Source organism: Carassius auratus, chromosome 20 (assembly GCF_003368295.1).
Source record: "Carassius auratus strain Wakin chromosome 20, ASM336829v1, whole genome shotgun sequence".
Lineage (NCBI taxonomy): Eukaryota > Metazoa > Chordata > Actinopteri > Cypriniformes > Cyprinidae > Carassius > Carassius auratus.
Window position 1 is genome coordinate 23083874 of NC_039262.1, and position 241348 is coordinate 23325221.

The window sequence follows — 241348 nt, forward strand, 5'->3', positions numbered from 1 at the left end:
AAACAGTTGCATAGGATCCCAGGATGCATATCCACAACACTGATGAAATGTCAAAAGTGGCACAATTTGGACAAAATGGAAAAAGTGTACATAAGTTTATGATTAACGTATAGGCAATTATTCTAAAAAGGGTATGAAACTGTAATAGAAATTAGTTGCTCTGTTTTTTATTAAATTATATAATAATTTAATAATTAGATATTTGTAAATTATTACTTTTATTACATAAAGAGAAATGAAACTGATCAAAACCGACAGTAAAGTTTGTTGAATGTTTCAAAAGATTTCAATTTCAGTTAAAAGCTGTTGTTGTTGTTTTTGGGTTTTTTTTACTTTCTGATCATCAAAAATTCCTGAAAAACAAATGTACTATTGTCTCCAGAAAAAAAGAGAGAGCGAAAGCAGCACAAAAGTAAAAAAAAAAAAATAGGTTTCATGAGCATTAAATTATCATATTATAATGATTTCTGAAGGATCGTGTGACACTGAAGACTAGGGAAATTATGCTGAAAATACAGCTTTGCATCACATCCTTAACTAAATGCTGGGTAAATTTTTTTTTTTCTTTTTTAAACAATCAAAATGGCTGGAGAACAGAACAGAAAGACTGATCATATACAGTACATATTACAAAAACACAGCATTTGGGTTTCACTTGGCTTTAATGCATATTTAAACTTTAGTTTTAGTCCCATTTCTCCAAAAAATTATCAGACAGAAGCATTGTTCAATCACAATATTAACATTATTAGAAAAACACTCAATCCATAGATAGAAAAAAAGAAAACCTTTCAAAACTGTCCAAAAGTCAAAAGGAGTGAAAACCATTTCAAGATGAGTTCATCTAATTATGTAAAAAGCTGCTTGTCCATGTAAACATAAATATGGTTTCAGCTTTTTTTTTTTTTTTTCTTAATATGATGAACTGTGCAAGAATCAACCCAAACCCAGAACGGATGAATGCTATGGCTTTACTCATGGCTTGCGTTTGTGGTTGCATCATCCATTCAGTGAGTACAGACCAACAACGTCTGATGATCAAAAATATACCTGAATTTCCATTCAAATTCACACAATGGGCACATTATAGATTTTAGTTTTTTCCTAGAAAAAGTGCAGCATATAAATGTATCTAAACCTTGTAGTTAAGTTCTAAAAGCTGTATCCAACACTTCATCACCACAACTTTAAAAGTGAAATCTGGGTCAGTATGATTTAATTCTTAACAGACTAAATCTGATAAAATGGATATAATGTTTTGAAATAACATTAGAGGGGCATTAAACAGAGATTCAGCAGTTTCGTGCGACATGCCTCTGTATCGTCTGATCAATCGTAGTAATAAACAAATATTTCATCATATTAATTTTTGAAAGATAGGGTGAAATATCCAAACAATGCAGTAATACATCAAATAAAACCTGTCGATTCATTATGCATTATTCTGAAGCAGAAAAGCTGCAGTTTACAACAGGCATGTAAACACTGTTATGGCAATAAAGCATCTCCATATCTGACTCATGACAACAGCCGTTCTGTAAACCCAAAAGTTGACCCAAAAATTCAAATGAGCTGAAATTTGACTCACCATCAAGTTATCCATGATGTAGATGAGTTTGTTTTCCAACAGATTTTTAGAAATGTATCATTACATCACTTACTTACCCATGGATTCCCTGCAGTGAATGGGTGCCGTCAGAACGCGAGTCCAAACAGCTGATAAAATCACACCGCTCCATTAATTAACGTCTTGAGAAGGTTTCAAGTTAAAAACATTCTTTATTACAAACATTCAGATTTTCAGTTTATACATTAAAAGTGGATCATTATCATGTTTTTATCAGCTGTTTGGGCTCTCATTCTGACGGCACCCATTCACCACAGAGGATCCACTGGTTATGCACTGTAATGCTATATTTCTCCAAATCTGCTCCGACGAACAAACAAACTCGTCTACATCTTTGATGACTCGAGTGAATATTCAGCAAATTGTTATTTTTGAGTGAACTATTCTTTTAACTGCAAGTTTCTTTATGAGAGAGAGCAGATACAAAAAGACAAGCGTTTCTTTAGCTCTGAAGGAGTTAACACACTTTTGAGTGACCTATTTCTGTAACACGATCCTTAAAAAGCTTGATCTTTGGCGAACGCAACAGACGGCCATATCTAGAGAGCAAAAGAAAACAGTTCAATTCCGACAAGTCATGAAGAAAAGATAACAGACCCACCACAAATCCAGTGAGAACAAACAGTAACAGCCAAGGCTCTTTAGTGCAGACATAGATAAAACACACGCAAACGGTAGATGTTCAAACACTCAAAAAAAAAAAAAATATTTCTCAAGTGTCACTCTCTTTATATACTTGGCAACATCAGAGCGGTTTAAAACTCGTCTGATAAAGACACGGTGAGGATCGAAGGCCGATCAGAGACACGGCAACCTGCTGTCAGGTTTGTAGGAGAGGGAGAGAGATAAAAAGAGTGCTTCTAGCGCAGCGTGGGCGTCCCAGATGGCAAACCCGTGACGTCCCTTTAAAGCTCGATGACAGGTAACCTCTGTAGTCAGCGAAGCCATGCCACCTTGCAAAATTTGGCATTATGTTAATGAAGGCAGTTTAGTTTGGTTTGGCTCTCCAGAGACTCCACGTGTGCGTTCGCGACTACAGTCGAGCGAGGATGGGCTTCTGGGTAGGAATTTTACCTCCTGTGTGACAGGAAAAGTAAACAAGCGTAGCTGTAAATCAGAACGAAGACGCAGGAGGTCATGGCACTACGGCACAGCGAGACAAGAACTGGGTCACAGCGGAAAATCAGCCAAACAAACCAATTCTCGGAGAGGAAACTTTGAAAACTTCACTTCTTAAAGAGTAAATTATTGCATTTAATTTCAAAATATGTGTGTGCATTGAGTAGTTTACGTTTCACCTATAATATATTTAGATGTTGAGGTTGTTGCATCACTCGATACAAGCAATACAGTAAATGCAAACATTTAATATAATTCAACTTTCAAACTCACCTAAAAAAAGCTATTTATACACAAATCTATAGAAGATTCTTTAATAGTACTTTTTGTAAAATAATGTTGTGGTTTTCTGGGGCCATCTTATAAAACAAGTCCTTCAAAGTTTACCTGAAATATATTTATTTTTACCAAAAAATGTTAAATTAATTGTACGATGTTTCTAATGATGCTGACTATTTGAAATCCTCTTATTTCTGAACACATATCAGCGGTAATAGGCTTCTGCAGTTATTAAAACATGAGTACATCCACTTCTCTGTGTAAACTGTAAAACTATTCACGTTCATAAGTATGAATTTGGATTATTTTGCATGTCATTTTAGTCACAAAAATATGTCTTATTTACACCATATATATAATGCTCTAAAATGCTCTTTTGCTCCAGCAAAATGTATTATTATTTATTATAAAAAAAATAGGGTTGATTTACTGGGAATTTACTTGAGTTTACACTCAATATTGCGTACATATTATTTAAAAAAGAACAAAAAATAGTATATTTAGTAGGATATTTGTATTTATATATTATTATATATATAGCATTTAATTTTTTTTATTCTTTTTTTTTCTACATCTGCGTACAGTAGCTTTAGCTTTAGTAATTACAATACTTAAACTTTTCCGTTTCTAATTTTTAAGCTTTTCAACCAATGTTTATATTTTATTTCATTTCAGCTTTTTTAAAATTACCAAAACACATTTTTAATAGTTGCTACATTTGTAGTCAAATTACCTCATCACATGGATGGTTTAAAAAAAAAATCATGTAATACTTTCGAGACCAATAAAATAACCCCAAAAAAGATAAGTCAGATAAACTTGGAATGCACATATTATATACTGCAGAAATGATTAGACTAGTATGTTAGAGGATTGCTATTTCAACATTGCCATACGTGAACACCTGCTATTATGACATCACTCTTACCCATCATATCCTCCAATGAGTTCACTGCAATCTTGTTGACCTTCAACGTCACCTGATCTTCTCTGTGAGAGAGAATCCACATCAGTTAGACTTCTAAAGCCCCATGACACATCTAATGAAGCGGAGACTGTATGTAGATGGACTTACACTTTGACCTTCCCCACGGCTTTGAGCCTCAGAAGGGCTGCTAGAGCGTTCTTCTGCAGGTCTGAGGATAAAGCTTCGTAACACTTCAGGCGACCTGATGCCATGATCACAAACACACATAGAACAGAACAGTGCAGGACCCACTACATGCATGAACAGATCAGTTGAGGCAGATATACTGGTGTGTTTACGGATTAAACTTCCACACACAAAACACTGTCATCCTGTGTTACCTGCTAATATGAGTTTGAGTGCAAAACTCCTCACAGCAGGAATAAACTCCTTCTCTGTCAGGTTCTCGTTGGTCTCCTCACACAGACAGCGACACACCACCTGCACAAAGACACACACTAACTTAATAAAACCTAAGAATGTGTCCTATGTGAAAGAAAAAATTATGAATTAAACAGGATTCTACAGTTAAATGTGCAGTAAGGGATTTCTGAGAAACATTATTAAAATTGAAATCAATAACTAATGTTGTAGTCAGACTACTTGAACCGAGACCTGATTCGTCTTGTTTGTCTGGAGTTATTAGTCGTTGACTGTGTTGCATTGCGTGAGTTAGGGGGTGGAGCTATGAAAGGAGGGTGGTTTTTTTTGGGAGGGGGTGTTGTTTGAACAACAGTGTTTGTCTGAAATAATTTACCGTACTTTTATCTATTCATGTAGATAATATAAAGAAGTGTATACTAAAAATCACAAGTTAAGGAGTCATTAAGTAAATTTTTTTATGTGAAACCTCAGAGATGCTCACTGAGACAGCATTTGTTTGATCAAAAATACGGTAAAAAAATATAGCAATATTTGCTGGGGGCACTATTTTTTTATATTTTTTACATTTAATTTATTCCTGTGATGAAAAGCTGAATTTCAGCATCATTACTTCAGTGTTAGGACTAGACTTGTGCCGGTATTCGGTAATGCGATATATTGCGGTGATTGATATGCACGATATTGTTATCGTGGGCACTTCTAAATATCGTGTATAAATATACATTACAAATTATTCAGAATTTAGAATGCATTTTAAGAATAGTTAATTGTATGTAAACAAGCACGCATGAGAAGCACATGGAGGAACACGTGAGAGACGCGCTGAATGAAAGCACATTCACTCTCTGACAGCAGATGGCGCTAAATGCAGCCCTTACCCTGTAAACCCCATAAATAAAGCAGCTGTTACTTTCAAAACCATATTTAAATAATCTTAAATAACCATTCAGATTTGTGTTTTCCCTATTGTGTTTATTACAGAGCCAACTACTGAAATATTTAGACTTAACAGGCTATTTATCTTCAAACATTCATATATATATATATATATATATATATATATATATATATATATATATATATATATATATATATATATATATATATATATATATATGTTTTTTTTTTTTTTTTATCTGGACTACAAATGCCCTAGATATTGTTTGAAAGTGTCTTGATCTTTTATTGTTCATTCACACTTTACATTATGGCTTCATTAGTTAACAAACTGCCAATGAAAAATTTATTCTGAACATTCATTAATCTTAGGTATTCCAATATTTAATAACACATTGTTAAAATTGAAATTTGCAACTGTGTTATTTAATGAGCTAACATGAACTAAGACTTGTATTTTTTAACAAAGATTAATAACTTCTATAGTAAATGTAGCTATTGCTCATTGTTTAGCTGTGCACTTATTGAATGTGCACTATGCGATGTCCGAACTGATTACACTATATGTTATGTATTGCACTGTATTTTATGTAAAATTTTCTATTTTTAAACTGTCTTAAATTCATTTTAAGTCAATTTTTAAATCATTTTAATTTTCAAGTTCTTAAATTGCTCGTTTAATTTTTGTGATTATTTTTCTTCATTACTTTTTTTTACTTTCTTTTGAATTACCATTCTGTACGAAATGTGCTATAAATAAACTTGCCTTGCCTTGAATGTTAATGCATTAACTAAGGTTAACTAATAAGGTCTTACTGTAAAGTTAGTTCTGGCTGCAGATAAAGTCTTAATAGTTGGTGATTTTAATATCCATGTCGATAATGAAAAAGATGTATTGGGATCAGCATTTATAGACATTCTGAACTCTATTGGTGTTAGACAACACGTTTCAGGACCTACTCATTGTCGAAATCATACTCTAGATTTAATACTGTCACATGGAATTGATGTTGATAGTGTTGAAATTATTCAGCCAAGTGATGATATCTCAGATCATTATTTAGTTCTGTGTAAACTTCATATAGCCAAAATTGTAAATTCTACTTCTTGTTACAAGTATCGAAGAACCATCACTTCTACCACAAAAGACAGCTTTTTAAGTTATCTTCCTGATGTATCCGAATTCCTTAGCATATCCAAAACCTCAGAACAACTTGATGATGTAACAGAAACTATGGACTCTCTCTTTTCTAGCACTTTAAATACAGTTGCTCCTTTACGCTTAAGAAAGGTTGAGGAAAACAGTTTGACACCATGGTATAATGAGCATACTCGCACCCTAAAGAGAGCAGCCCGAAAAATGGAGCGCAGCTGGAGGAAAACAAAACTAGAGGTATTTCGTATTGCTTGGCGGGAAAGTAGCATATCCTACCGAAAAGCATTAAAAACTGCTAGATCTGATTACTTTTCTTCTCTTTTAGAAGAAAACAAACATAACCCCAGGTATTTATTCAATACAGTGGCTAAATTAACGAAAAATAAAGCCTCAACAAGTGTTGACATTTCCCAACACCACAGCAGTAATGACTTTATGAACTACTTTACTTCTAAAATCGATACTATTAGAGATAAAATTGCAACCATTCAGCCGTCAGCTACAGTTTCGCATCAGACAGTGCACTATAGACCCCCTGAGGAACAGTTCCACTCATTCTCTACTATAGGAGAGGAAGAATTGTATAAACTTGTTAAATCATCTAAACTTACAACATGTATGTTAGACCCTATACCATCTAAGCTCTTAAAAGAGGTGCTTCCAGAAGTCATAGGTCCTCTTCTGACTATTATTAATTCCTCATTGTTATTAGGACATGTCCCCAAAACCTTCAAACTGGCTGTTATTAAGCCTCTCATAAAAAAGCCACAACTTGACCCCAGAGAACTAGTTAATTATAGACCAATCTCGAATCTCCCTTTTCTGTCCAAGATACTAGAAAAGGTGGTATCCTCACAATTATATTCCTTCTTAGAGAAAAATGGTATATGTGAGGATTTCCAGTCAGGATTTAGACCGTATCATAGTACTGAAACTGCTCTCCTTAGAGTTACAAATGATCTGCTCTTATCATCTGATCGTGGGTGTATCTCTCTATTAGTTTTATTGGATCTTAGTGCTGCGTTTGACACAATTGACCACAACATTCTTTTGCATAGACTTGAACACTTTGTTGGCATCAGTGGAAGTGCATTAGCATGGTTTAAATCGTACTTATATGACCGCCATCAGTTCGTAGCAGTGAATGAAGATGTATCATATCGATCACAAGTGCAGTATGGAGTACCTCAAGGCTCAGTTCTAGGGCCGCTACTCTTCACGCTTTATATGTTACCCTTGGGAGATATCATCAGGAAACATGGTGTTAGCTTTCACTGTTATGCTGATGATACGCAGCTCTATATTTCCTCGCAGCCCGGTGAAACACACCAATTTGAAAAACTAATGGAATGCATAGTCGATATAAAAAATTGGATGACGAGTAATTTCTTACTGCTAAATTCAGAAAAAAACAGAGGTGTTAATCATAGGGCCTAAAAACTCTACTTGTAATAACCTAGAACACTGTCTAAGACTTGATGGTTGCTCTGTCAATTCTTCGTCATCAGTTAGGAACCTAGGTGTGCTACTTGATCGCAATCTTTCCTTAGAAAGCCACGTTTCTAGCATTTGTAAAACTGCATTTTTCCATCTCAAAAATATATCTAAATTACGGCCTATGCTCTCAATGTCAAATGCAGAAATGTTAATCCATGCATTTATGACTTCAAGGTTAGACTACTGTAATGCTTTATTGGGTGGTTGTTCTGCACGCTTGGTAAACAAACTACAGCTAGTCCAAAATGCAGCAGCAAGAGTTCTTACTAGAACCAGGAAGTATGACCATATTAGCCCGGTCCTGTCCACACTGCACTGGCTCCCTATCAAACATCGTATAGATTTTAAAATATTGCTTATTACTTATAAAGCCCTGAATGGTTTAGCACCTCAGTATTTGAATGAGCTCCTTTTACATTATACTCCTCTACGTCCGCTACGTTCTCAAAACTCAGGCAATTTGATAATACCTAGAATATCAAAATCAACTGCGGGCGGCAGATCCTTTTCCTATTTGGCGCCTAAACTCTGGAATAACCTACCTAACATTGTTCGGGAGGCAGACACACTCTTGCAGTTTAAATCTAGATTAAAGACCCATCTCTTTAACCTGGCATACACATAACATACTAATTTGCTTTTAATATCCAAATCCGTTAAAGGATTTTTAGGCTGCATTAATTAGGTAAACTGGAACCGGAACACTTCACATAACACCGTACTTTCTACATCATTAGAAGAATGGCATCTACGCTAATATTTGTCTGTTTCTCTCTTGTTCCGAGGTCACCGTGGCCACCAGATCCAGTCTGTGTCCAGATCAGAGGGTCACTGCAGTCACCCGGATCCAGTACGTATCCAGACCAGATGGTGGATCAGCACCTAGAAAGGACCTCTACTGCCCTGAAAGACAGCGGAGACCAGGACAACTAGAGCCCCAGATACAGATCCCCTGTAAAGACCTTGTCTCAGAGGAGCACCAGGACAAGACCACAGGAAACAGATGATTCTTCTGCACAATCTGACTTTGCTGCAGCCTGGAATTGAACTACTGGTTTCGTCTGGTCAGAGGAGAACTGGCCCCCCAACTGAGCCTGGTTTCTCCCAAGGTTTTTTTCTCCATTCTGTCACCGATGGAGTTTCGGTTCCTTGCCGCTGTCGCCTCTGGCTTGCTTAGTTGGGGTCACTTCATCTACAGCGATATCGTTGACTTGATTGCAAATTAAAACAGACACTATTTCAACTGAACAGAGATGACATCAATGAATTCAATGATGAACTGCCTTTAACTATCATTTTGCATTATTGAGACACTGTTTTCCAAATGAATGTTGTTCAGTGCTTTGGCGCAATGTATTTTGTTTAAAGCACTATATAAATAAAGGTGATTGATTGATTGATTGATTAAAGTGATACCTATTGCTTTTTATAGTTCTTTTGCACTTTAATGTGTAAAACATTTAACTTTTATATATTTTTCTGTATTGCTTTAAATGTTTAGTTATTTTTCTTATAAGGAAAACCTGTTATACTGTATTATGACCACTTTTTTAAAACTAAATTTCAATACCGTGATAATACCGTATACTGTGATAAGAGCATTATCAATTAACCGCAACAGGAAAATTTGATACCGGCATATCGCTAGTTAGGACACATGATCCTTCAGAAATCAGTCTAAACAACAATGTTTTCAGCCAAAAACTGTAAAACTTTAATGCGTTTTGCCTGTTCGTTTACATGACAGCAGCGTTTTGGGGACTGAAAACCCATATTTTCAAAAACACCAATGTTATTGTTTCCGTGTTAACACGCAATACGGGAATCTTTCAAAATGGTGATGTCATGCGTGTGCGTAGTTTGTTCGGTGTGTAGACATGTGCAGTACGTGCTGATCTTAAAGGCAAGCACGAACAAACATACACAACAATTGCAGAGTACAGTACAGTACAGTACAGTTGTTGCTGCTCAAGAGTTTCTAACACTTTTTCAACAAAGTGTGGATTTATTTCACCAATATTACAACCAACAGCAGAGACTCATCATTTTACATCATATAATCATCACTTCCCTACAGGTACTGTTTACTAACAAGGTGATAGCGCCAACTGCTGGCCTGGCATATGTAATACAACGTTTTTGGCCGATTTCGTAGACATGTGTAAACGTGAATCATTTTGAAAACGTTGTTGTGTATTCATGAAACTTTCTAAAAATGCAAGGGGAAAACGTTTCCATTTTTGACCACATCGTTATCGTGTGAACACAGTCTAATATTCAGATTTGTTGCTCAAGAAATATTTCCTATTATCGTCAACGTTGAACAATTTTCTGTGGAAATCTTGATACATTTTTTTCAGGATTTCTCTGTTTTGATTGAGCATCCCAGCTGAAAAAAGAACTAATTAAGAAAGGAAAAAAAAAACAAAAAACATAAGGATCCCCAAACTTTTGCACAGTAGTGTACATTTGCACATTGTGTGTAAGGTGTCACCTGGTATCCCTGCAGGAAGGGGTCCAGAACCGAACAGAGGAAAGCAAGCGTGCTGTGACCGCTCGCTGACATCACAATCTCATGCTCCAATACCTGCAACACGCCACGCTTCATGAGCAAATAACACGCTTCTTCAAAGTCCTACAAAAAAAAAAAAACATACACATGTCATGAAAAGACATTTGAGTACAGACTAGAGGTGAAAATCTTTTTTAAAAACTTGTGATTCGATTAAGTTTCAACTGAGACATTTGTGAATGAGGTCTCACCTGAACAGAGTCCCCGGGGCAAAGAATAAATTCATTGGAGAACATGTTCCTCAGGAAGTTGAAACAGTTGTAGACGTCATCTAGAACACAAATTTCTTTGTGATTTGGTACAATATACTAATCCAGAGTAAAATAACATTCACAAAACATATTTCTCACACCTTTTCTATTAGAGTTTGCGCTTTGCATGGCCAACGCTAAGAGAGCAGGTCTCAGAAACACGTGTAAGATCTGGTTCCTGTAGGAGGCGCAAGAGAGCACAACGACCGCTCGGTGAAACACGGCTTCCTCTGGTGTGCTCTCGACCCCCGGCGCATCCGCGACGCTCAGCTGAACGTGGCCTGCAGACACACTCAACAGGTGTCTGTGTAGAGCTAAACTACTGCTGACCACTTCACTGCTGACCTCGTGATCTACAGAGAGAGAGAGAGAGAGAGAGAGAGAGAGAGAGACAGGGAGAGTGAGAGAGAGAGAGAGAGAGAGAGAGAGACAGAGAGAGAGAGAGAGAGAGAGAGAGAGAGAGAGAGTGAGAGATCATATTATTGGGGATTGTTCAAATTAAGGTCAAGTAAGCTTAGATCTGCAATATATTATTCATCAAGCGTCTTTCCTTCATCTAAGCAGATTCTGCATATCCTGGAGATATGCATGACCATTTTTGCCATACTGAGAAAATTTGAAGAACATGATATATGATATTAGGATACAATTTCATATGTCTATCGCTGCTAAGCTTTCAAATTTAGAGATATCCACGGATACGAACACTTTGCGTGAATGTTATTACATTTGATATGATTGTTATATACTGTAGGACTTTTGATGAACAAATGATTTTATGTTGTTGTTGTTGACTGTTAATTCACGTTCATTTATGATACAATAACTAATATTCATTTATACAACCTGTAATGTTAAAGGTTTTGTTTTTTATTATTATTATTCTTTAATCATCAAAGATTCCTAAATATATATATATAAATATATCACGGTTTTAACAATATTTAGCAGCACAATTGCAATAATGTTTCATAAAATTACTGTATTTCTTAATCAAATAAATGCAGCATGCATAAATGAGTTCTTTCAAAAACATCTTACTGGACCCGAATGACAGCTAATAGCATATAGTAGGGCTGCAAAATGATGAATAACAATTAATTGCTTACAAAATAAAAGTCTGTTTACATATTATACTATGTACTATATATACATAATAAATATACACAGTAGCATGTAAACAAACTTTAATGTAAAATGCATGTAAACATTTACGTTCGTATAATTCGCTTCTCACATGGGATGGTGCGAGACGCTGCAAAAGACACAAGTGCACTTTTAAGGGGGAAGTATTACGTTTTTTTTTTAAACAAATAATCGACATCGGAACATTATGTCGGTTAGAGGTTCTGAATGCCGGTTTTTGACTTTGTTTGCTGATAGACTGATGTAAAGCTGTGCATTCTGACTTAGAGACATTTTAATAGATTGCACTGGTGATCTGTTGCGATTAGTCTGCAGTTGAGGTAAAGTTGATCTCTCACCGGGCCAGTCCAGGAACGCTCCAAACGCCAGTGCCAGGTGTCTGAGCCAGTCTGTGTGATCTGTGAGGGAGGAGAGCTCCAGGCCGTCAGGGTTCTGTAGCAGCAGTGTGGCGATGAGAACCCAGGGCTTCAGAACCATGTTCTCCTCCTGGATGCGCACCAGACGGAACGCAGCGTCGTTCAGGAACTCATGAGTGTCCACACTAGGTCTCTGTGGAATATACCTGTTAAAAACAACACTCAAGTCAGGACGGTTTGTACAGCTTACAGTAAAGTCTGTAAAAGTTTTAAAGCTTGTTATGCCAAAAATGCATGCTTTTTGACTTTTATAGCAAAATGTTCTGAGCATGGCTGATTGCAGTTGTCATACCTGGGCAGCAGGTTGTACTGAGACCGCTTTATCTTTCCCTCTGCCAGACTGCGCACAGATACAGGATTACCAAAATACACATGCATACTGCCATAGTCCTCACTCAAGACCCGCCGGGCCTTCAGCAGACCCTGAGAGAGAGATACAGAGTTGAGAAATGGATGTCAATCAAATTAATTTTGGTCTGTCTGTCTGTGCCATACAAAATGATCCAATAAAAAAAACAGAATATCAATGCATCATTATACAAACATTAAGTGAGGTTTCATATCTGAAATGAAAATAAACTTAATTCAGGAGACAGCTAAGATACATGTTTAGTTGTTATCTGCTAAAACATAGTGATGGAATGCATATTAGAAGGCAATGCATACGGAGGTCGATTCTTTGGGCTTGGGGACGCCGAGCAGCTCTCGGGCGTACAGAGACTCTTCCAGAACTCTCTCATAGCTAATGCTGACAGGAACCAGGTTCACATCAAACAGCTCTCCTTTAAAAAACGGCTCCATCACAATATTAAACAACCCTGAGGGAGAGAGAGAGAGAGAGAAAGGAAGAAAGAGAGCAGGAGATGAAGCTGAAACAAAATGAACCATGTTCAAAGAGGCGGACCATTTTGTTTCTCTCATTCATCTAAATTTGCTTTTGTTCGCTTTGATTGATGAGCTGCCACCGTCAGGCTTTCCAGGTTTCAAGCTGTCGTTTTGAACCTCTGTGCCATAAATTAGTCAGGGGCTCTATATCATACTGGGACTGAGACTCGATTGCGAAAATCCTGTGAAATTTCATTTAGCTGGCATCTCACTTCCTGTGTGCAAGCAATGCTGACCAAAAAAATGTTTCCTGTCACCTTGAATTTATTTGTGCAGCGATAAAAAAGGCCGAAAAGTGGGGAAAAGCCTTGACGCTGCACAAAACGTGCAGAAGTCAGCAAAGAGCTTTTATCAAAATGAAACATCTTAAAGTCACAGCAGCACAGATGGTCTGTTTTTAAAATTGTATAAAAAGTGTTACAAACATATAGTCGATGTACACTGACCTGTCTTTGGTGTGAGAGATTTGCACGTCCTGCTTCTAGTTCCTTCCAAGAAGAACTCTATTGGGGCATATCCATTCTGAATAAGCAACATAATACAACAAAACATATTTACAACGGTTTAAGAATGGAAGGATGCTTGTATCTAAAAATGACTCGCAGTACCTTTATTACCTGTAAAATTGCACTGGATCGACCTGTTTGAACTTTGAACTCTGTCTTGATCAGTGTTACTAGTAAGGTAACACATTACTCTTCTATTTAAGAATTACTTTTTACAATTAAAAATTGTAATGCGTTACTTTTAAAAGTAACTTTCCCCAACACTGGCCTTGATCAAGGGCCATTACAACTATATTTTTCAACGTATTTTTCGGACTATAAGTCGCCCCTGAGTAGAAGTCACATCAGTCCAAAAATATGTCATGATGAGGAAAAAAACATATATAAGTCGCAATGGACTATAAGTCGCATTTATATAGATGCAAGCACCAAGAGAAAACATTACCGTCTACAGCCACGAGAGGGCGCTCTATGCTGCTCAATGTAGGCTACAGGAGCAATTTTGAGCATCATAGAGCGCCCTCATAGGCTGTAGACGGTAATGTTTTCTCTTGGTTCATTTCTTTCGGTTCACGTCAAATTAATTTTGATAAATATGTCGCACCTGACTATAAGTCGCAGGACCAGCCAAACTATGAAAAAAAGTGTGACTTATAATCCGGAAAATACAGTGCACACGATGAAAATTCTGTAATTAAAGACTCAACCTCATGTCGTTCCAAACCTGTAAGAACTTTGTTCATCTTCGGAACACAAGTTAAGATATTTTGGAGGAAATCCAAGAGCTCTGTAAACAGCAAGGGTCCTACCACAATTAAGGCACAGAAACGTAGTATAGACATTGTTAAAGTTGTCCATGTGACATCAGTGGTTCAACTGTAATTTTACGAAGTTACGAGAATACTTTTTGTGCAAAGAAAACAAAAATAGCAAGTTCATTCAATTATTTTTTTTCAGGGATATTCCTTCACCATTATCGATGCATGTGTCTGGTGCCGCTGATGTAGAACACACAAGCGATTCACCTTGTTTACGCAGATAGGAACACAATACGCATGTGTATATTATGGCAGAGAACTGTCCCTGAAGAGAAGAAATCGTTGAATAAAGGAAATATTTATGTTTTCTTTGCACACAAAAAGTATTCTAGTAGCTTCATAAAATTACTGATGAGCCACTGATGTCATATGGACTGTTTTAAAAGGGGTCATATGGTGCGATTAAGTTTTTCTTTATTTTTGGAGTGTTACAAGCTGTCTGTGCGCAGAAAAGATCCCTAAACTTGTAAAGACTAAAGTCTCAAACCCAAAAAGATATTCTATATAAAATTTAAGACTAGTCCACGCCCTCCTAAAACATCTCGTTTTAAACACGCCCCCACATGTCTATGTCACTGTGTGGGGAGATCTGCAAAACATTGCCCAAATGTTTATGCACAGAAAGAAGTCGTAACTTTTATTCTCGCTGTAGTATTGTTGCTGCCATCATCATATTGTGGAGAAGATGAGTATTTCGTTGCAAAAGCAAAACTACTTTGTTTGGTCTTCCAAAAGAGCACACAACTAGAAATCAGTGGTTACGTTGTATTTAAAACGCTGTTTCAGAACAGTTCACGCTTGTTGTTTGTCGTTTATCTGATCACAAATGCAGACATGGTTTTATGTGTACCCGGCGCGATACACAACGCAATGTGTAAAAAGATTGTGTAAGTCATTGTAATCAGTAATTATTTCCCTACTGGATGCAGCAAATGCCTTGTTTGTAATGGGTTTTATTGGTTTTGTCTCGTCGCGCTGTGACACGTCATCACAGTGTGTTAAGGCGCATAACATCTCCATCACACGCTTGAGGCATTCAGCCAATCACAACGAACTGGATAACTGACCAATCAGAGCACGCCTCGCTTTTCAGACCAATGAGCTTTGTAAAAACCGACACGTTTCAGAAAGACGGGGCATAGAGGAAAAACAATAATGTATAGTATGTGGAAAATAATGTGCTTTTTTTTGTTTTACCTTAAACCGCATAAACACATTTCACTACACCAAATACACAAAATAATGTTTTTTTTTCGCAACGTCATATGACCTCTTTATTGATGTTGTTACTACCTTTCTGTGCAATATGAAGCCTGTATTTTTCTTATATAAACAGGACAGTTTAATTGACTGATTTGCTCAATTGTTCAGTTGTTTGGATGAAGCATCTTACCCTCAGCATGGTCTTCACATACTCAGAGAACACAGCCCAGTAAAGTTTATCACCTCCGAACGACCGGCGGATGAAAAAAGCCCCCGACTTACGCAGCATCTCACCAATAAACTTCATGCTCATAAAATCTGCAGAAACATCTGGCCATTAGTAAACAGTACAGTATAAGTAATGAATATAATATGAAATCAACAGGTTTAAACTCACATATTGATCAAATCGGAATCAAAAGAATAAAGACATTTTCACAAATATTAGACATTTGTTTGAATTTAATATGCATCCTACGCATATAAAATCCCTTTTGTAAAGTGAATTTGATGCGACACTGTCTTTGACCCATTCAACCATGATTACAATGATTTTACTAGAGTATATACGTTTATGTATATGAATTTCATAAACTACCACAGAGTGCTTGTATCAAGATTTTGAATATAACACAGAAAGATTATCAATTGTTTAGATGCTCTAGCTGGCACGGTCAACCCTCAACACCGTGATTAAACAAGAAAACATCAGTTACAAAGTCCACCCAAGCATATTAAGGAGAATGAACTATACTTTGGGCAAGTGTGTCTACTTGTGCTTGTATAATAGCTACACTCAAAGCATTAATGCATCAGTGTAACCGGTCCCCACTCACCCATTCCAGCCGCAATCACCGGCAGGGGAAGATCGAACATGAAGAGTACGTAGGACAGCATCAGGAAGTCCATGTAACTCCGGTGGCTGGGCAGGAGAACCACGGGGTGTTCCTGTACAACCTGCTGGAGCTGAAGAGAGAAAGCATCATCAATGAAAACCAGCATGACATTAAACTCTATTTACATGCCATCTCTATTAAACCAAACGAAAGACTTAAAAGTATTTCAATTAACAAATGATTAATTATATTTAAGAATAATCTTTTTTATTATTATTAAAAACTAATAATATTAAGATATAAACTGAAATCAGATATTTTCCCCTTCAATAACTAGTGTTTGTATTGCACTGTTGGGCTGAAGAATACAAAGTTCTTGCAACATGATGACATTTCAATGATTGACTGATTTAATGTATCAAATATTTGTCTGATTAAGAGCCTGCGTGATTGAAACATCCCATACGCCATGCGATGGGTTTTAAATAATGAATGTTGGATACCTTTGGTGTTACTGCCTTTACATTTCAATATTTTTCTGCTTGTTTTTTTGGTCGAACACCCAGTTATATTGATGTGCATGCTTTTTTTTTTTTTTTTTTTGCTGATATAATGCATCAACACTATTTCTGTAAAAAAAAAAAAGAAAAACATGCAACGCTTTTATGATTACATCTTAAATACGGCTCAAAAGTTTGAAATAATTATTTTATTCTTATAATAATATAAATATATTTAAAAGCTTCTGATGTTAACAAAATCTGCTTTTATTTGATAAAGAATGTGACCCTGGACCACAAAACCAGTCTTACAGGGATAGCTCACCCAAAAATGAAAATGTAATGTTTATCTGCCTGAGATGTAGGTGACGTTGTTTCTTCAGTAGATACCAGATTATATATCAGTCATTGCAGTCTCTCAGTCGGTACAATGCATGGCGAATGGTAACAGAATCTAGGAGTAAAAAAACATGCACAGACAAATCCATACTAAACCCTGCGCCTCGTAACGATACACTGATGTGTAAAGACACAAAATGATCGGTCTGTGCAAGAAACTGAACAGTATTTATATAGTTTTAGCAACGTTTGAACTCTTGTGAACTCACTTCACAGCAGCAGGCACGTGATGAGGCTTCTTCTTCTTCTTCTTCTGACTTTAAGGTGGATTGCAGACTTGTAAGTGCATTACCACCACCTATCTCTCAAGTGGACCACTGAAACTCCTAACTGAAAATTGCAGATAGAGTGTCAATGTCCATTTGAGAGATAAGTGGCAGTAATGCACTTATAAGTCTGCAATCCGCCATAAAGCAAAAAGAAGAAGAAGACGCTTCACACGCCTGCAGCTGTTCAGTTCAGGCAGTGCATCAGAGGTAAAACATGATATAAATACTGTTTAGTTTCTTGCACGGACCAATCGTTTTGTATCTTTACACATCAATGTATCGTCACAAGCCACAGGGTTAAATTTTGTTTGTGTAAGTTTTTCGTTTTTGTTTTATTGTATGTTTTAGCCTTGATTCCCATACACTTATATTATAATACTGGTAGACTACAACAGTAAAAAAAAACTAATTTTGTGTTCTACTGAAGAAACAAAGTCACCTACATCTTGGATGCCCTGGGGGTAACCAGATAAACATCAAATTTTCATTTTTGGGTGAACTCTCCTTTTAATAAAAGGCTTAATAATTCTATATTTTTCAGCAGTAGAATATATATGATAATAAGTAAGCACTTTTAAAATAATGACATGCTAATGACAAGTGACACAAGGGACCTGAGACGCCTCAATCCTTGTAATTAGGACACATGTTTTAGTAACATAAAAAAAACCTCGTAATCGGCTCAAAGTGTAGATGCCATGTGTTTCACATGTGTATTTTGGGGACAGTGAAGAGTCACTCACTCTCTGGATGCCCTCCTCGTTGACACACACGCTGCGGAAGAGTCTCTTGAAGGCTTTGCTGAGCGTAAAGACAAAGAAGCGTACAGTGCTGAGCTCCATACGGTGAGCCATCTCATCCAGAATCAGAGACGCTTCCTCCGCAACACACTCGGTGCTGTCTCCTGATTCTGATGAAACCTAAACACACAGTTTACTAGATAAAAGCATGGTAAGTTATGGCATGAAACTGTGGTGCTCTGTGTTGTTTCTGTACCTGTTTAATGACATACTGCAGGTGATCTGACTGCAGAACAATGCTTTTTAGCATGCTGACCTTGCAGGGCACCAGTCCTTTATAGAGTGTGGGAGTGTAACATTTCAATGCATATCTCAGATCACTGGAGCGTCTTCTCTCTTCCAGAACATCTTCAAAATCATCCCGCTTCTTCAGCACTGGATGCCTAGGCTGCATGAAGACAGAAAACATGTCTTTCAGAATAATAAGACAGCTTACATGATCACATTTCTGCTTCTGCTCTTTTAAAACCGTAATACACTACAATTACAGTACATTAAAAAATAAAACAAAAATTGCAAGAACTGATACTCTCGATGTGCATATACAAATATATTAATGTATGACAGAATTATGTCAAATACATATGAATAACACTTTCTGTAAAATCATACAGTATATTCTATCTTTTTTTGTAAGATAACTTAAATAAAATAACTTATTTGTGGTCACTGCATTATTATATTAATTCATTTGTGTTTTCAAAATAGTTTTGCTTTTAAGTTATTCTAAAATGTGGGAAAAAGTACTACAAATATTGAGGGTGTGTCCATTTCTTTGTAAAAAATGCAAAGAAAATAAACCAAATAGCAAAAAATGTTTGTTGCTTAAACACAGACATACATTTGATTATTTCTTCTATATTTAATCAAATGCTGCCAGAGTTTATAGATAGGTTTACAGTATGGTTTTCTGATGGTAAATGGCTCTAAAACCATCTTAAATCACTTTTTTAAACAAATGACGTGTAAAACCAGAGGTAAAACTTTTATTCATTGTTTATTCATTGATTATATTCATTGGTTCATAAAATGTGCTTAATGTTTCCTTGAAGGAAACATCAGAGGAAGCTCTGTGAGAGACTCACACTCTGCAAGTGTTGCAAGCATGTGCTACTTGGGACAGAAAGCATGCACAAATATTGAGTTACTCACCGAGTACAGTGCTCGAGACGCCATTTCATTCCACACCTATCAGAGCATGAGTGTAATAGATCAGAAGAGTTCTGGGTGAGAAAGTTTGGATCAAGGCTGACAGTTCAGTCCAGAACTCATTCCAGTCATAGAAACACAACATGTTGGAGGAATGAAGAATCAGTATGAAACAGCGGATACCGGGTGGGCGGGGCTTGGAGGTACGGCTGGTCAAAGTAATAATAAATAATTTTATTTCTTTAATGCCGTTTATTAAATCTCACTATTACCCCACAGACTTTACTAAGGTGCCCTGAAATACCAGTCTCGGCTTCTCTGACAGCTCTTTGTAAACGACAACAAAAAACGAATCGAGGCAGGAGCGTTCCGAAGTTTAGCCAATCACAAACGCCTCCTTCTTGTCAATCATTCTGTGAGTTAGAGTTTGCCGTTAGCTGGTTGGTTGGCAATGATTTTGGGGGCGGGCTTCTTGTGATTAAAATTATAGGCACTGAAAATCTGGATAAAGTTAGCAACGGATGAAATAGGTCATAATGCTGTAGGTTCTCGCCGCTTATTTTATTATTATTACTATTATTTAAGTGTTCTTGTGTCATTATCCTTGAGTAAAAACAACCGCCTCAGCGTCACGGTGATGGCGGAACACGTGGTACATGTTAGTTTTCTCAGCACTGCACGGATGGGCCAATCACTGACGTTTGTGATTATTAGGCTGTTGTGTTCATTTAATGTCTTTATTTAAACATTCTGCTCGATTGTTTTATTTTTATGTCAGGTAGCACTCTTTAAAAGTGATATATGGAAAAGTGTATGACTTTTGCCGTACATCTAGTATAACAAAAACGCCGTGAGACTTGAATGTGGTTCAATGGAGGGTTGGAGCTCTGGGCTTCCATGCGCCGTCTAGAGGAAGAAAGCATCTCTCCAGTCGCTACAGTTTCCTCCTCCTGTCCTGTCCTATCACATGGGCGGTGTCAACTTTTCAGATTAGGCTTCTTCCGGGACGACGAGAGTATTGACGGAAAGTGAGAAAGGACATTTTGTGTATATGACGTACATACGTGATACAGTAAATGAACCCTGTGTTGTGTAGTAATGCAGGGCTCTGTTTACAATGAAATACTAGCGTACTGAATAGTGTGCACTAAATACTGCATACAGTTTCTAAAACAAATGTACTAAAGCAGTAAATAGTATGCAACGTTAAACATTAATATATATATATATATATATATATATATATATATATATATATATATATATATATATATATATATATATATATATATATATATATATATATACATTTCATGAATTATAATAAGTAATGTATTTTGTAGGCCTATATATATATATAACGTGAAATATATATATATATATATATATATATATATATATATATATATATATACACACACACACACACACACACACACACACACACACACACACACTTCACGTTATATAGGCCTACAAAATAAATTACTGATTATAATAATTCATGATATTTTTCATGTTTAGGTGATGGAAAAAAACAAAAGAATGGAAAAGTCTCGGAAAATAAAAACTCAGCTAAAGATGCATGAACGATACTGAGGAAAATACAGATACAGTCTGTCATCATGACACAGACTCAGAGCAGCTCACGACAAACTCAACCGTAGACTTTATTAAAAAACATGCTATCTGTGGCATAAAGATCCAATGTGGAGGTTGTTACATTTATCATTCCTTTAATGAAGAACAAATGATCAAAGGCTGTTGAACCAGGGCAGAAGATGCAGCCTCAGAAGTGCATGATCTACAAAAAAACATTTATCTCTACATATACAGACTTTTCCAGTCAACTAAATTTACACCTTTTTCTTACAATCGACTGCATACGGCTGCATACTATATACATATATATATATGGGTCAAAGACGAAAAAGTGTTTAACCATAAAAGAAAAGTGTAATACTGCTTTAAACTGTTGTAGTTCCCCCCCCCCCCCCAAAAAAATGTAAAAAGTTTTCAGTTTTATTTAATTGCAATTTTGTTTTTGTTTTTCTGAGCAAAACATAAATATCATACATTTTGCCCTGATTTACAGAAGACACCCAGTAAAATGTCATTCAGTGTAACAATCTTGTCAAGCATATTTAACATAAAAATCTATTTATGACATATTAAAAGACTAATTACTTTCACCCCAAATACTAATGAGTTGTAATTTTACATTTTTAAAATTTGCCACTATCCTAGGTTTTGCCCATTTGTCAGTAAGAATTTTGTACTAATTTAAAACACAATCAAATTTAGTATGCTCCATTATTCTTCTAGATATTTTAATATGTAAACGTCAGAATAAGCATGTTGTTTGAATTTTTGCATAAATATAGTGTTACACTGAATGACAATGTAACATTATTTCAACCAAATTTTGGCATTTTATTCTCCAAAAACTTATTTAAAACCTTAAAAGTAGACATTTTACTTACATTTAATGTGCTTTCTATCGACACAAAATCACTTTTGTACATTTTTCTTGATGCGGACATCTTAACGTCTTTGACCCATACACACACACACACACACACACACACACACACACACACACACACACAACAAAATGACTAAAACTAAACTAGAATGCAATTAGAAGATATAAAAATAAAATTGAACTCAAAATATTACCAAAATCGTTGTAATTTTTATTATTATTTTTATAATTCTCAAAATAATAAATGTTGTTGTTTTTCTCTGTAGCCCCCTAAAAAGCAATATGTTAACTACAAAGTGTATCAACAAATAATAAAAGAACAGAAGATGATAGCTAATGAGGAAGCAAAATCTGTTAAGTACAACTTTAAAAAACTGAAACAGTTGTTATAAGCTTACTTTTTTAAAACACTTGACTGCTTCTACAGCATGTGCAAACTTTCCACTAACCTTTCCTCTCTGGGTGTTTCATCAGGAACCACAGAAGAAAAGAAAGAATGAAGGAAAATCAAGGTTTGTGTTTACGTTTTGAACTCAGTGACATTAAAAAGCGAATCTTTCTGATGTTATGTTTGTCATTTAAATGAAATGGGTTGTATCTGTTTGTGCTTGATTGTATTAGCCCAGGCTAAAAGTGTGGTCACATTAAGAAAATTGAGGGTTTGGAAATAATGCTGCAATGCATGAAGCACAACTCACTGTCTGTTGGTTAGTGCAGTGAATCCAATTGAATTTACTGAATTTTGGCTGTGAAATTTCACAGAGCACCTTCAGAGTCAAGATATCAGGTCTGTTTTTGTAGCATTGCTAATTTTATTTGCGCTTTTGACTTCCCAGGACTGAGAAAAGTAATTTGTCGTCTAGCGGAGAGCTTGGTGGACATAGACGCTTCAACTGGGGAATGCTGATGTTGAGCTCCAAAGACATTCAGAAAATCGTTGAGAGTTTAATAAATCAGATGAGATACTCTGAATAAAGATGCATGGATCACGGTTGTATTGTTTATTAAAAGGGAAAGACACTGGTTTTCTGCTACACTAAGCAGTAAGAAAAGAATGTCATGTATAATGTATTTGATATACAAACCACAAAGACATACAAAATATCACGTTAGTTAGAGGAAATGAAAGCTCAAGATCACATACAGAAGAAAAGCACTAAAACACGCGTTCCCACACATTAGAGTTTGCTTCGAGGATGATGATGATGATGATGATGATGATAATGACATATATGTGTGTCAGCAGATCAATGGAAAGACTCTTCAGAGAAACAGCTCGTCTTTCCTTTCCGAACTCTTCACAAAGAGATCATCTGAGGGCCAAACACCTGACTAACGTACATCCACATGAGTAATATGCTGTATATAGAAAAATAAATCCTTAAATGCTGTTATTGGGACCGTTGAACTTTTTGTGATGGTCTCACTTGCAGGCAGTCATGTTAAGCATACAGCTATACAGCAAACACCTCAAGACCATTTCATTTTGTGTGCTTTCAAGAAAATCACTTGTTTAGTATCTCCTTGATTCTGGACAAAACCCAGTGTAATGAATCTGTGCTTTCTTTTGATGAAGTTTCTTGACATCCAGTCTGAGTGAAAACACACCACCTTCCAAAGCAACGTCTCTAATGTCGGCGGATTTGTGTGAATGAGGCACAGGACGAGACGTTCATTTTCTCAGCCTAATGAATATTTAAGACTGTGAGAAACGGGAAAAGTAAGGAAAATGATTAATGTCCGAGATCTGGATATTTTAGGCTATGGCAGTTGGTGTAATAGCTTAAATAAATTCACTTAGGCAGGAATTGCAAGTTGACTTGCTCAGCCACTGAGGAGGTAAAATATCTTCATATTACACATCCTTCCTCCCATTAATCTGGGTCGTATCCATATTTAGCTCATGAATTCTCTATTACTGTACAGTTGGTTTATTATAATACATATGCAATGCACTGTTTTTCTTTTTGCTTCATATTCAGTATATGACCAGTGTTTCTACTATCTACATTGACATAAACTTTTAAATATACTTTAATACAAACAAAAAAGTCCACTGTGAGATTTAAGATGACACTGTGAAATAGATGGCAATTTTGGGAGGCGTCACCGACAGAATTAACTGGATTTAAAGGAATGCTCAAAGTTCAACTTTAGCTATTCATACGTTTCAGTCACATGATTTTTCCGTCTCATCGTCCATAATTATGACCATTGGCAGCCCACTATTGACTGTGAAATGAAAACACATAAACTGAGATAAAATATATTTAACCCACATTGGCTATTTGTATATCAGTGCTCTCCATTTACTGGCATTACATACAGAGATTAAATATATCAATGTCTATCAAAGTTACATTTATTAAGGGCTAACCTGAGATCTGTACAAATGTTTTCTGGTTAATTTGTATGGATTGAAGCCATTGATGGCTGTATGTCTGTATTTATCACCATTACTTTGGCAGCTGATGGTCATAAATATGGTGTATGAGGCAAAAAAAGGTACATATAGACAGCATATGTGGCATAATGGCAGTTACCACAGACAATAAATAAACCTGGCACTTTTACAGTACAATGAAGGTCTATAGGGCAAAATGTTCTGAAGGGTCAAAAAGTGGAAGTCAAAAGTCTCTGAAGTGTCAAGAAGTGGAAATGCAGCTAAAGCACTAGTCCAAATTCTTCCCTACTAAAACTTTATCAGATAAATATTTCTAATTTTTAGCAAAAAAGTAAGCATGAACATTCACTTTTAATCCTACCCCTAAACATAACCATCACTGGGGCATAAATAGATCCTATGGACATGTACAAATGAGATTGTAGAAACTTATATGGATTAGTCACCAATATGTCAAAATGTTAAATAGTTAGAAAAAGCCATCGGTACTTGTGTTGGTGTTTTACTGGTAAAAGTCCCCTTTTTTCTTTAAATTATACTTGAAATGCCATCATAGTAGTGTAAAGATGTCAATGAGTGACCTAGAACAACACTCTCAGTTTTCCTGAAGAAACAATAGTCCTGACTGAACCCAGAACATTCCTTTAAGCACAGCTTTTCACATTTAAACACTCTTATTTAGTGCCAGTACCTGTTCAGTTTTAGTTTGGTACTCCTGACAGCAGAACACTCACTGCGAGATAAATGTATCTGCTCAAGCTATTTACAATAATTACACTCTTCATAGAAACACATTATAAATATCATCAACATCCCATGCTTTACATCACCAATGAGTTATTATCTGTTCCCATAATCCCATGAGTTAATGTCTGGGCAGGAAAATAAACAAATATAACATCTTTCATTTATCTCTCATTTCTCCCTGAAACCACTGTATTTTGAACCGAGGTATAAACTGAAACATAGGCTTGTATCTCCTGTTGCAAGGTCCATATGCGACTCCTCGTAGCATTTAATGTAGGAGTTATGTAGGTATGTAGCTTTTGGTGGTTTTACTTTTAACTCAAAGCTACGTTATCAGAAAAATAATTCCACACAATAAACACTTGGGCAGATTGCAACTCTGCGTCTATGCTGTATTCCTGTTTCATTCACGTATTCACACTACGAAACACAAATTCAACATACTGAATGTGTAACTCATGCGTGCTTCACTGCTTTGACCATATTTACAGCTGTACAACATGCAAACACAATCGTTCCTCCCGACTATAAGTTATGACTTTGTTTTTCGACATCGGAATCTAAAAAAATCGTTAAAGGGTGCGGCATTGAAATAATACTGATTTGGACCATGAAGTGATCATTTATTATAATGAAGCGTATGAAGCTCGAGTCTGTCGAAGTGTGTAATTTTCACCTCATTAAATAAATTTACAAAAAAATAGTGACTGTTTTCAAATAGGTTTCCCGACCACTCATTTGTCATTGGTCAGCAATACAGACAGCCCTGCCCTAAACTCTCTCTACTGGTTGAGTCGTTGCTAGGAGTTCAAACAAAAAAAAATGCAATGTTTTGAATCATTGTTTACACTTTTCTGTGAAATCAGCCTAAAATGGCTTACAATTATCTCTGCATATTAAGCTGAGTCAAGAGAAAATTACACACGTCAGCTTCAAGACTCGTACGGAATGTGTCGGTCACAGTGTAAAGAGACCTCAGAGTTGAGATTCTGGCTGAATATTCACAACTGTGGCTCATATAAAGCACCAAGGCTGAGTCTACTTGGCGGTGAGGGCACAGTCTGTGTCCAGTGGCAGGTATTATATCATTTCTGTAAACCTGGAGCTTTTTCCTGTGTGTTTTTGTGCTGTTTGCTAAGAGAATTGTGCATACATTAAGTATTACACTTCAGCATGTAACTCATCCGGCAATGTTTGTGCTACAATCGTTGTTGTTTTTTCCTCAAATTTTACAGCTTATTCAGCAGAAGTGTGATATGAGCCATAAGGTTTACAATTTTACTTGTGGAACTACGAACTGAAGAGACTGTAAACTTCACCAATATGTGACGCAGGGCTTTTGGCTTGACCGGGACTCTTTCAGTCCCAGCACCCCAGATTCATGGTCTGAGTGATGATATTTCTGAGGGCTTCTGAAGCACATTAAAGGTGAGTAAACCTGAGATTTGTGTCTCACAGTTGTTTGATCACTATCAGTTGCGTTTGATCTCTCCGTTCCATTGCTAACATATCAAATGGCTGATAAATTGGTTTTAATCCAAATATGTTTTTGAAACTGTGCTATCTTTCGTTGGAGGGATGAAAAAGAGGCATTACTCTACTTCAAAGCGGGAATGATTTGTAAACACTGCAATGCAAATCACCCATATGACCATGGGGGGCAGAGGGGGTATTATTAACATTAGCATTATATGTCAGTGCAGTATAAGAGCAGAGTAGAGCACTGATTTCTTTATCAAGAAAGGTCTGGCTCGTTCTTATTGGTCCACGATGTTCACTTGTTGCTCTTAGGGACTTCCAGACCTGTGATTAAAGTCACCTGTGAAAAAGACAAATTTAAATCATTAATGTTGATAAATGTGATGTGCTGATGGTCACTAGGCATGGAAATTAATATCATGATTCACCTTTAATTATTATATTTCCATCTATTAACTTTCAAGACGATTCATTTAATGTAAAGCACTGTGCAACAAAAAAATAGATGTCCACCCTATAAAAGATATTGAGTGTGACATTGCTTTTATACAACAGCTTTCATTAAATGGCGTGACTCAAACAGTATTATTAATTAAGAAAAATTAAAGTGGATTTGGGTGTCAGCCATGACACTCGCTCAGTTGGAGTTCTGTTGTCACTAGAACAAGGGTACAAGAGTGGGACAAGGTGGGTCGCAAAAAAGTCACTTGGGTGAAGCTAAATTAGCATTTCACTGACACACACCCTCGCACAATTCAGTCTAGGGCCGCTCGATATACCAACATTAATTACGAACTGCATACGGACTGATTTGGTTGTAACCAATCAAGTTTTAACAATAAGAGTTAGGTCTCAGAGCAATTTAATTTGGTTCACACTAAACCACTAAAACTGTTTCAGGTATGTTTGTTCATTTCTATCATCTGTTTTAACACAGCACTGTTCTTGTTCCTTCATATGCATATGGCTACCCAGCAATAAGGAAAAGGTCTGTAAAAAGCTCTGTTTTAGAGAGTTCTGCAGTGTGTGTGTCAGCGTGAATCGGCGCTCACCTGGACGTTACGGTTGAGGCTAACTGCAGGCATGAACACACCCTCTAGGTTCTCGAAAGCCACGGGTCCATGCTGCTGTTTGTTGATGAAGAAGGTCAGGGTGTGTTTTGTCAGGTCTAACAGTATCCCCACACTCGAACCCTTTGTGATGCCACCCTCAGCCCTGCAAGAATCACAGAGAAGAGGAAGGAGACAAATGAAGTGAATCAGCGACTCAGGATGATCCGAGATCTCTGTGGGCAGAGCTATGAGAAGGATGCAGGTAACGGAGAATTTGGAGTGGAGCTGGATTAGAGTAAATAACGAAGTGTTATGACTCCACTTTACTCACAACACATTAGTGTGTATGTTACTTCTGAATCACAGCAATGCTAATTTTCAGTTTGACAGGACGACTGCAAGTGTGATAACACCAACTTATATTTATAGAGTAGTGAAGCCCAGACATTTTTAAAGGGACAGTAAGTAGGAATTACTCTCATCTAGTGGTGAAATTGTATTTTGCATTCAAACTAATTTTGCTCTCCAGCGCCTCGCTTTTTCAAATGCGCGTTGCATCTACGGTAGGCGATATGTACCAAAAAGCTTTGACAGGATGTCTTCTAATAGCACTTCGTCGAGTTTTCCTTCAGGTGAACAGGTGTGTTATTTCAAACAAACTGCAACATGACAACTAACAAACGAATGTTACAGTATGAATTACTGACTGTGGAAAACATAAAATATTGTAATTAGTAGTTATGTCTTCTTTATTCGTTATATTTTCTGAATTATGTGCATTGTTAGATATCATCATCAAACACTGACTTAGCTGTCGAGAAGAAAACTGGCCACTTTAGCGTCTCTTTTGAAATCTTTATCCAGCATTAGCTCTTTCCACCTAGAAAAAGCTTCCCCGACATTAACTCTTGTTTTCTGTAATCTACGGTCACGTTTCCTTTTACGTTCTATTTTTGACTGTTTTGGCGACGATGTTTTCTTCTCCTGTGGCGCGGCATATGTATGGTCCATAATAACAATGCAATCCAGACTTTTAAACTTGCCGGTGCAGTTTCAAGCGCCTCTCACTGCTCTGCACCTGCGTTTCTGGCTCTGACCGAAAACGCGTTGTGGAAACGCGTTGGCTTAGTACTTTTTGTCCCTCTCTGCTATTATAGTTTTGCAAAATGGCGGAACTACATGGAAGCCTCCATCGACCTACCCGTCCCATGTATATAAAGATAATAAATTCTTCATTTACGAGGATTAGTTTAAACATGGGCATAGGTATTTGTACACCATTGAGGGCATATTTATGAATAAAATATTGATTTTAGATAATAAAATACCTAAAAAGTTACTTATTGTCCCTTTAAAGAAACATGTTGAGGAATACAAGGGAAGCCGCTACATATTATGTATTTCTAAACATTGGCCCTGTTTCCAACTGTTATTAAAGGGTTAGTTCACCAGGATTTTTGTTCTTATGTATCATGTGAGCACGTTTGAGCTTCGATAAGAGCCAGCGAGATTTGTTCTTACAGATCAAGCAACTACATTTCTTTTTACTATATTTGATAAATCTCAATTTTGGTTTCTTGGTCCAGGATCACATATCTAAATAAATCTGTTCATCATCATATAAAGTGACATCTCTCGTCAAAAGACTTGGATTGGATTTTGCTAAATCCACTTTTACATGGTGTTTGGACATAAATGTGTGTTGGCAGTGTGTGAACACAACCACCCAGCAATGATAAAAATCCACCCACTCCTTTTTTTAATCCCCATTAAACCAAATCAGTCTCACTTAGGCCTTATTCTCTAAGCAATAGAGCATCACAGTCCCGCCCACAGCCCGAGAGCACTCTGGTGCCGGAAGTAAATTTCAAATTCATTTTTCCCATTGACTTTCTGAAAAATCCGTATCTAAAGAGTTTTAGAGCATGTCTGAGAATAACCAGCTACGGCTGAACTCATAAGCATATAACATATCATTTCGAGTGAAAAAAGTGAGAGAAAATCCAAAAAAGTCAAAGGTACAAGACTGTGTACATATTTTCATTTCGAGCGCAGGAACTACTCATCCCATAAACCACCGCGCCTCATTGAATTCGACTGAAGCACCAACCGCGAACAAGCCTCAGCCTTTTGTGCGACTTCCAAATCTGATGACCGCTGCCCTCGCGAACTTTATTCTATATAGTGAATGTGCAGTAATAGCAGTTCTTTCAGTATTAATCGTGTAAATAAATAGTGTTTTATATAGGTATTGTGTATTGATTTTTATATTTATCATCGTGTATTTTATATATTGTGTGCGTGTTTGAAAGGGGTTAACAACAACGACAGCGAAATGGTGCAGTGCTTTGTACCTGACTGCAATCACCGCTCAGTCGTCAACACATGTCGTTGCAATTACACAAATGTTCAGTAAATGGACAAAAAGGTATGCCTAGGCTAAATATTGTTTTGACAGTGGCATCATAAAATGCTTGATATGACTCATACCGTATGAAGGCTACAGTAGCCTAGCTAAAGTCGACGATAATGCTAACTAACGTTACCAACCTCCCTGCAAAACTCACCAAGACTTTGTAGGTCTTGTCCCTTATGCTGGCCCTTACAAAACCCACAAGCTGACCCTCGGACACGCTACACTCAACTATCGTAACATGACCCTATCTAAAGTGGTTTTCCTCCTTGAAAAAATCAATCATGGCAGCCAAGGAGCACACGATTGCACTGATAAGTCTACCGTGCAAAAAAACGCAACACATATTTTTATTTAATTTTTTATTAATGATCTTCAGTCTTCACGGACCTTCGCGGGGTTTAACCAGACAGTTACACAAGCTCCACCAATCAGATGAATCACTGTGGGATTGTGGGATTGTTCAGTATTGTGGGTAATGAAGTACTTATCCAAGACATTGCGAATAAAAGGCATTTATCTCAAAACAAGGTTAGTGCCCCATGAACTTTTGCCGTTTATATAAGCATATACTATTGCTTAGTACAGCCGTAGCTGTTTTTAAGTCTACCATGTATGGTTACGTTTTTATGGCTTATTTCCCAAATGTCAATGCAGAAATTGCATTGAATTTTACTTCCGGCACCAGCAGTGGGCGGGACTGTGATGCTCTATATGACATCACATTGCTTAGGCCCCTCCCACGATGGCTGATTGACAGCCCTGCGTTGCCATAGTCTCTAACAGCTGTTTATTGCTGTGTATGCAAAGCAGAAAGACATATAAACAAAGCCCTCTTCTGGAGATGGGGTGGGAAAATGTTGCTCATTTGCATTTAAAATGATACACACCAAAACAGCTCTGTTTTTAGACACAACTCAACAGTGACATTATCCAGATAATATAATGAATTATATATGGGGTATTTTGAGCTGAAACTTTACAGACACGTTCTGGGCACACCAAAGACCAACATTTCCTCTTATACAAAGGGGCATAATAGGAGCCCTTTAAATCGCTTGGTTACTTTTACAATGTCTTTATAAATTTTGTATTATGAACTTTTTTGTTATAAAATATCTATTAAAAATATCTCCATTTGTGTTCTGATGGCGAACAGAAATTTTAAGGGTTTGGAACAACTTGAGGATGTGTACTTTTTTATTTGTTTGTTTGTTTGAGTTAATTATCCCATTAACATGCATTTCAAATAAACCTCATGTGACTCCATGTGTTTGGATTTTTTATGTTTTGTCACAGTTTGCATCCCTTTCTGTGTCTTTTCTCATTAAACCTATGGCGTGAACTTCTCTATACTTAAGAATCACAAAGATTATTAAAACGTTACAGTCAATGTTATAGTAATCCTTGGTGTGATGGGTCTTAACTTGAATGTGCATGCTGCATTCAGCAATGGAAATGTTGTGAACAGAACCATTGTGTTTCTAGAACATTCTCTTATCCAACGAATATCACAAAGCTAATAATACTACAACTGTTACTAGCAAACTTCTACAGAAGTGATTCTACAAACTACTTTTATCTGAATGGCTTACAGTACCTGCTTACAGCCTCTGGATGATGGAGGAGAAGATAAAAGAAACATGCTGAGAACAAGACATCTTAAAAAATCTATAACTATTTTTTTTTAAGAGAAGAGGAAAAAACTGTTCTTAAGAGTATGGTGGATCCAAGACTAAAAAAGAAGTAGAGCAAGCTTGGCTTCAGGCTACATATGAAATCAGGGATTGTTAAGTGTAACACTATCAGTACTGTTAGCGTGTCCTCGGAGTCACCTCAATATCAATAAACGGAGGCAGAATTTTAAATCATTGCATTAGTATTCAAGGGTTTTAATCAGCCTGCCTTTCATCCTCTCTAGAGGACACTGCATCAGCACAACTGTGACACACACCATGTGTACATGCACTACATATCCGGTATATCCATAATCAAACCTTTATACTGAAACTGTTTATAATGCTCCACAACTATGAAACTATTCCAACATACTGTAATATAGTGTGTATACATCAACAGCATAGTCTGAACTGTCACAGACGTGTGTTATTGTCTTGCCTATCTTGCTCTTCTGCTTATAATATGTCAGCAAGTTTACATCTATGTATTTTGCAGACGCTTTTTCTAAGAGGCTATTCATGCATAATGCATTTTGGAATAGTGGGAAAATGGAATGTTCCGAAATGCGTTTCTTAACATTGAATTTTGAACTTATTTTAACTTAAGTGCTGCATTTTTAGTATGCCGTATTATGCACAAGGAACTGCAAAAGACACAAAGCATGATTGCAATGATCGAACACATCCATCATAGAGAGACAATAGTGGAATGGAAAAACATGTTCTATGTGAACAGTTCATTAGATTGCATTTAAGATACACGTTTTATTAGTTACTGCTGCATGCAAACTGAACCCAAATCATGCCATTGCTAGCATCATGCTCTACTGTTTAAGCTACAGAAAACCTGTAAAACTGATTTAAATCCATATTATTCATAGTTTTAATCCAAATAATTTAAATTCTATCATTTTACTCATTCTCAATTCTTTCATGTTTAGGACGATGACATACTTCTCCCTATGATGTTTCTGATGTCTCTATTAAGTTCATAGACAGCAATAGCAAGTACGATTGAGCGGCCATTGACCATATTTGATGTGCTCTATATATGTGCATTGATCAAAATGTATTAATATAAAGCCTAAATTAAACTCTTCATCACGTAAAGTGATTGTTTGTTCAGAAGACTTCAATTAAACCTTTCAATTCATATGGATACTTGTCTGTATTCACCTTTTCCAGCTTGACAATTTTGGTTAAGTGGACTTTCAGTGAATAGATTAAAATTATTTGTTGAACAGATTTCAGTCCAAGACAATGTGGACCAAATCTTGCAAAATGTATCACCACTCTAGAAAAATTAGGAAGCGTACCTGTTGGTGTGGGAGTTGTTGTGCATGAACCAGGAGCGATTGTTGTCCACATACATGGCCCAGGCCTTGTCGTCCTTCCCTAGCATCATGTCCTTCATCGTATTAATCCGGGCCACACCGAATGCGGGGTCGGGGTGGTTGTCATAGCGATCCACACTAAGTTCCCAGTAATGCACGCCCTTGGAGAAGGCAGCGGTCCCGAGCACCACACGATCATCGTAACTGTTACAAGTCACAGTCTGGTTTTCATTAGATAGGACAATGTCTCTGTGTGCTGACGTAGGGTCAAAGGTGAACCATGCCACTGCAGAGGAAAGATCAAATAAACTTTTTGAAAGCCAGAATAAGTCAAAAACATATTTTCAGTCAAAGAGGTTACTAAGATTACTCAGAATAGAATCTAACAGCATTTGACTGACATTGCTGTGCACTGTATAATGACAATAGTTAATGCTGTTTCTCCAACTGTTTGTGCAACAAAACAAAAACAAAGTCAACAAGTGCACCAATTTTAAATTCCAGCATTTTCTTTGTGACTTAAAAGGCTTTTTCTGTTTAGTTTTTTGTTAAGATTTAAAAAACAGAGCCAAGGGAATTTTAGGACAGTTATTTCAGTTATATCTGACAGATAAAAGCATCGTTTTTAACTGTGATATTCCCAGAAAAAAATGTTCTCAGCTCCTTCAGCAACCATATAAAAGAGGTTAAGTTTAGTCATCATAATTTGCTGATCATACACATAGCTACAAATATTCACTCCTGCAGTGAGACATTAATTATTAAAAGAGTTGAAGGAATGAAATATTGAAGCTAGTATGCTCTCTTAGAAGATTTGTGGTAGCAGAGGGCCTGTGAGGCAAATCTAGCATCAAACCCCAGTAAGTCCTGTGTTAACTGAACATCTCCTGTGGGACCCCTGGTTTGTGTAGCAATCTAGAACCTGCCAATGTAACTATAACTAGGATCTTAATTCTAACAGCCTTCTATTGGTGCAAAACTTAAAAGCCAGTCACAGGACTTAAATATACACCTATAAATAGTGCAATAAATTCTAAATAATTATCTTTTTCTCCATAAACATTTTTCTATGTTAATCTTAATCACTAAATGCATGTGTTAATTTATCCACTGTGCTCCTCTATTAGGTATCAGTGTTTTTATGCCATTTTGCTAAATATGAAATTAATTCTAAAAACCTCAAGATTTTTTTTTTATTATTATTGTTTTGCCATCTTTTATCACATTCCAAGCTATAAGCACAAGTTAGCCATGTTCATTCAATGTGAACACTGTAAAGATGTTGTGGAAAGTTAAGAAATACAGAGTATAGTAAACATTTTACAAGTTCTATTCACAAGATAAAAGAACAAATCACCCAAACATGAAAATTTGCGGAACATTTTCTCATCCTCAGGTCATCCAAGACCTTCACTGGAACAAATTTTGAGAAATGTAGCATTACATGCTAATCAATGAATCCTCTGCAGTGAATGGGTGCCATCAGAATGCGAGTCCAAACAGTGAAAAACACTGTCCACTGTTATCCTCTCTTATCAAAATCCATTGAAATATTTGTTTAGAACAATTTTTGGCTGTTTTTGCTTGTAAACTATGCTTGAACTGTGCTGCATTTTTTACTTTTTTTCAACAGGGAAAGCAATATTATGGATAGATGACTCATATTTTAGCAAATGCTAGCAGTTAAGAAGTCTTAATGAGGCATTTTATTCATACAAACACGCAAAGGATCCACTGGTGAGCAGGTGATGTAATGCAAATTTCTCAGAATCTGTTCCCATGAAGAAACAAACACATCTTGTATGGCCTGAGGGTGAGTAGGGTGATGGTGAGTTTTTTAGTTTAATATTATTTTAATATTGAGTAATATTGAGTAATTTGTATACTATTGCTCAGCCATAGAAAACAGTTCTACCAAAAAAGCTACAGCAGAATCAGTGTTTTTGAACAAATCGGTTGTGTGAATGATTCAATGACTCACTCATATAGAAAGTCACTCTGGTGGTTCAACATTAACTTACAGAAGTGGAATGGATGGTACAAACAGTGAAAAGCCTCAGTAATATTGGTATAAATATCAGCATTTTTTTAAATACACTCAGTCAAATGAATTCCCTATAAGATAGACAGAGTTTGATCAGTAGAGTAGCTAAAAAGAAATAACAGGAGTTTTCCTATAAAGCACTCATTAAAGAGATGCATCCACAGCAGGGATCCACAGAGGAAAGGGAATATATAATGGGAAAGCTGTGTGAATGAGCGTCATAGATAGAAAAGAAGCTTAAGAACTCTCTATTAAAAGTGAATGAAAGAAACTGTATGAAAAAGATGACAAAAACACCCACCATCAGACGTTTTCAAAACAACAACTTTGCTGTACGCTCCCACGCCAGCAGAGTTGTACGCTTTGACTCGAGCGTTGTATGAACTATTGAAATGAAGGCCGTCCACTGTACAGATGGTCTCTTTCCCAACATAGACTTCCTAAAACATGGACAGGGAAAGATGGAAAAAGCCGACAAGGTGTAAGGTAAAAGGTAAGGTGTAAGCATCTGGTAAAGCTTAAGATAAGAGATAAGACGACAAGAGTTTTAAGCATTTCAAAAACAAGACAACATAAAAAGTTTCCTGCAACCTTACTTTGGAAAAGCAGTTTGGAGGATTTAACGGCACAGAGTTAACTGGTCTGAATTTTGACGCTCTAAGTGGGATTCAAACCAACTTGAACTGGCACGGGAGGTGGACGCTCTAACAAAGACATTATGACATTATACTTAATGTCATTCCAATCCCATAAGACCACCGTTTATCTGCTGAACACAAATTAAAATATTTCTGATGAAATCTAAAAGCTTTCTGACCCTGCATAGACAGCAAATGTATTACCAAACTCAAGGCCAGGAAACCGAGAGTTATGTACTTTTTGTTATGACAGTACCACAGTGCACGCATAGTGGTACTGTCATAAACGCATGTCCAAGACCGACAGGGAAGGTATTCTCGTAGCTTTATAAAATTATTGTTGAATCCCTGATGTCACATGGACTATTTTAACAATGTCCTTACAACCTTTCTGGACCTTAAACGTTGTATAACCTTTGCTGTCTACTGGAGGGTCAGAAAGCTCTTAAATTTGTGTTCATTTGTGTTCCGAAGATGAACGAAGATCTCAAGGGTTTGAAACAACATGAAGGTGAGTAATTAATGACGATTACAATTTTTGGGTGAACTATCCCTTTAAAGACCACAACCACTAGTGTCAGTTACTACTGCAAATCTTCTTGAGTCCAGAAGAGTGAGGTTTAGCTGCACAGTTCTTACTAGCTGGGCTCCTTTAAACCCCACTCTCGTCCGGGTCACGGCACCAATGTCACTGGTTCTACTGGCACCGCTCCAAATGGGATTTAATTAGCACCAATTCACATGGAAGGCTAGCAATTTTATTGCATCCCAGACTAGCTTGCATCCATTACACAAATATCAAATCAAAATGCTGATGACTGAGAAACGAAACGCTATTGGCTATTTTTAGAGGGGAACAAGCTCTTTAAAATGTTCTGCCCAAAAGTCCTGATTCAGTACAAATTATATCAGCACAAGAATGAAAACTGTGCATAGTTGAGTTGATTTCATTCAGAGTAAAAAAATATTACAAGATTTCTTTGTTTTCAATACTGCTAAATATAAAAAATGTTGTGGATGTACCCGGTAAGGCCCGCTATTCCCGTCATCCAGCTCCAGCACGTAACCCTCTACAGGCAGGGCTTGGACAGTAGTTATCCTCCAGGCCAGAGTGGCACTGTTGTTCCTCATGCAGCATTTTTCCAACTGCAACAGCGGTGCAGGAGGCACTGTGGAGGTCTCCGCTAAAAGACAAAAATATTAAAAGAGTACGTATTTAAGCTGACTGTCATACACTGAAGCATCACATGGTTAAACGGGGTAATCATGGAGTGACATCATGCATAGGAATAAGCACTTCCTTAAAGTCACTGGTGCCAAACGGAGGATAATGGGCTGTGGGTTTGGGAGGGGGTCGAGTATTTTAGGGAGCTCTGAAATACCTCCTGTGCTCTCCTCCTCTTTCTGGTCACCTGCATGCATTTGTTTCAATAAAGCAGCCTCCTGACCATCTGAAAGATGATATCGGACAAAGCAGGTGTTGCATGTGTGAGTCTAGAGGTAAAACTGTGGGGATCATTTGCCTCTGAAACTGGGAATTTATTTTTGGATTGTATAGTCCAATTATTATTTGACAAGATGTGAATTTGTGTTTTCAATATTGTTTTTTTTTCCCAAACCTGGTTAATTGTCATTTTCCAACCTGTTGTTTACTAGTCCAGATTCTAAAGGAAAAACAAGAATCTCATTGCAACAAATTCATATTATATTATTAGCTTTATTACAGTGGCCACCAGTGTTGAGGAACATGTTTTTAGTTACTCATAAACAACTGTGTTAATTACAAAAATGCTGTTACATGGTCATTTTTATATATTTCTGAAAAATAATTCTAGATTCTACCTACTGACCCCCACCCCCTTCTTTTAAAAAGAGGTCCTATTTTTTATGCTTTATAGGGCTGCATTTATATGAAAATGAAATAATATGAATTTATATGAAGATTGCAATCAACAGTAACATTGTGTACTGTTATTACAATTTTATGTGCTTTTCCATGTATATTTTGAAAATGTATTCCTGTGATGGCATAGCTAAATTTTCTGAATCACATGATGCTTTAAAAATTATTCTAAAATGCAGATTTGGTGCTCAAGAAAACATTTCTTATTATTATCAATGCTTTTTTAAGGATTCTTTGATGAACAGGAAGTTCACAAGAACAGCACTTATATTATAAAAGTATGAATTTCTTTAAAAAAAAAACATTGTTTTGGTATTAGGTAAACTTGTAAAAGTGCACCTTCTGTTCAGCTCCGCTGTGTTCCATCTATCTGTTTTAATGCAAGAACATGCATGGTATGCATGGTCTCAAATCCAAAACATTTAAAGGATAACCTGATTATGTAATATGCATTGCTTGTTAATGTTACGCCCTCAACATTATTCTTTACAAGCAGCAAACATGAAATCTCATTTGTTAGGTGTGTTACCTTTATTCTGGGAGAAGTCCAGCTGGAGAATCGACTGCATCAGAGGATCTGTGTTGACGGTCAAAGCAAATTCTGGGCAGACCTTTGGCTCCAATGCACTTCTTACCCACTGTTCCTGAGACGCCAGGACACGCTTTATCAACGCATCTGAGATCTGGAAGAGAAATTATAATTATCAAATGTTTTTATAATTATATTTCATATAAACGTGTAATTCTTTCTTTTACAGACCTTAGTCAGGTTAGACACCACATTCAATTTAACACGGATGAAAATGAAGGATAGACTTTTTTACCAACTTTTTTCATTTAACAAACTATTTCATAACCTTTTTCTTCTACATAAAGTTTTTTTTTTTTTTTTCAGAAAGCTGAACCGTTAGTATGTTGTTAAACAACAATACAATCCACTGAACACATTGCACTTCTTTTTCTCGTATTCATTCCTGTCAAAAATGAAATATGGTGCTACCCTGACTATGGTTCATTATTGATTAAAATAAGCATTAAAACTATAATTTTTTTAATCTATTTTTGAAATTGGAAAATGGTTTGGAATACAGGCACATGAAAAAAGAAAAAAGATTGTTTTGGCGAACTATTATTTTAAGGACATGATATTTAGCTTTGCTAACTGTGTTGCCACTGATTTAGTCCATAACATTCTACACAGGGTTTTCAGCGATTCACTCTTTTCCTTTATGCATCGGTTTGTCTTGATCCTCAAAACACATTATTTTCTACCAACGTCTTCTTTCTTCCTGCCTTTTCAGAAATCTCTGCTGGACAGGCCTCTCTGACTCACATTACATGCTTTGTGAAGACACTCAAAGAAACATCACAATCGATACTTCATAAAAAATCTGTAAACAGGCAGCGCTGCTCATCTGGAGCTGTCATTTCTATATGTTATACTTTATTTGCTATGAAACATCAGTTATTGAAAGAGTTTAATTGCTGAGCACCAGTGTGAACACCGGAAACCACATCTTACAAGACACCAAGTTTCATTCATACTTCAGAATTAAAGATGGAACCAGCACTTGAAATATGTTTTCTTTTTGTCATTATGTGTTTCTCTCTGGGGGTTTTGTCGTGTTTGTACCTGTAGGAATCCACTGGGATCGTTCTCTTTAATAACCTCCAGACAGAATTCCATCATTCCTGTGGTCTGTCGGAGCTTCATGGTGCAGTGAGTTATCTGATCCTTCACAGTCTGAAACAGAGCAGAGATGGTTAGGGTCTCATCACACACTCACAGTCTGAGAAACAGCCATTCAATCAAAGACATGCTCACACTGATGAAGATGAACCACTTCATAAAATAAAAATAAAATCTTATGTCCGTGCTGTGAATGCAGTCATGGCTCCTGTCATGTCATGGCTAACTTTTCACATAAAGTACTACAAAGGAACTGCGTCTCTTCAGAAAACTGGATTCTTATGGAATTAACAGCTGGATTCTTATGGAATTCATATGTCAATAAAAGAATCTTCATTCAAGTCTTACAGGTTTGAAATGATATGAGGGTGATTGTATGATGAAATCTCTTTTTGTATGGACTATCACTTTAAGTGTAGTATTAAATGTTCTTTCCTGAAATTATAAACTGTGAATAATCCTGCATATATTCTATTAATATTTGCTTTTTTTAAATACAATGATTTTAAAAGATTACTCATTTATCAAACATTCACTCATGTTTTTTTTTTTTTTTTTTTTTTTTTGCCATCCATGTGCAAATGTGAAGACAAGCTGATCAAATCAGTCACTCTTTATTTGTGATAATTATTTAATGATGCACTTGTCAAGTGCTCTCTGGAATGATGAATGACTGTATATAATTAGAACTGACAGAACCAGCATTAAGTTAGAATTAAATGAATATTTAAACAAAACAGAAGCAAGCAGATTAACACACTGTTTAATGTGTTCAATGTGCCATTAATCAAAAATTAACTCACAATATTTAAAAACATTAATATTGTGAGGCCATGAATATTTAACATCTGAAAAAAATCAGCTTCATGTGTTTCATTTTCATTTTTTTTTTTTTCTGCCAGCTTTATCATGATTAAAATAACCAGAAAGCCTTCTGTCTCTAATCTGTATCAAATGAAGCAAAGGATCTTATGTCGGTTGGTTTATTGAGCAAAGAGCCATACATTAACCATTCATGAACCAATTCTGCTGCTTTTTTTCCGATACATAAACTGTAGATAATTGTATTCTTCCAAACACACAATATCATCTTCCATCACTGTGATCTATTGAACGATGTAAGGATTAATTTCTTAACAATCTTTAGAAACGCATTGGACCGAGCGGGTTAACTTTCACATCCTGTGTTCAGTGTGGTGAAAGAGGGCATGTGTAAAGCTCTGTTGTCAGACTAATGGCGTGGAAGAAATTAATTAGAGTAGAAAATGACGTCTCCTGTCACTGCAAACAAAAACACTTCATTTGATTTTCTGAGCAGAGCACACAGACCCCGGGAGATGGAGGAACTTGCTCTATTAAGCCACAAATTATCTCAGAGAAACTCAGAGAAGTTTTGATTTTTAAATTTTTTTAATTATGAGGTCCTCAATACAACCAGAGTTGATGAAAACTGCACTTGAAATATCATCCATATTTAAAAATTACTCTTTAGCCAAGTGTTTTCTCCCTCTATCCCATCTGTGTAGTAAAACCAGGGACAATTTCATGTCAATAAACTAGGAAATAATCTCACTGCTGCAAAATGTATAGTTATAGTGTATAAACATGTATATAAAATACTTTCCCATATTACCCTTAAAGGCTGATGCAAAATATTACTACTACAGGCGCTAGCAAATGTAATTTTAGGTGTGTGGACCCCTGTCAAAAGGAGTTTAGAATAGGAATGAATGACGAGATGTGCATGTTGTGTGCCGACCCACCTTCAGCTTACTCTCTTTCTCCTTTGTGACCTTGGTGAGCAGTTTGGCCCTCTGCCGAGTGAGCGCTTCAATCAGAGCGTCACACTGAGCAACCAGACATGCCTCAAACTCAACGCCGTTCTCCTGTTACACACATACACACAGTACACACATACTGAGATTCAGCCTCAAGAATTTAAACCAAAAACACTATATACAATATATCTATATTTTGTTTTTGGTGACCTTAATATGCAACTTTTGTAGAAACACTGCTGCTGCAGATATAACATACATGAAATCCCCCCGTAGCAGATCTAAACAGGTGGAGCTGGGGAGGGTGAGGGCCTTCTGAAGTGTGCTGAATCTGCTACAGCAAGCACTAGCCATCTGCTGCATTAATAATAATATTAATGATGTGATTATATCAGATTTAGTTAGAACCTATTGGCCTGAACTGTCTAAAGTTTCATGACTTTGTATATTGTGGAAATGTGGTTACAATATAACATTACCTCTACACCCCCATCTGCCAGTGTTTTCTGAAACCTTTCCGCAAATTCACATAATTGAGTTTTATTTTTATTTATTTTATTTATTTTTGACTGGTTAATGATGCTTAAACAAATAAGGGTTATTATCTACAACCAAATCTATTCTAAAAAGTGATTTAAAATAAGATAAATGTTTATTTTTTAGTCTAAGCTGAAGAATTACTTTAAGGTCTGATTTTCGCAATTAACAAACTAGTAACTAATTTTTTTTTTTAAATTTTTTTTTGCTGTTTATTAATAGTCAATTAGGTAGTTGTTAAGTTTAGGTATGGGGTGGGATTAGGATATAAAATACAATATAAATATGTGCTTTATATGTACTAATAAACAGCCAATATGTTAAAAGTGATTTTTCATGAAAATTCTATAATTCAAGCTGGCCACCACCATATGACGTCATAATATGCAAATTAGGTGGGAAAATGTAATCCCTACATAAACATTGGGTCATCCTTAATATTTATTTTTAATTGACAGAAAGTCTCTATCTTTTATCACTTTTAAGATATAGCCTTTTGAAATTAATCGTCAAAATCGAATGTTTTAGGGAAAAAACTCTGGCGGGTTAATAATAGGCATGATAATAAATAGTAAGAACTGGTCACTATACTAAAGCGTTATTAAGAACTAAAATAACTACAGTAAAACCTAATAAACCTTTTCTTGGGCTCAGCCAGTGTTGTTGGTGCTGGACTCCCTGTTCGTGCAAGATGGGGCAATTATTATTTTTGCTATTCTGTTTGCTGTCTGTAGTGGCACAGAAATGACACACTTTTTAAAATGCATTTTGCAAAGCTGGCAGAGGTCAGTGGAGGGAGTCTGTGGTGTAGGAGTTTTGAACGGAACTAATCGTTCATTCACTTTGAGTTCGGTTGTGACTCAGATGTGAGACCTACACCCACACACTGGGGCTGATGGGACTGAGTCATTTCATCTACTACACAACGATGATGAAGAGAAGATGTCTGAAATGAGCATGTGTGACTGGTACATTTTATAATAAGAGCTCAGGCTTGAAAACAGACTATAGTGCTTCTGCAGGACTGGTCTCTGTGTGAGAAAGTGTGTCACGTTGAATTGAAAATCACTGATCACTATTGCACTTAAGTGCAAAGTCTGCTTACAGAGGCTTTCAAAGACAATCTCTTCCTGCTCGGCAGTATGAAAGGGCATTAAACTCTTCCCTCGAGTAAAAACAGCTCAGAGCTCATAATCCAGTGTTCTCCAGGCAGAATACAATTCAAAACTCATGACATCAATATGAAATGTATGGGGGGGAAATGGCATTGATTAACATTCAATACAAATGAATGTTAAGCTGCATCATTGTCATTGGACTATTGCAAGGACCCTCAGTATAACGTAAAATGCTCTCAATAACATTTTATTTCAACAATACATTCTAAAATATTTAAGTGATAATTAATGCTTCAAACCTGACATGTATGAAATATTTGTATACGTTTATTATGAATCTTATGTTTTATCTGTCTTCAGACCCCCTTGGAGATGTGCCTTGATTAAAAACCCCAGCTTTAGATTATCAAAACCTTTGAAATGCAGTGCATAAACATCCTAACAAAATTCATGTTAACATCTGACATATGGTATGTTTGTTGGATACATGCTGAACGTTATAATTACCCCACTTCATTTTTAACGAGGTATTCATTTGCATATTTAATGAGACACTTCAAAATCAAAGAGGATATGCTAATATTCAAGTGCTGCTAGCATGGCTGTTTTAAATCAGGTTATTTTACTTGCTCTGATGTGAAGAACATGTTTATTCCCTAGTGTTCAAAACGTATTTGGGGTTGTTATATGAAACTGAAAAGAACACATTCAAAACTGGCAACCTATATAAAGATTACTAATCATATTCACATTTTTAATACTGTGTTACCTGTATCTGCTGAAGCAGGTTCTTCAGCTGCACCAGGAACTCCTTGGCCTCCTTGGCTTTGTCAGACACTCCATTCAATGCCTGGGACAGCTGACACTGCACACATAAACATGGCTCAATGAAATCGTTAGCTTAACATGCTTTAAAATCTTTTCTTCTAAAACAATGTAACTTCAATTAAGTCAGTTAAAACATTAATCTATTCATGTTGCATAAAACAAATTAAATATTGTAGTCCACTAGTATTCACACTTACACTCCTTATACATCATCTCTAGACACTTTCCTCACATGCTCATATCATCCTAAACCTGCAGAAATTCATGTAGCACATTCATTGGCTACATCCCACTGAACATTCTACGGAAGTTCTAAGTGGCCATGCATTATAATTTTTTTTCCTTTTTGTTTTCTCGTTATAACGACTTAATTTTCTCGTTATCTCGACATAACGAAGTTCGTTTTCTCGTTATAACGACTTATTTTTCTCATTATCTCGACATAACGAAAGTTTGTTTTCTCATTATAACGACATGACAGTTTTGCTGTTGCCATAGTAACGAACTCAACTTTGACAGGCATCTGATGGACCATACAGGTGCTCTTACTGTAGCCTATATTTCAGCAAATTTTGCTTCGCCTAGGTAATAACGACTACAATACTGTATATAAATAAAGGCTGATCAATCACTGTTGATTTTTCCAGAGACAGTACAACGAACATTTTGTTTTTGTAATTAACATGTTTAAATGGCAACACCGCGAAATTAGAGCTGCTTGGATTAAACTGACTTTTAATTCTCCCTTTATTTGAAATAAAATTATATATAATTTGTAATGTGTAGTAGTCATTATATGATGTGGCAGATATCATGTGTGTTACAAGCTTCTGTTTGAAAAGAGCGTCCATGTGTAGGACTACGTGTGTGTGTGTGTGTGTGTGTGTGTGTGTGTGTTTTACATATACATCACATTTCTCATCAATATGGTTAACAATAAAGATTAGTAATAAGGAAAAGAAGCACATCAGCCTACATCGTTAAATCCCGTCCTACTGTAGATAAACAGAATACGGTGATGTCAACCTTGGTTTTGATAAGCAGTTATTTTATGACACAGAACGCGTTGGTGAAACTCATGCATCTAGCAGGAACTTAATACACAAAATATTCATATTGATTCAAGCATTTAACATTTATGAATTAATTAAATGTCAGTAATGAAGACTGCACAAATTATAGCGATCACGAGGAAGGTCCGCGTACAGTAAAGTGGATAGTGTACAACTCCCCATCAGTTATATTCAGGTCTATAGTGCCACCTGCTGGCGCAGTTTTGTAACTTCTTAGAGAAAATTAAGTCGTTATAACGAGAAAACGAACATCGTTATGTAGAGAAAACGAGAAAATGAAGTCGTTATAACGAGAAAACGAACTTCGTTATGTCGAGATAACGAGAAAATTAAGTCGTTATAACGAGAAAACAAGAAAAAAAAATATTATAATGCATGGCCGCTTAGAACTTCCGTAACATTCCCAGTATTCTCTACCTAACATTTCATGCATCCTAAAATATCACCTACCTAAATCAAACCGGCATTAATTAGCTGATATCCTCAAATTCCAATCAGCATTCCCACCATTCCTAACCACACCTTCCCAACAGATTCCCAACGTATTCAAAATTCAGGGGGTCAAGGATTGGCTGGTTAGCTTGAGCAGTCACCCCTGCTGGTACACGTCATAACTAAAATATTATGTGGACAAGATGTTAAAAGAAGTTGAACTCCCATTTTCTTGGATTTTTTTTTTATTTTACCACTGCCCACGTCGCATCTTTGTCAACACAAAAGTGCATTCTGTGTGAATGCCACCTAGCAATATATTCTACTTATGGTCCTTCACATGCGCGTCACATGCGTTATATACGCCAGAATAGGGTTAGATCATTCTTTTCTCTTTACTATCATTGGCATATTGTGTCTAACTCTGATGTTTGGTATCATTTCTATTCAAAATCGAGATTTCTCGAGTCGATTTATAAAAAACAGAATTGTGGCAAAACATTAAATTCAAATGGATTAATAAAATCTGAAAAATCGTCCAAACCTAGTTTCTACCTTGACAGCCTTCAACAGTTATCAATTATTCCAGATGTCACCAAACTCGGTCCTAAAGGGGCCGGTGTCCTGCAGAGTTTAGCTCTTACTTTCCTCAGCACACCTGCCTGGAAGTTTTGATTAGCTGGTTCAGGTGTGTTTGATTAGGTTTGGAGCTGAACTCTGCAGGACACCAGGGCCGAGTCTGGTGACCCCTGATTTATTCCAATGAAATAACAACAAAATAAAGATAAATACCCACTGCCCAGGGACCTAATGGGACCTTGATCCAGTCCTGCCAATCCAACATTTCCCACCATCCTCAAACACCTCCAAACGTTCTCAGGATCCTCAAACAGCCCATATCCTGTGCATCTTCAAACACCACCCAACATTCCCAGCATCTTCAAAACACCTACCAACATTTCTGCGGTGCCTCAAAACCTGTGCCCAGGGGCCCCACAAAACCATGATCCAGTCCTGCCAATCCAACATAACCCAGCGTTCTTAAACACCACCCAACATCCTGGACCACAGCACCATAATCTGGTCCTGCTAATTTAACTTTACCCTGAAACACACCCAAGATTCCCAGTATCCTCAAACATTATCACCTAAAGCACCTCAAGCTCCATAAAACATCCTGAACATTCTAGAACACCACAAAAACACCAACCCAACAACCCTGTTGAAAAAAAAAACATCATGTGTTGGTTAGGTATGTTTTGAACTGGTTTGAGATGGTCATGTGCTGGTCCTAACATGGTCCTGAGCAGGAGCTAATTGCTAAGGACCAGCTGCATTAAACTGGCTCAAACCAGCAGCCATGCTTCAAAACATACCGAGCTGTTTTTTCAACAGGGGATGCTAATCACAACTACCACTAAACATACTCATTAGTGCAATATGTCAAACAGAACTCTTTCTCATATTATTATGAGAGTCTTTTGCCAAACAAAACTAAACGGTCAGGATTTGAACGATTTATGTGTTGTATCGAATCTGTGCAGAATCGGCTTTAGATTACTGAAACACTGTCACTATCAACTTAATACCCAGCCACGAGAGGTTCAGAGCTTTACCAGACCTCCATAATCCATAGGCAGCAGCTATAAGATTATTTCAATATGATATTTTCAAAGCAAACAACAGCTTTGCATTATGGATTCTTTATAATTGATCACCTACTGTACTGCATGTGACAACTACTGTATATCATTTTAATCTGAACTCTAATAAAACTGGAGTGAACCAAGATGCATGACTCATTGATCCAGATTTAGTGGGAACACTGAAAAAACCTGAGTTCACCAGAGTGAAAGGAAAAAGGTGGCAAAAGGTAAATAAATCATATTTCCTATTCGACAAACTTTATAAATGTGTCTATTCATGTAATACTAAGCACAACGGCAATTGCATCATTTTTTGTTGTAAACACCTACTACACAAATGTTTTCCCATTTTGGATTGTGTTATTAAATATAATATTAAGGCCAATTATTAGATTGCACTGTTGTCAGCAATGTGGACGTTTCCCTGACAATTATATACTGCCTGTAAAAAAAGTATTTTTTCAAAATATTTATTCTTCAAAAATACTAAAATAACGGTTAATGGAACTGTTAAGGATGTAAGACATTTATAACTTTAGAAAATATTTCTATTTCAAATATAAAACTGATAAAATAATGATAATCAGAAATGTTTCTTGGCCAGCAAATCAGCATATTAGACTGATTTCTGAAGGATCGTGTGACACTGAAGACTGGAGGAATGATGCTGACAATTCAGCTTCGCTTCACAGGAATAAACTACATTTGAAAATATATTAAAATAGAAAATAGACACTTTAAACTGTATTAAATAGCAAAGTGACTTGCAGGTTATTACCAGGACAATGTAGTTAAAACTACATGTGTGTAAGTAGTAATTATTATTTAAATAAAATACTTAAATAAATACTTAAGTACAATACTAAAGTATTTTATTTTAGGCCGCCTAAAAGGTATTTTCTCAAAATATTTATTCTTCAGAAGTATTAAAGGAGCCATTAAGGAACCAAAATTATTAAGAATAATCAGAACCAAAGCTGTTAAATTTCATAAGATCTATTTTATTTTCTTCTTAAACACTGCTCACATAATACACACAATAAAAAAATCTCTCTGGCTTGACTAATGATCACTCGAGTCTGTGGAAAACACCCTGGCACGAGTCCACAGAGAAACACACACACACACACACACACACACATTTCCTTTCCACCTGCTCTTCTTCCTCTGGGTCTTCTCTGGCCTTCTTCGATCAGCAGGGTCTTAAATCAACGAAAGAAACACACACACATAAACAAACACAAGCACACACACAGACGTATCTCCTCGCTCTATTAACATGCCATCTGCCCGGGCAAGCTGTCCAGCCTGCTAACAAGACCCTTCTCACGGCCCACTTCTCCTAGTATGTGTGCCTGTGTGACGGAGAAGAAGAGACCAGGACACCGCTGGGGTCAATGATGCATCGGGGTCACGCTTTTGTGTCCACAGACCCTGTACAACCTGGCCCTCCTTTATGACACTCGGGCTAATTTCAACCAAAGAACCAAACAAAGAAAAAGGCTTGCTTTGTTAGAATGGTGTTAACAGACTTTAAAGTCCAAAATGTCACGTAGTTAAAGTTTATTGACCACAGTCAGTGCAAAGGTCGGTGGTCAGACTCACTTACACAGATGAGGTCAAATGTATTTCAGTCCTAAACATGCTGGGGGCTGATGAAGGATGTCTCAAATGTGCACACTTTTCTTTCGAATAATGAATGAATGAGATGTGTCCTCTCTAAAAGGTTTTAATGTTAAATCATAAAGAAACTAATAGTAATTTCACAAATGTCTCAAATTCTTAAAAGAGATGGCGACTCCTGTCAAGTCTGTGAGTTGGATAAAATAATATTACATATACAAACATTTTGGGGTCAGTTATTTAATTATAAGATGTTTATATTGTTACAAATGATAAATGCTCTTCTTTTTAACTTTCTATTTGTCAGTGAAACCTGAAAATAAAATCACTGTTTCCACAGAAATATTGAGCAGTTTTCAACACCGATAATAATAATAAATGTTTCTTAAACAGCAAATCAGCATATGTGACTACAAAATCAGTTATAAGTAGCACGCTAGCATATTATAAGTAGCATAAGTAGCATATTTTTAGCAATAGCCAAAAATACATTGTATGTGTCAAAATTATTATTATTTTTCTTTTATGCCAAAAATCATAAGGATATTAAGAAAAGATCATGGTCCATGAAGATTTTATGTACATTTCCTGCAGTAAATATATCAAAACAAAATTTTTGTTCAGTAATATGCATTGCTAAGGACTTCATTTGGACAACTTTAAAGGCAATTTTCTCAATATTTCAATTTTTTTGCTCCCTTAGATTCCAGATTTTCAAATAGTTGTATTTTGTCCCAAATATTGTCCAATCCTAACAAACCATACAACAATGGAAAACTTGTTTATTCAGCTTTCAGATGATGTATGAATCTCAATTTCACAAAAGTGAACCCTACGACTGGTTTTGTGATCCATGGTCTCACATTAGAATGATTTCTGAAGGATCATGTGATGTGACACTAAAACTGAAGTAATGATGCTGAAATCACATTAATAAATTACGTTTCATAATACATTAAAACTGAAAATAGTTATTTTAAACTGTAATAATATTATACAATCAGTGCTGTAACACATTACAAGTAACATGAGTTACGTAATCAGATTACTTTTTTCAAGTAACTAGTAAAGTAACGCATTACTTTTTAATTTACAAGAAAATATATGACACCAGTTACTTGTTTTCCCATTAATTGACTGATTATAGTCTCATGTCCCCATATCGGGAGAAATCGGAAGTACATAGGCGTTGTGTACACTGTGTGAACATGATTCTAGACTAAATGTGAATGTGCATTAATTCATCCCACGCACAAAAAAACTGATTTAGTATTCATCAAAATGAATTAAAACAGTGAATGCAAACTCAGAATATGATGCAAACCTGCAATAATTAAATATGTTAAATAACACAAATGTATCTAATCCCATTTTATTAACTAATGTCTTAGTTGGTGACCTTTGATGATCCAGTTAAACCATAATAATAAGCAAAAATTACTTTAGATAAACTAACAATTGTGCTTCATTGTTTTGTTTTTTAATGCTGAAGAGTGTTCTTCTTCTCCTGTGTTCTACTGTACAGATGCAAATCAACTTTTCCTTCAGCCTGAGGTTTATTCATTAAACTTTTACATTTGCTATAAATAGAACTTCTTATATTAAAAACAATTAAGCCCTGCTCATATTTAAAAAGTAACGTGATAGAAACTCAAAAGTAATGTAATGCATTACTGAGCATAAAAAGTAACTAAGTAACGTAATTAGTTACTTTTTTAGGGAGTAACACAATATTGTAATGCATTACTTATAAAAGTTAAAATATAACTGCTTTACTGTCTTTTTCTTAAAGATAGTACATGAACATTTCATGAACATTAATAAACTTTACCAGCCCCAAACCTTTAAAAGGTAGTGTATATATAACATGCATAACATTCGTTATTATATTCAAGTGTGCAGTAGATGTCCAAGCTTTTTCACTGTATCATTTCAATGTCTAACTGGACAATTAACTTTGGGTTAAAAGATGTCAGTTAGAAGAATACATGCAGTGCAAAACTATAACAAAACTATGCTTTATTGGCCTTTTACTGATTTACTGAACAGTAAGTCTATCTGTAATGAAATAAAATAAAAAAAGATTAAAAAAAGGCTGCGCTAATATGAAATCAAACAGAAAAGTGGAGCTTCTTTATTTAGACTCTTGCTAAAAGACGGAGTGCTATTATCCCATTATCTACTTCAGCAGGGCAATGTGATGAAGAGCTGATGAGACATGAATTGAATTTCAATGCCAGTGTGTGTGTGTGTGTGTGTGTGTTTGTGTGTCAGGGACATCACAGAAACACGCATGACATTTCAATGACTGTTGTTGGTTGATTTTTTTTGACAGAGCAATTGGGCACTTGCCTTATCAGCATGTTTGCTGGACTGAGACTGTGTGTTTGTTTACTGTGTGTGTAGTCGTGTAGTGTAGTAGTGACCTTGATTGTGAGTCCTCGGGGAGTGTGCACTAAAGAGTGGGTCAGGTTTGCCATTACATCTAAACCTAATGCCTCTTCGGACTCTCTTCCAAAATGCAGTGAAGCACCTCTTCATAGAAAGAGACCTTTCAAGGCAGCATCCTAACAGAAATGGACCTTCATAAATAGGTCACCAGTTTTAGAAGAGAGACATTCTCCACTTGTGTGCACTATTTTAGATTAAAGTAAATCTATTGACCACTCAGCTAATAAAGACGAAATGCAATGTGAAGTCACAGTTTACGCCAGCAGCTATGTGTGTATAGCTATAAAAAGGACAATCACTACTTGACTGAACTAAGTGCTAAATGCATTTGAGATGCAATCACTTTCACTTTGGCTCACTGACATACAGTACACATTCATTACTTCAGTTTTAAAAATAAATGCTAACAGTAAAGATTTGTAACTTATTGATTTAGAACAAAACGTGAAATAAAAGTGAATTTCACTCAACCAATGAAATTAATTAGTAAAAAAGCCAACAAATGTAAGTTGGCTAATGCTAGCTGTGCTCCGTTGATCCTCTTTGATGCTTCCCCTGCTGTCAGATCAGCGACTCAAAACTCACACAAAGGGTTTCAATGTTTCACATCCATCTCTGATGATTTGATATCCATTCATTTTTTACATTGATGCTTACTGTATATCCTGAAATGTATATGCAGTGAAAACTCAAATGTCTTCAACTGTTTAGATTTTATATGCTAAAATATTTTAGTGTGGATTTTATAACCATCGTAAATTATTAATTAATGATTGCTTTGGACAACCCCATCTAATAAGAAAATGTAACTATTTTAGGAGTTGCATTTTTCAAATAAAGTCGTATGATTTCATTTGTACCAACACTTATGATTTTACAATTTTTAAAGACTTCTGAAAAAAAAAAAAAAAGCAAATCTGTTCCATTGTCTTTGTTAATAATGTAGTGATATATGAAGATATATGAAGCACAGCCCACGCTGAAATCACTTTCAAGCCAAGCAGGTTTCTGTTAGCTAACGAGGTAAATTCATGTCTCCAACTGAACCGGTTGCGAAATCTGCAAAAATAGTTCGAAATTCTGTGATAACGACCTGGGGTGCATTTCCCCAAAAACCGTAGAGTTCAATGGAGCTAACGGCTGTAGTTAGCAAACAATGGTTTTGGGAAAGACACCCAGAGCAGTTACAAGGAGGATCAAAATCATGGGAGTGAAAGCGACGTCCAAAAAGGGTGTTTATTTCGAGCAGATGTGCAAAATGTGTAAATAAATATGATGCTAAGAGCAAAGATTATTAATGAAAACTGTCTGAAACTAGAATGATGAGTGCTTTCAACAGTACTAACTCTCATCTTACATGCTACTTGCCTTTTACATGCTACACAGCTCCATAATAATCTCCTTCACAAGCTCTCTGTGGTGCGTGAACAGATCATACAAAAATGCACAATAACATGGATTCAACAGCAATTCACAAAAACATAATAGTTAAGAATGAACATGAAAGTATGTTGGTTTCAGAACAATCTGAACAGACAGCATTTAACTCTGTCTGTAGCACTCCTCACATGAAGGAGATACAGAGGAGATAGCTGGGTGCTAGCATGTTGCTAAGCTAACAGTATGTAACCCTGGACCACAACACCAATCATAAGGGTCAATTTCTTGAAATTGAGATGTATACATCATCTGAAAGCTAAATAAATAAGCTTTCCAAGTTGTTCAAATTAATTCTTAGCAATGCATATTACTAATCAAAAATGTGTTTTTTATATATTTTTACTGTAAGATCAAATCGAGGGAACGCAATAGTAAATCGAAGGAAAGCAATAGTAATCGTGTGCATGTTTTAGTACATCGAGGGAATGAATTAGTAAATCGTGCACACGATTTATTAATTATTTTCTTGCATGTCATGTGCTGGGCTCTGTACAAAGTGCTTTACATAAATAAAAAATATGTAATAAATCCCAATATATTATGTCATCAATATCTTAATTTCTTAACCTGATTTTGTTTCTCTTCCTTCAAGAATCTTTAGATCTAGATTCTATTGGAAAACAGGACCAAATGACTAATGAAGAAAATGATTTTTTTTTTGCAGTGCAAGCAGCTCATTAGGTTTTGGAGCACAGCCTCTGTCTCTGTCTCTGTGGGCAGCTGTGTGATTAATACAGTACATCTGGAGGTCAGCAGAAGCAATCACCCATCTGACCCGCTCACACAAATCTCCCTATACTGATGACAACATCCCTCTCGTCTCTCCCCTCCATTCAGCTGTACATCACCGAGGCTCCATGTTCTCAGTGGAAAGAGAGAAACTCATTGGATGCATCAATTGTTAAATGACAGAACGTTGCGATGGTGCTAAGAAACGAGGAGCAGATCTGGCTCTAAACTGTGAAATGATGGTTATCTGCACATATGTCAATTCTTTAGCCATTTCCCCTGCTATTCACTGCTGTGTTCATCACTTTTGCTTTATTCATTCTGTGATGCTGCAAGACAATTTCAGATTAACTGCAGTCAGAGAGAACTGGAAATGAGTGTTATATGCCAAAAACACTAAGAGAAGCCCTGAGGTTTGTTTGTACTCATCACTCCAAAATATTTAGAGCAATGCTGTAAGTAAACTAACAGGTAATTAAATAAACTAATTAAAGATCACTGGAGGATTTTCACAAGAACATACTATTTCAGTTTTTAAAATATCACTTTCATTCAAAAATGTTACTTTCATTCAAAAATGTTGTACCAATCTGTACAAAACTAGATTTGATTTTAATTCTATGCAGCTCGTAGTGACCACATTTGTCATCATCCATAAAAAAGTTCATAGTTTTCCATTTGTGAGAAACGTTTGACAATATTCACTGTAATATGGATGTGAAACATTTCAGGAAAAGTAACCTTTCATCTAAAAAAAAAGCAAGAAAAAAAAATAAGCAGAACAGCAATTGTTATTATTGTTCGTACAGTGCTAAAATAATGTAATTGTAACTTTAAAGTATTTATACTTTAGACTGCTAGCATTTGGTCAACTGCTTTAAATCCATACTTATTTACATTAAAAAAAAAAAAACATTGAATTATTGAAAATTATACTATTAACAACCACCATTTAGAATCAAATAAATATGTGGGAACATTGCATCGGTGAGAATTTTGGGGGGAGATTTTATATAGACACAATGTACACAATTTCAGTGGTCCTAAGAATAAGCTTCAGAAAATTCTTCAAAAGGGAATGTATATATTATTAAATATGAGAGAGAGTGAGAGAGAAGTTTTGAAATGAAATTTTTGACATTTACAGATTTTGACCTGGACACTTTTTTTGTGTGGGGAGGCCCGAGGCTGTCTGTTCAGCCCGTCTGAAGAAACCACAGTCACTGATGCTTCTTCTCAGTTGTGTGGGAAAATGAAACATGGACGTAATATTCATGAGTAACCATGGAAACCTGCTGTATTACAGGACCCTGTACTTAAGCGTTGAACAGAACGGGTCACGTTTGTAGGAGGGCGTTTGGGGCTCTCTCTATATTTATTTCTCTCTCTTACTGTCTTCTCTATGAATAGCTGCATATCAAACCCTGCTGGCTGACCATCTTTGACTTCATCCGGCCGCACAGACACCAACAAAGTCAAAAAAATGTGAGCTGCTATTTCTGTATTAGAGGACAGACGTTTTCTTTATTTAATCTTTTCATTTTCTCAGAGAAACATTCCAGCTAGACTATGTCTTCCTGTCTTATTTGCTGAAGTCTGGTCTGTATAAAGATGGTTTCAGTCAGTGGCCTGAGTTTACTGAGCTGTTTCCTTGGTCACAGAATAACCGGCAGGAAAAAGCGTGAAAAGGGCTCCTTGAACACACACACACACACACACACACACCGGCGATGGCAAATGCAGGAGTGGTACTCCATATTTCAGTCTGAAACATCTAACCTACATTCAATCTGCTAGTGCGTGTGTGTGTGTGTGTGTGTGTGTGTGTGTGTGTGTGTGTGTGTGTGTGTGTGTGTGTGTGTGTGTGAATGCGAGGCAAAACCACCGTTGCGTGTGATGAAAGTGTGTGTGGAGGAGGAGGTCACAGCTAGTCCCACACACTGTATTTATGAATATGTGTGGAAGGAGACGGCATTCCTGCATTACGTGTCTAGGCTCTACAATCATATTAGTTTTACAATCAGATTTCATTCTAGTGACATCCACTGACATTTCCACAAACGAGATGTGTTTGTTTCTCCATTGACGGAAGACATGTATATTACATGTACTGATGTTAAAAACCTATTTTATTCTGTTTATATTTTAAGTATATATATAATGGATATATGTCCCTATGGTAAATTATAGCCCTGCTAGTAATAGTAAAAATAGTAAAACTGTAACATTTATTCAAAGCTCATTTTTATATTGGTCTAAACGTGGCTTCTGGTTTAAACCTGTTTTGTCTAGAAGCAATTAACTCTACACACTTGATTTCTTGCTAAGAAACAGTTTAATTTAAATGTATTTTATATATATATACACCAGTAGCACTCAGATTAGAAAACATTATTATAAGATAACTGTTGTGAATCAGGCTAAAGTAAAGCAATAACAGTAAAGCAATAAAGTAAAGTTTTGAAAACTGGCTGGTTATATTCTTGCTCAAATATGTATTTCGGATCATTTTTAACCAAAACAAGTTACAGACTGCAGTTTTAAGTAACATTTTAGCTGATGTCTAAAGAAATTTATGGTATGCGCTTTATAATAAAGACTACTGCGTTTACTTTTGATGAATGTTTTAGTCTTGGGAAAATACATTTCTTTGATTAATATTTTTTAACATATTAAAATCAAACCTTGAATATAATTTGAGAAAACTATACATTTGGCTAATACATCAACAAGTCAAAGTTTATCAGTTGGTCCAAAGTATATATTTTTTCTCACTGTGATGAAATAAATGACCTGAATCTCTTTTTGTGTGCAACAGCAGGTTTTCAGGCAAGACTTGAAGATGTCTCAGGTTTTCAGTGCTAGTCACATGAACATTTCTACATAAACTTGACTCTCATTATAATTTAGAGGACAGATGTCTGTGTAGGCAGTCAGGGTCAGGGTGATGGGTAGTGTTTAAGGAAGGGCTCAGAGTTCAAAGGTCAAGGGTCAACTAATAGTAATCCATTATGGGAGTGTGTGTATTGACTTCAGTAGAGTTCCACAGCAACACAACACCTCCTAAAATCCTCAAATACACACATGGCACTGGGAAATACGTCAATATCAAATCAATGCACTCTTAACCAATTAAAGTTGAGACATGTAAACACTAGTACAACATAGCATTTTGTCCCTTACACTGAGGCCTATTTATGCCCCACAAAATAAGTAACTGTGACTTTATATTTTGTAATTGCGGCTTTATATCTCCCAATTACAACATCAGTTCACATAATTGTTACTTTGTTTCTTGTAATTGTAAAATTATTAGGGCTGCCCTCGACTAAGGAATCTTTTGGTCGACTAGTAGTTGTTTATTTGACACATTTGTCAACTAAATCGCACGTTTTTTAATAAACCATTTCAGTCATTATATTGAGCCTTTAGTTGCCTACATAGCTTAAAGGGACAATAAGTAACTTTTTAGGTATTTTATTATCTAAAATCAATATTTTTATTCATAAATATGCCCTCAATGGTGTACAAATACCTATGCCAATGTTTAAACTAATCCTCGTAAATGAAGAATTTATTATCTTTATATACATGGGACGGGTAGGTTGACGGAGGCTTCCATGTAGTTCCGCCATCTTGCAAAACTATAATAGCAGAGAGGGACAAAAAGTACTACACTGTTAAAAATTACCAGCATTTCACAATAATTAACAGTATTATTTTACAGTAACTTGTTGTAATTAAGTTTCCCTGTAATATCCCAATGAATACCTGTAAAAAACTAAAGTATCCTTGGATTTTACAGCATTTAACTCTTATTTTACAGTAAAATCTTGCTATCTAAAACCTACTGTTATATCACAACAAGGTCTGTAATATCACAGCAACACAGTGTAAAAAATAAGTATTTCACAGCAGTAAACAGTATTATTACAGTGAAATATTGTATTGAAATTTGCCCTGGGAAGTCACATGACATAACCGATCTGTTTTGAATTGAAAGCGCTGTCGTCGTGTCCCTCTTCTATTCCGGGCTGAATGGAGAAGGTGAGCAGCATGCATGTTTGCAGCACTTACACCCATGTTATTTTAATATAATTATAATATATACTTTCAAATAAACGTTTATCGCATGACACAGTTCACATTTTGTTAGCAAGTGCCCGGAATTGTTGAAAGTTCTCTCACAGCATTTGCTAATAGTAGTAACGTAATGTAAGTTAGAGTTTCGCTATAATGTTTCATGTCACTATTTTATACTAGTTTATAAAACCATTGATGGGACAAACATTGCTATATGTGCACATTTCTGTAATTAGTCAAGGTTATCATAGATTAGCAGGGCTAACCGTTAGCTGTTTAACTTGAATGACTTAGTGATTCAAACGGTCCATGATTTTTTTCCCCAGCGGATATAACTTACAACCGTTCACATTTTGTTAGCAAGTGCCCAGCTTTTTTTTGAAAATTCTCTCACAGCATTTGCTAATAGTAGTAATGTTAGTAATGACGAGAGTTTCGTTATAATTTTGCATGTCAATATCACCGTTAAGACAAATTTGGTATTTGTAAAGTTTATAAAACCAGTAATGGGACAAACTTTACTATATATGTGTGCAAATTTCTGTAATTAGTTAAGGTTATTATAGATTACCGTTAACGTTAGCTGTTTAACTTTAATAACTTATTGATTCAAACGGTCCATTAATTTTTTTTTTCTTTTTCTTTTTTTTCCAGCAGGTATCCTAGTTACAACATGACTGAGCTAAGTTAACTGGAGTAAGTTATTCTCACGTTGTGTTGGACAACGGGAGGGTTTTAACACTAGGGTTCCCACTTGTCCTGATATGAATGAATAATAATTGTAAAAGTTGTAAATGCAATTTACATTGAGTTAGCAATCTCAAAGTGCTACAGAAAAAAAAAAACACTATATATATATATATATATATATATATATATATATATATATATATATATATATATATATATATATATATATATATATATACACATCTTTAATTTTTGACATCCGGCTAGAATTAAATTACAATAATAAATGATCATATTCTGCATTCAAACTGAAATTCTTATTGTTGGTTGCCTTTGTGTAATTTCTCATTTTTCTTTCCCTATCTTTCCTTTTATTATATCTTTCCTTTAAGTAATCCTTACATTAGCTGTACGCTTCTGTCATAAGTGCCACAATGGTGACATGTTTTCTAATCATCCCACCCACATTTTCAGGAGCCATCCAAAATCATTTGGCGACACTGGCAAGCACGGTGATACTGATGGAGACGGATGTCACTCTCTTCTGCAACATGTAAAAATGAGAGTGGAGTAAAAAAATAGGAATAAAGCTCTTGCTCAATGCTGCAGAGAAAGAAGACCGCTCACTGGAATGGCAGGAGAGGCCAGACTGGCAAGAGGTCCTGTTGACCAATACGGGTATGTGGCAATATGTATGTGGGAATATACATGTAAAGTCTGTCAATATTTGTTTGAAAGCATTGTATATGACCATGAATAACACTGAAACAGGACAAAACATACTTTTCTCTTGACTAGTTTATTGATACTTTGACATGGGCCCTTTTCACAGCAATCATGTTGCGATGTTAAAAGTGTAGTAAACACAGGTGTAATTACACCTAATCTAATACACCTGTGATTATGGACTTGTTCCATTTAGGATTTATCTGAGCCAGGGCGCTGATATTGTGCATAGTAGCTCTCTGGCATGCATGGTTGTGATACACTAAATACATTGACCTTTAAGGGATATTCCACCTCCCCTTGAGTAAAACAATTGATTTTTACCTTTCTCCCGTTCATCCAGTCATTCCCTGAGTTTGATACCACATATAACTTCAGCCTAGCATAGATCATCGGATTGGATTAGACCATTAGCATCTCGCCCTAAAAGTGACTAAGATTTCAAGAATTTTTCCTATTTAAAAGTAGTTTCTTCTCAAGTTAGAACATGCAATAAAAATAGGGGAAAATGAAATGTGGTGATTTTCTAGGCTGATCTGACATGGAACTATACTCTCATTCTGGTGTAATAATCAAGGAACATTGCTAACTTACCATGGGCGCAGTGATATCACACAGCAAGAGACAACTTTTAAATAGGACAAATTCCTGAAATCTTAGTCACTTTGCGGGCGAGATGATAATGGTCTAATCCGATCCAATGATCTATGCTATAGGCTGGAGCTATACATGGTATCGCCAGACTAAGGAAACTGCTGGATGAACGGGAGAAAGGTAAAAATCTATTGTTTTACTTGAGGGGAGGTGGAAAATGAGCTTAATTCCCCAAATGGTAGAATATCCCTTTAATTAGTTTGATAAAATACACCTGTGTTTACAACACTATTACACTGTAACATAACTTCTGTGGGATGGGTCTATTTAAACAGTCACAACAGGGAATCAAACTGCTGACCATTCAGTCATGAGATGACTTGCTCCAACTTCTGAGTTATAACCATCCCCAATAGTATTGTTACTCTGTGATGCCCACTCCTAGGTGTGTCAGGTGGGGCCCAGCAGATTTGCCAGAGGGGGAGACCGAGGCAACGTTGGAGAATATAAAGAGGGATCTGCTGAACATCTACTCAGGCATGCCATCTACTCTCTTTTTGGGTAATTTTGTTTAGAATTTAGTAATTTGTCAAGATCTGAACACTGTGTGTGTTGGGCGGCTACAAGACCAAATTGTTACTTGGGTACTAACAATACATTTGTATGTCTGTGTACACAGAGGAAGGAATGAGTGGGGCAGAGAGAGCAGAACCAATGATGGAAAAGACATGCATCATCCTGCGGAAGTACCTTAACAAAGTGCCTGCTGCAGTGATGTCTGAGATCAAACAGGAATGGCCATTTCTCTTCTCTCAGAAATGCCTATTCTCACACTTAGACCTCCTGATGGACGTTGATGTCCTTCAGAAGCTACAGGAGGCAATTAGTCGAAGAGGACAGACCATCCTGGATTACTGTGCAACACTGGACAACCCAAAGATCCGTGATGTTCTGGCCTGCTATGATCCAGACTCTGACAAGGCTGCCTGCATCCTGCTGCTCCTAATGTTGTACTTCAGAGAGTTTGATGCTTGAAGTTCATGTAAGATTTTTTTATTCAAATATTTAAAATGCAAAATGAGTGATTACATTATCAACATATACCTCGCATGATTTACTACCTCTGACCAATGAACATTTTTCCTTTATCCTAAATCCATGCTATTGTGTGTTAACTATGTTACAGCCATGTGCCACTGCTGTGGACGTCAATACTGCAGAACTCCCCGGAACCCCCTGCTTGATCATTCAAGGTAATGTTACTTTGATCTAGTACCGATATTTCTAACTCATTATTTTGTTTTCATTCTAGAAATCTAAATGACCACAATAAATAATAATAATTACATTTGTATAGCCCTTTGTATCTTAAGCAGATCCAAAGTGCTCATAACACATAATGTTGTATCTGTTCATTTCAGGTGACATGATGAAGCCCTCTGGATGGCTTATATCCATCAAGGGACATGTCGTGATGGGCCCACACCCTTTATTTTTACATGGAGTAGCACTTTCTTCAGCAGCTATTACGTATTCAACCTTGAGTATCCTACCACTGGATCTTCGACGCTGGAGTTCATTCAAAGGTATTTTATAAAGATCACGTTTAATCTTGTAATTCACATTATAGTACAGGCTTCCAACTCAATGATTGTCTTGAGGGCAAAAATGCTGACAAACGAGGTACATGAGGCTAGCCTGGTGAGACCATCCTGATCTCGCAAACTCATTCAATTTCGCTCTGCAGATCAATCTGGGTTTCTACACGTTATGCTGACAAAAACCTGCCAGTCCAATCACAGCTATTTATTTAGTTTTGCTACCTCTCATAGTAAAAAATCAACCACTTTGCCTAATGCTAACCTACCCTGAGGCACCATGGCTAAAAATGGCAAAAAAAAAAAAAAAAAAATTATGGCGAGAGTAAGATCTAACAAGTTTTTAATTATAAATCTATTAGGGTTCTATGTGTGGAAAAAGCACAGCAAAAAGCACACCTTGATAAATGCTGTCTGCATACATACTGTAAGTCTATTTAAAACTGAAACTATCTTTGTTTATTAACAGGTGCTTCCTGGGCATCAATCCTGAAAGAGGCTCAAAGACCAAGAAGCGGACAACTATGAACCCTCATGTGAGCACCCTTTTGAGGAAACTTATTGACTTTGAGTGGGCACCATAGGTTTTTTTTTTTTTTTTTTGCAGCGGTAGTTGTCAGGCTCAGTTTTGAGTAGCCTTGTTCTTTTTGTAATTTTTCCAGACAACTTTGCACTACAATGCTGTTGCGTGTGACTCTTGAAGTACTTGGCATCTGCTGTACAATTGAAAAATATTTTTTTCTTAATAAATATGCCATTGGGCTAACGTTGACTTTACCTCAGAGTTGTTTGTTGGGGGGAGGGGGTTAATTGTACAATGATTGTAAATTCACAGTAAATGGAAGCTTCATCTGCATTACTTTTACAGTAAGTTATTGGACAATTTTAGCATGACTTCCACAGTATACATTGTAAATTCACAGTAAAGTATTGTCAAATTGTACATTATTTTCACACTACACACTGTAAAAGTACAGGGCCTTGTTGTAATGATGTACAGCAAAAGATTGTAATTCCCCAGTAATGTACTGTAATATCACAGTAATGCTGTGTCACTGAAGCTGTGAAGTTACAGTATACAGTTGTGCTTTTACAACAATGCATTGTAATATCACAGATATAAAATTACAGTAAATTGCTGTGACTATATTTCACAGTATATTGCTGTAATCCTTACTGTGAAAGTCATGCAAAATTTATCCAATTATTTATTGTAAATTTACAACGAAAAATTTTGCAGTGTAAGCCAACGCGTTTCCACAGCGCGTTTTCGGTCAGAGCCAGAAACGCAGGTGCAGAGCAGTGAGAGGCGCTTGAAACTGCACCGGCAAGTTTAAAAGTCTGGATTGCATTCTTATAATGGACCATACATATGCCGCGCCACAGGAGAAGAAAACATAGTCGCCAAAACAGTCAAAAATAGAACGTAAAAGGAAACGTGACCGTAGATTACAGAAAACAAGAGTTAATGTCGGGGAAGCTTTTTCTAGGTGGAAAGAGCTAATGCTTGATAAAGATTTCAAAAGAGACGATGAAGTGGCCTGTTTTCTTCTCGACAGGTAAGTCAGTGTTACAATCTATATTACAATATTTTTTTTATATCTAACAATGCACATTATTCAGAAAATATAACGAATAAAGAAGACATAACTACTAATTAAAATATTTCATGTTTTCCACAGTCAGTAATTCATACTGTAACATTCGTTTGTTTATGGTCATGTTGCAGTTTGCTTGAAATAACACACCTGTTCACCTGAAGGAAAACTCGACGAAGTGCTATTAGAAGACATCCTGTCAAAGCTTTTTGGTACATATCGCCTACCGTAGATGCAACGCGCATTTGAAAAAGAGAGGCGCTGGAGAGCAAAATTAGTTTGAATGCAAAATACAATTTCACCACTAGATGGGAGTAATTCCTACTTAGTGTCCCTTTAATATACACTCAAGCACACGCATAAAGTTTGCCACAGTGCACCAGCAGAAGTAATGATTATGAATGTGTCAGGGAAAACAGTATGGATTATCATTTTAATAATAAGATAAACTAGTGCTTTCTTTGTTTTCAGATACAGAGATGAAGTCGGAGACACTGATTGCACAGGAGTGATGCACCTTTATGCAGGTTTCATATGAAATACATAATCTGAGAATATTTGTTTTCCTTTTAAATTGGTTCATTGGTTCACTTCACTCTCTATATGTATATTTTTAATGTCTGTAAGGCAAAGATGCACTCGAGTTCACAGAGACCAAGACGGCAGAAAGCGCATCCTGTTTGCTTTCATTATTTTACAAAAGCACGGTATTGTGAGTGCACACATACATACATTCACAGAACTGATTAAAGACTAAATATTTAACTAAATATCAGAGTGTTTGACAGAGATACAGTAGAAACATTATGTGTGGTTTTGCATTAAACAATGACCCAGATCATGAAATACATGTATTAGCCTTAGAGTAAGGGAAGCTTGGGAAATATCTTTACTTGATGCTGAACATCTCTCTTTAATCCAGCAATAAAAAATATAGTCAATGTGATTTCTTGCTTCTGAACTATCGTAATGGATGTAAATCATTAGACATCAGTACTTAAGACTGCAATCTAATGCTTTATTCACAAAATCAACATATATGTCCCACCTTCTTGATTCACAGCAAGTTTTCAGTGCATAAATGACTAGCACACTGTCACAATCACCACTTTAATGATAAAGACCCAAAAGCGTTAAAGAGATTCACACTAAATTCAGACTAAAGGTTTGTTCTAATTGAACCGATCTATCTGACAGCTTCATGCAATACGTGTAAAATGATCTGTTCTGTCAGCTCCATCTGAATCCATTAAAGTGCATGAAGAAAAACAGAGGCCCGGCGGGACGGTACAATTTAGACTGACTCATACACACTCACGCAGTTCCTCCCCGCCTACAATAAAATAGCACACACACACCGTGACTCTCTCCATCCACTATTCACAAGCTTTCCTCAATTCCTCACACACATACAGTACAGAGCATAATGCACTTACACTGACCTACTCACACACACACACACACACAGAGAGAGAGAGAGAGAGAGAGAGAGAGAGAGAGAGAGAGAGAGAGAGAGAGAGCGGAGCTATTCCAAGGAAGTTCAAATAACACCACACTGAAAAGTCACTGACGGGGAAAACAATCTGTCGTTATTCACTCGCAATCATGTCAAACTTTTATGTTGTTGCATATGGATGGAAAACAAAATGAGGTATTAAAAAAATCTGAACATTTACAAAAAAAAAAAAAAAATTCTGAAAATCATTATCTTTAATGGACCACAGCAGGGGGTCCAAATATGGCAGTGACATGATTCTTAAAAGTTCGATATAAAATAATTGTGACCCTGGCTTTGAAAACTTAAAACTAGAGTCATTTTTTGTGATTTACTGTTTTCTACATGAAACTTTCTGTGAAAATGTAACCGTGATATCTTTACTGGCTGAATAAGACCATGTCAAAGATTGAAATCAGAATGAAATTAATGACTGAAATCAAACGTTGATGCTTGTTATCTCTTAATTAGATTTTGAGACAGTAGTCTGGATTTCATAGAGAGGTCACAATTTCTTTTATAAGATGGGGTTTTTTTTAATGCTAAATACCAACTTGTTTTTATTTACTTATTTACTTAAGGAAGACGAGTAGCTACCTTGGCAGCACCGTGGTATTCTTGAAAGTACGTTTTTATTATACCACACAGTGCATCAATGTGTTAGTTACCTTGTGCTGTTTCCACATGGCGGCCAGGGGCTTCACGTCGTGCTTGCCGTGTTTGCCCTCCTCCAGACACTGGTAGCACACGGGGGTCTGGCAGCTGACGCAGTACATGCTGTAGTTCTCCGCCTCGTGGTCCACGCAGGTCACCTGTCTGCGCGCGGACGCGGTCCCCGCCTGCGCTGGAGTCGGCGGCAGCAGCCGGTGTTTGGCCAGCGGTCCGCGGGAGGGGTGGCAGCGCTGCTGGCACGGAGCGCAGTAAAACACATCGCACTGCTCGCACATCACCGTGGCGTCCACCGGGTTGCGGTCGCACAGCTGGCATTTGACGGAGGCGGCGCGGCTCTGCTGGTAGCGGGACACGATCGCCTCCAGCAGCCGGTTGCGCTGGAAACCGCGGAGCCCGCGCTCCTCCAGGGACACGCTGCGGTGGCACAGCGGGCAGGTGATGGAGCAGTGGCGGTGCACCGGCGGGAACACGCGCACTCCGTTGGGAGACTTCAGGCACGGCGTGTATGAGCCGTAGCCGCTGTCCGTCTCGCTGTACATGCTCATCTTGTCCATATCCAGATAGTCATAGTCCGAGGAGCATCGGTTCTGCGGTGGGGTCTCTCCCTCCGGGGTCTGCACGATGATATTCCGGGCACACGCCAGGCAGACATTATGAGAGCACGGTAAAATAATCGGCTCCTTAAAGAGAGAACCGCAAACCGGGCATTTCAGTTCTTCTTCCATCGCGTCCATAAACCCACTCACACACGTTCAACGAAATCAGAGCAGCACTACAGACGCGGACAGCTCCTGTTACCCGCTCCGCGCATGCGCAGTGGAAGAACGGTTGTGGGCGTTGTAGTCCCTATTCTGATACCCGCCGCTTCTGCTAACCATATAAAAACTACAATTCCCGTAGTCCGCTAATTAAATGCGGAGAGAGGAATTTGTATTATCTGTCCCGTATCCAAGGGTCATAGGTTTGGGATGGGAGGGGGGGCTAATTTGCAATTTAAAGAAGCCCGTGTGTAAACATCCCCGTCAAAGGAGGACAGGCGTTGTAATTGTGCTGGCATCCGAGAGAGTTGACCAGTAGCCTATTTCTGTGAGTGGCCGTGAATAATTAGAGCAAGGAATTGTTCACAGCTTGCATCGGGCTGCTTACAGTCCACCCTGCCCACACAGTCTAATTACAGCACAGAATTAATGAGCCCTTCATCACACATGCATCACCACACCACCTTATCTAATGATTGAGTAATGGGGAAAATATCACATTCACATAAAAAATAAAAGGAAAAATATTATACTCATAAAAATGAATAATGTACATTTATAAGCATTAATAGTACCTTTTTCTTGCATTACATGAAGCTTAAAAAATATTTTCATGTACACACAAATAGCGAATAATTAAAATTTGATAGTTTTGGGTTTATATACATACTGTATATATATATATATATATATATATATATATATATTTTGATCAATGTCCATTCCAATCTAAACTAATAGTGGAGGGGTTAAAATATTTATTTGACAATCAGGGGCACAAAGACACTTGCTTTTGTTCTCTCCCACATGCCTGTCGTTTTGTTCAGAGGCGCGAGACTGATCTGTGAGATTAGGCTGGGGTTCTGCCAAGACCAAATGAACTCCTGTCATAACCCAGAGGGTGACGCTTACCTAGAATACAGGAAAAACAGCACCCATGTTGTTAGCATCACTGCAAACCAGACTGCATCAAATAGTGAACTCAGTCATGCATGCATTAAAATTCTTGTTCCAAATTGTTTCAAGTCCCATGAACAGTGCCAACACCTTAAACCTTTCCCCGTCTTATCATTTTTAAATTCAAAGTTGTCTGTGTATCATGTGTGGGGAAGGTTAAAACAACAAAACACAAAACAATAAGACCTGGCTAATATTTGATCAAGGATATGAAGTCTGTCAGAGAACAGAAACGGCACTATCAAAGAGAAAAGGATATATTTTAATAACTCTGCCAAGACTTTGGCTTTGGGATTTTTACCAGAGCCTTATTTTTATTGAACAATTCCCTGTACATCAGGAGCATTAGATTGAAAAGCTTCGACATCTGGAGCACAGGATCAAAAGAATACAGCACATTCATGTTAAGTCAGTTTAATGCACCTTGCTTTTTTAAAACCAAGAGTTTATGTGTACAGAAATAACACTTAAAAGAAAGCAGTATAAGTGTTTTCATCTTTACGTCTGTCTTGTTTGATTGAAATTACAAATTAAATGTATTTATTTAAAGTTGAATAGGGCAATCTTAATTTCCATTTACTTTAATAACATACTGTTCTTAATAAATGATTAAAGAACCAACAGCTGATCTCTCTACAAAGCACAATTAATACACTAAATATTACTACATTTAAGTGTTATACAGTTGCCATTTGGTTTTACATAGAAGCCTGTTTTCTGCCACAGAATAAAACAAAAAAGGCAATTACAATTTTTCCTCACAATTCTCACTTCTGAGAAAAACAGTTCGCAATATAAACTCGCAAAAAGTCTGAATTTCAAAATGTTAACTCAAAATTGAGATGTTAACTTTACATTTTAATACAATAAACTCACAATTATGAAATATAAACTCACTATTCTGAGAAGAAAAGCAAGAATTGTGGGGATATAAACTCTGCAACTGTGAGAAAATTGTCAGAACTGAGATACAAATTTGCCATCAGTCACAGGACTGTTTTACATTTCACTTTACAACTCACATTAATTTATATCTCACAACTCTGTCTATATCTTGCCTTTTTTTTCTTTTTCTCAGAATAGCAAGAAAAGTCTGAATTGAATGTTTTATTCTGAATCTTATTTTATTCTTCTGCAGTTGGATTTTTTTAATTCTCCTTTTGTGCTCTGTGTACAACAACATAAAGGGTTGACATAAAGGGGAGTAAAAAAAAAAGACAGATTTTTATTTTCAGTGAACTATTCCTTTAAAGAGTGTGAGTGGTTAGGAGTGCATCGCAACACCAAAAATGAGTCACATGAGTGCAATGTAGCGAAACGTCTTGAGATTTGAAGACCTCTAGTTAGTCTCCTTCTTTCACGTCCCAACTCCTGTCTTTTAGACGAGAGACATGGTGCTCTCGGGGTTGACCCTGACGGGACGCGAGCTCTTCCTCAGATCCTGGAGCTGTTTGGCTGGTTTCCCGACTCCCTCCTCAAACCGCATCTCCACAACAGGAAGCACCGTCTCGTGCAGGAACGACGCGTTCTGCAGAATAAAGGCCTTTTTCTCGGCCTCCTGCTCGCAGCGCAGGCTGTAGTCCACATGCTGCACCGCCACCAGTATGATCTCCCGCAGGCTCTCCAGAAACACCATGTGCAGCTCGGGGAAGTACAGCTTCAGCCCTTCCTCCAGGAAGGCCATCATCTGCTTGGTGAAGGCCACAATGGTGTAGCTCAGGTTGACCCAGCAGTCTTCTCCCGTATACTGGTCGAAACTGCTGATCCCACAGCTGCGCATTTCGTCCTTGAGCTTGGCCAGAGCTTCAGGGGTCATGAGGTTCATCCTACGCCACATCTCCTCGGAGTTACGATGCCTCGTTGCTTCTATGATGATGTCCTTCTGGCTTTGGAGAGCGGCCCTGATGTCTTTCACGAGTAACGACTGCAAGATGAAGGTCAGGTCCAAGCCGATCTCGCTCAGCTGCATGCAGTGCTCGCCGGCGAACTTCACGCACTCCGCAGCGGTGGACAAGCTCTCTTTGCTGTCAAACACCTGCTTGCTGAAGGCATCTACGAACATCTTCATCACCGAGCGAGACCAGACCACGAAGGCGGAGTAGCAGCCAGTGTTGCCTGCGAAATCGGTCTCAAACTCCCTGGCGGTTTCAAGCAGGCTCGTGAAGAAGATGTTGCAGAGCTTTTGGATGTAAAGCAGCGTGGCGCCCTCGATGCGAAGCTGCCTGACAGCGGTGTGGACGGCCACTGCTCTGTTTTTCAAAAACAGCTCACAGGCTTTCGTGGACTGTCCCAGGCGGACGAGCTGAGAGACGGCGCGCCGTGTGGCTTTCGGTCCTCCACGGAGCGAGCGATCCGGCGAGAGTTCGAACACCAGGACCTCGGTCAGCTGTCGAACACGCTCATCCACCTTCCTCCTCAGCTCCTTCACTCGTGGACTCACCGGCTGCTCCTTCAGATATTCGTTTAGCTTATCCAGAAGATCAACAGCACCCTCGAAGTCTCTCTGAGCGATGCACACGTCAAGGTCTTCTGGAAGCTCCTGGATCCATTCGGGACTCAGATCCACCAGTTCCTCCGAACCCAGAGGCTCGTCCTCATCGAATGGGTTCGAGGAGACTTCCTGTCTGACCGGCGACGTTGGTACTTCCTCCTCCTTTATGTTTTTATCTTTCGCCACTTTGTTTTTCTTCGTTTCCTCCAGAATCTCCAGCCACTCTTTCTTGATCTTGCTGTTCTCGGCTTTGAAGATGCGGATCTCGGGGAACATGAGGATCTTGAACATGTCTTTCATCGGAGGGTTGTCTTTTACGTTCACGACCGCGAAGCTTTGTAGGTCATACAAGGCGTTGTATTTGTATTTGACGGCTCCGCGTCTGTTGGGAAGCCAGGTTGCGATGAGCAGGCAATCGTTCATCAGAAAGGCGTGAACCTTTTGGATCTGTGACATGTTGTCTGCGTCATACTCCAGAAGATCCCCGTTATAGACCAGATATCTGCCCGGGGTTTCCATGATGTTCTTGCATCCCTCCACTTTTTCCAAAAGAGTGGTGAGGGTTCTTTGTTTGACCTCTTCGGTGTCCTTTGGGAAGGCTGCGAGCATCTCTTTGGCCGCTTGGTCTTTATCTGTGGACAGGAGAGACTGTGTTATGCTCTCCATGATGCTCTTCTGCTCAGTGAGGATGTGGCTCAGCTGATACATCTCACTTTCCAAGTAAGAAATCTCCTTGGCTGTTTCAATAAACTGCCTGTAGTTTTTATAAACATTTTTCTTCAGGTTTTGCGCGGTTTCGTCGGCGAGTGTTTGTATTTTCTGACGGTGTTCTTGTAGATCGCGGTCCCCGTCCGACTGCTGCGAGAGCTGCTTCACGTACGACTGAGGATCAAAATTAGGCGATTCCAGCAACTTACGCAAACGGTTTCCAGTGTCTGCCATTATTTTTCGATGTTACGGCGAAAATGAAACACAAATGTGAGGATAATTGTGTGAAAATCAGGCTGTCATTGCAGTTGAGCAGCAGAGCTGGTCACTTCCTCAACAGGAAACGCTCGACACCTCCCCGTGACGTCACATCACGAGACGAGCGAACGTTTCAAAATAAAATCGGCTGAGTAACTGTCAAATGTATGTTTATACGTGTTATATTTTAATTCATACACTTTATTGCAAATGTAGATTTATATATACCACCACAAAATTATGGTTTGTTATGATCGGACAATATTTGGTCGAGAAAATCTTGAATCTGAGGGTGCAAAAAAAAAAAGAAAAGCCTTTAAAGTTGTCCAAATGAAGTCTTTAGCAATGCATAATACGAGTCAAAAATTACGTTTTGATATATTTTCGGTAGGAAATGTACAAAATATCTTCATGGGACATGATCTTGACTTAATATTCTAATAATTTTTGGCATGAAAAAAAAATTGACCCAAACTATGTATTGTTGGCTATTGCTACAAATTTAACATTGCTAATTCTGACTGGTTTTGTGCTCAAAGGCCACATTTTATAAATACAATAAAAGTTAGTTTTCTTTATTTTATTAAATATGTCATTATGCCCATCTGAGTAGAACACAGAAAGACCAAATTAAATGTTCAGAGTTGCAGAAGTATCCAATATTCATTCCAGTAATTAATAAATATTAAATATCAAATGATAAATAATTGACAAATAGCAAATAATTATACGATTTGTCGTGGTTTGTGGTTTGTGTGGCTCTAGCAACTCCGTGCAACTATTTTTATTGGTCACCATTTTACGTCTCCAAGAGAGAGAAACGCGTTCAAGTGGTTGTTATTTTTGTAGCGTTATTTTAATCTGTTTTTTATATATATATATATATTGTAACATCAACACGTCTCCAATGTTGCTCTGTTCATACATATAACGTACCATTATAACAATTAAGCTTAAAAATGTATTTCCCATCATTCCCATTTCCCAACATTGTGTGACTTCACGATTGGCCAGCAGTTTGCCTCTCATAGGTCTCTAGTTGAATTACACTGACAGTTTTCTTTCAAAAATCCGAGACGTTAAACTTCATCATCACAGTCATGAAAACCCGCGATTAGACCAGAATCCACACTAAACCCTTCGATATATTCGGCGAGAGTGTCGTTGGTAGCGATTAACGGTTTCGTGAGGAGTTTTTTTGTGTTGATTGATGGTGTTGATCTGCTCTCGCTAAAACAGACTGAAGATGGAGGACGAAGACTTTTTACTGGCTCTTCGTTTACAAGAGCAGTTTGATCAGGAGACCGCGCTTGATGAAGAATCTCCGTCCAGTAAGAAGCGGAAAATTGACTCTGGTCTTCTGGATGTGATGTCCTGCTCTCAGCCCGGTCCAGAGAGACCGCTGTCCGTCGTGGACGAGTCGTGGGAGACGCTGGACCCCAGTCCGGACGTGAGAGCCATGTTCCTGCAGTTCAACGACCAGTTCTTCTGGGGCAAACTCAGCGGTGTGGAGGTCAGGTGGAGTCCCCGGATGACCCTGTAAGAGCCACACATCTCACCAGATCCACACTGAACACGTGTCTTTTCATCTGGAATTATATATCACTTATCAATTATTACATACCAAATGAATAGTATTTATTAAAAGATTGCTGTGGTTTTGGTAAGAATTGGTAAAATGTGCTTTAAAAAAAGCCTAATATTTGTGGATGACTGTGCTGTTGGACTCCTCAGATGTGCTGGAGTCTGCTCTTATGAGGGAAGAGGAGGCTTGTGTTCAATTCGACTCAGTGAACCTCTCCTGAAGCTCAGACCCCGCAGAGATCTCGTACAGGTTTGTTCAAACAGAATCAAAACATCCCCGTTTAATCCTTTAATTCTATACATATTTTAGTGTAGTAAAAAAAAAATAATAATCCAATAGATATTAAAATATTTTTATGACATAAACATGACAATAACTTATATTGCTAGTAATATTTACTGTAAATTAGGTTTAATTTTGTCTTACTGATTTATAAAATGTTAGAATAACATTTTGGAATAACATTGAATGTTTCAAGATGATTGTTTAATGTAGCTTAGGTTTACTAATGTTCAAATATTTTTTATTTTTTTTTAAGATAAAAAATTTATTTTAAAATGAGGAACTATTTTGTTTCAGTTATCTTTGTATTGTTTGTTTTAGGTTTTGCTCCCACTTTAAAAGTGACTGAGCTTTGATTATAAAACTAAGAATTTGATTATAATCTTACTAAGACATATTATTGGGAGATATCGAGTGACATATTATATTTACAGTAGACCTATATGCGTTTCATGTAAATATTCTGCTGTACTGTAATAAAAAGTTATTGATTTAAATTACAAGCTATTGGATTTTCATATATAATTAACTTTTGCACATATTTTTGCCCAGTTTTGGCTTCTGAATAAACTTGAAGTGTTTTTTTTTCACTATATACAATTATATAGACCATAAAAGTCTGATGTATCAAATATGATACAAAACATCAAACATTTGCAACCGTTTTTGGCTGCGTGAATTTTTTAAGGTTCAATAAACTGGATTTTTCAGGATATTATTTCATATGTCAGACTACATGTTTTGGTCATACTGTGCACAATTCAACACTGTTGACACAACACTACACCCTATTGTAAATTATATAACTTGGTCCATTTCTTTAGCATCTTTTTCTTTCTGTTTTAGGTGAGGAAATTTAAAATTCTCATTTACTTTTATCGTGTTGTGGTATGTGCCTTAAATGTATTTCTTGATCAGCTGCAGCTTGATTTTAATGTTACGGTTTCTTTCCACAGACTCTTCTTCATGAGATGATCCACGCTCTTCTCTTTGTGACTCAAAACAACAGAGATCGAGATGGCCATGGTCCAGAGTTCTGCAAACACATGAACAGAATCAACCAAGCAAGTGGCACCAACATCACTGTAAGAAGCGGATCCGATATTCAGTATTAAACCATATCCAGCTTGACGTCACCATTTCCAGGGTCCAAATGCTCTATCATATCCCAAAAGCAAACACAAATGGTGCTTAAAAAAATACTAATAATTTGTTGAAGCACCACCGAAAACCCATGATCCTAACCTTTACCTCCATACCGAAAGAATGTTATGAATTGTTGAAATATTAAACCTGACCATTAGTTTTTAAAAGCTTAGCTTACAGATGTGCTATGATGGTATTCTCAAATTTTTGGATCTGGAAACGTCTTGACTTTATGAGTGGTTGGAGTCTAACCTCGAAAATATTAATGACACCAATTTCTGTGATCACAGATATATCACTCCTTTCACGATGAGGTGGACGTGTACAGACAGCACTGGTGGCGCTGTAATGGACCCTGTCAGAACCGCAGACCGTTCTTTGGATATGTAAAGCGTGCGATGAACAGACCTCCCTCGGCCAGAGACCCCTGGTGGGCTGAACACCAGAGGACCTGCGGTGGAACATACACCAAAATCAAAGAGCCAGAGAATTATGGGAAAACAGGCAAAAGTAATAAAAATAAAGACAAGAATCCTTCCGGTGAGACCTCCAAGAATACAAAGCCTCCGAGCAGTACAACAGGTGATCCAGTCGATATTCCCACATTATGTATTATCTCTTTTCACACCAGTGTTCTTAAAAACGTTATCAACCACTGCCAGCTTTCTAGATAAGTTTCACAATATTTTCATTGGCCCCAGAATATTTTATGAATGTCTGAACATGCAACATGCATCCGTACCTTAACACCATGAACACACTTTAAGGTTTAAAGAACAGAAAAGCTCTCTGCCTTTGGTCAAACCAATTGATCCCACCCCAAACTAATTCCATTGGTTGAGCCAGTGTTGCAATATGGAGTTGATCAATCAAACAAAACATTGTACGTTGTACGCTATTCTAGAAATCAAACTTTAGCTTCAAATGACTGAACTATATCGTTATGTATTGTATTGCAGGCTCTGGCTCACAAGACATCAGAAATATCATTCCATTCAGTGGGAGAGGGTTTGTTCTTGGAGGGACTTCCACGAACAAGCAGAGTCAGAGTCCTCCTAAAGCACAAGCCGAACCTCTCGCCTCTCCTCCTGACTCCCCGCTCCTTCCAAGACTGCAGCCCGGCGAGTCAAACTCGTTCAAAAGACTCAGCTCAGGTGCATCGAATGTTCCCCGCAGGAAGTCTGTTAGTAACACTAATGCCTTCGTCAACGTCAACGGCTCGCCTGTGAGAATTTCCAAAGGCAATGACTTAAAAGGCAAGCAGAGGTCGGTACGAGATCTCTTCCAGGCCATAGTCCTAAAATCACCAGAGAGAGCAGTCAGTGCTGCTGGTTCCTCCAAGTCTGCCGCAGATGCCTCGACAGCAAACCATGCTAAATGCAATGGACCGTCTTCGTCTAGTGCTTTAGACGGGCAAACTAGCTTGACCAATAACCATCACTCATACAGTGCCACAGTGCCAAAGCCAGAGTCACATCTCTCCAAATATTTCGGTAGCAGTGCTCAGACTTCGAAATTCCAAGATTCCCAGTCAAAATCTTTTGGAAGCCCCCAAAAGCATCCAACTGGAACACCAGGTTACTTTTCGAAGCTCTTCGGAAGTAACCACAAACTAGGATCAGATGCTTCAAGCTCAGAATTCCGAAACACGGGCAATCCTCAAAGTTCACATGCCTCGGTTACTTCAGGGTCCGGTTCCAAGCACTTCGGGGGCTCTGAAAAGCCTGAATCCAACTTTCCGAGCCCTAGAAGCATCGGCAGCCCCCGGACATCAGGGACTACGTCTTCAGGAGCCAAGAAGAGATCATGGGATGACCATAAATCTGAACATATCTTTGATGACTTCCAGCAGACAAATGGCAAGTCCTCCACGTCCACAGTGCAGCAGAGAGAGGAGGTGGAAGACGCGGTTCTGCTAGTCAGGGATCAGCACGCTAACAATCCTGCGATCCCGATCACCGTCCACTGCCCCGTCTGCCACGTCAAAGTCCCAGAGTCCACAATTAATGAACATCTGGATTCCTGTCTGTCATGATCTCTGAGAGGAAGTACAGGCCAAAGGGCTTTAATAAAGCGCTTAACTGTGATATTCCATTGCTCAGGTATAGCTTGAAATAGAAATATTAAATATTATGTTATGTCATTGTACTGAGATATTTTAATTCCAATGCAATAAGCGACAGTTCTTAAAATAAATTTGTAAGTCATTTAAGTCTACAAAGTGCTTCATATTTTCTCATATTGACTTATTCTACCTCATTTTTGCATCATGGGAAGAATGTTGTTCGTGATTGACAGCTTAGTTGAAATTAAGTGAGTGGTTTAAAGCGGTGTCACTCACTGTGTGGGTTGATGTCCGCGGTTCATGTCGAATCAGCAGTACTGAATTTCGCATGCGTTGGCTGTCCGCTGTGGGATTTTAGATGTGCTTAGTTTTCTGCCAGATCAGGCTTTACAAGGTCGCTTTCATCTCTGTGTCATCAATAACAGCTCTGGCAGGTTGGCCATGATTGGGGGCGGAGCTTGTGCCAGCCATCTACTTTGTGCCCTAGAGGAATGCGCACATTCAAAAATGAGCCCCACCCAGAAGTGAATATTGGGTGTGCAGGTTAAAACCTTTTGATGTAATAATATTCAGGATATATTAAGTCAGGAGTATTGTTGTTTCAAAAGCAACGACCCACTTTTGAAGGAAACGAGACGAGTTCACGCCACTCGGGTTACTTGCAGATCACGAAGATGTTACTTTTAGCGTGGTTCACTTATAGGCCTTTGCGCATAACATTGATTTATGCAAAAAGAGGCAGGTCGCATTGATTTGTTTAGTCTTTGGCATGCTGCAGGCATTGCTGATGTCATTTGTAATGTATGCATGTCGTTTTAACATGCACTACAGGTTCTCAAGCAAACCTTGCTGTTAGTTAATGCATCATTCTCTGTTGGGAGTGAAACTTTGCACAATTTATTGTTGTTTAATTTAGGTGCAGACTTTTTGTTTTAAAATGGTTTTATATTGATACTATGTAAAGAAGTTTATTAAGGTTATAAATGTTTGTATGTTGATTTTGTTAAGTGGATTGTACGGAAGCCTGTTTCCGCCAATGAATAAAAAATAAAGGTAACCGTGACTTTTTATCTTACAATTCAGACTTTTTTTTGTTCTCAGAATTGCAAGTTTATATCTCACAATTAACGCAATTGCAAGTTATAAAGTCAGAATTTAGAGATAAAAAGACAATTCACTTGTTTTATTTTTTGTTTAGAGGTGGAAACAGCTTACATAGGATCTTCTATCTTGTTTTTAAAATTCAAAATTGTGCCTGATTTATTTTTGAGTCATGTTGCCTATAGGCTTTTGTAGTTATTAACTTTGTTGAAATAAATGTTCGATTGTGTATTTCAGTATCTTTTTATCTTTTTGAAACATTATAGTTGGTGAAAACTTAAGTCTTTTTTTGAGTTTTACATATGGTAATTCTGGTAATATTTAAAAAATGAATATGCTTGTTTGTAATTTCCAAGAAAGTATTTTTACAGAATCAAGTAAAATTAGGGCCATTCACACAACATGTGTTAGAAAAAAAAAAATGGTCAAATTTATTAGAACGTTTTGAAAATAACCGTAATGCCAAAAGTGTTTGATTTAGAATGTTTGCAACTAGTCTGCCAAAAACTTTCACTTTGAATGATTTATCTCAAGAAAGGCATGATGTTAAAAGGTAGAACTTATTATAACTTGAGCACTATTTTTTATTTTTTTTAAATGCTGTGTTGTGCTTAAGACACCGCGAAAGATGCAAGAGCAAAAGTCAAAGCACAGGTTCGGAAGTTCGGAAGGAAATTTTGAACATGTCTTTTTTGAACAAATGGTTTGATTCAAATGTCCGCAAATAGTTTGTAATGCCCGAAAATTTTCACTTTGAATTGTTTCGAGGTGAAGTTAAGTTAATTTTAACTTGACTACCATAATTTTAAAATGCTGCAAACAGACAGGACAACAATAGTAAAAGCGCGTTTACATAAAACATTAAGAAAGTGAAGTGCAATAGTAATAAACTGGAAAAAGGATGTTAATTTTTCAAGTTTAAATACTTTAACCTTTACCCTTTGATCTCTTTTATGCACACAATGCTGCGAGAGACTTGAGTATAACACGTTCATGTGTTTACATAGAAAAACAATCGGAAAATACAATGGTGGAATAGAAAAAATCATACTGTGTGAACGGCTCCTTATATGTGCTGTGGTCAAGATAAATTTGATTTTATTGAGTAAATAAATGAACAAGAGTGAAACAAGAGCTCAAGTTTTTAAAGATTAAGCACTGACTGACTAATGGTGTTTATTTCTTCTTCGGAAATGTGTATTTGTGTCATTTTATCAAAGAGGGCTGAAGGTTTTAAGAGTGACACAAACCACACAAATATTGCACATATATGTCTATACTGTTATTTTCACACCAAAAGTTATTTTACTTCCTGGACAATGATTGAAAACTGTGAAAATTATTTAATATTTGATCCATTTTACAGCATGAAAACATGGTAAATGGGTTTTACTTAATTTACCCAAGCAGAATATGGTAGTCATTCATCATAATGTGTGTCTTGTGTTGACACAAAAATGACACAAGAGCCAGTAAAAAGTGAATTGTTTGGATCTATATTATCATGACAGAACGTGGTCAGATCTTTATCTTACTGCACTGTTCTCAAGAGTATCCAACACAGATAACCGCTTCAGTCAGACTGCATTTCATATGTTCATGTGTTCATTGTATGTAGTTGTTTGTTGTTAAAGGAGACCGAGAAGTTTAGCAGCTTTGTCTTTGTGTGTGTGTGCTCGCACATGCTGTCTTTGTACTGGCCTCATGCCAGTGCTTTGTGTCCAGCTGCAGCTGTGTGTGTGTGTGTGTGTGTGTGTCAGAAGGGCGGATCCGTGGCTGCTCGTGCTCACCATCTGTCCGCTGCTGACACCTTTGTTCCGTGTCAGGATTCCGGCCCTGACCTCATCCTGAGTCAATACATCGGACTATTTCCTGCCCATGTGCTCCACAAGCCAAGGTCTGAGCTGCCATTAGAAGAGCGTGGTCTGGATTTAACTCAGTAATCAAAACACCAACGCTAAATTACAATATAACAACAGATGCAACACATTTGTATTTATAAAAGTACGTTTTTAGCACCTGATTAAAGTGAATATGTTTTATTGCAAAATGTATTTTTATTTAATTTATCTTTATTCATTCATCTTTTATATATTTATTTTTCTTGTTATAATTTATTATAGTTTTTCTCATTTTTTTGCGTTTTGTGTTATTTTACTTTGTTTTATTTTTCTAAAGTAACTGTTTGTTTGTTTTTTTCAAAACCAAATATACATGTGATGTACATGATTCTGAAAATGATCTATTTATTGTTTGTTATTTTTTCCCCCAAACAGATCAGTAACAAATAATATTAATTTCATAAAAAAAAACAAATCAAATTTAGAACACATTGCGAAATCTATATATATATATATATATATATATATATATATATATATATATATATATATAATTAACTCGTTTGTACTATTTTATATTTATTACGTTGATAATTTTTGTTATAATTTATCTTTTCCTTAATACTACTGTTTTTGTTTTTCAAAAAGGTCAGTAGCAAGACCCAATAATGTCATACATTTTATGAAAATGTAGGTTACCAGACAATAGCTCCTCTGGCTGCGCTTTGATCTGAAGAAAATATTAATTCAGAACTTAATTCTCATGAATATTCAATGCCCTCGCTGTCCGTCACTGGTGGCCACGCCCAGTCTGTCCTGGGTCTCTTTAAATCGACAGGAAGTGCGAGTTGAGTTCCAGCTTCAGATTATAGTGTTGTTCGCTGCGGTGGCCGTTACATGGGTTTTTCGACGTCAGGGTGTAAAGGTCTTTAAGAAAATTATCACATGCTGTTACTGTCCACTCGTCTGTGAGCAGAGCGTGTTATCTGTGGATGTTAGTATGAATGGTAAGGTCGGGAATGGAGCAGCGGGCGGTGTGCTGGCCTGTATCGAGGGTCTTCCGCCGCTGCCCAAGAGCCTGAGCGGACTGCTCAACTCCAGCGGCGGCTCGTGGAGAGAGATGGAGAGGATGTACGTGAAGAAGACCATGATTCAGGACGACTTGAGCCGAGGAAGGAATAACACGGACAGTGTGCTGGCCAATAAACCAGCAAACCTGGATGCCGCCCTTGCTTTGCTCAGAAAAGAGATGGTAAGGGTAACGTTACAGAATAGTAAGCAACAGCTGTTCTCTGACTGCAGGCGTTCATTTAATTACTTGTCAGTGAATGGGTTTTAAAGACGAATTACCTTTCTTCCCAGTCAACATTCTTAGAAAGCGTAGTCACGAATAGATTTTTTGTTTAACGCGAATCGATTCGACAGTTCGGAAGGAACAAGAATCGAAGGCGCATGTGAAGCCCAGATTAATCGATTCGAATGTTCGCAACTCGTCTGAAACGGCCAAAAATATTCTCTTCGAATGATTCGAAGGGTGACCGTTATCCTGGAAAATGTTCGATTTGAATGTTAGAACACTCATGTGATTCCCAACAATGTTTTCGATTATTATGCTCTGGTGGGCTTGTCATGCCCAATTAATTCATTAATTAATTTGTTTGTTAGTTTCCTTTTGATTCCCAACAGTATTGTTCGATTAGAATGTTCCAGTGATGAACAAAAATGTGGGTGGTGCTCAATGTCTAAATCAGATGTTTTGAACGCACTTATGAAGACCCAAAATGTTCGATTATACTGTAGAAAACTAGTGTGTGGTGACCAGAAATTTTCACTTGGGATTTTTGGAACGTGGCCGCTATTCTAAATGTTTAATTTGAATGCTTTAACATTCTCTTAGTCCGCCAATCGGAGAATGTTCGGTTTGTCATTTTTGATCAGTCTTGACTGTAATGAACAAATTCTGCAAATTGTATGTATTTTCTATATAAATGTTTTGAAAGTGAAATCGATCTTCATTCTTTTTTTTATAATAATTATATATATAACATTTTGAGCACTTCTGTGATTCCCAACCGTGTTCGATTCAAATGTTCGATTGTGCGAGTGAAGAACAAAAATGTTCGCTTTGTATTTTCGATTCCAGTGTTCAGTTCACACAATCAAAACTTGCCTGCGATGGCCACAAATGATCCCTTCAAGTTATTTGAATGTGACCGTGATCCACAAAAATGTTCGAAATGAGTGTTTGGTTTGGTTCATATATTCAGGACTAGTGTTGCCCAAATTTGTATTTAATTTAAATGTTCTAAATGCACAAAAATGCAGGGTTCCTACGTCCCTAATTTAAAAACAACCGGTTCGGTTTGGGTCTGTTTTGCTGTAACACTTGAACCATCACTGGGAAAGGGTCAAATCATTACAATAACAGAACAAAGCTCAACCTGAAGAACATAAGGTTTGGAATGCAAACACAGAATATGCATTATGTGAGTAAAAGCCACAGATCTATTTCAAAGTAAAAGTCACTTTGCTCTAGTGTGGAATGTGTTGTCCCTCTGATGTTTCCGTAAGCACTCATTCGAGTTTGTTTGCACAGGTTGGTCTGCGGCAGCAGGACATGTCCCTGCTCTGTCAGCTCTGGTCCCTTCACGAGTCCATCCAGGAGTACAAGGGCAGCTGCCAGGACCTCTCCGCTGTGTCCAGCGCGGATGGACCCTACGGGATGGAGAACGGTTATTTCGACGAAGATGAGGAATATTATACTGAATCCGGTATGACGCCAGCCGAGACGCCCGATGGAAATGACACCTCTCCTAAAAACGGGACAACCAAAGAAGGCTGGATACATGACTCGTTCCATATCACAATCTAAAACACTTGACTTTTATTCTGTAATAAATACAAGCTGTGCCATTATTTAGTTTGCTGGCATTGTTTAGTTTTACAGCAGACTCTTTCTACAGGACATATAACTGAGAATTATTATTTATTGTATGATATTATATATAGTATTATTTTTCTTCTGATTTAATCACCATTGGAAGTTTTATAGGATCTTTTTAATAAGGGGCGAAGCATATCATTTCATAATAAGGTTTACAGTAAATCATGTTAAACTTGTATTGATGGATTTCTAGACTTTAGTTTGATGCTTCACCCCTCTGAATATCGAAAAGTCTTATTTCTTGTTGAGCAGTCGCTCGCTGGGTGCTTGCAGAAGACGGGGATTTGTTTTTTTATCGAAAATATGAATTCTGAACATGCTGGAAATGCTATGTATTCTTTGCTGAACTGTAATCCAGGGTCTAACCAGCACAAAGATCTTGTGACAGCATCACCAAAACAAAACGCAATGTCCCAGTTTGCTCTTTGCATTATGTATTGTGTAACTCCTTAGGAACATATAGTAAATTGATAACCAGCTCCAGAACATTTCAATAGTATTTCCTTCTCACCTTGTGTAAACCTATCATAGATGGTGTATTGTAGATGTTTTATTTATTTCCTCATCATTGCTGCTTGGATTCAGTCTTCCGTTGTGCTTGAACTTCCTCTCTGTGCATATCATGGGAGTGTCATCCTGTCTTTTTTTTTTTTTTTTTTTTTTTGCTCAAATGACTTGCATAAGGTCACCTGTATTCATAATGTGAGATAATAAACTTTGTTTTGGCAAATACAATGCCCATTAAATACACCACAAAGATTCAGTGTGTGCATATCATAGCATGCCAAAATGTAAGCATTTTACCTCTACAAGAACACTAATGTTAGCCGAGAGATAATGTCTTCTACCTCTAATGTGTTTGAGCTCTGAGATCTTTTTTTTTTTGTCACACCAGCAGACACAAACAAGTAGCTATTATTAATAGCCAGCATTTACACAAATCCTGATTCAATTTGAACACACTCTTACTATATATTAAACATTCTGATGTATGAAAAATGTTTATGTAACCAGCAAGGCTTTAGGTGCTTTGAGTAAAATCAGCACTGGACTTTACACATCGTGCCTTGACGCACCTTGGCTTTGAATCCAGGTGTTTCTGCCATCTCTGCTATCATACAGTTTCATATCTACATCCAGCATCTTCATGCATCCATTTCAGTCCCTCTCATTAACAGAATGTAAATGTCTGCTCACCACCGTCTCATTATCTTCTACCCTGCAGTGATTTATTGCTGTGATCCTGCTTGGAAATTCCCACTCGGTTTGTTTTGTAATTTGCATAGAAGTCAGTAAAAGTGGTTTCTGGCCTGTTTGCTCTCCGTGGTTGGTTGTGAAGTGATTTCTGCAGTTGCTGCGGTTCTGCGTACGAAGATCTGGTTAGATGGCGTTTGTGTTTTTGTTTTTGAATGCTTTTCCATTTTTTTAAAATGTATTTAAATGCAAAACATTGCATATGTGAGGTTTGAACTGATCATTGATACAGGAATGATCCTTTTGTATGTTCTATTGTGTGTGTTAGCGATATAAAATAAATGCAATAATGTATGGTCCATGTGGTTTTTATGCGTTTTAATGTCACTTTAGAATTTTAGTGTTCAGATTCTACATTCAATATAAACATCAGCATAATTATGAAATAAACACCTTTATTTATTCAAAAAATAATAATAAGTGGAGAAAAATGTGGCTTTTCAGAATAAGCGTTTGAGACTGTTGTCACATTACATTTTTACCTTAATTCCAGTTGTTTATTCTTCATTTTAAATGCAATTTTGTATAAAAAGCTCTTAGTCCCGTCAAATAATGAATGCAGTTGATAATACTTTAGCTTCATCCAATGATGCATTGTGGGATATAATTTTTATTATTTAGTATATTTGAGTATTTAGTGTGTATACTGTGCACAGTATGCAAATGTTAAGCGTAGAATATCAGCCTGACCTACATAATGCCAAAATGAACAGTATAGAGCTTACTTATTGCATCAAATAATGCAAAGCACTCCGTTTAACTCTCCATCTCCTTTTTGATGTATTATTTGACTATCCTGCATAACTTGAATCATCTGGCTAAAGTTCTTCAGTTTATAAAAAGGTGAGAAAGAGATCTTCTTTAAAGAAGCTTTGACTGAATGGTTCTTTGTGGAACCAAATATGGTTCTTCTATGGCATCACTGTGCAGAACACTTGAGTCATGCCCTGATCTGACAATGGGATACAAGTCACAAGTTGATGCTGAATAATGAGGAGATGAATAAGGCGCTCTGGACACCGCTGCGGGCCACTGATGATATTATGATCTTTCCTTCCTCACAAGTGTAACTGTGCTTTCTTTGATACCTGATATCTTAGAACACTTAATAGGATAGTACATCAATACTGATGCAGTTATACTGTGTCCTTCAGCTAAATGGAGGATGGATGCTCGTCTTCAATGTTTCCATATGAGGGGGTTTTATAGCTGTGCTCTAAATCTCTAAATCTAAATCCACACCTCTGAGTTTGGGCCTAAGCACCTGTTCAAGCAGATTGAGCTGGATTACTGTAATCGTTATTGAATGTGTCTGCGTCACGTTGACCGGGGATTTTCCTGCTCAAACTCCAACAAGTGAAAGAGACTGTAGTACAAGAGCCACTGCATGGGTTAATAACAGGGGAAAACACCTTACTGGGGAACCTTACATTCTCTACCTATTGGATCATTTCATTTCAGGACTTTTTTAGCATGCTGTTTTCCTCTTACACAATACTGATCTGTGAAACAGACACACAGAGATACTTCAGAGCTGAACCTAACCCTATACGAATACCAGAGCACAATCAAGCACCAAAGACACTTAAAAACCTGTTCTGGCTTGTGGACGCTCCACACTGACCCGTGTTTAGTCATAACAATCTTCAGATGACAAAATAGATCCAGTGTGCTTTGAATATTTCCACTCCATACACAGAAAAACATATATATATATATATATATATATATATATATATATAAATAACATATATAAAATATATATATATATATATATATATATATATATATATATATATATATATATATATATATATATATATATATATTCATCTCAATTATTTTACTTTCAAATACAGTGTGTTTATGTATATATATATATATATATATATATATATATATATATCAGTGTATACTCACACACACACAAACACAGTTAAGGTTTTAAATTGTAAATCTGAAAATAGATATTACAAGGTTCTCCTGCTTTGAGATTGATACCGAAAACAATTATGAAATTCGCACTCTTCAATGCTGTATACTAAATCTTTTCTGTTGCATGACTTCTTACGACTTGTTAAATGTGGTTTGAAAGTTATGAAATATGAATCTGAACCAATACCACAATGACTCAAACATATAGCCTTTAATAACCACAATCCCCCTCAGCTAAACTGTTACAAAACACTCAGTTTCGTAAATCAGTGCAAGATTTATTCATCAGAACAAGTTGTAAAGTTCATACTGAAGGCCCGCACTTTATGTAACAGGCATCAGTTACATCAGTAAGAAAGTCCATACATAAACAGCCGGATAAAAACAGATGGCATTCAGATGATTACAGTATGGTGTCGACACTAGTCCGCAGGCATCTGGAGTATAACTGAGTTAACGTCTTCTCTCAGCAGAGCTAATTGAGGAATTTGACAAATAACAACCTCAGGAATGTGAAGCTGTGCCTTCAAAGTCCTTTTAAACTGTGAAAATCACACATGCTCGCTCTCAAACTAGTTCTTCTGTATGAAGAGGATTCACAAGTGAAGACAAATGTCTGACATAGAAGCACGTAAAAACTCATAAACGTGGTAACCATAGAAAAGATAAACTATTTGCTCTCTGTGACCTCATTTAGTTTCATTTGGACTTGCCAATGAATTCCTTTGTACAGAACATCTTGATCAAACAACATCTCCGAAGTAATGATAGGCACGTCTCAGACGTCTTACAAGGTAAACAGTTTTGTATTTCAAACTTTCTTGGACTCTTAATTTTTCATGATGAAGGTTTTGCTTCGGTTCATAGAGCATCCATTTATCATCCGGACTCCTGGATTCTGGACTACAGCATTGACAGATGCAGAAAACCCTAAATGTGTCCATGACAAAAGAAATTTGGCATTTAAAAAATCTCCAATTAATGTCCTGTGAAGTGAAGAACAGTGTTTTTAAGAAACAAATCCATCATTAAGTCTAGGCTATTTTGCTTTAAACCATAGCCTCTGACCGAAATGCTAGTCCATAAACCATAATAACATTCCCTCCAGTGAAAAAGTACATCCTCTGTTGCAAATATTTTCCACCGTAACTGTTTTGAAGTGCTTTTGCTTATGAACAGTGCTTGATCCGTGCATATTTCTCTCCTGATTCAGACTAGACCACTTATTCACTGAATCAAACACATCCTAATGATAGCCTACAAACATTCATCTTGTGGATTCTTTGTTTTACTTGTGGATTATTATTATTATGATGTGTTTATCAGCTGTTTGGACTCTCGTTCTGACGGCACCCATTCACTGCAGAGGATCCACTGACGAGCAAGTGACGTAATGATACATTTCTCCAAATCTGTTCTCATCTACATCTTGGATCTCCTGAGGGCGAGTCATTTTTCATTTCTGATGTGGACAGTTCCTTTAAATAAACACTGTTTTGTTGATATGTCCCTATAACAGTGTTGGTGGACCATCTGCACACACTACAGGAACTGCTGGGGGTGGTTAGCACACCCGTGAAGACCTTACGCAAACAACGGCCCACTCTAAACAATACAGTCCTCTGTGGGAACGCACATGTGTGGGAAAGAGAAAGTGTTGAGTGTGATGTGGACTTTCCACTTTGGCTCTGGGTGTTCATGTGAATGAAAGAGTGTCTGTGAGTGTGTTTAACGTGTATGGCTTCTATAAAGGTTGATGTATTCACCTCTTACAGCTTGTGAATTGGAGGTCAGGACGAACAGTCGTACAAGGCTGAAGCAGAGCGGGGAGAAATCCTTCTCTCAGATGACAGCTGGAACTAACAGCACTTTACTGTAGCTGGAGAGCAGAGCGAAGGCTAGAGAAGAAGCACAGCAGCACTGCGCCGTCCAGACTCGAGAGAATGAACTACACAGCTGTGCAGAACACGGCCAACTCTAGAACAACACAAAGAACACCGGAGAGTCCCCGGGAAGTTCTGCACTGTCACATTATTTTATTGGTAATTATGTACATTATGCTAAAGTGCACAACATATTCTCAGTTTCTCATTACTGTATTGCAACCTTCTGCATTACAGTGCTAATGATAAATAGCAGTACATGTAATAATAGTAATAATAATAATTTGCTAAATGAAAACAATATTAAGGGTACAATTACTTAATTTAGGATTTTTTCCCCATTCTCATTATTCAAGACATTCTCATCTTTTACGCTCGGCAGAAGAAAGAAGCTCATACAGACTAGAAACACAACATGAGGGGGGAAACTTTAAATCCATGGACAAATTTATGCATGGTAAAAACAATCCAGACTGAATTTAATACTTGCGATGAGGATATCATGTTTTACCTTGTCATTTTCTGAGCATTATGTAGTTTTGGTACTGTATTTAATTCTGTATCCACTTGATTTGGGTTCTGCAGCAAAGCCAGTCAGAAAGCAGTTATCTAGATGTGTATTGTTTTGAAAACAACACTCATTATGTTTAGTTCAAGCCAAAGTTATTTGGTTAGCCTTTTATCTGTCCCGTCTGGTAAAGAGTCAGCTGTCCTGCGGTTGGAGGACCCGGACTGTGAAGAGGGGAGCGACCCGCCCCTTTTTCACAAGAAAATCCTTGTGAGTTTACTTTGCATTTTATTGCACTGTGTTTAATTATTATTTCAGGCCAAAATGAAAATGAACTCTCATTTTGAGAGAAGTGAACCTTTGAAGAATATTGACTAAGTGACTGGGTTCTGGGGCTTTTAAGCTTTAAAATGATGATAATAATAATAAAAAAAAGCACAATAAAATGTGCTTTAATGTTGTTGTGTTGCTTTTTTTTGCTGCATCTCGCAGTTGTGATTTCAAGTCCCTATTCATTTTAAGTTCATGAAAAAGAGACACTGGTACATTAATATTTTGAGTTTTTATTTAAGAAAGAAAATAAATAAAGCGTGTGAGGGTGTGTAAATGATGACAGAAGTTTCATTTCCAGGTGAATATTCCTCTTTATAACATAGACCATAAGAAGAGTGTCAAACCAAAATGCTTCCTATCCAGCACAGAAAAAGGTGTTTTTCTCATCCTCTGTAATTATGGCTCTCTTCACATTGTTTTTGCATCCACTGTTGGGTTGGATTGATTGTTAGAGGGTTGACAGACTTCCTGACATGTTTTTCTTTCTCTCTTTCTGTCACCACAGAATCAGGCAAAGCTGTTTGTCGAACAGCATCAGCTTCCTTCCGCTGTGGAAAACCAAAATACCAATGAGGAACTTGGTGCGTATCAGCTCATTGTTTTGACTTTGGCACGTGTGTTTTTTGTGCTTGTCTTTGGTTGACATGCTCTGCTAACACTCTTTTGTTTTTATTTCATCCATTAGCTATGTTCTCATTGAAAACGCCATAAAGCACTTCTCTTTACTGCTACAGGTAAGTTTTGTTGAGAATGAGTTTTTTTGGTGTTAAAATCAACATGAATACCACACTGTCCATCGTTTAGCATCATAATGAAAGATTCTGGTCTTTTTGCCCATTTGTTAAAAGTCAAATCGAGTCAAGTCACCTTTATTTATATAGCGCTTTAAACAAAATACATTGCGTCAAAGCAACTGAACAACATTCATTAGCAAAACTGTGTCAATAATGCAAAATGACAGTTAAAGGTAGTTCATCATTGAATTCAGTGATGTCATCATCTCTGTTCACTTTAAATAGTGTCTGTGCAATCATTTGCAATCAAGTCAACGAGATCACTGTAGATGAAGTGACCCCAACTAAGCAAGCCAGAGGTGACAGCGGCAAGGAACCGAAACTCCATCGGTGACAGAATGGAGAAAAAAACCTTGGGAGAAACCAGGCTCAGTTGGGGGCCAGTTCTCCTCTGACCAGACGAAACCAGCAGTTCAATTCCAGGCTGCAGCAAAGTCAGATTGTGCAGAAGAATCATCTGTTTCCTGTGGTCTTGTCCTGGTGGTCTTCTGAGACAAGGTCTTTACAGGGGATCTGTATCTGGGGCTCTAGTTGTCCTGGTCTCCGCTGTCTTTCAGGGATGTAGAGGTCCTTTCTAGGTGCTGATCCACCATCTGGTCTGGATACGTACTGGATCCGGGTGACTGCAGTGACCCTCTGATCTGGACACAGACTGGATCTGGTGGATACGGTGACCTCGGAATAAGACAGAAACAGACTAATATTAGCGTAGATGCCATTCTTCTAATGATGTAGCAAGTACATTGTGTGTTATGGGAAGTGTTCCCGGTTCCAGTTTACCTAATTAATGCAGCCTAAAAATCCTTTAATGGATTTGGATATTAAAAGTTATATATTATAAAATATTAGTATGTTATGTGTGAGCCAGGTTAAAGAGATGGGTCTTTAATCTAGATTTAAACTGCAAGAGTGTGTCTGCCTCCCGAACAATGTTAGGTAGGTTATTCCAGAGTTAGGTGCCAAATAGGAAAAGGATCTGCCGCCCACAGTTGATTTTGATATTCTAGGTATTATTTCTAGGTATTGTTTCTATTGATTATTTACGATTTTTAAGTTTTTGTTTACATAATATGTAATGTATGTGTGCTGTGTATATTTATTATAAATACACACACATGCATATATTTAAGAAAAATGTTACGTTTATATATTAAATATATTGATATATGATATAATTTATATGAATATAAATATATAAATAAAAATATTTTCTAAATACTGTGTGTATTTTTATATACATAATAAATATACACAGTACACGCGTATATTATGTAAACAAAAACTTTTATTTTAGATGCGATTAATCGAAATTAAATTATTCAGCAAGGACACATTAAATTGATCAAACATGACAATAAAAGATTTCTTTAAATAAATCCTCTTCATTGTACTTTCTATTCCTCAAGGCAATCCTGAAAAAAGCACCATGGTTTCCACTAAATATATTTAGCAAGATCTGATAAACTGACTAATTGAGCAGCAAATCGACATATTAGAATGATTTCTGAAGAATCATGCGGCTCTGAAGACTGGAGTAATGATGCTTTACCACCACAGGAATAAATTACATTATAATACATATTACAATATTTAAATAACACATTTCTATTTTAATATTTCACAATATTTTTTGTTTTTTTTATTTAAAAAAAATGCAGCCTTGGTGAGCATAATAGACTTTTTCAATGCATTTGAAGATTTGAACGTTAGTTTATGCACGATGCTTTATCAAACACTTCAAATATATGTGCAATTTCAGTCATAGCTGTACATATAAATGAAGGTAACTCTCTCTCTCTCTCTCTCTGAAGGACATAAAGTATGCAGACTTGGCTCTGTATGAGTTGAGCAGAGTGATCGCACTGGAGCCCAGCAGACCAGAAGTGTATGAGCAAAGGGCAGAGGTCAGGAGCAGGTGTTTAGTGTTGTTAATGAAGCGTGTGTTTCCTGATTCTGTCTCCTCTGGGCCGTATCAGTGAAGCTCTGTCTGATCTGACTAAAGCCATACAACTGCAGCCTTCAGCCCGATTCTACAGACACAGAGGAACACTGCTCTTCATATCAGAGGTCCACGCACCACACGGACGTCTTATCTTCAGGATGCACTTTGATTTCGACTTGAGTAGACACTTCAAATAATGTCCAGAGCAGAAAGATAGCGCTGGTTCAGTCCAGAAACTCCATGTTTGTCAGCTTTAGCACAAGTGAAGATATTTATCGTTATCTGGTTGAACAGTAACTTGATTTGTGCATTATGAACACCACAGCGTGTCTTTGTGGTGATACACATTGTAAGAGTAAGCTTATTTCATTCATTTGTGTTTATTGGATTTAGGATAGCAATCTACATATAACTGGGCTTGACACAGGCTTTAAAAAACATTCATTTGTCTGTTAATGAAATTTATTGTTGGCCCACTGAAGAAAAAAGTATGAATCATAAAAAAATATTTGTGTATATTTAAAAGAGAATCCATTTGATTGGGAATTGCTAATTACAGTGCATTAAGGCTAAAATATTTTACCTAACGTGTTCCCTGGGAATCAAACCCACAACCTTGCGCTGCTAACGCAATGCTCTACCACTTGAGCCACAGGAACACATGTGACTTCCCTGTCAGTTTTCCGTGTTTGTTGCTGATACAGTGCCTTCGAGACTATAGTGTTAATTAATCATGTAATTTTTTCACTCAACTTTTGTTGGACTGATGACATTTTTGACTCTGGTCTGTTCCTTTCATATTCCATCTTATGATTTGGAAAAATAGCCCATTCTTATTTTTTTTAAATCCAGCCCCATTGATAAAAGAAATAAACCAGAAAATAATCCTTTTTAGTTTTTAATGGATACAGTCAATTCTGCCTTGTTGATTATTGTTATCTTACATACTATATTATTAAAGGAATAAGCACAACTTTTCAAAGATTTGGGGTAGCAAATGTGTATATATACAGTCATTACAAATGAAACTAAATATTATATCAATTGCCTCTTTTATTACCGTCGACTGTGAGTGACGTCACTTCCCAATGCAAACACACCCAATAAAATGGCCCCACCCCTGTCACTTGATTGACAGGTTTCCATGTAGATGTTGGAAATTCAAATTCAAAAGGAACATCTCGGTTACGTATGTAACCTTGGTTCCCTGAATAGGGAACGAGATGCTGCGGTGACGTCACCACGTATGGGAACACCTCCGGTGTGACGAATGTCTGAAGCCCTATACCATCCCGCCAATCCTATTGGCCAAATGCGCAAGCACCACCCTACGCATGCGCACGCATGATATACCTGGGTGCAGCGCGCCATTTCGCTCAGATTTCATGACTGAAGATGAAGAAATTATCAAGGTACGGAACGGCCAGAACCGCAGCATCTCGTTCCCTATTCAGGGAACCAAGGTTACATACGTAACCGAGATGTTCCCTATCATAGGTCACTTCGATGCTGCGGTGACGTCACCACGTATGGGAACGATATACCAAAACGCCTGACGTACCTGATAACTGAGATCCGAGGAAGCATCTGCTCAAGCGGAGAGAACCCGGGAGCCAGGAGCCATCCTCACATCCAGACTGTAGGACTTGATAAAAGTGCTCGGTGAGGACCATCCTGCCGCAGCACAGATATCGTCCATAGAAGATCCACTGAGAAAAGCTTGAGAAGAAGCCACAGCTCAAGTGGAATGAGCCTTAATTCCTAAGGGCGAAGCGAGTCCGCGCGCCTCATAGGCCAAAGAAATTGCCTCCACCAGCCAATGGGACATGCGCTGCTTTGTAACCGCATGGCCCTTACTTTTATGTCCAAAACAGACAAACAGCTGGTCAGATTCACGCCAAGGGGCTGTACGATCCACATAAGTCTTTAAAGCTCTCACAGGGCAAAGACTTAGATCTCCTGACCCAGCCTCAGCAGGTGAAAAAGCTTCCAGGAACACTTGCTGAAAGCGAAAGAGGTTAGATGCGACCTTAGGAACATAGTTAGGCCTGGGCCGCAACAGCACCTTCACAGAGCCCGGTGCAAATTCCATGCATGAGGGTGAAACAGAAAGAGCCTGTAAATCCCCAACTCTCTTGAGGGAGGATAAAGCCATTAGAAGAAGTGTCTTCAGTGTCAAGAATTTATCCGATACGGTCTCCAAGGGCTCAAACGGATGCCCTGATAAACCTAGCAACACAATGGATAAATCCCATGAAGGAACTCGCACAGGGCGGAAAGGCCTCAGCCGTCGCGCACGCTGTATGAAACGAGAAACTAGTGGATGACGCCCCATAGAGGCACCGCCTATGTATTCGTGGTAAGCTGAAATGGCTGCCACGTAAACCTTAAAAGTGGCTGGTGTTAAACCATCCGAAAAACAATCCTAGAGGAACTACAGCACTGAAGCCACTGGGCAGTAAACTGGATCCACATTACGATTGCCACACCAGGCTGTAATCAGTCTCCACTTGAAAGCATATAAGCGTCTCGTAGAAGCTGCTCTAGAATTCAATATAGTCTCAGTGGTTTCAACAGAAAGACCGGGACATACTAATGCACTCCGCTCAGTGGCCACGCCCACAGTTTCCACAGATCTGGCCTCGGGTGCCAAATCAGCTCCTGTGCTTGTGATAATAAATCCTGTCTGAGGGGAATCTCCACGGAGAGCCCGCTAGCAGACTGATCAGATCCGCAAACCACGGCTGCGTGTGCCATCGCGGAGCCACCAGCAGCAGCTGTTCCACTCTGTCCCGCCGTATTCTGCATAATACCGCTGGGATCAAACGAATCGGAGGAAAAAGCATACAGACTGGTCCTGGGCCAGCTGTGAGCTAATGCATCCACGCCCAGGGGCGATGGGGGGCATAGGGAGAACCATAGCGGGCAATGCGTAGTCATGTTTGACGCGAATAAATCCACTTTCGCTTTGCCGAATATCCGCCAAAAAAGATTCACCGTCTGGAGGTGTAATCTCCATTCTCCCTGTCCCAGAGCCTGTCTGGATAGCATATCCGCTCCGAAGTTCAAACGTCCGGGGACATGAACAACTCGGATCGACAGAAATTTTCTCTGAGACCAGAGAAGAACATGTCTCGCCAGCCTGCACAGGGGGCGAGAGCGTAATCCTTCCTAATGATTCAGGTATGAGACAAACGCTGTGTTGTCTGATCTGAGCAGCACAAGACGGCCGATCAGCAGATTCGCGAATTACTGGAGAGCCAGAAAACTGCCAGTAATTCCAACCGGTTTATATACCAACTGCGTTGTGCAGCTGTCCACACTCCATGGGCTGGTAGCCCTTGACAAACAGCTCCTGGTTAAAGACGCAACCGTCGTGACGGTCTCTGGGAAAGCTCAAATCCCCAGCCGAACCCCGGTAGGAGAAACTCGGTTGGCATCCATAGCTTTAATCACATCACACAACTCTGTGTCACCGAAATCGTCGGATGCGGAAGACAACGGGGTGAAATATTTCGTCTTTCCGCCCACTTTTCCACTGAAAAGGGCGCATGTGAAGTAACCCCAGACAAATTACGGGGAATGCCGCTGCCAATCGTCCAAGTGGTTAACAGACGGACGCCCTGGAGCCGCAACGGGGCCAGAGCTACATCCATGCATTGAAAAGTACGGGGTCTACGACTTCTATAGCCCCTTTGCTCAGCAGAGTTGACATCTCCTGTCACAACACTGCTATTACCATCAGTCTACCACCGTGGAAAGAATTCAGCGGAAAGAGGCGGGCCTCTAAAAAACGAATTGGTGTATCCGTGACAATTGTGCGTAACACCCATTGAGAAATGCCGGGCAAGCGTTCCACGCGACCCAAAACGATACTAGCAGTCTCAAATTTCCGCTTTCTGCAACGCTGTCATACACATAATGTCCGTGCACGGAAAAGCCTGCGGCATTCGTGCACAGGGGAAGTGTATGCATAAGAGCTATTGCGTCCCGTTGTGTATAATCCTGAACGTGTCCACGGCAGGAATTAGACCAACGAATTGAACATCAGGCTCTGCCGCTAACTAAAACGGCGGCTGTGCGAGCCGTCATAAACGGGTCGTCTGGTTAAGACCCTTGAATCGCCCCTCGAAATCTGAAAGCTGGATTGCGCAGTGTCTGAGGGATTATTATTTACGCCTGGCGTCACAGCCCGATCCAATGCTGCTCGAAGCGCTGTTTGCTGCGAGACAGTCAATGTTAGAGCATAGGGACGGCAGTGAGAGTGTTGGATGCGCATTAGCGGTCCAACAGCACTCTATAGTGGAGGGCACAGTCCCTGGCAAACATAGAAGGAAAGCGCATGCGTGAAACTCGCTGCGTTTCGTTGTGTATAATCCTGAAGCGTGTTCACGGCAGGATTTAATCCAACAAGAAAACATTAGGCCACGCCGCTAGCGAGAACGCGGCAGCTGTGTGAGCCGTCATAAACTGGCCATATTTGCCAGCCTCTTGTGGCGTCCCTCAGACTCTGAAGGCTGAATAGTGCAGAGTGTCTGAGGGGGCGCTCAAATAACAGCTCAGTTCAGTGACGCTCGAAGTGCTTGTGCTGCGAGACAGTCAATGTTAGAGCGTGGGGACTGCAGTGAGAGGGTTGGATGTGCATTAGCAGTCCAACAGCACTCTTCAGTGGAGGGCACAGACCCCGGCAAATATAGAAGGAAATGCATGCGTCAAACTCGCTGTGTTTCGTTGTGTATAATCCTGAAGCGTGTCCACGGCAGGATTTAATCCAACAAGATAAACATAGGGCCACGCCGCTAGCGAGAACGCGGCAGCTGTGTGAGCCGTCATAAACTGGCCAAATTCGCCAGTCTCTTGTGCCGTCCCTCAAACTCTGAAGACTGAATTGTGCAGTGTCTGAGGGGCGCTCAAATAACAGCTCAGTTCAGTGACGCTCGAAGTGCTTGTGCTGCGAGACAGTCAATGTTAGAGCGTGGGGGAAGAACGAGAGGCTTCTCGTAAAGAACCGTAATAAGAGAATGAAATTTCTCCGAAATAGACACGACTCGATACGTCTTAGACGAGACTAGGTCGCGGCGGAGTTTGGCGCGATCCGTTCGGCTAGAGAGGTAGTCAAACGGCATCGCTATATAATAGCAGTCCGCCATGTCACTTAATCGTGGCAAAAACCCGCGCCGTTCGTGATATGCGCTGATAAGGCTGCTTCCAGGACCTCGAAACCTCTTGGTGGAGGTCCGTGAGAAGGGTAATTTATCCACCGCGCGGATAGCCACATAATAGCACACTGAGGAAGGGGAAGCGCGTTTCTCCTGTCCGCTCGGAGGGAGAGAACCGCTTATGCCGGTCAGAGCCTACTCTGAGTAGAAGCTGCGGTTAGACAACATAGTATAAAAGCAAAACTGCTCTGATTAACGCGCTCGAGAAGGGAAGAGCGAGCAAGTGGAAAACTCCAGTGCATCACTGTACTCATAGTCAAGCCGCACATATCGCCCCTAACCAACACCTCGTGCGGGGCCTCGGCGACCGCAGAAGCGAACGGTGGGGGTTAGACTCGAGGCGACTGAAGAAATAGACTCCAGAGCGCGGATACTTTTCTTTATTTTACCATAGCTGTAGGCTATCACAGAGAGAACATGAGAGAGGCTGCAAACGAATCTCTCATGAGTGCCTCCCTGTGATAAACCCATATACGGCTCTTACCTTTCGTTGACCCATCGCGTCCGCGAAAGAGGAGTTAAACACTGCTCGAAGAAAATCGCTGGAGAACGTGAGATGATAGGGCACAGATGATTCGCTATTCCTGAAGGAATGAAATCTGAGCGAAATGGCGCGCTGCACCCAGGTATATCATGCGAGCGCATGCGTAGGGTGGTGCTTGCGCCATTTGGCCAATAGGATTGGCGGGATGGTATAGGGCTTCAGACATTCGTCACACCGGAGGTGTTCCCATACGTGGTGACGTCACCGCAGCATCGAAGTGACCTATGATAGGGAATCGCGATTTCATTTGAGTTTTGGCAGTCTATGTGCGCATTGCAGAGAGAGTGAAAAGGCAAATGTGGTAATTAATATTGCTATTTAAATATGACAGGCTCATAGCTCGTAAGATATGGGAAACACAATTGCAAACGGACTTTGCATTTCCATTTTAAATTTGGCAGACACTGTGCGTTTGCTTAAACAAAAATGCAAACGGTAATGCGCGATTTGCATTTGCGTTTGGATTGTCACATTTTATGCGTCCACAAATAAAAAATGCAATTGCAAATACAATTTGCAATTCCTTTTGAATAATGTCCGGAATATCATTCCATACCAATAACTTAAGTTCTTGCAGAAAATTCTCATTAGTTCATTTGTGTTTCTGAAGCCAAACAAAAGGCTTACAGTTTTGCAGGAACATTTTTGGTGAACTTTCCCTTAAAGTATTTCCTGCATACTCTGATTGTTTGTTTAAATTGACTCATTTGCATCACTTATGTTGGACTATATTTGCTGTCTCTATTGAACACTCTTTTTCCAGTCAAGTTGACCTGTGTAGAGGAGTGCAACTCCAAAGTCCTTCTTTACAATATCAATAACATTGATTTTTTTTTTAAGAAGTGCCCCATTGTGGATTTTTGAAAGTTGAAAATTAGCTTTCATGCAGTGTGTAACAGCTCTAAGTGAATGAAAACATTCTGCAAAGTTTTATGTCTGAAAGTGCACTTTGTAAAAAGTTATTGTCTCACAAAAGAAAGAGTCGACTCAGAATCACTGAAACGAGCCGTATTTAAACGAATCCCACGCCGTTTCATATTGACGTCAACTTAAAAAAATTATCATATTGCCCGTCCACTTGATGGTCTTTTCGCGTTGGTCTGAATGAAAATGCAAATTCGTTCTTGGCCACTAATTGCTGCTTCTAAAAAGCGGTTTCCCTGGTAATGCTGTACATAAAGCAGCACTGCGCTCACAAACACTGCTTTATCAGGCATCACAGGCTCATGACCAAATGGAAATGAGACCAATCACCTCAGATTACCCTGATTTTACTTTTGAATTACACAGATTACGCAAATTTAGTATTTCATCACAGATTAGTATCTGTATTAGCCAGATAGATAGTGTTATCTTGGGACATAAATCCGCAAAATTAGCAACAGCAGTTTCATAAAGTATTTAAATATTGATTTGTAGTTGAAATATGCCTCTGTTGTGATAGAATATTCCCGTTATCTACACTCGTCTGGATGTACCTGTTGCAGAGTATAATGGCGATCAGGATTTGCCGGGAAACTTTAAAAACCACTGGGCAAAAAATCATCCCTTCCTCATCGAGGATTATGAAGAACAGCCTGGACTTCAGCCTCATATGCAAACTGAGTCTTTCGTGTTTTGGGGCATCACATCAAATTGATATGTATAAATAATGAGATAATTAGTATGATGTAGTATTATTTTATTCCCTGCTTGTTTTGTGATTGTAGAGATGTTCTACCTCAGGACTTTGTCAGTTGCTCTGCTGAAGTTCAGAAGATGATCTGTACAGCGGATCGCATCGGTGCACTGATGCAGTACGACACATTAGGGTTTTACCAAACCTCAGAATACACAGAGCTCAGGGCTCTTTAAAAACAATAAATCATAAATATATCAATGAAACGTGGTGCAAAAAACAACACTTGAATACATATCAGTAGTGCAGTCAAACGATTAATCGTATCCAAAATAAGTGTTTGTTCACATAATAAATTAATAAATGTATGTGTACTGTCTATATTTATGTATATATATAAATGGACACACATGCATGTACAGTACAGACCAAAAGTTTGGACACACCTCCTCATTGAAAGAGTTTTCTTTATTTTCATGACTATGAAGATTGTAGGCAGTGAAGGCATCAAGGCTATTTGAGCAAGAAGGAGAGTGATGGGGTGCTGCGCCAGATGACCTGGCCTCCACAGTCACCGGACCTGAACCCAATCCAGATGGTTTAGGGGTGAGCTGGACCGCAGACAGAAGGCAAAAGAACCAACAAGTGCTAAGCATCTCTCGGGGAACTCCTTCAAGACTGTTGGAAGACCATTTCAGGTGACTACCTCTTGAAGCTCATCAAGAGAATGCCAAGAGTGTGCAAAGCAGTAATCAAAGCTAAAGGTGGCTACTTTGAAGAACCTACAATATGACATATTTTCAGTTGTTTCACACTTTTTTGTTATGTATATAATTCCACATGTGTTAATTCATAGTTTTGATGCCTTCAGTGTGAATCTACAATTTTCATAGTCATGAAAATAAAGAAAAATCTTTGATTGAGAAGGTGTGTCCAAACTTTTGGTATTTACTGTATATGTTTAAGAAAAAAAATATTTATATATTAAATACATTTATACGCAATATTAATTGTACGAATATAAATATAAACATGTAAATATTTTCAAAATATATACTTAATGTGTTTGTGTTCGTATTTATATATACACAATACACACACATGCATTATGTAAACAAAAACGCTTATTTTGGATTTGACAGCACTACATATCAGTGTAATTTTATCTACATATAAATTAAAAAATGTTTTTAATATTTTATTATATTTGAGATAAGAGCTCTTTAAAATCACTAAACAATAGTGATACAAATATAAATATTAACAAGTTTAAATTACTAAATAAAGAAAAATATTTGAATACATCTTGAATACATGAACAATCTTTCTTTTTAATTTAAATTTCTGGGTTTAATTTTGTTAGGGTTGTTTTTTTGTTTTTGTTTTTGTGGCAAATGTCATGAATTATTACGTTTTTTTAACAGTTGCACCACAGGACATTTCTTGTAATATCATTAAAAAGTCAAAAGCTATGACATTGTTTTATGCTGTTTATTTCCGTATGTTCACTGGACCACACATGTTTGTTCATAATAAGTAATAAGAAGTGATTTTTCTTATTTTTTTATTCATTTTATTGGTAAATATTTTCATTTTAGAAATAACAGTTGAATCTTATGCCAACTTAATATGGTTTTCAACTTTTTTCTTCGTTATGATATCAAAATAGTTAAATTTTTGACTTTGTTTCCAAAGAAGATCAAAATTTATTGTAATTAAAAAATAAAAGCATGCTTAGAAGTCATGATACTGTCATGAACTGCATTTTTAATGTTGTCTTGTGTTTTGTGTAGTGATGGGTTTGGCCACCATAGAGGTGATGCAGGCCATGCAGCGCACCTGGAGCCACTCGAAGGTCCGAGTCCATGGAAAGACCAGACAGCTGCAGTGAAATGGAGAAGGTCAGATCCCAGCCGGCGTTCCTGAACTCTTCTCACGGCTCAGTGGAGGGTGTTACCAGGGCTTGGTGATTAATCTTTGCTGGTGTGTGTGTGTGTGTGGGTGTGGGTGTGTGAGCAGGATTGCAGATCCAGACCAGCCTGTGCTGTGCTGTGCTGTGGTTGGATCAGATGCCTGCCAGGAGTCTTTTAGGATTTAACAACCACATTAACCTCATCAGGTGCTGTATCTGCCCTCAACCTGGCATTTACTCTGTAAAGCGGCTAGCCCTAATCGCTTAACCATGAAGTTTTAATTAATTATTATTTTATTTCTCCACAACTGTAACGAAGGAATTATATTGCTGTAAATTTTGTGATGAAAAGAAAAAGAAGCTTTAAAAGGCACCTTGTGGTGGATGAAAGTTAAAGAAATGAAAACAGATGTAGATATTAGTATTATAATCGGAGATGTAACGATTCACTCAACTCACGAGTCGATTCGATTTTCTTTTTACAAAATGAGATTTAAGACAAATTATAAATAGAATGTGTCCTTTTATTATTGCTTGGACAAAATGCTGCACATTACTTTGTGAAATTGAAATGTAACAATAATATACTACTATATGCAATAAAATGCATATTATTGCTCTTTTGTTGGTTTTGATTGCTTCTATTGTCCTCATTTGTAAATTGCTTTAGATAAAAGCATTTGCTAAATGATCAAATTTAAACATGATGTAAATGTAAATAACAAAACTAAAATTTAATTTAATTATAAACAAAGTAAGGCTATGTGAGGCAACTACTGCATTTTAATCATGATCCAAACAAAGATGCTGCATACATGCAGCATGAGAAGATTTTAATCTAAACTTATGACCTTTAATATGAATTATACAGAGGCAAGATGAAAATAATTAACCGCCATTTGTTTGGCATCTCAACTGATTTGAATTGTCACATATCTGAATCGTTTTTTAGCCAGCTCGCGGTTAATCGTTACATCCATAATTATATTTTTTAAACTGTTGAATAAAATGATTATATTTTATATTATTTATATATTTTTTTAATTATATATATTTTTATTTTATGTTGAAACATTGCAGTAGTAATAGTTCTTATTTAATTTTAATTTGTAAATGTTTGTCATTTTCATATTACTACTTAACAGTAGTAAAAATGATTATTAGAATCATTATTATTTATAGTGCTAATATTGATGCTATATTATAGCTATAAAAAATAAATTAACCCCCCCCCCCCCAAATCTTGTAACCCTACAATGTGCTATCCATGAAAATAGATAACGTACCAGTAATTAGATACTAATATTGGTACTAATATTGGTATCATTAATGACAATTCTGTACAGAGATGCAGCCAATTTCACAGCTCGCAGAGTAAGAAAAGTTTTACTTCCTGTTAGAATAGTTTCTAAATGAAACACTGAAGCAAGCATTTTCAGTAAAGCTGCTCTGAGACGACTCGTCTTGTGAAAGCTCTTCACAGCTCTGACTGCTGCTGCTTTTATTGTGAAGACACATGTGTCAAACTCAAGGCCTTTGAGACAATTCTGGCCTGATTTAATGCAGCCTGTGAGCAGATTTCTGTATCGTACTAGTGAAATGTCTCATTTAGTGCTTTTCTCGTAAACATTAACCCTTTGACGGAAACAAGCAGACTAGTGTTTATAGCATTCAGCATGTGCCTTGATCAGCTGCTACACTAACATCGCTCAGCGCTAGTCATATATCACACTTGTATTACACAGTTAATCAGGAGTTTTAACACGTGATGCTTCTTTTAGGAGTTGAGTTTGAGACCCCAGTTCTAACCTGTCAACATAGGTGCCGAAAAATATGTGCTGCTCACTTTTGTGGTGTGAAACAGACTCAAAAATCTATTGCTATGCTTGTTTTATAGTGTTTTCATGGTGTTTTTCTGTTGTTTCACAGAGGCCAGATCAATAATATCAGATATCTGGAGTATTTCAGTAGTATTCTCAGCTTTGTGAAGGAAAGAATACTGGTTTATCATGGGTAAGTCTCTTTGTGACATACACATTTTACATTTTCCAAACTTTTAAACAGATTTTATATCCTGTACATTCAGTCAAACTCTTCAGCATTCAGTTTTAAAAATAGTTTATTCATTCATAATTTTCTTCAAACTTTTTATTTCCTCATTCATGCATGCATTCACTCACACATACTGTCTATCTTTTAATCATTTTCCTTTTATTAATACATAATTATGATCATTTTCATACACGTGTTTTTTCTCCATCAGGGCGTATAACCCGCGGGGGCTTCAGGAAGTAAAGCAGGCTCTGGAAAATTTGAAGAAAGCGGAGGATCTGCTGTAGCTGCCCATCATGAAGAGGATTAAACATGAAAAACACTCTTTTCATCATTTCATTATTATCTTTATTAATCATTAACTGGATCATTTGTGTGCTTAGACAAGGTCAGTGAATGTTTCTAGGTCTAGAGGCATCCTTCTCATCCTTAAAGTTTACCAGTGTTTAATGTTTAAGATGTATTTATTTTTTTATATTAGTTATAGAATGATATAATTATTTCGGCATTAATTAAAAAAAAAAGTTTGTAGCATTATAATGTATTTTCTGTCCTTTTTTGATCCGCTTATCAACTTATTATCTTTTAATCTTTTAATCTTTTAAATAATATTGTATATGCATTTTCAACATAATAAAAATAAATGATCTTGAGAACCAAATCATCATATTTGAATGATTTCTCAAGATCATGTGACACTGAAGACTGGAGTAATGATGCTGAAAATTCAGCTTTGATCACAGAAATAAATTACTTTTTTTTTTTTAAAGAAAAAAGTTAATTTAATTTTTATTAATATTTCAAAATATTACTGTATTTATTGTAAAAAAAATAAAAATTTTCAAATATTCAAAAATTTAAATCAGCCTTGGTATAAGGATGAGACCTCTTTCAGAAAAAAAATAAATAAATAAATGATTCCAAACTTTTTACACTGTATATACTTTATAAATGAGGCCATTGTACACTTTATATCTTTCATAGATTTTTTTTCAATCTTCCTTTCTTGTACAGACCATTCATATGATAATCAAAAGGATGTTCACAGAGAACAATAACGAGTGTTAGTCATAGAAACAACACATGACAGTTATGAGTGTGTGTAATCCAGGATTAGGTCAGATCTGTGAGTAATGATGGGAGCAGCTGATCAGAGCGTCTCTGATAAACACGTGTGCAGTGATTGCTCATCTTTTTATTTGCTGGCTCATAATTATGCTTGGCTTCTGTCTAACACTTGCATTTGTGTTTATTAATATACATATTTATCTTTCAGACACACTTGATCACACACATTTATGAGAGGTTTGTGTGTTTTTTATTCTCTATATAGCTGTATGAATATCTAACAGGCTTTTCCACACTGTTTTTCTAAAAATGGCGTGTATGCCCCATAATACCAATCTTGTTGATCGTTATAATATTATATTTTTTTCTGTAAAGATACGAATCAAAACAACTCACCTGTCGAGTAAAACAAAATTTTTTTACTTTTAAATATGACAATCCTATTTTCACCACTGAATAAAAAAATAAAACAAGGTTATTGCAACTTTTTCATCTCACAATTCTGATGATTATATATAATTGCCAGTTTATATTGCACGATTTTGATTCTATAGCTTCGACTTGCGCATTATCAACTAAGAATTGTGATCTTGCAATTTTAACTTTATTTTTTCTGAGTTGTGAGTTTACATCCCCCAGTTCTGAATTTTTTTTCTTGCAGTTGCAAGTTTATATCTTAGAATTGTGAGTTTGTGTGTCAGAATTGCGAAATAAAAAGGTCGAAATTACCTTTTTTTTTTTTTTTTTTTGTGGCAAAACAGGCTTTCCTTAAATGCCCAACGAAATTAAATTGAACAATGTTAACTAAACGTATAATTTAAAATCAAGCACAAACATTTATTTTAACACATTATTACTTCTTTCTTTTAAGTTGTGATTATCGCAGCTATATATAATTTGTTTTCGTTTTGTTTTTTACAGTGGATATAAATTTCCTAAATCATGCTAAAACTCTCATGGCATTTACTAAATCTCTCTAAATCAACGCTGTTAAATTAATATTGAAGCTATATATATATATATATATATATATATATATATATATATATATATATATATATATATATATATATATATATATATATATATATTTATATATTTGCCAAGTCTGCGGTTGTTTTTCTTGTCCGCGGATTGAAGCAACCCCAATACCAATAACGTGATATTTAGCCCATAAAATGCTAATTTTACCAGGGCAACCCTTCCAAAAAATGTATATTTTAACCCCGGGAAGCAATTTTTATCGGGAAACCTCCTGGAAACGCGATTTGGGCTAGTTTTAGACTAGTTTTAAGAAGAAACTGGGCAGGATTTGTTGTGAAAACCTGGCAACCCTGGTCTAAACGCACGTGCTGGAGATATACTTCTAATTACAGGAGCATCTTTACTGATGAGATGCGCATGAGCATTCTGAGGTCTTACGGGTTTGGAACAACATGAGGGTAAGTTATTAATTACATAATTTTGCTATCTGGGTGAACTAACCCTTTAATGTTCACTCTATCAGTAAGATATTCTTTATTCTTTACCTCATATTGACACACTAACAATGTCAACCTGTTTGCACATTTGCCTCTTGTACATTCCTGTGTATCTTAATATTTAAGACTACAGTTTACTTTCATGCACATTATTTTGCGTTCTATATTTAATTCTACAATATACACCATTTTTATATTTTATTCTAATATTTTTATTGTTTACTTTTATTTCATTCTTAGCTATTATGTATATTTCATTGCACTGTCCATGGAGTGGACCTGACTCACATTTCACTGCTGGTTATATATGCTCTATATAATTGTGTATGTGTCGAAATAAAAAATCTTCAATCTTGAATAAAAAAGGCTACTATTACAACCACTCACAAACCACTCACAAACCACACTATATGAAGCGCAATCCTAATAATCTGCAAACTTTGCCAATGTCTGCTAATACACTACTTTATTTTTCTATTGGTCTCTGTAATTGTCAGTCTGCAGTAAACAAAGCAGCTTTCATTAAATCTATATCGAGTCATTCCAGACTAAACCTTATGACCCTGACAGAGATGTGGATCAAACCAGAGGACACTGCTACTCCTGCAGCACTCTCCAATAATTTCTCATTTTCCCCCACTCCCCATCTGACTGGAAGAGGTGGAGGTCAGGGCTCAACATGAGCCGCGTTTCCACCGAAATTACCCGGAACATTTGAACCAGGAACTTTTCTCCCCCCAGACTTGTTGCTTTCTGCATTTCCACCGCGGTGTAAGGTTTTTTTGTTGATTTTTATATCAGAACAGTGTTTAATTTGTGTTTCTTGAAGCTTTTTAAAAATTGCTGTTATTCTTTCAGTGTTGTGGCATATTCTGTGGTCATGGGAGCTCTGATGGCCAGCGGGAAAGAGGTGCTTGGCCCGAATCCCATCTGGAAAGGTAGCGACATCAATGATTTAACGAGACACATGACACATATTGTAATACTTAAATCTTTCTAGTTTTTCTACCAGCTCTTTGATTTTGAGGCCATGACTACAGCCAGCCCTGATCGCTTCAGCAAGACTGTCAAGAGTTGGATGAACTTAGAGAGGTACAACTTTAATGTATTGAATCCCTGTTTTAAAGCCTAGGAAAGCATCCCAATCACTTTTACAAATAACACTTTCTTCTTTCTCTCTCGGTTTCTAGTTTGCCGAGTTGGTACCAGAATCTTCCATCGGTTTCAGAGACGATTGAAGTTCTTAACACAGACTCGTCTTTGCACTATCCCAAGAAATCCTGAACTTGAAGAAACAATAATACATTCAAAACAAAAAGGGCCGTCTCTACTCAGGGCATCTTTGCTCACAGTCCTGACTTTCACATGGTTTTTACATATCGAATATCAGAACAAATTTTCTTTGATTTTAGCTTTTATATTTCCACAAATATGGAAAAGAGAGTTGGGTTTTAATACAAATTTTGTATTTAATATACATTTGGGTTGCCATTTATTAAATAATTAAAGTTCAGCAATAACTAGCATAATCTGAGTTAAAAACAAAACAAAAAAAACAGCAGATAATGTAGCGAAATTTAATTTATTATTCATTAGTTGCTTTTCATGGACCTTTTTGGTTTTAGAATCAAATCGTTGAATTGTTGTGGAAATGTCCTTTGAAGAGTTTATTAAGCAATATTCTACAGCTCTGAGTTTCCTTCTGAATACTTGAACACAGTGGGGAAATATGTACAAAATGTTTGCGTTTGTTTGAAAGACAGAAGTTGGTAATATTGCCATGTTCACTGTCCACACTGGCTTCTTTATAATTTTTGTTGTCTCTGTTTAATGGCTCAACTGAATAATGTGCGCTCAGAATTCTGGAGGTGCCCATGTTGACCTTAAACACTGGGAAGAGTTGTGTCTCAATCTGTAGCTGACCTTAAGCAAAAAAATTCTTACATTTCGTTAATTCTCCCTTTTTGTGAACCAAAATTTTAAAATATAGAAATAAATGTTTTTATTGTTATTATTTATCTGTTATATTTATAAATGTCCATTTTTACTATATTTATTGATCAGGATAGATATGCAGTACTTCAATGAGCCACTAGATGAAGTCCCGGAAGCGGTCACTTACTGGTCAGATGTTACAAATAAAGTAACCTTTTTATTATTTAAATTAGAAACTGTCCATTTCCAATTAAATTTCTATTCAAGTTTCTAACATTCATTATTCAGACGTGAATTATTTTTGCCCAAACGTGCTGCTTACTGAAAAAGCTGTGGTGATCACATGGTTCCTGTTACTTTTCTCAGCGCATTTGAGACTTAACCAATCACCGTTTAATTTCCGTATTCGCCTGATCTCTGATCTGCTGATGACCGGTGATCAGTACAGTGAGTGTATCAGTCATGGCTACTGAAGTGGGCCAAAACACACTCATAGAGGCTTTGAAAGAACTGATCGGATTTGGTAGAACATCTTTGGAAAATGTAGAAAAGTTAGTCGCCAAAGGTACCCTAAACAGCGTGAGATTTTACCTCTTATTGGTGCGCAAATGTATGTGTTGTGTATGTACAGTTCAAAATCCAACTGTATGAAAGATGTTTCTGTTTTGTATTTAACGTTACTGCGTTTGTTAAGGTGGTTCTTTGCAAGAAATTGTCGATGAGAAAATTCGTCCTTTATTTGGTCTGATGTCAGCTGGTGCCAAGTTCTTTAACAGGTGTGTATATCTGTCTTCAAACATTGCGATGGTGCATGTGTGAAGAATTGTGTTGTATTTCAAAATTATAAAAATCATGTTTTCTTACAGTCTGGGTGTTAAAAACCAAAAGGAAGCAGAACATTTATGGGAAAAGTTTTTTCAGTGAGTATGGATGGAAATATTCAATGGTCTAATATTTTGCATACTGAACAGTTAATTTAATATTTGGTAAGTAGCAATCTAATAAACAGTCACATATGTAAATAGTCAGTTGTTAATTATAAAAAAAAGCGAAATTAATAAAAAATCTAAAACATTTGCCTGTACTTGGTACTGAATAGCAAATATCATGTTAGTATATTAATGATAATAATGGTATTTGATTCCCAATTTAACAGAAACACTGATGTTCGAGATAATGTTGAAGGCTTGCTACAACTGGAAGTAAGCAATATATATATCGTGTCTTTCCTGGAAAAATCGGTACAGACTATCTTTCTCTTATGAATATAATAAAACTAAAGACTTTTTGGAGATATGAAGGATGCAGTACTACTCTATAGGTACTCAAGATTAACAGGAGATTGAGTGAAAACGAGCATTTCACCCCCCCCCCCCTTTAAGCCCCTCACAGGCATGAACATGGTATTTAAAAATAAATAAACAAAAATAGATTGCATAAAATGCTTTGCATTCCCACAAGAGACTCAGCAATTTTTTAATGGATTTAATATGAGTTGGGACTTGGGATGAAACTATTTCAGTGCTTCAGCGAGAGAAGGGAAAGTTTCTTGGGAGGAATGCAAAACAATTAAATAATATTTTTTCCTCTTATCACATATGTTTTCAATCACTGTGTCCCCTTAGGGGTCCACAGGGTGCTTGTTTTCAATTGATATATAGTCTTAATGATTTTATATTAGTAGGACATACATTATGTGTGTTTGAGTAGTTTAGTGTGCTGAATGGAGGGTTGTTTGATTGACAGGTGGAGTGGGATCGTTTTTTGAAAGGTCTGGATGTTCAGATACAGATGAGTGACACAGTTCTGTCCCAGTGTCCTGCAGCCCAGACGCTCCGCTCAGATACACAGTTTAAACACGTCCAGACTAAAGAGTGAGATCATTTCTGTCCATATTCAGTGCAAGCCACGATCCAGAACTGCTGACAGAGAGAATGTGTTGAAACAGAACGAAGGCCTGCAGATGCAAGAGTTTATCACTCTACGTTATGACTGTGATTACATCAGTGTCTTACTTATCACGTTAAACTGTATAAGATGTTTTAAAATGTTTAGTTGTTTGACTGGTTTTGGATAGTAGTTTAAAACCAGTTTCTAGCATGTCGTGCTTTGTGAGAGTGATTGTTATGTTACCTGGTTAAAATTTAACTTCTTGTAATTACAGTTCAAATTAAGTGTAATATCCTGTGGATTGTGGCTATTTAAGCTCAATTTCCAGCTCACAAATTGATATGGCATGTATGTTGTGGTTGTCCCGTGCTCCTGTAGGAATGTGTCTCTAAGTCAGTACTTGGGGAAGGGAGAGAAACTCCTCCTTGTGTTGCTCCGGCATTTCGGATGACAGCCATGACGAGACCACCTGACTGAGCTGAAGAACAGCAAGGTAAGAAAACCTGTTGACTTGGCAGGGTCAAATGCTGTGCTGCTTTTCTGTTGCAAATGTCCCAAAGTCAGCATCGCTGTGTTCTTTGAATCATCAACACTGTTTCTGTTTCTGGCTCTTTCTCGTACAGAAGCTTCTGGAAGCTCAGTCGTTGCGGGTGCTGGTGGTCTCGTACGGTTCTCTCGAAGGGGCCACATTCTGGCTTGATCAGACAGGCTTTGAATTTGACATGCTGTTGGATGCAGAGAGAGCGGTGAGGATTGTCCACTGTGCAGTAACATAATTAGCCCTTCTTTGCTTAATCCTAATGTTATGAAAGTAGTTTAAATCTCAATTCCGACTTTTTCTTTAAGAATTGTTTGATATAAACTTGCAATCGCATGCTTTTTTTTCTCAAAGCTGCGAGTTTCTCACAATTTTAACTTTTTCACATGCAATTGCAATTTCTAAAGTCAGGATTCTGAGATATAAACTTGCAATTTTAAGAAAATAGACCGTCTTTTTCTCAGAATTGGACTCGCAAAAATTGCAAATGGTGAAAAAATGTCAGAATTGCGAGAAAAGTTTAAAGAGTTTAAATCTAAATTCCGACTTTTACTTTTAGAATTGTATGATATAAACTTGCAATTGCATGTTTTTTCTCAAAGCTGCGAGTTTATCTCATAATTCTATTTTTCTCACATGCAATTGCAATTTGTAAAGTAAGAATTCTCAGATATAAACTTGCATTTTTTAGTAAATAGACAGTTTTTTTTCTCAGAATTGGACTCAAAAAAATTCCGAATTGCGAAGAAATTTCAGAATTGCGAGAAAAGTAATAAAAAAAAAAAAAGTTTATCAGCTGCGAGTTTACATCTCTCAATTCTGAGAAAAAAAAAGTCAAAATTGCAAGTTTAAATTATGCAATCCTGAGAAGCAAGTCAGAATTGTGAAATAAGAAGTCGCAATAATTCATTTTACTTTATTTTTAATAAATTGGCAGAAATGGTCCTCCATATATGGTCATTTAATGTTTATGGATAAAAAAAAATCTTCTTATTAATCATTTAAGACATTTTTCCTGAGTGCAAAATATAAATGTAATTATCTCGCTGGGTGCATCTTGTGTTGTTCATAATTGTCTTAACTGTTCACAATTGACCTTGACAGTAGTTTAATACTGATTTGTGCTGATTGCTCTGTTTATGACGGGTCACAGGTGTATCAAGTGTTCGGTCTGGGTTCATCTGTCAGCAAGGTGATGAAGTTTAAGTTAATGCTCCACTACTCTGAAATCCTGGTGATGAACCGACAGTTACCCGATGTGCCACCTGAGTTCCTCGAGGATCTCTTTCAGGTGACATGCAAACATTTATTCAAAATATCACACAAAGAAACAAAAGAATGGCATAAGGGCGGTAAAAAGTACAATGTCAGCCTGCATATAGGGCCGGTTACACAATGATAGTATCATAAATTCACTTCTTCAGCACAAATCACACAACAAAATTGTATTTTGCAGGCTTGCTCTAATTATGCAGTAGAAATGAGACATATTAATATATCTTTCCACAATAGGATATACTTTGTTGTCCGATTTTGGTGTTTACCTTCTCACCTGTGTCAGATAAATATTAAATTCAGTGTTTTAAAAAGCTGTTTTTAATTATTAAATCTAAACCTCCCAAAAAGTGTCCTACAACCTGCTACTGTATGATTTTACCATTAAAAAAAACATTGCAAGCTGAGAAATAACATAATTTGAACCCTTCAGCATGGCTAAGACAAGTAGCTAGGTAAATTAATCTGATATAGTTTTTTTTTACATTTTGTCTATTTATTATCTATTGCCAGAAAATGCATAAAACTGGCTAAAACTGCATTTATATAAAAACAAAAACAGTTTTATGATCTAAGATGCATTTAGAGAATGCATTTAATCCCAAATCTTGCTGAAATGATAAAACTTGTGTAAAATCAATAGAAAAAAGAAAACCCTCAGGATTTTCTGAATGGCGATTTGTTGAATGAGGAAAAAAATGGCTTTAAGGGATTCATGCTGTTTGTGGAATGTGCCAGATCCATAAAAAACAACTCCAAATCATTGCATAATACTCAATGATAGCATAAACATTTGTCTCCCTGTAGACTCTAGGACTCTTGAAAATGGATTAAAAGCCCTCTCCCTCTGTCTCTCTCAGATGGGTGGTGATTTTGTTCTGGACCAGGGGGCCAAAGTGATATTTTCCTACCGGTGTAAAAGCCCTGCGGACAGACCATCAGTTCCACAGATTCTGGCGGCCGTCTCTGCCCTCTCTTAGCATTCCTGGAGGACAAGGTCTTTGATGGTTTGTGTGTCTAGTATGTTAAACTGCTTGACTTGCTTCCTTGCCATCTCGACGAGAAGTTCCAGTTCCTGATAAGTAATACTCGTTCACGTTTGTGCCAGACTTCCATTTAGAATGGGGTACAAATTTTGGGCTGAATGGGTGATTTTACTCATCTGTAAAATATAAAAATGGGCAGCTACTGTATCACTATGAGACTCATACTAAAGGGAACACGAAACAAATATAATTTCAGAGTATTTAGGACATTAATTACTCTATAGTATTAATTACTCTATAGTAAATAGTATGTTTAAAGACTGACTTCAGGCCTTTAATGTGTTGCTGTAGGTCGGCTCCACAGATAGACAGCTCCCCCAGAGGTCGTATGGATGAAGATTTGACTCAAACTCATTCGTGAAGAGTCATTTCTGATGGACATTTACACCCTCTGGTCATCGCAGCTTCTCATCTGTTGAGTTACAGACCTGCCTGACCTCTATATCACACATCACTGTCTTGATTAGATGGAATGAGATTAGTAAATTAACTTCTTTACATACATTTTATAATCATTTAAGATCATCATATATATATATTTATATATATATATTTATTTGATTATTGAAATCAACATTGAATAAAGAGCTGGATGTTGGCCAGAATGAGACTGGGCTTTTCTCCATTTTTTAGCACAGCTCAAGAGTCTCATTTCACTTTAAACCTGCTTCAGTTGTGGCCAAGTGAAACAAACACAGCTTTGAAAACAAATACAGGGTTGAAACAATAAGCCATGATTCTAAAGAATTTTATAACAATAAAGAACAAAAAGAAAACCCATTTCTGTCACAGTTTTGAACACACGTCTAAAGCGCCCTTGGAATAATACAAACATTAAACATCAAAAAGATTAAATTTATTAAATTTCAGTATGTTTTCATTTGTCCATGATCTTCAAACCTTTGTTATCACAAATGTTTCCAGCACTGACTTTAGATCCCATGAATATTGGAGTTTTGTGGCATTTATTAGCCATCTAGATTATAGGATGTTGTATTTTTTGTAAAGTTTGTTCACTTTCAGCAGATATATGTTTTTTAAAATATACAGTATTTCTCTTACACCCTACAATATACGATCCAGAGGAGAATCCTATCGCCCTTCCTCAAAGTCTGTTCAAATGTGCTATCTGGAGCTAGTAGGCTAACTACTTCATTTGCTATATAACATGATTCATGAATGCAATATGTAATTCAAAAGGCATTAACATTTTCATGAATACAGGGTCAAATTATTTATAGCTATAATAAAATGAGTCTCAACCAGTGAAATTGCTGTGGGATTTAAAGGGACAGGGAGTTAAAAGATTAGTTCAGAATAAATATTTCCTGATAATTTACTCACCCCATGTCAAACAAGATGTTCATGTCATGTTGGAAAATGTCACGCTTGATGTAGGTGGAAAGATCCAGTTTTTATAAAGTGAATGCCCAAAGACTAAATCAAACACCTTTTACAAAAAAAGTTAAAGCAACGATGTTGGACTATTTCAGTCGGAGAGGAAAATTTTGATGGAGTTGAGTACTACTTCGGTACTGCCTACGTCACATTGTTTGTTCGTTTCGCTAGATAAGAGCCTTATTTTTACAGTGTCATATCCCCTGGGGCATTTAACATTCAACTTAGACTGCAGTCACACTTTTTATATTAAAGAACAAAGAATTGATTTACAGGTGCATTTTAACCTTTTATAGAGGCAAGTGTTTCCTATCCTTATTAATTGTATGTCATGTTTTATGTCGTATTCTTAACATTCCATTTTAGTGTATTATTAATATAATAACTAAAGTAATAAATGATGGCAAATCAAAGTGATACTTGTAGATTTAAAAATAAAACCACCAATAGGTGGCGGCAAGTCGCTGTCTTAATGAGCCAGGCGTCGCGTCATTCAATCATTCATTCAGTAACGAAGCAAAATGCTGTAGCTATGAATGGGTTATTAATCACTGACTCTCCAAATCTTACTAAGCCACAGATTTGTTCACAAATGAAATACCGCTGTATGTTGCTTGGAGACGCGGATGATACGGATTTCGTTGGAACTATTATTCCGCTGCAAAATAGAACAAACATGACAATATTCAGTTTAAAATGTAGGCTACATTTGAAATGTAAAATATTCACTTAATATTACCTCTTTTTTTGTTGTTGAACAGTTTAAAAAAATGAATTGCACATTTGCCATCGTTTGGATATTCATGAAATTTGCATTCTTAGTCGTATCTTAAACATGAAACAATAACACGCACCGAGTGTGTCTGTATCGAAGAGAGTTTAAATCGATCTCAGTCCATGTCAATATTTGCTATTCGTGCTATTTAGTGAAGGTCTACAATAAAGATGCATTGAACAGCAGCTCGATTTGCTAAAGCAACGTATTCAGCGCCCATCCAATTGCATGCACGCTGCTTGTGTTGTGTTCAGTTTTGACTACAGAAGATGAGGTAAGCTAATTGGATGTCTGTATTTGACCGTTTACGGCACTCCCATTTTCCTGTTTTTACATCAGAAGCAGCATTTTGCTTGACAGAAATACGTGTTCGGTTTTAATGTTACTTCAAATTGGGTTAGAATTCAATGAAACCTCAACATTTTGTTTGCGTACCCCCCTCTGTCACCCCAGTTTGAGAACCACTGATGTAGAGCCCTTCGAAGCTGCACTGAAACTACTGTTTGGACCTTCAACCCGTTGGTCCCCGATGAAGTGCACTATATGGAGAAAAATCCTTGCATGTTTTCCTCAAAAACCTAAATTTATTTTCAACTGAAGAAAGATCTTGGATGACATGGGGGTGAGTAAATTATCCCTATTTTTTATTCTGGAAGCAAAATAATCGTTTATAGAGTCCTGCTCCAACTTCCTGTTTCAATAGGAACAATGTTATCAGGAAAGAAAATTGCATTTATAAAACCATTTCATAGGACCATTAAATTTACTGGCCCTAATTTTACCTGTGCAACAACTGTTTATAAAACAGTTAATAGCTGCTCTTGATATATATATATAAAAAAAAAGCCATTGAGGAGAGTATCAAGCATCAAACTCGCACAGATAATACATGCGTCTTTCACAGTAGGTGTCCCACCAGTCTCCGTCATCTGAAGACATGGCTACACAGTTCTCTCGCTTCCCACCGTCTGGCTGGCTTGACAGGAAGTGCTTCCTCCACTGGAAGTAAGTGACACGAGTTGTGTCCTCAAACAGGTAGAGGCCCTCAGAGCGCTCGTCATTGATCCCAAGCCACACCGGCCAGTTTCCGTGGAATACTGATTTCACATATTCAGCCAAAGCTTCCTGCTCCTTGCGATCTCGTGGCATAGCCATGCGTCCTCCCCGCTCCTGACACTTCTGGGATGCATCTGTGTAGGTCTCATACACACGGTATGCCAGGAAGCATTTGTAACCCATTTTACGGCCTTTCTGGCAGCCTGGAACCACAACAATCATTTTCATCATATTTGAATCAAATACAGAACCGTGTCAAGGAGTGTATTTTGCTGTCATCTTAAAACGATTTGCCCAAGTAACACATATTCCTGGACAAACTAGATTCAGTAGATAACCCACTAACCCTCTAGTCGTCCGATCTCTTTGCGATTGTGCTTGCAGTAGGACGAGACTTCTTGAATGGCATCCTCAGTGTCGCCTAATCTATTCTCAAGTCGGGACATTCTTTCCAACAGCTGTGTAACTTTAATGTCCAATGTGTAATGTCCCACATTGAGCCTGTGGATAGCCTGATCCATCGCTGCCAGTCTAGACACTGCAAGAATGTATAAATAGACAAATGTGAATCAAGTCTTTCATTAGTCAGCTATGCTGCTGCATACCAGTGAAAGAATAGAATATGAAGAGACTGAGTTGTGGAGGGGGAAGGGGTCGACTAGGTAGCTAATGATATAGACTGTCTGGATTCTAGAGAAGCGATTATTTTTTTTTTTATAGATAGAATCTTACTGAAGTTCTATTTTTTAATTTGCACACCTAGACTATTAAATATTACCTTACAAACAACACCTGCAATTGTGCAAGCTGTTTTTGTAATTAGAACGTGTGAAGTGAGTGTTTAACGCACTGATGTAGTTGTAAGTGCTCTCCATTTCAGAGACTGCAGTGGTGGGTTCAGGTTCTATGATGTCAGGAGTGTCCCCTCGTCCTCTGACCATCTCCTCATTGAACACTCTCACCTGTAGAATTAAACGACAGCAAAACCACCATCAAAAAAACTGATTTAAGGCTGGAATACACTACACAACTCCCACCCATATTTTTGCCCAATTTACACTCTGAAAGACTCCACAGTAGTTGCCAAAATTCAGAGGCAAGCTGCAATTTTGGCCAGCCACAGATTTTAATTTTTTATTTTTTTTAGCTCAGACTATGAATCCATTCAGCGGCAGGATATAAAAATTGATTTAATTCTTTGAGCCAACTGTAGGACAAATGATGTTCAGAGCAGTCTGTGACCCTTTGATGCTCTGGAACCCACAGAGCCAATTATGTGATGCCTAGTGGTTTGAAATCTGGTCAGATTTTAAAAGTCAAATAGTTTATTCCAGCCTTTGCCTGATACAGAATACACATGCACAGTCACACTGGAAGTCCTGGCCGGGCACTTCCAAGTAATGTGTTTGCTAATCAAGGATGTCTTGTAGCAACCAGAAGAGTATGCCATTGAATTTTCCTCCCACTTAATAAATGCTGACACATTTTGAACTTCATCAAAACGGTACAGTAACCCCAAGTAGAAAACCATAGTAATTCAGTATCACGGTACAGTGATCGCATTTAACATAGATATAAATAGAAACAAATCTAAAATCTTAACCTGAGACAGATCGGCTGTTGTGATGGCCGGTCCTGTGGTGTTCTCGCCGGAGTTACAGGAAGACAAAGCCCCGAAGCCCACTACAGCCGCCAGAATCACTGTTAGACTCATCTCCACTTCAGATCACTTCACTTCATAAATCCCTCCCTTCTGTTTTACTGCATATATGTTCACAACTCTGGATGTTCACTCAACAGCAGCCTTCTCTCCTCCGTTCACATCGCTTTCCACTCTGTCTCGCTCTATCCTTCACCTCTATACAGCTCTGTTTTGTTTTAGCCTCCTCCCTCTCTGCAGCTGTCGGATACTTTTCCTCCTCCTTTCACCTTATCTAAAAGATTCCTGGTTTCTTTCTCTCTCTCTTTCTGTTTGCTTTCTTTCAGCTGCTTGTTCCTCAGAGTTTTATACCCAAACAGGATTTTTCTTTTCTTTTTTCATTCCTCCCACTTCCATTCTTTGTGCTAACATGGCGTTTTGTGTTTTACTGACACAGCTCTTTCTCCCTCTTCCATAAACATTTAAATAGAGCTTCATGTTCTTGTCCAAGACTTGTTTTTACGCTTTTGTCCCTTGGGAACATGCCGTTCTGTAGAAGTCAATAGTGGCCGAATGACAGGAAAATGATGAACGTCTCATTACCAGCTGAGTCCTGTCTCCTCACATGGAAGGAATTTGGACCTCTCGTCCTCTAAACAGGACACTTTCTTGCTCACTTCCTCTGGAGAAGACTTTGGAAGAGAGTCAGATGTAAGAATGGAGTTTTTCCCAAAAGAATCCAGTTCATTACATAACTAAGCAAATCTCTCCCAGATGACTGTGTCTAGACATAATACAGTACAAGAAACAGATAAACAGCTTGGATGTCTAACTCCAAAACCATGGATATCTACTGTTGTTAGACTGATCTAATCCAACTATACTATAGCAAAACAACATTTGAACGTTGAATGACCTCTTGGAAAACTACAGGACCACTTTCCAGTCAGAAATTAACGAGGCCTTTTTCAAAACATGTGGTGCAATAACCAATCCACCAAAATAAAAACTAGTGCCTGGGGAAATAAACTTTTTAAATAAAGCATATTTGAAAATGCCACATATGTGACCAATTACAGAAACGCACATCCAACTGTTATATTTTACTAAAATAAATAACACTCTGGGCAGTGAACTGACAAAAACAGAAAACTGTCACGAGATTTAGGAGTAGAGCTCCATCTTTCTGTTTTCAATTAGTGATACTCTGCCCCCCACCAGGCAAGAGAAGAATGAGACGAACTACAAGAGTTAGTGTACTTTTTTTATTGTACTTATTTTGTATTACAGATATATGAATGCATAAATACTGGCTCCAGGCCATGCATTCGCATCCAACAAAAACATCTCGCAACAAAGCTCCAAAAATGAATCCTATCTTGAACCCTAGGTAGCTAAGTACATAAATGCAAACGTCGATTTCACACGTCTGTTCTCACGGCAATTTGTACATATTTTACGAGGTGGCTAATTCATACAACCACACTCGTACAAATTCATACGATTTCTGCCAAATTGTATTTTACAAGTTGTACAATTCATGAATTTTTTTTATACGAATGACGTACACCAAACCCCGCCCCTAAACCTAACCGACACTGGGGTTTAGACAAATCGTATAAAATCGAGTGAGGTCGTACGAATTAGCCACCTCATAAAATACGTACGAATTGGTCGTGAGATAGAATTGGAAGAGCGAGTTATAGCTAGGTGTTAACAGCTAGCTACCTGAACAACACATTCAATTTCAGTGAACTCTATCGCCCCCTTGAGTTCTGGAGTTTGCTGTAGCCATAACACCCGTTTAATGTTGCATCCACATTTGCGTAATTGTGTGAAGTATGTTTTGGGACTAACAGCAAATGGAGATTTTGACTATTGCTTTTTAAGTTATTAAGTCATCTCTGGTGTATCGGGCTAAAGGAAAGAGACAAAGAAAGGAAGCATTCAGGAGAATGAGGAGAAAAGTCAATGATTCACTTCAAAGCATACTATAAAAGTAGCACGCATATAAAAAGTCTACAAAACAAGCAAGGAGCAAGTCATCTCGTCAAAACCATGCTAGCACTATGGTGTCTCGTTTAAGTCCTTATCAATAAATGTACAGTGAAGCATCTTAACACTAGTATTGAGGTCTTGATAAATATTGATATGATAAATTATGGCAGTGACGTTGATGTAGCATTCACACTAGTGGTTTTAGTGTGGATCTGAGTTCTGGCTTGTTTGATTAATACATCTTCCAAACTTCTGAAACCACACGCAAAGGAATTTTACTTGAGTCCGAAAGTGGGGTTTGGTTTAATGTGAACCACAGTATGTTTCGTGGTTAATGGATGTGAATGGAATCCAGAAGTGGGCTTGTACTGATTTAGTGTACTGTGCTAGTTTGGTAGTCACACCAAACAAAAATATAAAACACTGTTCTGCTACTTTAAGATTTCAAACTTCGTTTCCTGGATACACAGGATAGAATTTGGTAGACTTTTGGTAGAATTTTTGCAAACCTACCACAGTTTATGATAACAGTAACGGTGTGAAAGCAGACCAACAGGTCCAGGAGAGCAGAGACAATGGCTTCTGACTCCAGCAAATGTACCAAGTGTGAAAACAACCAAAGAAACAAAGATCGACATATGCTCTGTTTGAAATCCTATCTAGTGTATCATAGCTCATGCATTCAGTAACTTCTAACCAGTGAGATGGAGTCCGACAGATGAAGATTTTACTCCAATCAGTCATATGGATGCACTATAAAGAAACTACTGAAGCATTTGGATAGTGTTTGGTAGTTTTGGGCTTGTGGTGCTTGTAGTTCCTGTGATCTGGAAGGGGTTCTTCAGGATATGCAAGCGTTACCAGTTGTCCAAGAAGTCAAATCCAGTCTTTAGGATACTGCTGCTTGTGTTAAACTGAAAAAAAGGAGACATATCAATTTAGTGTTGTTTGTGGTTAAAATGTTAGTAGAAAAAAAAAATCAAGAGGAAATGTGGATCAATGACTTAGAAGTAAAAATAAGAGTAAATGCATTAATTAAAATATATTTAATTTTATGTGTGTGTGTGTGTGTGTGTGTGTTTAATGTTAATAAAGCATATTGAGAAACATACTTTTGTATTTATGTTGGTTTGGTTCTGAAAAACTGTTTTTAATGTTTTTAAACCGATATAACTAACAACTTCACTGAAAACCTCACATTTTTCTAAGAAATAATAATAAATGATTCTGCCAAACAACTTGTTTTTATTTTTGAAGAACACAATCAATTTAATAATTTACTGATGCATTCTAGTTTCTCCTCCTGATAAACTTAAAAATATAGGTTCCAGAAGATGATTTTGACAAACATAACAAAAAAGAACCAATCTGGGTTCCGCAAAGAACCCTTCAGTCAACAATGATTCTTAAAAGAATAATAAAAAAAAAAATTCTGTATAAAGAACCTTTATGTTCTTCATATAACTCATATAACTTCTTCATATGCTCATTCTAGAAGAGTTGTAGTCAAGTCATTGTACTCATGAATTTCGTTTTAATACACTGCATTAATTAACGGAAAGAAAAATATGACGAGCATCAAGGCATTCACCCAATGCACAACTGTCTGTCTTCATCGAACGACATGAAATGAAGGTGAAAGTCCATCTAACCTGTGAGAAGGTCGGACTGGAGGTGGGTGAGCTTTCTGCCTTCTCGGCATCTTTGACAGTGCTGTTGGACCGAGAGGAAGACCTGGTGACCAGACCAGGACTGAACACATCATCCATAGTGCTCACAGACGGGAGCGTGCTCTGAGCCCGTTCCCAGCCTTCCGAGGAGGAGGACACGGGAGCGGGAGGTGTTGGGGTCACACTGATGGGAACGGGGGGAGGAGGGGCGTGAGGTTTGGTGATTCTCTGCTGAACCGGCCGTGACGGAGGCACATCCTCAGACTCTGACTTCAGGTACGACGGCAAAGGCTTCTCTCCTTTCTCCAGAGACTTGATCTGGCTGGGCGTCAGAGACTGAAACTCGGCCTTCTCGCCCTCCAGCCGCGAGCGCTCGGCGCTGATCTTCCAGAAGGACGACTCGTCAGTGCTGGGCAGCTTGGTGCTCTGACCGGGCTTGGGTTTAGATTCGGTCACGGAGGAGGGAACGGAAGGTTCTGGAGCGCCGGAGATGAGGCTGAAATCCATCTGACTCTGTTGGGAAGGGATCACATTTGTTTACTCTTTTACTAGCAAAACAAATATGTATTTTTAGCAGAGGTGGCCCAGTTACCTTGGTCTCCCAGGAGAAGGGAGCCGAGTGCTCATCTTGCCATGTTAAGTCCTTGAAAGAAAAGAGACGGAGATGTAAACAAGCCATAAGATGTGACAATACTCCTTTAATCTGCCTTTTCTATTTCATTGAATAGGAAATCTCACAAAATATATAATACATAATATAAAGACAGTGCACGGATTTGTTTAATAAGTGGTTCATAGATACATCTTTCATAAATATTAACAATATATAGACTTCTAAGAGATTTGTTTGGCAAAGTTTTTTTTATCATCACTTTACAAATTTTATTTCTAAATTTAAACCAGAATTTTTAGAAGAGGCACAGATTTAATTTAAATATTTTATACATATTTAGTAAACGGCCTAATAAATAAAATAAAATCACATTTATTTTGTTGACACATTGGTTTGGTAGCCTAGATATTCAAAAATTATTTAAATAAAGTTTAAATATTAGATATAAGTGACAAATTCGTTCAGAAACTGTTTAATGTACAGATATCTGACAATAGCTGTTTACTAAAATGTTAACGTATTAAATTATAAATAGTTAAAGTAATAAGTAAGTGGTTTAGCAAATAAAACAGACGTTTAACAAGTGAAAAGATGCAACTTAAATTTCACTATTGTTGAAGTTAAAACATTAATATATATTTCGCTTTTTTAGCAGCTGGTTGAAAGACATTAGTAAACCATTTTATTTAGACCTACTTGTCACATTAACAGATATTATGTAAAAGTAGCAAATCAATTAAATCTATGAATCAACACAGAAGGTTCGTTATTTGTTCACGTCATAACGGAATTGTTTTGTAAAGACAAGCTCTGTATTACTAAAGATAATCAAAACAACGAGTCTTCAATGAAACAATAGCAGCTCTAACTTAACACCTGGCGACCCAAACATCAGCACCTCGTCTCCGAAGTGCACGGTCTTCTGTCCGGTGAGGAGCAGTAGTTTCGGGAAGCAGACCAGCTCTTCTCGCTCCACTCGGTGCATCGCGTACCGAGCCCGGATCCGCGGATCCAGCAGACCGTCGTCTATCGCCGTGTCCTGGTCCACCGGACTCATCTGATCCCAAGCCGAGCCGTGCCTCTCCTTTATCTTCTCCCGTTCCTCCATAATCTTACGGGCCATTGAATTGATGGAGGAGAAATACTCCATCTTTCTGGCCTCCGTGAGTAGCGGTTGATCCGCCATCTTTCTTCTTCTTCTTCTTGTATTTGGGCTAGACGCGTCTATGGCGTATTGCTGCCCTCCTCTGTTCTCCAATCGTTGGGGTTATTTATAGCTTATACTACTCTATATATTTTTGTATACTCCAATGCTTCGCAGATATTCCGTCAGTTTTTTCACTTTGTTCCAGCTGTCCAAATTTAATAAAGAACATACACTAAAAACAGTTTCTCCAATTTCTCCCAGTTCCCTGATCAATTTCCTCCTTTGATGAGAGTACCTCCTGCATTGTACCAATGCATGCATCACTGTTTCCTTATCTCCACATTCACAATGTCCATCAGGATGTTTTCCAATCAGAGCCAGCCCACAATGCCCAAGTCTCATACTGGTTATACTGGATCTCTTCTCTGACATCTGTATTTACATCTTTCTTTCTCTACCATTCTTTGAACTACATAATAAGCTCTTCCATTCCTTTCACACTCCCATGACCTTTGCCACATTTCTTTTACTGACCTATTTATTATTTCTGTGTAATCTGATGAACCATACTGCAAATTAAATTGTACCCTTTCCTCCTGCTTTCTTTGCCATCTCATCTGCCTCCTCATTACCCTCCATGTGCGCTGGAACCCACAAAAACCCCACCTAGATGGCCTCCCCACATTTGACACTGCCTGGTTTTTATCTCCTCCACCACAACCTCTGACATCTTTCTTTCTTTTATTTGTTTTCTAAAAATATAAATCCACATTGGGATTTGGAATCAACCACAGAGGTAAATCTGACCGACATATTGGCGGACATACATTCAATTCCATAATACCAATATCACCTGCCATGGATTTGATTGTCTCTATAAAGTTTGTTTTAATCGATCTTGCTGCTCCCATAAACTCCTAATGCTGACTCAACCGTTTTTTTTGTTGGTAATTTTCCAATCTGTCCTTTTAATTTCAATAAATACCTAAGACCAAGTTTACATCTTCTTATTTTCAATGGCATCTCCCCTGTTTCTATAGCGCAGATATTGGAACACCCCACTACACACTCTAAGAGCTTTAGCTTGGACTACATCAAGCTGTTTAATTACTGAAGGAGCTGCCCCATATACCATACATCCATAATCAATGCTTGATCTTATCATTGCCCTATATATCATCATCATAGTTTCACTGGCCCCCCAATCAGACCCAGCCACACACCTTAGGACATTAATTATTTTCCCACATTTAATCGAAACCATCTCAATATGCTTTTTCTATGTTATTCTTTCATCTAGCCATATCCCTAAAAATTCGAAATTTTTAACTTGTTCAATATTTGTATTATATATATATATATATATATATATGTGTGTGTGTGTGTGTGTGTGTGTGTGTGTGTGTAACTGCTATAATGACATTTTCCTCTTGTATCCAAATACCATGTATTTAGTTTTTTCTGTTGATAGTTTAAAGCCCCAATCATTGGCCCACTCAACTACCTTCTTCAAAGCAGAAAGAACTGGGCTTCTAACACTACCTTGAGGAATTCCATTCTCTATCTCAAGTTCCTCTGATAATTCACTTCCCACCCTTACTTGAATAGTCCTATTACTTAAAAAAATTATAATCCAGTTAAACATTCTTCCTCTAATTCCTGCATCATAGAGAGCAATGAGCAACCCTTCCCTCCAAAGCATATCATACGCTTTTTCAGTGTCCAAAAACACTGCATCAGTGGCTTCCTTGTTTGGCGATGGCTTTTTTTATTTCAATATCTATGTCTAAAACAGCATCCCTTGTTGACCGCCCCTGCCTGAATCCACTCTGATGCTCCACAAAATATCCGCTTTTCTCCAGTTTATCCACAAGTTTATCTGTTACCATGCGCTCCATAATCTTACATAAAACAGATGTTAAGGCAATTGGTCTATAGGAACTATTATCTGGTTTCTTCCCTGGTTTCACAATTGGAATAATTACTGCATGTTTCCACTCTTTAGGAAGACTTCCACTCTCTGAAGAGGGCATGCAGCACTCTGACGTTTTTACACATTGTAGAATTAAAACACTTTATACTCAAATGTCAAAAAAAGTTACTCAAATCAATGAACAGCACCAAAAAAGCCCCATTCTTACAGATCATTAACTAAAAAAAGTTGGTTTAGTTACTCTTTAATATCTTGTGGCGATGAAATACTATCAGGTTCCCATGAGTTATTATGTCGTGGCTATGACAAAACTAAGGTGAACCGACCATGTCTTCTCCCAGGCACCGTAATATATGACTGATAAACTCACTCCCTGATATTTTGTGATGTCATAATCTATTAAAACATTTATTTCGTATTATTATACACAATACCTTAAGAAAATTAGCCATGGTATTACTATAGTAAATGTATAGTAGGCTAGCCAGGTTTTTATGTTTTTTATTTTGGGAGTTTTTAAGACCAATTATAGCATATAACCATAGTTTTACTACAAATACCATGGTTGAACTGGTTAGTGTAGCAAAACGTTGTTTTAACTAGAGATGTTCCGATACCCTTTTTCTCTTCCCGATACCGATTCCGATACCTGGGCTCAGGGTATCGGCCGATACCGAGTACTGATCCGATACCTGGGTGTATATCTGTATATACAGCTGTATATACTACTAGCCCTGTGTAAATTGCTAGAATTCTTTTTATGGTGTGCTTCAGACAGATCCCTCAATAAAACATGAACAAATACATGGTGAACTACTGTATTTATTACAGTATTTTTATTATCTAACATGAATTTGACAGTATTATTTATTTTCATATGCAAAAAAGAACTTCAAATGCAGCCAAAAATCTAACACCGCAAACTAAAAAAGGTATTTAAGTTTTACAATATAACTGTATAAAAAAACTGCAACAAATAAGTCTAGGAATATAAAAAAAGATCTATTAATCAGATAATCTCTTTACAACAAAACAAGTAAAAAACAAGCAACCATCTAGGCATAATTATTATTATTATAGAGACGTATTATTATTACTGTAGGCTACAACAGTAGCTTTATATATTGTCAATTTACTCATGTAAACCAAACATTTATTTTAATGGGCTGCCATGAAGATCTTTGAGTGTCTGTGTTTATGATATGACAGTATTCTCAAATGAAACGGTAAATTCTCATGAAGTGACGGTTTATGCGTTCGTGTCCTCATGACACACAGCAGAGACTACAAAACAGCGAGCTCTCGCGCATCTGTGCCAGTCACCCACAGAGATGTAGATTTTGCGGGAGTAATATTTAAATAGTATTTTGCAGTTTAATATTCACAGACACTAGTATATATTCGGCTACTGTCTGGAGCCCTGCGCTTTGACTTACACGAAAGCGACTGAACGCAGCTGCCGGTACTGAATATACTCGAGAGTCTGTAACTACCGGTACTACAGAGACATACTGCTAACCACTGATCTATAATATAGAAGCGGCTTCACTGTCTTTTGGCAGTTTAGAATGTGATGAGTGATCCAGTCATATATAGATCAGGGCTGCTAACGCGTTTTCATTTCTTCTTCGCTGCTCTAAACAGGGGTTGCTTGTGGCAACACAGCACAACTTCCTGTGTTTTCAATGCATTTTGAGCAGCGAAGAAGAACCGTGCAGCAGTTAGGCAAAGCTTGCGGTCATAACCAGGCGGCAAGGAACTCGACCGGAAGTTGAAGTCGGGTGGGGGCTGCCATCTTTTAGCAGAACTTCACTTGCGTTAGCATTCCCATTGACTCCCATTCATTTTGGCGTCACTTTGACAGCGAATAATTTTACATCTGAGGCGTTTAAAGACTTCGTTTGTCCATTATTTATTTCTAAAGATACACAACAATGTATAAAGGGCTCCATTAACTTCTATGTTACATTATGGCCCCGTAGAAACAGTTTTTGTAAAAAATAGGCTAACGATTGCGTCATAACCACTCGGCTCTCCGTCGCATTACCGTACAGACAGGAGGAGAAGCTCGCAGGCAATTAACTTAATATGGCGTACTGGCGTTACATTTTAAAATACTATACAAAATAATTAATCAGAATACTTACTCCTGCTCACTCACGCCAAAGAACTCCCAGCTTAAGCTCGCTGTCTCTGCAAGATTAACGATGGCAGTTTGCACGCACAGCTACTAGAAGATCTACATCTGTCAGACAGGTTGCTGACGTCGTCAAGCTTAGTTTGAGTCTGCGCGTCAGAAACGGAAGTGCTAAAAAACGCTAAAAATGGGCTTCACTTGTCTCAGTTGAGTTCCAATGGGGTCGCTGTGTCCATTTATTTTACTGTCTATGGTCATAACTAGGTATTTTTTAAGAAAATGGTATCGGATCGGTATATGGGTTCATGTACTCGCCGATGCCGATGCCAGAATTTGTTGTGGTATCGGAGATATTTCCGATACTAGTATCGGAATCGGAACAACTCTAGTTTTAACCATGGTTTAACCAGTAACCAATAACTCCGCCCACACCGCGATGACGTCACACCGAACAAGTCTAAATAATTGTTTGCATTAATCTTAAAAACTATTGAATCCGATTTTTTTTTTTTTGTAACAAGTATAAATTGTGCCTTATCTCTTGCTGTATTATGATATATACATTATTATAATACAGTGTTGCATGCCCTTTAGTTCACTTAGCAGACGTGTTTAACCAAAGAAGCAATTCACATTTAAAAATGTTCGTCACAGTGAGAGAGACTGGTGTTGTTACTAAAGGCTTTGAAAAAGTAACACTTGTTTTCTACAGAGCCAGAAAACTAAACTAAAAATAGCGGATTCCTTGAGAGTGATGACGAATCCGGAAGTAAGCTATTTTACCCACAATGCAACGGGGTACATTTAACTTCGCTTAGGTTTTTATTAATTTATTTTATACATGGAAATTTACTATACAGTTTAAATAACATACTCATTTAACATTAGTGTAGGTTGTTCTGTTGTAATATATAACAGTACTGATGTCAGTCGTATTCTCATCGTCCTTGTGGAGTGTGTCTCTATCGGTCAAGTACGTACTGCAAACGTCTCAAAGCTAGTACACTCATGTTTCTCTTCAGATCGTATAAATCTTTCGCCTTTTACTAAAGATTTCCGTGGGGAGGAACACAATGAGTATAAACTAATTTTTTGATGCCCTGTTTAATCACGGGGCTTCCTAAATGAGTTTAACAATAGAAAGATATGCTTACAATATTCAATTAAATTAATATAAGGTTTGCTCACAATGCTTGCTTGGTCTTGTGATGTTAGTACGACCTTACTCTACTTATGAAATTTTGAAGAGATCAGTATTGGTTTTATATTCAGTGATACGATGGATCTCTCTTTAGGTCAGCTAAATCTGTGTCAGTCTTAAAGCCATCGCTTAGTGTAATCTCCATTATTTTTATTGACCCGAACTCTCATTTCAAAGTACAGAAAGCAAAGAGTGGAAGGGTTGCTTTATCATAGTGCACAGATTTTTCTAAGTAACCATCACACAGCAAACAGGTCAGTGTGAAATACTGAGTAGTGTGTGTCAGTCATGTTCTCACCGTCCTTGTGGAGTGTGTTTCTGTCGCTGAAGTACGTACTGCTGCTGTTTCAGAGTTAGTACACTCATGTTTCTCTTCAGATCGTATAAATCTTTCGCCTTTTACTAAAGATTTCCGTGGGGAGGAACACAATGAGTATAAACTAATTTTTTGTTGCCCTGTTTAATGACGGGGCGACTTAACACGGTTTAAAAACAGAATTATAATAGCGCTGTTATGGTCAGCTTATTTCGTAGAGGAAGAGTTTATGTTTTACGCATTACATCGATGTGAAGATAAGTGTAAATTAAAGGTTACTGAAGTCAATGATGCAAGATCAATAGTCCTGAGCTCAATTGTAGGCATCTTTTTTATCCCAAAACATTAGAGAAACCAGTTATACTGTGTTTTCAACTGTGTCTGCCAAGATAAGCTCATCACTTTGTTATTGTGTTTGTGTCAGACAAGACATTATGGTTTTCCGAGATAGTTCTGCCTGAAAATGTTTTGAAAATGTGTTTTATTTGTTACTGCATATGTATTAATAAAACAGTTTTAATCAGTGAGTGATTACTCTGTATGTACTGTGAAGCTGAGCCAACCATTACCTGAAATTAAAACAACAAATCACACTTTAAATAAACTACACTGACATTCAATATAAATATAAAACATTGGAAAGAGTTCATCTGTTGGTTTGAAGTAATGTACCCCAGGCAGGTTATGATCTGTTTTTTATACAGTCTACGGTTATGACCCTTTCAATCCTTGTCCTGTAGAGGGCGACATCACAACAGATCCTGCGATAAACAAACACTCACAACCAAGATGCGTGTTTCTGTGGCCGTGGCACATTCCTATTTTACTGTTTTTTATATATATCATATTGTTTATTATTGTGTCGTTCAATAATTGGTCATTATATATATTTTTTTTACTATATAATAATATAAGTAATGTATTTTTAATGTGCCCGTTATATATTTCCCTCTTTTTATAAATGTTCTTCATTATATGGAGACTGTCAGCAATCATTGTAATCATTCAGTGCCGATAGAATCAGATATCATCAATATCATATACATTAAACACAGTATGAACGTTTTGTGACAGTAATAATAATCATAATATATAGAAATTAATATTTATTACCAAAGGATGAAAAGTAACAGTAAAGACTTTTACGGGGAGAGAGAGAGAGAGAGAGAGAGAGAGAGAGAGATAGATAGATAGAGAGAAAGAGAGAAAGAGAGAGAGAGACTGAGTAATGAATGTTTACCATTACATGAATGATGTATATTTTTTTATATATTCAAATATTCACAATTTTACCATGTCACTTTATTTTTGCTTACAGGAAACTCCACAAGTAGCCTGTAATATAAAGCTTAAATAGCGTGTATGAGAAACACATACTTCATATTTGTCCTCATGTTTGGGAATATGTCAAGTGTTTGACCCTCTCTGCCCCAGACAGATGATTAATATGACCTGTGAGTGTAAGATGATCCTCTCTCTCTCTCTCTCTCTCTCTCTCCCACCCTCCCTCTCTCTCTCTCTCTCTCTCCCACCCTCCCTCTCTCTCTCTCTCTCTCCCACCCTCTCTCTCTCTCCCACCCTCTCTCCCTCTCTCTCTCTCTCTCTCTCTGTTCAGTCTCGGTCTGTGAGTTCCTGTGATCGGATCATTAGTGTTTAGTGGTTAGACATGAGAGAAAGGACGCTAAAGTGTAGATTAGGGAACTTTATTTAACTTTAAAGAGTTTGAGAACTTTCTGAATATCTGAGCAGAAGAATGGAGCCGATAACAAAGTGGACACCGGCTCAGGTTGTGGACTGGATCAGAGGTAGGCACTTTAACAGAATACATCATTTAATTAATTCATTACAAAAATGAAACACGATAACCATAGTTCACATAGTTATTTGAATTTTATATATACATATACATATATTTATAAACTCAGTTGTTTTGTTTTATTAACAGTTTTTAAGAAAACTAATAGTTCTTAAAATAAATATTTCATATATATGGCTATTATTACTTATATTATATGTTGATTGATACATTTTGACTGATAACCACAGTTTTATTGTAAAAATGGTAACACTTTAGTATAGGGACCAATTCTCACTATTAGTTGCATCACATGTTGGCTGTTTAGTAGTATATATAAAGCACATATTTTGCATAGTGCATAACAATATTCTACATCCCTAATCCAACCCAATACCTAAACTTAACATCTACCTCTCTGACTGTCAATGAGGAGTTTATTGAGACAAAAGTCATAGTTTATTGTTTGTTAATAGTGAGATTAGGACCTTCAAATAAAGTGTGACCATAAAATAATAGTAACTCTAGTCAGAAACTATGGTTAGTTACTATGGTAAATGTTTGTAAAGGCAACATCCCTAACCACATACAGCAACTCAGTGTTTGTTTATTCCTCCCTAAGCATGATCCAAACTGGTCTGTCAAACTTCTGTCAAACTCTTCATATCTGAAAACAAATCCATAATAATCTTATTTGTAAACCAGCTTTTGTACATGTTGGTGATTAAACATACAAGGAGACCTACATTTCTAATAGCAATAATAGCAATAATAATAGGGACGTTTTAAATTTTATATCAAGATACATGGCAGCAATGGAAGTTTTTAACTCCCAGTGTATTATTGTACTGAAGAGACAAAGGTTTATTTGCATAAACAAATGTCTTCTTGTGGTTGGTCATTTAAATTAGAAAGCTGTGTTCGTGCTTAGCATTTAAAGCCTTTCTGTGTGTAATTGTATTTATTCTGTGATCTCAGTCTCTGTATCATTTCAGTAGTAAAGACTGCATTGCATTTCCAGAGTTATAGCGGGTATGAAGTTTATAATTAGAAATAGTGACTGATGAGGACAGTGCATCAGATGTGTATTAGACAAAAGACTTCGATCTCAGGATATTTAGTTACCACATTTTGTTTTAATACTTGTTTTTGTTGAGTTGTACGCTTCCAAACCTGCTCTCCATCTTGCTCCAACTGCCTGAAACAACACCATAAAAAACTTTCACTTAGCAGAGACCTTGAGTAAATCGTCAAGGTCCGCCACAATATTGAAATACCTATAATTCTCTGCTAACCAGAAAAGACTGGCCATGCGGTGTGGTTTGGGTCCAAGCCATTCACACACAACAGAAGCATCTAATTATAAACCGAGCCACCTTGAAAGTTTCAAACCCGCTGTTCAGACTCTGGGGAAAGGTTGGTCTTTCGTGCTAATGAAGGACTAGCGTATCTCTCCCGACGCCAGTTTGAGACAATAAAAGTTATGTCAGACGATGCAGAAGTGAACAGATGTGGTATCAGCAAACTTCACAGATTCAGGATTAAAGGATGGCCTTGTGTTTGCATTCGAATCCTGAGTCACTGATAAAGCATTAACCGTTACTGTCTGTTAGCATGTTCCTGTGAGGTCACGCTACACCAACCGTTCACACCCCAGCTCCTTGTCGCCAGCGCGGTGTGTATTTTATTAGCTATGAAAACTGTTTACTTTTGAAGCAATCTGTCGGAAGTTTGTGGATAATTAGCAAAACGTGACCTTTAGACTCTCAAATATGCAAGTGCCCTCCTCAAGCAATGCTTTCACATAACACATATCACATAGAGTAGATCCCCCAGTGCAGTTCAGACGGATCAGGTGGAGAAATACGCCGCATTGCCTGCAGATGTTGATGTGATCATGTATTATCAGCAGGAATCGTGCAGGAACACGTCCTCGTACTTCAGCAGACTGACACGCTTCACTCAGTACAGTAAACACGTTTCATCTTTCCTGATCGATTCTCTTCTGTACATCCTGGCCACATCACTGCTTCCCTGACATCATCATCACTATCATATCGCAGACTCGTGGTGGTTGTGTTGTAGGTGCTTTTGGGACTCGTCTGCGAATCATTGTCACACATGAGTGAGTTGCGTGACTGCGGTTGAACTGTTTGCGTATCAGGCGGAGACGACAGTTTCGTCTTTGTTAGCAACGTTGACTCTGAGTCACAGACACACACTAGCACCACCCCGCCACCAAAAGAGATCTATCTATCTGTCTGAATTTATTCAGGATAATTGAGTCTCAATGAGCACAAACTTTCTCAAACAGGAAGCTGTTATATCACTGGAATTACCCCAAGGATCAGCACGACAGCCGACTTCGTGGACACTTTGTTGACATCTAAAGGGTTTGGCTGGAGGAAACTCTCTCCCCCCACGACTGCCTTTGTTGTCCCTCATCTCCTGCCGATGGAGAAGACTGATGTCACGTCACCACTGAAAGGGACACTAAATGCACCAAATGTTTCTTTCATCCACTCTTGCTTTCCATGCGAACACTTGTTTCTGGTGGGAGAGGGGGGGCGGAGCAAACATTCCCTCTATTGACCCCCCAGGCTGTGGAATGCGTGCCAAACTTCACTTATTCACAGCTCAGACGACTAAGCACGTGTCCACACTGATGAGCAGACTATACTGAAGGCTAGCTAAACAATGTATACGCTAGTAAATGACAAGGCCAGCCAAGCAGAAGAGTCTGTGTTTAATAGTAAATAGCTTTATGCTATTTTTTAATAGTAAGATTGATATAAAAAAAAAAAAAAAAGAATGATAAATTAGGATAATTTTGGTTTTCTGATCTAATTCATCCGGCAGGAGGGCGTGGACAGACTGTGACATCATTCGAGCCCTCAGTATGATGCATGCTCTGTTTTAGATGAAAATATTTTGTTTGCATATTTCCCTTCTTACAAGTCTTCTAAAGGGCAAAAATGGATTGGCGGATGATTCATGTAGGCCTAGATATGGAGTGGAAGAGCAACGCTCCGCACCGTTTCGGAAACTTGGAGGAGTTTCAGTAGCACTCGGAGAACAATAAACATTCTTCAGGTCTCCGAAGGCTCAGAAGGAAAGCTTTAGAAACACACACTGCTTCTGCTGACGCTCTGACTGCATCGGGACAGGGGACGGGACAGGGGATGGGAGAGGAGACGCACTACCCTCTCATTTGTAACTGAAGCTCGGGTGCTTCTGCCCTCTGATATGGTGCTTTCAAGCTTGTTAGTCATTTGGATGTGAGTGGGGTCACTGGATATGATTAGTGTCTGTTTCCCTCCACGAGAAAGACTAACTTTTTCAAGTTTGGTAACTGTTTCAGCATGAGATATTTTTATCTCTGCTAAATTGACCTCCCAGGTTAAGTGTGTAAATCTAAAGGCATGTTTCTAAACAAGATTAGAAGTTGTTGTGACATGGGACCGTTGGGCTATTTCCTCCTCATTTAGGAGTTTTATTTTGACAACTTCCACTTATTAGTTTGTCTTAATGAGATCATCTAAATAAAATGAAAATTCTGGCATTATTTAGTCATCTTAATTTAGTTTTATTTGATTTTTTTGCGAAATACAGATTGAATTCCTTTTGACAAAAAGCTTTTGTGGCTATGAATGACTTGAAATGAATTGTAAAGTTTATCAAATGGATTATGTTTATGGGGTTTTTATGCTGTTTTCTTGAAATGTACCTTTCTTTTTATGCGTATTTCGAAGGCTTGAAGAGCATGTGTTCATGTAAACAGACCTCCATCCACAAATATCCACTTCATCTTCTTTTCTTCAACTTTCTCCTATGAACCGTGACTCAGTCAAACTCAAACTGTAAGTTTCGAGGATCTAGAATAGATATGCAGAAGATACAGATTTGTATTTTTTTTTTTTTTTTTATGTATATAAGGCTAATGCAGTAGTTCTCAAATGTTTTCTGGTGGCAGATCACTTTCCCACTAAAACAAAAGTTCACCAGACAACCCTAAACTCATTGAGGTCTTATTTGACATTCCTTATACTTTGTAAAATTATTTTTATTTTATTTCATTTTATTTAGTTTAGGTTAGCATTGTTTTGTTTAATTAAATTTATTTATTTAGATGTTATTTTGCAATTTTGAGTTGATAGACTAGTTAATCCATTCTTGATACTTTTTTATTTTATTTTATAAGCTTCACCGAGGAAAATCCTCATATTTGCCAATAAATCTTATTCTTATTCTGGTTTAAAGATTTAAATATTTTGCATTATTACTACACCAGTTTACACTAGGGGTAGACCGATGTGTGTTTTTTGACAGACTATGCCGATATCTCGGAAACCAGGGGGGCCGATAGCCGATATATACGATTTTTTTGTTTTGTATTATTAATATTTAAGAAATTTGACATTTGACAATATTTAAATCATTTGACTGAATTAAAAGTAAATGTGTAAAAGAAATATGCTTGTAATTTAGGGTGAAAGTATTATTCACAAATAAATAATGCATAAAGCGTTGCACGTGTTTAAAGTTTAATTCACACGGATCGACCGTCACACAGAAAACACGTGGTCAACTGGATACACATACACACTTCACAAGATCTCACAGCTGGATTCAAATAAGTGTGCAAGGTTTGTGAAATTAAATGTTCATTAGTCATTCAAATATTTGTTTAAATGATATAAATGCGTATTTGCTTAATGCTGACGGCAAACAAGAGCGTATTATAATGTTTGCCTTTCTATTAATAGGCCTAATATAAAAGCAATCGTTATAATACTTTCTGTATATATTAATTCCTTTGTTTAACTGTTCTAGCTGATTATTAGACAGACTTCTGTACATGTTAGACAGAACTTTTAACGACGAACAAGAGAGAGTGTGAGCACTGTGTGCACGCTCAGGCGCTTCCGCTTTCAGCGTCGTCAAAATAAAAGTCCTGCCTCGAACACATCGGCAAGGCAAAAAAAAAAAAAAAAAAAAACATGTATAGACGGTTTCAACGGCATCAACATAAACAAACGTTAATGCGCGTGAGCGCTTTTGTGGACCTAACTTAACTTCCGGTAGACTCCAAATAGAATCAATAACAACAGCCAAGTCCCTCTAGAGTAGATATTTTTTGATTACAAACAAAATGTGTTTTCTGTGTGGATCAGGCGGACTTAATGAAAATGCTAATTCATTATTTGCCAGCCGGAGATGTTTTAAAGCAAAGACATAAAGCGCTAGAAATAGATGTTTCCGCAGTAACAGCTGTAAACAAAGCAGAGCTGGTACCCTCACATGCTGCTTTATCACGCATATAACATGCAAGTCTTCTTTCAGAAATACAGCGATATAAAAGCACCCGTGCCTCGTTTTGATATTTAAACATAAATGTAAGGAATTATTATTATTAAACGTGCAGTGTGTTACGTAACGTTACTCATGTTTATTTAATGAAGCCTTTTTGAAAATCGATCAGTTTAAAAATTGTCTCCAAAAATAAATAAATGTATGGGAAACACATCCCGCAGCACAACCACCTGAGCCCAACTTCAGTCTACTCATCACCTTGCCTTTAACTGCGTTTGTAGATGGCACTGCAGCCAGACCGATATACACAACACAGACCGGAAGTTAACTTAGGTCCAGGCGCGTGCGACCGATGAAACCGTCTATTGGCCGATGCCTATATTTGAAAAATGCCAAATATCGGCCGATATATCAGCTTTGGCGATATATCAGTCGACTAGTTTACAGACATCATCGCAGCATAGATAACATTTCATCACCAAAAGTGCAGATCAGTCAAACTGAATGGCACATGCCTGTATCCCTTTAGCTTTGCCAGATTAATTAACACAGAATACCTTAAGAATTAGAGATGAGAAAAGCTGATGTTCATTGGCTCACACTGTGGACTGTTATTGTTGACACTTTCTCATATGTGGCAGCTTTTCTCTGGTGGTTTCATTGACACTGTGTCTCTTTTTGAGCTCAGAAAGTGCAGCTGTTGTCTCTCAGTAGGGGCAATGAGGGTGGAGGGGATTCAGGAGTCCCTAACGTTGCCCTTTGACCCCTCTTTGCCTCCTTTTCTCGCTTTCTCTTTGATCTTATAAGGGCTACCTACCCCCCACAAAGAGCCCCTTTTCATACTGCAGTCTCACACACAGTGGACAGAAGGGTGTTTTGAGCTCACCTCCCCAATTCAGACAAAAGTTTCAGGGGGAAAAGAGCTTCTCTGTCTCTCCCAGACTTGGTTTGCAAAGTACTGTAAGTCTAGCTTTCGAGTGAAAGGCATTCAAATGAGTCGAGTGAGGCTGAATCTTACCAAAACATGCCCTGGTCATTTCTCTCCAAGATAAAAAAGACAATACAATACATTAAAAAGTTTAGCCTTCTCTAAAATAGAATTTGGTGTAGGATTTACTCTGAAAGTATTTTTGTGGAAATTTTAAAGTAACCAGCAAGCAACACATTGAATTAAATATTTTAGAAAGACTGAATTAGTATTTTCTTGTAAAACACACTCCAGTAAACTCTGGTTTTAGTTTTGTTTACAGCTTTATTTACAACTTTGAATTTTTAGGATAATTGAGTTTTTTGGCTTGTGGCAAGAGCTGTAAATCAATTAAAACTTTAATTAATCTAAATTGATTAGAAAAATAATCACATGATATGATTATGAATTACTCAGTTGGTAAGACAATTTTTTAAAATTAAATTTACACATTGATAGGTGGAATTAATAATTGTTTATTTTTATTTATTTTTTTATAAATCTGTATTTTTAATGATAATTCAAATAAATGTAATTCATGATAGTCCTATATATATATAATTATAATTATGATAAATCTTCCTCTTTTTTATATATGTGTGAATTTAGGGAATCAATACAAAATAGAATTAATTATTATTATTATTGGCTTCTGACTTTGCGGTGAAATGTAGCCCAAAATTGGTTTCGACACATAATAATCACCCATTTATGCCAACCCTTATTTACGTAAGAATAAATGATGTAAGTTATTCTTAAAAATGTATTTTTACGTGTTAGCAATACATGAGATCATATGCAAGGGTTAAAGGCTTGACATCATTTGCTGAATGCATTTTGAAGTCACACATTGATTAACAGGCAAAGTTGCCAAGCAAACGCTTGCTGTTCATCTGTTTCATCTGTCAGTCTGTTGAATTAATGATGGCATGACTGCATTTTCTCACACACCAGGAGACCCCAGTCTCATCAACCGCAGGACAGTGATGTAATCTCATAGATCTCGCTTTATTTGTTTGGCCTCGTATAGCAATGATCTGTTCTCAGACCAGGTAACTGGCACTTGTGCGTGAGAAATACTGAGGAGCTAGTGCAAATGTCTTATATTGACGCTTGCGGTGTCAAAACACACAAGGACCCACACTCTCCCTGAAAGAGTTTCTTTGTGTTGTGTCTCTCATGCTCACTTTCTGTCTGCGTCTCAGGCCTGGACGACAGTCTCCAGCAGTACGTTCCTTACTTCGAGAGAGAGAAGATCAGTGGAGAGCGGCTTCTGAAGATTTCCCATCAGGATCTGGAGGAGCTGACGATGAGCCGCGTCGGCCACCAGGAGCTGATTCTGGAGGCTGTGGATCTGCTCTGCGCATTGGTCAGTACCTCAGCTCACTCAGATGCCCTTTTCCCAAGGATTTGTAGGTGCTGACCTTTGCACTCCTCTTTTAAGAGTCATTTGTTTGTCAACTGGACTGAAGTGGTTGTGCTGTGTTTGTAGCCAGCAATAGAGGAAACATTATCACAGAAATAGTAAGAGTATATGGCAGTTTGCTATTCGTTGCAATCATAGCCAAGTGTCTTAACATTCTGTCACAAATGCCCTTCTCTAGCACTGGAAGAGCGTGAGCCGTGTTATAGGTGGAGACTGCCGTGAACAGGAAAGCAGAGATTTCCCAGGCATTCCGATCAGCTGTTTCCGCTCACTTCCTTCCCAAGGTTTCTTCTCAACTTCCCCCGCTCTCTTTCTTTTTTCCCCCCATTCAGACAGGTTTAATGACCACAAAGTGCACCTTAAAACACATGCGGGACTAGAGGCCTGTATAAACCTGTGTGTGTTTTTGTGTGCAGTTAGCAAAAGCTAAAGTTGTAGACCGTGCAGATTGTTATCGCAGAAGCTGTGCTAGCTGGCGCTCTGTGTCCCAACACTGTGGTGGATCTGAATGGGGAGGGTCAGCTGGAACAAACAGTGTTCATTCAGAGACCTTATAATAGGAGACTGCACCCTAGAGAGACACTGATGAGACACTTTCTGTGTTGTTGCCATTTCTCTGTGTAATTTGTTTGTACGTGAAACTTTTAGAAGGGAAGCTAATACGATGTGTAGCAACATCAAATGTGTCTTAAAGGGATAGTTCACTCAAAAATGAAAGCCTCAACCTCATGAAGTTCCAAACCTGGAGTACAAACACACATTAGACTGGAGACATTAGGCAAAATGAGCCATATGGACACATTTATATATATATTAATATATATTATTATATTAAAACAAATTACAGCTAAATCTAAAAATCTCTAATATTGATAAGTATATGACAAATGACAATTTTTGCCTTTTGTATTTTGATTTGATGCCCTTTTTTAGAGTGGGGGGAGGGGTTATTAATATTATTAATTACATTTTTAAAACACTAAATCTAACTTGAAAAAAAAAAAACTATAATATTGTGATGCCTAAATTCACTCAACTTTGCTCTCAAATAATTCTATACAATTTAATCTAAACAAAATAAAAATAAAACCCAAAACTCAAAAATATGTTTGTCTAAATGTAAGATTTATGAATTGTTTATGTTAAATCTGTGTAGTCCAAATGGACAAATATTTTATATGCAATCTAAATAGTTTTTGTATTTTAATTTGTTTAGATTGAATTGTATACAATTATAATAAATTAGTATTAGTAATATTACTAATATCATTGTATGTTGTTTGACAGCACGTGATAATCATCATATGCAAGAAGTAACAAATTCATTCAGGTTTGAAAGATGTTACCGTGCAAATAACAACACTGAGTGAACTAATCCTTTAAATCCTTCCATAATTGTACAAAAATTGAACAAAAGGTGTGTCTGCAGCAAACAGTAAATGGAAGCTATGTGGTTTGATGTCGGCACTCTACCTGTCAGACCGGGTGGCTGCACACAAAGATGAAGAAAAGATTAACCGTTTGTTTTTAAGCGTCACCTGTTCTAGGCAGCACTGAAGGGAGAACCACAGAGGAGCTGTAACATGAAGGCTGGGATAGACAGTTTGTGAGAGGTCAGCTCTAGCACTCATGGGTAGAAGATATCTCCTGGAGAGCAGGAAACAGATGTGACCCACCCACCTGTCAGAGAGCCCCCCCGCCCAACACTCACACACACACACAAACTCATACAGACAAACACACAGTAACCAGTGCAGGAAAATATGTCACGCCATTGTTCCAGTAGTTTCCGCCTCAGCCTCATCTTAACCCTGTGTATCTGTTCGGTCTCTGGTTATTTTTAAAATCGCTTTCATGAGTGTTAGAGGACGTGCTAAACTCCCCAACTCTCTCTGGCTCGATTCCACAGCGGTAAAGTACCATAGTTTAGTACAATATCAGACAGACCTAAAAATTGTCTCATCTGGAATCCATTATTTGTCCATTGATAGAAGAGTCTGAGCAATTTTAAACTCTTGACAGAAGATAGAAGAGTCTGAACAGTTTCTAACACCACCAATGGTTTATTTGAAGAGTTTGGTTCTAAAATGCAATAAAACATTTTTACCAAGAAAAGTGGCAAGATGAAAACCACAATTTTTTGCTTCAAACATTCTCATAGCATCTTTAGGTTATAATAACAACACTAAACATTCAAATCCAGGTTTTGATTTTCAAAGATTTATTGTAAAATTTTATTATCCCCCCCCCCCCCCAAAACACAATAAATCCATCGAATCGATATGAAAGTTATTTTTCATGTTGAAACTGATGAAAATTCACAACATAGTAAGTTTATCCACATATAACAGCCACTGAACTTGGTCAATATTAATCGTATATTCAGGCACTGGACTAAAAATACATTAGTCAGTCATTGCTCCCAAACTGAATTCAACGGGTCATCTTGTTACTGCTATAAATTAATTTCAGCAATAAAATACAATTCCATTCCAATTCCATAAACAAGAACAACATCACATTAAGTCAGGTCAATGAATTCAGTGATGTCATCATCTCAGTTCAGTTTAAATAGTGTCCGTGCAATCATTTGCAATCAAGTCAATGATATCGCTGTAGATGAAGTGACCCCAACTAAGCAAGCCAGAGGCAACAGTGGCAATGAACCAAAACTCCATCGGTGACAGAATGGAGAAAAAAACCTTGGGAGAAACCAGGCTCAGTTGTGCAGTGCAGTGACCCTCTGATCTGGATACAGACTGGATCTGGTGGCTACAGTGACCTCAGAATAAGAGAGAAACAGACTAATATTAGCGTAGATGCCATTCTTCTAATGATGTAGCAAATACATAGGGTGTTATGGGAAGTGTTCCCGGTTCCGGTTTATCTAATTAATGCAGCCTAAAAATCCTAAAACGGATTTGTATATTAAAAGCATATTAGTATGTTATGTGTATGCCAGGTTAAAGAGATCAGTGTTTAGTCTAGATTTAAACTGAAAGAGTGTGTCTGCCTCCCAAACAATGTTAGGTAGGTTATTCCAGAGTTTAGTCGCTAAATAGGAAAAGGATCTGCCGCCCGCAGTTGATTTTGATATTCTAGGAATTATCAAATTGCCTGAGCTTTGAGAACGTAGCGGGCGTAGAGGAGTATAATGTAACAGGAGCTCATTCAAATACTGAGGTCCTAAACCATTCAGGGCTTTATAAGTAATAAGCAATATTTGAAAATCTATATCTATATCTATGTTTGATGGGGAGCCAGTGCAGTGTTGACAGGACCGGGCTAATATTGTCATACTTCATAGTTCTAGTAAGAACTCTTGCTGCTGCATTTTGGACTAGCTGTAGTTTGTTTACTAAGCGTGCAGAACAACCACCCAATAAAGCGTTAAAATAATCTAACCCTGAGATCATAAATGCATGGATTAACATTTCTGCATTTGACATTGAGAGTATAGGCCATAATTTAGATATATTTTTGAGATGGAAAAATGCAGTTTTACAAATGCTAGAAACGTGGCTTTCTAAGGAAAGATTACTATCAAATAGCACACTTAGGTTCCTAACTGATGACGAAGAATTGACAGAGTCTTAAACAGTGTTCTATGTTAATACATGCAGAGTTTCTAGGTCCTATAATTAACACACCTGTTTTTTTTTTTCAGAATTAAGCAATAAGAAATTTCTCGTCATCCAGTATTTTATATCGACTATGCATTCCGTTAGTTTTTCAAATTGGTATGTTTCGCTGGACCGCGAAAAAAAATAGAGCTGAGTATCATCAGCTTTACAGTGAAAGCCAACACCGTGTTTCCTGATGATATCTCCCAAGGGTAACATGTAAAGTGTGAAGAGTGACGGCCCTAGTACTGAGCCTTGAGGTACTCCATACTGCACTTGTGATCGATATGATACATCTTCATTCACTGCTACGAAATGATGGCAGTCATATAAGTATGATTTAAACCATGCTAATGCACTTTCATTAATGCCAACAAAATGTTCTAGTCTATGCAAAAGAATGTTGTGGTCAATAGTGTCGAATGCAGCACTAAGATCCAACAGCACTAATAGAGAGATACAACCACGATCAGATGATAAGTGCAGATCATTTGTAACTCTAAGGAGAGCAGTCTCATTACTATGATACAGTCTAAATCCTGACTGAAAATCCTCACAGATACCAATTTTCTCTAAAAAGGAATATAATTGTGAGGATACTACCTTTTCTAGTATTTTGGACAGAAAAGGGAGATTTGAGATCGGTCTATAATTAACTAGGTCTTTTTTTTTTATGAGAGGCTTAATAACAGCCAGTTTGAAGGTTTTGGGGACATATCCTAATGACGAATTAATATTAGTCATAAGAGGATCTATGACTTCTGGAAACACCTCTTTTAGGAGCTTAGATGGAATAGGGTCTAACATACATGTTATTGGTTTAGATGATTTAAAGTTTATACAATTCTTCCTCTCCTATAGTAGAGAATGAGTGGAACTGTTCCTCAGGGGATCTATAAGGCACTCCCTGAGCTAGACGCATCCAAAGCCATGTCTAGGACCCTCAATTCTTACTGCCTCATTTAAAGTTTGGATGCATGTCTCTAATTCTGAAATCTTCTCTGTCAGCTTAACCATTTCCCCGGCATTTATCACATGTGAATCCCTCATCACCAACAGAGATCGATAAACTGTACATGTGGCAAGCAGTGCAAATAACAATAGCAGGAGAAGCCACTACTCACCGTGCTTGATGAAAGAATCTTACCACAGTTGTTTGATGAACTTGTGAAAAAACTGGAGAGAGAGAGTAGCTAGAGAGAGGAGAAGAGAAAGAAAACAGCGATAGGCACGAAAGGAAACGCAAATGACAAGCTAACGGGTGCTAACACAGTGCAGGTGCACTGCACTGCACTCATGGATTTAAAATAAAAGTGATCACTCAAGTTAATCAGATTAGATTGATAGATAATTACAGAAATATTGTGGAAATTAAGTTATATTTTATCATATTAAACAACAGAGAGTGACAGTAAGATAAATATTCTACAGAAAAAAAAAAAACAAAGCTACACAGGGCTACGATCACAAAACAGCAGCAAGGCTAGCAGGAAGCAGGAATAACACTGTTCAACAGCGACAGCTGCAGGTCAGGTCAAGTCAAAATCAAGTATGGGAGAAACAGTCACAGTGCTACATTAGACCACAGAAATTCCAAAATTACATTTCCCTTACATTCAACTTCCAAAAGTGCATTCATCTTTGCCATGTTACATTCATTTAGTTGACTAGTGTTATCTACTCTATTAACAAAAACATAAATGGCATTCATAAAAACACTTAACACTGAGAAGCTATGCAATATCATGTTCATAATCGAATGCGATTCATCTAATGAACGCAGTATTGCATAGCTTGTCTGGGATCTATGGCTCTGTTTATTAAATGCATTTGAATTATTTCCATCTGAAAGCACGTGGAGATTTACCTGTACAATTAATCACAGAACCCGCTTTACTGACGGGATGCCCATTAATATCAAATTTATCATGCAGCCCTTGTTTGTTGATCACAAAGTACAAAGTAGATGAAGAAAACTAGGATGCTGGGTGTATTCAGAGAACCGGCATTACTGTCTAGAGTGCGTCAAATGGAGCGCTGTGATTGGTTGGACGGATATATCACATTCTGCAAAAAAGGCAGACTGTCGTTTGTCGTGGTTTTGACAACAAGTGAGAAAGCATGACCTAATAACTCTGGGAATATTGCATTTTGCGTAAAATTAAAAATGGACTTTTCAATACCGACCAGATACAATATTTTTTTTTTATGGCGTTTATCACGTTTTGGATCCGAACTCTTCATTTGTATGGATCAAAATTATCCATTTTTCTTTTATGATTTATGATTTCTTTTTTAAATTAATTTTTTTAAAATAGTTAATTGATAAAGAAAATCTATTTATGACATTACTTTTGGGCGCATCCTCATTTTACAGCATTTTTACACAGGTGCCTAAAACTTTGAAAAGTACTGTAGCTTTGCAGGTAGATTTCACAAAGCATCTCGGAGACATTGCCACAGTTCTTCTGGATTTAGTCAGTCTCTGATTCTTCATGTCATTCTAGACAGACTGATGATTATCAGATCAGATCTCTGTGTGGAGCACTGGCTAAAACAGTTTCTACAGTCTGTGAGAGATTCTGCTTTTAATTTCTATCACAGTTATACCTCCTCATCTTCGAAGAGGGCAACATGAAATGAATATTTGGAGGACGGACTTCCTTTTATCATTCCATTAATAATTCAGCCATCGTGGACTCATCAGAGCTAAAGCTTCGTTGTAATACAAAAACAACAGGAGACGATTCTAGAAGGGGACCTGCATCCTTCCTGAACTCAGTGAGGTTGTTCCCTCAAGCACCTTTAGTATTCTGTGTTGTTGTAGTTGACCAGGCCATAGTCTGTGCACTTTTTGGCCGACTTCAAGTCCATGCAGACAGTCTGTCTGTCAGTGTCTGGCTGGGTTTAGAGCAGAGACAGTTTTCTGGAATACCTTTGAAGTCAGGCAGTGACCATGGGATTTTTGGCTGGAAAGGTTGTGAGAATGACCTGTGCGCTGTAGCCACTGTCACATGACATTACAAACACCACATACTTCACATTTCATATCACCAAAGTGGAAGATACACAAATTATTAATACTTAGGTTTAGGGGTTTTTGTCCAAATCCATAACAGTAAGTTACCTGACAATAAAATGGGACATCTTGCCCCAATTTACTACATTCGTAGAGTACTTCAAATGTTAAAAGTCTATTTTTTTTATTGTACACTTTTATGACATTTTTTTTTACACACTTAATTGCAGTTTTAAAGAGTGAGCTTTTGTAAGTTTTACTTTAAAGTACATTTTTTAAATGTTTTAATATTATTTCAATTTGCTTTAAAGGACTTTAAAGGAAAACAAATTTTAGCTATAGTGTGCTATTTCAAATTATATATTAAGTTAGTATATGTAGTAAACTAAAACTTTATCATTACAAATGTTTAATTACAAGTGTATTTAAATTCATTACATACAAAGTTCCATAGAAATTATGTTAAAGTATATTTTAGTTTTATCATAATCGCTCTGCGGTTCACTTTGTGGGTGAAAAAGCACTGTCAAGTTCAGCTAATTGCATTTAACATCAATTGAAACTATAATGCATTTTAATTAAAAAGCTACTGTATTTAGTGTCTGAAAACATTAAGTTCAGTTTGCACTTGAAGTGATTGTTCACCAAAAAATTAAAAATCAGTTATCATTTACTTCCCCTCATTTTAGTAAAAAAAAAAATTCTTCTGTCAAATACAAAAGTAGATATTTGGAACAATATGAGTAACCAAACAATTGATGGTTGTTTTTTTTATTGAATGTAAAAGGACCACTTTCTTTAGATGAAAAATCTAGTTTAATCTAAAATGACTAATGCAGATGCTTATTTGTTGTGGCAGAACTGTGGCGTGGAGACGGATAACTTGAAGACTCTGGTGGGTCAGATGCGATCAGCATCCAATAACTTGCACAACTGTGCCTCAGAGCGCAGGAAAAACCCTAATTATGATGGAGGAAGTCCAAACAAACCACCTAACGTGTTCCTCACCGCTGTGGTGGAGCTGATAGGGGCTGCTAAGGGCATGCTGGCCTGGCTTGACAGGTATGTGAGATTTATACACAAACACACTCTTTCTGTCTCTTACAGACTTCACCTACAAGGAATGTTCCAAGCACTTTGGCTAACCTATTAAATTGGCTGTGCAAATGTTTGGAAGAAATGCTCTTTAAATAGTGTTAACAGGACATCTTGTTAATTCTTTTTTAGAATTTTAAGAAGAAAAAAAAAGTGATGTCCTTAAATGTAGGTCTATTTGAATATTTAAGATTTTATATGAATCATGTTCCAACAACTTCGGTTAATGTTATCCAAAGAATGTGTAAATGTTAAGAACAAATATTGGGACAGTTCACTCAAAAATAAAAATTTATTTTTCACTAAACACATTGAAAGAACGTTTTGAAGAATTGTATGCTAACCCACCAAACAAGGAATGTTTCAACAACTGTGGCTAACATTATTAAAGGGTTTGTAAATACAATATGTATGTAAATATAATGAAAACTGACCAAGTTCTCACAGTGTCAAGAGTTTAACATTGATCAAATGTCTTGAATGATGTTCATGAATTAGAGGGTTTGTTCACCAAAAATGTCAGAGCTTGTGCAAACATCCACATTCTTAACCGCTGCTTTCTCACCACTGTCAGTTTTTGTTGTGTTTATTTCATTATTGAGAGTAAAGCGCGCAGCATATATTTACGCTGCTCAACAGCTTCAGGTTCGGCGCCGTTTGCTTTGAAGTCGGGGTTGACAGGTTTTTGACGTTGTCGATAATGTCGACTAATCGTTTCAGCCCTAATAGACAGCAATGCAACTACCACATTAAAGGCCAAAAAAGGTTGTAAGGACATCATTAAAATAGTCCATGTGAAATCAGTGATTCAACTGTAATATTACGAAGCTATGAGAATGGGGGGGGTTTTTAACGCAAAAAAAAAAAAAAAGACTTCAAATGAATAGGCTGACAAATTCAATTTTCTGCTAACCTTCGTGTAACGTTCTATTCATGCTAAGAAAACTTAACATATCCAGTGAACCCACAACCAAAATTTTATGTTTGGAAAACATTTTAGAACAAGTTCTAGTTCGCTACAGTTAAGTTTTCACACTAGATATGGTTTGTAGTGCAGAGGACCTTATGATTCATTGACAGGGTTTTTAAATGACTGTAAATACATTTCAGCATCACATTTTTACTGACAGGTGTCTCATAACTATTGTTTTGGTTTTTATGTTCAGTCAAAACACTTCATATCTTGTGATCTTTATACCTTGTGATGTCATGCAGGCAGCTGGCATTCAGACACACACATACTGTACATATACGTAGACTGCATGTTTGGGCTTGAAACGACACATACCAGAATTTGCATGAAACATGATTTGCAAACATGTGAACATTTCATCAGCTTTTGGATGAATTACACTTGTTCTCTTTGATTTTGTCTGCAGGACCCCTCTGACAGGAGTCAGTGATTTCACCACAACCAAAAACAAGATCATTCAGCTCTGTCTGGAACTGACCACCACTGTCCAGAAGGTTTGTTTCTGTGTTCATTAGCTTTGATGTCCTAGTCAAAGCTTTGAAAACATTACTGCACACTGAAAAAAAAAAAATATATATATATATAAAGAGAAAAAATAACCAAACCAAGGGTAACCAAAAATCTAAATTAAGTAGTTTTATTAAAGCCAAAAAACATTCGACATCACTTAACCAACAAGTATACTATGGAGCCCCGCACATGACATATAAGAAAAAATTAATAAATTGTGCGCATGATTTACTAATTCGTTGCCTTAATGTACTAAATTGTGCACACAATTAATATTGTGTTCCCTCAATTTACTATTGCAGTCCATTGATTTGCTTAATCGTGCGCACAATTTATAAATCGAGTGAACGAAATAGTAATTGTGTGCACGTTTTAGTACATTGAGAGAGCAAATTAATAAACCGTGCACGCGATTTAGCCTAATACTTTTTCCTGTATGTCATGTGCGGGGTTCCATGAGTATACATCAATTTATACCAACAAAACTATTTTTTGTTTGGTCTGTAAGGTAAAAAGTGCAGGTTGTCATGCACACAATTTCATTCACTAAGTCTGTATTAAACTGTTCAAAAATGCCATTAAAACAGTATTTTAATAACAATTTAATCATAATTTCTTTTTGAATTGTATTTTATCATCCTTTTCGTATTTTTTTTGTAAAATTTTGAAAATAGTTATTAAATTTAATGCATATCTTACCAGGGTTATTTTCGTAAACTTAACCCCCCCCCAAAAAAACACTTTATTTATTTGAAATAAAATAAACATTAATGTAAATAAATAAATGACTAGTGAGTTGTCAAAGTACTATAATAAATAAAAATAAAATAAATCAATTAAATGAAACAAACTAAAACTAATAAATACAAATGAATAAACATTGTATATACATATAAAAAAATACAAATGATAAAAAAAAAATAACAAAAAAAAGTTAAACAAATTAATAAAACTATAAAAGTATATCAGTGATACTTAAAAAAACTGCATCTTACTTGTATTTTCTAATTTAAATTATATATTATATAAGACTTTCTTCTGAATTGACCATTAAAAACATACTGACCAATTCTCAAGACTCAGACATTAAATTATATTACGTTAAAATATCTAGTTGCATTTAAACACGTCCACATAACAGATAAACACATGAACACACACACACACACACACACACACAAAACAGCATTTCAAACTGTTGAGCAGTAGTGTATTGAGGCATGTCTTGATGAACTCTTTAAGCACACAGATGCCTCCTGAAGCACAGAGAAACATGTGGTTTTATTGAGCCGGAGCTCAGTGGGGATGCGCAGCTCATAACTGTGATCGATGTCTCTGCTCTGCTTTCGCTCTTCATGGTCTCCACCGCCACTACATTTAAACTATGCAGCAATTATCCTGTCAAACCTCAAATCATAATTAAACACTGACGACAGGCCCTTCTCCATCTATTTGTCAGCACATTCCATATTCTGAATCCTCATATTACATTTCTTAAATACTTTCTTTGGTATTTTGATTTGATGTTTACCATTCCATATTTTCCTGTGGGAACTACACATAATGTGGCATTTCATGTGAATCCTCCCTTTTTAATTGCAGGACTGCACAGTGTTTGAAATGGAGGAGAAGATATTAGAAGTGGTGAGTAGAAAGTCTTGCCGTCAGTTATGTCTCACACAGCATATTCAGCGTTCAGGCGTTTAAATGTCTCTCAGGTCAGAGATTCAGCTGATATCTGTGATGCATTTGGGTTCATTTTAAGTGTGGAGATGTAACTCTATTGTTCAGTTCGGGATGTTTTCCTTAGGAACATCCTGTGGTAGATAACAGTATCTCACAATCTCCATTACAGGAATGTTCCGGATGCAAAATAATAATTTCGTCAGTTTGTAAAAACAAGCATAAATTGGGTTAAAACTTACAATGGCAATCTATGTTGCAAGGCATTGCACAGGAATAAATGTTAAAATAGATCAGATGCAGATCTTTCTGGAAGCCACTAGAATTGCCTTTTTGTGTAAATGATCTCTAACTGTGCGTATTTGTTCTCTAGTACATAGTAAACAAATGCAATTTGACATTTGTATCACAAATGTCATTCTGATTTAGTAAACTTGCTCAATAGCCCACCTGGTACAGCACTGCATTTGTGATGCAGACCACTCGGGTAGGAATCCTGTGAAATTAATCATTATGAAAGAGCTTAAAGAGTAGTAAAAGCATGCTAAAGTGGCATTATGGTTGTGTCAGCAAATGTGTTTTTATCATACGTTAACACTTTTGGTTCGGTTTGGTGTAGGGCATAAGTGGTATATTTTTCAAACGAGCACACTAACCCTTTAGCACCGATCACAGGATATTTCATTTAAAAACTGCTGCAGTGCATACAACAACCAGTACCACTCCCTGGGCATTTCTCTTTAAAAGTGTTGCAAAACATGCAAGAAACAGCATATTTTAGCATAAATGTTTTTACAATGATCCTGGGTTGTCCAGTCACTTAATGCATCATAAATACCACAACATTATTCTTTTTTGTTCATTTCAGTCAAGTGTTTTGACCGGCATTTGTGATTCCACCATGAGGATGACCTCTGACCCCTTAAAGAGTCAAATGACCTGTTTGGAGGAAGTCACCATCACGAATATCAAAGCAGGCGAGGGAATGGTGAGTGTCAGCAACCTAAGACCTGTTGGTATTGTTTTGGCTGTTGCTTAACAACTGCGTATTGCTTGCTTTAATTTGTTTTAAAGGGAATGTATATCAAATCCACTTACGATGGGCTGCACGTCATCACCGGAACCACGGAAAATGTGAGTGAACAGAACAACATCGCTTTGACTCGTTTGTCTTTTTCTGCTGTTAATGCATCAATGTCCAGCATCATTCAAGCCACAGTCTGTGACTAATGGAGTTCACAAGCAAGCATTGCTTCGATTGATTGAAGTCTGTCTGTGTTTCACCCTTCAGTCTCCAGCAGACAGGACTCAGAGGATTCATGCAGGCGATGAGGTGATTCAAGTCAACAGGCAAACAGTGGTGAGTCCATCCATCTGTCACATGATAGTGAAGAGGATTATGGGTAATTGTTCTGCCCTAAAAGAGTGAAAGTAGGCAAGATGGTGAGCTTTTGTGTTAGACTGAGTAAACCTGATCCATGGGAGAGAAAGCGGGAGATATGTGCTCAAAAGCCTTTTGGATAACCATATTATTATGAACACCTTTATCATTGTTTTGGATCAGTGCTGGTTTTATTCACCTCATATTTACAGAGAAAGCATTGGGTTAGTGGCGACCCGTTTGTGTTTGTACAACATAAAGCTGTTTGACTACATTTGCTCAGCTACAGTAGGATCAGCTTTCCCCCATTTATGATCGTTTATGTCCAGGTTTCATTTCTATAAAAGTCCACCCTTGTGAAAAAGAAGTGAATGTAATCGTATTGATTGTGCACCTGTAGTATATTTATTTAAAAATGTGCTTGCAGATAATATGACATTAATAAAGTTAAGGCCATTTTAGCATACATAGGGCTAAATTTACTAAACGTTTACGTGCATTTCCGTAAAAGGGGAAAATTCTGCGTGTGACTTATTAAATAACACATATTAAAGAACACTTACGCAACATCTCTTTTACATATATACCAATGCAATGTACCACGAGTAGAAACAAATGACCGCTTGCTTTAAATAATGTCACAAATACTAGTGAATTGACGATCACAAATCTTAGTAAATCACGATTCACTTAAATGCTGTCCTCCCATAAATTTGCAGATTAAAAGGGAAACTCCCACAAATGCATATTCAATAATGTGAGTCGCAAAAATAACTGTCCACACCTTTTCAGTGTTAATTTCCCAATGAGTGTCTTTGACGGTATAGCTTTTTTAATGTCAAATGAGGGTTTGCGCTGGCGCAAGCTGATAGTAAATCTGTCCCTTAGAGCACACTTAACACACTTAAGTACACTTTTAAAACATATCCCAGACAGCAAGCAGTTTCGGCCCAGGTCTGGCCCACATCTGGCCCACATGGATTTCATGCGGGCCAGATGTGGGCCGGATCTGGGCCAACACTATGTTGCTGTCTGGGATACTTTGTTAAAATACATGCTAAATCTTTGTTGCAATAGGCTTTTGTCATGTTTTAAAGAAGTAAAACTAATTTAATGTCTTCACTAACATACTACAGCACATAAATACTGTACTTAATTATACCGTATTTTTCGGACTATAAGTCGCATCAGTCCAAAAATACATCATGATGAGGGAAAAAACATGTATAAGATGCACTGGACTATAAGTCGCATTTATTTAGAACCAAGAACCAAGAGAAAACATTACCGTCTAAATTACGGTAACAGTACGGAAATTACGAGAACAATTACGATTACAGTTATGAGAACTTAAGCAATTACAAGTAATACAGGAACAATTGTGAGAAAGTCGTAGATACAAGAAACGAAGCTAACAGTCACCTTCTTCTCAGGTGGGCTGGCAGCTGAAGAATCTGGTGGAAAAGCTCAGAGAAGATCCTCAGAATGTGACACTGATGGTGAAGAAAAGACCATCAGGTACCTGCGGCTTCACACCAGCACTGCTGAAAAACATGCGCTGGAGACCCCCCGTCGTCCAGGTACTGCACTCATTCTCCTGTAGTTTAGCCTCTCAGGAAGCTTTTGTCTGGAAAAAAAAAAAGTATTTTAGTATTATTAAAACCCCTTAACTGTCACTCACAGTTTGGAACATAGGCTTTATAGTGCACGTTACAAACCTTTTTTCCAAACTCCAAATTTGTATAGTTCAAGAATGAAAATATTTTGTAACATGATATTGATCTACCATTTATATGCAATGCAATGTCTGATTTTAAAACGGGGTTTAAAGGATGAATTTTGAGATTTTAAGTTTTCAGTCAATATAAATTTTGATGATTTCTAAAATGTGATAGAGAAAAAGGCAATGAAGAAGTCTTTTTTTTAAAACAAAAGTCAAAACTCCTGTTATAAGATACAAGGGTGCACTCTTGTCATAAATTAATCTATTACTTTTCCTACATTAATTTTTAACAAAAAACATTGGTAAAATATATATTTGGGAGTCTTAGACCTTTCCAACGCTATATATTTTGTCAAGATTAGATTAGATTTCATTGTAATATAGTGAAGTAAATGTAGGCGTCCCGTATATGGGACGGGGTGAGAGTTAAAGGGTTAAGTAGCACAACTGTTTCAGATCAATAAGAAATGTTTTTGAGCATCAAATCAGCATATTAGATTGATGTCTGAAGGGTCACGTGGCACTGAAGACTGGAATAATGATGTTGAAAATTCAGCTTTGCATCACAGAAATAAATTACGTTTTATATAAATTCAAATAGAAAACCTTTATTTTCAATTGTAATAATATTTCACAGTATCATTGTTTTTACTTTGTTTTGAATGAACAAATGCAACCCTGTTAAGCATAAAAGATCGTATCAACCCCAAACTTTTGAACCTAGTCTAGATTGTTTGTAGTTAGTCGAATGCAAATGACCGCTTGTGAGGCCTTTTCTACTGTTTTTGTGTTTCACATTTGGACAAACTCCATGAACTTTCATTGTTTCAACATGAGTGGATGGCTTTTCATGGGTGTTGCAGAACTAAAACAATGAAACATTTCTTCCTCTCTCCACACACACACACACACACACACACACACACGTTAACTTGCCTTTGAAAATGCATGTTGACGTCACACATCTTCCACAGCTGATTTATGCTGATTAACGGCAGTTAAGATTGCTGGACCAGCAGCAGGGTTTCACATCAGGATGTGTGTTTCCTCCTGATTAAACTCCCGGTCCAAATGTCACACAGCCATTGATTTCAGAAATACTGTAGCTAATATTAGTCCATATGGACTCTCCCGAACACCTCGCTATTCTTTTAAAGGTCAGACTGTAGACCACAGCTCAAGAAAAACGATTTTCTTTCAATGATGATTTGTGTTATGAACATGAATGCAGTTATAAATCAGGCTGCTAATTGAGGAGCGGTGTGCTATTGCAGCAAGTTTTCCACAAACAAGCACCACTCATATTTCAGGACATGTAAAAATCTAGTTTACATAATGTACCTTTCAATGAATGAAAGCCTTGCTCGTCAAGAAATGTCTTTCTTAATTACTGTATTTAAGCAATTCACATAATCCATACAGAAACGTACTGAGTAAAAAGCCTATTATCAGTTCTTTCTTCAAAAGTAGAGCCGTAACCTTGAAATAATGTGGATTGGTCAATTCTTGCTTTAGCAAAGTCTATAATTCACCAAAAGAATCGCATGTCTCACAAAATAAAACAGGTCCCTGAGAAGAAGAAAAAAATACTTAATGTAGTGATTTAGTGTTGATATCGAAGGTCTATGGATTCCGAATTAGTGAAAATTAAAAGCTTTGTGATCCAGTTGATCTCATTTAACAGATGATTTAAGATGTTATTTAGCCAGGGTTTCTTCACAGCTATCATATGTAAATATATCTTAAACCAGGCAGAACGAGGGACTAATAACTGTGTTTGTTTTAGAGCCCATCGTATGAGCCATCCAGAAATCCTGTGCAAATCAAGCATCCGGAGAAACCTGCAATATTAGATCTCTATATTCCTCCTCCTCCTTCCATGCCATACAGCCCACGGTCAGTATCTGTTTCTCTGATATCTCCTTCATATTCAATCAATTATTCTGTGGCTCTGTTCCAAACGTAGTGAGCCTATAGTTTTTTTTTTTGCCTATAGTTAGCCCAAGATATACTTAGTTTATCTTGGACATTAACTTATACATAGTTTTGACGTGTATGCAATATAGGCACTGGACACATGCACAGTTTCATCATTGTTCAATGTCTGCGCTATTTTTAATTTGTCTCATACTGATTTAGTTGTGGGGATCTCTTCCTCACACAAATGTGGCTGTCTGCAGTAATCTCTCTGCCAGGTATCGTGGAAAGTAAAACGGCACAAACTAAAAAATGCATTAGACGCGTGTTGGACACATTAGGCTACGTCCACACGAAGCCAGCGCTTTCCCTGTCTAATCTTTTTTTTCCTTGTCTCAAGAAATATGTGCGTCCACACGAAACTACAAAACCGAAACAAAACGATGTAGTGTACATGCCAGACCAGCATGTGGCACTGTAATTCTGCCACAGAGATACACTAGAAACGGAGAAGAAGACTTGGACTATGTGCATAAACCTTGCATGCTGTATCAAAGCCCTATACTCTTTGGCTGTATACAAACGAACATGAAACAATACACTTTTATTAATCTTTGTTAATGTAAGGTAATAAAATGAGAATTTTTTTTGTCACGTGATGACAAAAACAAAAAAGGCGGTGTCTGACCAGGGGCGAGACGTGGACTGATGACGTCACCGTTTCAGAAATATAGGGATTCGCTGTGTACGTGAAAACACAAGGGCAGCATTTTCAAATTTATCCACTCTGGGTTCTGGTTTCAAAAATATTGGTTTCACTCTCCCGAAATGCAGGATCCGTGTGGACGAAACGCCTATACACTACAAAATATATGTGTATGCAGCTAAATGCATCTCCGTGTGGACACTACGCTAGAACTGTATACTAACAACTCAATTTAAAGCACTATTAAAGATGTATTAAAAAGCAAATTCACTCCTGAAGCACACTCTTTATTCTTCATTTTCTAGAAGTAGGGTGTAGAAATCTTGCTGGATTTTTCATAGAAAAGGTGCATCTTGCTCTGGCCAAAGTGACTCACCCGACGTCGTAATTATGACTTTCCAACTTGTAAATACAAACTTTTTATTCATATCTCTTTATGTGTGCAGGGGTGCAGAGACGAGTGAATATGCAGCAGTTAAGATGAGACCAAAAGGTTCAGAGTCGCCCAACTCATCTCTGGATTTAGCTAGTAGACGACGTTCAAATATCAGCGACTTCAACAGCAAACCAAGCGTAAACCCAACTGAGATCGCCGCCCCAAAGGCGCGACTGAGACAGCGGACCCCGTCGAGAGGTTAGTATCTGTTCATCATACATGACTTTATTTTGTAACATAATGATAAGAAAATGTATTTCTATTGAGCTGATAGTTGGCTGCATGCAGGATGACTAGTCCATTGCATGTACAAGTTACTCTTATGACAAAGAAGTCAAAATAATATGGTTTGAATCAATCTGATGAGGCAATATGACGTTTTTAATCAATCAATCAATCAATCACCTTTATTTATATAGTGCTTTAAACAAAATACATTGCGCCAAAGCACTGAACAACATTCATTTGGAAAACAGTGTCTCAATAATGCAAAATGATAGTTAAAGGCAGTTCATCATTGAATTCATTGATGTCATCTCTGTTCAGTTGAAATAGTGTCTGTTTTAATTTGCAATCAAGTCAACGATATCGCTGTAGATGAAGTGACCCCAACTAAGCAAGCCAGAGGCGACAGCGGCAAGGAACCGAAACTCCATCGGTGACAGAATGGAGAAAAAAACCTTGGGAGAAACCAGGCTCAGTTGGGGGGCCAGTTCTCCTCTGACCAGACGAAACCAGTAGTTCAATTCCAGGCTGCAGCAAAGTCAGATTGTGCAGAAGAATCATCTGTTTCCTGTGGTCTTGTCCTGGTGCTCCTCTGAGACAAGGTCTTTACAGGGGATCTGTATCTGGGGCTCTAGTTGTCCTGGTCTCCGCTGTCTTTCAGGGCAGTAGAGGTGCTTTCTAGGTGCTGATCCACCATCTGGTCTGGATACGTACTGGATCCGGGTGACTGCAGTGACCCTCTGATCTGGACACAGACTGGATCTGGTGGCCACGGTGACCTTGGAACAAGAGAGAAACAGACAAATATTAGCGTAGATGCCATTCTTCTAATGATGTAGAAAGTACGGTGTTATGTGAAGTGTTCCGGTTCCAGTTTACCTAATTAATGCAGCCTAAAAATCCTTTAACGGATTTGGATATTAAAAGCATATTAGTATGTTATGTGTATGCCAGGTTAAAGAGATGGGTCTTTAATTAAACTGCAAGAGTGTGTCTGCCTCCCGAACAATGTTAGGTAGGTTATTCCAGAGTTTAGGCGCCAAATAGGAAAAGGATCTGCCGCCCGCAGTTGATTTTGATATTCTAGGTATTATCAAATTGCCTGAGTTTTGAGAACGTAGCGGACGTAGAGGAGTATAATGTAAAAGGAGCTCATTCAAATACTGAGGTGCTAAACCATTCAGGGCTTTATAAGTAATAAGCAATATTTTAAAATCTATACGATGTTTGATAGGGAGCCAGTGCAGTGTGGACAGGACCGGGCTAATATGGTCATACTTCCTGGTTCTAGTAAGAACTCTTGCTGCTGCATTTTGGACTAGCTGTAGTTTGTTTACCAAGCGTGCAGAACAACCACCCAATAAAGCATTACAGTAGTCTAACCTTGAAGTCATAAATGCATGGATTAACATTTCTGCATTTGACATTGAGAGCATAGGCCGTAATTTAGATATATTTTTGAGATGGAAAAATGCAGTTTTACAAATGCTAGAAACGTGGCTTTCTAAGGAAAGATTGCGATCAAGTAGCACACCTAGGTTCCTAACTGATGACGAAGAATTGACAGAGCAACCATCAAGTCTTAGACAGTGTTCTAGGTTATTACAAGTAGAGTTTTTAGGCCCTATGATTAACACCTCTGTTTTTTCTGAATTTAGCAGTAAGAAATTACTCGTCATCCAATTTTTTATATCGACTATGCATTCCATTAGTTTTTCAAATTGGTGTGTTTCACCGGGCTGCGAGGAAATATAGAGCTGCGTATCATCAGCATAACAGTGAAAGCTAACACCATGTTTCCTGATGATATCTCCCAACATATAAAGCGTGAAGAGTAGCGGCCCTAGAACTGAGCCTTGAGGTACTCCATACTGCACTTGTGATCGATATGATACATCTTCATTCACTGCTACGAACTGATGGCGGTCATATAAGTACGATTTAAACCATGCTAATGCACTTCCACTGATGCCAACAAAGTGTTCAAGTCTATGCAAAAGAATGTTGTGGTCAATTGTGTCAAACGCAGCACTAAGATCCAATAAAACTAATAGAGAGATACACCCACGATCAGATGATAAGAGAAGATCATTTGTAACTCTAAGGAGAGCAGTCTCAGTACTATGATACGGTCTAAATCCTGACTGGAAATCCTCACATATACCATTTTTCTCTAAGAAGGAATATAATTGTGAGGATACCACCTTTTCTAGTATCTTGGACAGAAAAGGGAGATTCGAGATTGGTCTATAATTAACTAGTTCTCTGGGGTCAAGTTGTGGCTTTTTTATGAGAGGCTTAATAACAGCCAGTTTGAAGGTTTTGGGGACATGTCCTAATAACAATGAGGAATTAATAATAGTCAGGAGAGGATCTATGACTTCTGGAAGCACCTCTTTTAAGAGCTTAGATGGTATAGGGTCTAACATACATGTTGTTGGTTTAGATGATTTAACAAGTTTATACAATTCTTCCTCTCCTATAGTAGAGAATGAGTTTTTAATAAAGCTCTTCAGTGAACTATGTGGCATCTGAGTGCATTGTGAACAAAGCTTCAAAACAAAATAAAATCAGAAATAAAAGAGGAGACTCTTATGGATGGTTCTATGGTTTCACTCAGAGCCTTTAAATAAAAGTCTAAGCCAGCGTGGCTCAAGCAAAGACTCAATTAGACTGATTCTTTCATTGTGCATGTGCTTTAGGGAAGCCGCGTCCCATGTCCATGCCGGTAGACACTTGCCTGAGCACGTCGGACTCCCCCTCCAGACCCTGGGCTCTTGGACGGAAAGGTAAGCGCAACACCTGCCTGTGTAGAAACTACAGCTGAAGCGAGTTCATCTCCAGCTGTCAGCGTCAACATTAGATGGGCGGGAGCAGACAAAGGTCAGATAACGCTGTGTGCATGACATTTTTGTCTCTGTTTATCTGTTTGTCTTCTGTCTCCATAAGCAAACATAACAGTGAACTGTACACAGATGTAGAGTTGTTTTCTCATTGCTACCGAAGAAAGCCTGTTATCATAGCTAGTCAAAAGCAAGTTTTCATGTTGCATCGTGATTTTAATTTTTTTGTTTACATTGTTGCTTTGTTCGTAGTCTGGCAGAATCCAAGCATAAATTCAACATTGTAAATTATTGTCACAATGTAACTTAAACTTGTCACATTAGCAAATTTTTAGTGAAATATTGCAGGGCAAAACTTAATAAAGCACAGTTCACATAAAAGTTACTTTCAAAACAAGCAGCTTTCTGCTGGAAATCTGTCTGGAAGAATCTTCAGATTTGCTGAAAAATCATAAACGTTAAATCTGTAATCGGTGGCACACACTGGTGTGTAAAATGTGTGTCAAAGTATGAGCAAAAGGAATACGCTTGGATTATTTTATGGACATAATTGGGGGTTTCTTGCTTGATTTAATTATATATATATATATATATATATATATATATATATATATATATATATATATATATATGAGTTACGTAAATATACAAATGTATATATATGTGAGTAAGTGTGTGTATATATATATAATATTAACATTATAATATTAAAATAGTAACAATTTATTTTTATAAATCGTGACTAGTCCCACATTTGTGGTTTCATGTCCAGTGCACTGAGAATTTTTACAAAAAGAAAAAGTTTTTTTATAAAAATAAAATAAAAAAATAAATAAAAATATTTTTCACAAATAAAGTATGTTTACAGAGGAAGACGACAGTGTTAGAGTAGAGTGTGTTTGCAATAAAAGAAGAAGAAAACAGGCAAAAATCCATATAAATCTGTCATTTTCATAAACGTTAATTTTTTTAAATTAGGAAAAAGTATCTGTCGTGCAATACATCGTTTTAGATGTTCTGGAAATTACAAAAAAAGAGCTTTTCTATTAAAAAATTATAATAAATGAAAAAAGACTTCATTTTCCTGTGATGTGCACTGTTGGACATAGTGGATAAATGAAATAAACTAGTGCAGTATGAAAAGTTAAAAGATATTTTCTTGTCCCACAGGTTTAAAAAATGGTAATTGAGCTATGATAATACAAAGCAGAATATACAACTCTCAAATTATACAAATGGCTTTGGATGCAAGTCGGCCAATTATATCAAGTTTTGTAATTCTGATAAGTTTTTGCCATTTCTGTCTTTGTCCTTTGATTCCTTGTTCAGTTTGAGAATGCCATCAGTGGTTTTCAGTTATCACCAGCTCTGATAAAAGGTGTTTCCTCCGTCTGTCCTCAGGTGATGAGATCTTGCACAGGTATCTGAGTAACGAACAGATCCCCACCATCTCAGAGGAGTCGCCCTGTTACCCGCTGCCCTACCGCCCCACAGGAGAAGGCCGTCTCGTCCGAGGGGTCGACCACATCCGCGGCAGCCAGTGCTTTATCAACACAGACCTACACAACAGCGCCACCATACCCTACCAGGAGGCGGTCGCTCGGAAACCTGCAGCCAAATCCTCCAAGAGACGCCCCTCAGAGCCCTCAGTGTTCAGCAGCTGGATCGCCCGCCTCAAGCTGCTCACACACTGAACCTCTGCAGTATTATCACCTCAGATCCAGCACCTGGAGAAACACAGCTGGGACAGTATTAAAGACATCCTCAGACTATTTAAGGTTTCTTCAGCAATAAGGACACTACTGAAAACTCTTTCTCTGATAAATCAAAAGGATTTTCACTCGGAACTGTGTTATCAAGAAGTTATTTAATTTTGTGCATATATTGTATTTTATAGATACAGGTCCAGCATATTTCCTACTTAATAAATAGCTTTTTTAAACATATGCTTTGGGTAAGCTAAAGATATGTTTATTGTGAAACAAGAAAAAGAAAAGATAATGTACATGCAAAAGACAATGTAATTTTTTTAAATAAATGTGCACATTGACTTGTCTGTACAGCAAGAGAGTTTTTGTGAAATTCAAAATGTTTGCTTTCGGGGTTGGGAAGATTTGAGTTTATTACTGACTCCTTTTTAATACATGAGTGTCAATTTGACAGGAAGTGGAATTTACTTCAAATGCAATCTCGTGAAGTTTCAAAGGTCCAAGGAAATTTGACTAATTATGGCTAATAATTAGAATATACTTTATTCTGATCAGAAAAAAGAGGAACAACTCACTTCAAATTAACTATTAAATTAACAATCACATTTTTTTTTTTAAATTGAGGTCAGTAATATTTAAGAAATTAATACATTCATTCATCATAAAAAAATAATGTTTCCACAAAAATATTAATTAATTATTTTCAGATGTGATGATAATAGTACATTTTGAGCTCCGAATAAACATCCTGGAATGACTTTTAAAGGAGCGTGTGTTGTGAGTAATGGCTTCTGAAAATTCAGCATTAAATGTAATTTTTAAATACATTTAAAAAAATGGCATTTTAAATGGCATTGTTTTTCAAAATATGATTATTATTTTATCATATAAACACAATCATGATGAGCATAAATTACTCCTTTCAAACACTTTTAAAGGGTTAAATACTTTTTAAAACCCCAAAATGTTTTTATTAACTTGGCTACATTATTCTATTAATTCCATTTGAATTCTGCTTCCTTAAGTATATAATCAGATTACAATTCTGCATTGCATTTACTACCTCAATTCAAAATCAGGAAATTAAATAATAATAAAATAATTCTAAATTCAATTCTCAGTGACACAGAGCAGAGCGAGTACATTTAGCCACATCATAGTGTGAAAGACTTCATTGTGCTACAGTACAATAATAAAATCTCAAATCGTTTGTTGATTATTATTAACTCACATTTCAGTGTGCAAGTGTCTTAGATCAGATAAATGGTCTTCTGTTGTGAGTTTTACTCACGCTTGAGTCATTTCAGTCGCTTCAGATGCAAACAAACTGTTACAAACACGTGTGTGGTTAAAACCACCTGCTGTTACACTAGAGCGAGTCATCTTGAGCAAGATAGGATACTACTTGATACTCAATTATCATGATCATCTTTTACACTATTAATAAAGAATCCTCTCGCACCATGGATACTTGTGTCTGTCTGTATTTAATGGTCTTCTTCCAGAGGACGCTCGCGGTTCAGAAAGCTGATTAAAAAAAATCTGAACAATCTTGATTGAGGAGATTTAGGGGCAATTGTTCAAAAGTTATTTGATCTGATTTTGGCCATAAGATTGGATCAGATCTTTAAAATGGGCTGTTCAACAGAACAAAAGAAAAAAGATTCTAAATTCAGATTAGTTCACAAAATACAAGTTTGGGTTTGATCTGGATTAAATGCTCAAGTTTGTGTTGTACAAAAAAAAAAAAAAAAAAACGTTTTAGTAAGATTGGGATAACTTTGATATATATATATATATATATATATATATATATATATATATATATATATATATATATATATATATATATATATATATATATATATATATATATATATAAACGGGATTATTCTGTTCCCAGCAGAAGGGTGTATTTAAAACATTTTATACAACTTTAAAACGGGTCCAAAACATGTAGTGTAGGCTTAATTTTAAATCTATTAATTCCCAAGTTGTATGCGTATAATATAAATTAAAATGTTACATTAGAATAAAATAAAATAATAAAATAGTCATACCTGACCAATCAGATCAGATCCAGGCTACAAAGTCCCGCCCATTTTTAAGTAGCCTACCTGTGTTATGCGAATAGCCTTTCTAGGGCATTTACTTTATTTTCTACTTGTGTATCATATCATACGAATAATGTAATTTTTACAGGAGATTATAAATGTGTTCCAAAGCATAAAATGTTGAAGATAGTTTTTGAGCTATTCTTCGAGTCTTCTGTGTAATGCGACAGCGCCGCGCAGCGGTCGATAGCTGAAGCGCAGGGGACTTTATCTGACAACAACACAAGCAGCTTTCTTTCACAAGTCCTTCTTTCACGCAAACCATCAGATTACACTTGAATATAATGAAAGAAAATTGACTTATTATAATGCCATGAAGTTAAACACAAAAGACGTGATGAAGTGACGCGAGTGATTAAATCAATTATGCAAATGAAAGGCGTTATTAGAGGCTCGCGCGAGTCAGAGGCGCTTCACAAACCCGGTGTGTGATGTCTGCGTGGGGGGTCTTCCGAGCACTGAAACACCTGCAGGGGTTCACATGCTGGATACAGGTGAGGGAAGGAAACACACACATAATAACATAAAGAAAGAGTCAAAAAGTGCATCACAGTCAGTTCGTCAGTCAGAGATACTTCAAACAAAGACTCGAATTAATGTCTGTGTCTTTATTATTATTGGTTAGAATATATAAAGCCTGACTTGTTTTTCTTTGTTCAGCTGGTCGAGGACATCTTTATATTGTTCTCCTATCTGAAGTCAGTAGAGGTGAATCAAATGAGTCGGACTGAGTCAGTAAGTGTTCACTTCATTCCTCTTGTTGTTTGGACTCGTGTCAGAAACCTACTTTTGTGCGAGTATGTCATTTATTTATTCTTTATTTCTTTCTGTGGACATAAGTGTTTTCTAACCATACGGACAAACAGCATTTCTGTCAAAAAAAAAAAAAAAAACCTGATTCAGTCAAGTAAGTTAGCTCCAAAAATCTCAGTGTTTTAATCATAAGAGTAAAAGTAACTGTGAATAATGTTAAGATATGCTAGAAATAGTTGTTCAGCCACTCATCATGTTCTTTTACTGACTTGCATAACATTGTATTTTAATGGAGTCATTTTCAGACCTGATATGATCACTTTTTTAACTCAACTTTTTGCATCGTAATCATAAGCCACTTCCTACTGACTAGACATTGAGCTGTTACCAGTCCAGATGTTTTTCACATAATCCTCGACAGAATGATGATCAATCTCTATGAGATGAGTCTTAATTGCCTGTCTACACAAATTCTGTTCTCATCTTCTTTCAGAAGCCTTCACAATGCGGATATTTTTATTTATTTTAATTATATACTTTATTTAGATTTTGGGTTATCTCGACTTCTGTTTAGAACTACAATATTAGAATTAAAGTGTTTTTGAATATGTATGAATTTAGACAGTCTCTTTTCAGCTGCTTACACACTTTGCCATTTTTGTTGTTGTTGTTTTTTTTTTACTTCACACGTCATGTCAACTCTCCAATTAGTGTAGCTTCAAACCCGTCGTCAGTGTGTGGGGAGTCCTGTGCAGCCTTATATGTGAGTGTTTTAAACCCGTGCGAGGGAGGATATCAGTAGAAGTGTGTGCATGTACTTGAACAGTCTCACTGGCATGTGTGTGTGTGTGTGTGTGTGTGTGTGTGTGTGACAGTTTCAGGGAAGTGAAAGCTCTCTTTAGAGGCAGCTGTGTCATTAGCGCTGTCTCTCTGAGCTGTGGGCGCTGATGGCTGAGTTCGCTGCGTAATTTACTGCATTTCTGTTTTCTCCTCCCTTGCGCTTTCAGTACCCTCTTCAAGACTTTGTTGCTGGGAAGTCACAAGGTAAGCTGACAATTAAAATGTTTTTAACAGACTATTATAGATGGTTTATACTCCCTGAAAGACTTAAATGATCAAGTGCATAAAGAACTAGTGTTAGTGAAAGCTTGACCCTGTGATTGAATCATGCAGACGTGATGCTATTATCTCTGCTATTGATGTTTCAGAGTACTGTTGCGTTAAGAAGCCAGAGAGGACTGATGTTTCTTCGTTTGAATTGTGATAGGAGATGATGTGATGAGCCGCAGAAAGGTCTCGGTGAAAGACCTGGGCCAGGGCGACTGTCAGGGCTGGTTGTACAAGAGAAAGGAGAGCAAAGGGCTCTTGGGCTGGAGGTGGAAGAAGTTTTGGTTTGTGCTCAAGAAATGTTCGCTCTACTGGTACACGTCGGACACGGTGAGTTATACGTTTTCCCCTGATAATATTTTGGCCTCACTATGTCTTGAGAGTTCACTTGTTATCTAGAAGCCTGTTGCACAAAACAAGTCAAACAAACTCTATATTTCGACAGCAGAGTCTCTGCTCCCGCTACTGTGGGTTTGATGCTGAGTATGCAGCCAATCTCCTGAGAGGTTTGACTCGCAGTTCACTGTCCTGATGAGAATTAGGAGATTATGAAAAGTTGAAACCCATTTACAAGGCTATAAGAAACATTGCTGCTCCCACAAAACTTTGCGGAAAAAATATCTGGGCGTCAGTGCAAGCGCATTATAAAAAAAAAAGTTTTTATTGTTCGTTAAGCATGTTTCAAAAATATAGATACATATGGGAATACATAATTTATATAAAATAAAATAATTAGCAAAATTTGAATTATTATTACTTACTGTGCTTAATTTGGAGCAAGCGAGACGAGGGAGGGACTTTATTGTGTCCATTTTCAGTTTCTGATCTCATATCCAGAAAAAAACCCTTCTTCAAATCACAGCTACATTTCATGAAAGCATAGCCATCTTAAAGGGACAGCGCACCCAAAAATGAAGTTCTGTCATTTTCTCACCCTCAAGTTGATCCAAACCTGTATGAGTTTCTTTCTTTCTTCTGTGGAACATGAAAGAAGATGTTTTAAAGAATGTTTGGTTACCGAACAGTTAATGGTCCCCATTGATTTCCATGGCGTGGAAGAATTACTAAGGAAAGCAATGGGGACCAGCTGTTTGGTTACCAACATTCTTCAAAACATCTTGTTCAGCAAAAAAAAAGAAACTCTTCTTGGGTTGGAACCGCTTGAGGGTGAGAAAAAGACAAAATGTTGACTTTTTGGATGAACTGTCTCTTTAAGTAGATTGTAGAGACCATTGGTGCCAGTGGTTTCTACGTTGCTTTTGAGTCTCACATCCCTGGTTAGTTGTGTACCGTAAGTTCTGTATCATGGCAATGAACACCGCTAAAACCAGTCCACCAGAGTTTGTTCAAAACCCAAACTTAAATGGGTAGTCTTTCTCTCTGTTCTCTCTCTTTCCAGGCGGAGAAAGCCGAAGGATACATCAACATGAGAGACTTCACCATAGAACAGGCTGCCGAATGCAAGAAGAAGTTGTAAGTTCATCTTCCTTATTTAGAGAGATTTGTGGCTGCTTGTGGTAAAAGAAAGAAGAACCCAGAAATGAGAATTCGCCCCATGTGGCCACATGTTTTTTTTTTTTTTCTGAAATAACTGCATGCCAAACGCAAATATAGGCTATAACTGTTGCTCATACTTGGTAACAAGATTCTAGGTTTTATTTGTCACGTGCAATTTATATGACATACAGCAAGCAGTGAAATCTAGGTCTGGCATACTCTCATACCATAAAAAAATAAGAAGAACATTAAATGCAAAAGATTAAATATACACGATATATTAAACTACTACACAAATGATGTGCAGAGATGTGAACAATGTGCAGAGAGTAACCCTACACTACCAGAGTGAAGTGCAGTGTGTTTAATGTCCATGTTTAGTAGTCTGGTAGTAGTTTATTACTCTAAACATACAGCAATCATATGCAACACCCACACAGATTCATAAAAACTCATTGGGTTTCACGCAGAATGGCATTGCAACACCCCAGGACATCATAACAACATCTGGCCATCCACCCAGATCACACTCGCAGTGGTCTGTCAAAACCATGCCTCAGAAACCACCTAGAATTGACCTAGATTCATAGAGACACAGAAAGAAATAGAAATGCACTAAAACACTGAATGGCAACCGGTCAAACTACACTAGTAACAGCACAGAAAAACCCTGGAAACATCCTAGAGCCGTATAGCAAGGAATGCCATTCCAGCGTGGAATCAAATTTTCCTTATTTGGATTAAAGATTACCAAGACTTTTTTTTTTTTTTACTTGCACAGCAACACCATCAACACCATAAAAGGAACATACTTAAAAGTGCAGTGTTTAATATTGACAGCTAGCACTTGAAATTGTTACTGTTGTCCAGATTTAAAATACTGGAGAGAGTTGTTTCAATGCTTGTGTGGGTTGCCAGATTGAGGATGTGCATCAGGAACAATTGACATTGGAAGGCAATGAGCCTTACACTGTAAGTTAAAGAGTTAATTTATCCTCATTGCAATATGCCTCTGTTCATTTATTGCCTTCCATGGCTGTGTCAAAATACTATCAGATGAACTGGCAGTGGGCTGAATCACAAAAACAGACGTTCAGAATAAAAATGGCTGTGGATTTGGTTTTAGACTGAAGCATTTTGAAGATCTAGTGCAAGTTGTCAGGCTGTAAATCAGATTTTTTTTTCTTTTCACACTGGAAATGTGTCATCTATACCCCTGTTAAAGCGCGCTCAAAACACAGGAAACTGCCTGCTCTAAGCATGTGGTCTGACTTACTGTGTTTTTCATAGACTTCCTTCATACAGTAACTGTGTTTTACTTTGATAACTCAGATAAGACTGGAGACAAACCTTGGTGTCGGACATGCTTTCAGTTTTGTGTAATGCTTCCACTATGTAATGTAACCACACATCCACAAAGATGCAGTCTCGGGGAAGACCATTTAATTTAATTTGCATGCATTTCTATCTTATTTTCCAGTGCAATGAAAGCAAGCCACCTTGACATGCTGACGTTCTACTTTGCAGCTGAGAGCATGAAAGACATGAACAAGTGAGTGTGAAAAAACACAATTTCTTATGTTTATAAATGTGGTCAGAGATAAAACGCTTGCTGACACATTTTTAGTCATGTAGCACTTAACGCATACATGCTAAACTTGTGGGTCTGGTTTTTGGCCCAATGTGACATGTTTGCATTGCAGTGTGGCGTGCTGCTTTAACACCTCGCTGGGACCGAAGCTGTCTGCAGCACATCACGAGGTTGAGCATGTTTGATGAAAACAGGGCTTTGCAGACCTATAGTACTAAATATACAGTTTGGATTGCTTTACTAAGCTTTGCTGGAAGGGTCCAAAAAGTTAAATGTGCATTGCAACTATTTTATGAATATTTTTCTTTAATAGACTAGTTCACACAAAAAATAACTTTAAATGCATAACATATTTAAATGTCTAAAAAAATAAAATAAATAAATACAAAGAGATTAATTTGCAATAATTAGCTACAGGGCCCAAATTTTGCATTTTAATTGTTATATATCGCCAGATATTTTTTTTTGTATGGAAAAGAGCAGCCTCGAGATTCTTCAAAATATCTCCTTTTTGTTTCGTGGAATCAAAGCGTCAAATGGTTTAGGAACAACAGCCCCAAATCTTTTTCTTGTAAGCAATTCCTGTAAAGGTTTATTTGTAACGTACTAAAATAAACCTGTGAGCGGAAACAAAACACTTGAGAGAAAGCTGTGGGTGTGCTGCTATTAAACCGTGTGGGCAGAGAACATGCATCACGATCCATTACAATTATTCCACAGATCTGATGAGTAGATTCATTATAATTGATCTTCTTTTTAATCTAGATGGCTGTCTAAACTCTCCCAGGCTTCAAATGAACCTGAGCCCACAGACTCCACAGATGGAGGTAAAGATTCCCACCACAAACGGTTACAGAAACCCGGTTAATACTGAGTGTCTGTTTTAGTGATGTGTTGATGTGTTTCACCAAAGCCACACCTGATACTGTAATAGCTGCATGCTTCTGCTATTGGTTGTGTGAATCCAGAGTGTTACAGTGAGGAGAGTGATGATGAGGATGAAGCAGACACTGCTGAGATGTGTGTGGAGTACACGGATCAGCTGACTCCTGGCTCTCTGCATGTGAGTAACCACACTCGGTCCAGACCCATAACCATAAGAGCTCAAAGTCAGCGTATAACTCTTCTATTCACTGTGGTTTATATGTGCTATTAATGCCTGGTGAAATAGGTCGCACAATAGTTTGACTGCTTGGTTTGAAAAAAGGTACGACAACAAAATGCAGTGGCCAGATATGTGTCTGACACTTTTCTACAGATGTATGCAACCATGTAAATGTTTGAGGGGACAAATGCATCAGTGCATAAGTAAACACTAACTCTATATACAGTAATTGTATTTCTTTGTCATTTCACAAGTGTTTTTTAACTGAATTACTTTGAGATTCTGTAAATCTCTGTAGATTTGAATCAATTCTGTAGATTGAGGTTGTATTTTGAAACGTACTTGTGTGTGTGAATGTTTCAGGGCTGTCTGCCGCCCCCCCGCTCCTCATCCTCTCCATGTCTGGTTCCCCCGGTGTGTGACCTCACAGAGACTCAGAGTGCAGACAGTGAGTCGTGGCAGGAGCTCAGCTCTGAGGAAGACCCCATCCAGAAAATACAGGAGTTCAAAGGAGACCACTGTAAGTGAACGCTGGAGGCAGATCTTTTATCCTTACGGAGTCTGGATATAATTCAAAGGGATTATACCGAATTATACCAGACATTGTTTTTTGTCTCTATAAAATCCTCTGGTGTTGTTGTTTGAGCAGGCCCCCCGTCTGATGAGATGGAGATGCTGTATCTTCACCTGAAGCAGGTGAGTCTGTCCCCCACCGGAGCCCTGCAGCCCACCACCAAACGAGACTTCAGGTCCTCCTTCATCAGACGCTGCAAAAACGAGAGCGTCAATGAGAAACTGCACCTGATCCGAGCTTTAAACAGCACTTTAAAGGTGAGTCCTGAAAGGGTTAAATGCTAATCAATCTACAGGGAACGTGTAAATGACAGAAAGTCTATAGATTCTATTTTAGTTAACAGTAACACTCAACCAGATGTATTTATCTATTAAAATATGTATTTATAAATTAAAATATAGTAAAAATAATGAAGGGAAAAAAGTTGTCAGGGCTGTTTTCTGAATATAGTTTAACTGTATGTGAACTGTTGGAATATCTAAATTTTGTAGAAACTGGTGTTTGTGTAGTTTACCTTTTTATTAAACCAAAGTTAGTTTTTTTTTTTAAGAAGTGTCTTCTGCCCAAAGTACAGCAAAAACAGTAAAATTATGAAATGTGTTTACTATTTAAAATAACTGTTGTCTATTAGAAATATATTTTAAAATGTAATTTATTCCTGTGATTTCAAAGCTGAATCTTTAGCATCATTACTCCAGTCACGTGATCCTTCAGAAAGCATTCTAATATTCTGATTCACTGCCCGGAAAAACATTTATTATTATTATTATTATTATTATTATTATTATTATTATTATTATGTTGATGAACAGAATGTTCAGAAGAACAGCATTTATCTGAAATCTAAATCTTTTGTAACATTCTAAATGTCTTTTATCATCATATTTAAAGCATTATTGCTGAATAGTATTAATTTCAATACCCGTTTTGTCTTCTTGTTAGTGCAGTTTTGTCTGTTTCAGATATTTGACTTCCTCTCTAGTGTTTTAAAGTAGAATAATATCTGTGGTGTGTGCTGTTATATTAAGGGGAACTACACTGACTCACTCAAATGATCTGCTTTGCACTATGTTCAGTGTTTGTGTGGAGGCAGGTGGTATTTATAATTCGGAGGCGAGGGGGATGTTTGTGTTCGAGCGAGCGTCAGGTTGGACACAATCTCACCACTGCACTGTGACTCATCAGACTATATTATGAAGCGATATAAAGAAACTCTGGGATGAGGCAATCATTTATTTCTGAACCTTGATCTTAAGTTGGGTGCTCTTCCAGTGTCAGTGCTTTACAAAACCTGTTATGTAACATGACATAATAGTTTGTGTCGTTTTTATCCATGAATATGATCTATAACTTTAATCTCTTATCTATAAAAGTATCTTTTAGGATTCTTTTAAAAATTTAAGTAAAGTTTTTCAGTCTATAGATCAAGACTTGATTTAAACTAAACCTATAAATGTATGATCAGGAAATATTCCCGTGTCTCCTTCTCTCATAGCAACAAGATCTCATCATTTGATGAAATTTTGTTGAAATGTGTTCAAAAGTCAGAAAAACCTGTAACCATAAGGGATGTCACTTCCTAACACCTGTTTTTCTGCACTTAAACACCCTTTTTTGGGAGTTGTTCTGTAACGTTTAGTTTTTATATGTATTCACTGTTCAGAACTGGGCTAGTTAACCAAAACATTGTCACTACCGAAACATGTCAGTGTTACGGTAGTGACAAAAGGGAACACACAATCCTCATATTTGGGGAAAATAAACAAGCTTTTAGTATAGTTATGCAATTTTAATTTTTTGTATTTTAGTAAGTTTTAGTGTTTTAGTATGGCAGTTAAATTCTGTAATGAGATGTGGTCGCTACCGAAGCATGGGATGTTTTGTCAGAAATAAAATTATCGTCTAAGATGTTTAGATGGTTTTTAGTTCAGTGTTTATCAGACTAATGAATCCTTAACTTTGAAATCAGTACAGTGAAATTTTTAACAAAAATGTATAAAATGGCAAAATCCTAATAGATCAATATAATCTAATTAAATTATTATGAGTGTGTTTCGGTAGTGAAAATTTTGGCGAGAGGACAAATATTCCAAAACCTTTTGAAAATACAATATGAGAATTAACCGCACATAGAAATGTATATCTTGGATAGGTTTTTTTTTTTTTTTTTTTTCAGAGAAAGACATCTTTAGTGATGAACATTAAGTTTTGGGCTCATAAAGTGTGCATACATCAAAACATTGAAAACATTGCTAGATTATTATTATTTTTTAATTAAGTATCTTATGCTCACCAAGAATGAATTTATGAAAATACAGTAAAACACTAATATTACTACAATTTAAAATGACTTTTCTATTGTAATGTTGTAAATATTATCAATGTTGAAAACAGTAAAACATACACTGTTACAAAAGATTCTACTTCAAATAAATGCTGCTCTTTTGAACTTCAAATTAATTTTTTCTAAATGTTTCCATAAAACTTTAAGCAGCTAAAACAATTGAAGTGAAGTGACATTCAGCCAAGTATGGTGACCCATACTCAGAATTTGTGCTCTGCATTTAACCCATCCGAAATGCACACACACAGAGCAGTGAACACACACACACACTGTGAGCACACACCCGGAGCAGTGGGCAGCCATTTATGCTGCAGTGCCCGGGGAGCAGTTGGGGGTTCGATGCCTTGCTCAAGGGCACCTAAGTCGTGGTATTGAAGGTGGAGAGAGAGCTGTTCATGCACTCCCCCCACCCACAATTCCGTCCGGCCCGAGACTAGAACCCACAACCTTCAATTGGGAGTCCGACCCTCTAACCATTAGGCCAAGACTTCCCAATTTTAAACATTGGTAATGTTAAGAACCCCTTATTAATAACTGAGCACCAATAGCAGCACCAAATCAGTATATTAAAATGAAGGACCACGCAACACTGGAGTAATTTTTTTTTTTTTTGTGTGCTCTTTTGATCAAATTCATCCCTGGTGAGCATTGTAAAATCACAGCCTCTGTTGATTGTATTTGAAGTCTACAGACACTAGATGGCGCTATTAATCAAACAACCACAGCAGCTTCACTGGAACAGCTGGAAGTTACACTCCTAGCTTCAGAAGCAACCATCATTTGAACCTGTGTCCGTCTTGTTTCAGGCGAAGGAGGCCGATCTGCAGACCATAGAGCAGGTCTTGAGCGAGCCGTCTCTGAGCGCTTGTAAATACAGACAGTGGCGAGATGCTAATGTGCTCCTGCTGCAGGAGATCGGAGAGAAACACAAGAGAGCCGTGGAGACACAAGCGCAGGAAGCTCTGGTTCAGCCTCAGCCTCTGCCTGTGCCTCAGCATCCGTCGCTCTCCAGCCCGGCCGCTGCGATCGCTGTGTACACCGAGACCAGTCTGTGAAGACCAGAAGACCATTACAGGAACACAGACGGAGCGGGGCTTCCAGGACACAAATGAAGCTTCGCTGAAACACTTCAAACAGTGATTCCTCTGAACCGGACACAGAAGAGCCTAGCTCGGTTATAACTCTTTTCTGAAACGTGTAGTTACTGCATTTTGCCTTTTGTAGTTCAGAGTAACTGTAACAAATGAATAAATGACACGTGTTTTGATAAAGAAAAGTGGGAGAGGAAAATGTCTGTAGATGTTCTGTAAACTTGACTCAATCTGTGAGTTCAAAGGGAATATGAATCACTCTTGGATTCATAACTGCACTCTATTGTCTAGTTTTTAATGCAATCTATAAATGTTATTTTTTTTTCTCCAGATTGTGGATTATGCACAGAACAAACACACTCCTGGATGTGCGTGTGCATGTATTTGTTACCACTCGCTCCATTTCACACTCACTATACACACACATCTGAGCGCCGTTCTCTCTTTGGTTCCTAAACCTGTTTGTGTCTGATGTTTTTAGGAGTGGCGTCTTCTTTACCGGTTTTAACAAGACGGTCCCTTTTAGATGAACACATTTTAGCATTTTACAACTGAAAATGAATGTCTCAGGTGTTGTACATTATTTGTATAAACGTCTGATTTAATTGTATAAATGTGTACTTGATGTTTTTGGAGTAATTCATGCTGAAGGTGTGAAATAAAAATGATGATTTAATATTTTCCTTTAAGTTTTATCTGTTAGGATGTATTTGAGATATCGAAGTGCTCAGTATGTCCATTTAGCCACTTATGCTCATTGTGAATATGATAATACCGGTGGTTATTATTCAAGGACACTTCTGACTTCATATATCCACTAAAGGCATTGTTCAGAAACATGCTTAATACACTAAAACAAATCTCTCTTTTTTTTTTTTATGCAGAATACACAGTAAGTGCATACAAGAACAACAAAGATATAATTCAAATATGCCACAGTGATCTATAAAAATAAAGCATAATGAATATATAAATACATACAGAAATGTAAGTTTTAAATAAACACTTCAGAAATCTGGCATTTTTACAATGCGTGTAACCTTCTGGGATGAAGTTCAATACGAAGATGGCAACATACAGTATAAGATAAATGATCGAGGTTTTTAATATAAGAACAAAGGACCTTTTCCTTCTGTAAGGCTAAAATAAATATAAACAGAATATTTCCTGAAATCCATGTTAGTGCACTGGGCAATGTTTAAATGTGATTAAAAGCATAAATTAAAACAGTTCGTCATATAAAGATGTTAAAAATAATTTGAAGAAGGACTTGTTAGTTTGGAACAACTGTGAAGACTGAATTAACCCTTTAACATCTTTGATTTAAATGAACAGAAAATGCAAACGTGTCTTTCGCACCATGACACCAGACAGAGCCTCTATCATGCCATCTGTGACGGACCGGTTTATGAATGTAAACTCAGACAGAAACTTTTTGATAAGAGTCCAGCACACCGATCACACTCGGCCATCTGCTGCCAGCTTTTGTACCCCAGCACAAAGAGAGTTAATCCGACTGCTGTGCTGTTATCCTTCACTGACACTCATTTACATGACAACAGAAGATTCTGCACACTTTCAGCTGAAGGCCTGTAGGGGGCACCATAGAGTAAGATGCATAATTTGATGTCGGAAACGCATGCAACTTCTAAACTTTTCTACAATATTATACACTGAAACAATGTACTTGACTGGTTGATGGGGGAAAGTACATACTGTACACATTCATAAAATGCGATTTTCTTATTAGTGGACATTTCTTTTCTTTTGGGTGCATAGTATGATAATACACCAGTACTGTGCTAAATTGTGTCTTGGGTAGCACACACCCCTTTTGTTATCTAGCCGGTCAAAATGTTGCAGTTATATATAAATGTTAGCATTTAGCAAAGAAATTCTTTATTCTTCTTAACTTTCAGGTTTGTACACACACAAAAAAAAGAGCCAATACGTAAAAGTTTTAATTTGATAAAAAAAAATAGATACGTTGAAATAATGTGGACTGATGACCAAAAGCATATACCGTTGAATGCATTTTTACTTTTTACTTCCAGAACCTGACCTTTGCTCTCTATACAAACAGCACTATTAGCATATTTATTCAATTCAATTTGTAATACTATTTAGAATGGAAAGTATGTGGAATAGGATGCAATGCTAGTTGCTTAAGTCAAACCGGCCTTAGGCCACAGTGTAAAGAGACAGACTGAAAAAACATGTTATTGTTTCTTGTGAGGTGCAGAGAGGGTAAAATCATGCCTCCTGGTCTCTAAATAACAATGTTACTGTCTATTTCCGCAACAGCGGTTTAACACACAGCTGAGGTCAGGAAGAAGGCAAGACACTTGCTGTAAACAGAAGAAAGTGTCTGTATTGGAAGCAGATTGGAATACTACATCTTTTTATGTGTCCTGTGAGGCCATATTTCTTCAGAGCTGTCAATTGTGGCTAGCTCAATGAAATTTAATGACAATGTGCTATCCACAGGTTTATAATGTGTGTGTGTGTGTTCCTCTGCAATAGCCTCCGCAGAATAGGACCTTCTTAATATGTAATAAAACATAAATGTGGAATATTTATATGAATAAATATTAAATTCATCGTTGAGTTGCATTTTTGAACGCATCATGAAACCATTCTGGATACCAGTTTCAATAGCAACGATGAATAAAAAATCAAACTATTGAACAATTTATTTTTATTTTTTTTTACAGCTATTGAACTTCTTCAGTGCTTTCAATTTTAAACAATACACAATAAATTTAGTGATTTAGCAGAAGCTTTTATCCAAAGCGACTTACAAATTAGCACAATGGAAGCAATCAAAACCAACAAAAGAGCAATGATATGTATGTGTTGTGAAAAGTCGTCTAACGTCTAGTCTAGTCGTCTTTTTTTTTTAAATAACAAATAACAGAAAACAAGTAGAAAGAATAGTAAAAGAGTACAGAATGCTAGTGTTAGAGGGTAATTTTTTTATTTTTTTTTTACAATAAATTAAAAGAAAACAAGCAGATAAAACAGAAATAGAACTGAGATGTTAGCGGATCAAATGTAAATAGAGGAGATGTGTTTTTAGCCATTTCTTGAAGATGGCTAAAGATTCAGCTGCTCGGATTGAGTCAAGAGTTCAGAGTTGCAAGCTTCTAGACTGAAGTAATGAATTTAGTAAAGGGGTACAGAGCCAGTGGTGGTTTTGTAGGCAAACATCAATGCCTTGAATTTTATGCGAGCAGCTATCAGTAGCCAGTCCAAATTTATGAACACAGGTGTTACATGCGCTCTTTTCGGCTTATTAAAAATTACTCTTGCAGCCGCGTTCTGGATTAGTTTTTGAGGTATGATAGAACTGACTTTAAGACCTGTCAACAGAGCATTGCAATAGTCCAGCCTGGACAGAACAAAAGCTTGAACAAGGAGTTGTGAAGCATGTTCTGAAAGAAAGGGCCTGATCTACTTGATGTTGAATAAAGCAAATCTGCATGACCCCTGGTTTTAGCAACGTGGTGTGAGAAAGTCAGCTGATCATTAATCATAACTCCAAGGTTCCTGCATGGCTGCCCTTGAAGGAGTTATTTTTAATGCATCTAACTGGATGTTGAAATTGTGATGAAGTCATGGATTTGCTGAAACCATAAACAGTTCTGTCTTGTCAAGGTTGAGGTGAAGACGATCGCCCATCAACCATCAAGAAATGTCTGTTAGAGAAGCTGAGATGTGAGCAGCTAACATCGGATCATCAGGATGGAAAGAGAGGTAGAGTTGAGTGTCATCAGCATAGCAGTAATATAAAAAGCCATGTTTCTAAATGACAGAACCTAGTGATGCCATGTAGACAGAGAAGAGAAGTGGTCCAGGAACTGAGCCCTGAGGCACCCCAGTAGTTAGATATTGTGACTTGGACACTTCACATCTCCAAGATACCTTGAAGTCTTCAGTTTCAATGGCAGTAAGTGATTTTCTCTTTTTTCCCTCAGCATTATTACTCTTTGAATATTGGACCAAATAGGTAGCATTCATACAAAATGCACAGATCGATTTTAACATATCAAAAACGTTGTCTTGTCCAATCTGTTTACAATCCTTCAAGACATACTTTAAGTGGTTTACATTGATTTCACATCAATAAAACCTGGATTTCAAAATGTATTTATTTATTTGTTTGTTTGAATGTTCCCTTTAATTTTTGTTCTTGCTTTATAACGTGGACATTTTAGTCAACTGAGCAAAAATATCATGCAGTAACTTCAAAGTCCTATTTCTAATTGAATTAATACTTAAAATTTGGCAAAGCCACTTCAGTGTATTGTATTTCATTATAAAACAGTATACACTGTGATTCTCACAAGGGCATCACATCTGTTATAGGCCTAAAAAAAAGCCTGTTAGACAAAAATGGGATCATCACGACTAAAACTATATCCGCTATTCTTTACTGCTCCTGTTACCAGACAGGTTTGTTTTATTTGTCTGGCTCAACCAGACAATAGTGGGGGGAATTACTGTGAACAGCCAAAGATAACAAGGCTGGCAATTTGCACTTAGTGTGAAAAGACACTCCGTTAAAACAAATGCTATCCATGCAGCATATAGCTTTTAAAGTTATCGGAAAGCTCTTCTTTTTACGCCACATAACTGTATAGCAATATTAGAAAGTAAATCTAATTCTGATCATGTGACTGTCTTCTGTAATATTTTGAAGGTCCATGTTCCAGTAGACATTCTAGCATTAAAAAAACAAGCCCAGTTCAACAAATTAAACCAGAGCTTCATCACTGTTCAACTGTATGTGTTCTTCCTCCTTCATTCTGTGGATGTGAAATTGGCTCCTGGGCTGCTGAAGGTTGAAAGCTTCATTTTGGAGAGATGCTGAGGTTCCTGTGCATTCCTCAGAGGAAATGTGGTTTTGAGCTGTGACTCACTGTAAACCACAGCACAGCAAACTCACCACTCATTCTTCTGGTTTGACTCATAATAGCATATGAGAGAACATGTTGCTCATTCTAACTAAAATATAAAAGCCTGTAATGGGTTTGTTCATTTTCCAGGGAATTGTTGTTGAAGATCCGTAATTAAATGGGAAGAGTTCCATGGTTAAGGGTGAGACTGCATATAGCATCCTTACAATATTCCCAATTTCTCATGAAGCTGTGTTTCAACACATTCAGTCGTGCATTAATAACTTAGTTATAGGCCTACATGAGTCTTTTTGACAGATTCTTTAAAAAGAACTCATTCCAAAGAGGAATCTGACTACGCTTGTTGCTCTGAATGTTTTTGTTTTTTTTCAGTGCGAGGATAATGTAATATGAAAATTTGATGTCAGTTTCTCACCTTTGTCTTATTCTGTGTGTCGTATAACAGTTAACAGATAAAGGCTCAGATTTACTAAACATGGCAATTAGCCGAGAGCACAGATTTGAGTGGAAAGTTCTACTGTTGATATACATTACAGACAAATGTGCAAATTAAACAGAGATGCTTCCAGATCATTTCCATAATTTTCATTTAATTTCATTTATTTATTCTCTTTTCATGGTAATGCAACACGAAATGCCACAACAACAATCCAACAAATAAAACAAAAATACATTTCTTGACAAGAAGAACAGGATGAAGAAAAAAAAATCTTATAAACGTTAAAGTTACAAATTAGATGGTCTCACCGACATAATTATTAATTCTGCTACAACAACACTAAACAAACAAAAACAACAATGATGCAATAATGACAACTCTAACAACGACGAGACCATCATTGTTGTCATAGTTTTAACAATTTTCACATTCATCTTTATACAAGTTAAAGATCTTCTGTTTATATTTATATTTAAATTTAAGAATATTTGAACAACATTTTAGATCATTTTCTAGAAAATTCCATCTTTTCACACCAGAAACTGAAACACACATTTGTTTGAAGGTATTTCCAGCAAAAGGTTGTTTGAAATCATTATTTCTTCTGCTTGTGCATGCGGTAACAGGCAATGTTTTGCTTTATGAACAACTAATAAAGTTTGTAAAGAAACCAAATCCTTCAATTTGAGTAGTCCTGACCTCAGAAACAGTCCTGTAGTATGTTCTAATGGAGCAACTCCATTAATTATGCTTATAACCCTTTTTTTGCAAAATAAATAAGGGCATTAAATAAGTGAAATAACAATTTCCCCATACCTCCAAACATTACATGGCAAAATAAAGGAAACAATATAGGATTCTCATTGCTTTATAATTTAACATAAACTTTACTTTGCTCAAAACGGCAATGTTTTTTTTACAAATTGTATTACTTACATAAGCTATGTGTGACTTCCATTAAAATTTTTCATCAATGAGTACTCCTAAAAACCTAAATTCTGACACTCTCTCAATAGTTATTCCATTTAAATTCAAACGAACATTATCAGGACATTTTTGATTTTTGTAAACAACATACATTTTGTTTTACTTAAGTTTAACGACAGTTTAGTTTTATTAAACCATTTCTGAAGAAGGACCAATTCTTGTTCAATAGTTTTCATTAATATTTGTAAATTCTTTCCCGATATTAGTATTGTCTGCAAAAAGAACAAAACGTAAAATATTTGATTCATCACAGAGGTAATTAATAGATAAAGTAAATAATTTAGGCCCCAGCACAGAGCCTTGAGGGACTCCACACTGTTTTGTTTCCAACTTAGATTTATGGCCTATATACTCTACATATTGTTGTCTATTTTCTAAGTAACCAATAATCCAATTTAATACTACACCTCTAATTCCATATGTCTGTAATTTAGATATCAATATACCATGATCAATGCCTCTTCAGGGTCAATAAAAACTCCAGCTGTGTGATTTTTATAATGACCATCACATTCACAATATACCAAGAGCAGTGGAAATTAGCAACTATCAAAGCTATGTCAAGTAAAAAATGGGTTAAAAAGAAATGCTTTTTTGGAACATAGAACTAGTTCTGAATAAGAAACCAGAGCTTGATTCCTACTCTTCTGGGACCTATATTAAACCTTTTCTTTAATCTGTCTTCAAATCCCACTGTGTAAACTTCAATCTTCCTTTATCCTCCGTGTCAATAAGACTCAAGATGAGTTTCTTTCTGCCTAGGTGAAATTAATTATATGGTTATTGGTTATATCTACTGCGGGCGGTTCGAATCCCATGAGGTTTCTGATGTTGTTTCCATTGCATGATTATATGTCTCTCTGCTGTTGAGATCTCAAACTCTTGGGCCCCTCGGCTATGATTCGGTGGTGAGAGCGATTGCTGTTGTCATTAACAAGGAGCTGCGAGATGTGAAATGTTGCTCTCAGATTGCAATGCGGGCAAACCAGTGGGGAGGCCGGGTAATAATGGTGTGTAATGATGTGATCAGCACCCACCGCTGGAGCTGCAGGCTACGACAAAACACACGCGTGTCTGTGTGAATGAGGACGACCCCCTTAACAGACGTGACCTCAATGGAAAAAGAAATGCAAAGGCGGGAGTAACAATGAACTATTTTCCTCAAAAGATTTACCTAATCAAGCATGAACAACATGCATTTGAATCTCTGAGACGAGAGGTCAAAGGGTTGGTAGAGAATTAAAGTGCCTGCATGTGGAAAGTAAACGAAGAAGTGAATGGTTTCAAGTAATAACATTTTGGAGTAGATACTTCACTGTCTTATATCACAAAACCCTGTCTGCATGTGTTTTAAAAATTGGTTGGCATTATTTGAATATGATAAATTAGTATTGTAGTCACTGAGTATTTGCTTGGCTGCATTTAAAACTTTGATGTTGACCATTAGACATGATGATTTTTTTGGGGGGGGACAAAATAGAGTGTCTTGTAGAAATTGAAATCAGGTTTCTCTTGTTAACACATTAGATAATTTAATATGTGTTTGTGTGGAATGTCCCGTCTCAAGACACAAGACTTTGAAGTAATCCACTGAACACAAAGGGAGGGATTTTAAAGAATACTTACAGAATACATGCTGTTTATACCTTTTATTACCTTACATATAATAAAACAATCTGTATGCATTGGTTTTGATGCATTTAAGTATCAAAATGACCCAAAACACTTGTTTAAGATTTACTTTAGGTCTTCATAAGCCATATAATAGCTTGGCTGCTGCTTTAATTTTAAAAATGCTCTTGGTTTGGTCAAGCTCATGTTGGTTATATTGGCTTTGTGACAGACGTCATGGGAAGGCAGACTGATTTCTGTGAAAAGTGCATAAAAGCAGATACAAAACCAAACAAACAATGGCAGCATCCAAAATGACGTACTCTTTGAGTATGTACTTCATAAGCAATAAATTGGCAGCCGTGAAACCTTTTTTTCAACTTTGTTCTATATACAGTAGAATAAATGTGTGTTGCATGAATGTATTCTGGATGTACTGGATCTGCCACGATGCCATTATCATGTGAGCTATAGCACCAGTGCTGTCGCCTCACTGCTCATGGCCTCATGGGATAGTAAAGTGTCCATTGGATGTGCACTTTAGAGTCTGACCATTCAAAATCGATTGGTCATCTGAGTAGTTTTTTTTTTGGCTGCTGTTTTATGAATTTGGACGTACAGTATGACTCTTTTTCATAGTGTTTTTGCCTACTTTATAGTAGGGAAGTATGCACAATCAGATGCCAACAGGGATTCTTTAACATAACACATCATTACATCCTCATGCAGTCTCAACCCAATCTTAAGAGAAAATGTAACTATTTTTACGAGGTAATGGAAACTAAAATTTTTACAATTTTACAACAACAACAAGAAAGTACCATAGCAAGAACAATGTATAAACGCCACCCTAGACATAACCGTCGCTTGGGTATAAGCAAAGCGTATGAAAACATACAAATGAGAATGTACAAATTCAGATAAATTTAGCCACCAGTTCACCAAAGTGTAAAATAGTTACGAACTGCCATGTTTTGTGTAATTGTGACATAGTTACACACTCTCAACATTTCTGATAAAGCCTGATGTATATCTCTGGTTATTATTCCCCCCCCAAATTTTTTATTAATAAGGGTGTTCATTGTATTTTCACGTGTCACACAATGCTAAAAGTGGTTACTTTACAATTGCTACTTTAAATAGGTATTTATACCCGATTTAACATATATAATGCAGTTTTGAGGTAGGTCTATAAATTCAGCAATATAAAAATATTTTGACCAGTAAATGGAGTCAATTTAGATGTTACCATTTTTAGGTTATATAAATATACTCTACTCTACTCTATAGTTTCAGTGCAGTCTATGAACTAGCAGTTCAATCTCTTGCCTAAAAACATATTTGTCATTCATCAACATATTATTATAATTTTTGAGCAATTAAAGTAGCTTTCAGTCAGTCCCCTAGGACGGTCTAATCCAAACTGAGTCGTTCATCCATCACCTCTCACGAGTCGGAAATGTTAAGTGGGACTGTGTGCACTGCTTGTTCAGATTCGTTGAAAAGATCCGAATTAAAAAAAAAGGAGCGAGCATCGCTGAGAAACAGTAGACGGAAACAGTGCGTGAAGTGACATTCCTCAACACTTAAACTGTATGTATGATCTAAAGCTGGATAATTAATGAATAGCAGCATCAGGAAAGTGAACACCAAGTCAGTGGGCTGTTTCAGAGAGTTTGGGGAAGAAGGAGGTGTGGTTTCTGAGCTCCTGATGCTCATTTGGCGTTCTGCGCGCTCGAGGAGAGAACGACATGTACTTGTCCTGGAAGATAATGCCATATTGAAGGATTTTGTTGTCTAAAGATAAGTTTGTCTTATGACAATTATTAATTGTCCAATAGTTGTCATCATTTCAGCTGCGGTGAGTGGATATAAACTTTCTTAATATTCCCGCTATGCGTTTGAAATCTGGTTCAGTGTTAAGGCAGTGAAATTTGAGACTGAATGTGTCAGAGTTGAGCGTAACAGACGTACTTGTTTTTTTTTTCTTTTCTTTTTTTCCTTCCGAATATAGATTTTATTTTAGTTTGTATATTATACAAAAACAACCAGCATCTGCTGTTAGATGTAACACAATAGTGCGCCTCACAGTATTATGAAACAGCATGCGACAGGCTCAACAGAACGATGTAGCAGCATCATTCTTATAGAATATGAATATGAATGCATAATGATTTTGCCACGAACCTCTCTTTTTCTCTGCCCTGTATTTACTATAGATACAAAAACAATACTGTGCTTTTCATTTTCTATTAGTTGCTTCTCTGTCTCTGTTACTGTAAGAACTGCACATCATTGACAAAGTGACAACAAAAATATTTGGTCACTTAAGCAACAGTTAAAAATGTATATATTAAACCAGGTGTCATTTATTTTAAAGAAGGGCAGCTTAAACACGCCTACAGCATAATATTTCCACAAAAAAAAAAAAAAAAAAATGCTTAGGAACATATATTTTTCAAAATTAAGACAAAAATATGTAGACTCAAACTTTATTTCGACCAAAAATGAAAATTCTGTCATTGATTTTGTTTATTCTGTTGAACACAAAAGAAGAAATTAGGAAGAATGTTGATTATCAAATAGCCATGACTTCAGGATTATGGAAAAATATGCTGGGTGAAATATAAGGGTGAACCAACCCTTTAAAGGCAAAGTGTGTATATTTTCTCGATTTTAAACACTCTGTTTCTTTGAGCATCCTGATCAGCACAGCATAGAAACACTGGCTCAGCCAATGGTATGAGGTTTGGGCAGGACTGTCTGTTTGCCCAGCCAATGGCCAAGGGAGTGTTTGGGAAACCTGTTTGGAAAAATTTGGTCAGTCAAATTTGTTATACTAAATATGATGATGACCCTTTTTACTGCTGACAGTGTAGGCCTACATGCCGAAAGAGCATTGAGAGCAAATTGTATAATTAATCTAATTTTATAACATATGTCCACTCATATGTTCTTTAATAGCGATGGCCTTAAGTTAATAGGAGGAACTATTAATTATTTACTTCGCGAAATCCACCGCATGTTGCTCACGAAAAGTCTTCATGCCTCTTTATTGTGTCTTCAATAGTCTTAACCCCCCCCATCTGCAGGATGTCTGTGTGTGTGTGTGTGTGTTTGCCCGCACACACACTTCTTTGTTGCTGCCACCTCATACTGTTTGTTATGGATCTCAAAGAGCATCCAAAGACCAGATGGATTGCCAGAGTGTGCTGAGGTGAATGGGGCTCAGAGCATCAGCTGCAGACTCTTCTATCACAGATAAAGCCATGGATTTTGTAGAGGAAGCTTGTCTCTGAACATTATACAAGTGTCTTCAGCAGCAGCAGCAGCAGAAGGTTTATATCAAAGTGGCTCTGTCAAGGAAACACTACCCCATAATCACCAGCACACACTCCTCCGGCATTCTACCAAACCGGCTTTTTGATCAGAGCGGCCACATGCACTCTGATATATTTTAAGCTTTAATTGGAGTTTTGCCTATGACAGTATGCATCAGAAATACTATATCTGGCATAGTCTTCTAAAAATGTTTAGTTAAAGGGATAGTTCACCCCAAAAAAAATTCTGTCATCATTTATGCAGAGTTTTACCCATACATCTTTGGAAAAAGGCTGTTCAAGTGCTAAAGTAGATGGGCAGCAGGGGCTGTCAAAATATCATAAATAAAGTTCACGTGACTCATGTGCGCTATTCCAAGTGTTCAGATGTCATATGGTAGCTTTGTATGAGGAACAGATTGATTAAAAAAGTTCAGTCAATTACAAACCCTCATTCTATATAAAGTGTAACACTTTCATTACACACTTGTTATTTTATTACCAAAAAGTGTTGTTACCTATGTCCTGTTACACATTTGTACTTACACATACCATTCAGTTGGTTTTTACATATGTGTAGTTACACAAACATTAGAGCTGTAGATACATGCACCAATGTGTACTTACACTTTGGTTTCATGTACACATCTAGTTACTATTTAAGTACACATTAGGGACACTTAATATAAAGTGCAACAGGTTAAAGATAAACGTCTGTGAAAGTGATTTTGTGCCTCTTTAGGACGGCACTCTAATCTGTTGTTCACAGTGCAAGAGTGCAAGCTTCTGTAGGACACATAAGTCTGAAGTAGTGAACTGAGGTAAAGGGGTGCATAGCCAGTGGTGGTTTTGTAGGTAAACATTAATGCCTTGAATTTTATGCGAGCAGCTATTGGTAGCCAGTGCAAATTTGGTGAACAGAGTAGTGACATGCGCTTTTTTCGGCTCATTAAAAACGAATCTTGCTGCCACGTCAGGATGGAATGAGAGCTAGAGTGTCATTAGCATAGTAGTGATTAGAAAAGGCATCTTTCTTAATGACAGAACCAAGTAATGCCATGTAGACAGAGAAGAAAAGTGGTCCAAGAACTGAGCCCTGAGGCACCCCAGTAGTTAGATGTTGTGACTTGGACACCTGACCTCTCCAAGATACCTTGAAAGTGCAGTTGTTTACAATGCATTAATCCAAGTATGACATCAGTGAACGTCATTGGTTCTCGTAACTGATCGCGACGCATTCTCATTTCCCTTTTGGCACAGAAGTCTCATACCTACTGCAGTCACACTAAATTTACTGCTGACAAGCGATTTGATTTGGTCTCTTGTTTGTGACAAATTTACTTTTTTTTTTTTTTCAATTTCAGTTGAGCGTAAGAGCCAGGTAACTGCAACTGGACATCTGACAGTGTTGCATCTGCGTGCCAAGTTTATTCAGTGACGCTAATGCACCTGATAATTGTTGGTGAATTGTAAGCACATGGAGCTGCAGTGTAGAAACGTAATGCTGAGGTTATTCTAATGTTTCTGAGGTTGAAGTCTGTCCAGGCGTCATTTGGGCTTGTAATGTCTTTGTGCATCTGATCTCTTTCCAAAGTTTCTAGACGTCTTTCACCAAGTGAATGACAACCAAGCAAGCGGCTCGCATGGAAATTATTATAACTGCCTGAAAAATTATATTGCTAGTTATGCTCTGTCTGCTAATTCATTAGTTATGGTTTTGCTTTTGGACCCAGATTTTACAGTGGGCCCAAATCTGTACCAAAGTTATTCAGACAAAAGCGTCAAAATGTTGTTAACCTTTTCCATTTTAAAAGTTGATTAGTCAATTTATATTACTATTGTAAACTTGCATGTTCCTAAAAATATATTGTAATAATAATCCTACAGGCATCATATATTCATTATTGAATTTTACACTGTGTGCATTTGTTACATTTCTAACAGTTTGCTCCAAATAGCAAGGTAAAATTAGATCATGTCGGTATCTCTTGTTTGTTTGTAATAATGAAGTATTCTCTGATGACCTTTTGAGCTGCAGAGTTGATGCCGCCTTTCCGCTGGAATACCAATGAAAGCATTGTGAGCTCTCAGCTGCAAAGGTCACATTACTGTGATTGCAAGGGCAATGGGTTTGTCATTGTCTTACTGTTTCAACAGCACACACCTTTTTAGTCTACGTTTGGGCAAAGTAAAAAAAAAAATCCCTGTAGAAAAATATATACTTATTAAAATTTGAATATATTAAGACTAAATGTTTCCTGACACTTAATTGTATATTAATACAAATCAATCAAGATATTTTGTGGTCTGAATTTAAATGAAATGAATTTATAACATTTATATGCAAGAAAAATATATAAATAAAATGTGCATAAACTTTTTCCATCTGAGGGTATAATTTATGTATTTTTGTTTTGTAGATGTGAAGGATAATTAACTCTGGTCAGACTGAATTGCCAAATGTCCATCAAACAAACATTTGGCTTTTTGTGTGAATTGTTTGACTAGGTTAGCACTGTTTGTGTTTGTGTTTGGAAAAGGTATTGCCATGCCATTTAGCCTTCATCCAAGAAAAGGAGAGAGGAGAGTAGCAGAGAGAGAATAGAGACTGGACCTGGCGTGTGTCACGTGTCTCTCTCCTTTTTTCATTTTTCCACTGCTAGTCATTGCAGGCTCTCAGCCCTAATCCACCCTCTAAAGTGCCTTGATGCCTTTGTGCTGTGAGCTGGAAGAAGGACCCTCTGTTTCCAGCTGTCTGAAGTGCTGCCGTATGGAATTTTTGCTGGATTTTCTCCCTAATTAACCCTCATTTTCATGTGCAGAGACCCAATTTCTTTGTGATGGAGGAATGCGATAGGCATTGGTGCTCCTTGCGTTCTGTTGTTTTTCGCTAAGCCTGGCTCAAACTCAACATTGGGTTGCTTGTTGAAGCCCAGCAGAAGCATGTAATTGCACAAGATGGTACAACACTGGAGAAGGTGTGATAACATCTTCACAGCTTATTTTAGCCCAGCTCACCTCAATAAGACATGCCCTCATACCAGCGCTGCTAAAATTTGTAGAGGCCGGTTACTAGAACACAGTGACTTTTTAAACTTGTGACTAAAAGATGTGTAACTGAGTTTAATGCATCAAGATAATTTGATGTTTGCACATAGCATGCAATATATCTTAAACTAGATTTGTGTTTCCTGCATGTCCTTAAATTGTAAAAGAATAATATAAAATGCACTTTTTAAGGCTGAAAACAGTCTGAAATATTGTAAATGGTGGACAAATTGTGTTATAATTGTCACATAGCACTTTTCAAAGCAGCTTCACAGCATTAAACAGGAAAGTAACTGAATCAATGACACGGACATCATCAAAGATGAGGCAAGTCCAAAACTGAAGCCAAAGTAAATCTGTATTTAGTAGAAAGTCTGACATCTTATTCCTTCTTCTCATTCAACACCAGTATGAAACCGAGTCCAGCTCAAGCACGTGCCCGACCGCTCAGCTGAACACCCACAGCTTGGGAAGCCAAAGAGCCATTGAGCATCCAGCAGGGATCGTATGTGGAAAGTCAACATATGGTGAAAGGGAATTCACATTAGTCCAAATCAAACAGGGCCGACATTGTCCTTGGCAAACTTGAGCCCCCTTTTTAATTTGTTGGCATATGCGGATTAGGGTGAATTTGCTGATTCTGTAGTCTGGACCAAAATCATTCTAACCACTTAAGTGAAAAGGTGCAAATGTGACAGAATGCAAGAATAGTTTGAATTTAAGTAGTCGATACCTTTGCTTCTGTTTAATGTCTGAGTTATGCAAGTCCATGTGTTCTTCGTTATCAAGGGGATTACGTGTCTCCGAACATAATTGAATCCACAAAAACAAACAAATAACACAACTAATGTAATCAGATTCTGAACAAATGACTCTTATGAGACAATTCTTCAACAGTAATAAACATTGCGCAACCAGTGTGGCCTGTTTCTGAATGCAATTGTTTTTAAAAATAGTAAAAAAAAATCAATACCTAATCCTACATGTTTCACAGATGTACTTTATGATTTTAATTGTGTTTGAATAGACTGCTTTCGTTGATGACGTATTTTTGTGGGCAATCCCGTAAGTTAGCATCACCTGGAGACCCCTCAAGAAAAACCCATATGATTTTTCCAGCAGCTTATGGTTTGTTGCAGAAAATAAGTTCTGTTACCAAAAAAATGCACTTTTATTATATGTTCGTCATGATAAACTTCATATATGTACACAACATTTATGAGTTTGGAATACAATCCTCCTAAAAAAAAAAAAAAGAAAAAAAAATCCAACATCATCTCCCGACAACTCTATTTAGTCTTCATTTAAAAAACATATTCCCTGAAATTTTGAGTTGAAATAGGTTGCAACATCACAATTATATATACAATGAGACTGTGAAAGCAATAATGTTTAATATTGTTTAATATAGACAGCAACTTGTTTTCTTTTTTCAAAAAATTCAAACTTTGAAAAACACTAGGCAGTATTACAGTTATGTTTTATTTAATAGAATAAAAAGTGTAAATATACTGAGGTTGGCTTAACCACGGACCTTGTTTCATGCATTTAATCAATTACCAATTCAAAAAACCCATTGAATTCTGGATAATGTTACTGGAAGTGCTAAATTGCTGGTTTCCGGGTTTTGGCCTACAGAAATACGTCATTCCTGACGCACTTTCTTGAACAGGTCACTGTTTTTCTCATACAACCTTGGTAAAATTGCCTGCTTTTGGCAAACTCAGGAAATCGAATGCTTTCTGGATAGAAATGTCTTTTTTTGTGTTTGTTTATTTTGACCTAACTTGAAAACCGTTACTAAAGCAACATTTCTTGTTGCACTGCCTGCTGTACCGTCGCTACGCTTCTAGAACGTTTTGATTGAAATAATAGTTATTGGTTTAAATACTGCTGGCATCTCATCTTATTTCAGAAAAAATTAAGTCAATACATTAATTTCCTTAACTACATAATATTCTAAACATACAGTTAGGGGAAGATTTAATCACAGCTTTCGCAAAAACCTTCATTTTGCATAAAATATAAATAAAAAAAACTACTGTCATGATTTACTAAAAACACAGTGACTAAAAAAAAGCAATGAAAAGCATGGACACAGTTATTTTTGGCTGACTTTATTGTGTTTGTAGGATTTTTCCAATTCAGATTCAAAATTTATTTGAGGAGAGTATTTAAATTAATCATGCAAGGTAATTCCTGTCAATTTACTGCCATTTGCACCATTATTTAATGCCCAATAGATCATTAACACACAATTATTAAGGCCTATGTTATTAGTAGATTACCTGCACCTGATCATCATCAGCTCTGCTTGTTCGTGACCTTACATTCATTTTTGCGCTGCCTTTTGTAAGATGTGTTGGTCTTTATGGAAATGAGCTGGCTGTGTTTCTTCTTTATTTTGTGCATTTGTGAGCAGATCACCAACAGAACTTTCCTCTTCCATCAGCTTTTACGAGACTGTGATTGCCATGTTTAGTGAATGTGGCTCTTAAACTCAGATATGCACATATCCAGACAGGAGACGCTACCCCCTTCCTAAAAATCCCAATCCCGTTATATGTCATTATGGTAAAGACAAAGTTTTCTCATCTGATGCATGGATGCCTTTACATCAGCCTGTATAGTTATGGTTTAACATGCTATTTGTGTCTCATGCGGACACACAAGAGTCCAAGAAATGCTGAGTTTTAGTCATGTAGCACATAGTAATGAGGAGTGCTGTGTGCCCATGGCTGTAATTTTGTCGGTTAGTCTAGGCGTCCTTGTGGGTGAGGGGGGCTCGGAGAGGTTCGGGGGCTTACTGTGGTCACACCACACTGGAAACTCAAGGACCTCGAATCAGCAGCTCTGCCATTTAACTGTAAAATATGATCTTATCAGCATCCCGCTTGTGTTTTAATAATGGACCTTGGGAAAGCTGTGCGCCAGCGTGTCGTCTTTGTGCCCCTCATTATCAAATAATCTGCTGTAAACTCCGAGGCGACTACGACTTCTAAGAGAAATGCTTCAGTTTCCAGTCGGAGAAAAGAAACAGGCCGTCACTATTTTAACAGTTTGTTTTCTCTGGTTTCCCTAATGAGATTTACCACAGACTAAGAGATGGTTTTAGTGTGCTCCAACACTCTGGTGATAAACAGAAATGTTTTCTCATCGCTAAGTAAAGCGCAGAACGCTTCATACAGAATAAGTGTTTTAAGATGGGCTCCTCATGACATCATCCACGTTTCCCAGGCCTCCCCCCCCCCCAGTATAATGATCAGCCTTCAGCCACAGCTGCTTCTAATTACACATGCAGCGTTTCTCGTCAGTTTCCAGGACAGACGACTCCTATTCTCTCCCTCATCCAGACAACTGTTTATCAGGGCTTCAGCAAGCCTGCGGAAATATGCTGGAAGTGCAGGGTGTGAATAAGAGGGTCTGCAACAGCATTTTCATACGAACCACAAACGTTTGGTCACAAGGTAGTCCGACTGCATATCTTAACCCTGTGCTAAAAAGAGTCCCGTTTGTCTACCACAGTAACCACAGCAATAGTTACTCTGGCACTTTGAATAAGAATTGATATTGAACATATTATTAATCACGTCATTATAGTTTTTCATATTACAGATATATCATTAGAATGCGAGAGAAATGTGGTTTTATGGCCAACCCAGAGTCTTGGAGCTCCGAAATCCGGTGAGATTAAGGATTTAATGTGCATTAAACAGAGCCCTATTTCCCATAAAGACTTTCTGTGAACCTCTTTGACCCATAATGGTTGTTAAACTGGAAATATGAGTGCTGTTTGCTCATATAGAAGTTGCTAGGGTGTTACTAATTGGTTGTGAGGGTTTTCTGGGTGTTTATTAATGGCAAAAGTCAAAACAGCCCAGCCCCTCTCATAGTGTACATGTATAATTCAATGCAAGTTCATGGAATTTTTTGCTCATTTTATTGCCTTACACGTGAAAGTGCAGAAGCTTGGAATAAAATAGTACATTCCTTGGTTTCAAGCCAAACAATCTGCTGTATCATTATTGTCTATAAAACAACGTTTTGGACAAGTTCTTAAAAGCTGGGTAGGTGATTTGGTTCAAAACATTATCTGTTATGTTGGTTGAAAGTCTCTTCACATCCTGATAGCAATCACTAAGTAAAGTGGTCAAAATTTATTTATGTTTTTATATCATCTGTGGAAGTCGTAGGAGCATAAAATGTTCGTCCAATCAAAAAGCTCGGTCCGAACATTACAATAGGCTGTCCTGCCTGCCTGTCAAATATGTATTTTCATACCTCTGCGCACCCTTTTTTGCAGACATGATACGCCATCAGCGTGTTCCAGTGAGACTATTATTGTAATATTATGCGATTTGTACTGTAATGTTTTCTCACTGGGGACTGAGACATGAGAAATGTAATCCTCCACTAACGCTGTTTCTCATTGCGTCGTAGGTTAGTCTCTGGTTTGTCTGTGCGAATTTATGTGTTTTGGATGAGGCGTGGAATTGCAAAGTAACTTTCTGAAATCACCTACCATACTTTTAACTGTAGTGTGTGTGTACCTGTATACAATCAATCAGTATTTCTTGTAACTACCCTTTTTCTGATCATTGCGATTGAATCTCACAACATTGACTTTATTTCATAGAATTGCAACTTTATTTCTTGTCATTATGACTTGTCAAGTGACTCAGAACTGCAACTTTATTTCTTGTTATTACCATTTTTTTCGTCATTACGTCTATATCTTACAATAAGACTTTATATATCACATTGCAAGACATGTCAGCTTCTCAAAAATATGTCATGGAAACACCCATGTGCAGTTGTGATGCTTGCTTTAGTATTGCATTCAGATGTGTGCAGCATTGTTGAAATCTGTTCTGATTCAACGTGCTCTCTTCTGAGTGTTTCTCCAACAATATTTTCCATTCTGTCCAGCGCTTGTGCTGTGTTGTGTAAGAGGAACGCCTCTTAAATTCCCGGTGGTGAGATCAGATTTTTCTGCAGGCCTGTTATGTAAGAGCGAAGGGTCCGTTTGGGTTTGTTTACATGTTTCCGTTCAGCCCAGAGGAGGCTCTTTTGCAGAAGGATGACTGAATGTGAAAACAACTTCAGCAAACGTTTGAAACGAAGCATTTAATGAGCACCAGCCCACAAGGGTGCGGCCGACTCTACAAACGTCCATGTCACCAACAAAGGTGTCTTTTAGTTCAGAAGATGACTTTTCTTTTCCCCCTTGTCTGTGTTTTGCTCACTGAGAGTCTGTGTGATGTCATTTTCATCATCAGATTGATTTTTGTGTCTGTTCTTACTGTGGATGTTCTCGGATGGGAAGGAGAACCGAGATTACAATTACATTTTTAAGATGCAGAGCTGTCAGTGTTGTAAGTAATAGTACACCAACATTATTCCCATGCAAGTTTGACCCAGACTACATAACCGGAACTGACATGGAAGGGTGGGCTGATTTCTCTGTGACACTTAAAAAGACAAGGCCTTTTGTGATTGGTCAGTAGCTCACTGACAGGAAATGGCTCTAGAACAGTGTATGGCCTGAGGAAATGAGTCTTTTCTTTGTCAATATGAGAAGGAAAGAACTGGAAGACTGGTCTTTGAGGAGTGAAGAGAATTTTCCGTTCCATAACTTCTGTCTTTGGTGTAATGAAATGCTTTACTCAGAAAAAACACATTTTAGTTTCTTTTTGAGTTTCTTTAAACACTTTTGCATTTACAGACGTACCAATGCCCACAAGTCAGCAAATGAGTCAATCATTGAGCTTGAATAGTGAATCTGGAAATGAGTCAAATGGGCTTTTTATACATTTTTTTTTTTTTACTTTTTTAATATTTGGCCTAAACGTGCATCAATAACCTCACATGACATCTGAGACCCATGTTACTACCAGGTTTAAACAGCAAAATGTTTTGTTCGATCACTCGTGATTGGATTCCCTGAGAGGGATGTACACACCAGCAGTAAACTGGGCTTTAGGCTTGTACAGTGCAATTTATTGCTATTTGTTAATTAACATTGTAAATACAAGCAGTTAAGTTTAAGCAAATAATAAAATACTTGACTTTTTTTTAAAGAAAGATGCATTTGGAGCTTGTTGATTTTGTGTGTTAGGTGTGTTGCGGTGTGTTTAAGGTGTAGGACTGCTGTGTTTACTTGGGTTTAGCTGTAACCGCAGCATCCTGCCCATTAGTGGGCAGCAACTGTGTGTTTGTGTGGGAGTCAGGTGCTAAAACATTGCAGAAGTCAAATGTTAGTCTTCCAGAGTAAAGTTAGTCTTCAAATAAAGGAATTCTTAAGTTCGGATAATTGCACTTAAATTCCATAAAAAGGAGTTTTTCTTAAGTATACTATGTGCTTTTTTTTTTTCAAGGAATATTTGACTCTCATGGAATGCAGAATTAATCTAAAACACGTTCAGTGCTGTCAAGACGTCATAATCCTGTAGTTTCCGCAATTGAAATAATCATAACATTAGGTGTACAAAATGATTCTGGTCTGATTTGAGCTAGAAGAAGATTTCGGTCTTGTGTATCGAAGTCGGAAAATAGGTGAACAAAATGTACTGCCATTTGGACTTTCCTTAAAGATGTGCACAGAATTCAAGCAAGGCATGCAATTCAGAAAAGAACAATCAAAACCAAGACAAATTCCTCATAGGAAATGAGGTGATGAATGTTCATTACGAAGCAGAAGAGCAGCGGAAGCAGCTGGAAGAACACACCCATCACAGTCCTGACCCATGCAGTGCTCTTAGACTATAAGAGTCTCTTTCTCAGGAAGTGGGAGGAAACAGGTCGAGCCTGGCTTGGTGTGTCCTAGCGCTGTCCCCTTTTATCCAGGCATCCCTGCATTTTCCCATGAGAAGTAGCCAGTGCACACAGACGTGTTCCCCTACCCATATCTACCCTCTTTCAGTATGGTTTTCCTGTGAACTCGCTCACAGTGGCCTGCAGTGCTTTCCTTCCTCTACGGATTGTTCTGTGACGCACACAACTGCTTTCCTGTCAGGAAGAGGCATGCGACACACCTTCTAGCATATATTCTTTTTTTCCTTTCTTTTCCATTGTATCACATGTATATGTATTTTGAAGAAATTGTGTGACTTTTAGTCTTAGTCTGTCAGCTCTGAGACCATCTGTATGCTAGCATACACTTAAAAGCTAACAGCACCAACTTTTTACACACTCTTCCTTTCTCTTTCAGGAAATCAGAAGAAAATAACTTTGACACTCTGGCACTTATGAGAATCACATGATTTCTAGAATTAGAATGTCCCTCTCGCTAATACCACCTGATGTGGCTAGCAATAAAAAAGTAGCAAACGGTTCACAGCTGCAGTGTGAAATAAAGGGTTTTGGTGCAATGACATTTAGGTAGATATAATTTGTTACGTTTGCTAAGCGCTAGTTTTCAATATGTATTAAACGCATAGCTACAGATCTGAAAGGTGGGCTGCTTCAATTTGTGGTGCTTGTTGATTGTGCTTGTAATCACCTACTGTATACTCTCTAAAAGTTAATTTATAAATATATATATATATATATATATATATATATATATATATATATATATATATATATATATATATATATATATAGTTATTAACATGATACTATCTGCATGACAATATATTTAAAGTGTTCTAGTTAGACATGTTACATGTATTCACTATTATAATAACATTAAATTATGCATAAGTGCATGAAAGTATCCCTAAGCCAAACCCTTATCTTAACCCTAACCATATAAAAAGTACATGTATTTAATTATTATTTCTCAGTACATTAAGGTATAATAACGCTGTAACACTGTTAAGTGTAACCCAATATACTTTTAAGATTTTAAGTTCACTACAACAAGTGCACATTGAGTACAATTAAGCACACTTTTTTTCGCTCTGCTGTGAGCTGTGAAATACCCCTATGTTTCAGAGAAATTATCTTGGAAGTGTGTGTGGGTTCTATGTGTGCAAGGGCAACTCCACACTTCCTGTCTGCTACTTTGATCCAACCTATTACTTTTATCAAGCGATCGTACCCCAACACCTGGACCCAACAATGGTTTCTCTCTCTCCCTTCTCCTTGGTGCTGTGTGTTGTCTTTGGTGTGGTAGTTTGTCTTAAACGTGGTGTGCTGGTAGTTATGGCATGCTGGGTCAAACAAGAGGCCCAGTCATGATGGTCTTCCAGGCGGCCAGCTGCCTCCACCACGCAAAACAACCCCTCCCAAAACCGCTTGAGTTATTCTTTATAAAAATACATACTTTTATAATGCCCTCATTCTTCGAGCCACGAAGACATAATAACTGTTTGCTGGGTGAAATGTGTTTGTAGATGTGCACGTGTTTTATATAAGGCTGCAGAACTGTGATCGCTCATTAGTTTGGAGCAGCAAGACTGCATTCACTGTGTGTCTTGGGCTCTTAAAGTAAGCTTATGTGAATGTGCACCTGGTAGCATTTAAACTGAAAACAATAAATCAATAAAACTGTCCTGCTTTAACTGGTAACTATACTTTTATAGTTTCTAAATTAAATGTGAATGGAACTTGCCTGTGTAAAATTCTAGGGGGTTCTGGGTGTCTGCTTGCTGCCAAAGTCAAAGAGCCCACCCTGTGTCTCTGTGAATAAAAGGATAGAATAAAAAATTACCAGCATTGTTTTATCATTTTCACAAAAATGTCATTGCCCCAGAATATTTTGATGCATGAATATATCATATATCACTTCCTGTATTTTAATTCGGAAACATGGGGCAGTTTTGATTTATGTGCTGTTTAATGCTTGATGATCACAGTATTTTGCATCTGCTTGCATGTATGATCGCTTGTTTCTGCTTCTTCGCTGTGTTTTGATCTAGGGATTCAATGCACTTTCAGAATACGTGTAATAGCGCCACCTACCGTATAAGAGTGAAAACACGGAGAGCCGGAAAATTCCGGAGAGGGTTGTCTCATAAATTATAGAAAATTCTGTCAATGGTGCGTAAAGATTTAGGCTACATCTACAATGATCCGGATACATTGAAAACTTTTTTTTTTTATTTAAACGCTCTCTGTCCACGCTAATCTTTTTAAGCGTTTCCTAAAACTTTATCATTCACACTGAAATGTAGAAAAAAGCTAAATTCACCTTGCTTTTCACATGTAAAACCTCATAAAAATGTCACTGAGACGGTACAGACATACATTTTCTGGCAATTCACTGACACTATTATATGTTGGATCTAAAATGCAACTGCTCTGAAGTTTACTTTAAGACAGCATTTGCAAGTAAATTTTCTGTCATCTTTGCAGGACTGTAATATAAAGTGTACAAGTAACATATTATAGCAACGAAGTTAATAGCACAAAACAGCCACAATACTGGTATGAACCTAGATATCTATCGGTACATTATGTGTCAAATGACTAAACATGCATCATCATTTTCAAATACCTTCGTTTTCTCCATCCACACTACAACATGGAAACAGCATTTTCAAATGTATCCACTTTGGAGACCATTATTATAAGGCTTTGTTTTTAGTCGACAAAGCAAAGAGAAAAAAAATTAATTTGTTTTCAAAAGAAAACATATTAGTGTGGACAATGTCTTAATGTCTGTAGAATATTTTTCTTACAATATTCAAAAAAGTGTCATGAAAGCAGCCCATATGACTGGTGGGAAATATTCCGAAGTCAGAATAACTAAGAATGAGAAGAGGCAGACATGTGCAACAATTTCAGTTCCTGAAAGGTTGGTGACGCTTAGTGTCAAGAGCAGATGGAAAATAGCTATACATGAAAAAACACACTCATGCATCCTTCAACAAGGAGGTCTTGGCTCAGTCTGTTGAATTCTAGAAAAGTTTGGCACTGCAAAGTCTTGTGCTTCTTTTGGGACGAGTGAGTTGCGCGGGTCGAGGGTGACTGATCTTACTCCTTGGGGTAGCAGATGGCCAGTCAGACACACAAAGAAGCTCACAATGTGAGCGACTACCATTCAGATCATCTTTTCTGAATGGGAAAGGACACACATCCCACAATGCCCTGGTTCAGCCCTGGCGTCTGGAACCAGCAAAGCTCATTGGCTGTTCCTGTGTTCCGTCTCTTACAAAGCCGCAGTGTTGGAAGCATAACATCACAACGCCTTCTGGTACTTTTCATAATGAAGCAGCCGTCCGCCTCCCTGCTCCATCTCAAGCACACTGTTCCTTGCTTCAATGAAGCTTGGTCGTGTGAAAGAAGATGGTGTTGGTGGCATTCACTGCTCACTCCAGGGTTAGAGGTCATGGTTAGGGTGGTGTGTTTTTATTCCTTCCCCAACCCCCCTTATCCATATCCTCTTGAGCTGCTCCTGCAGGATGATTATTCTACCTCTGAACCCCAAAGTCCCTTCTCACCCCTAAATCTCAGTAAAGTTCACAGGATATGAGAATTCCCAAGCAGAGGAGCATTTCATCCTGCCACTAATAAAATTCTCATTACGGATCTTTTCCAAATACTCTTCTGGCTTTAAGAGAAAACAATGCTACCCCAGACATATTCAAAAGATTTTGTGTACAGTCTAAACACATCGCCTGGAGAGATTGAGTTACTTAACCATTATGGTTCAGACAAATAAAAAATAAAGAAAATTGTGAAGAATTTCCTAGCCTGAAAATAAACAGTGAGGTTGTATGAAGTCTGTCCTTGTGAAAGCTTGCTGTGCTACGTCATGGAATGTGGCAGCAGGACAGAAGCGTGAGGTCTGTTTAGATTTGGGGTTGGGGGTTGGAGTGGGGCTTCCCACTGCAGGCTGCACTCACAACAGCCGACTGTGTTACTGACGCATGCCCCTCCCTTCCTCTGTTTCTCCACAGATGAGCGATGGAGAGAGAGAGAGCGAGAGAGAGGAACAGCTGTGGTAGACAGTGAAGGGAGGAGGATCTCAGTGAGAGTCAGATGCTGCACCAGGCAGGAGCAGACAGAACCATAGACAACGTTCGGAAAAGAGGATGACCATTGCGAAGGAATACGAAATATGAAGGAATTTCTTTGTGTGCTGGCTTAATAACAGGTAAAAAGAAACTCTATTACTATGCAATACTGTTGTTTTAGTTTGTGTGTAAGTGCGTGGATGGGTGGTTAAGTGGATTGTTGAATGGATGGATAGAAAGTTGGATGGATTTATAGATAGATGAAGGGAATGACCTTGATGTTTCTTTATCATTTTTCTCACAGTTCAGAATGGGAAATACAGATAGTCAGTACAGCAATTTCCTTATCCCTGGTAAGGGAAAGTCAAGCTCCCTGAAGCTGCACACTTCTAAAGAGGAGGCACTGTCTCCACACTCTTGGTGGAGGAGCTCCCAGAGCACCTCTGGATACAAGGACAAAAATGGTTTTTCACCACACAAGAACAGCAAACCGTACATCTCCCGGCATTATGACTGCATTAAGGGGGGATCTAGTGATAAAGTACATTCAGAGAGCCACAAAGACTATGACAACCTTTTATTCCAGGGAAATGGATTCTTTGTAGGCTACAGACAACAGACTGGAAGCCTCCAGGCCCCTACGAGGAGCACCAGTTCTGAAGTTAAAGACAATAAAAGCAGTCCCAAAGTTCTTTTACGTGAAGATGGAAGTCTAAGGGTTGAGTTTACCAATGCACGGAGGGATCCGGATGTTGAGCTTTCATTGGGCAGCTGTCTCGGTGGACCTGTTGATGCTATCCAAAGGGCCAGTAATGGGAGCTCTCTTAGCTCTGAAGATTCATGGTATGACTCGCCATGGGGGAATGGGACAGAAGATCTGTGTGATAACGTCTTCACCACCGGCCAACCTTCGGACAACAGTAGTGGATATACCACACTCTCATCCACACGTACGGTGGACTTTGGATGTTTTAATGGTTACAATACAGAGCAATCTGAGAACCTTATGGGTAACCTCACCTGCCAACCCACTGTTCACGACAGTCAATATACAAGCAGTGGTTGCAATAGTAATGGGTACAATGCTAACTGCACTGAGGGGGACAGTGGCATTGGAGACTCTGTGCTACTTCATTTGGAGCATAATGGACTATCTGACACTTACACAAACCCCAACATGACTGTGCCATTCCCCACTGTGGGCATCCTTGCGGCGGACCAACTTGAGGATCCTCAACTCCAAGCCTCACTAACCTCTTCTCAGGATGAAAGTCCGAAAACCCAGAATTACACCTCACAAACCCTGCCATGCAGAAAAGCAGTTCCCGATGGGAACACAAGAAAGGACTCGCTCAAGAGTCGCATCCGCCGCCTCAGCGATTGGACAGGAAGTCTAAGCAGGAAAAAGCGAAGGCTGCAGGTGATAAAATTATTTTTTTATTTTTGGTGTATTGGGCATTAGTGTGAATCTGTCAGCATAGCAGGCCTTCCTGTTTGACTCCAGAATTATCATGCAGATGCAGTTTTAGTTGAACTGGACATTTTTCCATGTACAAAAACAGCTAACAGCAGATATGCTGGTTAGGTATGTTTTGGAGCATGACAGATGGTTATGAGCTGGTCTTGATCAGGTGATAGTTGCTTGACCAGCTTAAACCATCTCATAACCAGCTTATAACCAATTTAAACTGGCTCAAACCAGCTGCCATGCTTCAAAACATACCTAATCAGCATAATGCTGATTTCTTTTTTCAACAGGGTTCAGTGCTGTAAAGCATTCTTAGATTTTTACACATTCCTCTCTAAAATAACAAATAAACAAATTGTTTTGAAATAGTATGCTTGTTGGCCTGACCATAATTTGCATAGTTTTTAGGTAGAGTAAAGACTGACCAAAGGGTGCACAATGCTTCATTATGTCAACCTTGTAAAACATTTACATGCTAACATTTGCCATTCTCTTCTCACTTCACGTCTGCCCAACCTCAGGAACCTAGTACTCTGGACTTTACAGAGGTTGCCAGCTGTGGAACTGGGGTAACACTAGAGGAATCCAGACCATTTTGGAATCCAGTGTCCTCCCAGACACAGTTGGACTGCTCTGGTTCCTCAACGGGCCCATTTGGGCAACAGAACCAGAGTGCGGCCTTGAGGCAGAACATTTATGAGAACTTTATGCAAGGCCTAGAGACTGGAAGCAGCAGTGGAACTGCTGATGGACTCCAGGTCTGGGAGGGTGAAGGAGAAAGCAGCAGTGGCTCAATGGGCTCCTTAGAGCAAATGGACTTCCTGTTTGAGAAGGAGCAAGGTGTTGTGCGGAGGGCTGGTTGGTTGGCTTTTAAGCCCCTCATTACGCTCCACAAGGACCGCAAACTGGAGCTGGTAGCAAGACGCAAGTGGAGGCAGTATTGGGTCACGCTCAAAGGTAAGATGCTAAAACATGCACAGCCAATCTCAGTTATAAGACTTCAAAATTTAGTTTCAAAATAAAGTTTCTTCTTCATTGTTAGAAGCTCTATCTCGGTTTTCCTGTCTTCTGTAGGCTGTACACTTTTGTTGGGTGAGTCCAATGGAAAGACCTCCCCTGAGCAGGAATGCACACCACGATACGCAGTGCTTGCCGAAGACAGTATTGTACAGGCAGTTCCTGAGCATCCCAAGAAAGAGCATGTCTTCTGCCTCAGCAATGCCTATGGAGATGTTTATCTCTTTCAGGCATGTGGCCTTTATCATAATATATAATACACAGTACAGAATCTCCACACTCTTAGTTACAAGTTGCCTCTAATCTCTCGCCTCTTACTTGCAGGCTGCTAATCAAACAGACCTTGAGAACTGGGTGACGGCCATCCATTCTGCCAGTGCTTCCCATTTGGCTAAGCGTCAGGGGAAGGAGGACACTCTGCGTTTGCTGAAGAGCCAGAGCAGAGCTCTCCTGCAGAAGATCGACATGGATGGTAAAATGAAGAAGATGGCAGAGCTGCAGCTATCCGTCATCAGCAACCAGAAGAACAGGAAGGCTATTGAGAACCAGGTGAGGAACAAAACGGATGTGTGTGTGGATGTTTATGCATGTGTGTGGTTTGTTTCAAAAGATTAAAGGCCAGGTAGTTCAGATGAGGGGTTTACTAAATTGGGCAATTATGTCATTGATGTTGGAGTTTGAACCGAAACCACAGCACAGTGCCTTCAGAGCATCCTATTATATAGTACATGCATTCCAACTTGACTCCCATATCCTTCAGATTCGCATAATCAACATTTTATCTAAATGTTTAGGTTTCAAAGAAAATTTGATGGGTGTGGGTGCTTACTGACAATGTTTTGTGTTGTTGTATCTACAAAATGTATGTCTATTAATGTGTTTCTCTCTCTTCTTCATCTTTGACCCACAGATCCTGCAATGGGAACAGAACCTGGAGAAGTTTAACCTAGAGCTCTTCCGCATGCGCTGCTACCTGGCTAGCCTGCAGGGCACAGAGCTGCCCAATCCGAAAAGCCTGCTAGCCACTGCGGGACGTCCATCTAAAATGTCGTTAGGTCGTCTGGGAATTTTTTCTGTCTCGTCCTTTCATGCGCTGGTGAGGATCTGTCACATGCTTTGAGTTAATTTTGTTAGATACCAAAAGAGGACCTCATTAAAACAATCTAACGTTGAGACACACCACAAAAATGTAATTAAGATGATGCCTCAAATAACTGAAATGAGCTTGTGTTTGTGCAGATATGCACTCGTGATGAGGCCACCCTAAGGAGACGATCTCGCTCTCATCCTCGAGGTATGCGGAACAAACGAGGGCTGCTTTTTTCTTCACAGAAGGGATTAGACAGTCTGACCAAACGCAACCGGGAAAAGAGACAGTCCCTGTCCCAGGTAAGAGTTACAGCATGATGCGCGATTAACTGTGAGCCAGTTGAAAATCAATTCAAATCAATTCAGTTGAAATGCTAAACAAATCACAATTCATTTAGGAGTAGGAATTTATTTGAATGCATGTCTGAGTGGAACTTACTGTCTTTTAGAAAAGTTTAGATGGTATTTTTTCTTTACATGTTGCCTCTGTATAATTCATATTAAAGTTCATAAGTGTAACACTGCTTCGTTTACAGCAGAAACCAAGGAAACGCTTTAAGCGCCACCTGCTGGCAGAGAGTGAATCTGCGTTTTAATGCAGATATTTTCATGTATAGTTCTACAAAACTAAATCAAACCATTCTGTTTTGCTACAAAATATCAAAATTCTACAAACTAATTTAAATTAAAAACAGCCCATGTTGCATGTACAAAGCATCTTTGTTTGGATCATGATTAATATGCAGTGGTTGCCTTTAATTTTAAATGGAAAGAGCAAAGACAAAGCCTTATTTTGTTTAAATGAAGATATTTATTTTATTTGTTACTTATTTGATTTTGGTACAGATCTAATCTAAAGGAGAGTATCATAAGTGCTATAATATGATTCCTTGCACTTTTCAGAACATATCTCTATGTCAGTCTCTATAGCCAATATACATCTTGTGAATGCAACTTAAATACAATTATTATTTAATTAATTTATCCAGTAATCAGTAACAACAGAAAAAGAATGGAAATTATTTGGCTAGACAGTTATATATTCTGTGACCCTAACAATACACTTAGGGAAAATAAAAATAAAAGGAGCATTTTTCCTTTAATTAGTGTTAATCCTAATTGACATGAACGGGTACATATTAAAAGAGCTGTGATTTCGTATTACTCTGAGGTTCACCGGCCAGTGTTTATGACTTCAGTACTGAATAGTCATTTAAGACGCAGGTCTATTTGACTCATTTAGTCTCACAGTAGTGTGTTAATGCTGTCCACAGGTGTCAGGGTGGCAAACACCGTCACACTCGCCGGATAAAACAAACAACCACTGACTCACTCATCACAAAGCTTTCTCTGGAGGTCAAATGGCAGGAAAACACACAGCCGTCCTGTTCCTTTCTCTCGTCAAAGTGTTTGGGAAATGCTGTTTCTAGATCAGTTCTTGTAATTAAGCCCAGATCAGCATTCCTTCTCTGAAGGGCTTTTGTGTTAACACCGAGCATGAGCTCTAAATCCACATGTATGATAATGTAGACGACCTCACGTGAGTTTGGAGCCAATCGCTCAGCGGCTCCAGCCTCATAATCATGCAGACTTAAATGGAGCAAACAGCCCTTAATAGTGCACGAGTCCAAAGACGGTTAACTGCTGCAAGCTGGAAGCAGTCTGAGACGAGCGAGAGCTTCTACTGCACAGATGTAGAGTCTGATGCTGTGTGATTTCACAGGGTTACTGGGGGCAGTGTGATTGTTTCCAGAGGGCTCAGATGCCTAAGTCAGAGTCCACTCAGAGTTGCCATCCCCAGATAAACCACTCAGTTGTGGAGCTCTGTATTAGTCATATAGTCAGTAGTCAGTGTTAAGGAGTAACTAGTTACATGTAACGGAATTACATAATTTAATTACAAAATAAATAAACAGTTACTGAGAAAAAATGCGTAGCTAAATCACAGTTTAACAATTACAAAGGGGGTTACATCTGTATATTTTCACCCCCACCAGATTTAATTGATTTCTTTTAATTTCAACGACTGCTCTAAAATATGAGACCCTATGTTTTAGGAGATTAGGGCACAGAATTTGACACGTTTATATGATAACTGTTTTATTCCCTAATTGTGTTTTGGTATTTTTATTTTGTAAGTTTAACTGTTAGATGCTTGTGTTGTCATGAGATTTGATTTAAAAAACTGTATCATAGCTATGAAACTATTTATTGTTATGGCTTTAAATCTGTAAATAACCTCAGAACGATCTCAAAGTAAAACGAGGTGCTAAATCTGGTTTTGTGGAGGCCATGCTTTAAAAATAAATTATTATAATCTTAAAGTGCCCCTATTATGGGTAATGAAAGGTTCATATTTTGGTTTTAGGAGTCCCCAACAACAGGTCGACATGCATGCAATATCAAAAAACACTTTCATTGTCTTATAATAATGCATTTATTTTTATATTATTTGCTCAATGACTCCCAAACGATTCGCTCAACAATTCATTTCTCCAAACAACTCCTTTGCGTGACACTAATCTGCGGTGATTGGTCGATTGGTCTCACTTTCATTTCATCACGAGCTTGTAATACCTGATAAAGCAGCATTTGTGAGCGCAGTGCTGCTTTGTGTACAGCATTACAAAGGAAAACGCTATTTTTCCCCTCTAAAACCAGCTATGTATGACCAGGCTTATGCTATTTTTAGCCGTTTCTTTTTTTATCAGGGTTTGTTGTGTTGTTAGCTTAGCAACATGAAAACATCATATTCTTCTGTAACTGTAAGTCGAGTTTCTTGTGTGTTCCACATGATGAGTAGCACTATTAGCGATGGTAACGTTGTCGCTCATAAAGAATGTTTTAATTCTGTCAGTTGTGCGGTTGATTCACTGAAAGATATGATGCTGCTTTAGCTAGCTGCCTGTGTACAGTGAGGAGTCCGCCTAACTGCAGGAACCAACGCTTATGTCAGGTTTTGGTATGTTTGGTTTTGCTTTTTCAGTTAATTGTAGAGGACACAACATCCCCTTGTCTGTTTGTATAGACTACATCTATATTAAGAATGTGTTCACGTGTTAGCAGGAGGACGTTGAGCGCACTGGTGTCTTGGGTGAGGGGAGGCCGTGTCTGATTTGGGCTGATCCATCTGTCTGCTTTTATAGACCTATAATTTAAGCATCTTCCAGACCTCTCATTATTTCCCAGGGTTATTTCTGCTGTGATCTGCAATCAGAATAGTATCAAAGCTGGCGCCTCAGATTGATGGTTTCTAATTAAGGCACATAGATAGAAACATGTAGCTTTTTTGATTCTGGATTTTAATGTTTAATGTTTAATGTTTCTGTATTTGTTTTTGTGATGCAGATATTTGAAGGATGTTCTTCTGGATCATTTGGTCATCCATCTACACAAAGCAGCTCAGAGGTAATAACACCACTCTAAAATGACTACATATCATAAAGTAACAAGTAGTGCTGTCAAGCGATTAATCACGATTAATCGCATCCAAAATAAAAGTTTTTGCTCACCTGATGTATGTGTGTGTAGTGTACTGTCTATTTTTAATATGTATTATTAAATAAAAAAACACATGCATGTATATATTTAAGAAAAATATGTGATGTTTATATATTTTTTAATATATACTGTATGCGTGTGCTTTTATATATACGCAATAAATATACACAGTACACACACTTATATTATGTAAACAAAAACTTTTATTTTGGATGCGATTAATCATTTGACAGCACTAAAATGACATCCTCTTCAGTGTTAGCTCTTGTGAAAAAGAAGTAATAAAAATAAGTATATTATTGAAAACTGTACTTGCAGATAATATGAAATAATCCTTTCAGGTATACTTCTTATTTAATGTTTTAAGACTATTTCTTAATACACTTAAGGACACTTTTTAGTAAAGTGGACATTATAATAATGTGAAATTAAAATCATCATGTAATAATATTTTGATTTATATTTTTAAATGAATATTTTTTATTACATTTGTTTATTTTTATTAGTATTTTTGTCCATTTAAAATCCCACTTTTAAACCAGAAACAAACTGCGATGATTATGTTTCAGTTTAATTAGCTGCTTTTTAAATAACTGCTGTTTTAAAAAGAGTAGCTTGACTGTTATAAAGTTATCAGTCGATTGTCCTTAGCAAGCTACAGTTTAAAAGCAGCTTCCTAAAGTCTGTTAAGGCGTATTATATTGTTCAGCAGCTCTTACGATGTCAAATCCTTATATTGAGGATGGAGCTGAAGGACAAAAGAATTGCTCTGAACGAACCTCCCCCATTCTGGCCATTCTCCACCCTCTGATCTGTTTGCGCTGCATAATATCAACAGATCAGCAGGTTATTGTGACAGCTGTGTGAGTCGAGTCAGTGAAAAGGGACGTGTGACCCGGCTTTCTCTCTCTCACAGAATAAGGAGTGCGCTAAAGATGCATAGTGTTGCTGGCAGCTGGCTCTGACCCAGCATGCTGGCTCCGAACGAGAGCAGAGGAAGACGGAGGGGATTTTCCCTCATGTTTGTTTGCTAAAAAGGCAGCTGAAAAATTAAAAGCTATGCATCAAGTAGGCTACTTTAAATATGCTTTAGTGTGTTAGTCAACACGTCAAAATAATTGTACTTTGTGACAAAAAAATCTGTAAAACGTGATTTAAAATATACCGTAAAACGTTCAGTTTGACATTATTACAAAGTGCATTTTAAAAGTGTGCTTAAGTGTGTTACTCATGAAAGTAATCATCTAATCTCGAGCACACTTAATTCATGAATAGCTACTATATGTTTAAGTACAGTTTTCAAAAATATACTTTTAAGATTTGAAGGACACTACAGCTGTACATTCAGAACAATTAAGCACATCTTTTTTATTTATTTTTCACATAAAAGACAATCGTGATATCATATTGTTATTGGAAAAATGCTTTTGTGATACTGTCAGATTTGTAGCATTGCTTCTTTCAGGTATTTCCCAAATCTATATCCTACTTTTTTTGTGTGCGTATCAATTGCATTGCATGCAGATGTAGAAACTGAATAGAGTTGCAAATAAGATTGAAACATTGTTTATTTTTGAAGAATTAATTTTGCAACACACGGCAGTTTCAACATTTAATATAGCTGCTGGTTATATATCTATGCTAGTAGCAAATAAAATATATATACGGTATATATTTGTACTATTTACAGTGTTAAATAATTATGATAAGTTACATAAAGCAACTAATATTAAATAAAGTAAATTCTCAATATCATAACTCGTACTGAGAAAGATACTGAATTGTAGCCTACTTGAACTATATGGGCTAAACTAATGTTTGTTCTTTTTCTTAATTTCTGTTCTCGGGTGTTGCTAGCAGAAGCTGGACAGCTTTCCCAAATTGCATGTAACAGCGCCACCTGAAGGTCACCGGTGGGAATGCAGTCAGGAAAGCCGGGTGTGTGTGCTGATGCCGGACGCTCAGGTGGTCAGTGTGCCGGTCAAACAGGACTCTGTGGTTGCTGATGTTCTCTCAGTGGCCTGCAAGGTAATCCAGTCAACCGTTCACAGACCTACTGACCTCAACTGGCAATGACCAGAAACATAGCAGCTACTAAAGTTCATGTATTCGCATTTTCTGTCCTCTCTGACTGGTTCAGATAGAGTGCACAATAGTTTGAGGTTGTCACAGGATGCATCTGCTTTATGATCATTCAGTAACTCATTACACATTCTGTACCCCGTTTAGATTTTTATATGAATGTGGATTTTACTGTTTTGTGTAGATAAAGCAGCTTGACCCGGCTCTGCACTGCCTGCACATGAGGAGACATTTGGGACAAGATGTGGAGGGAAGCACTCCAGCGCCCACAGACCTCCTAAAGACCCTGGTGAGACAAAAACACACTTAACATTGCTTATCTGAAACTAGTTGGATTGGAAGCATGTCAAAACCAGTTTTTTTCTGTGATACACATTCATTTCACAAAACCTTGCTTTATGATAAAGCAATAATGATGCTCTGCTCTTGTTTAACAGGTCTATGATGAACTGGAAGTTCGGCCTGTGAATGTGTTGACCGTAAACATGTCCCGACCGGACACGACCGTAGACTTTGGTGAGTTGCAGGATCAGCAAGAAAAGAAATAGTTCATTGACAAGTGAATATTTCTTCACATTAGATAATCTCCCCACTCTTGTATTGTTTAGAAACTGAACCTGATTAAACTGTACTTTCATGTAATATTGATGAAAAAAGGGCACTTTAATGTACTTAAAGGGATAGTTTAGTCACTTTAAACCAGTTGAGTTGTAAGTGCTAAGATGACTCGTTCAGTTTCATTGTATGGGAAAGTGCAGCTTTGGCATCATGCTGAGCTTTCGCAATTTTGACCCAATTTTCCTGCCAATATGTTGAATGAATTCTGGCAATGATTGATTGAACTGTAGGGCTCTGTGCAGGTTTTGCGGTCACAGGTCATGTGGATGGTGCCAGGAGAAGTCATGTGTATGTGAGCGAGGTGAATCCTGAAGGCCTGGCATCTGTTCAAGGTAGTAACATTTCTAGATTTCTTATGCTTCGATTTTGAAATGCTGTTCTGATTGGTTGAATGTGTTGTGTTTTATTTGTATGTGTATTGTTTCTGTAGGTCTGAAAGCTGGAGATGAGATCTTGACTCTCAATGGCGTGAGCGTGGCTTCTCTCGACCTCGGCTTCATGCAGAGCTTCTTCAGCCAACAACAACTCCATCTCGTCCTCAGACGCGAGGATAACTTCACAGAAGACCAGAGCTCTGTCTGGCCAGACTGTGACCCCTGTGACCCTGAGCGACCCCAGCCTCCTCGGGCCAACACCATTCACCTGGAGCAGTGGAGCACAGGTAGAAAAGCATTAGAGGTGTTTAACACTTCCATTTAGAAGTTTGGGGTCAGACAAGATTTCTTAACTTTGTTTTATTATTATTATTATTATTATTATTGTTTGCTTCAGATTTTTTTAATTTAAAAAAATAAAAGATTAATGTTAAAAATTTGCAGTCGTTATTTTTTAAGATTGTTTTTTTATGTTTTTGAAAGAAGTGTCATCAGGGCTGCATTTATTTGATTAAAAATACAGTGAAAACAGTATTACTGTGAAATATTATTACAGTTTAAAATAGCTGTTTTTTTATTTTGATTTAATGTAAAAAGTATGAATTTTCCACAGTGTATTCATTTTCACACAATCCTTCAAAAATCATTCTTATAATCCGATTTGGTTCTCGAGAAATATTTCTTATTATCATCAATGTTGAAAAAAGTTGTGGCACTTCATATTTTTGTGGAAACCGTGATACATTTTTGATTCTTCGACCAATTGAAACTTCAAGCATTTATTTAAAATAGAAATGTTTGCAACAATGTTAAAGTTTTTACTGTAACCTTTGAGCAATTTAATGCATTAAAGTATGAATTTCTTAAAAACAAACAAATATACAAACCAATAAATAAACCCCAAACTTTTGAATAGTATTATATTTTACCTTTATGTCTTTGCACATAAAATTGGATGTTACCTCTTTTCTGCATTAACCCTTCATAACCTGTAGAGGGCAACAAACTTTGTGTTTGACTCTTATTGGTGGTCTGGGCATATGTATGTGCATATTATTTCTACGGGTGTCATGTAGCTATTAAAAAATAAATAAATAAATCAGAGTGAAACGGTTTTTAATTTTTAAATGTAAAACGTTTGAGCACATATTCACCTACGGTAAGCATGCATTTTCCTACAGTCATCAGTAATTATTATCCAACATGAATCAACTTTAATTTTATTTTGTAAATAGCATTTAAAATGTATTTGGTTACCCATCAGTTTTTTAGAAACTGCCAGCTCTTTAGACATACTGCAAACAATGAAAGGACTCCTGCTGTTTTTATGATGAGAACCTAACGATGGACTGCTTGTTTCTCAGCATGACGCTGTCACAATGCCCAGACATAAACTATTATACCACAGGCCCCTTCGCAGACGAATAGACTGTTATTCCCTACAGGACGCTGTTTCCTGCAGAGGGTTTTGTAACATTATTCTAACTGTAAACCCAGTACATATTATGTTTTCCCATTTGCTGCAATGCCAAGCTCTGTAGAATCAGAGACATACAGCCTGCACGCAGAGTTAGTGAGATCAGATCAATGGAGGTTAATAAAGATCAAATGGGTCAGCTTATGGAGAGAGAGCTAATGAGCCTCGAGTGTGTTTATTTCACTCGCGGTCACGTCTTACTTTAGTAACCAGCACACTCTTTCAGTAACATCTTGTGCTTCTCTTTCTCTCTCCTCAGCTCCAGCTCAGGAGTTTCCCGAGGTCTCTGTAGCGTCTGCTTCGGAGGAGCTGACCGATAAGGCCGAGCGGGGCGGAAGGGTAAGCAGAGGGGATGAGGAATGAGATTTGGGATGCGTGAGCTGTTTGTGTTGAGAGATTACGCTGGCTGGTGTGATGGTGTGAGGTCGTGCTCAACAGCACAGTCTCAGATGCTAACTAGAAGATCTGACTTTAACTGCTTTGGCAGGTTTAAAATGTAAAATGTAAACTTTATATTCATCAACAAATACTGAAAAAAAATTGTATTACCATTTCCACAAAAAATATAAGGATAACTGTTACTTGATCACTAAATCAGCTTATTCAATTTCTGAAGGATGCTGACAATTCTGCATTTTCTTCAGGAATTACTTACATTTTTTAATATTTAAAAAATAATAAAAGCATTGTTTTTAACTGTAAAAAATGTTTTAACAATATTACCGTTATTGCTATATTTCAGATCAAATAAATGCTTTAATAAGCTTTGGTGAGCGTAAGAGTTTTTTTAATGAAACATAAATATCTAACCGACCCAAAGCTTTTTAACTTCAGTGTTTTATGACCATGCATAGTTCATTTGAGTCATACACATGACATTTGATTTAACATCATAGTTACAAATATCTTTTAAACACTATGGAAACATGTCTTGCATTAAACATTTTCAGTCTAGTTTGGTTACAATTATATTTCATCCGATTGAAGAAATCTCCGTTGCAGGACATTTCCGGGCTGAAAACAAGTATATCAAATATTTTGAAAAGCTTATAAAGCCTCAATATATATTTTTAACTGTATCAAACAGCTCTTGTGGTGAAATGTTGATTGAGGTCTCTCTCTTTGACGTTTCCTATTTGTTAGTTAAAAAAAAAAAGTGTTCTGAAGGATGGCATCTCAGTGAACAGACAGTGATTGGCTTTCACTGCTGCTTTATGGGACGTCAGAAACAGCAGAGCAACTTACTCCAGACTTACAGAGGGAGAGAGAGAGAGAGAGAGAGAGAGAGAGAGAGAGAGAGAGAGAGAGAGAGAGAGAGATTAGCATGTGCCCGCAGTAGACAGAGTGCTTCAGTGTCTGTAGTCTAGGTGCATGTACAGAGGAGAGGTCAGAGGTCATGTGTCTGCAGTGCAGGAGAAGCTGAAGAGGAAGTCTGTGTGCTCCTCCGTCAGACCCTCAGAGAGATGATGGTGGGTCTGCAGGATGACGTGAGTGCGTCAGGCTTTGTTTTTTGTGGTTATGTAGTGACTGTTTAGTGCATTTATGGGAACACTTTATAACACTGTACATAATTATAACATTTATTAATAAGTAAAAGATCTTTAAAGCATGAGTCAAAGTAAGCCATTTGTAGATTGCATGTATTTGGGGCGGGACTATCTGCTTAAATGACCAATGGCAGATCTTTCAAAATCTGATTCATATATTTTCATCTTATATCATATTTTATCAGATGTGTATAATCAGAAATGCAATTTCATCAGATATAATAATAATCCGATTGAAATGTTATGCATTATATAATGTTAATTTTATAAAACTTAAATAATACTTTTTAATAGTAATATTTAATAACAATTTAGGTTGTACATCGAGGGGAAAAATGTTTTATTGTGCTTGTTAACTATTTTTGACAAATATGATGAGATAAAGTGGATGAAGTAAAAATGTATATAATTAATTATTATATAAACTACTTTTTATATTATTTATGCTCTCTGGCAGAAATGGAGTTAATTGTACATTTTCAGTTTTACTGACCAATGGCAGAAATTTGGATATAAATTGATTTTCCTATCTATTTTCACATTCACATCTTATATCTTCTTGTTAATAACTTGTTTAATTGGACTTTACATAATAACACTGAGCTAAATATTTAATATTTAGTTGATTATTCCTGGAATATGGCCTATATACATTGATTAAACTACTTTAAGTTTCACTGCGCTTGTTAACTATTAAAATATGTAGCCTATTATTAATTATATATAAACAAACAATATTTTTTGTAAATATAATTATTATGTGAGCTACTTTTAATAATATTTATCCTTAGAGTTAACTAAAGTTGTCTAAATAAAAACATTTAACTTCATATTTAAAACTTTTCTTTTTTTTCTGATATACAATCTGAGGTGCAAGACATTTTGTGCACGATTATAAGGAATTAAACATTCAATACATACATTATTTTGTACACAATAGTGTCATCTTTAAAAATTATATTTTACGCAAGAAATAAAGTAGTTCCACTTACCTCATTTGAATCGATTACGTCCTTCACATGACCTTCCAGAACGCAGAGTAATTATTACAAGCTATGATTTAGTTTTAGCTCCATGGTTTTATAACTACTGGATGCACGCAGTGTCTCTGGGCCGCTTCATCTCATGCTGTTGTGTTCTAGTAGTCTATGATTACTCTGGACATACAAATGATGTACTTGATTGTGCATTGTGTGTCAAAATAGAAGATTTGTTCAGAAACGCACACTTATCTATGACCTTCAAACACTCAATTGCATTTCATTATGATTGTACACACTATGATTGTACTGAGGTTTGAAAAGAATGATCTTTTCCATCCTCTGTGTTGAGAGCAGCTCTGCAGAGCCGCCCAGAGGGATTTATCAGTTTGTCAGCACTTTATTATCCTCTGACAGCACAGATTACGATGACAAATGGCTTGAGTTTTCACCGCTGATGCTGTTTTTTATGCAGCCCGGTGGAAGCGCACCACATGCGCTCTGGAGATAAAGCCTTTAGGAGAGCGTTTGCATTTCTGAGTCAACATTTCTTGCCCTCAGGCGCCGCCGGAGCCTCTTTCTAATGGTTCGGTTGTTTTGTCCAGCAGCGCTGGATTGCACTGGTCATTGATACAGCATTCAGTGAGAGCAGCACTCAATGTGTTGAAATCCCTATGATTCCAACATGTACTTGTCTGTCTGCTGTTTATAGTATTCTTAAAGTCAAACAATCTGCTACTTTATCAGTCAACACCACTGCACAGCATTTTCTCCTTAACATGTGATGCATCAAAGATAAGTCTCAAAAACTTGTTTGAAAGTTTCCTGTTTCCTGTCACAATCATGTAACCTCCAGTGGAGGCGGGACTAGCATTCTTAGTATATACATGGATCCATGCATCCACATATACTATATAGATATATATATTTAAAAAAAATAATATATATATATATATATATATATATATATATATATATATATATATATATATAATGAGTTAAGAGTGTAGAGTTACATTCAAGCCATTTGAAAACATGAAGAACTGTTTTTATGGGGGAAAAAGTGTCATTTTGAATATCAGAGATGAGTTTTAAGGGATGAAATTAGTTAATGCTAAGGTACTTTAACATTAAGAGGAATTCTTTCAGTTTTTTAATACAATGAAACTGCATAGAGACTAAGCTCCTAAAATGTCATTAAAACACTATGATAAATACTCTAGTGCTAGTGCATCATGTCATACTACAGGTTAGACTGAAAGTGTAATTATTTGCTGTCACTTTAATATATTCAAACTTGATTTATTGCTTGTGATTTTATGTCATTTATGTTAAATCTTGCCATTTTTAGAATGAGATTTTTGAATGATTTTTAAGCGAAAAACTTCTTGTTATGGAGTTTCTGTCAATGTTAGAGCGGTGTGAAGATTCCTCAAAACATTTATCAAAACTAAAGAGAATAATGATTTGAATAATTCAGGAGAGTTCGGAGCATTTTTTTTTTTCAGATGAAGCTGTCTGAAATTGTATTTTTTAGTTACAAAATAACTGTTTTTGTCTCTTTACTTTAACATCAATAGAGTGCTGAGTCATAAAAACCTGGAAATGAGTACGAACTTTTGTTTAGATGTAAAGTCGGTGGGTTTTGTGAACCTGTAGATTTTAAATGAAGACAGAAAAAGTTGTGGGAAGCTAAATGACAGTGACATTACAGTCGTGCAACTGTTGTAGTTCCTTCATAGCGCTGATAAAAGATTATCTTGATAAACGGTTGTTTAATAATCATAAACTTTTGTTGATCACTGAGCTAATTTTCTGCAGTAATCCTAAAAGCGTTGGAGCAATCCTATTGCCTTTCGGTCGAGGAAACCTGTTGCACTACACAGAAATGTGTCAACCCTGAAAAACGGAGAACTACAAGACATTGATCTCCTGCTTTTATTGACCTCGCAGAACCCAGAGACGGTGTGTAATCTCTACCAGACGTTCCCAGAATCCTCTGAGACCCACAGGAACCCTTACTCCACTGAGAATGCTCTTTCCAGGTCCTCTCCCCGTCACATGTCCGTCACAGAGCGCCTGCGCATGGTCATTCAAGAGCTGGTGGAAACAGAGAAATCTTATGTCAAGGTACAAAACCACAACATGTGTGCATGGAGACATTGTGACTTGCATAATTCCTTCTTCTTTATTATTTACATTGTCATATCACTTGTGTCCCTTGTGTTTAGGACCTAGGATCTCTGTTTGAGATCTATCTGAAGCCATTACAAAGAGAAACCTTCCTGGGTCATGACGAGGTACGTTTCGCAGTGTCTGAGTCAGACCTGAGCTCATTTTTGCGTATCATGTCCATTATGGTGGTTTTCCTCTTCCTGTAGATGGAGTCTCTGTTCGGCAGCCTGCCAGAGATGCTGGACTTTCAGAGGGTTTTCCTACAAACCCTAGAGGAGAGGACAACTTCCTCACCGGAGTACCATGCCCTAGAGACGCCAGAGAGACTCAAGGTACAGTTATGGGGGTGGTGAAATTATAGAGGTGTAGGATTAAATCTCTGATGCATTTAATATTCAATGCCTAGTCTGGATCAACGGTAATAAAAGACAGAATTAGATATTCCAGAAGTGCTTTGTCAACCTTTTTGCATGATTTTTATAGTATAAAAAAACTACTTAAAAATGAGACAAATGTTTTCACTCTAGGTTTTTTGGATATAACATCACAAAATCTGTCTACTGTAGAGACGACATGCTTGAATTAGACTGCTAATTTGATTCACATTTGATAAATGATGTGTTTTTTCGGTTTGAGGCACATTGTGAGTCTTTCTCTTTCAATCTCACATCCAGAAGCTGCTCTTCTCCCTGGGCGGATCGTTCTTGTACTATGCAGATCACTTCAAGCTTTACAGCGGCTTCTGTGCCAATCACATTAAAGTGCAGAAAGTGCTGGAAAGAGGTAAAACATAAACAAAAGCCTCATCAGACCATGCCTCATGGCATACATTAACTTTCATTTCGAGCTGAAAGAAGATGAGCCTGTGGTTTATATCATTCTTTGGTTTGTCTGATGGCAGTAAAAACTGACCGGGCGTTCAAAGAGTTCCTGGAGGCGAGGAACCCCACCAAACAGCACTCGTCCACCCTGGAGTCGTACCTCATTAAACCCGTGCAGAGGGTTCTGAAGTATCCTCTGCTGCTGAGGGAGCTGGTGTCTCTCACCGACCCCGAGAGCGACGAGCACAGACACCTCACAGGTGACGGACCACCTAAAACCAAAATACTGTCACCATTTACTCTTTTGACTTTCTTTTCAATTCAGTCAACTTAGTGGTTCAGTTGACACTGTGGGTCTTTTTTTCTGGTGCAGAGGCATTAAAGGCTATGGAGAAGGTGGCCAGTCACATAAACGAGATGCAGAAGATCTACGAGGACTACGGCACAGTGTTCGACCAATTAGTAGCAGAGCAGAGCGGCCCTGAGAAGGAGGTGCATACTATTCTAGAATGACTTTTAAAGGCATACAAGGATGGTATTATATGCAGTGTATTTTCCCTTTATGATCTCAGTATCAAGCCTGTGTGTTGTGTGTCTCAGGTCACTGAGATCTCCATGGGAGAGTTCATCATTCACAGTTCAGCACTCTGGCAAAACCCTCTGCCCTCTTTGGGCCGCATGAGAAAAGAGCCTGAACTCACCCTCTTCCGTAAGTCTGATCTGATTTACTGTAACAGTTTATGCTGTGCAGTATATGTTTAATATAAAAGAGTCAGTGCTGTAAGTAAGTGTTTTTTTTTTTATTCCTTCAGTCTTCAAGAGAGCACTTATTTTGGTGTATCGGGAAAGCAAGTTAAAGAAAAGAATGGTGAGTTGTGGAAAGAAGCACATGGTGTAATTTTATTAGGTCTGCCAGTTGATAAAATAATATTTATTAACGTTCAATGCCAAATTATTAGTTGAATTATTAATGTATTATGTATTAAAGAAGTGCCTTAATTTAAGACCATTTCATGAACAGACATTACATTATTAGATGAGTATATTCATTGACAAAATAGACAAAAATTATTTAGAAATCAAAATATACACTAGTGCCCACAATTTTGGGGTTTGTAAGATGTCTGTTTATGCTCACCAAGGCTTAATTTATTTAAAAAAAAAACAGCATTATTGTAAAATATTATTACAATTTAAAATAACGGTTTTCTATATTAATATATTTTAAAACGTAATATATTCCTGTGGCAGAAAGCTGTATTTTCACTCCAGTGTTCAGTGTCACATAATCTTTCAGAAAGCCTTCTAATGTTTGTGAAAATCATTATCACATATTATATGTTATATATAAACAAATATATTATTTGTTTTCTTTTGATATACTTCATGTATACATTATAGAATTTCCATAGGGGTTTGAAGTCATGATTAAAGTGTTTTTAAGTAACTAAAAGTTATGTTTTGGTTGTTTCATACTGACAGCTAACAGACATTTGTATGTTTTTCCAACTAGACGTCTTCACGGCCCGGGGATCTGGATCCTTTTAAATTCCGCTGGCTCATTCCTGTTTCATCCCTTCAGGTCCGACCTGGAAATGCAGCAGGTTTGTGTAACATGACCTTCCTGTGTACACTAAGAGATGAACATGAGTTTGACCTGGAGTCAACAAGAGCTCGGTTTCTGTCCGAGTGTAGATCAAGAGGAATATGGTATTCAAAGTGTTCCTGTAGCTCAATTGGTAGAGCATTGAACTATCAAGCGCAAGGTTGGGGGTTCGATTCCCCGGGAACACATGATAGGTAAAAATTGAGAGCCTGAATGCACTGTATGTCGCTTTGGATAAAAGTGTCTGCTAAATGCATACATTTAATTTAATTCCAATTTAAATGGAGGATTTTAAGAACCGCTTGAGTGTCACATCAAAGCTCATAATTAAACAAAACAAACAAACAAAATATATATATATATATATATATATATATATATATATCATAGAAAAGCCCTTTTAAAAGACCAGTTGACAAAATTAAAATCAGCCTTGACTAAACTCTCTACTCTTGCCTCTTTCAGGGTCAGAAAACCCTTGTTTTTGGGAAGTGGTTCACACCAAGTCTGAAGTGGAGGGACGACCAGAAATGTCCTTTCAGCTCTGCAGCAGGTAATATTGAAAGTACCAGCCATTCAACATTACAGAGCTATCCATTTTAACATTTATTAGACTTTAAAAAAGAACAACTTCTAAATTGAGTGAACAAAACAATCTTCACATATACCCATTATAATAAATGTCATATTTAACTGTGCTCTTCAGCAAGTAGGAATTATACAGAAAATGAATAAAGCTATCAAACACTAAATTCTATATGAACTATAGATGAATCCTTAAAAGCTCCTCTTTCCTGATTTCTTTTGTTCTTTGATAAACAGACATCACAGCAGCTGGGTTAAAAGGCTATTTGGCTGCTATCACTTTAAGAGCTGCCGCTGCTGAATGTGATGCCAGTCTGACACGCATGCTCGTAGTTTCATTTGTGCTTTAATATGAAATGGTACAGGCTATAGCGTGCACAGCTGTATTTGTGCATGCTGTTGGCGCTACGAGCAGGGATTGTAACCTGTCGATTTGATTCACGTTTTTCTTTTTCACACAATTAGATTTGACAAATTATAAATTAAATGTGTCCTTTTATTATTGCATGGACAAAATGCGGCACATTTCTTTGTGAAATTGAAATATAACACTATAATAATACACTAATACAGCACTTGCATATTATTGCTCTTTTGATGGTTTTGATTGCTTCTATCGTCCTCATTTGTAAATTGATTCGGAGAAAAGCATCTGCTAAATGATCAAATTTAAATAAGAAAACTAAATTAAAACTTTAAAGCAAGCCTCAAATCAAAATAAATAACACAAATAAAATAAATCTCTTCATTTAAACAAAATAAGGCTTTTTCTGTGAGGCAAATACTTCAACCAAAGATGCTGCATACATTCAACATGAAAAGATTTTAATCTAAATTAGATTGTATAATTTCCAATTTTGAAGCAAAAACAGAATTGTTTGACTTCAGTTTAGTGGAACTAAACATAAAGAATATCTGCATGAAACTGAAACAGCAGATGAGCTGAATGAGATGCAGATTCAGTCTCTGCCAGCAGGTGGCGCTTCAAGCGTTACCTTGGTTTCCACTGTAAACAAAGCAGCTCTGCCCTTATGACCTTTAACATGCATTATACAGAGGCAAGATGAAAAAAAAAAAAAAGTAAACTTTTTTTAAAGACAGTAAGTTCCCCTGAGACATACACTCATATAAACTCATACCCCTAACTGAATTTGAATTTGTTTGGCGTCTCAACCGATTTGAACCATAACACACCTTAATCGATTTTCAACCGGCTCACGGTTAATCGTTACATTCCTAGCTACGAGCACAGTGTAGCGGCTAACAGGACATGAAAATTAATTTTTACTGACATATGTCCTGACAACATCTCATCTGTCCTTAGTACACTTATACTGAAGGTCCACGTCACCAGTACCCTTTCCATGCTCATTATATTTTTAACGCCGTTAAACTGGAAAAATCAACGTTAACATGCTAATTTTGATAGCACTAATTGAAAGTCAAAAAAGTGCGGATATTAAAAGTGTTTCTTTCAAAGTGAGCCTTTTATTTAATATCTGCAAGTATCATTATTTGCATTATTTTAAGCTTTTAAATGCAATTTAATTTCTGTGCAGAAACCTGGAGAACAAAGCTAATGCGGTGAGGACAATCCGCACTCTTCTGAGAGAGAACGCCAAGCAGACGGCTGCTGTCGACCGACGATTTAAAGACCTAAATTCTAACTTCACCTTCCCCAGAAGAAGCCACCCAGGAGCGCTTAGGACAAACTCCTGGCAGCGGCTGCCACCACAGTCTGACGGGCCTACAGCTTCAGACTCCGATGAGGGCAGACTGTTTGATGGATACGCTCACTCCGAACCTCCCCTCAGGCCCTCCAGAGGCCAGAGATCCACATTGTGCTCCCTGACTAGCGTCTTGGAAACTCAACTCCAGAGACTGAACTTCGTAGAGGAGCCACAAGGAATGAGCAAGAGCAGTACCAGCAGCCTTCAGGGCAGTCAGGTGACTCTTCTGGACGACACTCCAGGTCTGGACCTCAACACCCTGCTGGCCAGGGACTACAGCGTGCAGAGTTTTGGATCGGTAGTTAATGAGGATTGTTTTTACGATACGGTCACAGGCATCCAAAAAGCTGCCATTCCCACCTTGTAGAGGAAGCTGGTGCTATAAAGATTAAATGCACTAAAACATGAGTATTGTGCCTTGATATGAAGAGCTTTTACACAGCCAGTTTTATATCAGCTCTGTCACTAAATCTAGCGAGCTGCCTACCTGGATGCCATGTTAAAGCATAAAAGCCATTATAATTATGTTGCCTTCTAAGGCATCTTTGCTCAAGTTCTAAAGTAGTATCACATGTATTCATATCAGAAATTATCCAAGAAAGTATATAAATATACTTATCCAATACTGGGAAGTTTAAAGTAATTAAGATTTGTAATGTAAGAAAAAAAATTCTTATTTGATCAAAAAATAAAAACATTTAATTAAACAAAACAAAACAAAATCGTAATTATTCCAAACTTTTGACCAATAGTTTATAATAAAGCTTAAAATTTAACCAGCGTCCTTATTGTGTTAGAAAACTTGAATACATGAGAAAATATAATAAAATATTTGTTCACATTTTTATAAAAAAGAAGATTTATAGACCTGGAAAATTCATGGAAATTAAAATAATAAATATGAAATGAAAAACTTAATGAATCGTGAATTGTGAAAAACTGGAAAAGTCACATAACTTCTGTAATTCTGAATCTTTTTAATTACTGTAGTTAATTTAACCTCTGGACACTGACAGTTCCTGTAAACTTTTTTGTGCAACTGACAAAAGTGTCCCTTATCAGAGTTTCATCTGTGTAGTCAGCTCACTAGGGTTTGGGACAGAGCCGCTATGTGGATGAACAAATGGAAGAGCAGTTCACTTATCCAGAGCATCCCATATGAGCCGACACATGTATTATTAACACACGAGCAAAGACTGTTTCACTGTCCGTGAACACTGTAGCTTTACATTTGTATTTGCTTGTTTGACAAAGGCTTTTATCAGCTCAAGACTGAAATAGCTTGATTTCAATCAGCAGGCCAAGTTTTGAATCTGAATTTGAATATTAAATATTTTGTCTAAATAATGCTTGTATATGTTTCTCACAGAATTGTGTGCACATTTGTAATGTGTGTGTGTGTGTGTGTGTGTTTTCTTTCTTTTTATAATTATTATTCAAAGGCATGTTTTTACATTCCTTAAGTTAAAAGCTTAAGATTTCTTTGTAGTTAAAATCTTGAAAATACTGTTATTACTGAATATGAATGTTAATATGCTCTGTTTTCAGTTATGGTTACTGTAATTTATTTGTAAAAATATACTGTATGACTTAACTAAACATACTTTGTGAAAATGATTTTGTTTTAATATTTAATAAAAACTGTGTTCTATAATATGTATTGATATCATTGAAATCTTGCAAATATCGATCTTCAACATCATAAACCATACTGAACCAGGCGGGCAGAAACAAGATTTCAGTGAAAACATTTTCTGTTCATAAAAACACATTTGCAGCCAATCACAACATACGTTTAATATGTAGTTATGTAGAGCTGAATTAATTTTTTTATGATCACCCTGTATACCGCAATGTCTTTGGAAAGGTTTAGAGATGATTCTTTCAGTCACTTTTTCTTTCTGAATTGCACTCGCTACACCAACCGTATTTTTAAAATACTAGGCAGGGATACAGAAATGAAATAAAATAATTATGCTCACTTGAGTCGTAATTACTAGCCTTTTTCTCTAGCTTTCTTTGTTGAGGATTTTTGTGGGCGATGTTCATTGTGTGCGTGGGCTTTCATAGCACACTTCTTTGTCTCTTAGATTGAAAAGAGGTTTTTTGGGGGGAGTGAGGGGGTGTTCTGTACTACAAAAAAAAAAAAGAACTTGATTTACATTTCTAGAAGCTGTGCCAGTGCTTGTCAGACAGCTGAGGAACATGGTAAAGTTTTAGGTAGGCTTAGGTTTAAATCTTTGGTTCTGCGTACATGAAATGCAGTTGTTTTGATGCAAAACCTTTATTTCTGTTCACTGTGTATGAGTTGACTTGACTGAACGTTGGTTATTTCAAGAAATTTACACATAAGTACATTTTATGTAAGCTGTCTTCCAAAACTGATTCATATTGTTGTGATTTGTGTTTGTTTACACTGTTTGCTCTTAAGTGTTTCCTAAAATAAGCCAACCTTTACCCAGAAAGCAGTGCACTGTTATGTACAGTAGATTCCCACTCTCTATCATGCTGTGGTAACGGAGTGTAAATGTGAAATCAATGGCTATAGACAGTTAAATATCTGGAAGAAAGAAAAGTTCGGGCATGAGTCAATTTGCAAAGACGTAGAAAAAGTGGTGCCAGTTGATTAGATTGATGGAAGATTTTGAAACTTTAGAAAAATCACTTGTACCATCTTTTTATATCGTCATCGCCCAGCCTTTAAAAATGGTAAAGCAGTAGTGCATTATTGAAACAAGCATACAAAAGGCTTTCTGTAAAGCTTCTTTAAAATGATGTGCCTTGCAAAAAGTGCTATACAAATAAATGTGACTTTTAGTCATTACTACTAATACGGTTCGTATAAGTAGACCATTTGTAGATTTCTAAATAAACCTGGCATTATACACTATTAATATTTCTGGCTTTGTAATGAACTACTAAATCTCCTCTTTTGTAAGTTTAAATGTAAAAACATAAAAGTGCATTTTTTAAAAAACGATTGTACTGTGGGAGTTTGGGGCTGGGATTTGTTTGCCAACGAATAGCAAGGGGAAATTTGGACATTTCCAGGAAAACTTAATTTTTGAGTTAAAAAATACAATTTGAGTTGAATTTTATTTGATTTAAAAGAAGTTTACATGGAACTCTCTCAAGCGGTTAGTTTAATCAAATGCAGAAAATTTCAGGAACAAAGAACAAACCTTTCTTTCCATGATGCATTTGAAATGCATTTTAAAATCCAGCCTACTGAAATGTCAAAATGAGCCTTTTAAGAATCATGAATTGAATATATGTTGGGAGAGCAAAATGAAAACTAATGTTGGGGAAAGGGCAAAGCAGCCCAAGCTCCAGTTGCCACAGTAACACCTGTGTGGAGGACCATAAAGACGGCCCACCTCTCCAGCACATAGACTGTGAATGACACTCCATCCTTATCAACAGAAGCAGCCAGAGGAAGGCAGCAAACACTACTCTGGGGACGGATCTTTACAAGCGTGGGAAGTGGAGAGAGCTGTATCTCACAGTACACAGATCCCGAAGCTGGGCTTCCCTGCCCTCTGTCTGCTCCCAAATCAACTGACAGAGTGTTGAAGTAATCAGACCCGGCACTGCTCAAAACCAGAGCCCACCATTGGGTTTCCAGAATCAGCTGTCTTGGATCTCTTTCATAGTTTTTGGACCTTCTGGACTCGAGGAGCATAGACATGACACTGGTTTCATCCAGAACTGGAGGAGATATCTGAGGAAATATCTATGAGCGTCTGCGTGGAGCTCCTGGAATGTGCTGTGCTCAGCCTGATGTCCACTCCGTGTCACCCTTAGTGCGCCCCTCTCGCCCACTACAGTGTGTGCTCTTGCTGACTACACTTGTGTAAGTGCCTTGGCATATTCTGGCTTTAGTGGTCTCAGACAAACAGGTTAGTGCGATACTGAATTTTTTCCTTGTTTCTTTATTATTCAGCAATTTATTGGACACATCGTACAGTATATTAGTTGAAGCAATGCTGAATAACATTGCATTTAAGCTTTCAGACCTTCTTCTTGTGGATTAAACACAAAAAACAAAACTTAAATTGAAGGAAGGGCCTGGCTATAAGGGAATAATAAGGTGGAATCAAAAGCAAACTACTCGTCTCAACAGGGATCAGTGCAATCAAGTTTTTTCAACAAATGTAACTTTTACAGTATATGCAGATATTACTACTTTCTTCAGTGTCACAGGATCCTTCAGGAATCATTTTAATATGATGATGTGGCGCTTAATTATTATTAGTGCTCTATTATTAAAAAACGTTGAAACCAATTTTTGCTGCTTAATAAGCTAAAACTTTTATTTCATGATCTTATGTTAAATAGAAAAATGTATATATTTTTTATGTCTTTACTGTCACTTTTATTAATTGAAAAAAGAGAAAATAAAAATATATGTATTATACCCCAGACTGAACGTAGTCTAACATGGTTTCTATAAAAATATTAAGCAGCAAAAACTTCTTTCAACATTGATAATAAGAAGAAATGTTTTCGAGCAGCAAATCATCATATTGGAATGATTTCTGAAGGATCATGTGACACTGAAAACTGGAATAATGATTGAAAGGAGTAAATGAAATTTTGTTACACACACACACACACAGACATATATATGTTTATCAAATATGCAGCCTTGGCTATGCAGAAGACTTTGTAATTCAAACAAGTTTTAAAGTGACCTCGGAGTGAAAACTGATTTATTAAACACCAACTACTGATGATGAACAATGGACCTGCTTTGCCTACCTTTAGTAATGGTGTCACCTTTAGAGTTGGAGCAGTAAGCGATCACCTAGGATTGTGAAAAAAAGAACATCTAAGCAAACACATAGTGATGAGTTGAAAACTGCAAAACATTAACAACCACACAACGTTGCACTAAAATCAAGCAATCCAAAACTATTCCAAACACCTTATCAACAGCATAGCCATATACAAAAATCCACTTAAACCACATCACATTTTCATAATTTTGGCTCTGTATAAAAATCAAGATTAAATTGAAGTGCAGACTGGTTTTTAGGGGTTGAACAAAAATATAACATTCTTAGGAATTACAACTATTTTTATATAGACCGCCCATTATCAGGGGCTCAAATGTAATTGGACAAAAAAATATAATCCTAAATAAAATGTTAATTTTTAATATGTTGTTGAGAATCCTTTGCAGACAATGAAAGTTACTGAAATCTATAACTCATGGACATCACCAGAGACTGGTTTCCTCTGTGATGCTTCGCCAGGCCTTCTGCAGATGACTTCAGTCGTTGTTTTTTTGGGGGTCTTTCTGTCTTTAGTTTTGTCTTCAGCAAGTGAAATGCATTCTCAATCGGGTTGAGATCAGGACACTGACTTGGCCATTGTAGAATAACCTTTTTACCTTCCAAATCTCCTGGGTTTTTTTGCAGTATGTTTTGGGTCATCATCCTTTTGTATAGACAGCCGCCCAATCAACTTTGCTCCATGTGTCCAAATATATATGGACCTAACTAACCACACTGCAACTTGTTAAAACCACCTAGGACACCTTACAATCACACCAATGTGTGGCAAAAAAAAAAAAAAAAAATCACTCAAAGTACCTTTTTGCGGTTTTCCACTGCAGGTTACAGTTCGGTACGGTTCACACAGTACCTGGTTCTTTATTTAGTACCACTTCGGTTGAAGTTCCAAGTGAACTGTACTGTTACTAAAACATGATGTGTAAACTCTGCTGATCAGGGATTGGCCGGAAAGAATGGTCACTACCTGCGTCACTGAACTTGCGATACAATCACAACAGAACCGCTAGATTTAAATCAGCACGGTCTGCGAAGGATCGAATGCAACAGTTTTTAACGCATCTTTTTTATCAACCCAAACATGGCTGTTTTGTTGTCTGTTGCTATCAGAGGAGCGGATCCAGCGAGAGCTTGAAGGGGCGACCTGAAAATTAAAAGGTTTTTGCGTGAGTTGCGGCAGTAGAGGTGGCGCAACAATAAAAACCGAGCCAAATCATTCCACGCAGTGGAAAAGCGCCATTTGCTACAACATACCTGTGTACTCAAACCCACACGGCAGCAATGGCACAGTGGCGTGTTAAAAAGAACACCTTGTGTCTGCACAATGTTGTGTTAAAAACCACTCAGACCACTTTAGAAACCACATAGCAACACCTCAAAAAAAATCCAACACCTTTAGCTACCGCTTAATGTGCTAAAAACCCACTCAGATAAGCTCCATGCATTGTGATGCCAATTCACCTTTGCATGGGCAAGCAACACTCATCTTTTCTTTAGAAAGTATAGAAATAAAGTTGGACTGATTCTTTTTTATCCATTACAGTGATTTTAAGTATGTCAGATGTCAAGTCAAATTATTTGTGAACAAGCAGCTTTACAGAAAATCACGATGTTAATGCCAATACTATAAAAAGCAGTATAGTATATATTTTGCAATGATGCAAACATTTAAAGAGCTGAGATTTTCTCTTTAATAAATACAGCTTAACCAGAGTGTGCTGTATGGATCTGGGTAAGATGTCTTAATCATCTTAAAGAATTTTGTAGGTCTATAAAACATTTTAGACATTTAAAGATCAGTCCGAACAAGGCTGCTTCTCATCTGATGGTAGGTGACAGTGACGGCAGCACTGACAGTGGTAAATGTGAATGAGCCTGTGACTGAAGGAGCAGTGATGGTGCAGGGCTGTGCAGATGTGCTTCCACCACCCGCTCGAACAAACAGCCCTCATTGTTTAACGACAGATATACAGTCTCTGCCTGTGCTACTGCTCTGTGGGCCGCTATTGTGAGATGCTCTTTCATTACTGACCCTGTTCACCTTGAATTCAAGATGTTTAAACAGCTCTTAAAAACTCATTTAGGTTTATTAGTTGTATCAGATGTGACAAGTAGTAATTAGACAAGAAAATGAAACAGATTTGTATTAAATGTAAAGATTTATATAGGGATTCTGACAAATGTAAAGGCCCTTGCACGCTGAGTCAGATTTTATTTATTTTTTCCTATTTTTCATGCGAGGTCGTATTTATTTTTAACATGAAAAAATGTTTGACTCAGTGTGCAATGGCCTTTTCATTTACTGTATACTTACTCTAACAAAGGAAAGCATAAAACACGCACAATACAAACAAACAAACAAACACATTCTGGATAATCAAAGCCTTTCGACCCCATCAAACTTGGCGCAATGTGGCGTAAGTGTTTTTGCTAGTTCGCTAGTTCACACAGTTCTCATTTTCCCATCCTGCGCCACGTTGTTTAAATAACAAATGCATTTGAACCCATTTGTGCGCCCATGGATGTGCTGGTCTAAAAAATAGGTGTGTTTAGGTGCATTGTTGTGCGTTGCTATTTTGAGGAACTGAAAATAGACTGTGCCATAGACTAACACAAACCTGGTCCTATGTCTGGCCCGATATTTTTTATTTGTTACTTAAAGAGCACGTTAGTAATATGTGCCTATATGTGCACAACCCACATACACTTTGCTTATTAAACATACAGGGACACACAGCAGCCCATAAACATTTTACTAATTTTTTAATTACTTTGCACAATGTAAATAGCGAACAGGCCATGGCGCGAGCCCAACTGACTTTTAAAGGGGATAGGAGATGAGACAATTGGTTTACTGCATGTTACGCCCAAAAAACACCCATTACTCATTAAGAGAATAGGGACAATCCATTTAGACCATGCACCCGGGTGCTGACCATTTTCCCATCATGAAACTAGGAAAATTGAATTCGGACACACCTTGATCTTCAGACCATGCCATTAAATCATTATTATGCTGATGTGTTTTTTAACTGCATTTATAAAGAATAATGAAAAATCAATAGGTAGCCTATATAGAGACCAAAATGAAAACATTTGCCACAGCGCTATAGACTGAAAGGCTAAATTGAGAAAATGTATCAGCCATAAAAATATTAAACTAAACATGTTTTTTTTTTGCATTATTTTATTAATAAAATAAAATATTTACAAACCAACTTAAATATTTTCCCCCTGTGTTAGATAAATAATTGAAAAATAATTTAATGTATTATTTATTTTTATTTATTTATTTATTTATAATTAATTTTTTTATATTGACATATACATAAAAGTTGACATTTGTTTTAGTCTGCTTATGCAAGGAATATTTCATGACATGTCACCACCTAGATAAAAACATGCTAGAAGACAAATCTGTCACTGAGGTGTACAAGTCATGACAGATATTTTTGTTCACAACACTACAGATAAGAAACGTTCATCTTCTTTTTCAACAGCTGTTTTTTTTTAGCTTTAAAATTTCCAGTTTAAACTTTAATAAGCGTGTTGAAAATACAGATAATATAATGAACATAAAAATAAAAGAAGCAGTTATAAGCAGTAACAAGTAAGTTGTGGTGAGTGAAAAACATCCCCATGAGAAAAGTACATTTTCATTTTCTCATTCCCACGCCCTGCAAACAGCCAGAGGCTAAACATGCTGCTAGTACACATGCTCAGTCCTGTGACTCAAAAAGAGCACTGTGCATGTGCTTCCAGACTCAAAACATTTCTAAACTAACCATCAATACAAAAGCATGAGTATGAGAAAGACTTCAATGATTTCTGCAGTGTCACATTTACTACAAGGTGTCTGTTTGTTGAATACCAAAAATCTAAATGTCCCACTGTTTCTTTTTAAACATTTTTTTTTTTTGCCAGCAAAACTATATTAAAATTTAAATTCAGTGCATAACATTATAAACTACTTATGCTGTGCTCTGTGTACAGTATACACTGTGTTCAGAAGGAATGAGACTAATAAATAGTACAGTGACACACTGATTGTATTGTTTTGGAGGGTACACATATAGAGTGCATAAAGTAATAATTTAGATTACTTTTTAATTTACATATTATGAGATACTGTAGTGTAGACATGATTCATCTACATGATTTGTCTCTGTCCACATGCAGTGACGTCCTAAAAAAAATATTAAAAAGGTAGGCTACAAAAAATTCATGGGCATTTCATGTAATTCCTTAATAATCCTCGTTCATGATATGATGCATTATGCAATGCTGCAATTTACTTACAAACTGAATACAATTCCCCTGCATTATATCATTGTTAGCATAAAATTGACACATTATCAATTGCAAATGATATCTCCTTTTTTACAGACAATAGATCTAATTTGTTATCAGATCTTTAAAAGCCAGTAGTGCAGTCTACCAATAGCACCAGAGAACCCAGTAGTAAGAGCACATACTACTAAATAACAACGCAGTGACCTCCAGCGATAAAACTGCTGCTGGTGTGAACGCCGCTTTGCACAAAACTTAAACAACATAAACATTTATTATAGGTTATTTTTGAAAAACTGTCTTAGTCCATTTAGCAGCTTTCTCTTACTGCGGCAGAAAGAGTGACAGAAGACGTGTTTCTTTGTAGCAGTCTTATATGCAATTTCCTCCTTTGCTACTTATCAAAAATGAATCACACCAGTGCAGCCATAGATAATTGCCTGCCACATGTAATAAGAATTGATTTCCAGCTGCACATGTGGGGTTTTTTTTATGGCGAAAAAAAGTATTTATTATTTTCATCACCTCTCCTTGCATTTTTCCTTGCATGACATTCCCTCTACTCTGTGTTCTGACTGAATGACCTTCAAGTGAGGAGTCCAGCGGTACAGTGATTACTGATCACATGGTGAAACATCCAGTCACTCACAACGGGAAGGTGTGGGGGTTCTTTTATAGGACATTGAAAAGCTTTTAGGCTTGTGCTGGGTTACCAAGGAGATGTTATTTGAAAAAGAAAAAGGCAGTTTTATAGTAGTTTTTGCTTGTTTTTTACAGCAATTCTCTTTTCTTTCCCTTTTCTTCAGCAGCTTGAGGAAATCTCTTCAGAACAGCAGCATAGGGCACCAGTGAAAGGGTAAGTAAAGGTTTTTGTTTGTCCTGCAATGAATGAAACAGAATGCACTTGTCTTGATCAATTAACAAGATTCATCACCGTTTGAAGGACAACAAAAGACAGGAGTAATTTCCATTCCCCTTCTAATTTCCAAGCTGCCAAATGGTTTGCACTGATAAGAAGAAAAAATCAATTAACTCAGACAAAACAGTCCAGATAATTGGCTAAATTTCTACCTTGCAGCGGTTGTGTGCCATTTTTATGCATTCTTGTAACAGCATCGCCATGCCAAAGGGTGTTTCTGCAGCGGTGGACTCAAAAAAACAAAAAAACAATTAGCGTTTCAACAACACTTCAAAGTCACTTCCCCCCAAAACGCTGACTGGTTCAGGGTGTGCTAAAACATAAATGTCCCAAATAAGGATAGGGTGGGAAAAAATTACAGCTTTCCCTTCCAGTCACCAGACCCCGTGCCTCATCTGTCAGACCGTCACGCTTGTTCGCTCAGTTCAATTCTCATTCCGTTTTTTATCGCAGCAGCCTTGCGGAGCCAATGCGGAGAAATTATCTGCTGTCAGGTCCTGCGCCGGGCTGATAGGGAAAACGCAGCACATCGAGGGCCACTGCAAGGTGAGAGGGACGGCCGCAGGGGGAAGGGACCGAAGATGCCATCCTCCACCATGCAAATGTTTGCCTTCATTCTGGCTGTACTGGGAGTCGTGAGTGCCACGGTGGCCACACTGCTTCCCAACTGGAAGGTGAGCGCAGATGTGGGCTCCAACATCATGACTGCCATCTCGCAGATGCAGGGGCTGTGGATGGACTGCACCTGGTACAGCACCGGAGTCTTCAGCTGCTCGCTTAAGTCCTCGGTGCTGGCGTTGCCGGCTTATCTCCAGACTGCACGCACCACTATGGTGCTTTCCTGCATGATGGCGACAATGGGACTCTGTCTGGCCGCCCTAGGGCTGAAATGTACTCGCTGGGGTGGCAGCTATCGCTCTAAGGGACATACAGCGATTTCCGCAGGGGCTTGCTTCGTCATAGCAGGGGTCCTGTGTCTGGTGCCCGCATCCTGGTTCACCAATGAGGTCATCACTACGTTTATGGACACCAAAGTGCCCAAAAGCAGCAAGTACGAACCAGGTACGGCGGTGTATGTGGCATTTGTGTCGGCAGGATTCCTTTTAGCCGCAGGCGTAATATTTTGCTTATCATGTCCTGGAAGAAGAGGCGGTCCATTGGATTTGGGCTCGTCCCACCCCGACAAGCCAAAACAGCAGAAGCTGCGCCAGGAGCAGCCGACCCGCAACCAACAGAAACAGCAGCACCGCGAACAGCACAGTCAGACCGAACCACTGGAACAAGAGCAGTCACATCGAGAGAAACTACACCAGGAAAAGCTACAAGCGGACGATCGTCAGCAAGAGAAGTCGGTGCTGGACAGGTTAAACCTGGAGAAGGACAAGCAGTACCACTCTCCATCCAGAACCCGAAATCAAGACGCCAAGGCTGTCTATTGTCTGCACGACTACGTGTAAACAGCAATCGAGTATTTAGAGTGTACTTGCTTAACAAACTGCCTTTCTTTGTGAGCGGCAAAAAGAGGAGGGGAAAAGCAGTGGAGCAGCGAGAGGAATAATGACTTTGATGCCGTTATCAACCCTTCTCATCTGTGCTTTCACTCACAGCAAGGTATTTCCAAAGCCCCGGATCAGACAAAGTAAGGATTGCGAATCCCCGGGTTCATGGTTTTTATTGCAACTGCAAGTAAAAAAGGGAGCCGAATGGTGACGTCATCATAAAAATGCAACATAAGAAAGGGGAATTTCTTAAGATATTAATGTAAGGAAAGTTCTGAAGGTGCATTGGCTTGATAAAACAAACAAAAGCATTTTATAGTTGTCCCATCATTAAACTAAAACGCAAATTCTCAAGAGCAATTTTATCAGCCTTTTGATAACTGGAAAACCATGTGAGATTGGCAAGTTTTAATTCAGAAGCTTGTAGATGATAGGCAGTACGTGCATGCTGTTTTTAGATAATGCTGTTAATAATGCAGCAGAAAAAGCTTTTTTTGTGCCAGTTGTGAACGGGATAATCAAGCTTGCACCTGAGGACGCGTCACCCCATCAGCTGTCCATTAAATGGTGCGTGTCCTTCAGAAAAGGGATTTTGACATGTCCAGTCCATATTTTTCAAAGAATGGTGATGGGGGGAGGCACAGCGCCAGAGATCGTCTGAGGTAATGATGCTCTTTGCTTTTCCATTAGGTTCGCTACGGATGGGCGCACAGTGCTCATTTATTGCGAGCAGGCACAGATACACACACACACATAAGCTTTCCTTCCCTCCCTCGTACTCCTGCTAGAAGGGTGAAGGGGGCTTGCACCCAATCATCATGATGCTGTGCATCAGGGAGTCGTGCCTGCAGGAAGTGCAGTCGGTCCGGTTCTAGGGCAAACAGGACGCAGTAACACGCTGTTCACACTTTTGTCGAAAAGTAGAAACAAGGTGACAGAAATTTCAGCGATGGCTTCAGACTCCCCCGCTGGGCAACAATTACACCTTTGGTCTGCATCTCAATTCACTCAAACCATCTGCAGTGTTTTCTGATTGCTAAGCTTTTTTCACTTACAGTCAAGCCGAGGAATGTATTTTTTCAGAGAGTCAGTAAATGCTGACAGCAATGTTTGATATAATGTACCTCATCTGACTCGGTCTAATGCTAAGCGTCATTGTGTGTGCTGTTTCTGTTGTAACGATGGTCAAGGGCTCTTATTGTCTCCTGAGGAATGCCACAACAAGACTTTCTGTGCCTTTCATTTCTGTCTCACAAATAAGCACACATACTGCTCTTTGTGTTTGATACGCATGTACAGAATGCTTTAGAAACTGAAACAATGGTTGAAAGTGACAATGAAAGAGAGCAACAAGACCATTTTTTAAACAAAGTGCAAATGGTCCATGTCTTGTACATGTGCTGTAAGCTTGATATAGTTATTGGGGTCCAAAAATCCAAGACCAATGGTGAAAATTACGTTGTTTCGCATTATTTTCTAAATTAATATATTTTCCATTATAAATTAAATCAAATTATATCAACAAATTATACCATCATAACAACTTAAGTGTAAATTTGAATGTCTGATCACGTATCACTTATTTAGAAATAGTGCAGAATAAATATTCCTTCCCTGGGTTTTTGTTCTGATGTTTAATATTTTTATTTTCAATGAAAAAAAAAAAATCTCAAAATTCCATTATGGTCTCAGACTTTTGAACTGTACTGTAAACAGTTGGCTATGTTCACAATGAAGTTGAATGTGGCCCAAATCTAATTATGATCATGTGACATATGGGTTTTTCTTATTAATATAGTCATTGTATAACTATGACATCGATTCAGACATCTTCAACTCCTCTCTTGCATATTTTTGTATGTAAATGGTATTTTTATCCTCCCCCCATATATATATATATATATATATATATATATATATATATATATATATTTGCTATTTTGCTGTTAATAGAAATCAAAACTCTTCTAATGTCCTATAAAATTAGCAAAATATGATTTTTAATCTATATTATAAAATGTGTTGATGTTATGATGAACATGCCAGGTTTTCCAGTGTTTTCCATAGGAGTCACCTATTCAGTCCAGGTCACATGCAAAAAGTCATGTGGACATCTGCACAAAAATGAAAAATTGGGTTTGGTTTGTTGTGTGAATGTAGCTCCAGGAGTGTGTCTATATCAGCACATGTACATTATTTTTGAGAGATAAAGATGGAGAAATACTAATGACGGAGAAGACTCTTCATCATGACACAGCGATTGTTGACTACATTGAATGTTGCTTTGTGTTAAATTTGTCATTTTGAATTTTCTATTTTGGCTTGACAGAAGGGCTTCATTTAGTGAATTTATAAACTGATGCATGGCCAGTAATGATGTGAAACTATCAAATCCAATTAAAGCACATGCCTGTACACTGCAGCAGAACATGTATGTTTGTTTGACTCTGGGATGCACAAGTGTAACACTCTGTTCTCTAATTTCTGCCCATTCTGAGCTAATGCTCACATCAATGACTTTTTGTACAACTGGCTCCTCTATTACCCATCATTCCCTCTCTTTGTTGTAAGTTCGTGATCTGACCTCAAACGCCTCTTCATAATGGGGGTGTGTGGTACGAGGTGTCTTGGTTGGCTGTGTCGGCCAGGAGTCAGGCCTGTTCAAATCTGCATACACCTCCGTGAGTGAATCGAAGCATCAAATAAGCTCCATTTACACAGCTGACTGCCCATCACACAGCGCAGCCACTTTTACACTCAGCATTCATCATTAAGCCAGGCACACTTCACACACCACACACTAAGGTTAAATCAGCGGTCATATTCATCTGCTACTTTACATGTGCTTTGTTTACACAGATGGAGACATTGTTTATTCTCGATCACGACACTGAAAATGATTCTACAATTCAAATGCTCAGAGTAAGAGACTCATCTCAAGAACAGAAGCTGTGCCGCATTGTGTTCATGAGCTCGTGGGATCAGCAACAGTGACATATTCATGTTCCTAATCTATGTCTTTATTCTTCTTACATGGCAATTTCCATGAATGAGATCCATCCAATTTCAATGTTTCATACTTAAAAAGATCACAAGAAATCATCATTTACTGTTACTCTTCAAAGTCACATACTGTATCTCATTTTTGATCACATTTTTTATAAGTTACTGCAACTATATATATATATATATATATATATATATATATATATATATATATATATATATATATATATATATTTGTTTAGTTTTTTTTAGGCTTTATTTTTTGCTTAATTTAAAAATCAATATTCACCTGATTTAAGCAACCCATGCTTACTTACTATTTCATACACACGCACACACACACACACACACACACACACAAGCACACAAACACACACACTATATAAACTGTTCTTAGTGTGTATTGAATATGATACAGCACATATTTTTTTTATTTAAATCATCATTTTACTGCATTGTACCATTATGCTCACAGCAATAAAAGTGATCATCAAATTATTTAATAATTAAATGAATGAAAATGTAAAAATGATTTTACTTAGATTTTTAAGTGATATTTATAGTGCCATTTGTTCACACATGCATCCTGCTCTGTTATTATTCAAATCTTGTTGTTTTCATTGTTTTATATAAACCTGCATGCATACCATCAAAGCCAAAGGTTCCTTTATGAAAAAAATTATAAATGCAAAGAAAAAAAAAGGTTAAGATCAGTAAATTATCACAAATCACCACATTACATCAAAGATGTGAAGAAAAAAAACAAAAAACATTTGTTTTTATGTCTAAATGTTTGATTGAAACATCAATAGCTCAATCAGTAGTTTAACTGCTGAACTGATTGAATTATCGATTTATTTATTGGCCATTTATATTATTTTTTAGGCCAACCAGTTTGAACCTAAACAAAGCAAACACAAGTTATCAAGCAGTGGAGCTCTGCCGCTGCCGAGCCTCCTGAAGCGCTGTTATTTCAGACGGGCTGCATATGAGCGGTGCTCCAGCGAGGCTGAACACAAAGGCTTCTCCATCTGTCTCCCATAATCAGCTAAATGATCGAGCACATTTAAAAGGGGTCACTTTGCAGGTGTGCCATGTTGAAGTGGTGTATTTTTAGAGCTCAACTTGACATGATGACAAATGGAGTTTGACTTCCCTGCAGGCAATAACAGAATCAATTCCTGCGTGTATTCTGCCACCATGTGACAGTTTTCCCTCCGTTTTTCATCTATTGCTTTAATGTTATGGGCAGCAACTAACACCAAAAACTAAAACAGAGGAGAATGAGTCTAGAACAGAAATGATGCTTAGAACTAGTATTTGAAACCAACATTAATAAAAAGTGACACCTCTTATATAAAATATAACTGACACGTGTTTTTGCTGGAAACCAGGTTGTTCCAGCCAGTAACTTGTTTTTTTTTCCCTCAAAAATTAAGCCATGCGGGTACAAGTGCTTACAGTCAGTACACTGAAGCTGTAAATAGTTCATTAAATCAGTAAGGAAGAGAAGACGGACCATGAAGCATCGATACTTTCAAGAGGATTAATTACTCATTTTATTCTCAAAAGCTGAAAACAAAATCTGGATGGTATTGTGTAAAATATACATTGTTCATGCTGTATCTATTGTATAATAATTCCTGTAAAAGTAACGGTGTGGAATAGGATGCATTATTATGATTTAACAATTAAAATGGTCACTAATAATGTTAGGGGATCCTGCAGTCTCAAGACTTGCAAGCCTAGTGAAAAATAAATACAGATGTATTTGAAATACATTTATTTCATGCTAAGTATACTACAAATACATTTACATATTTATATAAGCAATAAAAATACCCTGCAATTAGTAAATTGGAACAACTAAAATTAATGCACTTTAATTGTAGTGTTGAAGTCAACCTAAAGATATACTGAAGTATAAAAAGTGCATCACATGCAAAGAATGCAATGACTGTGGCAACTTTAACTTTTGAAAGGATACTATGGCAAAGTTATCGTTTTCTTTTCAAAACGAATTTATTTTTTCATGAATATATGATTGACCTAAAAATGAAATGCTATGTCATACACTTGAAAAATTATGAGCTTTATCATGCTCATACACACTAGGGGGGTGACAATACACTTAGCAAAATGCAGATACTTGGTTCACTAGAAAAAGACAATGTTTTAATACTTCAAGAAACTTTCAAATGACAAAATATTTGTCTTTTAATCACAAAAAGTAAAACATTGCAGTTGTATTTTGAAATGTTTTAACTAATCTAGTGCTTAACTAATGCTTATTTTGCCAATCAAGTAATTTGATTATTTTGACAAGTGAGTAATCTGATATTTTTTAGTAATACAAATAAAGTGGAAAAACAGGCTTTAATATAACTATATTTATAAAGTAACAACGAGGCAATAATAATTGGCCTCGAATAAAACAACAAAGTTTCAAAACTAAGTAGGCTACATGGTTTTATTGAACAACACTGTGATATAACAAATAACTGCAGAGGGCACCACAGCCTGGTGATGTTTCATGTGATTCATAGACCTTTAAATTCATTTAATTTTAATATTTGGCTACATGCTAAGTCAGAAGCTTTTGCTTTGAAATCACGATGTACAATAAATTGCATATTTAGAAATATGTTGATGTATTCTCCTGTGTTTGCATTGGTTTAAATGATTTACATTACAAATCAAGTGAGTTTCCCAGATGAAGACTTCAGAGGAAGAGTTTAGCCCTTTTCACACATACAGTCTTTACTAGTAAATTATCCTGAAGAGATCATGTGTGAACAGGACTTTAAAAAAATATGGCAATCATATTGTTTTTATGGAGATGAAGTGATTACTCTGAGCAGAGCAAAGCTCCACTGCTTTTTAAATAGCTTTTTTTTTTTTTTTACGTAAATATGATGCTAGATGGAAATCTCCGATCATCTTACCCTACTTAAAAGGGTTTTCCATGACAAAGTTGTCCTTGCAAGTACAAGAGAAGATGTACCTTCAGTCTGGTGTAACTTGTTTCTTGATCAATCTTGCTTCAAGACTGTGCTGTGTGCAGATGAATCCACTAGAGGACATAACTGACTGTGATCTTCAGTTCACTGTGAACATGACAAACTACATCAAGACCAATAACCAAAAATATCAGCATGTTTACTTTCTACTGCTAATGAAGCTTTCTGATTAAAAAAAATAACAACAACAGATACTTAGTTTCAGATGAGTTTACATTAAGACCAATAAATACATTTTAATTTTTAATAAATGTTTGTTTTAATCAGAATATTAACCAACATCACTGTTCATTACCATTTAAATGGATTATATGAAAAACCTAACTCTAACTGAACCTGCTTCCACTGACGTATTGTGATATTAAGTATTTAATAAAACGATTGTGTTCATGGTTTGTGTGTTTTTTCTTCTTTTTTATAATTTAGGACAACATGCAGAATTTTCACTTATTCTCTCTTCAAACCTGTTGTTGTCACAGTCTGTTGTTTTGAACTGTGACTTTTCCTATAGAGTGAAATAACCTAAGCTATCTTGATGCCTAAGATGTTGTCACTGTTTTAAAATCACTGTATACTGTATATATTGTAAAACAGTAAACTAGCTCAACAAATCTACTGAGAGGTCATTTATTTTTTCTTGGAGATTTCAGAGAACACTATAAACCCCAGAGAAAATATCATAAGACAGAGAGGAGAAAACTAAAAACACACGAGGATATCAGGCTATTTCTTTGCATGATTACATACCTTGCCCATACATCATCTGTCAGTACAGTCAGAACTGCTTAATTGTCTGTTCATTATTTCTGTTTTGGATAATTTTCCATTTTTCTATTCATATATATATGACCCTGGACAACAAAACCAGTCACAGGTAGCACTGGTATATTAAACAGTAGCTAACAAAACATATATGGGTCAAAATTATAGATTTTTCTTTTATGCCAAAAATCATTAGTATATTAAGTAAAGATCCATGTTGCATGAAGATATTTTGTAAATTACCTACCGTACATATATCAAAACTTATTTTTTATTATTAATATGCATTGCTAAGAACTTCAACTTTAAATAAGATTTAAAGAATCTTAATTAATAACCCTTATGATTGGTTTTGTGGTCCAGGGTCACAGATGTTCAAAGCTTGTATGTCTACTGTTTTAGGAGCGTTCAATCAGTCGAATAGATCAAAAACGCAGATTAATTCAGTGTAAAAATAGAACACGTTTCGAAATTATATTATTGTATGTAATACGGCCTAACTATCTGTAACACTTCCAACGTGAGCAACCATGTCAAGCTAATAAAAAATGAACATAACAAAAGGATGTTTTCGCTAACTTGTTATGTTAATAGCTGTTTGCTAGCTACAATATATGAGGTGCTGTTGGTTAGATTACACAATATTATTATACCTTCTCATCCTGTTTTAATCTTTTTACTCTCCTCGTTCACCATTAATGCCAAAATCGTCTGCTGGGTAGCGATTGTCTTAGTTTTTAACGTTGAGTGTGCTCTCTCCCCGTCAAACAGCAGTCATACACTAAAACAGCTCTCAACACTGAGTGAGTCAAAGTGCGATGAATTTGGCCGTTATCATTTTGTGCAGTGGTAGGATTTTGGTATTTGTGCCTGATTTAATATGAACAACTCACATTCACAATAAATGTATATAACAACAAAAATAATAGTAATAATAATAATTATAATAATACGTCACATAAAACATACAGAATTGTACATAAATATGAATGTTTGTGCTTGCTATTGTTTTTATATTGTTAAAGATAAACGTTATAATCTTCATTCTTGCAAATACAACGGTGCTATTTTTTTTTTTTTTTTTTTCAAATAGTCAGTAATTAAATATATCATGCCAGAAGAATGACGTCAAGCTGCCATCAACCTGTGAAGTCACCTGAAGTGAAGCGGTCATACTGATAAAGGGCATCTTTGCTTGACAGCCGAAACCTTGACTTAAAATCACCTCATTTGCAGAGTTGCAAAGTATACTGTAAGTTATTGTATTCATTTTTGCAATAAATGAATCTTTTAAAATAAACATGTATTACTATAATGGCCAAAACCTTGACTTAAAATCACCTCATTTGCAGAGTTGCAAAGTATATAGTAAGTTATTGTATTCATTTTTGCAATAAATGAAGCTATCTTTTTAAATAAACATTTATTTCTATAATGGTTTGTAATAATTTTAATATTTATAGCAAATGTGTCTTTTCAAGAGAATTTTCAGCCAATGAGACCAGTGGGTGTGGTCAATTATTACGTCATAATGATCGCTGCATTCCATAGAACGTTCGGTGAGTAGTCTATAAATATGAGTGCAGATGGATCTTGCATTTGTAGCGAGTTTTGGCGAATGATCGTGAGTATACTCTTTACATCTGAATTAGATTTTTTCTATACAATTTTCATAACTTGGAGAAAAATATGCTTTTGATAAACAGGTGTGCTACACACTGGAGGTCTGATTGGAAATTTTAATGTTGGCTGATATGGAAATTAATAATGATGAAAGCTATGACCGATTTGAGTAATAATATATTTTTCTAACATATAGTTGTGTAACATTTTGCAGTAAATCAAAGGAACAAATACTATGACCATTTTAATAATTTATTCATAAATATAGAGATATGTAGTTATCTATGTGAGAAACTCAATCCACCCCTCTTTTATTATGATAAATTCTGAAAGCTGATACTGAAAGCTTTAACCCTCTACGTTTAATAGCTATCTCTTACAATGACCAGAAGAAGGTTTACATTTACAATATAAGCATCTGTGTTATGCACATTAATTGGTAAAGTAATATTAATAAAAACTCCACTTGTGGACCCCCACTGTACCTGTAAAAGAAAAAGAACTAACATCAACTTCCAGGCTCTTAAATGTGTTCTATCATATATCTCTTGCCTTTCTCTTTTCTGCAACAGAGTTTTACAGATAAAGGCAGTATTGTTCATTTCTTTGATCATCTTTCACCATTGTATCACACATCAAAATGACTATGTCAATCATCCCCATCGGTTTTCCTGAGAGTGCAGTGCAGTCCTCATCTTCTGAGCTCTCAGATGAGCTCAGCACTGCCCTCGCTGCAGGACGGTGGTGGGCAATAATGGAGGTCTCCTCTCCTATATCTGAGGAGCCTGAATATGGAGACCTCACCTCACTCAGGTTCCCACACTCAGGGTTCTCAGAATCAACACTGAATACCAAGGAACCTTGGAGGCAGAAGAAGACAAAGAGTACACCCATGCCTCCCAGGTCCCTAAAGGGAGCACCTGTGCCTGCCTTTGCTGAGAAGAGGGACCACACCTCATCACTGGTCTTCAACAATGCATCGGAGAAGGCTGATTCTCAGCACTCAGGCTTCTCAGATGCAAAGCTCAAGACCACGGAGCAACAGAGGAAGTGGAGGCAGAAGAAGCCACAGGGACCACCTGTGCTTGCTGGGTCTGAGAAGGCTGAGTATGGGAATTCAATGAAGACCACTAAGCAGGTGAGGCAAGAGTGGAGACAGAAGAAGCCTCAGGGACCACCTGTGCCTGGTGACTCCCCCCAGGGACATCCTGTGCCCACTCGGTCCCAACAACGTGGAAAAATAAGGATCCCTGAGCATCTGAGGCAGCACCTGCTACAGGCCGCCAATGACCTGGGAGCAACTGTGCCTGCTAGGTCCCCACAGGGACCACCAGTTCCTACAAAGTCTCTACAGAGAGAACCTGTGCCTTCCTCAAAGGTGCAAAACTTAAATACCCCTCAGCTACTAAGGCAGGAGCTACAGCAAAAGAAGCCTCAAGCCTCTTCTCACAAGGGAGCGCCTGTACCCAACAAGACCCCAGAGAGGCAAAGGCTAAAAATCCCTGAGCCGCTGAGGCAGGAGCTGCTGCAGTTGTCTTACCGAGCCTCATCAGTGAAGGGAGAACTTGTGCCCCAAAAGACCCAGGAAAAGCAGAGGCTCAAGATGCCTGAACCGTTAAAACAGGAGCTGCTGCAGGTGTCATCTAGAGCCTCTACTGAAAAGGGAGCACCTGTGCCTCAAAAGATCCAGGAGAGGCAGAGGCTCAAGATACCTGAGCGGCTGAGGCAGGAGCTGCTGCAGCTATCACGCCGAGCCTCATCTGTGAAGGGTGAACTTGTGCCCCAAAAAACCCAGGAGAGGCAGAGGCTCAAGACACCTGAGCTGTTAAAGCAGGAGCTACTTCAGGTGTCACCCAGAGCCTCTTCTGAGAAGGGAGCACCCGTGCCCATAAAGACTGCAGAGAGGCAAAGGCTCAAAATACCAGAGCCACTGAGGAAGGAACTGCTCCAGAAGCCTCAAGCCTCTCCTGCAGAGGGTAAACCCATGTCTTCCAAGTCCCCAAAGGAAGCACCTTTACCTGACAGGAACCCTGTTCATACAGGGACCTCACAGGGATCAGGAGTGCTCTCCAGTTCTCCACTGCCCACTGGGTGTCTGAGGGAAGCAGCAGTACCCACCAAAACCATGAAGGCAAGAAAAAGGAGGCTTGCTGAGCAACTGAGCATGCCTATCTCTTCCACTGAAGGATTACATATGCCCTCCAGGACCTCAAAAGTGGCACCTGTGTATTCTGGGACCTTACAGGGAGCCCTTGTGACCAGAAGCTCCCCAAGACTGGAAGCAAACCCAAGAATCAAAGAGCAGCAGAAGCGGAAGCGCAGGGAGCAGTGGAGACAGCAGCAGAGACAGCGGAGGCAGCAGACGGCATCAGTAAGTTCTTTCCATTTCTGATTTTTACTTATTCTCAGATTTACGTCTTCAGTCTTCACCCAAGCTACTATGTTATCTACTGTAGGTCATTTATTTAAAATCTCATGACTTATATTTCGAAATGATAGAAAGATATATCTTTGGATTTAAGAAGCACTCCTTAAACCTGTGTAGCATTACATGGTTGTGTCCCTTTCTTCAACAGGACAATATAGATGTGTGTGAGCCTCCACAAAAAATACTCTGTGTGGAAATCGACAAGGTGCCACTGAAGCCTAAACTGTGGAAGCAGAACCATCAAGCCCCACAGCTCATGTCCCAGCTCACCCTGAAGATGGTTAGTCCCTTCTATTCCACAGTTTTACACAGACTTAACTAAAGAACTAAAGCCTCTATTTTCAGAAGTCTGCGTATCATATCCTTTTCAATTCATAAATCTCTCTTATCCTGAAATGGTAGAAGCAATATATCTTTAGATTTTCTTAAAGAATCACTCATTAATCTGCTTAGTGTTACATCATCATGTATGTTCCTTCAACAGGACAATGTAGGTGTGAGCTGGTCATCTACAGAAAAAAGGGAGTGCATGGCGAGCAAAATCAGAGATCAACAACTGGGGGCCAGGCTTAAAGCATTTATGTAGTATATTCATATGTTTAACAGAATATTTAAATATTTAGTATTCATGTGTATTGTATTTGAATTGATTTAATATGATTGTATGTATAATAAAAATAAAATCTAAATGTTGCAATTATTTATTTATCAATGACAACTCACATCTATTAACACTTTAAGGCAATATAGATATTTTTGGGGTGCCTGCCCCAGGCTTATTTCCAGTGGGTAATTTATATGAAAGAAAATAATAATAATAATAAGAAGAAGAAGAAGAAGAAAAACATATTCTTCTTATGTTTCTCACTGGATTTTCTATTTGATATGGATAATTAAAATACAATACAAAAAAAGTGCCTTTGTATGATTGGCAGCTGACATACTTAGAGAGGAAGAAAATAAATAAATAAATAAATAAATAAATATATATATATATATATATATATATATATATATATATATATATACTGTATATATATATATATATATATATATATATATATATATATATATATATATATATATATATATATATATATATATATATTATATAAGGGCTGCACGATGTGTCGTTTAAGCATCGATATCGCGATGTACGAATCCACGATAGTCACACCGCAGGATGTGCGATGTAGGCTGTCGTAGTTGATCCGTTATTCATTAACTGTACGGGCAGCTGCTCCCCGGCCCTTGACGAATGGATTCGCGGATTAATTGCACAGCTAAACCATCATAGAGTGAAAGTTTATCATTGACAGGACTGAAAACCACATGCAAGTTTAACAGGGCAGAGAGAGACAGCGCGCGCGCGAGAGAGACAGAGAGAGAGAGAGGCCGGTGACACACTGGCTGCGTGGCGTGAGCGTCGCAGAAGCGTGGTGGCTGCCTCGCGTTTTCTGTGTCTTTACACACCAGAACCGTGCCTGACGAGTGCGCGCGCGAGAGAGAGACAGAGAGAGAGTACATAAGAAGTACCATCAATGTTTATAGAACTGTATATGGATTTATTTTGCATGTATTTTTTTCCCTTTTTTTTCCTCTTATGAATATATATATGTATTTTTGTTTTGTTTGTTTCTATTCTGATATGTACAATGCTTTGGCAATATGTACCTTTGTATGTCATGCCAATAAAGCAATATGAATTGAATTGAGAGAGAGAGAGACCGATTTTCAAAACAACACGAGCTCTGTCTTGCTCTCTCTCCCTCGCGCATATTAATCAATTGACACAATGGTGTCGATGTTTAAATCATTTAAAATGAGAATAAAAGTGTGCTCACCCCATTTGTTTGTAAGAAAAAATATCGCAATATATATCGCAGAAAAATAAAATATCGCAATGTCATTTTTTCCCCAATATCGTGCAGCCCTAATATATATATATATATATATATATATATATATATATATATATATATATATATATATATATATATATATACACAAAATAATGTATATAAATATATATATAATAGTTTGTGAAATACATGGTTCTGAATGAGGTTCTAAATTTGTTTATACAGTACTGAATTTTTATCATTTAAAGGGGGGGTGAAATGCTATTTCATGCATACTGAGTTTTTTACACTGTTAAAGAGTTGGATTCCCATGCTAAACATGGACAAAGTTTCAAAAATTAACTTGTACGTTTGAAGGAGTATTTCTGTTCCAAAAATACTCCTTCCGGTTTGTCACAAGTTTCGGAAAGTTTTTTTCGAGTATGGCTCTGTGTGAGGTTAGATGGAGCGTAATTTCCTTATATGGGTCCTAGGGCACTTCTGCCGGAAGAGCGCGCGCTCCCGTATAGCAGAGCACTGAGAGCAGAGGCATTCAGTGATCAGTGCGAGAGCGTCGCGAAATGTCACAAAAGAAGTGTATTTTTGGTTGCCAGGGCAAGACAACCCTGCACAGATTACCAAAAAAAAAAAAACAGCATTAAGGGACCACTGGATGGAGTTTATTTTTACAGAGCATCAACGGAGTTGTGCAAGTGTTTGTGTTTGTTCCCTGCATTTCGAAGATGCTTGTTTTACAAACATGGCCCAGTTTGACGACGCATTTGTGTATCGTTTATTTCTTAAGGATAATGCAGTCCCAACGAAAAAGGGTCACGATCGTGTGTTGGAACCGCAGGGCGGTGAGTAAAACTGCTTCAAATATCTCTGCCTCCTTGTTAGTGCGTCCCCTCCCATGCCCGAGACCCGGGTTCGAGCCCCGCTCGGAGCGAGTCGTTGCTGCTGCTGCTCTCGTTCAGTTTCAGCCTCGGGATCTGAATTCTGGATCATAAATATACGCTGAATCTGACTGTTAGCCATGGTTTGTTTTGGTTGGTTTTTTTCCTCACGGTGTCACAGCTTCCAAACGCTCTCAACGCAAAAGCCTACTGGCGCTCGTGATTCTTTAAGCTCCCGCCCACACGTCACGCCTCCGAGCCGGTCGTGTTTTTCCGGGAAAAATCGGTACAGACTATCTTTCTCTTATGAATATAATAAAACTAAAGACTTTTTGGAGTTATGAAGGATGCAGTACTACTCTATAGGTACTCAAGATTAACAGGATATTGAGTGAAAACGAGCATTTCACTCCCCCTTTAATATAACTATATTTATAAAGTAACAACGAGGCAATAATAATTGGCCTCGAATAAAACAAAAAAGTTTCAAAACTAAGTAGGCTACATGGTTTTTTGAACAACACTGTGATATAACAAATAACTGCAGAG

At 37.3% G+C, this 241348-nt stretch overlaps 11 protein-coding genes, 1 long non-coding RNA gene, 2 other non-coding genes and 1 pseudogene across 19 annotated transcripts; 10 read left to right on the forward strand and 5 right to left on the reverse strand.

The window, feature by feature from the left end:
* Positions 1 to 643: 643 nt before the first annotated feature.
* LOC113121226 (dihydroxyacetone phosphate acyltransferase-like) lies at positions 644 to 19849 on the reverse strand. Its single transcript, XM_026291515.1, has 16 exons — positions 19680 to 19849; positions 18724 to 18915; positions 18471 to 18647; positions 16560 to 16689; positions 15914 to 16041; positions 13643 to 13718; positions 12978 to 13129; positions 12604 to 12734; positions 12234 to 12457; positions 10851 to 11102; positions 10690 to 10769; positions 10421 to 10561; positions 4334 to 4433; positions 4101 to 4194; positions 3954 to 4015; positions 644 to 2704 (listed from the first exon to the last, which is right to left on the reverse strand). Exons 1-16 carry the CDS (start codon positions 19701 to 19703, stop codon positions 2661 to 2663), a joined length of 2007 nt encoding a protein of 668 aa, XP_026147300.1. The 5' UTR covers positions 19704 to 19849; the 3' UTR covers positions 644 to 2660.
* Positions 19850 to 23149: 3300 nt separating this feature from the next.
* On the reverse strand, positions 23150 to 65449 carry LOC113121228 (E3 ubiquitin-protein ligase TRIM9-like). 2 transcript variants are annotated; one of them, XM_026291516.1, is made up of 11 exons: positions 64652 to 65449; positions 43747 to 43842; positions 41308 to 41430; positions 39488 to 39598; positions 38384 to 38537; positions 37334 to 37402; positions 36975 to 37135; positions 35615 to 35753; positions 33252 to 33555; positions 27844 to 28006; positions 23150 to 27131 (listed from the first exon to the last, which is right to left on the reverse strand). In XM_026291516.1, exons 1-11 carry the CDS (start codon positions 65387 to 65389, stop codon positions 27087 to 27089), a joined length of 2103 nt encoding a protein of 700 aa, XP_026147301.1. In that variant the 5' UTR covers positions 65390 to 65449; the 3' UTR covers positions 23150 to 27086. The 2 variants fall into 2 exon arrangements, with proteins under 2 accessions (XP_026147301.1, XP_026147302.1); XM_026291517.1 differs by lacking the exon at positions 37334 to 37402.
* On the forward strand, positions 56888 to 62113 carry LOC113121229 (uncharacterized). The gene is made up of 8 exons (XR_003294692.1): positions 56888 to 57246; positions 57937 to 57978; positions 58447 to 58650; positions 59738 to 59853; positions 59972 to 60334; positions 60479 to 60545; positions 60714 to 60878; positions 61360 to 62113. It is a non-coding gene; the product is annotated as an uncharacterized LOC113121229 (long non-coding RNA).
* A 1319-nt stretch (positions 65450 to 66768) lies between the features above and the next one.
* LOC113121230 (exocyst complex component 8-like) lies at positions 66769 to 69946 on the reverse strand. The gene has a single exon (XM_026291518.1). It carries the CDS (start codon positions 69801 to 69803, stop codon positions 67749 to 67751), a length of 2055 nt encoding a protein of 684 aa, XP_026147303.1. The 5' UTR covers positions 69804 to 69946; the 3' UTR covers positions 66769 to 67748.
* Positions 69947 to 70792: 846 nt separating this feature from the next.
* Positions 70793 to 76237, forward strand: sprtn (SprT-like N-terminal domain). Its single transcript, XM_026291520.1, has 5 exons — positions 70793 to 71366; positions 71562 to 71661; positions 72651 to 72779; positions 73131 to 73422; positions 73800 to 76237. The coding sequence occupies exons 1-5, from the start codon at positions 71074 to 71076 to the stop codon at positions 74873 to 74875; spliced, it is 1890 nt and encodes a 629-aa protein (XP_026147305.1). The 5' UTR covers positions 70793 to 71073; the 3' UTR covers positions 74876 to 76237.
* Positions 76238 to 78669: 2432 nt separating this feature from the next.
* Positions 78670 to 82344, forward strand: LOC113121232 (protein FAM89A). The gene is made up of 2 exons (XM_026291521.1): positions 78670 to 79099; positions 80444 to 82344. The coding sequence occupies exons 1-2, from the start codon at positions 78848 to 78850 to the stop codon at positions 80717 to 80719; spliced, it is 528 nt and encodes a 175-aa protein (XP_026147306.1). The 5' UTR covers positions 78670 to 78847; the 3' UTR covers positions 80720 to 82344.
* Positions 82345 to 86380: 4036 nt separating this feature from the next.
* LOC113037725 (tetratricopeptide repeat protein 13-like) lies at positions 86381 to 104887 on the forward strand (annotated as a pseudogene).
* A 740-nt stretch (positions 104888 to 105627) lies between these two features.
* selenol (selenoprotein L) lies at positions 105628 to 111405 on the forward strand. 4 transcript variants are annotated; one of them, XM_026291525.1, is made up of 10 exons: positions 105649 to 105834; positions 105964 to 106045; positions 106136 to 106189; positions 106426 to 106471; positions 107016 to 107143; positions 107538 to 107652; positions 107783 to 107905; positions 108851 to 108988; positions 109833 to 109969; positions 110310 to 111405. In XM_026291525.1, the coding sequence occupies exons 1-9, from the start codon at positions 105732 to 105734 to the stop codon at positions 109950 to 109952; spliced, it is 909 nt and encodes a 302-aa protein (XP_026147310.1). In that variant the 5' UTR covers positions 105649 to 105731; the 3' UTR covers positions 109953 to 109969; positions 110310 to 111405. The 4 variants fall into 4 exon arrangements, with proteins under 4 accessions (XP_026147311.1, XP_026147310.1, XP_026147308.1 ...); XM_026291524.1 differs by having other exon boundaries at positions 105651 to 105834; positions 109833 to 109979; XM_026291523.1 differs by having other exon boundaries at positions 105650 to 105834; positions 109833 to 111405.
* Positions 110853 to 116023, reverse strand: LOC113121235 (C-type lectin domain family 11 member A-like). Its single transcript, XM_026291527.1, has 4 exons — positions 114851 to 116023; positions 114098 to 114209; positions 113594 to 113785; positions 110853 to 113450 (listed from the first exon to the last, which is right to left on the reverse strand). The coding sequence occupies exons 1-4, from the start codon at positions 114959 to 114961 to the stop codon at positions 113053 to 113055; spliced, it is 813 nt and encodes a 270-aa protein (XP_026147312.1). The 5' UTR covers positions 114962 to 116023; the 3' UTR covers positions 110853 to 113052.
* Positions 116024 to 116861: 838 nt separating this feature from the next.
* Positions 116862 to 120434, reverse strand: LOC113121233 (uncharacterized protein C1orf198 homolog). The gene is made up of 4 exons (XM_026291522.1): positions 120066 to 120434; positions 119147 to 119197; positions 118537 to 119067; positions 116862 to 117798 (listed from the first exon to the last, which is right to left on the reverse strand). Exons 1-4 carry the CDS (start codon positions 120351 to 120353, stop codon positions 117742 to 117744), a joined length of 927 nt encoding a protein of 308 aa, XP_026147307.1. The 5' UTR covers positions 120354 to 120434; the 3' UTR covers positions 116862 to 117741.
* A 4952-nt stretch (positions 120435 to 125386) lies between these two features.
* LOC113037972 (U5 spliceosomal RNA) lies at positions 125387 to 125502 on the forward strand. Its single transcript, XR_003274716.1, has one exon. It is a non-coding gene; the product is annotated as a U5 spliceosomal RNA (small nuclear RNA).
* A 441-nt stretch (positions 125503 to 125943) lies between these two features.
* LOC113037975 (U5 spliceosomal RNA) lies at positions 125944 to 126059 on the forward strand. The gene has a single exon (XR_003274719.1). It is a non-coding gene; the product is annotated as a U5 spliceosomal RNA (small nuclear RNA).
* A 1447-nt stretch (positions 126060 to 127506) lies between these two features.
* Positions 127507 to 170097, forward strand: LOC113037726 (connector enhancer of kinase suppressor of ras 3-like). The gene is made up of 24 exons (XM_026195071.1): positions 127507 to 127706; positions 135182 to 135345; positions 142904 to 143106; positions 144519 to 144606; positions 146225 to 146266; positions 147174 to 147293; positions 147380 to 147439; positions 147597 to 147665; positions 149120 to 149266; positions 151196 to 151305; positions 152479 to 152666; positions 155396 to 155482; positions 156938 to 157227; positions 159749 to 159853; positions 160020 to 160094; positions 161120 to 161156; positions 161380 to 161549; positions 162619 to 162692; positions 164197 to 164268; positions 165073 to 165134; positions 165276 to 165370; positions 165776 to 165932; positions 166062 to 166243; positions 169137 to 170097. Exons 1-24 carry the CDS (start codon positions 127655 to 127657, stop codon positions 169383 to 169385), a joined length of 2898 nt encoding a protein of 965 aa, XP_026050856.1. The 5' UTR covers positions 127507 to 127654; the 3' UTR covers positions 169386 to 170097.
* An 8963-nt stretch (positions 170098 to 179060) lies between these two features.
* LOC113121237 (T-lymphoma invasion and metastasis-inducing protein 2-like) lies at positions 179061 to 216436 on the forward strand. 2 transcript variants are annotated; one of them, XM_026291528.1, is made up of 26 exons: positions 179061 to 179238; positions 194593 to 194789; positions 194954 to 196069; positions 196639 to 197074; positions 197192 to 197364; positions 197459 to 197683; positions 198045 to 198230; positions 198374 to 198523; positions 201572 to 201631; positions 203582 to 203752; positions 203991 to 204095; positions 204244 to 204322; positions 204667 to 204756; positions 204855 to 205085; positions 206535 to 206614; positions 210756 to 210932; positions 211034 to 211102; positions 211184 to 211309; positions 211652 to 211760; positions 211879 to 212058; positions 212172 to 212290; positions 212399 to 212507; positions 212611 to 212666; positions 213312 to 213402; positions 213870 to 213957; positions 215549 to 216436. In XM_026291528.1, exons 3-26 carry the CDS (start codon positions 194960 to 194962, stop codon positions 216084 to 216086), a joined length of 4758 nt encoding a protein of 1585 aa, XP_026147313.1. In that variant the 5' UTR covers positions 179061 to 179238; positions 194593 to 194789; positions 194954 to 194959; the 3' UTR covers positions 216087 to 216436. The 2 variants fall into 2 exon arrangements, with proteins under 2 accessions (XP_026147313.1, XP_026147314.1); XM_026291529.1 differs by having other exon boundaries at positions 203585 to 203752.
* A 7554-nt stretch (positions 216437 to 223990) lies between these two features.
* Positions 223991 to 229103, forward strand: LOC113121238 (claudin-20-like). Its single transcript, XM_026291530.1, has 2 exons — positions 223991 to 225661; positions 226178 to 229103. Exon 2 carries the CDS (start codon positions 226306 to 226308, stop codon positions 227179 to 227181), a length of 876 nt encoding a protein of 291 aa, XP_026147315.1. The 5' UTR covers positions 223991 to 225661; positions 226178 to 226305; the 3' UTR covers positions 227182 to 229103.
* The last annotated feature ends 12245 nt before the right edge of the window (positions 229104 to 241348 follow it).

Coding starts and splice junctions, on each gene's coding strand:
- LOC113121233 (XM_026291522.1), bottom strand. CDS start 120,353: ATGGCGGATCAACCGCTACTCACGGAGGCCAGAAAGATGGAGTATTTC. Junction 119,068..119,146: donor CCTTCTCCTGGGAGACCAAG/GTAACTGGGCCA, acceptor CCTTCCCAACAG/AGTCAGATGGATTTCAGCCT. Junction 117,799..118,536: donor CCAGTCCGACCTTCTCACAG/GTTAGATGGACT, acceptor CCTTTTTTTCAG/TTTAACACAAGCAGCAGTAT.
- LOC113121235 (XM_026291527.1), bottom strand. CDS start 114,961: ATGAGTCTAACAGTGATTCTGGCGGCTGTAGTGGGCTTCGGGGCTTTG. Junction 113,786..114,097: donor GAGCACTTACAACTACATCA/GTGCGTTAAACA, acceptor ACATTCTTGCAG/TGTCTAGACTGGCAGCGATG. Junction 113,451..113,593: donor AGAGATCGGACGACTAGAGG/GTTAGTGGGTTA, acceptor TTGTGGTTCCAG/GCTGCCAGAAAGGCCGTAAA.
- LOC113121237 (XM_026291528.1), top strand. CDS start 194,960: ATGGGAAATACAGATAGTCAGTACAGCAATTTCCTTATCCCTGGTAAG. Junction 198,231..198,373: donor TCTCGTCCTTTCATGCGCTG/GTGAGGATCTGT, acceptor GTGTTTGTGCAG/ATATGCACTCGTGATGAGGC. Junction 212,059..212,171: donor CGAGCACAGACACCTCACAG/GTGACGGACCAC, acceptor TTTCTGGTGCAG/AGGCATTAAAGGCTATGGAG.
- LOC113121238 (XM_026291530.1), top strand. CDS start 226,306: ATGCCATCCTCCACCATGCAAATGTTTGCCTTCATTCTGGCTGTACTG.
- sprtn (XM_026291520.1), top strand. CDS start 71,074: ATGGAGGACGAAGACTTTTTACTGGCTCTTCGTTTACAAGAGCAGTTT. Junction 71,367..71,561: donor TGGAGTCCCCGGATGACCCT/GTAAGAGCCACA, acceptor TGGACTCCTCAG/ATGTGCTGGAGTCTGCTCTT. Junction 73,423..73,799: donor GCCTCCGAGCAGTACAACAG/GTGATCCAGTCG, acceptor ATTGTATTGCAG/GCTCTGGCTCACAAGACATC.
- LOC113121226 (XM_026291515.1), bottom strand. CDS start 19,703: ATGGCGTCTCGAGCACTGTACTCG. Junction 16,042..16,559: donor GGTGATTGCGGCTGGAATGG/GTGAGTGGGGAC, acceptor ATGTTTCTGCAG/ATTTTATGAGCATGAAGTTT. Junction 10,562..10,689: donor GCCCCGGGGACTCTGTTCAG/GTGAGACCTCAT, acceptor TTTTTTTTGTAG/GACTTTGAAGAAGCGTGTTA.
- LOC113121230 (XM_026291518.1), bottom strand. CDS start 69,803: ATGGCAGACACTGGAAACCGTTTGCGTAAGTTGCTGGAATCGCCTAAT.
- LOC113121228 (XM_026291516.1), bottom strand. CDS start 65,389: ATGGACGCGATGGAAGAAGAACTGAAATGCCCGGTTTGCGGTTCTCTC. Junction 39,599..41,307: donor AGAAAGAGAGTAAGCTGAAG/GTGGGTCGGCAC, acceptor GCTCTGTTTCAG/ACTGTGAAGGATCAGATAAC. Junction 37,403..38,383: donor GGACTTCTCCCAGAATAAAG/GTAACACACCTA, acceptor ATCATCTTTCAG/ATGGTCAGGAGGCTGCTTTA.
- LOC113037726 (XM_026195071.1), top strand. CDS start 127,655: ATGGAGCCGATAACAAAGTGGACACCGGCTCAGGTTGTGGACTGGATC. Junction 147,440..147,596: donor TCACCGGAACCACGGAAAAT/GTGAGTGAACAG, acceptor TTCACCCTTCAG/TCTCCAGCAGACAGGACTCA. Junction 149,267..151,195: donor GGAGACCCCCCGTCGTCCAG/GTACTGCACTCA, acceptor TGTTTGTTTTAG/AGCCCATCGTATGAGCCATC.
- LOC113121232 (XM_026291521.1), top strand. CDS start 78,848: ATGAATGGTAAGGTCGGGAATGGAGCAGCGGGCGGTGTGCTGGCCTGT. Junction 79,100..80,443: donor CTTTGCTCAGAAAAGAGATG/GTAAGGGTAACG, acceptor TTGTTTGCACAG/GTTGGTCTGCGGCAGCAGGA.